The 286,268-nt window shown below is 44.9% G+C and overlaps 2 protein-coding genes, 5 long non-coding RNA genes and 1 pseudogene across 13 annotated transcripts; 6 read left to right on the top strand and 2 right to left on the bottom strand.

Annotated features, from left to right (window-relative positions):
- The first annotated feature begins 34,568 nt into the window (after positions 1 to 34,568).
- LOC147571715 (transport and Golgi organization protein 1 homolog) lies at positions 34,569 to 51,251 on the top strand. Of its 4 annotated transcripts, XM_086696125.1 has the most exons (17): positions 34,569 to 34,781; positions 38,397 to 38,418; positions 39,363 to 39,451; positions 39,706 to 39,768; positions 40,507 to 40,573; positions 40,738 to 40,876; positions 42,631 to 42,732; positions 43,419 to 43,479; positions 43,586 to 43,621; positions 43,704 to 43,771; positions 43,896 to 43,990; positions 44,997 to 45,073; positions 46,525 to 46,666; positions 47,759 to 47,835; positions 49,373 to 49,505; positions 50,482 to 50,584; positions 51,079 to 51,251. In XM_086696125.1, exons 1-17 carry the CDS (start codon positions 34,584 to 34,586, stop codon positions 51,086 to 51,088), a joined length of 1,482 nt encoding a protein of 493 aa, XP_086552251.1. In that variant the 5' UTR covers positions 34,569 to 34,583; the 3' UTR covers positions 51,089 to 51,251. The 4 variants fall into 4 exon arrangements, with proteins under 4 accessions (XP_086552251.1, XP_086552250.1, XP_086552253.1 ...); XM_086696124.1 differs by lacking the exon at positions 51,079 to 51,251 and having other exon boundaries at positions 50,482 to 50,723; XM_086696127.1 differs by lacking the exon at positions 51,079 to 51,251 and having other exon boundaries at positions 50,408 to 50,723.
- Positions 51,252 to 53,060: 1,809 nt separating this feature from the next.
- LOC147571712 (protein shisa-9 pseudogene) lies at positions 53,061 to 104,287 on the bottom strand (annotated as a pseudogene).
- Positions 64,584 to 66,526, top strand: LOC147571714 (uncharacterized). The gene is made up of 3 exons (XR_015247125.1): positions 64,584 to 65,576; positions 66,256 to 66,316; positions 66,423 to 66,526. It is a non-coding gene; the product is annotated as an uncharacterized LOC147571714 (long non-coding RNA).
- LOC147571713 (uncharacterized) lies at positions 66,688 to 69,410 on the top strand. Of its 3 annotated transcripts, none has more exons than XR_015247120.1 (5): positions 66,688 to 67,365; positions 67,475 to 67,646; positions 67,847 to 68,008; positions 68,245 to 68,327; positions 69,246 to 69,410. It is a non-coding gene; the product is annotated as an uncharacterized LOC147571713 (long non-coding RNA). The 3 variants fall into 3 exon arrangements; XR_015247119.1 differs by having other exon boundaries at positions 66,689 to 67,365; positions 67,503 to 67,646; XR_015247121.1 differs by having other exon boundaries at positions 66,689 to 67,411; positions 67,503 to 67,646.
- A 37,816-nt stretch (positions 104,288 to 142,103) lies between the features above and the next one.
- LOC147571710 (uncharacterized) lies at positions 142,104 to 249,377 on the top strand. The gene is made up of 7 exons (XM_086696123.1): positions 142,104 to 142,145; positions 145,947 to 146,177; positions 159,028 to 159,204; positions 159,336 to 159,789; positions 187,284 to 187,359; positions 188,606 to 188,720; positions 248,719 to 249,377. The coding sequence occupies exons 1-7, from the start codon at positions 142,104 to 142,106 to the stop codon at positions 248,920 to 248,922; spliced, it is 1,299 nt and encodes a 432-aa protein (XP_086552249.1). The 3' UTR covers positions 248,923 to 249,377.
- On the bottom strand, positions 189,126 to 201,466 carry LOC147571711 (uncharacterized). The gene is made up of 2 exons (XR_015247126.1): positions 201,238 to 201,466; positions 189,126 to 189,516 (listed from the first exon to the last, which is right to left on the bottom strand). It is a non-coding gene; the product is annotated as an uncharacterized LOC147571711 (long non-coding RNA).
- A 183-nt stretch (positions 249,378 to 249,560) lies between the features above and the next one.
- LOC147571708 (uncharacterized) lies at positions 249,561 to 258,064 on the top strand. 2 transcript variants are annotated; one of them, XR_015247123.1, is made up of 3 exons: positions 249,561 to 250,228; positions 250,732 to 250,863; positions 257,354 to 258,064. It is a non-coding gene; the product is annotated as an uncharacterized LOC147571708 (long non-coding RNA). The 2 variants fall into 2 exon arrangements; XR_015247122.1 differs by lacking the exon at positions 249,561 to 250,228 and adding an exon at positions 250,404 to 250,570.
- LOC147571709 (uncharacterized) lies at positions 251,892 to 257,332 on the top strand. The gene is made up of 2 exons (XR_015247124.1): positions 251,892 to 253,324; positions 256,985 to 257,332. It is a non-coding gene; the product is annotated as an uncharacterized LOC147571709 (long non-coding RNA).
- Positions 258,065 to 286,268: the final 28,204 nt, after the last annotated feature.

Below are 286,268 nucleotides of genomic sequence, written 5' to 3'. Positions count from 1 at the left end.
CCCACTTTCCAGAAATAAATTTCTATTATTTCTGCATCAAGATAATTAATTTTTTCCCTACACATTCTTGACCTATGTCTGGTCCTGACCAAAAATGACCTAATTCCTGGATGACAAGACAACGTGATGGGACTGAAACCCATGCGCCAATGGAAATGGATCCCAAGCAGATCCAGACATCAATGTTATTAATGCTGATACCTTCCCTCTTCCACCCCAAATACATGACACAATGTGTGACAAGCACTTAGGACAGAAAGGAAAATGCGGGTGACAGAAAGCAAGGTAAGAAGGACAGGCACAATTCTGAATGCATTTGGCAAAAATACTCTGGACCCAGTTCCAAAAGAAATTTAATTATCTCTACTGACTGCCACATTCATTCATACAACAGTACTTGTGATAGTTCTCACATGAACACTTTACTCTTCTATAGCCACTCTTCTTCCTTCACAGAATTCTTCAAGGATGCCTGCTTTGTCCTTCAGCTGTTTGACTTTTCCTTCTTTGGTTGCTTTCACAGACCTCAATGCATTACACTTGTCTTCCAGGGCCTTTTTATTTTCTGTACAAACATGGATTTGCTTTCTAAGTGTGCACATGACCTGAGACTTGTTTTTGGTGAGATAGGAAAAGGGCAAGAACCGTGAAGGCAGGAAGGCACTCTTTCCCTTTCCAATGCAAAGTCATTGTCACCAATATGGGGATTTCTCCGCAACAGACAGCATACTTTCCAGTTGACAGTTATTGGACCTCAAGACTCTCAACTCTACATGCTCGAATTCACCATTTTCATCTTGCATTTTTAAGTAAGACAGATAAGAGAAAAACACTTTCCATAAGTAATGATTGCACAAAAATTTGAGTGCACCTAACACAACAGGATTGTGCATTGCAATAAACAAAGACCTTGAGGCATAAATATAACTAGGAGAAGATAAAGATGGTGGGAAATAGTTCACGTCAGATAGCTTATAAATTGTTTTCTTGTTGGAATATATATATTTATGTACATATGTATGTGTGTGTGTGTGTGCACACACACACACACTTTTTCCCCATTCATGTTGAAAATTCACTGTTCAGCATTACGAAATGAAGAGACTATGACGCACCTGAGTGGTTCAGTCAGTTGAGTGTCAGACTCTTGATTTCAGGTCAGGTCATGACTCCAGGATCATGGGATCTAGCCCTGTGTTCGGCTCCACGATGAGTGTGCATCCTGCTTAAGATCCTCTCTCTTTCCCTCTGCCTCTCTCTCCCACTTGCATGCCCTCTCTCAGTAAAATAATAATAATAATAATAATAATAATAATAATAAATAATTTAAAAATTTTTTTAAAAAAAAGGAAGGGACTATACACTTCAGCTGTTGCCCTTTATCTCTCAACTATCTTTGAGAATTTTCTATATATCTTAGAGGGCAGAGCTGAATGATGTGATAATTAGTTGTGAACATAAAAGATAAGTTCTAGTCCTTGAAATGGCAAAAGTCATCATGGTGGTCATAGTGAAATTCCAGGTCCCTGCACAGGAGGTTGGACTCCCAGAGGCCCGCTCTCTACTGTGGTAAATGGCAAGCTAATCGCTGTGCTCACCTCACCCAATGAAAAAACTCTCCAAAGCCAAATTACAGTAAAACTCAGCAGCCAAGTCTTAGCACTTCCTGATTCTTCACATTCCTCTCTCTCTCTGAGATAGCAAGGTAGCATGTACACTTTGAAGGGTATTCTTTAAATTTTCATTAAAGTGCTCAACTTTTTTGATGTTCTCCTTTAACAAACCCTGTTGAATGAGTAATAATAATTCATTATTTTACTTGTGTTTTTAGAATGCAATCTAGGCAAAGAAGGGATTCTTACCTTCCATTTAAGAGCTTCATCAGAGAGAAACTTCCGTTCTCTCTTAGTTTCCTGAAGATGTTTCTTTAAATCATTGTTTTACAAAACATGGAAAAGGAATCAGAATTCAAAAAAAAAAAAAAAAACATAATGCTAGATAAACCTGTTTACTAATGTGTGACTCCTTTCACAAATAGAGAGGTAGCTCTTTACATTTGTGAAGCTTGTCTTCAATTGGGACTGTTTATAGAACACATGAAATAGGTCAGTAGGATGCTCTACCAGAGTGGAAGTAACCAAAATGAAATCACACAAAATATTTGAAAGGGCAATGCTACCTTCTATTCCCAAGTGGATATATCTTCAGCAAGTTCTTTGTTTTCTTTCTTAAAATTATTGATCTTCGTGGTTGTTTGCTGTAAACTAACTAAAAGGAGATAAAAACAATTTCTGAGGTTGTTACCAAACCAGTTATATCGAATAATCCCAGCGTTTTAGCCGCACAGACACATAACCTGACAGGTGGGTGTAACTAACAGTTTAGCTTTCCCGTGTGTCTGAAGAAATCAAGTTTCAGCAGCATTTTAAAGCGAAGAAAGCCTATTTCAATGAGATTCCTATTTAAAATATTGTCCAAAATGGAGAAATGCAATAAAATATCTTCTGCTAATTTCTCTCTTATCTGGAAGCACCCTTCTTGGAAAATTCAGTCCCTTTAAATAGTCACCACCAGAGATGAAACAGAAAAATCAAATCCTATCAACTTACATTTCTCTCCTCCAAGTATTAAGGTACACAGAGAGGTCCCAGCAAATAAAGGAACAAACAAAAACAAAAAAAACCTCATTTAGTCTGGATTTGAGCCACTCACACCCCCAGGTGCTATTTGGAATTCCACGCAAAGAAAGCTCAAACTGCTGCTGACTGACTACTCAAAGGTCTTGGATGACTTCCTCCTGCTCACAGATTGCCTTTCATGAACCCTAGGCCAGGAGCCCTGGAGGACAAGGTCTTTGGAATCAAACATACGGGTACCATCTCAGCTTTACACTTAGTGGCTGAAGGATCTGGATTAATGGCAATTCCAAGAAGACAAACTTTTTTCATCCCGACGTGCGAGTATTACCCTCCAACCTTAAAGGAATATTATTCAACACACAGGAAGCACCCAATTACAGGTGGATAGCACACGTAAGCTCTAGAACAGACTCCTCTAACAGGGATTAATTCTCTTATCTGACCACAGAGTGCAAACTTCTATTGGCCGGCCCACTGTGAGAGCTCTCATGCCCTGAGATCACTCTTCTCCCCACCACCACCACTGCATTCAAAGGGATGAACACCAGCCTTTGAGGGCTCCTTACGTGTCGGGCAGCCACCCTGGCTCTCAACAGACAGCACCACAGCATCACCACAGTCTATGGAGCCCATGCAGAGTACATTTCCCCCATTTGTGTCACATTCACTTCTCATTCTTCCCTGGCATGGACGGCTCCTTGCACCTCAGACTCAAAACCTTGGTTTAAACCTCTCTTGTGACACACACCCTGCCTGGCAATATCTGTCTTCTTCTCTAAGCTTAGGCTTCTTGATAGATTCAAAAAGGGTTTTCTTATCTTCACATTTCAGCAAGAGCCGGGTCATGGCAAAGTGCTCACTCCACACCTCAGGCTCATATCATCACGTGTTTCCTAACCATTTCTAGGTAAAATTACACTCATTTCATTCCCTCTACTTTGGTGATGTGTTCCTCCTCGTGATCTCTTATCTTAAGGGATGGCAACTCCCCTCCACATTGTCACTTAGGCCCCAAACAGGGAAGAGAAAGATTTTCAAGAGTTAACATGCCAATTAGACATCAGAAATCACCATATGTATCCCTAGTTGAATGAAAATGCACATCAAGGGGTGCCTGGGTGGCTCAGTTGGTTGAGTGTCCAGCTCTGGGTCAGGCCATGATCCCATGTTTTGTGGGTTCTGCCCTCACATCGGGCTCTGTGGTAACAGCTGGGAGCCTGGAGCCCACCTTGGAGTCTGTGTCTCCTTCTTTCTGTCCCTCCCCCACTCGCACTTTGTCTCTCTTCCTCAAAAAGAAACAAACATGAGAAAAACCCACATCAAACACCAGTACTGAGAAAATATTACAAAGAAAACTAAAGCTTGAATTCTTACCTTGATATTCTCGAGGTTCTAAGAGAGGAAGAAACAAAATTAAGTTTGCTGTCAAAACATATTGTTAGTAAAAAACCCAGTGTTCATGATACATACTAAAATAATACTCCAATGAAATCACAATAATCATTTAATTTTGCCTAATGAATTCACAGGATTAAAAAATAGGAAAAAATTAGAATTTCCTATTTAAGTCATGATACTTCACAAACATTTCCGTTAAAACGCACAATGTATATAGCTTATTTTTTTTTTAATTTTTTTTCAACGTTTATTTATTTTTGGGACAGAGAGAGACAGAGCATGAACGGGTGAGGGGCAGAGAGAGAGGGAGACACAGAATCGGAAACAGGCTCCAGGCTCTGAGCCATCAGCCCAGAGCCTGACGCGGGGCTCGAACTCACGGACCGCGAGATCGTGACCTGGCTGAAGTCGGACGCTTAACCGACTGCGCCACCCAGGCGCCCCTATATAGCTTATTTTTGACCCCCAAATCGATTTACATTTTCCTAAATGAACATTGAACCTATGCAATTTTGAAAATTGATAATGCAGACATTTTTTAAAAATGCACTAAATCGTCATTTCCCTGACTTTTTCTTTTTAAACCCAGGTTCCACACTGAAGTTTAAAACTGGGATTATTTTTAAATCCTGAAATAAAGAAAAAAGGAAGGAGGAAGGAAGGAAGGAAGGAAGGTAGGAAGGTAGGCAGGCAAATTCTAATATTTTTCAAGTAGTTAACATAAATTAAGTATTTATAAACCAGGTTAAAATAGAAAACTCAATAATATTAAACATAAGAAGTCAATGACTTCTGTTGTACATTCGTAAAGTATCTAAAGAAACTCCTTTGGAATATCTCCAAAAATATGCCCAAAATTTATGCAAGAATGGGAGAAAGTAACAATAAAAAATGTACTAGAGATACAACTGATAATGTTATATGGATAGGTGTTTACAGATAGGGACTTAGAGGAGTAGTGACTATTATAAACTTGGGATTGTTATTCCCCCCAAAATATACTTCTAGTTCACTTTCTAAAAACATTGAGGTTTTCTTTCAATGTTTACTTTGATTCTGAATCACAGCTCGAAGTGTCAGATTTCTGAAGTAAATAAAGATTTGCCTAATCAGGTGATCTTCTCTATGCTGATGACATCTAGGAGATTTTAAGTTCCTTGAATACACAGCTCCAAGTAGCCAATGAAAGGAATTCACATTCCTATTTCACAGTATTGCACCTAAATCAATCAATAAGAACTATGAAAATTATTTCTAAAAGAATGCTAAAGTCCTGGATATGGCCCCCAAAAGAACACATATCATTTTACAAAAACTAGACTAACCAGCACTGTAGGAGCAAATACACCCACAATGCAATTCACACGAATTCACATACGAAGCTTTAATTTTGTGCGAATGAACCACTCTAGAAAGTAGCCTCCAAAATGTGTAACATTTGTTTCTTCAGCTCTCAGAAGTGAGGTCACTAAAATGCGTGCTGGTGGGAAATGTACATGTCTTTGAGTGGCCACTGTCTGAAAGAGAGCAGGGGCTGTCAGCACAATGATCATGGGTTATCGAAGACACAAAAGACAAGCCATACTGGCATGAATGTAAACATCCTCCCTCGTGGGTATTCTTGAAACATCTGGCAACTGTCTGGCTGCTGATATTCATAGTTGACTTTTTTTTTTTTTTGAAATTATTGTCAAGTTACCGAACATAGAGTGTATATAGCGTGCTCTTTGTTTTGGGGGCAGATTCCGTGATTCATCGTTTACATACAACACCCAGTGCTCATCCCAACAAGTGCCCTCCTCGATGCCCATCACTCATTTCCCCCCACCCCCGCATCAACCCTCAGTTCTCTGCATTCAAGAGTCTCTTATACTTTGCCTTCCCTTCTATTCAAAACTACATTTTCCCCTTCCCTCCCCCCATGGTCCTCCATTAAGTTTCTCAAGTTCCACATATGAGTGAAAATGTACGATATCTTTTTCTGACTGACTTATTTCACTTGACATAATACACTCCAGTTCCACCCACATTGTTACAAATGGCAGGATTTTATTCTTTGTCAATGCCAACTAGTATTCCATTGTATATATATACCACATCTTCTTTATTCATCAGTTGATGGACATTTAGGCTCTTTCCATAATTTGTTGAAATTATTATTGAAAGTGCTGCTATACATGTGCCCCTATGAATCAGCACAGGGAGGAGAGCATTTTAAGAGAAATAGTTCATTAGCTTCTCTCCTGGGAGCCCTGGGACAACACCCAGATGGTTGACGGCCCCAGGTGTTCTGGGCAGGGAGGGCCTAGCAGGTGGCCAGGGTCACCCCAGTTATAAGTGGAGCAGAGAGCAGGGAAAGATGCAGCAGTGAAAGTTGGGGGCCTTGAAAAGGTGAGATGATTCATGGAGGCGAGGTAGTGTCCCCAAAGCCAGTGTCAGCTTCCCATCTGGGGAGCCCTTTGTGGCTCCTAGGGGCAGGACCAGGAGCCAAGAGTTTGAGATCCAGCTGTGCTGCTTATCAGCTGTGTGACCTAGACTGGTTTGCTTCAGTAAAATGGTGTCCTTCCATGTACATGCCTGTGTCCATAACTGTGGTGAGGACGAGAGAAAGCCATGTACTGAGCACCTGTGCACATTAACCTCACCATCTACGGGGATGCAGGATCATCAAGCCCAATGGTCAAGAATGAATTCTTGTTACGTTTTATGGTGCGAAGAGGTGTTTTCATTTCAGCATGGGGACAGGACCGGTTGGAAGGAAGAGCTGCACTGGGAAAGTGAGGAGCAATTAACTGTATACTTTTAAGTTTGGGGGTGGAGAGGCTAGAGGTAACCTATCTCTAAAGGGATTTGTGCATGTTAAAGAAGACTCATGGGATCCTGGAGGTCTGGCTGTTGTGAAGACAGGGTTGCTTTCAGTCTCTAGCCAATCATCAATATTTAGTGCCATTAGTGCCTTGAGCAGGGTCTCACTCTGCATGTCTCAGAGATTTTTCAGTGTGCTGCAGATTGTGAGAGAATTTAATCTTGACTATGATTCTCTTGCCTTTGTGCTCCTCCTCATTTCCCCCATGAATAATTTTTTAAGTTTCTTTACTTTGAGAGAAATATAGAGTGAGCAGGGGAGGGGCAGAGAGGGAGGGAGAGAGAGAATCCCAAGCAGCATCCACTCTCATATTGCTGAGCCCGATGTGGGGTTGAACTCACAAGCCATGAGATCATGACCTCAGCTGAACTCAAGTGTCAGAGTCTTAACTGACTGAGAGACCCAGGCACCTCGCCCCCCGCCACCCCCTGAACAATTCTGAACCTTAAATCTTTAAGGTTGTTGAAGGCAGGGGGAAGGCCTCATCTTCTGTAACTTCTTCTTGCCGAATAGAGATGTAGAGATGTCCCTACGTCATGGGTCAACATTGATTAGTCAGGAATGTATAGGGGAATTAGGAAAAGTGGAGGCAGCTGAGTCCAATGTGGATCCCAAAGAAGTATGTGTGTGGTGGTAAGGACCATTTGTCAACCTGAAGTTATTGTAGTGATGGAGTCTTGGCACCAAGCAGAGAAACTTTGGAAAAGGCAACGTATGAGTATTAATATGGCTATAAGAATGAGAAGTCCAACAAAGAGACCCTTTATAGTTGACCCCAGTCGTCCTGAGAAGCAGGGCTTAACCAGTCTTTTAAAGAGAGGGAAGTATTTTTGCATAGCCTTAATTTGAGTACACATGTCAGTTGGTAACCCTGCCATAATTCTGGAGTAATATTTCTGGATAACCTGGAGTGCATACATAGCACTCTGCTTTCATGAAGCATAGGTGCCTCCTTGGGCTGCAGTTAAGATACCAAGGGCCATTCTGTTTTGGAGGGCCACTTTTTAAACTGAGCTGCGTCTGTTTAAAGATGAATAGTTTATGCTTGGCTAAAGCCTCTATTTGTAATTTTATATCAATAGAGGTGGCCCCTGGGGCATATATGGCTAAGGGATCAAACCATCAAGAAGCCCTCTTTGTTTGATGTCTAACTTCAACAATATCCTAATTATGAGGAATCATGGGCAAGTGGGAGAAAACTTGTCCGAGCCAGGCCAGAAGCCAAGCCAAATACTTGCCATCACACATGCCTGCAATACCTGTAGGTGTGGGTGAATTCCTCTTCTCAAGGTCCCCCAAATATCCTGAGGTCCCTGTACCTCCTGGGAAGTGATATTCCTGACTCTCCTGGTAAGGCTGCTGGGAAACCTGTAAGCAAGGTATCAGGCCAACAGTTCCAAAGGGCTTTCCTGGCTTCCTTTTCATTTCTTTAAATGTGTGTTTATTTTGGAGAGAGAAAGAGAGAGGGGGATGAGTGGGGGAGGGTCAGAGAGAGGGTGACAAAGGATCTTAGCAGGCTTTGTGCTATCAGTGCAGAGTCTGATACGGGGCTCGAACTCACGAACTATGAGGTCACGACCTGAGCTGAAGTCAGACGCTTAACTGACTGTGCCATCCAGGCGTCCCCTGGCTTTATGTTTCATAAAGGCAACCTCAGTTCCTTAAAGCTGTATGGTCATATCTGAGTCTATGTATGTCCCTCTGAAATATGACATTCCAGTCAAAGCTTTGGTAAAATAACCAATACTTTCAATAGTGTCCTGTTACAAGGAGAACAGATTCTTAGTGAACTTAGGAAAACAACTGTAATTACCTTGTAAGAAAGAACTTTTGAATTTCAGAAGGTTGAGGTAGAGAGGAAAGTTAGATGCATCATTGTTCACAAATGAATGTTTTACCATGTTTCTGTAAGTCATAGAGACTCCTGTTAAGAGAGTTTCCTTAATCTGGCAGAGCAAACATCAGAGAACAAGTAACATTTCCAACAAGAGTCACGAAAATTATAATCATTTTCTTCAGTTCATTTAGTTCCATGTTACTAATTCTTGCTCAGTTTGAATGTAGCTTTCGTTAGTTCTGGAAATTCTTACCCATTGCAGCTTTATGATTTTTTTAAGTTTACTTATTTGTTTGAGAGAGACAGAGGCAGCATGAGAGGGGAAGGGAGAGGGAGAAGGAGAATCCCAAGCAGGCTCCACACTGTCAGTGTAGAGCCCGACAAGGGGCTCAGTCTCATAAACCATGAGATGGTGACCTGAGCCAAAATCAAGAGTCTGATGCTTAACTGACTGAGTCACTCAGGTACCCCAGTTTTATGATTTTAAAGCTATCAAAAACCTGCATTTGTTTAAAAAGAAGTCCTTTGCATGAATTTGCTTGAAGATGAAACACATTTTGCAAATGACAAAAGACCATAATACAGCTGACAAGAAAATTCAGTTATTTCTGTGACATAGAACACTTCGATAATCAGAATATCAAGGGATATTAAAACTTCAGGAATTTCATATCTATATCTGTCTCTATCTATCTTTGTCCTTATATGAACCGTTATAGCATTGGCCCAAGCAATACAAGCTTAAGTTTATCGTTATTTGTTTGTGCATTCCAAGTATCTTAACATACCAAATAAACAAGCCTACTTGGTCAAAAAAGACTTCATTTACTATTTAAATCTTGGGAAAGTTTTAATGTACATGCCTAAATAGGATTATGGATCATTATAAAACTTAAAACTTATTTATTTAACCAAGGTGACAAGAGATTCCAAAGGCCAATAGATAGGGTACTATACTTGTTAGTAAAACTTAGCTCCTTTAACATTGTGAAGTTTTAACTTTCTTAACAAACCAAAGACCTGCTGAAGGCAAAACAGGGAACCTTTGGTTTTCTGGGCAAGCAAAACAAAAGAGAAAACAAGATTTATGTTTTCTTACCAAGTGCAAACTAACAATCCAAGAAAACGTCTTTTTTTAGCAGAGAGAAAGAAGAATTGTAATCTTCTAACAGTGTACCTCTAGAATCCATTCATTTTGGGGTGCCTGCGGAGCGCAGTTGCTTGAGCATCCCACTCTTGATTTTGGCTCAGGTCATGGGATCAAACCCCGAGTCAGGCTATGCGCTAAGCGTGGAGCCTGCTTGAGATTCTCTCTCTCTGCCCCTCCCCCATGTGTGCACATACTGTCTCTCTCAAATATGAAATAAAGAAAGTCCATTCATTTCAATGTTAGTCTGTGCTGATGACATAAAATTATTGTTCAAAGACTACCCTTCACAAACTTTCTACAACTTTCTTTCGCACTCAGATTTAGTCCCAAGCCATTTCTTTCCAAACAACCAATCTCATTTTAGGAGAAAATTACTTTCTTTTACCTCAACAAAAACGTATTCCCATTCATCACATCTTCCTTACACATCTCTTCGTTTTTTTACATGCAGAGTTACTTTCCTTATTTCCATCAGTCTTATTTACATTTAGCAGAAGAATTTTCACTCTTAGAAACCTTAGTCTCCAGTGAAAACTAAGTAGTAACCACTTGTGAACTCTTATACCAGAATTCTTCTAGATCTAAAATTCATAAAACTACATTTTATAATTAAAAAACATGTTTTTCCGTGGTACAATCTTTTAATAAAGCACAAATCATTTGGGTCCAACAGACCCATTATATCTTCAGCTTCAATGTAATAAGAAGCCAAAAGTACAAATCTACATTCAGTAATCAATGCTACAGCACTCAGTCCTATTTGGAAAAGGCCTAGATGGCCAATGGATTCAGTTCTCTTTATCATTTAACCAAAACTTTCAAGTTAAAGACTTTGAAAGCTATCTTAACCATTATCCAAGAAAACTTTGAGACAGACAAAATTCAGAATCATTTTAAGTCCTCTTTTTGCTAACAAATTGCCACAGAAATAACACAAGCTTATTTGACTTTCTGCACACCTTGGTAGAATAAAAGTTCTATATTTGATGCTGACAACTCCAAAGACACGTCCATTTTCATTAAGCCAACAAATGTCGTTTAAATAGCATGTATATTTCACCCCGGGACACTAAAATGTCAATCAGTTTGTTCCCCATTGTCAATTTTTACCTGGGGCTGTGGCTGGAACTCTGAAGTGGGAGGGGTTAAGTCCAAGAGGGTACTCTTTGCTCCTTGACAGCAAGGGTAGGAGAAGGCGTCAGAGGTACTGAGGATGTATAGGAGTCTTTAGGGGTCTATGCGGGTACCACCGCACCCCAGGTGGTACAGAAACAGGTGGAAGGGTCCTGGGGAGGCTCACCTGTCTCCCTCACTTGACCTGGCCCCATGCAACACCCCCACGCTAAGTGTACCCTGTCCCTACTCTGTGCTCCTGTCCCCATGGCCACACTACCCTGGCCACTCCCTGGAATCCAGGCCTGGACACAGCTTTCCATAAGCCACTGACACGGGGTGCCCAGCACCGGGTTGGAACCAGGAAAACACCCCCTTCCATGAAAACTTAGATGGGATAGGTCATGCCAGGGTCTGTGTATTCTGTCTGCCTGTGCTGGCCTCCAATGGAGTGCCAGAGTTATGTGGAGTGTGCGTGTGTGTGAGTGTGTGTGTCTAAATTTACGTTATGCACCTGTTCGTGGGAATTCTGTTTCTGTGAGTCTATTGACTGTGGACATGAGTTTCTTGTTATTTGGTTGTTTTCATGTTTGTCACTTGGGTTTATTTGTATGTATGTGTATCTGTGTCTGTCTCTGAATGAGTATATATCCTCTGTGCAGACCTCTGTGTCTGTGACTGTATCATCTTTATCTTCCAGGGACACGGGTCCCTGTGGTGGGAGTGTCTGTGTGTATCTGTGTTTCATGTCTGTGCGTGTATTGGTTGTGCATGTGATTCTGAGGCCCCTTTGGGTGTTCTTGATCATACCTGTGTGTGTGTGTTTTCTGTGTGTGTGTGTGTGTTTAGCGTGTGCAGAGTTTGCTTTATGGGGCTGTTACACGTGGCCCTGCGTGTGTGTGTCTGTGTGGGTGAGTGTGCTCCCCTCAGGGTGTCACTGACTATGTCTGCAGCGTGGGTCTGTGTGTGAGTCTGTCCATGAGTCCCATACCCGAGTACCCAGATGAGGCTGCGGGTGATTCCATGCCCGTGTGTCTCTGTGCTTATGGTGTCTGTTTCTTTCTGTGAGTGTGTATGTCTGTACCCCTAGGAATGAGCGGCTGCAGAGGAGACCCTTCAAGGATGAGTCCTGGGGTGGGTGAGCAGGAGACAATCTGGGCTGCCCTCAACCTGAGGCTCAGCTCCCTCTGTCCATTTTTCTCCTGTCCTCCAGTGTCCCCGCCTTGTGTTGCCACCTCAGTCCCCAAGGATGGATGGAGTGAAAGGTCAACTCACAGGACCACAGGCCAGTGGCTGGGAGGGCTCCAGGTGGAAGGAGGGCTTATTTAGTATGGGGAGGGCTCCTAGACCCTGGTGAGGATAAGGGCTTCCTGGGCCCTGGAAGAGGTGAGTGAGCGGGGGGCCCCTAGGGAGGCCCGGGGAAACAGAGCTCCTGGGCCCCATGGAAGGAATGCAGGATTGGGCACCCCAGGAAAGAGCTGGAGGAGTCCTACAGGACTCGTGAGTCCCCAAAGGGCAGATCCCTCACTCACCTGTGCTGGTGCAGGCTGGGGCCGGGAAGCAGCAGCAGCAGCATCCAGAGGCAGCAGGGGCAGTAGATCCCTGGGATGGTGGATGGAGCAGTGAGCCATGGTCTTGCAAGCAAGGGGAATCACCACGCTGGGCTGCCCTCGGCCCTTGCCCCCTGCCCCAGCCACCTCACTGTCTCTTGCCCCGGCATCACCCTCCAGCAGGGCATGGGCAAGCCAGGCAGGGATGGGCACCTGGGGCCACAGGAGTGTCTCCCATGACCTCTGTGTCCTAGCTGTTGAATGGGCATAAGGAGTCACCCAGGGCCCCTGGAACAAGGAGGGAGAATCCAGCCCTGGAATCTTCTCTGATGGGACTTGGGGAGAATTATGGAGGGAGAGCATTTAGGGCCAGTTCATTGTCAGGATAAAAGCACAACACGAGGTCACCTTGGAGGCCGAGGTCAGTGTTTTCTTACGCAGGCCACATTCGGAGCACTCACCCAGGGATTTGGAGGAAGGAGAATAACTGATATTAATGTAAAAGAACAGAAATGCTGGACCGTGGGCACTCCTGATGCTCTTACAAAACAATGCCCATCCCTCCGTCCTCATCCTCTCCATAGTGGGGAAACTGAGGCAGTCAGGGATTTGGTCAAGATCACAGAGTGGTTTCTGGGTGTTTTGCTGATTACATGTGACCAAACTCCTTTTTCCAAAGTTCACTTCTTTAATCTTGCCAGTGATGTTTTTGGGCAACTCTGGGACAAATTTCACCTGGTTGAGGATGAAGCAAACCCATCCCGAATGAGTCCTGTTGTCATTTCCTACCAATGACCCGTGCGTCGCCTTTGTCCCTGCCCAGTCCCCCAGACAGGTTGGTACCATGTGGTGGCCTCACTAGGCTCCACAAAGGATGTCACATTGTCCCGTGACCCGGTAAGCTGGATGCAGCCCTGTGACGTGCTCTGACCAGTGAAACGTGAGTGGGAGCGAAGAGTGCCACCTTGAACACAACAGTTGGGAACAGCTGTGTCTGGCCACCTCTCTGTCCATCTCTTATGGCACCTGGTAGTTACCTATGGTGGGTGCTCTTTTATCCTGGTCCCAGGAGGACCATGGTGGACATGTGGCTTGAGCAAGGAAAAGATTTCCGTTATTACAAGCCATTAAGACTTCGGGGCCATTTGTTATGCACAATAGCATCTAGCCCATCCTAACTGGGATGCATCCTCCGTTCTCCTCTCTATGAGGCAGGCAGCACAGCCTAACATTGGAAGCATGATGTCTGTTGTCAGATACATGTGAATTTGAGTTCCAGCTCCATCCTTTTATTAACCCCTACCGCAGGCAATTACTTGGAGTCTGGGAGCCTCCTTTTCTGCTCCGTAAGATGGATGGTTACATGATCTGAGGTTTGAAGGGGATTAAATGAAATAATAAAACATGTAAATCTTTGAGTCCAGGGCCTGGCCCGCACAGTGAATGCTCAGATCTTCTTTATCCATTCATCAGTTGGTGGATATTTGGGATCTTTTCATACTTTGCCTATTGTTGGTAATACTGCTATGAACATTGAGGTGCTGGTGACCCTTTGAATCAGCAGTCCTGTAGCCTTTGGATAAATACCTAGTAGTACAATTGCTGTGTCGTACGGTGGTTCTGTTTTTAATTTTTTTTTTTTTTAGGATCCTTCATACTTTTTTCCAGAGTGGGTGCACCAGTTTGCATTTCCACCAGCAGTGCAAAAGGGTTCCTTTTCTATGCATGCTCACCAACATCATTTGTTGCCTGAGTTGTTAATTTTAGCCATTCTGACAGGTGTGAGGTGGTATCTCCTTGTGGTTTGGATTTGTATTTGTCTGATGATGAGTAATGTTGAGCATCTTTTCTTCTTTCTGTTAGCCATCTGGATATCTTCTTTACAAAAGCGTCTATTCCTGTCTTTTGCCCATTTTTTCATTGCATTATTTGTTTGTTAGGTGTTGCACTTTATAAGTTTTTTATAGGTGTTGGATACTCACCTTTTTATCTGATATGTCTTTTGTAAGTATCTTTTACCATTCTGTCAGTTGCCTTTTAGTTTTGCTGATTGTTTGTTTCCCTCGCCGTTCAAAAGTGTTTACCTTGATGATGTCCCAATAGTTCGTTTTTGCTTTTGTTTCCCTTGCCTCCAGAGACGTGTTGAGTAAGAAGTTGCTGCGGCCAAGATCAAAGAGGGTTTTGCCTGCTTTCCCCTTGAGGATTTTGATGGCTTCCTGTCTTACATTAGGTCTTTCATGCATTTTGAGTTGATTTTTGTGTATGGTGTAAGAAAGTGGTGCAGGTTCATTCTTCTGCATGTCACTGTCCAGTTTTCCCAGCACCACTTGCTGAAGAGACTGTCTTCATTCCATTGGATATTCTTTCCTGCTTTGTCAAAGATTAGTTGGCCATACGTCTGTGGGTCCCTTTCTGAGTTCTCTAATCTGTTCCATTCTCTATTCTGTTCTTGGGCCAGTACCATAGTGTCTTGATGATTACAGCTTTGTAATGCAGCTAGAAATCCAGAATTGTGATGCCTCTAGCTTTGGTTTTCTTTTTCAAGATTTCTTTGGCTATTTAGAGTCTTTTCTGGTTCCATACAAATTTTATGATTGTTTGTTCTAGCTCTGTGAAGAATGCTGGTGTTACTTTGATAAGGATTGCACTGAACGTGTAGATTGCTTTGAGTATTATTGACATTTTAACAACTGTTAAATTGTTCTTCCACTCCATGGGATGGTTTTCCATTTTCTTGTGTCTTTTCAGTTTCTTTCCTAAGTTTTCTGTAGTTTTCAGTGTATCCATTTTTCACCCCTTTGGTTAGGTTTATCCCTAGGTATTTTATCTTTTTTGGTGCAAATTTAAGTGGGATCAATTCCTTGATTTCGCTTTCTGCTGCTTCATTGTTGGTGTATAGCGATGCAACTGATTTCTGTACGTTGATTTTATATCCTTCAACCTTGCTGACTTCATGTATAAGTTCTAACAGTTTTTTGATGGGGTCTTTTGGGTTTTCCACATAGATTACCATGGTGTCTACAAAGAGTGAAATTTTGACTTTCTCCTTGCCGATTTGGATGTCTTTAATTTTTTTTCGTTGCCTGACTGCTGAGGCTAGGAATTCCAACCCTCTGTAATAACAGTGATGAGAATGGACATCCTTGTGGAGTTCATGACTTTAGGGGAGAAAGCTCTCATTTTTTCCCCATTGAAGATGATATTAGCAGTGTGACCTTTATGATCTTGAGGTATGATCCTTCTATCCCTGCTTTCTTGAAAGTTTTTATTTAAAAAGGGTGCCATATTTTGTCACATGCTTTCAGGAACCTCTATTGAGAGGACCATGTGGTTCTTATCCTTTCTTTTATTAATGTCAGATATCACATTGATTAATTTGTGGATATTGAACCAGTCTTGCATCCCAGGATCAATCCCACTTGATTGTGGGGAATAATTATTTTAATGTGTTTTTGGATCTGGTTGGCTAGTATCTTGTTGAGAACTGTTGCAACCATGTTCATCAGGGAAACTGATTTGTAGTTCTCCTTTTAAGTGGGGTCTTTGTCCCGTTTTGGAATCAAGGTAATGCTGGCCTTGTAGAATTCGTTTGAAAGTTTTCCTTCCATTTCTATTTTTTGGAACACCTTCAAAGGAATAGGCGGTAACTCTTCTTTAAATGTTGGGTAGAATTCCTCTGGAAAGCCATCTGGCCCTGGACTCTTTGTTGGGAGATTTTTGATTACAGATTCAATTTCTTTCCTGGTGATGGGTCTGTTCAGGTTTTCTCTTTCTTCCTGTTTCAGTTTTGGTAGTTTATATGTTTCTAGGTATTTTTCATTTCTTGCAGATTGCCCAGTCTGTTGGCATATAATTGCTCATAGTATTCTCCTCTTATTGTTTGTATTTATGTGGTGTTTGTTGTGATATCTCCTCTTTCATTCATGATTTTATTTATTTGGGTCCTTTCCTTTTTCCTTTTGATCAGTCTGGCTAGGGGTGTATCTATTTTGTTAATTCTTTCAAAGGACCCTCTTCTGGATTAGTTGATCGGTTCTACTTCTTTTTTTAAAATCAATATCATTGACTTCTGCCCTAATATTATTATTTCCCTTCTTCAGCTGGTTTTGGGCTTTATTTGCTCTTCTTTCTCCAGCTCCTTTAGGTGTAAGGTTACATTGTGTATTTCAGACCGTTCTTCCTTCTTTAAGAAGGCCTGGATTGCTACATACTTGCTCTTATGACTGCCTTTCTTGCATTCCAGAGGTTTGAGGCTGTCATGTTTTCATTTTTATTGGCTTCCATGTACTTTTATATTTCCTCTTTATTTTCTTGATTAACCCGTTCATTCTATAGTAGGATGTTCTTTTTTATTTTTTAATTTTTTTTTTCAACGTTTATTTATTTTTGGGACAGAGAGAGACAGAGCATGAACGGGGGAGGGGCAGAGAGAGAGGGAGACACAGAATCGGAAACAGGCTCCAGGCTCTGAGCCATCAGCCCAGAGCCTGACGCGGGGCTCGAACTCACGGACCGCCAGATCGTGACCTGGCTGAAGTCGGGCGCTTAACCGACTGCACCACCCAGGCGCCCCATATAGTAGGATGTTCTTTAATCTCCAGGTATCCATGGTCTTTCCAAATTTTTTCGTGTGGTTTCACAGATTTCTTGTTCAGTCCCCTGCAAGTGTTTTCACTTTCTCTCTCTTTCTCTCCAGCTACGTTCAGGGGAGTGCTTTTCTTGCACCATCCCCGTGGGCTGCACTCTCCCCCTTTCCTTTTCTCTGTCCTCTCTCTCCACAAAGAGCTCCCCGCCTCCCCGGCTTTTCTCTCCAGCAGTTCACTTATCCACACCACATACCTGCCATGTTCTGTGGCTCAAGTGATGCAGATTATTGTCTTAATGTTCAAATCTCTTTGCTAGCTGTTCAGAATGATTTGGTGCTGATCTAACTGCATTTCCAGGATGAGACAAGCTCAGGGTCTCCATCTAGAGACCACATTTATAGCGATCAAACTCAATTTTTGGCTTACCTGAGGGTGGATGTGGCATCATCCCATTGTTCTAATAAGTATTTCTCCCACTTGCTGGTGAGCATGAGTGTTCCTTGTCTTTAATATGCTTCCTGATCCTTCATATTTTTATCAGCTATTTATTGGTTGTCTCCCAGAAGGAATACTTAGGTATGAATCAGGAGATGTGACCTTCCACTCAGACTGAGAAGTAACAAGACAGTTCATAAATCTTGTGTAAGGGAGTACTCTGGATGCAGGATTAGAAATTGCTGTCCAGCTTCCCTGCCTCTCCTTTTACACCACCCAAGTTACATTAACACGTCTCACACATCATCTCATCTTCCAAAATAGACATTTTCTTTATTTCAGCATCTTGTTTTTAGTGCCCATTCAGTGAATCAACTCCTTGAAATTTAACCACCCGTCATAGCTCTTATCTGATACCAAGAGATTGGTCTTCAAGGGGCATAGTTGCACCAAACAAGGTCCACAAGTGGGACCATAGCCTCATTGACTACCATGCACTGGGACTTAGATGTGTATGATTGATAGAAAATGTCCTTGACAGTCAGCTGAAGGGTTCCAGGCATAAAGGTGATTCCTGAAAATGGCAAACGAGAAGTCTTCAATCATATCTTTAAAGTAAATACCATTACCTTAACCATCCTGGCAGGCACATGAGATCTCTTTCAGTACTAGCCTTCTAGGCTATCACCTCTCCGTTAGGCCAGCAACCAAATAGCAGCTTTGGTAGAAATCGACTCTGAGCCCTCTGAGCATTGTTGCCATTACCTTTTCCTCTCAAGCGGTCAATAATTTACATGGGTAGGTGTCAGATTAATTCCTATTTGAAAGACAGCCTGATTTTGAAACTGTGTGATGCAAGGGGGTTGTGGAAACTTCCTCTATGTTGGTGCCTCTAGTGTGAAAATAGCCACTGCTGTGGATTGCTGGATTTGCACTGGACACAAACATTCCTTCCTCTTTTCTTCTGGCTGTTCGATAGTGTTTCTTCCATCCATTTATCACATATTTGGGGACTATTATGTGACTGACACATGCAGGGTACATCTGTCTGCCGCAGGCTGCTCTATGATTATGTCAAGCAGAGGCTTCCCTTGGTTTCACAAGCTTGGAGAATTAGAATATTTCTGGGAACAACTGATGATGACAATGTCTGTCTTGTACTAAAGCTTACATACCCTATTACAGGCCTCTTGGTTTTGGAAAAGCATCTGGTGTATCAGTGTGGGCCTTGGCCACACCTCCCACCTTTGTCTTTTGTGTCTCAGATGGAAATATCTTAAGGACAATAAAAAGAGTCCCTGTTCAAAACTGATGGTTGCCAGAGCACAAGAAACAACGAGTGTTGGCAAGGGTGCAGAGAAAAAAGAACCCTCTTGCACTGTTGGTGGAAATGCAAACTGCTGCAGCCATTCTTGAAAACAGTATGGAGAGTCCTCAAATAGTTAAACCAGGAGCACCTGGGTGGCTCATTCAGTTAAGCATTCAACTCTTGATTTCAGCTAAGGTCTTTATCTCATGGTTCATGAGATTGAGCCCTGCCTCAGGTTCCACACTGACAGCATTGACCCTGCTTGGGATTCTCTCTCTCGCCCCTCTCTCTCTGCCCCTGCCCCCAATCACATACACACACTCATTCTCAAATGAACATTCTTAAAAAGTTAACAATAGAACTGCCCTACAATTCAGCAATTGCAGTACTAGGTATTCACCCAAAGAATACAAAAATACCAATTCAAAAGGATACATGCACCCCGATGTTTATAGCAGCATTGCCTCAACAGCCAAAGTATGGGTGGAGCCCAAATGTCCATTGAACAATGAATGGATAATGAAGAATTGGTGTATATGTATATAATGGAATATTACTCAGACTACAGAAAAAATGACATCTTGCCATTTGCAAAGACATGGATGGAAGTAGTTTATGAACTAGTTCATAAGTGAAATAAGTAAAATAAGTCAGTCAGAGAAAGACAAACATATGATTTCACTCACGTGTGGAATATAAGAAATAAAACAGATGAACGTAGGGGAAGGGAAGGAAAAATAAGATAAAAACAGCGAGGGAGGCAAAGCCTGAGAGACTTCTAACTATAGAGAACAAACTGAGTATTGGTGGATGGGAAGTGGTTGGGGGGATGGGCTAAATGGCTGATGGGCATTAAGGAGCCCACTTGTGATGACCGCTGGGTGTTATGTGTAAGTGATGAATCACTAAATTCTACTCCTGCAACCAGTACTACACTACATGTTTACTAAGTTGGATTTAAATAAAATCTTGGAAGGAGAGGTGCCTGGGTGGCTCAATCGGTTGAGCGTCCGACTTTGGCTCAGGTCACAAACTCGCAGTCTGTGAGTTCGAGCCCCGCATCAGGCTCTGTGTTGACAGCTGGGAGCCTGGAGCCTGCTTGGGATTCTGTGTCTCCTTCTCTCTCTGCCGCTCCCCTGCTCATGCGCTCTCTCTCTCTCTCTCTCTCTCTCTCTCTCTCTCTCAAAGATAAATAAACATTAAACGAATTTTAAATAAAATCCTGGAAGGAAAAAAATCAACGTTGGCAAAGATGTAGAGAAATCAGAACTTTCAAACACTGCTTGTGGAAGTGTGAAATGGTACAGCTACTCTGGAAAACAGTTTGGCAATTTCTTAATAAGTTAAAAATGGAGTTGCCATATGGCACAGCAATTTCATTCCAAGGTATAAACCCAAGAGAATTGAAGACATATATTCCCACAAAAACTTCTACATAAATGTTCATAGGAGCACTATTCACAATTCCTGAAATGTGGAAACAACCCAGTTGTTCATCAACTGGTGACCAGATACATCAAAGGTGGTAAAACCGTACAAGGGGATATTGTCTAGTCATCAAAAGCCATGCAGTACTGTCACATGTGTAGATGAACTTCAAGAACATTGTGCTAAGTGAAAGAAGCAAAAGTCCATGTCTTGTATAATTCCATTTATATGAAACCTCCAGAACAGGCAGAACCAAGAGACATAAGTAGATTAGTGGTCGCCAGGGAATTGGCGAGGGAGGAATTGAGATATGGGCTTTCTTCTCAGAATGATAATAATATTTTAGACTTAGTGGTAATAGTTGTGCAACATCAGGACTATAATAAAAGCCACTGGACTGTCCATTTTCAAATGGTCAGAATGACGGCTTTTAAGTGTTGTCAATTTCACCTTTTTTTTTTTTTACATTTTTTCATTTTTTAGTATGTTTTAAATGTGAAATTTATTGTCAAATTGGTTTCCATACAACACCCAGTGCTCATCCCAACAGGTGCCCTCCTCAATGCCCACCACCCTCTTTCCCCTCCCTCCCACCCCCCATTGACCCTCAGTGTTTTCTCAGTTTTTAAGAGTCTCTTATTGTTTGGCTCCCTCCTTCTCTAACATTTTTTTAAAAAAATAAAAAATTGAAAGCTTCAAAAAATAAAAATAAAAATAACCAAAAAGGAGCATTTCAAACATAAAGAACAAGAAATCATGTCCCTGGTTTCCATAAGATTAAAGTCATACAGCCTTGCAGATACTAAAACATGAGATAAAGTCTGTAACTTTCTGGAATGTCATTGGCCATGATGATTTATGATGCTTTGTGTGAAAAAAACATATGTAATCCTGCACTGACTATTCCTTCCTCAGAGAAGTCTCTTCTTTGTGAAGATTTTGTATCCTTGGTGGCTATCTTAACTTAGGCTTAAATGAAAGTCTTCTCCCTTCTGTCTAAAATTAAAACAAACAAACAAACAAACAACTTTTATTCACTTTGAATCAACATAGTTGTTTTGCAGTGTTGTTCAACTCTCCTATTTCCTGGTTGATCTTTTGTGTAGTTGTTCTATCCATGATTAACAGTGGGATGTTGAAATCTCATTCTGGGAAGTACACTTCTGAATAAAAAAGGGAAGTTTAGAGTAATGACGCTGCTTTCCTTGGTGACCCTTTCCCAAAATATCGTCCTAAACTTTTTTTTTTTTTTTAATTTTTTCAACGTTTATTTATTTTTGGGACAGAGAGAGACAGAGCATGAACGGGGGAGGGGCAGAGAGAGAGGGAGACACAGAATCGGAAGCAGGCTCCAGGCTCGAGCCATCAGCCCAGAGCCCGAAGCGGGGCTCGAACTCACGGACCGCGAGATCGTGACCTGGCTGAAGTCGGACGCTTAACCGACTGCGCCACCCAGGCGCCCCCGTCCTAAACTATTTTTAAGCAGAAGCAATACAATGAAAACAAAGGTATAGTCCCCCAGAGTGGCTTCTTTGCAGTGGGAATATGCATGTTGTGCTACCTCCTTGCAGCATCCTTTCCTGATTTTCTAGCTGAAGGGAGTTTCTTTTCCTTCTGAACTCCTTGTCAATTTACCGAGGACCTTCGTGCTTGCATTAAATTGCTCCTTCATCGATCTCATCTCCCCTAGGAGTGTTTCAGCCCCTCTGAGGGTAGAACTTTGTCTCATTCATCCTTAGCTCCAGCTTCTTGCTCAGCGATTTTCATTCCATGGACTTTTGATAACATTTCAGAATACACGTTCAGAAGAAACGTATCATTGCTATTTGCCCACAGAGTGGTTTTAAACATGTATTATTTCACATGTGGTTTAGAGTATGGACTGTGGAGCTGGGGTCAAGATGGCAGCATGGGAGGATTGTGAACTCACCTCCTCCCATGAACACAAGAATTCAACAGCTGCTTATGGAACAATTCCCTCTGAAAAGGATCTGAAAGATAGCTTAACAGTGTCTGTACAATAACGGATAAAAGGATAAAATATATGGAAACAGGAGAGGCAGAGACAGAGTCTCACAAGCAACCCCACTCCAGGTGTGGTGACCCACAGTCAGGAGGATCTCATAATACAGAAGTTGTCCCAGAGGACTGAGGGGTTTGTGAGCTACCTCAGGCACCCCAACTCTTGGGAACTACATGGCAAAGATGAGCCTCCAAGCATAGGGCCTTCAAAAAATAGGACTTACTTCCTGAAGTACTCAAGGGCTTCTGTTGAGCCGTGGTGTGGCTCACTCCTGTCTTGTCTTCTTTGTGCCTCCCACACCTGGCATTCTCAAGGATACCTGCTCTTTGAATGCTCTTCAGGATTTTTTGTTTTTTAACTACAAGCCTATTATTAGGCAAAAGCAATAGGCTGAGCCATGTGTGGGAACTTATAATGGCAAACACTTCATGGGAAATCTCCAGGGAACATGTGCTTTGAGTTTCCTAGGAACCTCCTAATTCCAAAAAATATTTATATTTTGGAGCCTCTCAGAGGCTAAGATTTCCTTGAGGTGATAAATGGCCTACAAGGTAGTTAAGCACTCTCTATGGATAATTTGTGTTTCATTTTCACAATAACACACAAGTCTGACTCTATTACTGTGCCCATTTCACACATAAGGAAACTGAGGCTCAGAGAGGGATGATATTACAAAAGTGGCAGTTCGTGGAACTGAGATGAAACCTTAGGCCTGTTTATAGACCCCCACACAATGGGAAGAATTCAGGCATCAGATGGACATCCTTTTACCACCTCTCCATTCTGTGAATGACTGAGACTGGAATCCCATAGGAGCCTCTGTCCCAGGGGCCCCTCTCCCATGTCTTACCCAATCGCACCCAGGCCAGGCAGCTCCAGTAGGTTTCTGGTGCTGGGCGCAGGAATATCTTCAGTTGGTCCCCATGGCTGAGGGCCCATGTGTCAGAGAGGATGCTAGCCACTTTCTGGGAGAGCTTAATCATTCTTCCAGAGCTCCCTTTGTCTTCTTCTCCTTTGGGGTCATTGATTATCTCATCTAATCTCTGCAACAATGCTAAGAAACAGGTACCATTGACATCTCCATTTGACTGATGACAAAACTAAGGTTTTAGCTAAGCAGTTTCCTCAAGGACATTTGGTTTTAGTGACAAGGCCAGGATTTAAACACAAACCTGTTTGGCTGCCAAGCCTGTGTTTTTAGTCACTTGCTAGAACACCTCTCCTGTGAATTTGTACTTTCTAGGGCCAGGCATGGATGGGGTTTGAATCTCATGATCTTTGGTTATGAAACAGACACCTTACCAGGGGGTCTTTGCCAACATTTCAAAGTTGAAAAACTTTTTTGGTTTTACCTTTTCAAGTTGGGACCTTTGGTTTAGCACATCCTTTATCAAATTAAAGTGTGGAGAATTGTTTTGCCTTGGGTCTTGGAGTCAGAAAATTTGAAGGTCCAAGTAGCAGTTTTTCTCCTTGGTCCTCATCAGGCACACCAGGTCACAGAGAAGATTTGAAACCGGCTCCACATTTGTCTCGGGGAACCACCTAGGCAAGTTGCAGAAAAGGCAGTGTGTCGGTACGTGTCTCAGAGAGATCATCTTTGAGGTCATAGTGCTGCGAACGAATCCATAAGGTCAACAATTTCTTTATGAATACAAACAAGAGTCAGACTGCTGGAGAGAAAGAAATGGAACACAAATATCTACCAACTTCAACAACAGACTCTATTAAGGGACTTGGGATATTGGGAGGATGGGGGAGCTGTTGTCCCTGTCTCCTCTGAGAAGTGCTTACCGTTTGCAATTTCAATGCCAGCTCTGGGGCAGGAGGAACTTTCCCAGACTTGGAACAAACCAAGTACTGGATCACTTTCATTGGCTCCTAGGCCTAAAAGACAATCTCCTTTGCCTGTGGAAGGTGGGGCTTGGGGGCGGTGAGGCAAAATGAAACAATGAATATATCTTGACTTTTAATAGTATGTCAAGAGAAATAGGCCACAGACTATAGTGCCAGGTGTGGTAGACTTTAAGATAACAGACACAGAAGTCGAGTAAGATTTTATCACAAAGTCTTGCCCTGATGAAAGAGATTGCTCATCAGTCACAAGAGCCCTGAGCCCTCAACACTGAACCCACAAAAATGTCAGGGTTTCTTTTAAAAACTGTCACATTGAAAGTCCTCTAGATATTGTCCCATAAGACTGTCTCATAACAAAGTTTGTAGCATTTAGATCTGGAGAGGAGACCTTGTGATACTCAGCAGAAGAGGGAAAGGTAGACCTTAGAATCTCGAGTTAGCAAAATCTAAGAAGGTTATTTAAAAGGAGGTATTGATAATATACATTTCAAAGCAGTCCCAGTATTTCACAAAATATCGAACGTGTATGCTTTGTTGGAATTTTAACTTCATTTTTCTAACTGTGTGATGTGTAAATTTATCTGTTTCAGGTGGCTGGCGCTCTTCTTCCCAATTCCCATCCACGTTTGCAAACATAGAAAAGAGTAAACAATGACTGCTTTGGGTTATTGATAGATTTATTCAAGTTCTAGAAACTCGGGATTAGTGATTTTCATTTGATGATACTGGCATATCATCAATGTACTCAACATTAGAACAAAAATACTTGTAACAAATCATGAGAGTTCAAATGCTGTTATTAGCTTCCTACTGTCTACAATACGAACAAATTCTTTCGAGCAATGTCTGGTTAGATACAGGTTCGGTTGCTTCAACAAACACACCCAGTAACTTATTCCTTCCTTCCTGAATAGTCTGGGCATATGCAGTCCATAGCTGGCTTAGCAGCTCCACCCTCTCAGGGACTCAGGTTCCTTCTGTGAAGGTGCTCCACCACCTCTAGGGTAGAACTGAGAGGACTCAGCATCATGTCCACATCCAGGAAGTGGGAAGTGAACGTGGGAAAGGGGAGGACATGCCTCTAGCTTCAGAGAATAACCAGAAAGTTTTCCATATCACTTCTGCTCACATTTAATTGGTCTGAACTTAGTCGCCTGGCTGTACGTAGCTTCGTGAGAGGCTGGGAAATGTGGTCTTTCCTTTTGAGTGGTTATGTGTTCGGCCAGAAATAGGGCATTCCATTTCTATGAGAGAACTGAGGGCATGACTATTGAGTGACCACTAACAGTTTCTGTCAGGGTCCACCCCTTTGATTAAACAACTGTCCGCAAATACACACAGAGCATCATCCCCACGCATAGAACATTGTCATATTCAAGAAATATAACCTCCAGGTCTCATAGAATGACTACATCTGGGTCAAAATTTAGTATCTCTTGTTACTCCCTGGTTCTCTCCATTCAGTAGGGATAGAATTCCTCTCTGACAAACTATAAACTAAAGCATGAGTTATGTCTAGTCTCCAAACCAACCAATATCTATCCCTGGAGTAGGATATTGCTATAAAAACTCCAATACTGGAAAGAGAAGAGTGAATAATGAGGTAACATAGGTCCCTAGCAATGATCCAACTCCCCTGGGCATGAATTATGACAGAACCCTGTCCTGGCGCTCTTTGGGGCCTCAGTTCATTCAGTAGGTCCTGATTCTGCTGTCTGGGAAGCATTCCTTCCTCTGCTGTCATCTTTAGCTTTTGTCTTTCCCTCTGGAACATTCTTTCATGTTCATCATCCTCTGTGGACAAATCTGAGGTGGATGTTTGGAAGAATATACCCTTCTTGAGGACAGGATGGCTTTTGCAGCCCACTTCCTGCTGCGCAGAAAGGGGATCATAAGGATTGTATTAGAGGTCAAACTAGTCTATGCCTTATTGACAATGGCGTTACAAGAAAGGATATGCTCTCTCCTCCCCATTTTCCTAGGCTATGGTTTCTTTTGCAAGAAAATTCCCTCAAACATTTAGGCTTCTGGTCTACTTTTATGTCTGTCAAATTCCATATGTAAATAATCCTACTGAAATATTTTGTTCAGGCATAGTTTTGGGGCCTGAAAATTCTGGTCTTCTGTGTAGCTTGTTCTGGGCTTTACCAAGTCTCCCTACTAAATCAATGAGAGCTATTTTGCACTTAGCCAGTTTACCTTGAGTCAGCCATATTGGGGAGGTGACTGAGAAAGGCTTGGGTGTCCTGTCCTGCTTAGGCTACCTATTGAAAGCCACGTGTAATTCCTTCAGTTTGGGCTGCAGAAGTTTTTGCCTCTCTCAGGCTTTGGCGGCACTAGTCACTCTCGTTGCCGCCAAATTGGATTGTCATCTACAGGCAGAAAGAGCTTCCTTAGAAGAGCTGTATACCCCTGAATCAGTGCTGGCAGACTGGCCGACCCTAGCCTGAGGTCTGTTTGTGGCAGGTTCCTGGTGAAAGTGGCAAAATGCATCCCACAGACACCACATTCCAAATATTACGATTAATTTCTTCTTGAGTTTCAGGTTCTGATGGCATGTGATCCGCCACGAGAATGATCATAGACAACAGCTTAGTGTTTTGTCACAACATAAAAACTGTCACCAGACTTGCCACCAGACTGTAATACCTGTGCCTTCCCACCTACTGCCTGCCCACCAAACCTATGCCACTTATGTTGGGTTCTACACTAGCAGCCACTCCCTTCTCGTATCAAATTCTGTAATAGTTTGGATATAGAGCGGGTTGCTCTAACAGGGGCTATAAATAACCGTGGCTTCAACAAAATATGTATTTCTCTTTCATGTAACAGTCTAGGTATATGTTCAAACCCACAATGGTTACCCTATAGTGTCAGATACCCAGGATTCTGTATGCTTGCTCTGTGGTTCCTTACTGACAAGGTCAAAGATGACTCAGCACAGCAGATCTGCTTGCAGCCAGCAGGCAAGGAAAATGGGGAGGGGAGAGCGTATCCTTTCTTTTAACGCCATTGCCCATAGCACACCTCACTTCCATTTGCATTCTGTTGACCATAACTTAACACTTCCTGGTAATGTAAAGGCCCAGTCTACAAAGCCATGTACCCAACCAAATATCAGGAATTCTCTCAATATGAGAGAAGGTGGGAATGGATGTTAGGTGGCAACAAGCAGTACTGTTGCCAAGTCAATAATCCTGACTCCACTCTTCACTTCCCAGCCTCTCCTCAACATATGGTCATCTGGGTTCTGGCCTTCACCTCCCAGTTGTGTCATTCCCACCAAGGTCATCCTGTCGTAGCTCAATGCAAGTTGTCTCTTGCCCTTCTCGATCCCACTGTAGCAACTGACCCATCAGACCTCTCCCTCTCTCCCAACCCCAATAGCTAATCATCAAGACCTCTCACGTGTATGTCTTGAAACAATTGCCTCATCGTCCCACTACTTCCAGTCTTGCGCAACTAACATAGGCCAGGCCACCATCATCTCATGCGCAGCCTTAAAATTGGCCTGTTTACTTTTCCTGCCACCCACTTCCATTTCACGTCAACCCATTCTCCATCTCCAATCAGAGTGATCTTTTAACAATGAAAGCTCAGCAATCAGTCAGTGAATGATTGAAATTCTTCAATGGCTTCTCAGTACTTTCCGGAAAAAGCACAAAGTTCTTTACTGGTTTGCAAGGTCCTGCAGAAGCAGGCTTTGGTTACTTCTCCAGCTTCATCTCTTAAAAGAAGCCTGTATTCTCTCCTCACCTTTTTGCTCCAGGTATACTGAAGTACCACGTATGTATCTATTTCCCAGGTCCTCTTGTATCTCTGGTGGCTGTTACTATGTTTCAGGCATTATCCAAAGTCATTTTCACACATTGGAATTTTGTTCATTTATCTCTTTATTTTGGTCTTTATTTACTTACTTATTTATTGTTTTTGATGAATAAAAATTTTATGTATTTGAGACTTACAATGTGATACGTTGATATATGCATACACTGACAAGTGATAACCACAATGAAACTAGTTAACATATCCATCACCACCCATAGCTACTTTGTTTTTGTGGTGTGGTTAGAATGCTTGAGATCTGCTCTCTTCGTCAATTTCAAGTATACGATATGGTATTGTTAACTGTAGTCACCGTACTGTACGTTAGGTCGCTAGAACTTGTGCATCTTACAATGGAAAGTTTGTACGTTTTGATCAGTATCTCCCCCTTTTGCCCATCCTCCAGCCTCTGGTAACTACCCTTCAACTCTCTGTCTCTACAAGTTCAACTTTTCTTTAGACGAAGAGTTCACATGTGCATGAGATTATACAATATCTGTCTGTTTGCGTCTGACTAATTTCACTTAGAATCATGTCCTCTGGGTTCACCCACGTTGTCAGAAATGGTAGAACTTTCTTCCTTTCTTCTGGCCAGATACTATTCCACTGAATGCACAGGCCATTTTTCTTTCTTTTGATGGGCACTTCAAGTTGTTTCCATATCTTGGCTACTGAATAATATTGCAATGAACATGGGAGTACAGATGTCTCATTGAGATAGTGATCTACACCAGAAGTGGGATTGCTGGATCATATGGTATTTCTATTTTAACTTTTTGAGAACCCCCAAACTGTTTTCCACAATGGCTGTACCAATTTACATTCCTGGAAATAGTGCTTAAGGGTTCACCCTTCCTCCACATCCTTGCCCACAGTTGTTATCTTTTGACTTTTGGAGAATAGCCATCCTAACAAACAGGTGTGAGGTAATAGCTCATTGTGGTTTGGGTTTGCATTTGCCTGACAATTAGCGATGTTGAGCATCTTTTCTCATACCGGTTAGCCTTCTGTATGTCTTCTTTGGAAAAAGTCTATTTGGGTCCTTGCCCACTTTTTCACCCTGTTATATGGTTTCTTTGCTGTTGACTTTGGGAAAATTGTAAGAGGAAACTTTATTTAAAGTGGAAGTGTTGAATTACTCTATTGTATACCTGAAACGAATGCAACACTGTATGCTAATGAACTGGAAAGAAAATAAAACCTTAAAGAAAATGGAGTCAGGGGGCCAGAAGGGGGAAGCTCACAGGCTCTACCACGTGTCATTTCCTGCAGACCCACTGGAAGGAGACATATCTTGTAAGCTGACACTACTTCAGCTACTGCTATACTACCTCAGCAAGAGGAAGAAAGGTCTTTCTTCTTCCCTCATGATGGCCCAGCTGATGACGGTCACAACTTAAGCAATGAAAAGCCACCATACTTGGAACTCCCAGTGTACTCCAATGGACTTTCACTAGATCATAGCCTCCCAATTTCTTCCTTTCCTCTACAAAAGTGTTCCTCTCCTTTGTTCTCCAGACTTGCTATAGCTTCCTTCTCCCAAGGGGCAGTTCTCTGCTATTCCTAAATAAGCCATTTTCTTTTCCTGGTAACATAACTGGTAGTTTTATTTTTAAGGTTAACTATTCATGTGAACTCCTTATTTGTTTTGTATATTAACTCTTTCTTGGAGATGGTCTGCAAATGTATTCTCCGATTCTGTAGGTTGCTTTTCCATTTTGTTGATGGTTTTCCTTCCCTTTCCTTCCCTGTGCTTTTTAGTTTGATGTGGGCCCAATTTTAATTATAATTAATTATAATTATATATATATATTTATATTTATATAAATATATATAATATATAAAAAATAAATATATTTTTATATTTATATATATTTATATAAATATATAATATATATATATTTATTTATATAAATATATAATATATATATTTATTTATATTTTTTGTGCATTATGTGCATTATATTTTGTGCATTTTGTGTATGATTTTGTGCATTATAAAATATAAACATATATTTATATATATAAATAAAAATATATATTTTATATATATATTTATTTATATATATTTTAATAATAATAATATTAATATGTATATATTATTATATATATTTATATTTATATAATATATATTATATATTTTATTATATTATATATTATTATATATAATATATATTATTATATTATATTTATATTATACATTATATAATTATATATATATATATACACATGTATATATACATTACATATATTTATATTTACATATTATTATATATAATATATTTATATATATATAAAATATATATTTATTTATAGAGATAAATAAAAAATATATATAATTAAAAAAATATATAAAATATATAAAATAAAATACATAAAATATAAATATATAAAATATATATATATTATAAATATATAAAAAATATATATAATTATATAATTATATATATATAAAATATATATAAATATATATATTAGATATATATAAATAAAAAATATATATATATATATTATATAATTATAATTAAAAATAAAAATTTATTTTTCCTTTACTGCGTATGCTTTGGTGCCAATCCCAAAATCTCATTGCCTAGAGCATAGTGAAAGAGCTTTCCTCTTTGATTTTTCCTAGAAGTATGATGGTTTTCAGGTGTTACATTTAAGTCTTTAAGCCATTTTAAGTAGATTTTTGTGTATCATGTAAGGGAAGGGTTCACTTTCATTCTTTTGCATGTAGATATACAGTTTTCCCAACAGAATCTAATGAAGAGATAGATTGTCTCATATTCACCCATTGCTGGGGGTCGCCTTTGGGGAGTCCCCTTTGATTTCTTTTTTTCAACGTTTATTTTATTTTTGGGACAGAGAGAGACAGAGCATGAACGGGGGAGGGGCAGAGAGAGAGGGAGACACAGAATCGGAAACAGGCTCCAGGCTCCGAGCCATCAGCCCAGAGCCTGACGCGGGGCTCGAACTCACGGACCGCGAGATCGTGACCTGGCTGAAGTCGGACGCTTAACCGACTGCGCCACCCAGGCGCCCCTGGGGAGTCCCCTTTGTGGCAGCTCATTTCTGAGGTTCACAGACACCCATACTCACTAAGAAATAAACAGACACCACAAGCACAGGATCACACCCAGCCTCACCTGGGAACACAGGTATGGGGCTTATGGACAGATTCACACACAGACCCACACTGCAGACACGGCCAGTGACACCCCCAGGAGAACACACACACCCACACCCACACCCACACCCACACACACACACACACACACAGACACCACACACGGTAAGACCCAAGGGGCAGCAAATTCACACACATAACTAATATATACACGTACAAAACCCAGACATACATAGACACTCCCATAGGGACACACATGCCCCCAGATATGTACATAATGGAAGGGGCTTTTGAAAAGCCATGGTCATGCGGGGTGTCCTTTGTGAGCTATCAGGGTCGAAGGCAGCTGATTGGTGGAGAGAGAGCATAAACCGTCTGAATTGCTATGGCAATGCTCAAACAGGTGAAGACTTGGATGAAGAGAGATCTTCGTCTGCTCCACCTGCTACTGACAGTCTACTTAACTGGCTACTTGTGGCCTACTCATCTAGTGATTTACTGACCTGCTGAGCTACTAACTTCTCTGAACCCTCCTCCCTCCCTTCTTGTACTTGATCTGATCCGAGTACTCTCCCTGACCCCCTTCTTCTCCTGCCACACCCCCCTCCCCAATCCCATCCCCATTTAAACCCCACCCCCCCACCTCACCCCCTTTCCCACCCCGTCCCTTCCCCTCCCACCCCCACCACCTCCTCACCCCCATCTGCACCTCCTCTCTGGTGCCCAGGCGCCCCCTGAAAGGACCAGAATATGACGGTTCGGAAGCTATTTTTCTGGATGCTCTTACTCGGGTATCCCGGTTACCCCAACACAAATGTGAGTACACATCCGACATCAGTGACTTCTTCCTTTTGTATTTATTGATCTTTTTCAGACTGTGGTTAAAAAAACAGCTTTTTCATGGAGTCCTTGATGAGAACTCAGTTCTTTTGGAAAACCCATTAAGTCAGGGCAAGGTTTCTCCACCAGCATGTAGGGGTTCTGGCCACACCTGTCCACATGAAGTTGTGGATCCTGTCTGGGCCACTTGCTCCAAAAAGAGTAGTGTTGACAGGATGGAAACCTGAGCTTCATAATGTCCAGAAAGAAGGACATGGGAAGATACTAAAAGCCACTGAGATCTTTGTCTTAAATAAGGGGCTCGTATGATGTTTGAGTTATACTTCCTTAAAATCATTTTAAAAAATGTCAGAAACTCTACTGAATAAGAGCCATTTAATAGTATTAATAGTATTTTATACTATTAGATGGCTCCTGGAAGGCCTGTCAAGATTCTTCTTCAAGCTTTGTAAGTTTAGAGTCCCTCTTATACGTAGTTAGTTTTCCTATCAGCACGTTGTTCACATTTGTGAAGTTTGGTAGCCCTGGGAACCGTGGTGTCCGAAGTGTTGGTGTTGGAAAGTGAAATGTCGTTGGTGCTCTGTGCTTCCTGGTTTGTTCGCTTTGGGGAACTTGTGCATCAGCCCTCTCCCTCTGGTCTTAGAGGCTGCCCCCAAGGACTCTGTGTCCAACCAGGTAGCTGACAAGCTCAGCGTACATGAAGTGGCCTCAGCCTGCTTGGACATTTATAATAAGAAAGTCACTAGGAGTGATGTGATCAGGAAGTGAATGCATTCTTGTCCTTTCTTTAGCCAACTATGTGCAGAGTGTTGATTTACCCAAAGCAAAAAGGGTCTTGAATGTCCTTAGGATTGTCCAACTATAAAGAAATCCCTGGTTGCCAGTGTGAATGTTTCATTCTATCATTAAAAAGCAAAACCTGTACTCCCAAGAGCCTGAGACAGAGACACAGGGGACACCCATAGAGAAAAGTAGATTTCTTGATATTGGCATGCACCAGATTCTTAGAGAGGGATCTGCAAGGTCCCAAGTCAGGAACAACCTAAATTGAGGCAGAATCCTCTCACATGAATACCTCCAGGCACAACAGAATCTATTCTGTCTCTTTTGAGTCTACGAAGGAGGAAATTTCTTGGTTCTGTTTATTGCAATTTCCCCCTTCTACCTAGGCTGCATCTCATCGATCAGTTCAGCTCTCTCTCCCTCCCTCATTTCTGAATTCTTGCACAAACTAACTTGTCTTGCATTTCCTACCTCCACCTGGTCATGACCATTGTCTGTGGGAACCAAGTGTTACTGGCTCCCTTGGATCGAATCTAGTTAACGGTAACTAATCAAATCAGCATACAGATAGCTGGCAGAGGTATCAAGAGTGCCCAGGACTTAGGATGTTTACCATTCATGTCAAGATGGCCTCTGTCTTTTGATCCCCATGATCACTGTGCTGACGGCCCCTGGTCTCTTGCAGACACTGGCCACTCAAAGACAGTGTACATTTCCCACCGGGACGCGATTTAGTGACCTCAGTTCTGAGAGCTGAAGATACAAATGGTACACCTTTTGGAGGCTACTTTCTAGAGAGGTTTATTGGCACAAAATTAAAGTTTGGTATGTGAGTTAGTATGAATTGCATTGTGAGTGTATTTTCTCCTAAAGGACTGGTAAGTCTAGTTTTAGTAAAATGATATGTGTTCTGTTGTTTTGGTGACCATACACAGGACTTTTGTGTTATTTAGAAAGTAATTTCCATAGTTGTTATTGATTGGTTTAGGTGCAACACTATGAAATGGGAACTTGAATTTATTGTATTGGCTATTTGGAGATGTGTGTTCAAGTAACTTAAAACCTCATAGATTTCATCAAAATAGACAAGATCACCTGATTATGCAAATCTTTATTTAATTCAGAAGTCTGACAATTTGGGCTGTGATTCAGATTCAAAGTAAACCTTGAACGTAAAACCTTATGGGGAGCCTGGGTGGTTCAGTCAGTTAAGCATCTGACTCTTGATTTTGGCTCAGGTTTGTGAGTTTGAGCCCAGCATCAGGCTGTGTGCTAACAGCGTGGAGCCTGCTTTGGATTCTCTGTCTCCCTCTCTCTCGTTCCTCCCCCGCTGTCTCTACTTTCAAAAATAAATCAACATTAGAAAAAAGAAAACCTCAGTGTTTTTAGAAACTAAACAATAATGTAGAATTTATTTTTGCTGGAATAATCCCATATTATTATAAGAGCAGCTGCACATCTCTCAGTTATATGCATATCTGTAAACATCTGTCTCTATAACAGCCTCATTTGAATCTCTAGTACATTTTTATTGTTACTTTCCCCCCTCCTTCCGTAAATTTTGGTGTATGTTTGGAAATGTTCCAAGGGATTTTATCTAGGTACTTCGTGAATATGTACAACAGAAGTCATTTACTTCTGTCTACTAAAAGGGTAAGGAACAATGAAGCCATCACCACAGTAAGATCGTAAACACAATCATCACTCCTACAGGTTTGCCCCAGCTCCTTTGTAAGCCTTCTGTCCTCCCTCTCCTTCAGGAGGAGGCCTTTGAGAGGTGTGCTTATAACCTCCTGGAGGCTGGTTGAAGGTTTATAAAAATGATTCTTGGTGACAGATATTATAAATGTCTTTGCTATTCCTCATTATCTCAAATATTATTTCAGCCTGTCCATATTTTGGCTGACCATTTCCCTCTTGGCTCTCGTGTCTTCGGAACTCTGCGGAAGCTTGCCGTTATTACTGCCACCGTTGCAATTTGTGCATGTCTTATTTACCTCTGGAGAGTTGTCCTTGCTGTGAGTATACTCAAATACCTTACAGATAGGCTTTTAAGCATAAGTAAGCAGAAGTTTTTTGGTAAGCACAAATTTTTTACTAGACCATTTGTATGCACTCAGTACTTCAAATTTCCCTTTAAGCACGGCATTCATTGCATCCCACAAATTGTAGTAATTCCAACATTCATTATCATTTAGATGGACATATTTTTAAAATTCTGTGAAATGTCTCTTTGACCCTCTTCTTTTAGAATTTCTCTAGTCTATCTCTATTCTCTATCTTCTATGAGAATATCTCTCATATATTTTGTAGTTTTTCCGTTGTCTTTCTATTATTGATGTCTAGCTTACATATGTGTTCTGAGAACGTATTTTCTATGATTTTGTTGACTTCAAGTTAAGGTGTATTTTATGACCCTGAATATGGTCTGTGTCAGTGAATGTTCTATATGAGCTTGAGAAGAATGTGTATTTTTCTATTGTAGAAAGTGTTCTACAGATGGTCATGGATCTAGGTGATTGGTGATGCAGTTCAGTCCAACTGTGTTCTTATATTTGAATATCTTTATGCTCAATCTGTCAATGACTGATAGAGGGTGTTGAAATCTTGCAGCTGTAATAATGTATATGTCTACTTCTCCTATCAGTTGTATCAGTTTTTGCCTCATGTATTTTGGCACTCTGTTGTTAATGCATGTACATTAAGGATTATGTTTTCTTGGAGAATTCAGCCTTTATTATTGACCTCAGTATCTCCAATAATTTCCCTTACTTTGTACATGTTTTGAAGGACAATTTAATTGTTCACAGAATTCTAGGTGGATGGGTTCTTTTCTTTTAACAGTATAAACATTTCAGTCTTCTTGATTGCATGGTTTCTGAATTCTGAGTATTTTTTGTCCTGGTTCCTCTTGGGTAAGGTGTTATTTCTTCCATCTCCCTGCAACTCCAGCCCCCAACACTACCCCTTAGCTTCTTCCAAAATTCTTTGTTTTCAATTTTCTCTTGATTGAATAGTATATGTCTAGGGATAGTCTTGTGTTTCTTGTGTTTTTTGTTTTGTTTTGTTTTGTTTTTGGTTTGGTTTGGTTTTTTTGGAGGGGGGTATTTATCCTGCTTGAAATTCTTTGAGTTTCCTGAATCTGTGGTTTATGACTATCATTAATTTTGGAAAATTCTCAGTCATTTGCACTTCAAACGTATAAGTAGGTATTCCCATTTTGTGTATGTTACACCTTTTGTCATTGTCACACTGGTCTTGGATTTTCTGTGTTGTATTTTTAATTTCTTTGTGTGCGTTTCTGTTTTGGGTGTTTCTACTTGACATTTCCTTCTGCTTGTTGAGTCTTTCCTCAGGTGTGTTGTGTGTGTTAATAAATCCAACAAAGGCATTCCTTATTTCTGTTATGATGTTTTGGATTTCTAGAAGTCCTTTTGGATCCTAGAGTTATCGTTTCTGTGCTCACATTCACCACCTCTTCTTGCATACTGACTACTTCTTCCATTAGAGTCATTATCCTATTAATCAGAGCGGTTTTACATTCCCAGCCTGATTATCCCACCATCTCTGCCATAGGAAGTGTGATTCTAATGCTTGCATTCTGTGTTCAAAAGATGTGGTTTTTCCTTTCAGGGTACCTTGTTAAGTTTTTGGGGAAGCTTGGGGTCACGTCCGTGTTTAAAAAAACTGAGGTGAAGGCTTTTAGTGTCAAGTTTTGTCTTTCCCTAGGTTTTAGGCTGAGTTTACTCCCCTATGAGACAGGAAGGAGGAAGAGCACTGTAGTTGAGTATTTCCCTTCATCTGTATTGCTTGTCTTCAGAAAAACCCCATTAGGCTTTGGAGAAATAGTTTCTCTGGAGGGCAGGCCTTCTAAGCAAGAACAGAAGAGCATGAGTTTATTTATAAGTGGCTGTGTTTCCTCTTTTCCTGCCAATTTAGAAATCTTTCCCTTCAAAAAGAAAATATGCATATTAAGTACTTGGAAGGCCATCTCTCTTTCCATTTCCCCTGCTTAGGAAAGGAAACATGTGACATTAAAGGACTATCCATGGTTTCCTGTTTGCCCTCCGTAGATACACTTTCCTATAACAACATTTTTATGACTCACTTTTTGATACCATGATGATATTCCAATATCCTGGCAAGATGTTGGGGCTCGCTTCAGCATCACATCATCATTCAAAACTTTCAAATAGGGATATACGTCCTACCGATCAAGAAAATGTGTCTTTACCTTTTGTTAAAGTAGAGTCTTGCCTAGAATTTATTGAGCTATAATTCATCAGGGGATGACTTGGGTCTGGGTGTTACTGGGCCACCCAGACCAGGTTCTCCAGTCTCAGTGTCTTAGTAATGAACACTGATCGAAAGGGAAACAAAGCAGGTGGCGTTTATTAGAGATAGGTTGTATACAGCGGAGCCACCGAGAAAGAGGAATATCGCTCCCCAAAAGGGTAGTGTGCCAGGCTTATAAAGGCACTTTTCCAAAGGGTGAGGGGCTGGGAGTGGGGAAGCATCCTTCAGTCCCACAGTCATTATCTTATGGTTGTTACTTTTCAGTGGACACAAGACAATCACAGGATGTCTTTTTCCATGGTTGACGTGCTTTTAGTGCTCCTAGAAAATAGAAATCCTAGTGCAGTCAGGCTTTAAATGGCTATTTATACTTTTGCCCAGACAACCATTACTCCCTAATACCTGTTCTCTCTTTGGTTCACTTTCCCAGAAGTCTCCAGTATGGAAACTGTTAACCCTTGCCTTAGACCAGTGCCTTTACAGGAATTCAGTTCCTCTTGCTTTTCTTAGACCTTCTCAACGGGAGCCCTTTTTGCTTTGTTTTTGAAATGTTAGCCATCCTTTCTTTTGGTGCCTGTGCTTTTGCCCTAGCCATGTTCCACTCTCTTTCTCATCTGATGATGTGTTTTTGGAAGACCCTCTGTTTTTAGTGATCTAGGAAAATCATAGCACCTGACATGTTGTAATTGTTTATTGATTCGGAAAGCAGCCAACCCTGTGTAACATTTCAGAAAGCTTTCTAGAGAATGAAAGAAGCGTGTCTTCATACAAAGGTTTTCCTTTTCTTTCCTTGCCGCTTCCTTCCTCCTTCCCATCCCTTCCCTTTCCTTCTCACCCCCCTACCGTCCCCCTCCATCTCTCTCTCTCTCTCTCTGTCTCTTTCTTCCTCTCTCCCTTTCTCTCTGTCTCTCTCTTTCTTTTTTTCTTTTTTTGGCATTTCAAATGATCCTGGGTTCTGGACTTCAGTGTGGATGTTGGGTTTGACTACAAGAGAAAAAAAATCAGACAAATATTTTATTTACGTATTTGTAAAACTGTCCGCATTATGCACTGACAGAATTGAATATTTTGATATTTATTTAATATAATGTAAATCTATCTTTTGGTCAAAATAAGCTCTGAATCGTTATGCTTTTATCAGAAATGGTTTATAAAGAATCATGAACTAAATATGAAATTCTACTTTTTTATTATATTAACGTTATGAATTCATTATGCTGAACAAAATGATCATTGTGATTTCATTGGATGACCTTTCAGTATTTTATCAGGAAGAATAAGTTTTTACTATTACTATGTTTTGACCTCAAACTTAATTTTGTTTCTTCCTCTCTCAGACAGAGCCTCCAGTATATCCAGGTAAGATTTTAGGTTTGAGTAGTCTTTGTAATGTTTTTTCATTACTCGTGTTTGGTGTGGGTTTTCATTTTTTAACTAAGGATAAATATGGTGACTTCTGATGTCTACTTGATTTGTTAACTCTTGAAAATCTTTCTCTTTCCTGTTAGAGGCTAAGTGACAATGTGGAGGGATTGGCCTCTCTTAAGACAAGAGACCAGGGGAGGAAAACACCACAGGAGGAAGGAGAACAGAATGAGTGTAATTTTGCCTAGAAATGATTAGGACAGAAGTGATGATATGAGCCTGAGGTGTGGAGTGAGTACTTTGCCATGACCTGGCTTTTGGTGAGATGTGAAGATGAGAAAACCCTCTTTGAGTCTGTCAAGAAGCCTAAGCTTAGAGAAGAAGCCAGGTATTGCCAGGCAGGGTGTGTGTCACAGGAGAGGGTTAAACCAAGGTTTTGAGTCTGAGGTGGAGGGAGCCACTCATGCCAGGGGAAAAGTGAACTTGATGCAAATGGGGGGCAATCTATTCTGCACGGACCCCATGGACTGTGTTGATTCTGTGGTGCTGTCTGTTGAGAGGCAAGGTGGCTACCTGACACTTAACAAGCCCTCAAAGACTGGTTGGTGTTCATCAGTGTAAATGCAGCGGTGGTGGTGATGAGAAGGGTGACCTCAGGGCAGGAGAGCTCTCACATTGGGCCAATGTGAGAGGAGTTTGCACTTTGTGTCTGTTAGAGGAGTCGGTGTTCTAGAGCTTACACGTATAGGAATGTCAGTGAAATGAGGTTTCTTGGGTTTAAAATGCTGCTGAAACTTGCTTTCTTCAGGCACAATGAGAAAGCTAAAAAGTTAGTTACACCCATGTGTCAGATCATGTGTCTGTGCTGCTAATACAGTGGGATTATTCGATGTCACTGGTTTGGTAACAACCTTAAAAACTGTTTTATCCCCTTTTAGTTAATTTACAGCAAAAAACTGCAAAGATCAACACGTTGGAGAAAGAAAACACAGAGCTGGCTGAAGCAATATCCACGTGGGAACAGAAGGTAGCATTGCCCTTTCAAATATTTCTTGTGACTTCATTTTGATTAGTTTTACCTCTTGTAGTTCATCCTACTGACCTATTTCATGTGTTCTATGAATACTTCCAATTCAAGACACGCTTCACAAATGTAATAAAAAACTACCTTTTTATTTGTGAAAGGAGTCACACATCAGACATAGGCTTATCTACCACGATGCTATTTTTGAATTCTGATTCCTTTTTCATATGTTTTGTATATACATCAATGAATTAAAGATACATCTTCAAGAAGCTAAGAGAGAAAGTAACATTCACTCTGCTGAAGCTCTGAAGTTGAAAGTAAGAATCCTTTCTTTGCCTGGATTGCGTTCTAAAAACACAAGTAAAATTAAGGAATTGTTATGACTCATTCAACATGTTCTGTTGAAGGAGAACATCAGAAAAGTTGAGCACTTCAATAAAATTTTAAATGACACCCTTCAAAGTGCACATGTTACCTTGCAATCAGAAAGAGAGAGAGAGAGGAATGTTAAGAATCAGGAAGTGCTAAGAGTTGGCTGCTTTTACTGTCATTTGACTTTGGAGGCTTTTTGTTCATTGGGTGAGGTGAGCATAGCATATTTGCTTGCTGTTTACCATAGTAGAGAGTGGGCCTCTGGGAGACAAACCTCCATCTGCACAGCTGCCATGTCACTAGGACCACGATGAGGAGTTTGCTATTTCAAGGACTAGGAAGTATCTTTTATTTTCACAACTAGGTCATTACCACATCATTCAGACCTGCCCTCCAAGATATGGAGAAAATCCCCCAAGATAGTTGAGAGATGAAGGGCAATAGCAAATTGTATACTGCCTTCTTCTCTTAATGCTCAACAATGTTCAGTGTGCATAGAGGAATATTCTCCTAAGAAAGCCATTTGTGAGCCCTTTGACTGGAACTATTTTCCATGTTCTTTGCCTTCTCATTGTTGTATTTATGCCCCAGGATCTTTCTTTGTAGCCATGCTGAGTCCTTTGCACTCACATTGTTGTGCGATCCTTATTTCTTGAATGTATTTTCTCATATCTGTCCTAAAGTCAGAAGATGCAAACGGTCAGTTGGAGGAACTGAGAGCCTGGAGGTCCAATAAACGTGCACTGGAAGGTATGTTGTCTGTTGGGGAGAAATCCCCATATGGTGGCAATGACTTTGCATTGGGAAGGGAAAGAATGCCTTCTTGCCTTCACACTAGTTGCCCTTTTCCTGTCACCCCAAAACCAAGTCTCAGGTCATATGCACATGCACAAAATAACCATTTTTTTTTACAGCAAGGATAAAAGCCATGGAAGACCTTCGTAATGCTGTGAGTTCTATTAAAGCAATCAGGGAAGAAACAGCCAAAAGGCTGAAGGAGAGCAGAGACGTCCTTGATAAATCCTATGAAAAAAGAAAAATGGCTACAGCAAAGTAAGACGTTCATGTGATAATGGTCCTGAGTACTGTTGTATGAATGAATGTGGTGGCCGCTATAGATAAATATATTTCTTCTAGAATTGGATCCAGAGTATTTTTGCCAAATGCATTCAGGAGAATTGTGCCTGCCCTTCCTACCTTGCTTCCTATAACCTGCATTTTCCTTTCTGTCCTTAGTGCTTGTCACACATTCTTGTGTCATGTACTTGGGGTAGAAGAGGGAAGATCCTGGCATTAAGCACACTGATAACAGGCTCCCCTCTGGATCCATTTACATTGGCCTATAGGTTTCAATCCCATCCCATTGTCTTATCAGCCAGAACTAGGTGATCTTTGTTCAGCACCGGACTTGGGTCAAAAATATTTAGGGAAAACATTGACTTACCTTGCTGCAGAAACCATGGGAGTTTCTTTCTAGACTGTGGGTTGGGATGGCATCAGTACTGCATCTCTTCATCCAGTCTGCAAGTGAGACTCGTATGAAGTGTGTCTTCATGGGTTCATTAGAAATTTGGTGCACCAGGTGCATGTTTCTTCTTTGGTCCAGTATTTCCTTTTGTTCTCAGGAGGAGGGCCTTTAGAGCCCCTCATTCACATTGAAAAGGAAATGCTTCCTTGTCTTCCCTGGAGGCTCAGCTTCTGTTAGTCCTTTCCACACCCGGGGTGGAGCCTGCTCTGTCTCACTGGCATGTTGTTTTTGTTAATTTGTAAGCTCTTTGTGGGAGCAGGTAGAGCACCCTGACCACCTTTCTATCTTCGCCCCCTTACAACAGAGCCTCTACATTACAGCCACCCCAGAAAACATTTGCTGAAGGACTACCTGAGAGGCCAGAAGGAAATGCATGTACCTTTCTCTGTCTAGTGCTTTTGTGTCCACTACTAACAGTCTTTCAGTTTTGCATGTGATTCTTGAGTACATCCGGTGCCAAGTTGAAACCCTTTAAAGCAACACCATGGACAAAATAGTCTGAGGGCAACACAGCAAACCAGCCTTTCTAAGCATTTCCCTTTGCTGCCTTCACTGTCAATGAACTGAGTCTTGTTAAAGTAGACTGACTCCATGAAGGTGATAGTTTTCCATCTGAAATCTGTTTCCTGAAGATAACAGCCTGACTGTGGGACAGTTCACACCATGTTATATTTCAGCATATATTGCCACTCTAAGATTGGCCTTTCCCTCCACCAGGATCTTTGAAAGAGTGGGCAGGGGTTGCACTCCTGAACCTTAGTGGTGTATGGGAGTGATTTGCAATGCTGGTGAAGCCATATCCTGGAAGGCTGTCTTTCATACTCAGTGTCTGTGTCAGGGTACAACTTCTGGACTGAGATTCAGTGCACTGCCCCATGGAGGTGTAAGGCAATGATGATCCCCTGCCTCATCCTAATGGGTACAGTTGGTCAGGCACAGGTTTTCACACTGACCTGAAATAGGCCTTCTCCATCACAAACAAAAGACCAACTCTGGGAAGGCACAAGGTGCAATGTTATTTGATGACTTGACGATGAAGGAGTAGAAGCAGAGGACTAGAAAGGCGGCTCTGATTGTAGGCGACTTGGCAGCAGACGGAGGTTGAATTTTCTTTAACATTAAATGGGGTCTTCATTTCTCTGACTGTGTTGTCAGTCTGTGCATCGTTGGGGGAGGGGATAGGGATATTTGAGTCTAGGCTTTAAGAGAGCTGAGAAGGAAAAAGGCAGAATTTCTGGACCTTGGCTACTGGACTATGTATATATCTTTCCCATCTTAGGAATCTGGATATGACAAACTGTGAACTAGTGGCAATGAAGAATCAGATGGCAACTGCAGAGGAAAATCTGAAAATAGCTACAAGGGACATACACAAGTGCAAGTGAGTTCAGATACTAATTAGCAGCGGCTCATGAAACCCCTGTTTGTTTCTTAGTTCTAACCTTTGTACAATGGGTAGACTCCATGAATATAGTAATACAAACACAAATTCAGAGGACATATCCGTAGAGAATTAACAGATAGGAAAAGATAAGTATTAGAAAGAACAAAACAAGTAAGCTACTAAACATTTCTGGGTCTCCGGCATTGACCTGCCCATGTAGAAACTTCATCCATGCCAACGTTCCTGAGGGGTGGTGTCAGTTGTCATAATCTATAGGAAAGCAGTGTGCCATAGGATGAAATCATATCCATCAACAAGGTAGTACCATCTGATGGTCCTGGCCTTTGCAACCCTAGGAAACCTGGTGAGTACACAAGTGAAAGCAGAATAGAACTTTATGTTGGCTTTATGATGAAAGTCACTTGTCACATGATGAATTAGGGCAAGATTGCAAATGGAAAAGAATTCTATGACCTCTGAACCCTACGGGCATGGAATAATGAGTAAGGAGAGGATGGAACAATAGCTTTGGTTCTGTACATTTAGAATTGTGTGAAAAGTGTTTCATGTGAAAGGATAAATTGTATTGGGGGAAGATATGAGGATGACGGGAACATGAGCAGATTATTTATAATCCTACCTACTATTAGGCCTTATTTGACGAAAACAATTCTATCTCACAGACAGCAAATTGAACAAACACGAGAACAGCTGCAGAAGGCAGAACGCACCTTCACACACCAGGTAACGTGAGTTCTGCCTGACATAGTGAACCCTTAGTACCTCATGTGGTTGAGTGTAGTGGCCCTTGGAATTCCTAAACACGGACTTTTTATTGTTGATTTTTCAGGTCGCAGTTTATAAGCGTAATGCTCGGGACAACTGGGTAAGTGTTTTCTTTTTTCCTCCTCTCTCTCTTTCGTTCCCAGTCTGGCACGACTGAAGGTGGATATGTTTTTCTCCCCTAGATCAAGACTCGGATCTCGGAGAGGAAAATGGCGGAGCAGAGCCGAGAGGTCGCCCGCTTGAAACACAGGTGTGGGAGCGTGACATGAGTTTTTATGGGTGTTTTGAGGGATGACAGCGGTGCTGTTTAGTGTCTAGTCAGAGGACGTGGCGTTGCAACGCTGATAGAAGTCCATTCTTTTTCTGTATCCAAGACTGGATGTGATGGAAGGAAAGAGGCTGCTTGACGGATACAGGAGGCGGAGACCAATGCCTGGAAGTCCAGAGATGCAGAACCCTGCGAGGAGAGGTAAAAGGCATGTGGTGATGTGCAGCAGCCTAATTTCTGCGGCAAAGCCTTTTCCTGTGGGTGATCATCGTGTGTCCTGGACAGAAGAGCAAACACTAAGGACAGCAGGTGGTCTGAAGGGGTGACAGAAGGGTGTTCTCCTCTGGTACTACAGGCAGTGAGGTACTTGTCTCTGTGACTGGTGGAGCTCATGCCCCTCCTCTGACTGTGACCCTCCCACCTCCTCTAGCATCCCCCTCTCTGAAGAGCTTGGAAAGGATGACAGGACAGGGGCCTCATCCTTCTTCCCACCCGGACTCAATGTGAAGACTTTAGTTTATTTGAGGAGAAGGTCATTTATTGACTATTTTTAATGTTCCTTTCTTTTTATTGTTGTGAACTGTAGACCTACATTCCTGAATCCAAGCTCCAAATAGCTTCGTCCTCTGATGTTATCAGTGCAACTCTGCGGCTTCACTGCTAAACACCCATAGTTTTCCTTTACTCATTAATATAATACCAGTCAAGTTCAGTTCCATTCAGAAATAGTTACATAATACCGGCTCCCATGTGGAAGGCAGCTTATAGATAAGCTGAAAGACTGAACAATTTGCCTGGAGTCAGAAGAAACACACCCATGCTCTTCTGTGGAGGGTTTTTTGATGTTATCCACCAACTGACGCTCTCATTTTAATTTTTATCTGAAATGAGATGCTGAGTTTACCCCTCATGTGTATTGAGAAATGGCTGTTTTGGTGACGATTTCCTGATTTCTCTTTGAGCTGCCCTGTTGAAAGTTATTTGACTAATTATGAAGAACATGAGCCAGGACCCTATGGTTTCTTCATTAAGATATGATGGGATGGATCTCCCCCTCATCACTGGGGTCAACTGAGGCTTGTGGGTTACTCTCTGCCTCTCCTCCTGGTCCTGAGTGTGGGCAAGAGTTTAACACGTCACAAAATGTGGTCTTTGTGTGAATTCTTCACAGTCTACTAAAATCAGAGTAAACCTCTATCCATTTCAGAGCCTTTAGCCGAAGCTGATGTCACTCCCATGAGTCACAACTACAAGCAGTCTACCAACAATGCCGAGACGGACAAGGTAAATGCTGGGGCCATTTTCAGTTGTAAGTCTGTCAGGAAACCCTCATTTGCGGAACAGCATGCTCTGCGGCCTTATCCCTGTTTTCTGTGTTGTGTGATATGTCTGCCTGTTTATATTCTCCAAATGCACAGCCTTAACCCAAGAGTCTACAGGCTGCTTTCTTTTCAGCCTGTCATCTTTTTTCTGGTCAGTTTAGTAGCCAAAGGAACTTAGAAGTTGACCACCTTATGGCTTTTCCCTTGTGTTCAAAATAACAACAACAGGAAGATACACTGCACTCTATACCAAAGTCTCTAAGCTTGTTGACTCCTAACACACTACCTCTCTGTGGGATCAGTGTTGTTGTTATTTTCCTCTTTCTGGTCACACTATTCATGTGTGAAGACTGTCTGTTCATTGTAAACATGAAAAGACTTCCCTCCATCTTTATATTGTGTGCCTTGTACAATTTATGATGGTTTTAGACAAAGTCATTGTCATAACTCACCACCTTCACGTCTTCATGGGTAAATGAACTGTTTGGAATCCTTTCAAGCAGTATCTTAGGTAAAAGTATTCTGAACACAAGGTCCTTCAGTTTTATTCATATGAGCAGGTTCTCTTGTGTCTCCAGTCAGTGTTAGAGCTGATACCATCGCTCATGACCCATCCCTGGAAATGTATACCAAAGTCAAAACACATTTGCATTAATTCTGTTTCATGAATGTCTGCCTCTTTTTTCCCATAGGATGTATTACTCTGTGTCTTGTAGTGTACACAAAATCAGAATTCCTTATGAATTCAGGTGAACACTTGGGGGCCTAGTACTCATTGATGTGTAATATGTTCCTCACAGCAAACATTTCCTCAGGTCCCCTACAAGACTCCAGGCATCCCCAACTCCCGAGTGGTTTCTTGGCCTTTGACAGCACTTGCAGAAAGTAGGAAGACCTCTTTCTCAGCGAGGGAAGCAGAGGGGGCCAAGTGTGGGGCCGGCAGGCAGAACTTGTCCCCAAGAGTAGCTGTGATTTCATGTGCAGAGAATGAACTGTGTATTTGCAGTCCATTTTTCTGTGTTCGGAATAAGCCAAAAACAGAGCTTTTGCCGTCACTGTAGTGGAGGGATGCAAAGTGATCCTGGACATGGATGTCCGCCTGTCTGGAATATGCTGCTTCATTAGTTTGGAATTACTTATTTAATCCTGTAAGATGGGATCATTTTGTTCTAAATTCTCAGACCTGGGCAGGGACATGTGGTGACAGTAGTTTAACCGCATGCGTTTAGTTGCCTAAGCTGTAGGTGGTACCCAGTGGCAGGGACAGAGTTTTCAGGTACTGATTCTACTCTCTTGGATCCTGGTGGCAGAGAAGGGGGCAGGTGCTGACCCGTACTTCTATGGGTTTCATCTGCTTTGCGGATTGGTTCTCTTGTGTGGCATCTGCACATAGCTGTCACTTCTGTTCTGCAGGGCAGTGTGGATCCGTGGCGACCTCCTCCATCAACTGGAAGATTCTGCCCACCCTACTATAGAGGCCTCCCTTTGATCTGGGCACATCCACCTCCTGTACCAGGTTCGGGACCATCCCGAACCCCTCCACCTGCACCACTTGGTAAGATGATCTGGGCAGTATGAGTTGGCTTGCTAAGAACCTTCATCTAATTTTTGTTGTTGTTGAGACTTTTTTAAAGAAATTTGTTAATGTTTATTTATTTTTGAGACAGAGACAGAGCATGAATGGGGGAGGGTCAGAGAGAGGGAGACACAGAATCTGAAGCAGGTTCCAGGCTCTGAGCTGTCAACACAGAGCCCGACGTGGGGCTGGAACTCACGCACTGTGAGATCATGACCTGAACCGGAGTCGGATGTTTAACCGACTGAGCCACCCAGGCGCCCCGTTGTTGAGTCTTGTACAAGGTGCAGAGGTGGTACCACAGACCATTGAAACGCAAGGAAAATACCTGCCATCATCACCACATTCCTTGAGTTTCTCATGATTGACTTATCATCCTTGGGTCATTTCCCCCACTTTGTGTTGGTACAGGTGTCTCTTGTGGAGATGGAATGGGGCTGTATGCAGAAAAGCAGGCATAGCGCTTCAGCAGATGTGTGCCATACACAGTCCATGTGCTGGGCGGTGGGAGGCATGAGGTGCAGCCTAACGTATATCCATCCAGTTGTGCCCCCACTCATCCACAGTTGTTTGAGGAGTTCTGAAAACACCTGAACCAGGGCTTTTATGGGGCTTCATCAGAGTTTAAAGAATGGCTCTCCCTTTACCTTGGGATCACCTGAAGCATGTAGGATACCCTGTGCATGTGATTTGGGATCGAACTGAGCCAAAGAGTTTAAGTTGCTTGAGGAATGAGGAGAGTGGTTTTTGTTTTTTGGGGTTTTTTTTGTTTTTGTGTTTTTGTTTTGTTTTAATTTTTTCTTAACGTTTATTTATTTTTGAGACAGAGAGAGACAGAGCATGAACGGGGGAGGAGCAGAGAGAGAGGGAGACACAGAATCGGAAGCAGGCTCCAGGCTCTGGGCCATCAGCCCAGAGCCTGACACGGGGTTCAAACTCACGGACTGTGAGATCGTGACCTGAGCTGAAGTCGGACACTCAACCGACTGAGCCACCAAGGCGCCCCATGTTTTGTTTTTTTTAATCTCTGCACAATCTACTCAAATCAGAATAAACCTCCATCCCTTCTAGGGCCTTTTGCGGATCCACATGTTGCTCCTGTGAGTAACAACAACACTGACTCTACCAAAAGGACCACGAAGGACAAGGTAAATGCTGTGGACATTTTCAGTTGTAACTCTTTGGCAAAACCCTCCTTTTTCTGTTCAGCGCTCTCTCCTGGCTTTGTGTCTGTTTTGTGTGTTGTATGATATGTCTGCTTGTTCTCATTTTCCAAATGCACAGCCTTAACCCAAGTGTCTATGGGGTTCTCTCCTTTCTGCCTGTCAACTCCTTGTGGAAGGTTTAGAACCAATCGTGCCTAGGGCTGAGCACCCAAGGGCTTTTCTTGTATATACCTGGAAATAACCCAGGGAGGGAGAGACCACACTCCACCTGGAAGTCTTTTGGCATGACTTATTTTTTCTGGACCTCCTCAGTGTGGAATCATTGCTCTTGCTGTTTCTTCCTGTTCAGTTTCTTTCTAGGGGATTAATGTGTTCAGAAAATCGGCAGTTATCCTTATGTTTTGAAAATGCAAACTGCCTTCACTCCAACTTATATTTTTGTATGTGTCATTTAGAGTGGTCTTAGACAAAGTATATGTAATACCCATCAACATTCAGCCTTTTTTTTTTTTTTTTTTTTGTAACCGTGCTGTCTGGAATCCCTTCAGGTGTGCCCTGGGTATACATATTCTGAACTACGAGAGGTGACATATTTGTCCTAGAAAACACGCATTGCTACATGCGTGGTGAAGAGAGACAATCCGTAATTACCTGCATTGTAATTCTCCACTGTGTCCTTTGTGTTCACATGAGCACGTTCTCTTGTGTCCTGTGTCACTGTTACAGGTGAAACATGGAGATGTACAGCAGAAACGAAAGTGTATTTGTGTTAATTCTGTTATTTAGAATTTCAGCTCATCTTTTAGAGAACAAAAGTACCCTGCGAGTTGTACTGTATTTAACTGAGAAGTACCGCTGAATGAAAATAAATTAGCTAAGCCTACCTAACATGTATAGGTAACATGTTTCTCTAAGAACATGCTTTTCGAGGTTCTCTGCATGACCTCAGGATCCCCATCCCCGAACATGTCTCTGTGCCCATGGATAGCACTTGCAGAGAGGAGAAGACCTCATTGTCGGGAGAGAAGCAGATCGGGCACAGGCGGGGGCTTAGAGGCAGAGCTTTGAGCCACGAGGGCTATGATTCCATGTGTGGAGCCTGGGATTGTCATTCCTTCTCAATCTGTAGTTCTTCACATACAAATAAGCAGCCTCTGTGGTGGAGGCGGAGGCGGGGTGGAAGGCGATTCTGGACTTAAATGCCTTCCTATCAGGAATATGCTATTTTATTAATTTGGTACTCCTTCCATAAATCCTCTCGGACACGAGCTTGCTGTTCTACATTTGCACACATGTGGGAACACTGGTTTGTCCCCATAGCGTCCGTTCCCCACCCCCAAAGCTATAAGTGGAACCCAAAGTATGGGTAGAGATTTTGGCGCTGATGCTGCCCTCTTGGAACCTGGTGGTGGGGAAGCTGGCAGGAGATGAGCACTGCTTCTTTGGGTTGTTGCCACTTTTTGCTGGTGTTGGTGCTTTGCTCTGTCCTACGAACATAGCTTTCTTTTCTGTTCTGCAGGCCATTATGAATGCAAGAGGGCCTGGTCCTTCCCCAGGATCGCCTTGCAGGCTGTCCCCCACGGACCACCCTTCACCACCAGTCACGGGCCATGGGCCACCTCCTCCACCAGCTCCTCCACGTACTAAATTTGGTAAGATGACCTGAACTGGATGAGTGACCGATAAAGCGTATTCGTCTTCTTGGTGAAAGACTTGGTGGGAATGATGTAGGGATGCTTGTGAGGGCTTGGCAATTCAACTGCAAACCTGCCTGGGGACAGTGTCACATATCTCAAGTTTCTCAGGACATAGTGTACAATGGGCTGTGTCATTTCCCTGTAATGAGGTCAGCTGTAGGTTTCTCTTGTCTACAAGAAAGAGGAGTTTTACACAAAGGCAGATGTATCAGGAGTACTGGTGCCTGTCTGAAAGACACAATGCTTTGAGCTCCGTGAAGGATGAGATGCACCCCTAAGTGTAGGTGCCTCAGGTGTCCCGTCTGAAAGGGGGCACATGCATTATATGACACAGACCTTGTGGTCACCAGAGTGGAAATACCAGTGAAGGATCCAGTGCGAAACTGGGGGAAACTTGAATCACGCAGGAATAGAAGGGAAGTTGAGCACGGTAAGCAGAGTTTGAGGAGGTGCAGAGGGGAGGGCGTTGGGGTCAGTAGGATGGACTTGGAGGCCATTTCTGGCAGGGCCCACACACTGGGAAGGGAGCATGAGGACAGTGTGAAGTCTGCAAAGGACTGCTGCACGGGTTCAACCACAATGTAGAATGCAGTCATCATCTCTGAAATGTCAACGTCACCACAGTGCACCTAGTTCATAATCTAAATAAATTTTGTTGTTTCCCTTGGTTTTCTGAAGGGTCTGGACGTGTATGAAGAATGTTCTGGGAGACTTGGGAAGTTAAACTTAGTCTTAGGAAACGCTTGTCTGCCTAAGTTAGTGTGTCTCAGTGAGACTAAATGTGAAGGCAGGTTGTAGATCAGCTGTGCCGCTTCCTTGGCCTTCAGCCTGAGTCAGACTCTTGGTGGGGAACTCAGGGGTGAGGAGGAGCCGCCCCTGCTGAACTCTGGTCACCACACCCCTGCGTCTGCTGTCACCACCCTGCCTGCAGGTTTGCGTCTCCGAAAGTTCCCTCGCAATCTCCTGAGGTTTTGCCTGTGTTCCTGCTGTGTCAGCTCTAACACCAGCTCTCGGCGGTCATCTCAGAGCCTCAGGTTTGTAATCTGAGAAACAGGGACAATGTTGGTTTCTGAGGTCAGTACGATGAAGAGGTGAGAAGCACTTAAGGAATTTGTAAAATGTATGGGAGGAGTGGACACTCACCCTTCTCAGGGTGGAAATGAATGTATCTCCACACAGAAGGTCCTCAATAGATGTTCATTCAATTTCATGAAACTAAGAGTGTAATGCCCGAGGCTGAGAGGTTGGCAATCCGTGTTTCAAAAAATATGGCAAAGACCCCTGTGTTTTTTCTTTTAAAATTCAGGTCCTACTTTATGAAAAAGAAAAAGATAACTGTGATAGTGTGTACATTCAGGGATCTATATCTAAGATTTGAAGACAGTCCTAATCCCTTAGAGGTAGACACACAGATGCAGTCACACAATTAAGTGTTCATCCAAGGCCACAGATATATTGTTGAACACAAAATACATAGAGGAGAACACAAGATCCCATTGCAATAACCCAAAATCTCTTTGCCTTACAGGAGAATGTGAAATTTGAAGAGGACCCTGAACTGTGACCACTGGCTGTGGTGATGTGATATATTTAGAAAAGTTGTCTGATATGCGTATTTGACTGAATTCTTTCCCTGACCATTCCTGTCCCCTCTATTTTGTTTTTCCTCGTTTCCCCTAATAAACCCATCACAGTTCTGTATCTCTGTCATTATCTGCTTCCAGGAGGACCTACGGTCATTCTGTGTTGATGTACACAGTGTGACCCCTGTATACACGGTCACGAACAGGTAGAATCTACAGTAATACGGGGCAGAAGATAAGTGACTGTTTGAATTGTATTGACTGCACATGTCTCGCTGGTTCCTTCTGGGGTGGTGGCCACAAGCTTCCTCCAGATCTGGTGACAGTTGTGGTCACTCGTCAATAGATCCTCGCAAGCACGTGGCACTTCCTACTCACCGTGGTGTGTGGTGATCAGCAGGGCAGCTATCAGCCCCCAGGACATGGCTGATTCGTGATTGCAAGACATGGATGAGGGGTCAGCAGTGTCTTGGGTAGAACAGTGCGGACACCCTGCATTAATCCACATGATGTGGATTTTCCCACGTACCAGCTACGTCATTGGTGCTACCTGGTAGCACCAATCCAGGTGGGAGCTGTTGTGGGTGTGAGTCTTATAATGGCCCATATTCCTCTCAGTGTTTTCTGTTTTTATCTTTTATTTTGATGCAATGTTTATTTTTGAGTGAGAGAGAGACAGAGCACAATTGAGAGAGGGGCAGAGAGAGAGGGAGACACAGAATCCAAAGCAGGCTCCAGGCTCTGAGCTGTCAGCACAGAGCCCGACGTGGGGCTCAAACTCACAAATCCTGAGATCATGACCTGAGCCAAAGTTGGACACTTGAGTGATTGAGCCACCAAGTCGCCCCACCCCCCACCGTTTCCTTTTTGAGGGCCGGGCAGGGCAGATGTCAATGACATGATACCCATTCCTTCCGCACCACCAAGGAGGAGTTGGGTGTAAGCATCTGACTCTTTCCGGGTCCTCAAAGCCCATGCATTCTGCCCCAGAGCGCCTGACTCCTGCTGGGCCCGCCTTCCTCCCAGGTTATGGAGGCAACCAGGCTTCCATCCACGTTGGGGTCATGGCTGGGCCACCAAGGGCTCAAAATCTGGCTGTCCACATGCTTCCCTGCGGTGGCTGGGAACAGCCATGCTCCAGTAAAGGTCAGCATGAGCAGCTTCTCTAAACAGGATTCTCATCCACTGTGATCAGGGCCTGAGCTAAAACATGACAGGGGAGAGGGGGACACAGGGGATGTGGTGCCATTTCCTGGACAGGGCTGCGCAGAGCAGAAGGCCAAGGCCTGTTAATCTCTGGATTCTGGATGGTAGGTGAGCAGTTTAAAACACCACAGCCTTCTCTTACATCAAAAGAGAAACCTATATCTTCACCCAGCCTTCCTCTGATATGAAGAGATGGCAATTAGGATTTGAAGCCACAATTATCTACCTATGAGTCTGATGGAAATGATTTCATCCATCTTCGTCCATAAAGCACTTTTCATTGAAATTACCCATATAGAGGCAGGAAATTTATACCAGATGTGTAGCTCCCTCTAGATGCACATTCTGACCTTGTCCCATTTGTGTCCTCAAAGACATTATTGACAACTTGAAAAATAAGCTCTCAACATCAAGATGGTGACAATAGAGAATGTGGTATAAATGGAATTTCACATGTTCTCAATTAGAAATAATTTTTAATGGTGAAGGAGAAATTAAAAATATTGTCATTTTTAATTGAAATATAGGAGACTCCCCATGTTGTATTAGTTTCAGGCATATATCATGGTGATTCCGTGTGTATACATTACGCTCTCCAGGTACCTATACAAGGGTAGCTATATTGGGAAAGCATGCAACGCTTTCTTACAGGATTGACGCTATTTTATGGGCTGTACCCTGGATCCCAATGAGTTATTCATTCCATAGCTGGAAGCCTGTATCTCTTTCTCAGAGGTGTCAACTTTTTTATTTAACCCAAGTATTATGGTGCTAAACACCATAACCTGTAGGTCAGCAGGTGTCAATTTGCAGTCTGTATTTCTGCGAATGCTGCTTAAAGCATTACACATGATATCACTACGTCAATAAATTCGGTTTCATTCTTCACTCAGTAAAAAGGAGAAGGAAAAGGTTTCTTTGTGTCCCAAGCAAGCCCTTCGCTAAGACCCTTCTGGATCAGGAGAACAGGCTTCACTGGACCAGCTGCACTCTCAGTACTTCTAGCTGTGAGCAGCCATGGCCTTGAGCATTGCAGGAATTCCCACGGCGGCCGGCAGAGGGCGCGCACGCACCACGCCCAGGGAGGGGCCGGGCCTCTGCGTGGGCAGTGCTGGCCTGAGAAGGCGCCCACTAGGCTTTTCTGATCCAGGGCGCCTCCGGGCTGGGAAGGCTTCCTTGCTTCTGAGGACCCAGTGCCTCTGAGTGTGGGCAAAGAGCCAGAGCTGCGTTTCCAGCAGGTTCCGCCCCCGGGCCTGGGGAAGACCCTGGAGGCTTCGCAGCCCCTTGGCGTCTCCTAGGTGGTGGGGCTGAGTCCCGAGGCGGGGGAGGCAGGGCCTGGGCGGCCTCCCCGGAAGCGCGGGTGGTCGGTTGGCGGCACAGTCCCTCGCTTTTTCTGGGCTGTTCGTGGTTTGTTCCTCATTTCCCCTGCCGGTATTTCCCTGGAGGATCCGTGGATTCATGGGGTCCCGTGACGCCACGTCAGAGAGGCTGGGGTTGGTTTGTTCCAGGTCAGGCTTGTTTTGGGGCAGAAATCCTGACACAAATTCGGAGGAACAGGAGCCGCATTCAGTTGGGAAGTGAAGACGCCAAATGTTGACTCTCAGGACCTTCTAGAAGAAGGAGCTGGGACCCACTCTCCGAGTCCTGCTGGAACCAGAGCCAGAGGTGAAAACACAATGTGACCTCCACATCGCACACGCTTTTATGAACTTTCAGTGGGGATTTTTTCCCAACAATGTTGTAGTCGTTGGAAATAACTGGAAACCTGACAGGTATGTTGTGTCGGGAACCGCCCGTTTCTTGAATGTTCAATATTATTCCTGCAACAGAATTTGTTACAGTTATCCTCTCTTGTCTTCATTGGAAGGAATCTCATCAATAATATCTTAAAAATATCCTCGTTACCTTATCCCCTTTTCAGTTGAGATTTGGCATGTTTTCTGATTTCTCATGAACTCGTGAACATCTGAAATACTTTTAAATTGATTGCAGGTTTTACTAAAAGCAGATTCACGGCGTCCCTCCCAGACTGCTCATGGTCAAAGAACATACCAAGGCCACTTCTCAGTATGGGTAAGACTGTACCAAACAAACATCCTGAATCAATTTTAGAAGAAAAAGCCTGATGGTATTTTTTCTTTATGAAAATTGATGCTTAGATACCCTGTTCGATACATTTCCACTGTTTTTTTTTTCCTTTCTTTCTCATTTTCTCAGTCTGAGATTCACAGACCTGCCTGAGTTTTACATTCACCACACATACTTTCAAGGCTCCTTTCTCTCCCTGTAAGAAAGAAGACAGATCTTCTGATGCGCAGGCAAGTTGCTGTAACTTCAAGAATTGTGGTGTACGTGTCTGTTAACTCCCCCCCCAGTTGAAAATATCACCCCACCTTGAGTACTGCCATAAAAAACGTAATCTGTGTTCACCAGTATGATTTCATTTCGTTTTAGTGGATTTCTTCATTTGATATTGTGTGTATATGCATACATTAGATGTTTTAGTCCTGAGAAAATCCCACATGTAGTTGAAAGAAAAATGTATATCCTATATGGAAAATTAGGAGATTGCACATTAAATTCATAAATGTAGAATTTTTTAATGTTTTTATTTATTTATTTTATTATTTTTTAAATATGCAATTCATTGTCAAATTGGTTTCCAACAACACCTAGTGCTCATCCCAACAGGTGCCCCCCTCGATACCCATCACCCACCCTCCCCTTGCTCCAGCCTCCATCAACCCTCAGTTTGTTCTCAGTTTTTAAGAGTCTCTTATGCTTTGGCTCCCTCCCTCTATAACCTCTTTTTTTTTTTCCTTTTCCTCCCCCATGGGTTTCTGTTAAGTTTCTCAGGATCCATATAAGAGTGAAAACATATGATATCTGTCTTTCGCTGTATGCATTATTTCACTTAGCATAGCACTCTCCAGTTCCATCCATGTTGCTACAAAAGGCCATATTTCATTCTTTCTCATTGCCATGTAGTATTCCATTGTGTATATAAACCACAATTTCTTTATCCATTCATCAGTTGATGGACATTTAGGCTCTTTCCATAATTTGGCTCTTGTTGAAAGTGCTGCTATAAACATTGGGGTACAAGTGCCACTAGGCATCAGCACTCCTGTATCTCTTGGGTAAATTTCTAGCAGTGCTATTGCTGGGTCATAGGGTAGGTCTATTTTTAATTTTTTGAGGAACCTCCACACTGTTTTCCAGAGTGGCTGCACCAGTTTGCATTCCCACCAACAGTACAAGAGTGTTCCTGTTTCTCCACATCCTCGCCAGCATCTATAATCTCCTGATTTGTTCATTTTGGCCACTCTGACTGGCATGAGGTGATATCTGAGTGTGGTTTTGATTTGTATTTCCTTGATGAGGAGCGACGTTGAGCATCTTCTCATGTGCCTGTGGGCCATCTGGATGTCTTCTTTAGAAGTGTCTATTCATGTTTCCTGCCCGTTTCTTCACTGGATTATTTGTTTTTTGGGTGTGGAGCTTGGTGAGCTCTTTATAGATTTTGGATACTAGCCCTTTGTCCAATATGTCATTTGCAAATATCTTTTCCCATTCCGTTGGTTGCCTTTTAGTTTTGTTGGTTGTTTCCTTTGCAGTGCAGAAGCTTTTGATCTTGATGAGGTCCCAATAGTACATTTTTGCTTTTAATTCCCTTGCCTTTGGGCATGTGTCCAGTAAGAAATTGCTACGACTGAGGTCAGAGAGGTCTTTTCCTGCTTTCTCCTCTAGGGTTTGGATGGTTTCCTGTCTCACATTCAGGTCCTTCATCCATTTTGAGTTTATTTTTGTGAATGGTGTGAGAAAGTGGTCTAGTTTCAATCTTCTGCATGTTGCTGTCCAGTTCTCCCAGCACCATTTGTTAAAGAGACTGTCTTTTTTCCACTGGATATTCCTTCCTGCTTTGTCAAAGATTAGTTGTCCATCCGTTTGTGGGTCTACTTCTGGGGTTTCTATTGTATTCCATTGGTCTATGTGTCTGTTTTTGTGCCAATACCATGCTGTCTTGATGATTACAGCTTTGTAGTAGAGGCTAAAGTCTGGGATTGTGATGCCTCCTGCTTTGGTCTTCTGCTTCAAAATTACTTTGGCTATTCGGGGCCTTTTGTGGTTCCATATGAATTTTAGGATTGCTTGTTCTAACTTCGACAAGAATGCTGGTGCAATTTTGATTGGGATTGCATTGAATGTGTAGATAGCTTTGGGTAGTATTGACATTTTAACAATATTTATTCTTCCAACCCATGAGCACTGAATGTTTTCCCATTGCTTTATATCTTCAATTTCCTTCATAAGCTTTCTATAGTTTTCAGCATACAGATCTTGTACATCTTCGGTTAGATTTATTCCTAGGTATTTTATGCTTCTTGGTGCAATTGTGAATGGGATCAGTTTCTTTGTCTTTCTGTTGCTTCATTATTCGTGTATAAGAATGCAACTGATTTCTGTACATTGATTTTGTATCCTGCAACCTTGCTGAATTCATGTATCAGTTCTAGCAGACTTTTGGTGGAGTCTATCGGATTTTCCATGTATAGTATCATGTCATCTGCAACAAGTGAAAGCTTGACTTCATCTTTGCCAATCTTGATGCTTTGATTTCCTTTTGTTGTCTGATTGCTGATGCCAGCACTTCCAACACTATGTTAAACAATAGCGGTGAGAGTGGACATCCCTGTCGTGTTCCTGATCTCAAGGGGAAAGCTCTCAGTTTTTCCCCATTGAGGATGCTATTAGGTGTGGGCTTTTCATAAATGGCTTTTATGATGTTTAAGTATGTTCCTTCTATCCCGACTTGCTCGAGGGTTTTTATTAAGAAAGGATGCTGAATTTTGTCAAATGCTTTTTCTGCATCGATTGACAGGATCATATGGTTCTTATCTTTTCTTTTATTAATGTGACGTATCACATTGATTGATTTGTGAATGTTGAACCAGCCCTGCATCCCAGGAATGAATCCCACTTGATCATCGTGAATAATTCTTTTTATATGCTGTTGAATTCGATTTGCTAGTATCTTATTGAGAATTTTTGTGTCCATATTCATCAGGGATGTTGGCCTGTAGTTCTCTTTTTTTACTTGGTCTCTGTCTGGTTTAGGAATCAAAGCAATACTGGCTTCATAGAATTAGCCTGGAAGTTTTCCTTCCCTTTTCTATTTTTTGGAATAGCTTGAGAAGGATAGGTATTATCTCTGCTTTAAATGTCTGGTAGAATTCCCCTGGGAAGCCATCTGGTCCTGGACTCTTATTTGTTGGGAGATTTTTGATAACTGATTCAGTTTCTTCGCTGGTATGGGTCTGTTCAAGCTTTCTGTTTCCTCCTGTTTGAGTTTTGGAAGTGTGTGGGTGTTTAGGAATTTGTCCATTTCTTCCAGGTTGCCCAGCTTGTTGGCATATAATTTTTCATAGTATTCCCTGATAATTGCTTGTATTTCTGAGGGATTGGTTGTAACAATTCTACTTTCATTCATGATTTCATCTATTTAGGTCATCTCCCTTTTCTTGTTGAGAAGCCTGGCTAGAGGTTTATCAATTTTTGTTCATTTTTTCAAAAAAACAACTCTTGGTTTCATTGATCTGCTCTACAGTTGTTTTAGATTCTATATTGTTTATTTCTGGTCTGATCTTTATTATTTCTCTTCTGCTGCTGGGTTTGGGGTGTCTTTGCTGCTCTGCTTCTATTTCCTTTAGGTGTGCTGTTAGATTTTGTATTTGGGATTTTTCTTGTTTCTTGAGATAGGCCTGGATTGCAATGTATTTTCCTCTCAGGACTGCCTTCGCTGCATCTCAAATCACTTTAAAATCTTAGAGGTTCAACTGTCTGCTTACATTCACCATCTCTTTTTGCATGTTGTCCACTTTTTTCATTATCTGCATTATCACAGGAATGGAAGTGGTTTTAAGTTCCCAGGATGATAATTCCTACATCTCTGCCATAGGAAGTGTAATTCTAATGCTTGCTATTTGTGTTCAAACTGTGTGGTTTTTACTTTACTATGCCTTGTAAGTTGTGTTGAAAGACAAATGTTATGTGCTGGTAAAGGAACTGAGGTAAATAGGACATGAGTGTGAGGTTTTTATATTTATCTGGCTAGGGGTTAGTCTGAATTTACTCCCAGGTGAGACAGGAAGGTGAGAGCCCTGGAGTTGAGTATTTTCCCTCACCTGTATTGTTTACTCTTTGGGAAATCCCCAGTTAGGCTCTTCGTTCCTCTTGAGGGCAGATCTTTTCTGGAAGAACAGAATACTTTGGAATTTATTTCTAAATGCGTATTTGCCCCTCTCCCTGCCACTGGAGAAAACTTGCCTTCACACAGAAACACAAATATTAAGTATTTGGTGTGTTCATATTCCTTTTCACTTCCCCGCCTGTGGGGCTGGGTGACAAGGGACAGGGAAGCTCAGAGGTTCCTAAGTGGCTTTTTGATAGCATGATGATATTCTAATATCCTGGCAAGAGTTTAGGGCTGGCCTCAGCCTCTCATCATCCTTTAAAACTTTAGAATGGGGAAATATGTTAATGGTGTCAAAACCGGGTCATGCCTAGATTTGATTGAGCTAGAATTTATCAGGAGAACTGAGGTCTGCAGAGCTCTTTTTGCTCTTTTTTTAAACATCAACTGTTATTTCTGTTGTTGCTTGTGCTTTAGCTCTAGCCGTGTTTTATTCTTTTTCTCATTTGGTGGCTTTTATTTTGTTTGTAGCAGTCTGGAAAAAATCATGGCACCTGATGTGCCATAACTCTGTATGAATTCAGCAGACAGCCAACTCCATGTAGTATTTCAGAAGAGCTTTCTAGAGAATAAAAGAGGCATATCATAGCTCAAAGATTTTGCCCGCCCTTCCTCTGTCCCTCCCTCCCTCCCTTCCTTCCTGTTTCTTTATTTCAGGAATTCAAAATAATCCTAGTTCTAAACTTCAGTGTGGATACTGGATTTAAAAAAAATAAGTGAGGGAAATGACAATTTAAAGCATTTTTTAAATGTATTATCAATGTTCAAAATTGAATAGGCTGAATGTTCATTTAATATAAACAAATTTTCTGTTAAAAAAAACTATTTACGTTGTGCTCTTTAACAGAAATTGTGAAGTAACATGACTTAAATAGAAATTCTATTTTTTCTTATCTTTTGATCCTGTGAATTAATTACGCAAAATAAAATTACTGTAATTTCACTGGATTACTATTTTGCTATTTATCGGGAACTATAGGTTTTTACTAATAATATGTTTTGACACCAAATTTAATTTTGTTTTTTCCCCTCTTAGATAGAGCCTTGAGAATATCACGGTAAGAATTTAAGCTTTAGTTTTCTTTGCAATATTTTCTCAGTACTGGTGTTTGATGTGGGTTGTGGTTTTTTTTTAATGTTTGAGTGAGAGAGAAAGAGTGCAAGTGGGGGAGGGACAGAGAGGGAGAGACACACACAGAGTCCAAAGTGGGTGCCAGGTCTTACCTGTCACCACAGAGCCCCATGGGAGGGTAGAACCCATGAACAGTGAGATCATGCATGACCTGAGCCAAAGTCAGACACTCAACCAACTGAGCCACCTAGGCGCCCCTTGATGTGCGTTTTGATTCACCTAAGGATAAATATGGGGACTTCTGATGTCTAATTGACTTTTTAACTCTTGAAATTCATCTTTCTCTTCCCTGTTTGGAGCCTAAGTGACAATGTGGAGGGAGTTGCCATCTCTTAAGACATCAGGAGGAGGAACACATCACCAGAGTAGAGGGAATGAAATTAGTGTAATTTTACATAGAAATGATTAGGAAACAAGTGATGATATGAACCTGAGGTTTGGAGTGAGTACTTTGCCATGACCTGGCTCTTCGTGAAATGTGAAGATGAGAAAACTCTCTATCTACAAGCCTATCAAGAAGCCTGAGCTTAGAGACAAAGCCAGATATTGCCAGGCAGGGTGTGTGTCACAAGAGAGGTTTAAACCATGGTTCTGAGTCTGAGGTGGAGGAAGCCGTTCATGCCAGGGGAGAATGAGTGGAGATGAGATTTTTGCAAATGGGGGTAATGTATTCTGCACAGGCTCCATAGACTGTGGTGATCCTGTGGCACTGTCTGTTGAGAGCCAGGGTGGCTGCCTGACACTTAACGAGCCCTCAAAGGCTGGTTGTTCATCCCTTTGAATGCAGTGGCGGTGGTGGGGAGAAGAGTGATCTCAGGGCATGAGAGCTCTCACAGTGGGCCAACAAAAGAGAAGTTTGCACTTTCTGGTCAGATGACAGAATCAGTCCCTGTTGGAGGAGTCTGTTCTAGAGCTTACATGTGTTACCTGTAATTGGGTGCTTCATGTGTGTTGAATAATATTCCTTTAAGGCTGGAGGGTAACATTCTCATGTTGGGATGAAAAAAGTTTGTCTTCTAGGAATTGCCATTAATCCAGATCCTCCAGCCACTAAGTGTAAAGCTGAGATGGTACCCGTATGTCTGATTCCAAAGACCTTGTCCTCCAGGGCCCCTGCCCTAGGGTTCATGAAAGGCAATCTGTGAGCAGCAGGAAGTCATCCAAGGCCTTTGAGTAGTCAGTCAGCCAGCAGCAGTTTGAACTTTCCTTGTGTGGAATTCCAAATAGCACCTGGGAGTGTGAGTGGCTCAAATCGAGACTAAATGATGGTTTTGTTTGTTCCATTATTTGCAGGGACCTATTTATGTACCTTAATAATTGGAGGAGAGAAATGTAAGTTGATAGGATTTGATTTTTGTTTCATCTCTGGTGGTGACATAAGTATTTGAAGTGATTGGATTTTCTAAGAAGGGTGCTTCCAGATGGGAGAGAAATGAGAAGATATTTTATTGTGTTTCTCCATTTTGGACAATATTTTAAATAGGAATCTCATTGAAATAAGGTTTTCTTAGGTTTAACATGCTGCTAAAACTTGATTTCTTCAGGCACAACGGGAAACCTAAAATGTTAGTTACACCCACCTGTCAGATCATGTGTGCTGCTAATACACTGGGATTATTTGATGTCACTGGTTTGGTAACAGCCTTAGAACATGTTTTGTCTCCTTTTAGTTAGTTTACAGTGAATAATTGAGAAGATCACTACTTTTAAGAAAGAAAACAAAGAACATCATTGCTGAAAAAACACCCATTTGGGAACAGAAGGTAGCATTGCCCTTTCAAATATTTTTTTGTGACTTCATTTTGGTTACTGCCACTCTGGTAGAGCATCCTACTGACCTATTTCATGTGTTCTATAAACAATACCAATTCAACACAAGCTTCACAAATGTAAAGAGCTACCTCTTTATTTGTGAAAGGAGTCACACATTAGAAGATAGGTTTATCTAGCACTATGCTTTTTTTTTTTTTTTTTTATTAATTCTGATTCCTTTTTCGTGTTTTATACAACAGTGAGTTAAGGAAATGTCTTCAGGAAACTATGAGAGAAAGTAAGTTTCTCTCTGATGAAGCTCTTAAACTGAAGGTAAGAATCCCTTCTTTGCCTGGATTGCATTCTAAAAACACAAATAAAAGGAATGAATTATTATTACTCATTCAACATGTTTTGTTGAAGGAGAACATCAAAATAATGGAGCACTTTAAATAAATTAAAAAAATAGTGTTTATTAATTTTTTGAGAGACAGGGAGAGACAGAGCACAAGCAGGAGCAGGGGAGGAGTAGAGAGAGAGGGAGACACAGAATCCAAAACAGGCTCCAGGCTCTGAACTGTCAGCACAGAGTCTGACACAGGGCTCAAACTCACAAACCACGAGATGACGACCTGAGCTGAAGTGGGATGCTTAACTGACTGAGCCGCCCAGGCACCCACTTCAATGAAATTTTAAATGACACCCTTCAAAGTGCACTTGTTGCCTTGCAAACTCAGAGAGAGAGGAATGTGAAGAATCAGGAAGTGATAAGAGTTGGCTGCTGAGTTTTACTGTAATTTGGCTTTGGAGGCTTTTATTCATTGGGTGAAGTGAGCACAGCACATTTGCTTGCCATTTACCACAGTAGAGAGTGGGCCTCTGGGAGCCAAATCTCCTTCTGAACAATGAGCTAGAATTTCACTAGGACCACCAAGATGAGTTTTGCTATTTCAAGGACTAGGAGTTATCTTTTATTTTCACAATTAGGTAATTTATCACATCATTCAACTCTGCCCTCCAAGATATGTAGAAAATTCCCAAATATAGTTGAGAGACAAAGGGTGATAGCCACAGTGTATAATCCTTTCCTTTAAAAAAAATATTTTTAAATTATTCTTTATGAATTTTTTGTTTAAATTTTAGTGAGAGAGGGCATGCGAGAGGGGCAGTGGGAAAGAGAGAGAATCTTAAGCAGGATCCACGCTCAGTGTGGAGCCCAACACAGGTCTGGATCGCACGATCCTAGAATCATGACCTGACCCCAAATCAAGAGTCTGATGCTCAACTGAGCGAGCCACCCAGGTGCTCCATAGTCTCTTTCTCTCTTAATGCTGAACAGTGAATTTTCAACGTGAATGGGGAAGAAGTGTGTGTTTGTGTGTGTGTATGCACACACACACGTACAGATGTATATAAATATATATATATATTCCAACAAGAAAACCATTTATAAGCTATCTGACATGAACTATTTCCCACCATCTTTATCTTCTCCTAGTTACATTTATGCCTCAAGGTCTTTGTTTATTGCAATGCACAACCCTGTTGTGTTAGGTGCACTCAAATTTTTGTGCAATCATTACTTATGGAAAGTGTTTTTCTCTTATCTGTCTTACTTAAAAACGCAAGATGAAAATGGTGCATTCGAGCATGTAGAGTTGAGAGTCTTGAGGTCCAATAACTGTCAACTGGAAAGTATGCTGTCTGTTGCGGAGAAATCCCCATATTGGTGACAATGACTTTGCATTGGAAAGGGAAAGAGTGCCTTCCTGCCTTCACGGTTCTTGCCCTTTTCCTATCTCACCCAAAACAAGTCTCAGGTCATGTGCACACTTAGAAAGCAAATCCATGTTTGTACAGAAAATGAAAAGGCCCTGGAAGACAAGTGTAATGCATTGAGGTCTGTGAAAGCAACCAAAGAAGCAAAAGTCAAACAGCTGAAGGACAAAGCAGGCATCCTTGAAGAATTCTATGAAGAAAGAAAAGTGGCTATAGAAGACTAAAATGTTCATGTGAGAACTATCACAAGTACTGTTGTATGAATGAATGTGACGGCCAGTAGAGATAATTAAAATTCTTTGCGAATTTTTTGCCAAATGCACTCAGAATTGTGCCTGTCCTTCTTACCTTGCTTTCTGTCACCCGCATTTTCCTTTCTGTCCTAAGTGCTTGTCACACATTGTGTCATGTATTTGGGGTGGAAGAGGGAAGGTATCAGCATTAATAACATTGATGTCTGGATCTGCTTGGGATCCATTTCCATTGGCGCATGGGTTTCAGTCCCATCACGTTGTCTTGTCATCCAGGAATTAGGTCATTTTTGTTCAGGACCCCACATGGGTCAAGAATGTGTAGGGAAAAAATCAATGATCTTGCTGCAGAAACCACAGAAATTTATTTCTGGAAAGTGGGTAGGGGCGCCAGTAGTACTGGATCCCTGCATCAGTTCTGCTAGTGAGATTGTTCACAGCAGGCCAATGCCTAAGGAAGCTGAGTTATTTCCTGTCCCCTGATTTTTGAAGTGTAACTCCTCTGAGTCTTGACCAAAGCCCGCAGCTTCACTAGGGCTCATCTTTGCTGGCTGCCTCTGAACGAAACACGTTTCCTTCTAAGTCTGTGCCCATAAAGTTGTTCACCTATTTTGCAGTTCAGCTGTCTGTCCCCAAGTTCATTCATGAGTCCTGGGGAGATTGGTTCCCACTGCCAGGCTGGCTTTGTCCTGGGCTCCCTTCTTCTCCATCTTGGTCACATGTGTCTTCATGGGGTCATTAGAAATTTGGTGCATTCGCTCACATGTTTCCTCCTTTGTACAGTATTTCCTTTTGTTCTCACGAGGAGATCAGGGCCTTTAGAGTCCCTCATTCACATTGAAAAGGAAATACTTCCTTCTCTTCCCTGGAGACTCAGCTTCTGTTAGTCCTTCCCACACCTGGGGTGCAGCCTGCTCTGTCTCACTGGCATCTTGTTTTTATCATTTCTAAGCTCTTTTGGGAAGCACGTACAGCACCCTGGCCACCTTTCTATTTTCAATCCCTTACAACAGAACCACTACATTCCAGCCACTCCAGAAAGTATTTGTTGAAGGACTGCCTGAGATGCCAGAAGGAAATGCATGTGCCTTTCTCTGTCTAGAGGTTTGGTGTCAGTTTCTAGGAGTCTTTCAATTTTGCATGTGACTCTTGAATACGTCCAGTACCAAGTTGAAACCCTTTAAAGCAACACCATGAACAAAATAGTCTGAGGGCAACACAGCAAACCAGCCTTTCTAAGCATTTCCCTTTGCTGCCTTCACTGTCAATGAACTGAGTCTTGTTCAAGTACATTGGCTCCATGAAGTTGATAGTTTTCCATCTGAAATCTGTTTCCTGGAGATAAACCCAGACTGTGTGACAGTTCATATCAGGTTCTACCTCAGGTGATGTTGCTGCTCTAAGAGTGGCCTTTTCCTCCACCAGGATATGTGAAGGTGGACGCAGGGGTTGTACTCCTGGCTCTAGCGATGTCTGGGAGGGAGCTGCAATGCTGGGGAAGCCATATCCTGGAAGGTCGTGTTTCAGGGTGATTGTCTTTGTCAGGGTACAACTTCTGGATTGAGAATCAGGGCTCCCCACGGAGGGGTGAGACTAGTGATGATCCCTTGCTTCATCCTAATGGGTATGGGTGGTCAGACACGGCTTTTGACACTGAACTGAAATGAGCCTTCACCATCTCAAACCAAAGTCCAGCTCTGGGAAGGCACAAAGTGCAATGTTATTTGATGACTTTATGATGAAGGAGAGGAAACAGGTCTGAGAGCAGAGACATGGCAGCAGACAGAGGTTGAATTTTCTTTAACTTAAATGGGGTGTTCAGTTCATTTCTCTGTGTTGTCAGTCTGTGCATTTACGGGAGAGGTGGGGGAAAGGTATTTGTATCTAGGCCTTCAAGAGTGCTGGGAGGTAAAAGGCAGAATTTGTGGACCTTGGCTCCTGGACCGTGTATATGTCTTTCCCATCTTAGGAAGCTGAAAATGACACAGTGTGAACTGGCGGCAAAGAAGAATCAGCTGGCAGCTGCAGGGGAAATGTGAAAATAGCTATGAAAGAAATAAACAAGTACAAGTGAGTTCAGCTACTAATTACCAACAGCTCATGAAACCTCTCTTCATTTCTTTTGTTTTTAATCTTATTACAAGGTTAAAAGTCTATGTTTAGACTCAACATAGTAATATAAACAAAAGTTCAGAGGACATATGCATAGAGTATTAACAGATAAAAAAGGTAAGATTTAGAAAGAACAAAACAATTAACTTCATCAACATTTCCAGATTTCAAGCAATGGCCAGACTGTGTGGAAACTTCATCCATGCCAACGTTCCTGGGGGGTGGTGTCAAGTATCATAATCTGTAGGAAAGCAGTGTGTCTTAGAATGAATCATACCATCAACATGGTAGTGCCATTTCATGGCCCTGGTCTTTGCAACCCTAGGAAACATGGTGAAGATCTAAGTGAAAGGACGAAAGAGCTTTATGATGAAAGACACTTGTCACATGATGAATTAGGGCACAATTGAAAGTGGGAAGGAATTATGTGAACTCTGAACCCTACGGTCATGGAATGAGTCAGGAAAGGATGGAACAATAGTTTTGATCCTATTGTACATTTATAATCATGTGAAAAGTGTTTCATGTGTAAAACTGTATTAGGGGACACTTAGGAGGAGGATGAGAACATGGGCAGATTATTGAAAATCATACCCAATATTGGGCCTTATCTGACAAAAGGAACTATAACTCACAGGCAACAAAATGGACAAAGACAAGAGCAGCTGCAGCAGGCAGAACTCACCTTCAGACACCAGGTAACGTGAGTTCTACCTGACATATGGAACCCTTAGTACCTCATGTGGGTGAATGTAGTGGCCCTTGGAATTCCTAAATATGAACTTTTCATTGTTGCTTTTTCAGATCGCAGATCATGAGAAGAATGCTCAGGACAACTGGGTAAGTGTTTCCTTTTTTCCTCCTCTCCCTCTTTGGTGCACAGTGTGGCACGACTGAAGGTGGATGTGTTTTTCTCCCCCAGATCAAGCCTCAGTCCTTATCATCACTCATCACCTTCCCGTCTTTGTTGGTAAATGAGTTGTCTGGAATCCTTCCAGCTATACCTTAGGTAAAAATAACCTGAACATTGTGTCCTTCGATTGTGTTCATATGAGCAGTTTCTGGTTGTGTCCCTAGTCACTGTTAGAGCTGATACAGTCTCATGACACATCCCAGGAGTTTTATACCAAAACACTTGCATTAAAGCTGTTATGTGAATTTTTACCTTTTTTGTTTCTGTAGGACTTAATTACTCTGTGTCCTGCAGTATGCTTCAAGTCAGAATTCCCTATGAATTAAGATGAACACATCTGAGCTTTGGAGACATTCACCACAAGTCACTTGTTCCTCACAGAAGACTTCCTCCAGGCATCCTCCACTCCCCAGAGGTCTCAGAGGCCTTTGACAACACTTCAAGAGGGAAGACTCCTTTCTCAGGGAGAGGAGCAGAGGAGGCAAAGTGAGGGTCCGGCTGCAGAACTTTTCCCCAGGAGTGGCTGTGATTCCACGAGCAGAATAAGAGCCATTTATTTGCACTCAATTTGTTGTGTTCCTAATATACCAAAAACAGAGCATCAGGAGTCACTGCAGAGGAGGGATGCAGGGTGAACTGGGACATAGATGCCTGCCTGTCTGGAGAATGCTGCTTCATCACTATGTAATTACTCCTGTTAACCCTCTAGGACAGGACCCTTGCCATTTTACTTCCGCAGACATGGGCAGTGATGTGTGGTGACAGCAGTTCCTCCTCTTGCATCTACCACCCCAAGCTGTAGGTGGTATCCAGTGGCAGGGACAGAGTTTTCAGGTACTGATGCTACTCTCTTGGATCCTGGTGGCAGAGAAGGTGACAGGTGCTGACACGTTCTTCTCTGAGTTACAGCTGCTTTTGGTATTGGTACTCTTGTCTGGCATAGGCACGTAGCTGTCACTTCTGTTCTGCAGGACAGTGTGGATCCATGGGTACCTCCTCCGTTAACTGGACGATTCTGCATGCCCTACCCTAGAGGCGCCCCACCCCCATGGACCATTAGGCACATCCACCTCCTGAACCTTGGCGGCCCTGAACCCCTCCACCTGCAACACTTGGTAAGATGATCTGAGCACTAGAAGTTGACTTGTAAAACACACCCATCTTATTTTTGTTGCTGTTAGCTCTTTGGCCAAGGTGCAGAGGCTGTACCACAGACCATTGTGATGCAAGGGGAATGTGTCTGCTGCCATTACCACATTCCTCAAGTTTCTCATGATCTCATCTTTGTCATTCCCCCCACCATGTGTTGGTACAGGTGTCTCTCGTGGAGAAGGATTGGGGCTGTATGCAGAAAAGCAGGCATAGCGCTTCAGCAGACATGCCCTGTACACATGCCATGTGCTGGGCCCTGTGAGGCATGAGGCACAGCCTAACGTGTGTCCATCTAGTTGCACCCCCAGCCATCCCTCGTTGTTCGGTGAGTGATGAACACATCTGAATCGGGGCTTTTAGGCGTCTTCATCAAGTTATAAGGGATGGTTCTTCAAGTTCTTCTTGGGGATCACCTGAGGCAGGTGGGATACCCTCTGCACGTGATTTGGGATCTGACTGGGGCAAAGAGTTTAAGTTGTCGGAAGAATGAGGGGAGGGTTTTTTTTGTTTTTGATCTCCAAACAGTCGACTCAAATCAGAATAAACCTCCATCCCTTCTAGGGCTTTTTGCAGATCCAGAAGCAGGCGACACTCCCAAGAGTGACATGAACCCTGGCTCTGCCAAAACTGCCAAGAAGCACAAGGTAAATGCTGTGGCCATTTTCAGTTCTGAGTCCTTACGGACAGCCACATCTTTCTGTACAACACACTCTCCTGCCATTGTCTCTGGTTTGTGTGTCATGTGGTATGTCTGCTCTTTTGTTTTTCTTTCCAAATGCAAAACCTTTACCCCGAGGCTACGGGCTTCCCCGTTTTACACAGGCATGTCTTTGTGGTAACTTTATAAGCTAAGCGTGCTTACGGGTGAGGACCTTTTCCAGTGTGTTCCTGGAATACATCAAGGAGGATGACACCACACTCCACTTGGAAGTCTCCTACCTTGCCTCATTCTTTCTGGACCTCCTCAATGCGGAATCATCTCCTCAGACTTCTCTCACAATATCCTGAGGCTTTGCCTGTGTTCCTGCTGGCTCAGCCCTAATACCAGTTCTCAGTGGGACCTACACAGAGCCTCAGCTGTGGTATCGGTGAAAACAGGGGTAATATTTGTTTCCAAGAACATTATAAAAAGAAGACATTAAATACGTAAAGCCTCTGCAAAATCTCTGGGAAGTGTCCACTCACCCTTCTCACAGTTTCAATTAAGATATCTCCACACAATGATCATCAAAAAAAGATGGTCAGGGGAGTTCGTTAAACTAAGACTGTTAACACCTCAGCCCAGGGATTGGGAATCGCTGTTTTAAACAATAAGACAAGGTCCCTCATTTTTCTATTAAAATTCGGGCCCTACCAGACAAAGAAAGAAAAGATCATTATGAGAATGTGCACATTCACAGATCTAGATCTGAAGACAATCATTTTCCATTACGTATAGACTCACAGATGCAGCCACACACTAAAGTGTTCATCTGAGGCCACAGACAAACTACAGAAGACAGAATGCATGTAGGAAAACATAAGATAAGACGGAAATAACACTAAATCTCTTTGCCTTATAGGACAACTATTTTGAAATTTCAAGAGGACTGTGCACGGTGACAGACGACAGTGATTATGTATCTATTTTAAGAAGGTGTCAGATCTGCCTGAATGCTTTCCCTGCCCATCCTGTCCCCTCCACTTTGTCCTTCCTACTGTCCCCTAATACACCTTTCACCATTCTGTGTCAGCGTCTGCTTCTAGGACCATCCACTCTCAGTCCCCATTGAGTGCACACAGTGGGGTTCCTGTACACACAGGGAACAAGCTGGCAGAAATGGCGGCGACAGAGGATAGTAGCAACATCACCCTTTGTGCAAGAGAGCCTGAGGGAGTTTTCCAGGGTGGTGGGAACTTCCTGTGTCTAGATTTATAGGGTGTTTATGTTCATTTATTTTAGAAATATTCACTGACTCCCTGGTGCCTCGGAGTCAGATAGACAGGTATCTGCCCCTAGGAAATGGCGGAGTTCTAATGATGGGGAAGGATGAGGGACCAGCAGTGACTATGGGAGAGGACTGAGGAGACCAACATGAAGTCAGACCCTCGCCCGGGATGCCAGTTCTCCCCAGACAGCACCATGTGTAGGAGGGCTCTGAGGAGCAGAGATTTCTTGATCAGACCCGTGAACTACATAATCCCCCTGCAGTTTCCTCACTGAGGGATGGCCAGAGCAGAAGCCAGCAGCTGGAGGACGCCCTGATCAGGGCTGGATTGGAGCAGTGGACCTGGGGGATTGAGTCAGAGAAAGGGACGGGCAGAAGGTAGCGACAGGGAGTTTGAGAGACAAAGGGAAGAGAAGAGAAGGGACCTTTCTCTGCTGACTTCACCTACATTTCTGTGTGAACAAAAGGAGATTCTTGCCTCAAGGGTAGGGAAGAAGGCTGGCAAAAAGACAGAGTGACATTCTCAGCTCAAGTGCCCAGGATATCAGCCTTGCTCGTGAGTACCTACCACGGGAAGCCCGTGCTTTCTGTCATAATTGGAACGGCAGCTCATACCATTTAGTGAAAATCAATCCAATTATGAATCCCTCAACATTAAAGTACTGCAACAAAATTAAGTGAACAGACTGAAAGATACAACACAGGATAAAGTCCAAAGGTAGATCGACTGCAGTACTTACGGGAATCCAGTCCATCAGAAAAGGAGGTACCCCAGTGCAGGCATTCAGACACCTGGGCAATATCTGCAAATGTTAAAAAAAAATGTAGTCCTTACTTCGAAAACAACATTGGCCTTAGACACAAAGGGATCATGACTTAAGGTTTAGAGAGAAACCATATGACTTCATGGTGCTGTACCCATGAGATCAAGTCGCATCAAATTATACCCTTTAACTTGAGGCTATTTGTTATATGTAGAGTTTCAAAACATAAAATGCTAGGAGAAAATGTGGGAAAGTTCCTTTCTAATCCTGAAGTGCATGGGTGATAGGAGTCTGTCTGACCATGTCTCAAAAATCCAAAAGATGAAGGCATTTAAAAAAAATTAGTAATAGCAGAGTAGGAGGACCCTGAACTCACCCTGTCCCATGTTTTCAACTACATAACATCCACATCCAAGTCCATAAACCACAGAGGAATCCAGAGAGTGGCAGAACAAACTCCACCACTAAATAGAAGCTGTATCTGAAAGGTTAGGAAGGTCAGAAAGGTGGAGGGTGGCTGCCTGCAGAGAGGGCAGAGAAAGTGAGCCCTCACACCAGGGAGCTCACACAAACAAGACTAATCCCCAAAACAGTTGGCTTTAAAACCCAGAGGGGCTGAATTCCCTTGAGTTTGGATCCTGGAGCTTTGGAGGTCAGCTGACCCAGCACTGGGTGATCCAAGAGGATGAGTGCGAGCCAGGTCCCTGCCTGTGTAGAGAGGCAATGTAAACATGGCATTGTACACAATGCCAAGGCAACAGGAGACAGATCTGCTCATGCTGACTTCTGAGTGGTTGGGGGACTTTTCCAATAATGAGGGAGTTCACAGTCACCATTTTTCTCCCCCCCTCCCCCCAGATTAAGCACAGAGGCACCTACCAGGGAGTGGACCTGCAAGGACACTCGCTACCTAACGTGCTAGCTGTGTGCCAGTCCCAAGCATTCTCTGGGGGGGCTCACCCACTCCAAGCCTGCTGGCCTTGGCAAACTTTGTGCAAACCGCATGGGCACCCTGTGTGGCCAGCTGCAGGCAAAGCTGCCATTGCACACTGTGCACATCTGCACTGCACCCAGCTATGCACCCCTGGCTACCCTCATAGGTCTCACCCAGCCACATGTCTCCAGCCACTGATGCACAGCCTTGAGCCCCTGATTGCCCTGATGCATAGCCCCCAGCCACCAAAGGACAGCTACATATTTGTCAACAGAATCTTGGCAAGCCAGAGGGAAGTGACATGACATATTCAAAGTGCTGAATGGAAAAATCAGCAGCCAAGAATACACTATCCTGAAAGGCTATCATTCAGAACAGAAGGAGACATGGAATCTCCCCAACAAAAACTAAAAGAGTTTGTACCACTAAATCAGTCCAGCAAGAAATACTAAGAGGGACTCTGAGTGGAACAGAGAGACCAAAAGTGACAAAAGGGAGGTAGAAAACACAAATCCAGTGAAAACGAATATTTCTGTAAAAAATCAGTCGAGGAACTCACAAAAATGGATATAAAATATAATAACGTACCAAAACACAGTAGGGAGGAGAAAATAATGGGTTCAAAGGTAAATGACCATCAACTGAATACAAACGGCTAAAAGCAAAGAAATTATGTAAAAACTTAATGGTCACCATATATCAAAAACCACCCATAAATATTCAGAGAATAAGTAGAAAGAAAATATATCACTAAAGTAAATCAGGAAAACAAGAAAGGATCGAGAAAATCATGAAAAACCACAACAAAACAGGTAATAAAATGGCAATACATACATACAAATCAATAATTACTTTGAATGTAAATGGAATGAATGCTCCAATAAAAAGACATAGGGTGTAAAAATGGATGAAAAAACAAAACAGATTTATATGCTGTCTACAAGTGACCCATTTTAGACCTCAAGACACCTACAGAATGAAAACGAGAGGATGTCGAGAAACATCATGCAAATGAATGTCAAAAGAAAGCTGGGGTAGCAATGCTTGTATCAGAGGGAAAAAAACAGAATGGACTCAAATAAAATGACAAATGAGAGAGGAGAAATCATAACCAACACCTCAGAAATACAAACAACCATAAGATAATATTATGAAAACTTGTCAGTCAAAACTTTGGACAATTTACAAGAAATAGATAAATTCCTAGAAACATAGAAGTTACATAAACTGAAACAGAAATAGAAAACATGAACAGAACAACAGCCAGCAAGCAAATTGAGTCAGAAATCAAAAAACTCTCAACAATCAAAAGTCTAGGACCAGATGACTTCACAGGTGAACTCTACCAAACAGTTAAAACAGGGTTAAGACCTCATCTTCTTAAGCTAGTCCAAAATATAAAAAATGATGGAAAACTTCCAAATTCATTCTATGAGGCCAGCATTACCCTGATACCAAAACCAGAACAAGAGCCCACTAAAAAAGAGAACTCCACACCAATATCCTTGATGAGCATGGATGCAAAAATTCTGAATCAAATACTACCAACCAAATTCAAAAATACCTTAAGAAAATAATTCACCACAATTAAGTGGATTTGTTCCCAAGCTGCAAGGTGGTTCCATGTTCACAAATCAATCACTGTGATGCATTACATAACTGGGAGAAAGGATAAGAACCATATGATCGGGGCTCCTGGGTGGCTCATTCCTTGAAGCATCCGACATTGGCTCAAGTCATGACCATATGGTTTATGATTCAAGCCCTGTGTTGGGCTCTCTGCTGAAAGCTCAGAGCCTGGAGCCTGATTCAAATTCTGTGTTTGCCTCTCTCTCTGCCCCTACCCCACTCACATTCTGTCTCTTTCAAAAATGAATAAACATTTCAAAAAAACCCCCACACATACGGTCATATCAATACATGGAGAAAAAAGCATTTGACAAAGTACAACATCCATTCATGATTATAACCCCCTCAAGTAGGTTTACAGGGAACATACCTCAATGTAATAAAAGTTATCTGTGAAACCCCCGCCGTTAACATCATCCTTAGTGGGGAAAATCTGAGAGCTTCTCCTCTAAGGTCAGGAAGAAGACAAAGATGTTTACTCTCACCACTTTTCATAAATGTAGTACTGGAACTCCAAGCCACAGCAATCACACAAAACAAAACAAAACAAAACAAAACAAAACAAATCCAAATCTGGAAGAAGTGAAACTTTCACACTTTGCAGATTACATGACACTATGTATAGAAAACCCTAAAGAGTCCACCGAATAACTGCCAGAACTGATCACTGAATTCAGCAATGTCAGAGGATACAAAATCATTGTACAGAAACCTGTTGCATTTCTAGACAACAATCATGAAGCAGTAGAAAGAGAAATTAAGAAAACAGTCCCATTTACAGTGCACACCAAATAATAAGACGTCTATGAATAAATCTAACCAAAGTGGTGAGTGACCTATACTCTGAAAACTATAAAACAGTGATGAAGGAAATTCAAGATGACACAAAGAAATGGAAGGACATTCCATGCTCATGGATTGGAAGTACAAATATTGTGAAAATGTCTATACTTCCCAAAGCAATTGACACAATTAATGCAATCTCCATCAAAATACCAACAGCATTTTTCATAGAACTCGAACAGTCCTAAAATGTGTATGGAACTACAAAAGACCCCAATCTTCAGAGTAAACATCCTTTAGGTGAAGTGATAATTAAGGATGGCATGATGCCTCTGGATCTTCTGCTCCAAAACACGTTAACTCTGGCCTAAGCGTATGAACAAACGTTAGACGTATCCCACCCAGGGATCATTCTACAAAATACATTCTACAGACGTACCCTCAAAACTTTGCAGATTATGAAAAATATGGAAAATCTAAAAATCGTCACGACCAGGTGGAGCCTAAGGAGACAGGATGACTGAATGTAATGTGCCAGCTGGGATGAATCTGGAACAGAAGAGGTTAAAACCGAAGAAATCTGAGTAAACATATAAATTTTAGTTAATACTACCATATCTCTTCGGGATATTGATTGTGATAATGTACCAACTCACAGGCCATCAAGAGTCAGAAAACAGTCTGATGTATGTGGAGACTCAGTACTATCTTCCCAATTTTTTTGGTAACTAGAAAACCATCATAAATGAAAAGATTATTAGTAATCATGGTTTTATTTTTTCAACACATAATATTATAAAACTGGTTCTAGTATAAGTTACTAGTGATTGACATTTACCTATTCTTGTTGTTCTTACTATTGTTTAATTTAAATAATAGCATTCATGTTACAGAAAACCGAATGCACAATGATGTACAATCCATAGAAACATCTACTTTACATATTTTAAGATAACATATATATATACACCACTGTATCATGTGGTATGTATATTAAGTGTTTTTCTGATCTTGAATGATCATGTCATTGAGTGGCTTTCCATAAAGGTGGTTATCCTAGATAATAAATGATACTCAGATTTTACAGGATGTACTTCACATCATGCTCGAACATTTTCAAAAAAAAAAAAGTGTACAAACGGCCAGATGAATCATTGTGACTGGCTCACTTATTCTAAAGAATCCTTGCTTTAACATTTTCATGCATATTTTTAGCAAGAATACAACAGAATCAAATATTTCCAAATCAGAGATATTCAAAGACTGGAAGAAAGATAGGGAGTTCAAGGGGTTTCAGAAGGAAAAGATGTGACTATGAAGTGGCAGTCACAGGCAAGCAACTTTCTCTGGGCCACTTTGACAGGTTTGCATGAGGATATGTGACTTGCCAAGGGATAAGACCCAGAAGTACAAGAGGGAAAGACAACACTTTAGGAAGAGGTGACTTGGAAAGGGTGCTTCTGTGCCTACGTGGTGGCTCAGCAACCTGGCTGGGGGTCCCTGGGTCAAAGATTTCAAAAGTCCAGCAGTAACTTAGACTCACAAAGATCTTAGTAACGTATCAAAGTAACTTAGACCCACAAAGATCTTAGAGCCACAGAGTTGATCTTCATCTATGATTAGGAGATGGTCATAGTTTCCCAGGATATGAAAATCGGGCTGGCAGTAGGTGGCTAAATATTATTTAGGGCTATATTTCTAATAAAAAATGAATGTGTAAAAATTTGGGTTTGGAACGTTAAGAAAAATCATAGGCCCCACATCACCAAACCTAGTTTCATCCCTGCAGGAATGTAACCTTTAACCAGTCAACATAATTGCCTAGTCAGTGCTAGAAATTTTACTGATAGACCACTGCCATCACCCTCAGGGAGACAATCTTGCCTAAATAAGGTATTCCATGCCACTAATTTTTTAATTTTTAATTTAAGTTTATTTATTTTGAGAGAAACAGAGAGCACATGCAAGGGAGGGACAGGGAGAGAGGGAGAGAGAGAATCCCATGACAACGAGTTTATGATCTGAGCCACTATCAAGAGTCAGACACTTAACCAAGCTATCCAAGCACCCCAAGAATATGGGCTTTCAAAGGTTAGCAGTCTTGGCTGGGACACATCCCTAAGGGCACTGGCCTACTCCTGGAGAGAAGGCAGCAAACTACTTGCAGGCATATGGCATGGAAACAGTTTATCTGTACAATGCCTGGTGCACACAGTGGGCAGATTATATACTCATCTTGCGGAGCATCCCTGAGAGGCAGTGGTCAGAAGAGGGGACAAAGGATCTGGGACAGAGGAGCTGGGTGACGCCATTTCCCTCCTCTGCTCCCCAGCATAAACACAGAGCCACCTGCTGGAAACAAGGCAATTCCCACACTGACTGCCTAACCTGCTTAGATCAAAGACCACACCCTGTGCTCTGGCAAGACTGGCCTTCCAGGTCAAGCTTGCCTCCATCCCAATGGAGCTGGCCCCTTCCCCAGAAGACCAGCAGAAGCCCCTGACCACAGCACCTCTCTTGACCAGACAGTTGTGCAGGGCTTCACTTCTAGTGGCAGTCGTTCCAAGTCTCATTTAACAAGCAGATCAGAACAGACCTAGATAAAACTCCCCACGTTCCGGCCAAGGACCATACATTGCCCATACGACTGGCCTGAAGGATAGTGCAGCCAGAACACAAAACAGTGCACGCAACACACACCACAGACACTCCCTGATGTGCCCGGCCCTGGACACTAGATGACATCCTCTTCATAAAGCCATTTATCTCACAGGCAGGTAACCTAAGGAGCTTTTGGAACACAGAGAAGGCAAATACTCAGCCAAAATGCCAAGACAAGAGGAATGCATCCCAAATGAAGGAACAAGATAAGGTTATGGCCAGAAAATGGAAGGAACACTTCCAAACTCATTCTATGAGGCCGGCATGGCCTTGACTCCAAACTGCACAAAGACCCCACTAAAAAGGAAAACTACAGACCAATTTCCCTGATGAACCTGGATGCAAACATTCTCAACAAAAATTAGCACACTGGATCCAACAACACAGAAAAAGAATTCATCCCCACAATGAGGTGGGATTTATTCCTGGGATGCACAACTGATTCAATGTCTGCTAATCAACTGATGGGATACATCACATTGATAAAAGAAAGGATAAGGACCACATGATCCTCTCAACAGGTGCAGAAAAAGCATTTGACCAAATACAGAATCCTCTCTTGATGGGAAAAGAAAACCCTCATGAAAGGAGGGATAGAAGGATCGTGCCTCAACAGCATAAAGTCCAGATACGAAAGTCCCACAGCCAATATCATCTTCAATGGGGAAAAGCTGAGAGCTTTACCCCTAATGTTAGGAACACGACAGGGATGTGCACTCTGGCCACTGTTATTCAACATACTGTTGGAAGTCCTAGCCTCAGCAATCAGACAACAAAAAGAATACAAGGTGTCCAAATTGGCAAGGAGGGGTCAAACTTTCCCTCCTCGCAGACGTGATACTCTCCGTGGAAAATCCACAAGACTCCACCAAGAAACTTCTAGGACTCATACAGGAATTCAGGAAAGCCTCCGTATATAAAATCAATATGCGGAATTTGATTGCATTTCTATATGCCAATAATGAAGCAACAGAAAGAGAAATCAAGGAATTGATCTCATTTACAATTGCACTGAAAACCATAAAATACCTAGGGATCAACCTAACCAAAGAGGTAAAAGACCAGTACACTCAAAAGAATAGAGGGGTGCCTGGGTGGCTCAGTCGGTTAAGCACCGACGTCACCTCAGGTCATTATTCCCCAGTTTGTGGGTTCAAGCCCCACATTGGGTTCTGTGCGAACAGCTTGGAGCCTGGAGCCTGTTTCAGATTCTGTGTCTCCCTCTTCTCTCTACCCCTCCCCTGCTCATGCGCTCTCTCTCTCTCTCTCTCTCTTGCTCTCTCTCTCAAAAATAAACATTAACAAAATTAAAAGAAAAAACAACAGAACATCTATGAAAGAAATTGAAGACAGAAAAAGAAAATGGAAAAAAATGGAAAAACATTCCATGCTCATGGATTGGAAGAACAAATACTGATAAAATGTCAATACTACCCAAAGCTATCGACACATTCAATGCAATCCCAATCAAAATTGCACCAGCATTCTTCTCGAAGCTAGAACAAGCAATCCTAAAATTTGTATGGAACCACAAAAGACCCTGAATAGCCAAAGTAATCTTGAAGAAGAAGACCAAAGTGGGAGCCATCACAATTCTGGACTTTATCGTGTATTACAATTCTGTAATCATCAAGACAGTATGGTACGGGCACAAAAACAGACACAGAGATCAATGGAACAGAATAGGGAACCCAGAAGTGGACCCTCAAACATATGGCCGACTCATCTGTGAGAAAGCAGGGAAGAATATCCAATGGACAAAAAGAGTCTCTTCAGCAAATGGTACTGGCAAAACTGGAGAGTGAGAAGAATGAACCTGGACCATGTTCTGAAACCATACACACACAACCTCAAAATGGATGAAAGATCTAAATGTAAGACAGGAAACCATCCAAATCCTAGACGAGAAAACAGGCAACCTACCTCTTTGATCCTGGCCACAGCAACTTCTTGCTTGTCATGTCCCCAAAAGCAAGGGAAACAAAAACAAAAATGAACTATTGGGACCTCAAGATAAAAAGCTTCTGCACAGCAGAGGACACAATCAGCAAAACTAAAAGGCAGCTGAATGGAATGGGAGGAGATATTTGCAAGTGACATATCACATAAAGGGTTAATAGCCAAAATCTATAAAGAATTATCAAACTCAACACCCAAAAACCAAAGAAGCCAAGAGGCACTTTAACAAAGAAGACATCCAGATTGGTCACACATGAAAAGTTGCTCAACCTCAGTCGTCATCACGGAAATACAAATCAAAACCACAAGGAGATATCCCCTCGGACCTATCAGAATGGCTGAAATTAACACCTCAGGCAACGACACGTGCTGGCAAGGATGCAGAGAAAGGGAACCCTTTTGCAACGCTGGTGGGAATGCAAACTGGTGTAGCCACTCTGGACAATAGTATGGAGATTTATCACAAAAACTAAAAACAGAACTCCACAATGACCCAGCAATTGCACTACTAGGTATTTATCCAAGGGATACACAAACGCTGACTCAAAGTGGCACATGCACTCCAATGTTTACAGAAGCATTACCAAAAAAAGCTAAATTATGCAAAGAGCCCAAATGACCACTGACTGATGAATGGATGAGGAAGATGTGGTATACTGATACAATGGAATATTACTCGGCGATCAAAAAGAATGAAATCTTGCTATTCGCAACAACATGGATGGAACCGAACTCTATTATGCTAAGCAAAATATGTCAGAGAAAGACACACATCATATGATATCTCTCGTCTGTGGAATTTAAGAAATAAAACTGATAAACATAGTGAGAGGAAAGCAGAAATAAGACACACAGACGGAATCAAACGATAAGAGACTCTTAAATATAGAGAACGAATGCAGGGTTCCTGGAGGGCTAGTGAATAGGGGAATGGGCTAAATGGGTGATGGGCATGAAGGGGGGCACTTGGGATGAGGACTGGGTATTTTTTGTACTTGATGGATCACTAAATTCTACTCCTGAAACTGGATTCCACTAGAAGATAACTAACTTGGGCTTAAATTTAAAAATAAATAAATAAATATTAAAAATAAATACATAAATGTAATACCAGTCAAAAGAAAAGAATATTTAAATCAGACTCTTTGAGTGGAAATGAAAGACCAAAAGTCATACAGACAACAAAGGATCAGAGAAAACATCAAGGAACAATGGCAAAACAACTAATAAAATGGCACTAAATATATATCTATCAATAATTACCCTGAATGTAAATGGACTAAATGCTCCAATCAAAAGACATTGGGTAGGGTGTCAGAATAGACAAGAGAAAAAAAAGCAAGCAAGCAAGCAAGCAAACAAACAAACACACAACAAGACCTATCTAGATGCTGCCTACAAAGCCTTATTTGGACCTACACTCATCTGCAGACTTAAAGGGAGGGAATGAAGAAATATTTCTCATGCCAACGACGTCAAAAGAAAGCCAGTAGCAATACTTCTATCAGGCAAAATAAACTCTAAAACCAAGACTGCATTTTTGTACCCTTTGGATAAATACCTAATAGTGAAATTGCATGCACCCAATATTTATACCAGCATTATCAACAATAGCCAAACTATGGAGAAAGCCCAAATGTCCATCAACCGATGAAGGTATAAAGGAGGTGTGGGGTAGGTGTGTGTGTGTATATATATGTATACACATACATACATATATATGTATATACATACGTATATGTAATGCATACATACATAAAATGGGATATTACTCAGCCATCAAAAAGAATGAAATGTTGCCAATTGCAATGATGTGAATAGAGCCAGAATGTATTGTGCTAAGTGAAATACGTCAAACAGAGAAAGACAAATATATGATTTCACTCATGTGGAATTTAAGAAACAAAACAGATGAAAACATGGGAAGGGGCAGTAAAAGAGAAGAGTGGTAACAAGCCATATGAGTCTCTTAATGATAGAGCAAAAACTGAGGGTTGATGGAGGAAGATGGGTGAGGGATGGGTATGAAGGAGGGCACTTGTTGTGATGAGCACTGGGCATTGTATGTAACTGATGAATCACTAAATTCTACTCCCGAAACCAATCACGCACTGTACGTCAACTAAAGCTTAAATTAAAAAAAATAAAGCTGTAACAAGAGATGAAGACGGACACAATCTCATAATAAAGGGGAAACCAAACAAGAAGATCCAACGATTGTAAATTTTTATGCACCCAACATATAATCACTGAATATACAAAACAATTAACAACAAATGTAAAGAAACTCATTTATAATAATGCAAGGAGAGTAGAGGACTTTAACATATCACTCACATCAACAGACAGAAAATCAACAAGGAAACAATGGCTTTGAATGATACACTGGACCAGATGGGTTTAACAGATATATTCAGAACACTCCATACTAAAATGGCAGAATACACATTCTTTTCAAGTGCACATGGGACATTCTCCAGAATCGATCACATTCTAGGTCACAAATCAGGCCTCAACAGATACCCAGACAGAGATTAGACCAAGCATCTTTTCTGACCACAAAGCTAGGAAACTTGAAGTCATCCAGAAAGAAAGACAGAAAGAAAGGAAGGAAGGAAGGAAGGAAGGAAGGAAGGAAGGAAGGAAGGAAGGAAGGAAAGAAGGAAGGAAGGAAGAAAGAAAGAAAGAATAAAGGCCACAAATAAAGGGTGGCTAAACAACATGCTACTAAACGAATGGGTCACCCAGGAAATCAATGAGAAAATACACTGAAACAAATGAAAATGAAAATGAAGATGCACTGGTAAAAAACCTTTGGAATGAGGCAAAAAAGCAGCCTAAGATGGAAGTATATATAGCAATACAAGCCTACCTGACAGAGCAAGAAAAATCTCAAACAATCGAAACTTAACAACCAAAGGAATGAGAAAAAGGACAATGCAAGCCTAAAGACAGCAGAAAGAAGGAAATAATAAACATTAAGGCAGAAATAAGTGATAATAGAAACCAGAAAAACACTAGACCAAATCAGTGAAACCAGGGGCTGGTTCTTTAAAAACAGTAATCACCTTGAAAACCTCCTAGGCAAACTTTTCACAAAGAAGAGAGAAAGGACTCAAATAAAATCACAAATAAGAGAGGAGAAATAACAGTCCACAACACAGAAATACAGTTAGAAGATAATATTAGGGAAAACGATAGGCAACAAATTGGACACTCTGAGAAATATGGATAAATTCCTCGAAACACATAAACTACCAAAACTGAAACAGGAAGATATATAAAATGTGAAACCAGAAAGAAACTGAATCAGTAATTAAAAAAAAAATATCTCGGGGCGCCTGGGTGGCGCAGTCGGTTAAGCGTCCGACTTCAGCCAGGTCACGATCTCGCGGTCCGTGAGTTCGAGCCCCGCGTCGGGCTCTGGGCTGATGGCTCAGAGCCTGGAGCCTGTTTCTGATTCTGTGTCTCCCTCTCTCTCTGCCCCTCCCCCGTTCATGCTCTGTCTCTCTCTGTCCCAAAAATAAATAAAGGTTGAAAAAAAAAATTTTTTTTTAAAAATAAAAAATAAAAAAAAATATCTCCCCCAACACAAGAAGAGTTCAGGGCCAGCCGGCTTCACTGATGAATTCTACCAAACATTTAAAGAAGAGGTGGTATCTATTCTTCTCGAATTATTACAAACAATAAAAAAGAAGGAAAACTTACCAATTCATGTCATCAGGCCATCATTACCCTGATACCAAAACCAGATAAAGACTCTCCTAAAGCAGAGAACTGCAGGGGACCCTGGGTGACTCCGTCGGTTGACTGTCCAACTCTTAACTTCGGATTAGGTCATTATCTTGCAGTTCCTGGGTTCGTGTCCCGCATTGGACCCTGTGCTGACAGTGTGGAGCATGCTCAGGATTCTCTTTCCCATCCCTCTGCCCTCCCTCACCTATATGTACTCTAAGTAAATGAATAAACATTTAAAAATATATTTAGACTTTTTTTTAAATAAAACTGCAGACCAATAGCCTGATGAATATGTATGCAGAAATTCTCATGAAAATGCATTCAAACTAAACTCAGCAATACATTAATAGAATCATTGACCATAATCAACTGGGATAGACTCCTGGGCTGCAAGGGTGGTTCCACATTCACAGATCAACATGATGCACCACAGTAATAGAAGAAAGGAGAAGAACAATATGATGCTTTCCACAGATGCGGGAAAAACATTTGACAAAATGTCACATCCATTCATGATAAAAACCCTCAGCAACATAGATTGAGACTCAACCTACCTGCACATACTAAAGGCCATCTGTGAAAAACCCACAGCTAATCTCATCCTCAATGGGGAAAAACTGAAAGCTTTTCCTCGAAGGTCAGGAACAACGCAGGGATGACCCCTCACACCACTGCTACTCCACATAGTATTGGAAATCCTAGACACAGCAATCAGGCAACAAAAAGAAATAAGAGGCACCAAATCGGCAAGAAAGAAGTGGAACGCTCGCTATTTGTAACTGACATGATGCTCTCTATAAAAAACATGAAAGACCCCCATAAAAATTGCTAGAAGTGATACATGAGTTTCACAAGTCACAATATACAGAAACCAATGTACAGAAATCTATTGCGTTTCTATAGATGAATCACGGATTAACAGAAAGAGAAAGTAAGGAATCAATCCCATTGACAGGTGCACCAAGTACCACAACATACCAGGAATAAACCCAACCAAAGAGGTGAAAGGCCTATACTCTAAAAGCTATGAAACACTGATGAAAGAAATGGAAGAGGACACAAAGAAATGAGAATACATTTCATGTTCATGGATGAGAAGAACAAATATTGTTAAAATGTCTACACTCCTCAAAACAATCTACACATGTAATGCAATCCCCATCACCCTAACAAAACATTTGTCACAGAACTAGAACAAGTAATCCCCAAATTTGTATGGAACGACAAAAGACCCCAGACAGCCAAATAAAACTTGAACAAGAAAAGCAAAGCTGGAGACCTCACAATTCCAGACTTTAGGTTATATTACAAAGCTGTAGTGAGCAGAACAGTATGGCACTGGCAAAAAAAAAAAAAAAAAAAAAAAAAAAGAAAGAAAGAAAGAAAGAAAGAAAGAAAGAAAAAGAAAAACACACAGACACATAAATCAATAGAATGGAAACCCAGAGATGAACTCACATCTATATGGTCAACTAATCCTCAACAAAGCAGGAAAGAATATCCAATAGAAAAAAAAGATAGTCTTGAGGCACATGAGTGGCTCAGTCACGGAAGCGTCTAATTTTGGATTCAGCTCAGGTCATGATCTCAGCATTCATCAGTTTGAAATCCGTGTCAGGCTCTGCACTGACAGTGTAGAGCCTGTGTGGGATTCTTTCTGTCCATTTCTCTCTGCCCCTCTTCTGCATGCTCTCTCTCTCTCTCTCTCAAAAATAAATAAATACACTTAAAAAAAAAACCGTCTCCTCAACATATGGTTTTGGAAAAACTAGACTGCAACTTGCAACACAAAACAAAACAACAACAGACCACTTTCTTAGAACATACACAAAAATAAATCCAACATGGATAAAGACCTACGTGTGAAACCCGAAACCATAAAAATCCCAGAGGATAACACAGGCAGTATCTTCTTTGACAATGGCTGTACACACACCTTTGTTGATATATCTCCTGAGGTAAGGGAAACACAAGCAAAAAGAATGGGACTTCATAAAAATTAAAAGCTTCTGTCACCAAGGAAATAATCAACAAAACTAAAACACAACCTACAGCATGATCATAATTGCAAATGACATCTGATAAAGGGCTTGTGTCCAAAATATATAATTATACACACCCAAAGAATGAGAATTCCAATTAAAAATGGGCAGAGGACACAAATAGATATTTACCCAAAGAAGACATACAGATAGCTAAGAGACACATGAAAAGATGCTCAACAATACTGATCTTCCGGGAAATACAGTTCAAAAGTACAACGAAATAACTCATCACATCTGTCAGAATGACTAAAATCAATGAATGACGAAACCACATGTGTTGCCAAGGATGTGGGGAAAGAGGAAACCTCTTGCACCGTTGGTAGGAATGCAAACTGGTGCAGCCACTCTGGAAAACATCATGGAGAGTCCTCAAAAAATTCAAAATAGAACTACCTTACAATCCAACAATTTCATTACGAGGTATTTACATAGAGAATACAAAAATAATCCTTCAAAGGGATACATGCACCCTGATGTTGACAGCAGCGTTTTCTACAACAGCCAAATTATGGAAACTGCCCAAGTTTCCATCAACTGATGAATAAATTGAGATGTAGTATATGGAATGAAACATTATTTCGCCCGAAAAACATGAAATCTTTTCATTTGCCACGAGGTGGATGAATCGAGAGAATGTTATGCTGGGTGAAATAAGCCTGTCAGAGAAAGACAAATACCAGGTGATTTCACTAACGCCTGGAAATGAAAGAAAACAAAGGGGGCGGGAGGGGGAGGAGACAGAGACAAACAGACTCTTAACTAGAAAACAAACTTAGGGGTTCCACAGTGGGGTGGGGGATGGGTGAAACAGGTGATGGGGATTGAGACATGCACCTGGGATGAGCACCCAGTGAAAGTGGAAGTGTTGCTCTATATTTATACCTGAAACTAATATTACACTCTACTTTACCACCTGGAATTTAAACTAAAATATAACATAAGGTTAATGGCACCTACCTACCAGGTTTTCTGTAGTTTTCAATCACTTCACTAGGTTGGAAAAATAACCGTGAAAATTTATAAAAGCATGTAAGATGTGGGGGACAGTTTGTGCCCTTACCTCGGTCTTTGGTTCCAGCAGGACTCGGAAAGTGGGTCCCAGCTCATTCTTCTAGACGGTCCTGAGACGAATATTTCATGTATTCACATCCTAACTGAAAGCAGCTCCCGGTCTTCTGAATTTCTGTCAGGATTTCTCCCTGGAAACCAGCCTGAATCTGGAGCAAACCATCCACGGCATCCATGATGTGATGTCGTGAGACCCCTCGATCCACGGGTCCTTTAATAAAATACGTCTTGTTCAAATACTGTCCGGGAAAGTGAGGAATGAAACACGGGAACAGCCCACAAAATGCAAGGGCCTGTGCTGCTGACCGACTGGCCAGTGCCCAGGGAAGCCACCCAGGGCCCTCTCCTCCACACTCAGTGCAACAAGGCAGCTTCTCTCTGGCGACTCAGGAGACACCAAGTTGCTGCAAGGCTCCCAAGGTCTCCCCTGGGGAGGGCGGCAGAACCTGCTGGAAACGCAGCTCTGGTCTCTGTCCTCAGGCAAGGGCAGAGGCCCTGAGTGCTCTGGGAGCGACAGAAGCCCTTCCTGCTCTGAGGTGCCCTGGGTCAGAAAAGCCGATGGGGCGCCCTCTGCCGGCAATCACCGTGCATAGAGAGGAGCCCTCCCCCAGGGTTTGTGGTGCTCGCACGCCCTCTGCTGGCCACCATGGGAATTCCCTCAATGTTGAATGCCATGGCCCTCAGCTGAGGGACTGAAGGTGTTCTGGGCAAGTAAGCCTGTTTTCCACATTGGGAGGGGTCTTAGTGACAGGGCCTGGGACACTAAGAAATCTTTTCCTTCCCCTTTCTTGTGAGTGAAGAATGAAACCACATTTATTTATGTAATGACATCATTTGTAACGCTTGCACCAAGGGTCACAGAAAAACAGCCCACCTATTTACACATGCTGAACAAGAGGTAATGGTGTTTACCACCAAAATACTTAGGTTAGATAAAGAATTGACACGTTTGAGAGAGAGATACCAGCTTCCAGCTCTGGAATGAATAAGTCCTAGGGCTACAAGGTACAGCCAATGGAATAGAGTCAATCTTGTAATAATAATGTTGCATGCTTTCACATGATAGCCACACTTGTGGTTAAGTACAACATAATTTATAGACATATGGAATGACTACACTTTATGCCTAAAACTAATACAACAAATGTGTGAACAATATTTCAATAAATAATCGACATCCTTTACACTATTTTTAATTTCTCTTTCTTTGCCATTAAAAAAATCATTCCTGGGGTGCCTGGGTGGCTTAGTCAGTTAAGCGTCCGACCTCGACTCCGATCATGATCTTACAGTCCATGAGTTTGACCCCACCTTAGACTCTGCACTGACAGCTCAGAACCTGGAGTCTGCCTCAGATTCGGTGTCTCCCTCTCTCTACCCCCTCCCCAGCTCCCGCTCTCTGAAAAAAAGAAAAAATAAACATTAAAATTTTTTTTTTTAAATCATGCCTAATTTAGACTCTGTGATATTCCATTTATCCCACATTCTCTAACATCACCATCTGGATGTTGAGAGCTTCTCTGAAAAGTCACTAATAATATCTTTGATGGACACTTGTGACAAGGTCGCATGCAACTAACAGGGAGCTACACATCTGTTACGACTTTACTATAAGCACCTTGGCTAATATTTTCAAATTATGAAAATGAGCTGTGTCCCAGCTCATTCTTTTAGAAGGTCCTGAGAGTCAACATTTGGCGTCTTCACTTCCCAACTGAATGCGGCTCCTGTTCCTCTGAATTTGTGTCAGGATTTCTCCCCCGAAACAAGCCTGACCTGGAACAAACCAAGCCCAGCCTCTCTGACGTGGCCTCACGGGACCCCATGAATCCACGGATCCTCCAGGGAAATACCGGCAGGGGAAATGAGGAACAAACCACGGAACAGCCCAGAAAAAGCGAGGGGCTGTGCCGCCAACCGACCACCCGCGCTTCCGGGGAAGCCGCCCAGGCCCTGCCTCCCCCGCCTCGGGACTCAACCCCACCACCTAGGAGACGCCAAGGGGCTGCGAAGCCTCCACGATCTCCCCCAGGCCCGGGGGCGGAACCTGCTGGAAACGCAGCTCTGGCTCTTTGCCCACACTCAGAGGCACTGGGTCCTCAGAAGCAAGGAAGCCTTCCCAGCCCGGAGGCGCCCTGGATCAGAAAAGCCTAGTGGGCGCCTTCTCAGGCCAGCACTGCCCACGCAGAGGCCCGGCCTCTCCCTGGGCGTGGTACGTGCGCGCCCTCTGCCGGCCGCCGTGGGAATTCCTGCAATGCTCAAGGCCATGGCTGCTCAGCTGGAAGTACTGAGAGTGCAGCTGGTCCAGTGAAGCCTGTTCTCCTGATCCAGAAGGGTCTTAGCGAAGGGCTTGCTTGGGACACAAAGAAACCTTTTCCTTCTCCTTTTTACTGAGTGAAGAATGAAACCGAATTTATTGACGTAGTGATATCATGTGTAATGCTTTAAGCAGCATTCGCAGAAATACAGACTGCAAATTGACACCTGCTGACCTACAGGTTATGGTGTTTAGCACCATAATACTTGGGTTAAATAAAAAAGTTGACAGCTCTGAGAAAGAGATACAGGCTTCCAGCTATGGAATGAATAAGTCATTGGGATATAAGGCACAGCCCATAGAATACAGTCAATCCTGTAAGAAAGTGTTGCATGCTTTGGAGAGCATAATGTATACACACGCAGTCACTAGGATATATTCCTGAAACTAATACAACATAATGCGTCTATTATATTCAATTCAAAATGAGAATATTTTTAATTTCTCCTTCACCATTAAAAATCATTTCTAATTGAGAACATGTGAAATTCCATTTATACCACATTCTCTAATGTCACCATCTTGGTGTTGAGAGCTTATTTTTCAAGTTGTCAATAATGTCTGTGAGGACACAAATGTGACAAGGTCAGAATGCACATCTAGAGGGAGCTACACATCTGTTATAAATTTCCTGCCTGTATATGGGTAATATTTTCAATGAAAAGTGCCTTAAGGATGTAGATGGATGAAATAATTTCCCTAAAACTCATAGGTAGACAATTGAGCCTTCGAATAATAATTGCCATGTCTTCACAATCAGAGGAAGGCTGGGTGAAGACATAGGTTTCTTCTTTCATGTAAGAGAAGGCTGTGGCATTTTAAACTCCTCACTTAAAATCCAGAATCCAGAGATCGGCAGTAGATGTAAGAATAGCAATGCACCATCATGTTGCACATAACTAGTTCCAGAAGGAGAATACAGACCTTATTCTAAAATACTTTTGGTTGAGTGCAATAACCCATCATTGCAAGTTCCAGGCTGCCGGCTCTGGGGGCAGCACAATGCCTGACTCCTGGTTTTGGAACATAAGGAAGGTCATGCTTAAGCAGGGGGAATGGAGCAGGGCCTGGGGGAGGGCGGGGAGACAGATCATAGTTTCCTCCCCATGGGGCACACTCTGCTCACCTGCTGATGAGCTGCACACTCTGCCTCAAGCCATCTCTCTCCATGACCGATCCTGAGACTGGGTCCCAACATGCCGGGCAAAATGAGGGGGGACCCATCTTCCCAGCGGCAATGGCCTCTACAGAGCTTGCCGCAGTGAGGTCGGAGCCTTGTACTCATGGAACTGTCATGCCCAGGTTTCCTACCCTTTCTGCCCCCAACACTTCTTAGTGTTCACAGAGCCCCCGCCTGCATGGGCCCATCAACCTCTCCACACACCGTGACCAGCTCCATCCTCTCCTCCTTGCCTCCTCTTTGTCTCCACTTCTCTCTATTCCTGTCTCCCTCTGTTTCTTCGTCTCACTCTCTCAGACATGCCCAATTCTCCCATCGCGGACTCAGTGCCTCTCTCCTTGCCTGTCTCTTTCTCTGCCTCTCCACAGGCCCTCAGCTTTCTGCTCTGTGCAGCCCTGTCCAGGAAGCAGGGCACCACGTGTCCTGTGTCCCCCTCTCTCCTGTCATGTTTTAGCGCAGGCCCTGATTGAAGTGGATGAGAATCCTGTTTACAGAAGCTGCTCATGCTGACCTTTACTGCAGCATTGCTGTTCCAAGCCACTCCTGGGAAGCGTGTGGACAGCCAGGCCTTGACCCCTTGGTGGCCCAGCCATGACCCCAATGTTGCTGGAGGGCTGGTTGCCTCCGCAACCTGGGAGGAAGAAGGGCCCTGCAGGCGTCAGGGGCTCTGTGGCAGAATGCATGGGCTTTGAGGACCCGGAAAGAGCCAGATGCTTACAACCAAATCCTCCTTGGAGGTTAGGGAGGAACAGTATCATGTCACTGACCTCTGTCCTACCCATGTGTCACTAAGGAAACAGTGGGAGGAGGGGCACCCAGGTGGCTCAGTCGGTTAAGCGTCTGACTTCGGCTCAGGTCACGATCTCATGGGTTGTGAGTTTGAGCCTCTCATTCGGGTCTGCGCTGACAGATCAGAGCCTGGAGCCTGCTTTGGATTCTGCGTCTCCCTCTCTGTCTCCCCCTCCCTCACTTGTGCTCTGTCTCAATACACTGGGAGGAATATGGGACCTCAGAAGACTCACTCCAAAACTACCACCGTTAGTCTTCCTCAGTGCCCACCTGGATTGGTGCTGTGAGATAGCGAGTAGGTGGGAAAAGTCCACAACGTGTGGATTAATGCAGGGTTTCCTCGCTGTTCTACCAGAGACACTGCTGAACCCTCATCCATGTCTTGCAATCAGGAATCAGCCACTTCCTGGGGACTGACAGCTGCCCTGCTGATCACCGCACACCATGGTGATTAGCAGGTGCCGTGTGCTTGCGAGTAAACTGATATTACACTGTATGTTAATTACAGTTGAATTTTAAAAAAAAGTCCATATAGGGCAAAGAAGACATTTCTACAGAAATTTTAACGTATTTTGATCTAAATGATAATGAAAATTGAATATATTAGAGGGATATCTGTAATACTGAGTGCATATAAAAGGTCCAGTGACTTTAAAATTTTCTGCTGACTCATGATTACAAGTCTATCTTATAAGTATACTTCAGTATACTCACAACAAAAACAGTTCTCCAGGGGTAAATTAGACAAGCACAAGTTCCCATAGAGGCAGTAATAATGTTTCCAAAGAATTTCAAACACATCAGAGCCAGGAGGGAAATGGTCAGGCAAAATATGGACAGGCTGAAATAATATCAGAGATGATGGGGAATCTTAAAGATGTTTACAATCTATCTGTCGCAAAGAATCATCTTTATAAACCCTTTACCAGCCTCCAGGAGGTTATAAGCACACCTCACAAATGTCTCCTCACACAGGATCAAGAGGACAGATGGCTTACAAGAGAGCAGGAACAAACTTGTGGGGGTGATGACTGCGTTTGCTATCTTGTGGTCATGGTTTCATTGCTGCTTACATATGTCAAATATCAATGAACTGTATTCTTTATAAAGGTGTTGTTACCCTATACAAATTACACGACCCTGAAGCTGTAGGAAAGATGTAAACGGCAACACTGAGAAATTTCATTTTGCTGACCAACATACTACAACTGTGTTTTAATAGTAAGAATTTCTAAGCCAATGTAAAATAGAAAAATTAAGAAAATGCAAATTTATAGTAGGTACGAAGTCAATGACTTCTGGTGTACATTCACGAAGTACCTGGATAAAATCCTTTGGAATATCTCCAAACTGTGCCCCAAATTCTTGGAAGAACAGAAGGAAATAAAAACACAAAATGTACTAGAGATACAAATGAGATTGTTCTAGAGAAAGATGTGGACAGATATGGATATATCTGAGAGAGACGGGCAACTGCTATTATAATAATATGGGATTATTTTTCCAAGAAAATAAATTACACATTATGGTTCACTTTTTGATGTTTTCTTTCAATGTTCACTTTGATTCTGAATCACAGCTCAAAATGTCAGATTTCTGAGGTACATAAAGATTTGCATAATCAGGTGATCATGTATATTTTGATAATATCTGTGGGATTTTAAGTTACCTGAACACGCATCTTCAAATACCCCAATGAAAGGAATTCATGTTTCTCTTTCATGGTATTGTGCCAAAATCAATCAATAGCAACTCTGAAAATGGATCTCTCAAATAATACAAAATTCCTGGGTATGGTCAACCAAAACAATAGTACGCATCTCATGCTACAAAAACTGGACTTAGAAGCATTTTAGGAGCAAAACACTCGCAATGCAATTCATACTAATTCACATACCAAGCTTAATTGTGTGCAAAGAAACCTGTCTAGAAAGTAGCCTCTGAAATCTATAACATTTTCATCTTCAGCTCTCAGAGATGAGATCACAAAAATGTGTAATGGTGGGAAATACACACTCACCGTCTTTGACTAGCCACTGTCTGAAAGAAAGCAGTAGCTGTCAGCACAATGGTTGGTCATGGGGCTCAAATGCACCAAAGACAGAGGCCATCTTGTCACGAAGGTAAAACATCTTCGGCTGTGTGGTGCCTCTGGCAGCTGTCTGGCAGCTGATATCGGTAGGTGACGCTGAACTAGATTAGATCCAATGAGGCCAGGAACACTAGGTTCTCACGGTCAACGGCCACGAGTAGGTGGAGGTGGGCAATGCAAGACAAGTTAGTTGATGGAAGAATTCAGAGATGAGGTAGGGAGAGAGCTGAACCAATCTGTGAGAGGCAGCCTAGGTACAGGGGGAAATTTCTCATCAAGACGATCAAGAATTTTCCTCCTTCATAGTCTCAAAAGAAACAGAATCGATTCTATTTAGATGGGAGGCATTCGTGTGGAATGATTCTGCCTCAGTGCAAGGGTTATTCCTGACTACTGGGACTTTCCAGACCCCGCTCTAAGGATCTGGTACATGCCAATCTAAAGAAATCTACTTATCTCTATGGTGTTCTCTGTCTGTCCGTCTGTCTGCCTGCCTCTCTCACTCTCCTAGGGGTACAAGTTTTGCTTTTCAATGATAGAGTGAAATAGTCACACTGGGAACCAGGTGTTTCATTATATTTGGACAATCCTAAGGACATTCAGAACCCTCCTTGCTTTGAGTAAATCAACACTCTGCGCATACTTAGCTAAAATAAGGACAACAATTCATTCACTTCCGGATCGTGTCGCCCCTCGTGATTTTCCTATCATAAATGTCCAAGCGAGATGCAGCCACTTAGTTCCTGTTGGGCTTATGAGGCTCCCGTCAACACAGTTGGACACAGAGTCCCGGGGGACAGCCTCCAAGACCCGAGGCAAAGGGCTGACTCAGAAGTTGCTAGAAGTCAACAAACCAGGAAGCACAGAGCCCAAAGACATTTCACTTTTTAACACTCTGTACCAACACCAATGCTCCAGTTACCTCTGTTCCCAGGGCTACCAAACTTCACAAATATGAACAATGTGCTGATAGGAAAACGAACTACATATAAGACGGACCCTAAGCTTACAAAGCTTGAAGCAGGATCTTAACAGGGCTTCCAGGAGCCGGTCTAATATCCATAGTTCCTATTAAATAAGAGTTCTTGACATTTTTAAAAACAACTTTAATGAAATAATTCACACATCATAGAAACACCTATTTAAGTCAATCAGCTCAATAGCTTTTAGTATCTTCACAAATCCTTCCTTCTTGACACTATAAACCTACTATGATCAGGTTTACATCCTGTCACCACTGCTCTTTTTGGACCAAGCAGCACAGACAGGACCCAGAACTTGATGCGGACAGCTGTGGCCACAACCACTTCAGCCTGGTGGAGAAACCTGCCCTGTGGTCCTCAGTCTTCAGGAAGAAATGAAGTTCTTCTGAAGTTCCCATCAGAAGCCCCATAGAGAAGCTGTTGTTTAACCACAGTGTGAACGAACCAAACAGGAAGGAAGAATCCACCGATGTCCCATGTTTACTCACATTTGTGTTTGGGTAACCAGGACACCCAAGCACAAGGAGCCAGAAAAACAGCCTCTGCATCTTCCTGTCCTGGTCCTTTAAGGGGACTCTAGGGTTCCAGGCGGGAGGTGGAGACGGAGGATGGGGTGTAGGTGTGCAAGGGAGGAGTGGGGAGGGATGGGAAAGGGGGGAGGGGTGGTAATTGGGGATGGGAGAGGAGTATAAAAAGGGGGTGGGTTAGGGAAGGGGTGTGTCAGGAGAAGAAGGGGCTCAGGGACAGGACCAGGATCAGATCAAGTACAAGAGGGGTGGGGGGAGGGTTCAGACAGGTTAGTAGGTCAGCAGGTCAGTAAATCACTAGATAAGCAGGACATAAACAGCAGGTTAAGTGGACTCTCAGGAGCAGGTGGAGCAGAGGAAGATCCTTCTTCTTCCAAGCCCTCACCTGTCTAGGTGTTGCCTTAGCAACCCAGAGCCTTGATACTCTCTCTCGACCAATCAGCTGCCCTCACCCCTGGTAGAGCAATACGGACACCCCTTGTGACCTCATTTTTAAAAAGCCACTTCCCGCCTGGTGCACCACCACGTGCCATCCCAACGACAGGTCCTCTCTGGAAAGGTGGCCGACCTTCCGGTTTCTGGGCCCTCCCAACCCAGCTCTCTGTCACTTCTGAGTGCTCTCTCCTTCCTTTCTGAACTCCCATCTGCCATGGGCAATAGCTGAACAGAGAAAGCAAAGGAGGACACAGCTGCAAGAACAATCAAATGCACACGCAGACAGGAAGGTTTAACCCTCTCTCAGTCAAAACAGATAGAACATCCATAAGGTAGACATCTTGATAGCAAACCATCTGAATCCCACAGCTAGATCCATGTATGTGTCCACATGGACATAACACTGTAGAGGACACATTCACTTCAGGCACAGAGGATACGGTTACAAACATTCACCCTATTTATTACGGCCATAAGGGAAATTTCAGAGGAATGAAATGATTTCAGAGGAAGGAAATCACACAAAGCATGTTTCGGTGATAGAATGTGCTAGAAATCACTAATAAAGAGGAAACTAGAAATTCCCGTATGTTTAAAAATTGAGAAGTTCCTCTAGAAGTAGAATATGAGTCAAGAAATCCCAAAGCAAAAGAGCTATATTTGAACTGAATGATAGGACCAAATAAAATTGTAATCCAGAATGTCTCCTGGCCTAGAATATCCTGGAATGTTGGTGTGAGAAGACTGTCTGGTCCCCAAATCATCTCTAATTGACCTGGACATTTTAACACCACAAACAGTGGTACATCTGTCACTTATCTGTGTGACCCTCCTACCTATTGGCATGGGCTGTACATTATGAACCTTACGGGGGATGCGGGGGGGGGGGGGGCGGGGGGTTGGATCCAGCTGACTCACAAGGGATCTCCTGCAATCTCCAGGAATGAGAGCATTTTAAGAGATATAGTTCGTCAGCTTCTCTCCTGGGGGACCCGGGACAACACCCAGATTGTTGGCAACACCAGGTGTGCTGGCCGGGGAAGGCCAAGCAGGTGGGCAGGGGCCAGGGACCCAGGTGACTATGCAAACCTACTGTAATCATCTCTCCCGGGCTCTGTCCTGAGCTGAGCTTCCTAAATAGTTTCTCTGCATGATTGACTCAATGATTCCCCAACTGAAAATCATTGCTCTAAATCCCCTCACTTTTATTTTTACATAAATTTATTGTAACAGGAACCACTCTGGCACTGCTAAAATAGCAAAGCAAGGGCTCCAGCCTAAATATAAAGAAACCATACAAAACAACCAAAACCAAAACAAAACAGGAATGAAAAACCAAGAGCGTTACATTCCCTTTAGATCCTGCTGCCTGCCTCAAGAGCCCCAGGGTTGGGCTGTCCTGGTTATACAAGGAGAGGCCAGCAACAGAGGGGGTGGAGTCTGACTGGCCCAAAAGTGAATGGGAGAGAGGCCCTGACAATAAGGGGGCCTAGGGAATTTCAAGAAGGGTGGCCAGGGTCACCCTGATTATAACTGGAGCAGGGACCGGGGAAAGAAGAGGCAGTGGACAGAGTCTGGGGGGCCTTGAACAAGTGAGATCATTCATGGAGGTGAGGAAGTGTCCCCAAAGCCAATGTCAGCCTCCCATCTGGGGAGCCCTTCGTGGCCCCTGGGGGCAGGGCCAGGAACCTAGAGTTTGAGATCCAGTGTGCCGCTTACCAGCTATGTGACCCTGGACTGGTTTCCTTCAGTAAAATGGGAGTGTCCATGCCTGTGTCCAGAACTGTGCTGAGGACAAGAGGAAGCCACGTGCTGAGCACTAGTGGATATCAGCGCCATCACCTCCCTGGGGCATGTGTCTTCCCAGTCTGGTGCCTTAAAAGTTGCACAGCTGTTAAAGGCAACAAAGGTGAAAACCACAGTTCCCTCCAATTTCAGACCTGTGCCAAGCCTTTGCCTTTGCGGACATCACCTCTCGGGACCCAGTAGCAGTACCATCTGTAATCCCTTGCACAGATGAGGAATCAGGCTCAGAGCCCTCAAGGGGAAGGCTGGACCCAGGCTGAGAAAAGGCTCCCTGCTGACTTGGGTCTGGGAGGGGATGTTGGGAGAGTGGGAAGCTGGGGCGTGGAGACTCCAGAGAGAGCAGGGGCCACAAAGATTCTTGGCCCCATAGCCCAGCTTTGTCCAGGTCAGCCTGTACAGAAGCTGAGGCCAAACCAGAGGGCAAGGTCACAGCCCGGCTCCTGCACCTCAGGCTGCCGGTCATTCATCTCTGTGGTCACGATAATGCTGTCATATACTAGTCCTGATGATGCCATTAGTGCTATTATTGTGGTGGGAGAAGGCACAGCCCACTTTGACACACCCCAAGGATCCTGGAGAGACTCGCCTGTCTCCCTCACTTGACCTGGCCCCATGCAACACCCCCAATCTAAGTGTACCCTGTCTCTACCCTGTGTCCCTGTGCCTGTGGCCACCCTACCCTGGCCACTCTCTGGAATCCAGGCCTGGGCACAACCCTCAGTAAGGCACTGACATGGGGCACATGCCCAGCACAGGGTTGGAACCAGGAAAACGCCCCCCTCCATGACAACTTAGATGGGACAGGTCATACCAGGGTCTGTGCACCCCTTCTTCTTGTAGTGGCCTCCATTACAGTGCCAGAGCTGTCCTGGAGTGTGTGTGTGTGTGTGTGTGTGTAATCTGCAACATGCACCTGTGAGTCGGAGTTCTGTGTCTGTGGGTATACTGACTGTGGACATAAATTTCCTGTTATTTGGTTGTTTTCATGTTTTCTGATGAGGTTTTGGGGTGACAGTGGGTTCATGGGGAAAGAATTCTTGAAGTCATCTTTGGTGCAAAAAAGGTGATTTCATTAAAGCATGGGGACAGGACCAGTGGCCCTGGCTGAAGAGCGGCCCAGGCACCATGAGGAGAGACTAGTTCTATACTATGGAGCTGGGAAGAGGTCAAGTCCAGGGGAAGCTTCCAATGAGACTTTCATACGCTAAAGAAGATTCCCAAGAAAAAAAAAGAAAAAAAAAAAAAAATACTCCCAGGATACTGGCTGCCTAGCTATTGTCAAACTAGGGTTGTTTGCCCTCTAGCAAAGCATTAGCAGTAAGACAGAGGGAGAGATGTTTCACTCTGCTGGCCTCAAGCCAATGGGCTGCAGGTTATAAGGAAATTTAGTTCTACCTGCCATTTCTTTCTGCCTTAGTTTCCTACATCACTATGGAGGGATGATGCTGGGGCTCTAGGAAACCAAGTCCAGAGGTTTCTGGAGATTACGATGGCCTTTTTCTCATGATTTACTAAGATATTTGTAAATAGATGGAGACAAGCCCTGCAGGACTATGATCTCTAGCAGTTAACCACTTGGGATTTTTTTTTCCTTTTGCTTTGTTCTTGGGCAGCCAGGAGTGCCCAAGGGCTATTACACATATCCCACCTGGGGGTGGGGGCTGGGGTTTGAGGCCTGGCAGCTTGCTTTATGCTCCCTCATCATTTTCCTCTTGTGTTTATCTGTATGCATGTGTATCTGTATCTGTGTCTCTGAATGAGCATATATCTGCTGTGCAAATCTCTGTGTCTGTGACTGTATTACCCGTATCTCTCGGGTACATGTGTCCCTGTGGGAGTATCTGTGCGTATCTGTGTTTCATGTCTGTGAGTGTATTGGCTGTATGTGTGAATTTGCTGACACTTTGGGTGTTTCTGACCACAACTGTGTATGTGTGTTTTCTGTGTGCCCAGTGTGTGTAGGGTTTGCTTCATGGGAGTGTTGCACAGGTCCCTGAGGATTATTCTACCCGTTTTATGGAGCTAAAAAACTGTTCAAGGTCACCCGGCGCATCACTGCAGGAACTGAGGCACAAACCTGAGTGTCTCTGAAATCAGAGTTCAGCCTCCTTCTTCACTCTGTGCTGTAAGCAGAGTCTGAAACTCAAGGAGGCTGCAGGAAAGGGAATGTTTGAGGTAAAGAAAGCCCCTCCAAACCTGATTTGCCTTTTTCACTTCTAACTAGGTTCTTCATCATGAGTTTCAGGGGGTCCCTGGACCCCTCGGGAGTTGAGTGGAAATTTTGTTTGTGCATTTTTCTTGAGCAAGAAGCCATAGCTTTCACCACTTTCTCTAAGGCGTCCCCCCCAGAATTCCATGTTATTCAGGCTGTCAAGAGGTTCACAAAGTAGGTTATCAGGACAGCTACCATGAACTTGGTCAGCGCTACTCTCTGCAAATCCCCTGGGCTTCCCCGGAGTGCTGAAATTCCTGAAAACCCAGCCCAAAAGCCAAGGATGCTTTTCCCCAAGGCAGCCCTTCCCAGGACATGCAACTGAGATGAGAGTTCTTAAGAGGCCTCCTCCATATCCGGGAAAATCAGTCATCAAAGAAGAGTCCACTCACTCTACGCACCACATAACAGGATTCGGCATAAGGACAGGAAATCTGAGAACTCCTGTGTATGGTCTTTAGTCGTTAAAGTGAGGAATCGACGCAATATGTGTATGGATGCTGGCACCCTCACTTGACATGCCCACGTCAGACAGTGAGAATCGGGAAGCTCAGACCAAGAACGGTGACTGGCACCGGCACCATCATTGGGGTATGCTGCCCATATTACAGCTATGTGCCCCCCGAGAGGAGATACGCAGACACATTATCTAGGGATAGCGAGGCTAACCATCACTGAGCAGGCACATGGCTTAAACCACCCCTCCCCACCCCATAACACAACCGCAGGCTGAAGAAAACACTGAGAGAGGAAGCACAAGAAAACAATTGCGTCGACTCTCCCCTTCTCTTCAACAGCTAGCTTGTCACAAGGTTACAAACAATGATGTTCTATTCAGATCAAAGCAAAGTCAGCCAAGAATAATCAAAAGTCTCCTGTAAAATATTCAAAATATGGACTGTTTATTAATGGTAAGTTTCTTCCTCAACACGAATCATGCTTTGATGGTAGCTAATGATTGCATGACGTCATTGCCCTTACAAATTTTAAAATAATATTTACTGCACCTTCAGCTCAGTTTAAAATTTGTATTTATGTATGCTTTATAATGTACCTAATAACTGTTCACTGGTACACGCACATACTTACTAGTACAACAAATGTGTACGGATTAGGGTACATACGAAAAAACATCTGAAAATACGTGTCCATAAAGCTTCATAAATAAGACCATGGAAATCACCAACTATGTGCTGTAAACCAAAAAATTCCCAAGGATTTGCCATCTCTTTGGGGCACATAGTTTGCGTGCTTCTCAAATGATGTGCATTCATGCTACCTAGGCGCCTTGATAAAATGCAGATTCTATTTCAGTAAGTCTGAGGCGGGGCATAAGATTCTTCCGCTCAAGCTCCCAGGTCATGAAAATGAGGCTGCTCCACAGGACACACTCTGAGTAGTAAGTTCCTAAAATAACTATAATGCTAACTATTAAGTGCCCACTTGACTGGGCCACAGGGTGCCCAAATATTTGGTCAAAGGTCATTCTGGATGCGTCTGAGAATGGGTGTTTGGATGAGATGAACACTGACATTCAACAGACTGAGTAGATGGCCTTCCATCACTCGGGTGGGCCTCGTCTAATCAGTTGAAGGCACGCACAGACCAAAAGGCCCATGCTTTTGGGGCCGACCAGCACTAAGGGAACTGGGTGGGGGTGGAGACGGAGGAGAACCTGAGAGCTTCCTAAAGAGGGAAGTCACCCCGGGGAGGCAACCAACAGCTTCCTTGGGAAAATGCACGTCTGGTGTTGTCGGTTCTACCAATTTCTCAAGAGAAGTCAGAAATTGGGATTTCTATGTGAAATCTCCTTGGTTCTAAGTTGGGTTTCAAACACAATACATGACAGACACTGAAGAAATTTTACAGCCCAGAGGCAGTAAGCCTTGACTGGATCCGAGTTTGGAAGCCCAAGCTCCAGAGGACATTTCTGGCTTGACCAGGAGAATGTTACCGTGATTGGCTATTTGATGGTATTAGAGTTTCTGTCCTTCTTCTTGAGTGCGATCCTGGCATTGTGTTGTGTGGGAGAATGTCCTTGTTCTCAGGCGATCCACGCTGAAGTATTTAGGGAGAAAGGGAGAGGGCAAATGAAAATACAGAGTGGGTGCTAAAGCAGATATGACAAGATACTCATAATTGCGTGGCCTAGATTAGTAACTCTCAACTGGGGGTGATTCTACCCCCAGATGACATGTGGCTATGACTGAGGACATTTTTTTTTAACTCACAGCTGGGTTGTAAGGGGGGTGCTACTGGCACCTAGTGGGGGGAGTCGAAGCAGGCTGCCAGACACCCTACGATGCACAGAACAGCCCCCCACAACCGAGAATGGGCCGGCCCCAATGGCAGTCGTACCGGGAGTGAAAAACCCTAAAGACATTTTTATCCTTCTTTCAAGTTTTGTCTTTTGTATGTGTAAAATGTTTCACAGTAAAGAGAGAGAGAGAGAAACTTAAAAATAAGAATACATAAATAGTGGTGCCTGGGTGGCTCAGTTGGTTGGGCCTCTGACTTCAGCCTAGGTCATGATCTCTCCGTTCCCGGGTTCGAGCCCTGTGTTGGGCTCCGTGCTGACAGCTCAGAGCTTGGAGCCTGTTTCAGATTCTGTGTGTGTGTCTCTCTCTCTCTCTCTCTCTCTCTGCCCCTGCCCTGCTCATGCTCTGTCTCTCTCTCTCTCTCTCAAAAAGAAATACACATTAAAAAATTTTTTTGAGAAAGAATACATAAATAGCAATACCTTGCAGACCAAACAAAACATGTCTGCATGGTTGGGTAACCACAGCCGGCCACTGTTTGCAGTCACTTGTTCCGATACATATGACAGGATGTAACGCTACTGTGGCTGGTGAATGAGGGTCTCTGAAGTTCTTCCTATATCTTGGGCAAGACCCCCGCAGCTCCTGGAATTAGAGACTTTCTCCTGTTTTCAGGTCCCAGTCGGCCCAGAAGGGAGCAGCCGACATGCCCAGGATTCTGGGTCTGAAAACCAACATCACGGAGGTCTCTTCTAGGATGCCTCAAGTGCACAGGTCACGAGGAGCAGTTCGTGATGTGGGGCTGCTTTCCGATGAAATGAGAATGAACCCTTCATCTCAGTGACCCGCACTGCCAGCCCAAGACAAAATAAATTAAGAGGCTGTGGCTGAGATGGTAATTTCACCCGGAAGCTCTCAGGTAGCTGGGTGTATGCCACCCGGGTACCCCCTGACCTGTGGCTGGGACTTGAAATGGTTAATTGCATACACAGGGCACCATGCATGGTTAATTGCATACACAGGGCACCATGCATTTCGACGGTCCTGGGGGCAGCCCCCAGCACCACAAATACACAAAGCAGAAATATGTGCAGAAAACACACAAACAAATGCAAATAAGAGAGTGGCATTGGATTTAATGCATCCATCTCCAAGAGTGTAAAATAGTCCCAAACTCAAGAACAGTCTTCCTTAACATGTAGGCCACTTTTGAGGAGCCATTCAGGGAGGCTGCCACATGCGGATTTCTGGGGCTCATCCCAGACCTTTGCTGACCCGGAATCTTTCCCTTTCTGGACAGAACACAAGAATATGCATTCTAGGAAGCTGCCCACCCCCACCCAATGCTCACTCAAACTGAAAACACACTTGAAATGAGGGGGCTGGGGACTGCAGTTTTATAACTAACTGGGTGACCTTGGAGAAGCCACCCAACCTGAGCCATGATTTTGTCATCTATAAGTGGGAACTAATAGCACCTGTCTCCTAAGGTGGTCATGCACACTAAAGGAGTGTTTACACACACATGCACTCAAGTACACACACACACACACACACACACACACACACACACACACACACCCCTCTAGTGCAGTGCCTGGCAAATGTTCTTTCCTTTTCGGTAATAGTAACTGGCCACACACTGGAAAGCCTAGAGAGCTTTACAGAAGTACACAGACTCAGCAACCCTAGAGATTGTGATCTAAATTGCCTAGGGTGGGCCCCTAGCAAGAGGGTTGTTTTGTTTTGTTTTGTTAAAGCACTCCAGGTGGTCCTAAACAGCAGCTGGGGTTGTAAACCACACCTGGGAAACTGCCAATAAAAATCAACCATCCTTTCTCTTCAAGAGAATGTACTTCCATGGCATTCTGGAATTTCCAAACTGTGTACCCGGAGAGACTTGTGTCCAGGCTCTTTCAGAGGTGTGCATGCCCCGATATTCAACACCCAACCAGCGCTCTGGTGGTCCCTGAAGAAGTGGCTGCAACCAACTAAGCCGGGGGGATTCTTTCTCCAGACAGAGCTGCAAGGTGGCAAGACAGGAATAAGATTCCCTCCTGAGCCCTGAGGTCTGCGGTGGAGCTCTGTCTCAACAGGAATACCCAGATCACACAGAGCCTGAAGATCACACATCGCCTTCCCCATCTGCAGGCCAAAGGGAGCCGCCCACCCTTAGCTCAGCTCCCACCTTCCCACCTCCCCTTGTCCTGCCTTTCCTACCCTCCTTCACCCCCCACCCAAACACCCAGGAGGGCTCCTGGAAGCGCTGGTTTGCAAGGGAAAGGCTCAGTGGATACTTCAGCAGAGGAATTAATAGGAATCTGCCAGGCAGCCTACCTATCCCTGGGGGACTCTCTCCCTACCAAGGCGACACCCATCGTCCTGCCTCCATATTCTTCCTTCGCCTTAACACAGACCCCAGGAACCTACAGGGACTGGCAGGGACTGTGGGGAAGTGAAACTCCTGCCTGTGGGGCTGGCGACAGGGCATCTTGGAGGTGCAGGAGGTGGGCGGGGCCAGCGCCTTACTCTCTCACTTGGTCAGAGTTTCCTGAATCCTCTCCAAGCTAACTTTTGTGCTTCAAGACCCCAACATCCACCCACACCTCCCTGCTGACCCAAACCAAGAGGAATTTCCTCACCTCTTGCCCCAAATCCCTACCCTCTGGGGGGAAAAAATCATCGGATACTTTGCGTATAAACAGAAAATAATTACTAGTGAGGTGGTCATGTTCCTTCCCCTATTTTGGGTGGGTCGCTTTGTTCAGGTTTTTAGGGCAGGCGCACCGAGTTCCTGCATCCACACGAGCACACATGGGCCCCACCAGAGGTGTGGGGAGGGTGTGTGTCTGTGTTTAGGGGGCGGGGGGGGACACGTGGCGACCCAGCTGCCCACACTCGGCAAGATCCAGCTAGCTAGGGCCCAGCCATCCAGCTGTTCCAAGACCGCCAGTCGCTCTCCAACCCCGCCCGCCCAGACCTCCTGCCAACCCTGGCCTGCATCGCGTCTGGGGGCCGCTTCCCGGTGGCTGCCCTCTCTGCCTCCAAAGTTACTGGGTTGTGCGAATCAATTTAGGCACTTTTTAAAAGGCAAAAAGAAAATCGCTCCATTAATCCCCAAATGCCTTCTCCCATCTGCTGCAACTCGCCATCACTAGGACTTGCATAATGAAAGTTGACGGAAAGTTGAGGAATCAGTGGGGCAGGAGGGAGGCTCCCGCCCTTGGAGTCCTCGCCAACCCCTGCAAGGGGCGCAGCTCGGGGCGGAGGCCCTGGCCCCCAGCAGGGAGAAATGGCGACAGCGGAAAGCGGGCAGGGGTCCTGGTGGCTGGGAGGCAACCAAGGTCCCAATTTCAGGAACCTAACAGCTCAGGGAGAGAGAGAAGAGGCCGCTCCAGGCAAGGCTTTTGTTCTCGCCCTCCCCTCTCTCTCTCCACCTCCCTCGCTTCTTTTTCGCGACCCTTACGAGTTGCAGGCGGCACACACTGCTTCCCTCCCTCACACGTGCCGCCCTTCCTTTTCGGGCCGCCTGCCCTGTTTACCTAGAAGCTGGCATCTGGAATCCGAGAGGTAGACCCTTCGCCAAAACCCAAGACTCCGGGGCCCTGAGCTCCCGGCCTGTGTGTGTCTCAGATCCGCTTGAATCCTAGGTGGGAAAGGGCAGCGAGACGGTGAGGGGTGGTGCACAGACCACCCCCTACATACACACACGCGCTCAAGTCCACACCTGTGCGGAGCCCAGCGCCCCTTCTCCGCGCCTGGAGCCGAAATTGGCTGCCCAGGCGATCTCCGCCAGCGGACATGGGGGTTGGGGGGGGGGGGGGGAGCGCCATTGCCCAAGGAAAGGTGGAGAGGGAAGAGGAGGGAGAGCGGCGCCTGGAGGGGAGGCGACGGAGTTGGGTGGAGGGGAGGCAGCCTACCTGGACTTGGCTTCCTTTGCCGCCGGTGCGCTTTCTCCAGCCCCAGCTTGGTGAGGATGCCTACAAGCGTGACGGCCAGCACCCCGCACATGATGTAAAGGATCCGGTTGGTCTTGTCCTTCGTGGGGGTGGTGCAGGGGGCCGTCCTTGCGCCCGGGGGGCTTGCGGGTGTTGAGCCACAGCGGAATGTCCGAGTTGGTGCAGGTGCTCTGGTTCAGTCGCCGCTTCTTAAAATGTGCAGCAGAACCGCAAGTCACAAGTCCCTCAGCAGAAGATGAAGTCGCCCGAGGAACAATTGAATGGCTGGTCCCACTGGTCCCTGATACCGAAGTAGCCGCGGCAGAAGTTCGGCGTGGGCGCTCGGGTAGGGGACGCGTCCCAGACCCCCGCGCCCTCGCTGGCCTCTTCCGAGGCGGCCCCCAGAGCGGCTGCACGCCCCCCTCCCCGCGCCAGCACTACCACGGAGCCCAGCTGAACCAGCTGCCCGTGCCCCGCTCGCTCCTGCGCCCAGCACACGCGGGCGCACAGCTCGGTGTGGAAGCTGCTGAGGAGCAGCCGGAGGACGCTACGAATCATGTCTCCCAGCCTGGGCTCCGCCGGCCGCCTGCCTCTCCAGGCGCGGCGGAAGCTGCCGAGGCTGTTGCCGGGGGCTGCGAGCCGTCTCCAGCCGCACAGGCAGGGAGAGGCGCGGAGCTCTCGCTGGTGGGCGGCCCCGGCGCTGGGCTCAGCCCGCGTTCGCCTCCCGGGCGCCGCGCGCAGCGCGCCTAAGGGGAGGGGCCAGGCGGGGAGGAGCGCGCCTGGCCGGGCTGGGGGAGGACGAGTGGGGGCAAGCGCTGGGTGCACGTCCGGCCCCCTACAGGGAGAGGCGGAGGCCGGAGAGCAGCGGAGAGTGTGCCTCGCCTAGGCCGGCGGCTCCGGACTAGCCGCCCTGCGCCCGCTCTCAGGATCCCTCTCAGCTCTCCAGCTTGCTAAGTCCCCAGGAGAGGGCCAAGCAACGCTTTTGGTATGAAGAGAGGCCAGGAGGAATGGCGGAGGGGGGAGGGGGGAACGAGGGGTGGAAAGGTCGCGAGCTCCCGAGAGGCGGGGGCGGGGAAGAGGTGAGTCGGCAGGGCTGGCGGGAGCGAGTTGAGGGGCGGGGGTGCAGAGCTGAGCTAGGCTAGCGGGCGGGGAGAGGGGAGCGTCGGCAGCCTCTGGGGCTGAAGGCACCGCTCGGGTTTTCCAGCAGGTGGAGGATGGCTGCGGGACCTCTCCCGCCCTCTCTGGGAGGGAGGCGCGGCTCAGACCTGTTCCGGGCGAAGAGGCGGCTCAGCCCCTGGCTTTTTCAGGCGTGAGTGCGCAGGAGCTGCGGTTCGAATCTGCCCTCCAGGGAAGGGGGGATTCACAGGGGCTAGGTAGGGACAGACTAAGTGGCTTCCACTCCAAGGCAAACTGAGACACAGTCTGATCAGGATCGCCCCTCCATGGTGCCCGGGCCGTCTCGCCCTTCCCTTCCCCGACTGAGCCCTCTAGCCAGGCGCGCGTCCGGGGTGGTTCTACTCCCTGGGACTTGCCTAGGACCAAGACTGAGCTGGGAAGGCGCGGTGGCAAGCCACTGGCCCCAGGGTAAGGACCCCCGGGAGAGGGCCGTGGGAGGAACTGAAGTCAAAGAAGCCCAGGGGGTAGGAAGAGGCAGCAGACCAGGCCCAGGCAGGGGCACATCCCAAGTTCCTGAAGGTCTTTCCTTGGGACTCTCCCAGGCCCCAGGACCTGCCACTTGTGTCCTTCTAAGACCTCGCGGGGGCCTTCCCTGCGTTCTACAGGAGGGCACTCCGCACGCCCAGATCCAGTGCAGCGCAAGGCCTGGACACCTAGCCTCAGCCACCCTCCCGCATCTGGAGCTCGCGCGTGGGTCTCTGGAGTCGGCTGGCCCCTTGCTCACGGAGCCCCCCAGACATCCTCACCGGATGTGGTGCAGTCCGGCCTTGCTTCCTGGGCTTCCAGCCTCTGGTCCTTGCCCTTCAGCATTTCCAAATCTGCCCTCTCCACTCAGGTGATTCCAGCTGGAATCAGTTGGCCCTCTCTCATTTATCCCACTTCTTTCCTCTGCTTGAGTTTGACTCCAATAGCCCCCAAAACAGGATTTGCACCAAAGCTGCTACACTGAATTTAGATCTCCACATGCCCCTGTGTTGTTTTTTGTTTTTTGTTTTTTTTCATTGCATTAACTAAGTATACACCTTGCAGTCACCTGGGCGGTTTGCAGGGAAATGATGTCTCCTCCACCCTCCCCTCCACTGGGCTTCAGTCAGGGGCTTCTCCGGGCATTTTCAAAGCACCCAAAAGTTGGGCCACCAATAAAATGGCATAGTGGGTTCTCTTTAACCGAAAAAGCATGGTGGGGAGGTGGTTACTGAACTCCTTTGCAAGTTTTCTCAAAATGACAGGGAGTTTGGCTCACTGTGCCTTCTCTTGGAAGAATGTCACCTCCTGTCTTCTGAAAGACTAGCATAGAATGACCCTGTTCCAGCAAAAAATGAACCAAGCCGACACTGACCCAGCATATCCAGGAGTATGCCAGCCCTCTGAGACTCACTGAATCGCGGGCTGTATTATGTCCCAAACCCACCTGGACAAGGTGTGAGATTGTTTAGTCTAAATGCATCAGAGCCATCGGAACGAGGTTCCCAAAAGATGGCAGTGTGGCATGTGGGTCGACCCACACCCACCACCACTGTGTGAGCCTCTACAAACACAAGCATTGGGGTGTGAGAACTAATGACGGCTGACATCTGATGCCTACAATATACCCACTAAGCTTGTCTTTTCTAAAGTCATCTCTTCACAGATGCTCAAAGCATATGTAGCATCTCGCAGACAATCTGGGAATAGTTGCTAAACCACTGGAGTGACTGATCTCCTGTAACTCTATCTCTAGGTGATACTACGAGGCCCACACAACAGAGGGAGGGACTGAGGCCCAAAGCGATGAAACCAGATGCCCACAGTACCGCAGCAAGGGATGCTACACGGTTGGCTTTTGACCCAAGAAATGTGAGTCCAGGGTCTGTGTTGTAACCGCTGCAGATAGTGCCTGCCTAAAATAGGCCTCCAGACTCCCTGTCCATCTGACATTACATTATGTATTTGGTTTTTGCCTATCTCCGCACATTGAACGGTAAACTCCAGGGCAGAAAGGGGCCTTCACTCCTGCAGCATCTCCCAGCACCTACAGCAGCAAGAAGCATGAGAAACACCCAAAAACTATTTACAGGCTGTTTTGAAGAACTTACTAAACTCTTATGCAAGACCTTTGGTGTGAAACGAAGGGAGGAAAGAAATGCATACAACAGGGACAAACAATGGAGTTTCTGCTGTCAGGACCACACAGAGGGATCGGGATATTTCTAGGCACTAAATCAGAATTGGAAAGGACCCTTCCAGCAGGCCTGCCTAGGTCCAAGAGGCTGAGGCTCAGAGAGGTTAAGGTCTTTGTCCCAAGGTTACATGGTCAGCAAGTGGGAAAGCCAGGGCTGGGTGCAGAATGCCAGACTCCTAACCTCTGCTTTCCTGCCTGCCCACCCCCACTGCACCCCACCGAGCAGCTGGCACCTCCCAGCAAGCATCAGGGCTGGGAGCCTAGGACAAGGGCCTGGTAGGAGGATAGGTCACAGACACCTTCCCGCCAGAGTTGGGGTTGTTCAGACACATTTAAATTCGATTTTAAACAAGAGAGACAGAACAAAACAAACAAACAGAAAAAAACACCTTCGTGAAAAGAGACAAAAATCTAGACAGAAAAGTCCATTTTAGAATCTGTGTCCGATCTCTGTAAACTATTGCCTGTCACCAGAATATTTGAGTCCAGTCCTCAGGGGAGATTCACTCTGGCTGCTATTCCAGGCTTTACTTAACAGAGACTGCCCCCTGATTGTCACAAGGAGAGTGCAGGGGGCCTGCTTGGGAAAGAAGCCAACCTGATAGAAGGACCCTTTGTGGCTTATTTGCCAGATCCCAAACTTTAAACCTGCTATCCCTGTGAACGTCAACCAAACCCAATTCCCTTGCTGTTCCCGCCTGGAACATTGCCCACACCCGTTTCCCAAGCCTTTGAAAAATATGTACAAGAAGGGGGAGAATCAGGTTCATTTTCCTCTCTAAAGGAAGAGAGCCACTTTCCTCTGGGTATGTCAACTCAGTAAATAGAGTCACTGCCTCCTAATAGAAGTGTGATTATTGACAACATGTCCCCATTTAGAACATGTGGTTGAGAAAGCATTTCCGTAAGGGTTCCCGGTGGGGAGGGGTGCGGTGTGTGTGTGTGTGTGTGTGTGTGTGTGTGTGTGTGTGTGTGTGTGAAGGGATGGTGGTGGTTATTCACTTCCTAATTGAGACACCTGTCAAGTTCATAGAAGATGAAAAATCATCATCAAAGACCACCCCCACCACTACCCAAATGAATTCCTGCAAATGTGCTGAAATTAACATGCAGCTCTTCAGGAAAGTGCTTTCTATGAAATAGATGATGACATTATTATTTACAACACAGGCACTTTTAGTATCTAAGGAAGAATCTCGTTGGCTCTAGGCTTCATTATGTTAGTCTGCAGCACAATTTGCCAGGAACCTGCAACCATACTCCCCAGGTATTAAGGGGAAGGAGCGATGTTACAAAGGAGGTTTACTCACCAGGACTCGGAGCCCACGTCAGTCTATATGCAACTCCACAAAGTAGACTCTCTGTGTCGTGGTCCTCACCGGAAAACATTGATTCTTAATAGTCCTCATCGGGTGACTGTTAGGGTTTCAAAAAGGTTTCTTAGCAACTGTTAGCCTTGCGAAAAAAGAAAAGAGATGGCACACAAGCTGTTGGTTGGAAACCTTAAGAGCTGCCTGGGGGCTGCGGGAGATCAAAACTGGACTCCCAAATGCAGAGGGCAAGGAGAGACCAAAGGAGGAGGCAGACGTCTCCAGATGGGTGCATGGTGGGGGTGATAAGCAAGGGAACTTACAAGGCCTGCCCTGGGCCCTGCAAGGCAAGTGGATCTCTCCACCTGCCTGCCAGAATCTTACAAGTTTATATTACACACAACCCGCAATAGGGGTCAGTAGTATATCGTCCAGATGGTCTCAGCAGCACTTTGCTCTCTCAGGGCTGCATCCTTGAAGCAGACTCCTCGTGCCAGAACAGTGTTTGGAATATACATTGCAAGGACAGGGGAGGGGGTGATGAGCCTCCGATTGCCCACTGCCAGCCCAGGGGTCAACTGAAGGTCATGTCCCCTGGATGACTTTCTCCAACAGAAGCCAAAATGTGGCCAGCACCTTGCCGTGCTGGGGCAACACGCTGGTTTGATACATTTTATTCTCTTGTTCTGAAAAGAGAAAGGAAACTACAAGACAAGTGAAGTGGGTCTCAATTTTGGCTCCCCCAGACTACAAGTAGTAGGTGAGGTGATTTTTGGTGGTACCCAAACATGTTTTGTAAATAATTTTATATTTATGTTAATATGTGTCAGAAAAAATTAATGACACATCAAACACTTGGCTTCAGGAGAAAAACACTTAAGGTGCACATCAATTTAAAGTCCATTTAAGAAGAAGAATAAATACATTATAGTATTTATTAATAAAGTAAAAATGCAGAAAATAAGATGAAGTGTCTTGTGTTAGGAAACGTGGGTTTTGGTATGAGGACAGGGTTTCTCAGTTTCAATGGTATCGACATTTTTTTTTTTTTTTAATGTTTATGTATTTATTTTTGAGTGTGAGACAGAGTGTGAGCAGAGCAGGGACAGAGAGAGAGAGAGAGAGAGGAAGACACGGAATCTGAAGCAGACTCCAGCCTCTGAGCTGTCAGCCCTGACCCAGATGAGTGGCTCAAACTCGCGGACCGTGAGAACATGACCTGAGCCAAAGTCAGTAGCTTAACTGGCTGAGCCACCCAGGTGCCCCAATGCTATTGACATTTTGGAGTGGATCATCATTCTGTGATGGGGGGAGCTGATGTGGGGGGCTGTCCTGTGCATCGTAGAAGGTTCAGCGGCATCTCTGGACTCTACCCACTAGATGCCAGTAGCACCTCCCAGTTGCCACAACCAAACACAGGTGATGAGCAGACATTGCAAACAATTGAGAACCGCCCCATGTTTAAATCCTAGTTCTTTCTGTATGAGGTTTATGACCTCAAATGAGTCGCTTAACCTCTCTAAGCCTCAGTTTCCCCACCTATAAGATGTGGATATGAATGGGTCTTTCCCGAGACACCTGGGTGACTCTTTCGGTTAAGCCTCTCTGACTCTTGATTTTAGCTCAGATCATGATCTCATGGTTGGTGAGTTCAAGCCCCATGTTGGGCTCCACGCTGACACCAAGGAGCCTGCTTGGAATTCATTCTCTCCCTCTGCCCCTCCCCCATGCGTTGCTTGCTCTCTCTGTCTCTCTCAATAAATAAATAGATGAATAAATAAATAAATGAATAAATAAATAAATAAATAAATAAATAAATAAATACTTTAAAAAAAGAATGGTGCTTTCCCCAGGAATCTTACAAACACTCCATATCTTGCATAGAGTGCTTAGCACAGTGAAATGGAACTTTGGCAGTGCTTAGTAAACAGTCATTCTTACGACAGGAAACCTGAAGGAGCCTAGCAGGTGGCAGGCACTGGGCTGAGTCCTGGGGAGACAGAAGGCTGAGACAACATCCTTGCTCTCCAGGATCTCAGATCTCCAGGACAAGATAGAATATAGAGGCAGGGCAAGCTTCCTGGGCATGCAGTCTGGACAGCCTTACAGCAACCCATGTTCAGGAGGGTCCCGTGCTTCGCCTGCTGCTCTGCCATTGTCGTGAAACTCTTAAATGATTTCTGAACACGGGGCCTCACCAATTCTGCAGCCAGTCCTCTATGTAGGAGATGCAACTCTGGCAAAATGAGAGGTCAAGCATTTGGGAACTTACAGGGCGATGTTTCACCCCGCCTACACAGGCAAAGGCGTCTCTTAAAGTGTTGACATCCAATCAGTCCTAGCTTACATGTATGTAAGCATTCTCAGCAATGTAGCAAGAAGAAGTATTTTTTAAGTAGGCTTTAGGCCTAGTGTGGAGTCCAATGCTGGTCTTGAACTCACAACCCTGAGATCAAGACCTGAGCTGAGATCAAGTTTAACCAACGGAGCCACCCAGGCACCCCACAGCAGGAAGAATTTTGGTAGATTCTCTTTAAAAATAGTTCTCGTGGTGCCTGGGTGATTCAGTCGGTTAAGTATCCAACTCCTGATCTCGGCTCAGGGTATGATCTCATAATTCCTGAGATCAAGGCCCACGTGGGGCTCTGAGCTGACAGTGTGGAGCCTGCTTGGGATTCTCTCTTTCCCTATCTTTCTGACCCCCCACCAAAATAAATAAATAAACTAAACAAAAATCCCAGGTAGTTGTCAAATGTCAGTCCCAAGAACAATACTGAAGTTTTCCATAGTTAAGTTTCCACTGGTCCATAGAAAGTTGAGAAAAATTATGGTTGATGAAATAGATATTCTATAAGCAACTCTTTTAAAGGTTGTATACTCTATTTGTGTAACAATCACACAAACTATGTTAGTCGTGTGTGTGTGTGTGTGTGTGTGTGTGTGTGTGTGTGTGTGTGTGTAAATATTTCTTACCAGGGTAAAATGGTAAACTTATCATGCCTAATTTTTGGTCATTTTACTATAGACGAATCCCAGAGTCTGGGATGACTAATGTAAGAACCTCACAGTAGGGTTTGTTCACAAGAAAAGTGGTAGTTTGAGGCAATTCTCTGAATAATTTAAGTCCCTCCAACTGTGCTGTGAAACCAAAATAGGTTTTAGGGTCATGCATTTTCCAGCTAGCTACATTGGCTAAAATGATGAGGTATATCCCCAGGAATTAGGTACAGCTGGATGCAAAGTACACAACTCCCCGGACCCACGTCTCTCTGCTCCAACAAATGCCTATAAATACAGATTGTATCAGAGAGTTTTTTCCATGTAACAAATCATCCCAACATTTAGTGGCTTAAAATAATAACTGCTTATTTAACTAACAGTTCCATAGATTGGCAACTTAGGTTGGCCTCAACTGGATGGTTCCTCTGGTCTTGGTTGGACTCACTCATGCATTTGCTGCTAAACTGCCAGGTCACCAGGGTGCTGGTTGGTCTGGGACAGCCTTCTCTGTCCCATGAGATTTCTCATAAGCCATTAGGCTAGCCAAGGCTTTTTCACATGACGCCTGGGCAGGGTTCCTAGTCACTAAAATAAAGCACATGAGACTTATTGAGACCCAGGGTCAGCACAGGCACGTCATCACTGTGCCACATTCTGTTGGCACAAAACAAGATACAAAGGCAGTTTATATTCAAGGAGAATATGGAAGAGTGGCAAGGTTGCATTGCAAAGGGACATGCGTGTGGTGCCTGGGTGGCTCAGTCAGTTAAGCATCCGACTTTTGATGTCAGCTTGGGGTCTGATCTCACAGTTTGTGAGTTCGAGCCCTGTGTCAGGCTCTGTGCTGACAGCGGGGAGCCTGCTTGGGATTCTGTCTCTCCCTCTCTCTGTTTGTTGACCACTTGCTCTCTCGCTTTCTCTCTCTCTCTGAAAATAAACAAGAAAAAGAGGAAGGAAGGAAGGAAGGAAGGAAGGAAGGAAGGAAGGAAGGAAGGAAGGAAGGAAGGAAGGAAGGAAAAGGGACATGCATGCAGAATGTGTGAATCACTGTAGCTATTTTTTTTTTTTTTTTGTATGTGTATCGACCGTCTTAGTCCATTTAGGCTGCTGTAATAATATGTGATATACTGGGTGGTTTGTAAATAGTAGAAATCTATTTCTCACAATTCTGGAAGCTGGCAAGATCAAGACACAAGCATGGACACATTCTGGTGACAGCCTCTTCCTGGTTCATAGCTGGCACCTTTTCACTGTGTCCTCACATGGCGGAAGGGGTGATGGAGCTCTGTGGGGGCTCTTTTATAAGAAGGGTGATTCCATTCATGATGACACCGCCCAAATGACCTAGCCATCTCCCACAGGTCCTTCCTTCTAATATCATCACATTGGTCTTTAGGATTTCCTGATGGGAATTTTTAGAGAACACAAACGTTTATTTGAAAAGATTTTTTAAAATATTTTTCTTTATTTTTGAGACAGAGAGAGACAGAGCACGAGCAGAGGAGGGGCAGAGAGAGAGGGAGACACAGAATCCGAAGCAGGCTCCAGGCTCTGAGCTGTGAGCACAGAGCCCGACGCAGGGCTTGAACTCACAGACTTGCTTGAACTCACAGACCGTGAGATCATGACCTGAGCTGAAGTCCGAGGCTTAACCGACTGAGCCACCCAGGCACCCCTGAGAGGACACAAACATTTAGAGGATAGCTTCAACCTACCCAACAGTTCAAATGGCATTACTACCAACCACGGTAGAATGAAAATCCCCCTATCACCAAGACTGCCTCACCGACAGTATTCCAGGACAAACTTATACACACGTTTGTACTGTCTGCAAAGAAGCAACAGTCACATAAAGTTATACAAGTTGTACTTTCACCTCCATAATCAGAACCACCCCTGTACATTGGAAAGTTTGGTACCCAAACAGCCAGCCATGTGTCCAAACCAGTACACCGGGAGGTCCTTGGTGCCTCCCTTTGTTTCAACTTCCGTATCCTGTCAGTCACCAAGTTCTGTCAAGTCTCCCTCCTGAACACACATCAGCTCCTTCCTTGCTGTCATCCCCGTTCCTCCTGTTTCACTTCAGCCCTCATCATCTCTCATGGTGACGATGACACTTCTCCCTAATTTTGCCTACCCCTCCCCCCATGTCCTCATCCTGAATCCAGTTGTCTTTCATTCACTTAACAAGCCTTTATTGAATGCTCACATGGTGCCAAGCACTCTGCTGGTGGTGGCAGATACAACAGGAAATAAGAGAGCCCCTAGTTTGGTAAAGGCAAGAAGCAAAAAAGACTTAATTTATTCGTCAGGGCAGGTCATGTGCTGTACTGCATAACCACAAAATCTCAGTGGCTTAACCCAGTAAATGGTGATTTAGGAATTCAGGTCTCTCCCATCATGTAGTTCCACCATCACAAAATCCTTTACTTTGAGCCATGTGGGAGCCATGCAGAGGCCATATGGAGCCATAGAGGAAAGAGCAGAAGGATGGAGTGAGGTAGTTTATGGCCATACCTGGGAAGTGGCATACATCATTCCCACCATATTCCATTGGCTGAACTCGGTCACATGGTCCCAACTTAAGCACAAAGGACTCTGGGAAATGTAGTGTTCCTACATGCTCAGAGTACGAAAGAGAGCTGGTGAGTGTATAACCAGTCCTTTCCTCCATGGATGATTGTCATGCATGTAACTGGGAAGTATGGCATCCTAAGGGAACCAGGGGCGGGTCTAATGTATTTACGACATCCTTGGATTCAGGAAGGCAGGGTGGTGGGCTAAATAATGGCCCCCAAAGATATCCAAGTCCTAATCCCTGGAACCTCAAACCTAGTACCTGGCAGAAAGGACTTTGTACATGTGATTAAGTTAAGGATCTTGAGACAGAGAAATTGCTCTGGATTATCCAAGGGGGCCCTATCTGTAATCATGAGTGTTCTTCTAACAGGTAGATGGAGGGAGATTTGACCAGGGAAGAGAAAAGGGAGATGGGATGACAGAAGCAGAGATTGGAGTGATGTGCTCTGAAGGTGGAGGAAGGGTCCACAAGCCCCACAAGCTAAAAAGCTGGGAAAGGCAAGGAAGAGAATTATCTCTTGGAACCGCCAGAAGGAATCAGCCTGCCGACACCTTGATTTTAGGCTGTTAAGGCTCAATTTGAACCTCTGGCCTCTGCAAGTATAAGAGAATAAAGTTTTCTTGCTTTAAAATACTGAATTAGTGATTTGTGACAACAAGAGGAAACTAATACAAGCAGTTATGCCTACACTAAGTTCCAGATAAGGATCACGCGTTAGTGAGCTAGGCAAAAAGACTGGAAGACAGGGCCAAAAGTGGAAGTTAAGGCTGAAGGGTAGCAAGGTCCAGATCCAACAGGATTTGCGAGGGAGGAGAGGGAGGGGAGGAGGGCAGTGAATTTAAGCGCGAGAGCACCAGAAAGCCATTGAAGCAGGAGTGACCTGACCAAGATCTGCATTTTTGCACGATAACCCCACCTGCTCTGTGGAGAGCACATCAGGGGAACCAGTGCTGGTGGCAGAAGACAGTCATTTATTTGCTTTATCCCAGGAGAAAAGTAGAGAGACAATATTCCAGGGTCCTGGCAATATGTAGTGGAATCAACGGGACTTGGTGATGGCCCGCCTCTGATAAGAGACATCCACTCCATCAGCAACATCAGCTGCACCAACTCTGATGGTCGATGGTACCTGCAGAGGACATAACCTGCTTAGCCACCTATCCGGAATTGAGACAAACTAGAGAAGTCTAAAGGAACAGGCAAGGTGCCTGTGAAGACCAGGTGCTATCCATTGGATGCCTTCTTCCAAATCCTGTATTGCCAACACCATCATGTCCTTTGTAATTTGAGTAAAATAGTTAGAGCACCATCCCCATATACAGGGAAACCCAGCATTAACCTTCATCACCACCCACGCCACGATCAAGGCATTTCTATTTCTCCAGATCACTTCTGACTCTGATTTCCTGTTGCTGCTTGTACAGCTACCCAAACGATGGGTGAGCTGAGGCTGAAATCCAACCTACACTGTCCTGGCCGAAGCATGTACTCTTGGTGTATACAGAAACTGATTTGATGCTTGGCATGGCCAGAACTTGGAGCTTTTGAGGAGAAAAGACTGGAAATAAAGGTCAAGTAGGGGGTCAGCTTAAAGTGTACCAATGCCTTGCTAAGGGGCTCGAGACTGCTTCTTATAATGATGGTACCTTGTCCAACAATGTAAAACAAAGACAGACACAACCATTCATATTTGCATCTTATGCAGATCATGTTGCCAGCAAATCTGGTCCTCATCACCCTTCTGGGACCAAGAAAAAGCCAACCAGTCTGAGCTGAGACTGTCTATACCGAGTCCTGTTGGGAATCCCATTGGCCTCCATGCACAGACAGGATTAAACAGTGCTAGGAAAAGAAAGGGAAAATGGATCTGACTCAAGAGAGAAGCAGAAACAAACAAAAAGAAACTTAACTACCTGGTTGATGGCTTTCTGGATCCTGAGATTTGGGGGTTCTGTGTGCTACTCCTGGATCTTCCAATAAAGTCCTCCTAACTTCCTCCCGTTTTTGCCCAAATTAACGCAAGTTGATTCCTCTTATAAGTCTGACCTGGATATTGTGTGTCCACTTTCTGTCTTCAGGCCTTCGTCCCATCACCACCAAATGTGACATTTTGTGTCTCTCCTTCCTGATGCCATGAGTTGGCCAGATGGAGAGGAGGAGGAGAGGTCAGGGGAAGGCAGGGGCGGGGAGAAGAGAGAAAGGTGTCATTGCATACATACTCAAAGCTATAGAAAAGTGTTCATTATGGCATTGTCTGTAATAGCAAAGGACTGAAAACCACCTCCATCGGTGAGAGAACTGATAGTCTCCCAGAGAGATCTCTCCATCGGTGAGGTACTGGCTAAATAACTCACAGTACTTCCATACTGGAATACCATACAGCAGTTGAAAAGAATGAGCAGTGAAAAAAAGTTCTAGGGGTGCCTAGGTGGCTCAGTCAGTTGAGCATCTGACTCTTGATATCAGCTCATGTTGCAATCTTGCCATTCGGGGATCGAGACCTGTGTGGGGGCTGAGCTGACAGCTCACAGACTGCTTGGGATTCTCTTTCCCTCTCTCTCTGCCCTCCCCCCACCTCTCTCTCAAAATAAATCAATAAAATAAACTAGAGAACTCAGTTTAGGCATTCCTGTCTTACTTACATATTTAGTAAATAAATATGTTTATATTCTAAACATGGTATAAATTATAATAAATCATTATTCATATTATTACACATCTAAATGTATTTTATAAAAATATATAATAAATATGCTGTCCTTTATTTATTAAAATATGTAAATATATAAGTATATTTATTATATGAATGTATTTATATCAATAACACAAATATTAAACGTAGAAGTAAATTTATATTGATCATATACATAATATACACATATTATATATAATACATACAGTGTGTATATATATATCAAATGAACTTCAAGGAAGATACAATTGTTTTTAAAAAGCAAGGCAGAGGGGCGCCTGGGTGGCGCAGTCGGTTAAGCGTCCGACTTCAGCCAGGTCATGATCTCGTGGTCCGTGAGTTCGAGCCCCGCGTCAGGCTCTGGGCTGATGGCTCAGAGTCTGGAGCCTGTTTCCGATTCTGTGTCTCTCTCTTTCTGCCCCTCCCCCGTTCATGCTCTGTCTCTCTCTGTCCCAAAAATAAAAATAAACGTTGGAAAAAAAAAAAAAAAAGCAAGGCAGAGAAAGAAGCACACTTTTAAATTTTTTAATGTTTATTTAGTTTTGAGACAGAGAATGAGTGGGAGAGGGACAGAGAGAGGGAGACACAGAATCTGAAGCAGGCTCCCATGGAAGGAAGGAAGGATTGGACACCCTGGGAAAGAGTTGGAGGAGTTCTGCAGGCCTCGTGAGTCCCCAAAGGGCAGATCCCTCACTCACCTGTGCTGGTGCAGGCTGGGGCCGGGAAGCAGCAGCAGCAGCATCCAGAGGCAGCAGGGGCAGCAGATCCCTGGGATGGTGGATGGAGCAGTGAGCCATGGTCTTGCAAGCAAGGGGAATCACCACGCTGGGCTGCCCTCGGCCCTTGCCCCCTGCCCCAGCCACCTCACTGTCTCTTGCCCCGGCATCACCCTCCAGCAGGGCATGGGCAAGCCAGGCAGGGATGGGCACCTGGGGCCACAGGAGTGTCCCCCATGACCTCTGTGTCCTAGTTATTGAACGGGCATAAGGAGTCACCCAGGGCCCTTGGAACCAGGAGGGAGAATCTAGCCCTGGAATCTTTTCTGATGGGGCTTGGGAAGAATTCTGGAGGGACGGCATTTAGTGCCAGTTCATTCACAGGATAAAAGCACAACACAAGGTCACCATGGCTGCTGATGCCAGTGTTTTCTTACTCAGGCCCCATTTCAGCCCTTACCCAGGGATTTGGAGGACTTAGATACACAAGAACTTAAAATACAAGACTCTCAATAAATTTGGTATAAAAGGAATTTACTTCAACATAATTAAGGCCATATATGGCAAGCCCGCAGCAAATATCACATTCAGTAGTCAAAGCTGAAAGCTTTTGCTGTAAGATCCAGAGCAAGACAAGGGTGACAAGGGTGTCCACTCTCTCCACTTCTATTCAACGTAGTCTTGGAAGTCCTACCACACCAGTCAGGCAAGAAACAGAAATAAAAAGCTTCCAAATCAGGAAGGAAGATGTAAAATCACCCATTTGCAAATAACATGATCTTAGTATATAGAGAAAACCCAAAGCCTCCACCAAAAAAGAAAGAAAGAAAGAAACAAACAAACATAGCACATGCCGTTACTACATTTGCCAAGTCACTGTATTTTAAGGGCAAATCCTGGCAATAGCCAATCCATCCATTCCAAGGCTCCACAGTAACCGTACTTAATCTGCTGTATGTACTGCACAGTCAGTTGCTAGGGCTTATACCCAGGGTAGGGAGGGATCAGCCTCGTGATTGTCAGGGGTGTGTCCGTGTCTTATGGCCTTGAAGGAGAGGGAGACCAGCAGCTTTAGGAACTTCACCTGATTGTGCATGCCATACGTGTAGGCAGGGGGAAGCAGCACTGTCAGGCATGAGGAGATAGACTGGGGCAGAATATGCCATACTAGGACCCCCATGTCCTTCCCTCTTTCGATGGGGTGTGCTCCATTCCAGGTATAGTGCATTTCCATAGGTCTGACTTTCAGCAGAACAACAGGATCCCAGTAGAGATCGAGTAGATCCCTCTCCCCCAGGGGTACAAAGTAACTCACTTATCCTAGGGGGCATCCCATGGCAAATTCCAGTAGACAACACCTTTTGGTGTTCTCAGCAGCATAGCATAGGAATCCACAGTGAGAGTTGGGGCCATAGCGGTCTCCCTAGACTTCTATACCTTTATAGCGTTGGGTGCCTTAGCAGGGGTCCCCAGTCTGACATATGGGGCATATGTTTGATCATTCAAATGCATTAAAGCCTGTGACAGCACATTAATACACCGGGACAAGGTCGTTTTCCCTGTTAATAATTTAATCTGCTGCTTTAACATTCCATTTCTCCTTTCTACCAACCAGTGCTTTCTGAGCCAGGACATGGAAAACAGGGAGGATCACCTCAGGCTCTTGCAGGTGAGCCAGATGTCCTGATGCCATATCCTGATACCAAGGGCTTAGTTATGATCATCTGCCCTTTGGCTTCCCAGTGTCTAAATTCGAGGCTAATCTCTTTAGAACAGCCCACCTGTCAGTGCAAAGGATTGATGGCTAGAACTCATGAGTGATCACCAGTGAAACCCCTCTGAGTTCAGCCCAGTGGCTGCTTAGCTTGTTCCTGTTTCCATCCAGATGGTGTCAGCATTGGGTTGAATAGCACCTTGAGTTGCTCTGCGTGGGTTTCTCCAACTAGACCTGTCTGTATATTAGGCATCAGAGGGAATTTCCCCCATTTCCTCTAGAGGCCACAGAGGCCACAACACGAAGAAGAGTGGGGGCATTTGAAGGATCTACATATTCTATAGGACCCAGTAGCACCCACATTTCTGGAGACAGTGGGCTGTACACGGAAAATTATAAAACTTTGATGAAAATTAAAACAGAAACAAATGAAAAGATATCCTATGTTTATGGATCAGAAGAATTAATATCATTGAAATGTCCATATTACCTAAAGTCATCTGTAGGTCCATGCAATCTCTACCAAGATTCCAATGGCATTTTCACAGAAGTAGAAAAAAAAAAAAACCCTAAAATTTGTATGGAACCACAAAAGATTCCAAATAGCCAAAGCAATCTGAGGAAGTATATAAAGCTAGAGGCATCATATTTCCGGATTGAAATTGTATTGCAAAGTTGCAGCAATCAAAATATTATGGTACTGGCATAAAAAAAAAAAAGACACCTAGGCCAAGAGAATAAAGAGCCCAAAAATAAACCCATGCATATGTGGTCAATTAATTTATAACATAGAAGGCAAGACTATACAATGGGTAAAGGACAGTCTCTTCCATAAATGGTGCTGGAAAAACTGGGTAGCTGCATGCAGAAGAATGAAATTAAACTCTTATTTTATACTAGTCACAAAAATTAACTCAACATACTTAAATGTACACAAAACTGTAAAACTCCAAGAAGAGAACGAACAGGAAAATCCCCTAAATATTGGTCTTGACAACAGTTTTTGGATGTGACACCAAAAGCACAAGCAATAAAAAATAAATAAACAAGTGGAACTACATGAAACTCAGAAGCATCTCACAGCAAGGGAAATCATTAACAAAATCAAATGTGAACCTACAGAACGAGAGAAAATATTTGCAAATCATATATCCCATAAGGGGTCAATATCCAAAATATTTAAAGAACTCATATCACTCAATAGCAGAACCCACAAATAATCCAATTTAAAAATGGGCAAAGAACTTAAATAGACATTTTCCCAAAGATTTTCCCAAAGATTTTCCCAAAGACACACAATGGCGTACAGATACATGAAGGGGCTCCACGTCACTAACATCAGGAAAGTGCAAATCAAAATCATAATGAGATATTGTCTCACACCTGTTAGGATTCTTATCATAAAAAAGACAAGAGATAACAAGTGTTGGTGAGAATGTACAGAAAAGGGAACCTTTGTGCACTGCTGGTAAGAATATAAATTAGTATGCCCACGATGGCAAACAGTATGGAGGATCCTCCAAATATTGAAAATAGAACTACGAGGGCACTTGGCTGACTCAGTCGGTGGAGCATCCAACTCTTCATCTCAGGGTCATGAGTTTGAGTTCCACGCTAGGTGTAGAGATGGCATAAACTAACTAACTAACTAACTAACTAACTAACTAACTAACTAACTAAGTAACTAACTAATTTAAAGAAAATAGAACTACCATATGATCCAGGAAACCCACTCTGGATGTACAACGAAATCTGTTTATTCTCTTGGGAAACAAAGCCACTACCGCCAAGGGATATCCGCCCCTACATGTTCATTGCAGCCATATTCAAAATAGCCAAGACATGGAAACAACCAAAGTATCCACTGACAGATGAATGGATAAAGAAGATGTGTGTGTGTGTGTGTGTGTGTGTGATTTATATACATACATATGATATGTCATATGATATCATATGATATATATGATATCATAGTATCATATGATAGTATTTCAATATATATATGACATATCATATGGATATATGTCATATGAATGATCATATACATATTGAAATATTATCAGCCATAACAAAAGAAATCCTTCCATATGTGGCAACATGGATGGAACTTGAGAGCATTATGCTACATGAAATAAGTCAGAGAAAGACAAATCTTGTATAATACCACTTACTTATGAATCTAAAAATGTCAAATTCACTCATAGAAACCAAGAGCAAATTGGTGATTGCCAAGGGCTAGGGATGGAAAGATGGTGGTCAAAGTGCACAAACCTTCAAGTAGAAGATGAGGAAGTTCTGGGGATTGTGCAACATGGTGACAATGGTTAACAATACGAGAATTGCTACAAGAGTATTTTTACCATCCCTCATCCCACATACACAAGCAGGTAACAATGTGAGGTCTTGATTGTGTTGATCAAACTTACTATGGTAATTATTTCACAATATATATGTGTACCAAATCATCACATTGTACAACTTGAACTCACATAATGTTATTTGTCAATTATATCTCAATAAAGCAAGATAAAAAAAAATCAGGTCAAGCATTTCCTTCCTTTAGAGCCTTTCTGGGACCCTTTTCTGATCCTGTGAGAGTTGACTCAGTTCTTCTGTTCCAACCATACTATGAAATAGGTTCTAATAATAACACTAATCAGATTTTATTACATTTATTTACCTATATGCCTATCACCCACTAAGATTATAAGCTCTGTGAGGACAGGGACTATTTTATTCATCTTGACACCTTTTGTGACTAAAATACAGCTTGACGTAATTAGATTATAAATGGGAAATGAATAAATAAACTCTGCTTCTCCAATAAAAATTCAAACTGGAAAAAAATTGATGTGGGAAATTTGGCTCAAACTTCTCCAGCATGCTTTAAAAATTCTATTTGAGGAGCGCCTGGGTGGCTCAGTCGCCTGGGTGCCTAACCAAGTCGGTTAGGCATCCGACTTGGGCTTGGGTCATGATCTCGCAGTTCGTGGACCAAACCCTGCGTAGGGCTCTGTACTGACAGCTCGGAGCCTGGAGTCTGCTTAAGATTCTGTGTCTCCCTCTCTCTCTCTGCCCCTCCCCTGCTTATGCTCTGTCTCTCAAAAATAAATAAACATTAAAAAAATTAAAAATTCTATTTGAGCTGACAACAAGGTATAACTTCTTTAAGTTATCCTGACGTCACTATGCCTACATACGTAATACCCTTAAAGTCTGAGGCATTGAACACAATAAAAAAAAAAAAAAATCTGTTTATTCTCTTGGGAAAAATAAGTCTTTACACAAATGACTGATGTTTTACATGGGAATTACTCCTCACTTGTCAGGAATTTTCTATTTGGTAGAGTGCTTGTTAAAAACTCAGATTCCTAAAGCCCATGCCAAACCAGCCCTATTGGATCTGAGTTTCTGAGCAGGTACAACGTTTGCAAGGTTCCCATATGTTTCCTGATGTTTGACCATGGCTTCTCTACCCCTGGCTTATTGTCACAGTCCCAGATTCTACTCCTGGGGGCTGGGGTTATTTTCCCTTCTTTCCTGACAGTTCTTAAACCTGGAGATTTTCTTCCCTGATGCAAAACTAAGAGCCCAAATATACATGACTTTCTAACCCAAAATCTTATTATTGCAAAGCACATTTTTGCTTTGAAAGTTACTTCAACGTGAGAGATAACCCAAACATTCACTGGTTTATCTGATTAAGACTCTAAGCCCTTCTGATTACATCACACCTGTCCTCTTCCCTTTGCACTAGCAGCATTCAATTTGCTTCAGGGCACAGGGCTTTGGGCTTGAATCTGTTCAAACGTAACAACAGAACTGCAGAAAATATACATATATGTCATTATGCGGTCATCAGTATCAGTAAGTGAATCAATATAAGATTTTGTGGTAGGAACTTATATGCAGGTACCTATTGGACATATGTGGTAGAATTTTTCTGATCGATCAAAGCAATACTATCGTGATATTTTCAGTAAACTGATAACAATGAAGAGGTTAATTAACAATTAGTGATCCTCAGAGATGCCAGTTTACCAAGATATTATTCTATTCTCTTAGCAATGGAGCTATAAAGCCTTCCAAATCCAACAGTAGGTTATGTTACAATTTCACTGTTGTTCTCATGGAGCTTTTCCAACAATCTATGAGGTTTTCTGAAGGTGTTAGAATTACATCCATTTGAACACCAGAAAGTATATGGGTTTCTGTTTATATCTATCATGAGACAAATGTTCAAATCATAGCTTTTTCTGAGATTAGTGACACAAATGCAAAATAATCCATACCCAATGGAGCCTAAGAGAGAGAAGTCCTTACATTCTTTTCTTATCAGAGAAGTAGGCTTTGCTTTGAGGGGGGCTGGGTGTTTTTATCAGCCTTTTCACTAATTTTACTAGGAAACAAATGCATAGTTTACTTCCACATATCAATTCACAAAGCTGTAGAACAAAAGAGCCACAAGGGACTTAAGAAGTCAACCTCCTTGTTCAAGGTCAGTGGCAAAAATGGGACTATGACCAGATCTGCTTTTTCTACTGTTCCATAAGTTCAGTTCAGTTGTTTTCACATATGTATATTAGATACCAACTTTGTATAAAGGAAACATCTTCTGAAGCATAATGTTTGCAAAGAACAATTGCGCCAAAATATCTGCCATAAATCCCTCCTTCGATATGACACCGTCTCTCGATACAGTTTTTGTTAAAACAAAATGTATACCCTGTAGCAATAACATAATCTGAAAAGAGAAATTCTTTGTCCACTCATGACTCATTCATTAGCCCAGTCAATTATCAAGGATATAGTAAGAGTCTTACCATGTCAGGCACAACTAAGTTTAAGGGTAAGTAGATCCATAGAGATGGTTCTTACCCTTGAGGAATTTATTGGCTAGTGGGGAGACACAGAGATATCAACTAATGACTAACAGCATTATGATCAAGGCAAGGAAATGTTGAAACAGCCGTTTGACTTTTAGCCCGAAGGAAGTCAATTAGATAATATTTGTGAGGGATTTGGAAGTACACCTGGTCATCTTTCTTTAAGGTTTGAGTGTAATTAATGGGATGCTACCTCTGCTATGCTTGGAGTTACCAACCATCAGGTACTGTAACAGAACATTCACTCATTCGGAATCTCCCAAATTCTCTTCTCTTTCATACATCAAAACAGAAGTGGGTTTCGGTTTTTCCCTAACCCAGTTTGCTAAGTGGACATTTAAAACCTGGCATCGGCAGGCTGTGTTGGAAGCATGGTAGTGGGGGTTCAGAAGTTCTCTCAAGGAGTAAGGCAGCATCTATTCACAGCCATAAAGATTCTGAGGATGGAAGAACACACTCCCCAGCATTATGCTCAGAGAAGGGGCCAGGACTCTGAGGATCGATGCTCTGTCATTCCCTCACCTATGCATAGTCCTAAGGCATAAGGCAGCCCCAGAGTGGTGAGGTCAAATCAGGTGATTACAGAGTGCCTGTCACCTCAAGGGTTAGTCATTATGGAGTTCAGGCTGTGAGAGGAAACTTTTTTAGGACTCATGGCAAGAACTGAACAGAAGACTGTAGGGTGCTGTGCTCCTGCAGAGGAGACTTTGCCCAAAGGCCCTATGAGGATGGCTATAGGGTTCAGTTGCGATGATGTCTTGCCCTAATGGGCCCAATTTTCAAGGCTTCCCTGAGTCAGGTTTTCAGTTCACCTGCCCAGTTGCTTACAGGAGAGCTAGCTGGCTGGGTTAGGACTAGTTCCAGGGTTTGCCACATCACAGTAACAGAGCACTCTCTTTGCTTCTTGCTACAATTCAGAACAATTTCTGATCCATGTCTCACCATGACAATAAGAGTTGTCACCTTCTCCCACACCGTAATGTACCAGAAATGAAATCATAACTCAACCTTTCTTCCTGCAATATCCACAGTCTCCTTTATGCAAATTTATCCAATCCTTTCTGAGAACACTCAGATGCCATCACTAAGAGGAACTGGCTGGCTTCCAGAAGTCAAATGAAAGTCTCTATTCACCTTCTCTGCAGACCTCCTAAACACAACTTCTATCTGTAAGCAGCATAACACAGTGGTTGAAAGCACAGCCTTTAGAGCCACATTCCTTGAGGTTAAAATATCCTGGCTCCCCCACGTACTACCTGTGTAAATTTAAATGTCCTGTGTCAACTCATCTGTAAAATAGATGTTACAATAGCTCCTACTTCATGGGGTTGTTATGGTGCCTATAAAATAGATAAAGCATTTAGATCAGAGTAAGTATAGTATAATATAACAGCTTATGATTATTATTCTTATTTTAGTAACAGCGACTAGAAGCTGTTTTCATAAGGGAGGAAAATCTCTCTGACAGGGTGCTGTATTACAAAAAGATTAAAAATTGCAAAACAAGCAACATTCAGGCCATTCCGGAGAAAAGAGTTCATATAAAGATACGAAGGTATTCAATCTTTGAACATGAGATCATGACCTGAGCTGAAGTCAGACGCCTAAAGGACTGAGCCACCCAGACACCCTGGATTTATATTTACTATGGGAAGAGGACTATGGAATGAGAAGGTTGTAAGAGGATCACGATTTTGGTTTTGAATATAATGTGTCAGAGACGTTTGTTAGACATACAAGCAAGGGCATCAAGTGGAGAAATAGGAGATGGGAGTCCAGGGGGAGGTCTGGGCTGGTGATTTAAATTTGAGGATCATCAGGGGAAAAGGTATTTAGGAGAGTGATAACAGCGAAAAGAAGAGATGTAAGGATGGAGACGTGGAGCCTCCAATATTTAGGGTTTGGGGACACAACAGGAACCAGCAAAGAAAACACTGGGAAGAAGAGACTTGACCGGTGTGGCATATTGCAAGCCAAGTGGTGAAGTTGTACCAAGGAGAGTGTTTTAGTCAGTTCTGATTAATATAATAGAATATCACACATGGGTGGCTTATACACAATACAAATGTATTTCTCAAAGTTCTGGAGTCTAGAAGTCCAAGATCAAGGAGCATCATGGTCAGGTTCTGGTGACAGCTCTCTTCTGGGGTGCAGGTTTCTTTTTGTATTCTCATGTGGCAGAAGCAGAGAAAGGAGGCAGGCTCGCTCATGACCCATTACAAGGGCACTAATCCCGTCCCTAAGGACATCATCCTCATGACTGCATCTAAAACTACTTCCCGAACGTCCCACCTCCTAACATCATCATACAGGGGAGTAGAGTTTTAACATATATTTAGGGTAGGACATAAACATTCAGTCCCTAACAGTGAACATCTGCATGGATCTAAATATTATTGATAGGTCAGGTAAGATGAAGACTAAGAATAAAGAAAGAAGTCTAGTATTGCCCAAGGGACTTAGCAATATGGAGGTCTTCGGTGACCTTGAAAAAACAATCTTCTAGAGGTCATGGATGAGAGAAACTGGAAAAAATGCAGGTATCTCCGGTTTTGGCAGAAATGGGGAACAGAAACATAAAATGGTATCTATCAATGACCAATGGGATCAGGAGAGGAATATTTTTCTTAGGGGAAAAGCAATAACATGCTTATATGCTTTGGGGGATGATGCACTCAAGAGTGGGAAATTGACATGCCAAGGAGGTGAGAGTTGCCAACATTCTAAGTAAGGGGGAAGGAATTGAATGTAGTGAATCTAATGGGATCTAATGTAAGGCTGGAGGGGCTGTCCTTGGGCAGGAGCATGAACAATTCCTCTCTAGGAGCAGCAAGATATATCTCATAACTAATTCTGCTTTTTCAGTGGAATAGAGAACAAAGGAATCAGCTGAGATGAATGATCAAGACTGATGTATTAGAGGGGCGCCTGGGTGGCTCAGTCTGTTAACCATCCAACTTCAGCTCGGGTCATGATCTCACAGTCCATGGGTCTGAGTCCTGTGTTGGGCTCTGTGCTGACAGCTCAGAGCCTGGAGCCTGCTTCAAATTCAGTGTCTTGCTCTCTCTCTGCCCCCTCTCCTGCTTTCTCTATCTCTCTCTGTCTCTCTCTCTCTGTCTCTGTCTCTCTCTCTCTCAAAAATAATGAATAAACACTAAAAATTTTTTTAAACAAGACTGATGTGTTAGAGATTGGAGGAGTGAAGAAAAGCTATGGAACAGTCATGTAGGTGAGTGGACCAGAGAAACGCAGTTGGATGGCAGAGTGGCACCAACACCTGTTTAATATTAGCACTTAGGAATTTCAATGAGACCAAGCAGCTGGAAAAGGTGGAGATGGAAGAGGTGAGAGTGAAGAGTTGGAGGGTTTGGTAAACAGTATAAAAACCAGATTAAGGACTTTACACTCCAACCTACAAGATAAAAGGAAGCTAATCTTGCTTGTCAGGCAGGGCAATGGCATAATTTAATGGGGCGTGCCAGAGAGAATATTCTGGTCAACAAAAACATAATGGGCTAAATGTTTTTAGTGGAGATATGGGCTTTGTGGTATCTAAAACTCCTTCTTATAACCAATATGTGTGTGTATGTGTGCATATATACAAATATATATATACATATATATACATACATACCGTTTGCTCTAGAAAACTAACCTAGTAGGCGATGTTCCAAGATGGCTGAACAGCATGGAAGTTTTTTGTGTGTGTCTCGAATCCATGAAATACAGCCAGATCAACACGAAACCATCCTGTATACCTAGAAACCTTATTTGAGGATTAACACAACGATCTGCACAACCTGAACCACAGAACTCAGCAGGTACACAGCGCAGAGAGGTGAACGGGGAAGAGAGAAGCTGCAAAGGGCTGGGAGCCATTTTTGCTTGCAGAGAGGATGGAGATGGGGGGGAGGGAATATGGGAAAAGCAGCCCTCTCAAAAGCAGCCGGAGCAAAAGTGGAAAAGTGGACACAGTCGCAGGGGGAAAGGAGAAAGGAGAGGTTTAAATTCCATTAAGACTCTATAAACAGGGGAGTGCAGAGTCTGAAACTCCACAGCTCAATACCTGGAGGTGCTCTGGTGGGAAGGGTGAATCACTCTGGGGTCCCGGAGGTCCTCGGGCCGCCCAGGGAGGAGCGGTTCCACTGCTGGAAGGAAATTTGGTAGAGGCTGGATGGCCGCCTGGTCCCAGCAGACCCCAGTGAACAACCACAGTCACTGGTGCTGGAACAGGGTCGTTGAGGGTGAAGTCTGATGCCAGATGTGGGTTGTGATTTTCCATAATCCCCAAAATGCTGCTCCTACAGAATTGTGTGACGTTTTTCTGTGGCACCCAGCTGCAGTCTCTGGGCATCAGCAGCAGCATGGTCCTGGGTGTGGCTGGCACCCGGCCATCGCTTAGTGAGACCCTCCCCCAGAGGATCTGAGCAGGTCAAAGCCACAGTCCCTCAGAATTGAGAGGTCGGGAAACAAACACAGCCACATCTGAGGTAAAACTCAAGAGGGAGGTGGCGCCTGGCAACTTGACCACCTGGTCATGGACTGTGGTAACGTGGGGAATGGACAGAAACCAGAGACAAAAGATCGGTGTGTGATTGCTGGTCGGGGAGAGCACAGAGGTCCAATACTAGAGACTGCATAGCTGGGTGATGCCATTTTCACCATTCCCGTGCCTGTGCATACACACCTACAAGCGCCACAACATTCAACCCCAGTAAGCTAAGCAGTGCCATCTAGTGGAGAACAGAGCCGTTACACTAAGCCCTGCCCGACTGGACCAAACTCACTCTTCAGGAACACCACAAATCTCTCTGCCTGCTTAGTTTGTGGACTACAAAGTGCTTCATAGTTTGACTTCTAGGGGAAAGCGACGTAATTTCAATCGTATTTCAGTTTGTTCGCGGGTCCATCTATGCAGTTTTCTTTTTTTATTTCTTTTTGTTTCTTGAATAAAGAAAGAGAAAATTTTATTTCTATTGCCAATTTTTATTAAAGATATTTTTCTTTATTTTTTTGCCGTATTTTGTACTTTTTTGGTAATTTTTTCAAATTCTATTTTACTTCCGTCATTTCATTTTATTCTATTTCATTGTATTCATTTTCTCAAATTTCCAAACGTTTTCCTTTTTTCCCTGCTTTTTATCTGATCAAGCTCCTTTCAATAGCCAGACCAAAACACACCAGGATCTGGCATCATTTATCTGATATGTGTGTTGTTTTCCTTTTTTTGGTTTTAGTTTTTTTACCTTAGTAATTCCTTTTCTTCCTTAAAATTGATGAAACAGGAATTCACCTCAAAAGAAACAGCAGGAACAAATGACAGTCAGGGACATAATCAACACAGATACAAGCAAGATGTCTGAACCAGAGTTCAGAATCACGATAATAAGAATACTAGCTGGGGTTGAAAATAGGTTAGAATCCTTGTCTGCGGAGATAAAAGAAGTCAAAGCTAGTCAGGATGAAATAAAAAATGCTATAACTGAGCTGCAATCTTAAATGGATGCCACGGAGGCAAGGATGGATAAGGCAGAGCAGGAAATCAGCGATAGAGAGGACAAACTTATGGAGAATACTGAAGCAGAAAAAAGAGGGAGATTAAGGCAAAAGAGCACAATTTAAGAATTAGAGAAATCAGTGACTCATTAAAAGGAACAACATCAGAATCATGGTGGTCCCAGGAGATGAAGAGAGAGAAAAGAGGTAGAAGGGTTCTGTGAGCAAATCATAGCAGATAACTAACCTGGGGAAAGACACAGACATCAAAATCCAGGAAGCACAGAGGACTCCCATGAGATTCAACAGAAACTGACCATCAACAAGGCATATCATAGTCAAATTCAGAAAATACTCAGGCAAGACAAGAATCATGAAAGCAGCAAGGGAAACAAAGTCCTTAATCTACAAGGGAAGGCAGAACAGGTTTGCAGCAGACCTATCCACAGAAATTTGGCAGGCCAGAAAGGAGTGGCAAGATACATTCGATGTGCTGAATCAGAAAAGTATGTAGCCAAGAATTCCTTATCCAGCACGGCTGTCATTCAAAATAGAAGGAGAGGTTAAAAGTTTCCCAAACAAAACTTAAAGGAGTTCGTGACACTAAACGAGCCCTCAAGAAATTTTCATGAGGACTCTCTGAGGGGAGAAAAGACAAATAAAAGAAAAAAGAAAAAAGACCAAAAGCAACAAAGTTGGAAAGCACCAGAAAACACCACCAGAAAGTCCAACTCTACAAGAAACATAATGGCAATAAACTCATATCTTTCAGCACTCACTCTAAACATCAATGGACTAAATGCTCCAATCAAAAGACGTAGGGTAATTGAATGGAAAAGAAAACAAGATCCATCTATATGCTGATTACAAGAGACCCACATTAGACCTAAAGACAAACCTTTCAGATTGAAAGTAAGGGGATGGAGAATCATCTAACATGCTAATGGTCACCAAAAGAAAGCTGGAGTAGCCATACTCATATCAGAAAATCTAGACTTTAAAATAAAGACTGTAACAAAAGATTAATAAAGGCATTATATCATAATGAAGGGGGTCTATCCACCAAGAAGGCTGAACAATTGTAAACTTCTATGCTCCAAATGTGAGAGCACCCAAATATATAAATCACTTAATCACAAATATACAGAAACTCATTGATAACAATATCATAATAGTAGGAGATTTCAACAGATTACTTATAGCAATGGAAATATCATTGAAACAGAAAATCAACAAGGAAACAATGGCTTTGAATGACACACTGGACCCGAGGGACTCAACAGATATATTCAGAACATTTCTTCCTAAAGCAGCAGAATATACTTTCTTCTCAAGTGTACATGGAATGTTTTGCAGAATAGATCACACACTGGGACACAAATCATCCCTCAACAAGTATAAAAAGATCGAGTTTATACCATGCATGTTTTCAGACCATAACGCTATGAAACTCAAAATCAAGCACAACAAAAAAATTGGAAAGATAACAAGTACTCGGAGACTAAAGAACCTCCTACTAAAGAATGAATTGGCTAATCAAGAAGTTAAAGAGGAAATGAAAAAGTACATGGAAGCCAATGAAAATGATAACACCACAGCCAAAACCTCTGCAAAGCAGCAAAAGTAGTCATAGGAGAAAACATATATAGCGATGCAGGTCTTCCTAAAGAAGGAAAAAGGTCTCAGATACACAACCTAACCTTACAGCTTAAAGAGCTGGAAAAAGAACAGCAAAGAAAACCCCAAACCAGCAGAAGACAAGAAATGATAAAGATTAGAGCAAAAATCAATGCTATTGAATCCAAACACACACACACACACACACACACACACACACACACACACACACACACTAAACACAAAAAAAGAGTAGATCAATGAAACCAGAAGCAATTCTTTGAAATAATTAACAAAATTGATAAACCACTAGCCAGTTGGATCAAAAAGAAAAAGGAAAGGACCCAAGTAAATAAAATCAAGAATGAAAGACCAACCAACACAGCAAAAATAAAACAATAATAAGAGAATATTATGAGCAATTATACACCTATAAAATAGGCAATCTGGACGAAATGGACAAATGCCTAGAAATTTATAAACTACCAAGACTGACACAGGAAGAAATAGAAAATTTGAACAGACCCATAACCAGTCACAAAATCAATTTAGTAATAAAAAATCTCCCAAAAACCAAGAGCCCAGGGCCAAATGGCTTCCCAGGGGGAATTCTACCAAACATTTAAGGAAGACTTAACACCTATTCTCTTGAAGGTCTCCCAAAATATAGAAATGGAAGGAAAACTTCCAAACTCTTTCTATGAGGCCAGCATTACCTTGATTCCATAACCAAACAGAGACCCCACTAAAGAGGAGAAGTATAGACCAATTTCCCTGATGAACATGGACACAAAAATCTTCCACAAGATATTAGCCAACCACATCCAACAATACATTGAAAAACCTATTCACCACGACCAAATGGGATTTATACCTGGGATGCAGGGCTGGTTCAATATCCACAAAACAATGGTCTGATGTGATTCATCACATCAATAAAAGAAAGGAAAAGAACTACACGTTCCTCTCAATAGATGCAGAAAAAGCATTTGACAAATACAGCATCCTTTCTTGATAAAAACCCTCAAGAAAGTAGGGATAGGAGGATCATACCTCGAGATCATAAAAGCTATATATGAAAGCCCCAACGCTAATATCATCCTCAATGGGGAAAAACTGACAGATTTCCCCCTAAGGTCAGGAACAAGACAGGGATGTCCACTCTCGCCATTGTTATTCAACATAGTATTGGAAGTCTTAGCCTTAGCAATCAGACAACACAAAGAAATAAAAGGCATCCAAATTGGCCAGGAGGAGGTCAAACTTTCATTCTTCACAGATGGCATGAAACCCTATATGGAAAACCCAAAAGATTGCACTAAAAAACTGCTAGAACTGATCCATGAATTCAGCAAAGTGGCAGGATATAAAATCAGTGCACAGAAATCAGTTGCATTCCTACACACCAACAATGAAGCAACAAAAAGAGGAATCACAGAATTGATCCCACTTACCATAAAACCATAACCATAAACCCCCAAAACCATAAAATACCTGGGAATAAATCTAACCAGAGGTGAAAAATCTATGCACTGAAAACTATGGAAAGCTTATGAAAGAAATTGAAGATGACACCCACAAAAAAGAAAAATATTCCATGCTCCTGGAGAGGAAGAACAAATATTGTTAAAATGTCAATAGTACCCAAAGCAGTCTATATATTCAATGCAATACCTATCAAAATAACACCAGCATTCTTCACAGAGCTGGAACAAGCAATCCTACAATGTTTATGGAACCAAAAAGACCCCGAATAGCCAAAGTAATCTTGAAAAAGAAAACTAAAGCAGGAGGCATCACAATCCCAGACTTCAAGCTGTATTACAAAGCTGTAATCATCAAGACAGTAAGGTACTGGCACAAGAACAGACACTCAGGTCAATGGAACAGAATAGACAACCCAAAAATGGACCCACAAAGTATGGCCAACTAACCATTGACAAAGCAGGAAAGAATATCCAATGGAATAAAGACAGTCTCCTCAGCAAGTGGTGCTGGGAAAACTGGACAGCGACATGCACAAGAATGAGCCCGGACCACTTGCTCACACCATACACAAAAAGACACTCAAAATGGATGAAAGATCTAAATGTAAGATAGGAAGCCATCAAAATCCTCAAGGAGAAAGCAGGCAAAAACCTCTTTGACGTTGGCCTCAGCAACCGCTTACTCAACACGTCTCCGGAGGCAAGGGAAACAAAAGCAAAAATGAACTCCTGGGACCTCATCAAAATAAAAAGCTTCTGCACAGCGAAGGAAACAATCAGCAAAACTAAAAGGCAACCGATGGAATGGGAGAAGATATTTGCAAACGACATATTAGATAAAGGATTACTATCCAAAATCTACAAAGAACTTCTCAAACTCAACACCCAAAAAACAAATAATCCAGTGAAGAAATGGGCAAAGACCTGAATAGACACTTCTCTAGGAAAGACATCCAGATGGCCAACCGACACATGAAAAAATGCTCAACATCACTCATCATCAGGGAAATACAAATTAAAACCACAATGAGATACCCCTTACACCTGTCAGAATGGCTAACATTAACAACTCAGGCAACAACAGATGTTGGCGACAGTGTGGAGAAAGAGGAACTCTTTTGCACTGCTGGTGGGAATGCAAACTGGTGCAGTCACTCTGGAAAATAGTATGGAGGTTCCTCAAAAAATTAAAAAGAGAACTACCCTACAACCCAGAAAGTGCAGTACTAGGTATTTATCCAAGGGATACAGGTATGCTGTTTCGAAGGGGCACGTGCACCCCAATGTTTATAGCAGCACTATCAACAATAACTAAAGTATGGAAAAAGCCCAAATGTCCATCGATGGAAGAATGGATAAAGAAGATATGGTATGTGTGTATATGTATGTATGTATGTGTTTATGTATGCATACACACACACACACACACACACACACACACACACACAGAGTGGAGTATTACTCAGCAATCAAAAAGAATGAAATCATGCCATTTGCAACTATGTGGATGGAACTAGAAGGTATTATGCTAAGGGAAATTAGTCAGAGAAAGACAAATATCATAGGACTTCACTCATATGAGGACTTTAAGATACAAAACAGATGAACATAAGGGAAGGGAAGCAAAAATAATAAAAAACAGGGAGGGGGACAAAAACATAAGAAACTCTTAAATGTGGAAAACAGAGGGTTACTGGAGGGACTGTGGGAGGGATGGTGTGCTAAATGGGTAAGGGGCATTAGGAAATCTACTCCTGAAGAAATCATTGTTGCACATTATGCTAACTAACTTGGATGTAAATTTAAAAAAAAATTAAGTAAAAATTAAAAAAAAACTAACCAAGTAAATAAAAGATTTCCCAACAGAACATTGTTGAAAACTCCCAGTCATGAGTTCCCACTAAGCTTTGTAACTAAGTGGCTTTCTTAATTTCCCTAGTGTCTCATAAATACGGACCAGGTGCTCTGACACAAATATGCTCTTGCCCTGCTTCAAGGTTAGCAGAAAGAAAATATCCTCCTATGACTTAGCTTGTTAAAAGGAGAGAAAAGAGGAAAGAAAAGTCATTTGAGATAAACCAACTATTTTGCATGATGGAAAATCTGCATGATTACTTTGGGCATAATGTATTGCATTTGTTTCTGGCTGACTTTGCCTAAATTAGTGAAGCTTTTTAAATGACCAAATTTTGAACATTTCACACATGCACACACACACACACACACAGCATGAAACAAAAGTGAATAGAATATAACATAAATGCAGTAAGGACATAAAAGATTAGTTTTCCTGTAAAACGTAAAATAACTGCTTTGAGAACAGTTTTCCATTTGATAACTTCACAAGCAAATTTATGTTGACTTCTAATTTATTAACCATTTTTAGAAATACTATTTTCAATGGTAACTCTAAATGCAAGTGTGATTATGGTTCAGAAAGAGGGAAACATCGTTTCTCTTTAAATTAGTCATGCCGAAAACTGAAAGGATATCAATTTTGCAAAAGACAGTTCCAACAGACAACATTGTTGATATCTGAACCATCATTTCAGTGAAAGTACAGCCAGTGAGGCTGTATCCTTGACTCAAAATCACATACCATTTGCGGAGGGAACCCCAGAAACTCTCCTCCAACATGATGATTGTCATCCAGGAGCTGTAATTTTTTTTTTTTTTTTTTACTGATGAAATGGAATGTTCAAACTATCTTTATCATGACTCCAGGATCTGGCTTTTTAAGTCCAACTCAGTTCTAAAATGGCCTTAATTCATTTGCCTCGGGTTACTTATCTTAATCCTGAATACCCAAATAAAAGAGACTTCAAATTAATTCTTTGATCACTGAAGAAAATAGGTCTACAACAATGATATATACCAAATCTTACTAGCTAAGATAGTATGCCTATCTCTTCCAAGTTACTGCAAGACTGATGCTTTCATTCAGCTTAATGGTCAACCTGATACATGATAGGTTCCTAGGGAAACCACAGTAATTTATGCTTGGGGATTCAGGCTATTTCTTTGTTTTAATCAGTGGTCATGATAAGTATGTTACTGTCTACAGGTTTATTCTAGACCTATTTTCTATGTTTTAGTTTATATTTGAGAGACAGAGAGAGACAGAGACAGAGACAGAGCATGAGCAGGGCAGGGGCAGAGAAAGGGAGGCACAGAATCTGAAGCAGGCTCCAGGCTCCAGGCTCCCAGCTGTCAGCACAGGGCCTGACATGGGGCTCGAAGTCATGAGCAGTGAAATCATGATCTGAGCCTAAGTCAGATGCTTAACAAGCTGAGCCACCCAGATGCCCCTAGACCTATTTTAAATTCGCAAAGTAATATCAGACTCCAAAAGTATTGATTACTATCTAAGCCTTTAGCTCATTCACAAAGTGCATTTACTTTGAACAACACTTATTTCAATACGATGCTCTAGTTTTCTATTTTTAGGAGCTACACAGACATAGAAGCAGAGAACCAAGAGCTTCCTCATACACGACTTAAGAACCATCTCTACACCCCTGATGCCAATTGAAAACAACCATCACATGGCCACTTGACCAACATCCATAAGCTCAGAGCAATGGTTTGGAAATGCCAAATAAAACCGGAGCTCAACAGGTGGAAGGCGTCACACCATGACCTATAGTATTTCCATCTACATGTCCAAATGACAACTATTATCAGCTGCTTTCCTGTCAATTTAATGATTGCGCAACTCACATGAATGCAGGTACAACATACTGTTTAAAGCAAAGCTCACCCTAAAATATAAAATCGATGGTGAAAAATCCTAAGTTCTATTTTAAACCATCAGCTGCACCCAAAGAGAGAACGATACTCTCCTAACTATAAATAACTTTCAAAGTCTCTGATGGTTTTTTACCAATACAGCTCAGGCATGTTATCAAGAACACATGGTAAACTCTTATAACAAAGGCAATGACCTTTTACTCTATATTTTAGGATAAAATAACAGCTCTTGCCTTGACATTATGAATTCATTGTATAATTCTAACCTCTTACAAAGGAAACAAACTCTCTTAGTATTCTTAGTGGCTAAATTTTGCCAAGGGAAGAATACATTTAGATAATCATTAAAGGTAAGAGAAATTGCAGCAGTAGAAAACAAAAAAAAGGGGTACTTAATCCCATTTCTTGAAATGTGACACCAGCTTTACAGGTACCATTGCTTATAATATATGAGGCTGAAGTATGGCTTTTCCCCATTCATCTTGGGGACAGTGTGGTAGATGAAAGAAAGTGGGCTTTGGAGCCCATGAGAATGAAATTATCAAAACGACAGGACTTACTAGTACTGTGGTCTCAGAAACATGACCTACTCTCTTTTGAGCCTCAGACTGTAGATTTTCGAAATGAGAGTAATCACACTTACCTCACCTAGAGGTTATGATGTGCACGCTAAGGATGTAATTCCAGTGCCAGCCAGAAACTTGGAGTATAGAGGTAGAGGGTAGATGCAAGCCTATACAAGTAAATAAAAAGAGTTACAACTTGGACTAAGGGCAAACTGGGATTAGCACTGGGTGAGCAAATAATGGGGACAAGGGCATACAGAAAAAAAAACTCATGTGAGTAGTGACTAGGTATACAGACAGAAACCTGTTATGGAATGGATTTGCCCCCCAAATCCATACGTTGAAGTCCTAACTACCCATGGGACTGTACTTGGCTACCAGATCTTGAAAGGTAAAGTGAAGGTTGAATGAGCTCATTTGGGGGGAGGGACCCTAATCTGATAACTGGTGTCCTATAAGAAGAGAGTGGGCACCTACACACACAGAAGGAAGGCCACGTGAAGACAGTGGGAAGGAGGTTGTCCACCAGTCACGGAGAGAGGAGACCTGCCCTGCCCACACCTTGATCTAAAGTGTGAGAAAATAAATAAATCAACTTCTGTTGCTTAAGCCACCCAGTCTGTGGTACTTTGAGATGGCAGGCCCAGCAAACTAATAGAAAATCCCAACACTTACTCAGTGAATGGTGTTTGAGCCTTTGTAGGAGTTAGGCACTGTTCTAGGGCCCTAAGGAAACAGCCCTAAACAAAGCTGGTTTGGTCTTCCGATCCCATGGAGCCGACATTCTGGCAGGGACTGCAGCAGGCGACAGCCAGCAAGCAAGTAAGAAAAACAGATGATGCCAAGGGCCGGAAAGAAAAAGAATGCAGGGAAGGTGGATCGGGTGTTCGGGTCGGAGAAGGAGCAGTTTTCCGTTTTGGATAGAGAGCCAGCAGAGACCCCACTGAGCAGGTGACGTCAGAGCAAAGATATGACAGAAATAAGGGAGTAGGTCATGTGGGCATGTGGGAGAACATTCCGGACAGAGAGAGGCAAAGCAAGCGCAAAGACCTGAAGCAGGAGTGTGTGTGTGTGCCCTCCATGCTCAGGGAGCAGGGAGGGGGCCAGTGTGGCCGCAGCCCAGTAAACAAGGGGAGGGGAAGAGGAGATGCCTACAGGGAGGTAGCAGAGGCTGGGGAGGGTAGCACCTGTGTGGTGCGCAATTGGAGTCAGGCGTCTGGAGACATGAAGAGCTGGGGGCAGAGCATAAAGACTCGAAGGCCCCGGCTGCTGGTAGATAGAAGCCTGAGGCTGGCTGAGATCACCCCAGAGGAAGGACGGGCAGAAAGCGGATGGGAGGGGGGAAGAAGATGAGGACAGACCAACACAGACACTGGTGAGCAGCGGCCCGGGCGGTGGGAGGGGGGAGGAAGGAAGTTTTAAAGAAAGGGAGCAATTCTGTGTGTCTGTAAATGGTGCCACGGAGCCCGCGAACTGGAGGTTGAGACTTCAGCGTGAGCCTCAGCGACGTGTCGATCATTCATGAGAGGAAAACTAGGGACAAGTGGGAGAGGAAGCCCTCTCAGACTCAACTGATGGACGGAAGGTCTGCAGGCGCCGACACGTGCAATGCTAGGATGCAGGAAGGCAAGACAGGTGGTGGTGGATGGGAAGTGATTGCTCCCCGTGCACCGGGAGAAACAGCCGCAGGTGCACAGGATGGCCTGGTCCCGAAGAGACCCCCCCCGCCCCCCCGCCCGGTATGCAGGGGAGAGTGAAGCGGTGCAGGAGCCGCGTTAGCGAGATGGCTTCCTCCCTTAGGAACACGGCCCAACTGTGGCAACGGGGCGCCAGCCAGAGCCGTGGGGACAGATGTAGCCAAGGTGGGCGGCTGGGAGGTTTGCTGGGAATGTGTGTGATTGGGAAACACGGTGAAGAGGCCCTACGTTCCCTCTGCCTGTAGAACGGGACCACGGCCGGGATTTCCAAAGTGACATGCGTGACAAACAGAGCATCGAGCCCCCCACAGGGACCCCCGTGTTGTCCTCTTACAGCAGACATTGCCACTTCTTTCCTGCCCCCGTCACCTCCGTGATGGCTGGCAATCCCTCATCTGCTCTCCATTTCCAGGAAATCGTCACCTCGAGAATATTATGCAAGTGGAATCGAAAAGCACGTGACCTTTTCAGGATTCACTTTTTCCCCTCTGGGCATAATTCTCCGTGGATTCGGTTCTGCTGCAGTGTCTATCAGCAGTGCATGCCCTGGCACTGCTCACCGGTGAGCACCCCACCACACGGGGCTAGCATGGTTTGGCTGTCTCCTTGTGGAAGGACACGTTGCACTAGGCTGGACAATGGCCCTCAAAGAAATCAAGTCCTAATACCTGGAATCTAACTCCCATCGATGGGCTCTAGTTAAGGATCTTGAGTCCTGGGTTATCTGAGCCCTAGATGGAATCACTAGCATCCTTAGGCAAAGGGAGACTTGACAAAAGAGGAGGCACTGTGTCCATGGAGACAGACTGGGGTGACGTGGACACAAGCCAAGGGAGGTTGGTGGCCACCAGGAGCTACCAGAGGGAAGGGATACACTGTCCCCTGGAGTCCTGGGGTCTCCAAAGGGACTACAGCACTGGGGACACTTTAGTCTCAGTGAAGCGAATTTTGTGTTCCTGGCCTCCTCCAAAACTGTGAGAGAACACGATTTTGTTCTCATAAGCCACCAAGTTTGTGGTAAAAGAGCAGGTGTGCACACAACAGGTCCCCATTCCCATCTCCCTCGGACTTTGGAGTCTTCCTTCCCTGAGAAAGACAGGGAAGTTCTGGCATTTCAACCTAGTTGACTGCAGGCAGCCATTGTGTCATTATTATGACATTCCCAATTCTCAAGGCCACACATTAAATTGCATTTCCTGTGGGAGGAACCGTGTATCCATGTCTGGCCTATCGTACGTCACCCTCTTTGGTTTAATACTCTTTGGATCCACTCCCATATTCATTCCCCAGTCTCCTACCAGTGCGAAGTGGTAATACCCTGCCACTCCCCTGCATGGGCACCTGATCCTGCGTGGACTTGGCATCCCGTTGTTTTCCAGGAAGTAAACACGGATGGTAGACGTGGAGCCTGAACATCACTGCTCTCTGTCACGACAGTATTGTCCTAGGTGAAGCCATTGAAACCTTTTCTCTAGGGGTCCTGGGGGTGGGGTAAGACTTTTTCCCTTGGACGGCGGGGGGGGGGGGGTGGGGGGTGGGGAGCTGCTTCTCTTGGCAACAAAACACAAGATATTACCCTCATGAGGCCATACGTTTTCTGATATTTCGCCCTTGCTTTCAACCTCTCCTATTTCCTGCGTATACCCAGACACCCAAAACTGACCCCGGACAGTCTCTGTAACTGTTCCCCATGGCCACAGTGAGGACTCCACGTGCGATCCTCCAGCATGCTGTCCTCCATCCCTCCTCACCACCAGTAGTGGTAATGTGAACAAAAGTGAGATCACCTCTTGCCGCCAATGACCAGTATCCACTTCTGCCAACAAGGAAGCTACTTGTATGTCCACCAGGGAGAAGAGCAGTCCAGTCCCAGAGTCCCAGTTCCAGGCTGTTTCCTGCAGCCACTCGCGGTACAAATGACCACTTGTGCAGGACTGCCACAGGAGACGCACACCCAAAAGCAGTGAGTGAAGAGCGCTGCAAGGGGAAGGGAACCTCCACGAGAAGGTGGAGAGGGCAAAGCGGCCGTGCTTAGCAAAGTCATGATGTTTCCACTAAGAAGAAAGTAGCGGAAAAGTGGTTCCTGATCCTGTAAGATTTATCTGGAGATGAGGGTCATGTGGAGAGATGTGACACAGAGGAACACAACTACAGAAGCGCCCTGTTATCCATGGGGATATGTCTGGAGACCCGAGGGGGATCCCTGAAACCACAGACAGTACAAATACTATAGTGGCCATGAAGGAGTGCAGGCGGCTCACCCCTACATGGCCCATGAAGGGTTGCTGTTGGCACACCCCTACATAGCCCGTGAAGGGGGACAGGCAGCTCACCCCTACATAGTCCACGAAGGGAAGCAGGCGGCTCACCCCTATATGGCCCATAAAGGGGCGCAGGCAGCCGGCCCCTGCATGGCCCATGAAGGGGCACACGCGTGATGCCCCTACATGGCTGAAGAAAGGGCACACGCGTGACATATCTATATGGCCGATGAAGGGGCACAGAAGGGGTGCAAGCGTGACACCCCTGCATCGCCGATTAGGTGTCTCGAGGCTGTCCTAGAAGGGTGAAAAATATGATTGGTGTACTTTAGGCGGCTGTTAGGGATGCGGCGATGAGCATTCCTAGTAGGGCTCAGGCATTGGTATATGATCTTAAGATCTGAATACCAAAAATAGACAACCAACTCCTACGTTATGACCAGGTGAATTTCACAATAGAAGCAATAATGCTGGTATGTGCAACAAGAAATATTTGTCCTTGCATAAGCTTCTATCAGAGCAGATGACTACAGATACTTAACAATAAGATAAAAAATAACCTGTTAAGTCACTATCAAACCAATTGTTGACCCAACACAGATAGGCAATCAAGGAAAGATGAAAAGAAGTAAAAGGAACTCAGCGAACACAAACCCCACCTGTTTACCAATAAAATCGCCTCTAGCACTTCTAGAATTAGAGGCCCTGCCTGCCCAGGGACATTCGTGAAACGGCCATGGTATCCTGATCGTGCAAAGGTAGCATAATCACTTGTTCCCTAAATAGTGACTCATATGCACATATGCATATTATGTCAAGCTATATTTTAGTCACAAAAGGTGTCAAGATGAATAAAATAGTCCCTGTCCTCAAAGAGCTTATAATCTGTTAGTGGGTGACAGGTGTATAGGTAAATAAATGTAATAAAATGTGGTTAGTGTTATTACTGAACCTATTCCATAGTATGGTTGGAACAGAACAACTGAGTCAACTCTCACGGGATCAGAAAAGGGTCCCAGAAAGGAAGGAGACGCTTGACCTGATTTCTTTTCTTGCTTTATTGAGATATAATTGACAAATAACATTATGTGAGTTCAAGTTGTACAATGTGATGATTTGGTACACATATATATTGTGAAATAATTACCATAGTAAGTTTGATCAACACAATCAAGACCTCACATTGTTACCTGCTTGTGTATGTGGGATGAGGGGTGGTAAAAATACTCTTGTAGCAATTCTCGTATTGTTAACCATTGTCACCATGTTGCACAATCCCCAGAACTTCCTCATCTTCTACTTGAAGGTTTGTGCACTTTGACCACCATCTTTCCATCCCTAGCCCTTGGCAATCACCAATTTGCTCTTGGTTTCTATGAGTGAATTTGACATTTTTAGATTCATAAGTAAGTGGTATTATACAAGATTTGTCTTTCTCTGACTTATTTCACGTAGCATAATGCTCTCAAGTTCCATCCATGTTGCCACATATGGAAGGATTTCTTTTGTTTGGCTGATAATATTTGAATATGTATATGATCATTCATATGACATATATCCATATGATATGTCATATATATATTGAAATACTATCATATGATACTATGATATCATATATATCATATGATATCATATGACATATCATATGTATGTATATAAATCACACACACACACACACACACACACACACACACACACACACACACATCTTCTTTATCCATTCATCTGTCAGTGGATACTTTGGTTGTTTCCATGTCTTGGCTATTTTGAATATGGCTGCAATGAACATGTAGGGGCGGATATCCCTTGGCGGTAGTGGCTTTGTTTCCCAAGAGAATAAACAGATTTCGTTGTACATCCAGAGTGGGTTTCCTGGATCATATGGTAGTTCTATTTTCTTTAAGTTAGTTAGTTAGTTAGTTAGTTAGTTAGTTAGTTAGTTAGTTAGTTAGTTAGTTTATGCCATCTCTACACCCAGCGTGGAACTCAAACTCATGACCCTGAGATGAAGAGTTGGATGCTCCACCGACTGAGTCAGCCAAGTGCCCTCGTAGTTCTATTTTCAATATTTGGAGGATCCTCCATACTGTTTGCCATCGTGGGCATACTATGTTATATTCTTACCAGCAGTGCACAAAGGTTCCCTTTTCTGTACATTCTCACCAACACTTGTTATCTCTTGTCTTTTTTATGATAAGAATCCTAACAGGTGTGAGACAATATCTCATTATGATTTTGATTTGCACTTTCCTGATGTTAGTGACGTGGAGCCCCTTCATGTATCTGTACGCCATTGTGTGTCTTTGGGAAAATCTTTGGGAAAATCTTTGGGAAAATGTCTATTTAAGTTCTTTGCCCATTTTTAAATTGGATTATTTGTGGGTTCTGCTATTGAGTGATATGAGTTCTTTAAATATTTTGGATATTGACCCCTTATGGGATATATGATTTGCAAATATTTTCTCTCGTTCTGTAGGTTCACATTTGATTTTGTTAATGATTTCCCTTGCTGTGAGATGCTTCTGAGTTTCATGTAGTTCCACTTGTTTATTTATTTTTTATTGCTTGTGCTTTTGGTGTCACATCCAAAAACTGTTGTCAAGACCAATATTTAGGGGATTTTCCTGTTCGTTCTCTTCTTGGAGTTTTACAGTTTTGTGTACATTTAAGTATGTTGAGTTAATTTTTGTGACTAGTATAAAATAAGAGTTTAATTTCATTCTTCTGCATGTAGCTACCCAGTTTTTCCAGCACCATTTATGGAAGAGACTGTCCTTTACCCATTGTATAGTCTTGCCTTCTATGTTATAAATTAATTGACCACATATGCATGGGTTTATTTTTGGGCTCTTTATTCTCTTGGCCTATGTGTCTTTTTTTTTTTTTTTATGCCAGTACCATAATATTTTGATTGCTGCAACTTTGCAATACAATTTCAATCCGGAAATATGATGCCTCTAGCTTTATATACTTCCTCAGATTGCTTTGGCTATTTGGAATCTTTTGTGGTTCCATAGAAATTTTAGGGTTTTTTTTTTTTCTACTTCTGTGAAAATGCCATTGGAATCTTGGTAGAGATTGCATGGACCTACAGATGACTTTAGGTAATATGGACATTTCAATGATATTAATTCTTCTGATCCATAAACATAGGATATCTTTTCATTTGTTTCTGTTTTAATTTTCATCAAAGTTTTATAATTTTCCGTGTACAGCCCACTGTCTCCAGAAATGTGGGTGCTACTGGGTCCTATAGAATATGTAGATCCTTCAAATGCCCCCACTCTTCTTCGTGTTGTGGCCTCTGTGGCCTCTAGAGGAAATGGGGGAAATTCCCTCTGATGCCTAATATACAGACAGGTCTAGTTGGAGAAACCCACGCAGAGCAACTCAAGGTGCTATTCAACCCAATGCTGACACCATCTGGATGGAAACAGGAACAAGCTAAGCAGCCACTGGGCTGAACTCAGAGGGGTTTCACTGGTGATCACTCATGAGTTCTAGCCATCAATCCTTTGCACTGACAGGTGGGCTGTTCTAAAGAGATTAGCCTCGAATTTAGACACTGGGAAGCCAAAGGGCAGATGATCATAACTAAGCCCTTGGTATCAGGATATGGCATCAGGACATCTGGCTCACCTGCAAGAGCCTGAGGTGATCCTCCCTGTTTTCCATGTCCTGGCTCAGAAAGCACTGGTTGGTAGAAAGGAAAAATGGAATGTTAAAGCAGCAGATTAAATTATTAACAGGGAAAACGACCTTGTCCCGGTGTACTAATGTGCTGTCACAGGCTTTAATGCATTTGAATGATCAAACATATGCCCCATATGTCAGACTGGGGACCCCTGCTAAGGCACCCAACACTATAAAGGTATAGAAGTCTAGGGAGACCGCTATGGCCCCAACTCTCACTGTGGATTCCTATGCTATGCTGCTGAGAACACCAAAAGGTGTTGTCTACTGGAATTTGCCATGGGATGCCCCCTAGGATAAGTGAGTTACTTTGTACCCCTGGGGGAGAGGGATCTACTCGATCTCTACTGGGATCCTGTTGTTCTGCTGAAAGTCAGACCTATGGAAATGCACTATACCTGGAATGGAGCACACCCCATCGAAAGAGGGAAGGACATGGGGGTCCTAGTATGGCATATTCTGCCCCAGTCTATCTCCTCATGCCTGACAGTGCTGCTTCCCCCTGCCTACACGTATGGCATGCACAATCAGGTGAAGTTCCTAAAGCTGCTGGTCTCCCTCTCCTTCAAGGCCATAAGACACGGACACACCCCTGACAATCAGGAGGCTGATCCCTCCCTACCCTGGGTATAAGCCCTAGCAACTGACTATGCAGTACATACAGCAGATTAAGTACGGTTACTGTGGAGCCTTGGAACGGATGGATTGGCTATTGCCAGGATTTGCCCTTAAAATACAGTGACTTGGCAAATGTAGTAACGGCATGTGCTATGTTTGTTTGTTTGCTTGTTTGTTTGTTTGTTTCTTTCTTTTTTGGTGGAGGCTTTGGGTTTTCTCTATATACTAAGATCATGTTATTTGCAAATGGGTGATTTTACATCTTCCTTCCTGATTTGGAAGCTTTTTATTTCTGTTTCTTGCCTGACTGGTGTGGTAGGACTTCCAAGACTACGTTGAATAGAAGTGGAGAGAGTGGACACCCTTGTCACCCTTGTCTTGCTCTGGATCTTACAGCAGAAGCTTTCAGCTTTGACTACTGAATGTGATATTTGCTGCGGGCTTGCCATATATGGCCTTAATTATGTTGAAGTAAATTCCTTTTATACCAAATTTATTGAGAGTCTTGTATTTTCAGTTCTTGTGTATCTAAGTCCTCCAAATCCCTGGGTAAGGGCTGAAATGGGGCCTGAGTAAGAAAACACTGGCATCAGCAGCCATGGTGACCTTGTGTTGTGCTTTTATCCTGTGAATGAACTGGCACTAAATGCCGTCCCTCCAGAATTCTTCCCAAGCCCCATCAGAAAAGATTCCAGGGCTAGATTCTCCCTCCTGGTTCCAAGGGCCCTGGGTGACTCCTTATGCCCGTTCAATAACTAGGACACAGAGGTCATGGGGGACACTCCTGTGGCCCCAGGTGCCCATCCCTGCCTGGCTTGCCCATGCCCTGCTGGAGGGTGATGCCGGGGCAAGAGACAGTGAGGTGGCTGGGGCAGGGGGCAAGGGCCGAGGGCAGCCCAGCGTGGTGATTCCCCTTGCTTGCAAGACCATGGCTCACTGCTCCATCCACCATCCCAGGGATCTGCTGCCCCTGCTGCCTCTGGATGCTGCTGCTGCTGCTTCCCGGCCCCAGCCTGCACCAGCACAGGTGAGTGAGGGATCTGCCCTTTGGGGACTCACGAGGCCTGCAGAACTCCTCCAACTCTTTCCCGGGGTGTCCAATCCTTCCTTCCTTCCATGGGAGCCTGCTTCAGATTCTGTGTCTCCCTCTCTCTGTCCCTCCCCCACTCATTCTCTGTCTCAAAACTAAATAAACATTAAAAAATTTAAAAGTAAGTGTGCTTCTTTCTCTGCCTTGCTTTTTTTTTTTTTTTCCAACGTTTATTTTTATTTTTGGGACAGAGAGAGACAGAGCATGAACGGGGGAGGGGCAGAAAGAGAGAGACACAGAATCGGAAACAGGCTCCAGGCTCTGAGCCATCAGCCCAGAGCCTGACGCGGGGCTCGAACTCACGGACCACGAGATCATGACCTGGCTGAAGTCGGACGCTTAACCGACTGCGCCACCCAGGCGCCCCTCTGCCTTGCTTTTTAAAAACAATTGTATCTTCCTTGAAGTTCATTTGATATATATATACACACTGTATGTATTATATATAATATGTGTATATTATGTATATGATCAATATAAATTTACTTCTACGTTTAATATTTGTGTTATTGATATAAATACATTCATATAATAAATATACTTATATATTTACATATTTTAATAAATAAAGGACAGCATATTTATTATATATTTTTATAAAATACATTTAGATGTGTAATAATATGAATAATGATTTATTATAATTTATACCATGTTTAGAATATAAACATATTTATTTACTAAATATGTAAGTAAGACAGGAATGCCTAAACTGAGTTCTCTAGTTTATTTTATTGATTTATTTTGAGAGAGAGGTGGGGGGAGGGCAGAGAGAGAGGGAAAGAGAATCCCAAGCAGTCTGTGAGCTGTCAGCTCAGCCCCTACACAGGTCTCGATCCCCGAATGGCAAGATTACAACATGAGCTGATATCAAGAGTCAGATGCTCAACTGACTGAGCCACCTAGGCACCCCTAGAACTTTTTTTCACTGCTCATTCTTTTCAACTGCTGTATGGTATTCCAGTATGGAAGTACTGTGAGTTATTTAGCCAGTACCTCACCGATGGAGAGATCTCTCTGGGAGACTATCAGTTCTCTCACCGATGGAGGTGGTTTTCAGTCCTTTGCTATTACAGACAATGCCATAATGAACACTTTTCTATAGCTTTGAGTATGTATGCAATGACACCTTTCTCTCTTCTCCCCGCCCCTGCCTTCCCCTGACCTCTCCTCCTCCTCTCCATCTGGCCAACTCATGGCATCAGGAAGGAGAGACACAAAATGTCACATTTGGTGGTGATGGGACGAAGGCCTGAAGACAGAAAGTGGACACACAATATCCAGGTCAGAATTATAAGAGGAATCAACTTGCGTTAATTTGGGCAAAAACGGGAGGAAGTTAGGAGGACTTTATTGGAAGATCCAGGAGTAGCACACAGAACCCCCAAATCTCAGGATCCAGAAAGCCATCAACCAGGTAGTTAAGTTTCTTTTTGTTTGTTTCTGCTTCTCTCTTGAGTCAGATCCATTTTCCCTTTCTTTTCCTAGCACTGTTTAATCCTGTCTGTGCATGGAGGCCAATGGGATTCCCAACAGGACTCGGTATAGACAGTCTCAGCTCAGACTGGTTGGCTTTTTCTTGGTCCCAGAAGGGTGATGAGGACCAGATTTGCTGGCAACATGATCTGCATAAGATGCAAATATGAATGGTTGTGTCTGTCTTTGTTTTACATTGTTGGACAAGGTACCATCATTATAAGAAGCAGTCTCGAGCCCCTTAGCAAGGCATTGGTACACTTTAAGCTGACCCCCTACTTGACCTTTATTTCCAGTCTTTTCTCCTCAAAAGCTCCAAGTTCTGGCCATGCCAAGCATCAAATCAGTTTCTGTATACACCAAGAGTACATGCTTCGGCCAGGACAGTGTAGGTTGGATTTCAGCCTCAGCTCACCCATCGTTTGGGTAGCTGTACAAGCAGCAACAGGAAATCAGAGTCAGAAGTGATCTGGAGAAATAGAAATGCCTTGATCGTGGCGTGGGTGGTGATGAAGGTTAATGCTGGGTTTCCCTGTATATGGGGATGGTGCTCTAACTATTTTACTCAAATTACAAAGGACATGATGGTGTTGGCAATACAGGATTTGGAAGAAGGCATCCAATGGATAGCACCTGGTCTTCACAGGCACCTTGCCTGTTCCTTTAGACTTCTCACACAATAGATATTCTCACAATTCCGGATAGGTGGCTAAGCAGGTTATGTCCTCTGCAGGTACCATCGACCATCAGAGTTGGTGCAGCTGATGTTGCTGATGGAGTGGATGTCTCTTATCAGAGGCGGGCCATCACCAAGTCCCGTTGATTCCACTACATATTGCCAGGACCCTGGAATATTGTCTTTCTCCTTTTCTCCTGGGATAAAGCAAATAAATGACTGTCTTCTGCCACCAGCACTGGTTCCCCTGATGTGCTCTCCACAGAGCAGGTGGGGTTATCGTGCTTTTTAAAAATGCAGATCTTGGTCAGGTCACTCCTGCTCCAATGGCTTTCTGGTGCTCTCGCGCTTAAATTCACTGCCCTCCTCCCCTCCCTCTCCTCCCTCGCAAATCCTGTTGGATCTGGACCTTGCTACCCTTCAGCCTTAACTTCCACTTTTGGCCCTGTCTTCCAGTCTTTTTGCCTAGCTCACTAACGCGTGATCCTTATCTGGAACTTAGTGTAGGCATAACTGCTTGTATTAGTTTCCCCTTGTTGTCACAAATCACTAATTCAGTATTTTAAAGCAAGAAAACTTTATTCTCTTATACTTGCAGAGGCCAGAGGTTCAAATTGAGCCTTAACAGCCTAAAATCAAGGTGTCGGCAGGCTGATTCCTTCTGGCGGTTCCAAGAGATAATTCTCTTCCTTGCCTTTCCCAGCTTTTTAGCTTGTGGGGCTTGTGGACCCTTCCTCCACCTTCAGAGCACATCACTCCAATCTCTGCTTCTGTCATCCCATCTCCCTTTTCTCTTCCCTGGTCAAATCTCCCTCCATCTACCTGTTAGAAGAACACTCATGATTACAGATAGGGCCCCCTTGGATAATCCAGAGCAATTTCTCTGTCTCAAGATCCTTAACTTAATCACATGTACAAAGTCCTTTCTGCCAGGTACTAGGTTTGAGGTTCCAGGGATTAGGACTTGGATATCTTTGGGGGCCATTATTTAGCCCACCACCCTGCCTTCCTGAATCCAAGGATGTAGTAAATACATTAGACCCGCCCCTGGTTCCCTTAGGATGCCATACTTCCCAGTTACATGCATGACAATCATCCATGGAGGAAAGGACTGGTTATACACTCACCAGCTCTCTTTCCTACTCTGAGCATGTAGGAACACTACATTTCCCAGAGTCCTTTGTGCTTAAGTTGGGACCATGTGACCGAGTTCAGCCAATGGAATATGGTGGGAATGATGTATGCCACTTCCCAGGTATGGCCATAAACTACCTCACTCCATCCTTCTGCTCTTTCCTCTATGGCTCCATATGGCCTCTGCATGGCTCCCACATGGCTCAAAGTAAAGGATTTTGTGATGGTGGAACTACATGATGGGAGAGACCTGAATTCCTAAATCACCATTTACTGGGTTAAGCCACTGAGATTTTGTGGTTATGCAGTACAGCACATGACCTGCCCTGACGAATAAATTAAGTCTTTTTTGCTTCTTGCCTTTACCAAACTAGGGGCTCTCTTATTTCCTGTTGTATCTGCCACCACCAGCAGAGTGCTTGGCACCATGTGAGCATTCAATAAAGGCTTGTTAAGTGAATGAAAGACAACTGGATTCAGGATGAGGACATGGGGGGAGGGGTAGGCAAAATTAGGGAGAAGTGTCATCGTCACCATGAGAGATGATGAGGGCTGAAGTGAAACAGGAGGAACGGGGATGACAGCAAGGAAGGAGCTGATGTGTGTTCAGGAGGGAGACTTGACAGAACTTGGTGACTGACAGGATACGGAAGTTGAAACAAAGGGAGGCACCAAGGACCTCCCGGTGTACTGGTTTGGACACATGGCTGGCTGTTTGGGTACCAAACTTTCCAATGTACAGGGGTTGTTCTGATTATGGAGGTGAAAGTACAACTTGTATAACTTTATGTGACTGTTGCTTCTTTGCAGACAGTACAAACGTGTGTATAAGTTTGTCCTGGAATACTGTCGGTGAGGCAGTCTTGGTGATAGGGGGATTTTCATTCTACCGTGGTTGGTAGTAATGCCATTTGAACTGTTTGGTAGGTTGAAGCTATCCTCTAAATGTTTGTGTCCTCTCAGGGGTGCCTGGGTGGCTCAGTCGGTTAAGCCTCGGACTTCAGCTCAGGTCATGATCTCACGGTCTGTGAGTTCAAGCAAGTCTGTGAGTTCAAGCCCTGCGTCGGGCTCTGTGCTCACAGCTCAGAGCCTGGAGCCTGCTTCGGATTCTGTGTCTCCCTCTCTCTCTGCCCCTCCTCTGCTCATGCTCTGTCTCTCTCTGTCTCAAAAATAAAGAAAAATATTTTAAAAAATCTTTTTAAATAAACGTTTGTGTTCTCTAAAAATTCCCATCAGGAAATCCTAAAGACCAATGTGATGATATTAGAAGGAAGGACCTGTGGGAGATGGCTAGGTCATTTGGGCGGTGTCATCATGAATGGAATCACCCTTCTTATAAAAGAGCCCCCACAGAGCTCCATCACCCCTTCCGCCATGTGAGGACACAGTGAAAAGGTGCCAGCTATGAACCAGGAAGAGGCTGTCACCAGAATGTGTCCATGCTTGTGTCTTGATCTTGCCAGCTTCCAGAATTGTGAGAAATAGATTTCTACTATTTACAAACCACCCAGTATATCACATATTATTACAGCAGCCTAAATGGACTGAGACGGTCGATACACATACAAAAAAAAAAAAAAAAATAGCTACAGTGATTCACACATTCTGCATGCATGTCCCTTTTCCTTCCTTCCTTCCTTCCTTCCTTCCTTCCTTCCTTCCTTCCTTCCTTCCTTCCTTTCTTTTTTTCTTGTTTATTTTCAGAGAGAGAGAGAAAGCGAGAGAGCAAGTGGTCAACAAACAGAGAGAGGGAGAGACAGAATCCCAAGCAGGCTCCCCGCTGTCAGCACAGAGCCTGACACAGGGCTCGAACTCACAAACTGTGAGATCATACCCCAAGCTGACATCAAAAGTCGGATGCTTAACTGACTGAGCCACCCAGGCACCACACGCATGTCCCTTTGCAATGCAACCTTGCCGCTCTTCCATATTCTCCTTGAATATAAACTGCCTTTGTATCTTGTTTTGTGCCAACAGAATGTGGCACAGTGATGATGTGCCTGTGCTGACCCTGGGTCTCAATACGTCTCATGTGCTTTATTTTAGTGACTAGGAACCCTGCCCAGGCGTCATGTGAAAAAGCCTTGGCTAGCCTAATGGCTTATGAGAAATCTCATGGGACAGAGAAGGCTGTCCCAGACCAACCAGCACCCTGGTGACCTGGCAGTTTAGCAGCAAATGCATGAGTGAGTCCAACCAAGACCAGAGGAACCATCCAGTTGAGGCCAACCTAAGTTGCCAATCTACGGAACTGTTAGTTAAATAAGCAGTTATTATTTTAAGCCACTAAATGTTGGGATGATTTGTTACATGGAAAAAACTCTCTGATACAATCTGTATTTATAGGCATTTGTTGGAGCAGAGAGACGTGGGTCCGGGGAGTTGTGTACTTTGCATCCAGCTGTACCTAATTCCTGGGGATATACCTCATCATTTTAGCCAATGTAGCTAGCTGGAAAATGCATGACCCTAAAACCTATTTTGGTTTCACAGCACAGTTGGAGGGACTTAAATTATTCAGAGAATTGCCTCAAACTACCACTTTTCTTGTGAACAAACCCTACTGTGAGGTTCTTACATTAGTCATCCCAGACTCTGGGATTCGTCTATAGTAAAATGACCAAAAATTAGGCATGATAAGTTTACCATTTTACCCCGGTAAGAAATATTTACACACACACACACACACGACTAACATAGTTTGTGTGATTGTTACACAAATAGAGTATACAACCTTTAAAAGAGCTGCTTATAGAATATCTATTTCATCAACCATAATTTTTCTCAACTTTCTATGGACCAGTGGAAACTTAACTATGGAAAACTTCAGTATTGTTCTTGGGACTGACATTTGACAACTACCTGGGATTTTTGTTTAGTTTATTTATTTATTTTGGTGGGGGGTCAGAAAGATAGGGAAAGAGAGAATCCCAAGCAGGCTCCACACTGTCAGCTCAGAGCCCCACGTGGGCCTTGATCTCAGGAATTATGAGATCATACCCTGAGCCGAGATCAGGAGTTGGATACTTAACCGACTGAATCACCCAGGCACCACGAGAACTATTTTTAAAGAGAATCTACCAAAATTCTTCCTGCTGTGGGGTGCCTGGGTGGCTCCGTTGGTTAAACTTGATCTCAGCTCAGGTCTTGATCTCAGGGTTGTGAGTTCAAGACCAGCATTGGACTCCACACTAGGCATAAAGCCTACTTAAAAAATACTTCTTCTTGCTACATTGCTGAGAATGCTTACATACATGTAAGCTAGGACTGATTGGATGTCAACACTTTAAGAGACACCTTTGCCTGTGTAGGCGGAGTGAAACATCGCCCTGTAAGTTCCCAAATGCTTGACCTCTCATTTTGCCAGAGTTGCATCCCCTACATAGAGGACTGGCTGCAGAATTGGTGAGGCCCCGTGTTCAGAAATCATTTAAGAGTTTCACGACAATGGCAGAGCAGCAGGCGAAGCACGGGACCCTCCTGAACATGGGTTGCTGTAAGGCTGTCCAGACTGCATGCCCAGGAAGCTTGCCCTGCCTCTATATTCTATCTTGTCCTGGAGATCTGAGATCCTGGAGAGCAAGGATGTTGTCTCAGCCTTCTGTCTCCCCAGGACTCAGCTCAGTGCCTGCCACCTGCTAGGCTCCTTCAGGTTTCCTGTCGTAAGAATGACTGTTTACTAAGCACTGCCAAAGTTCCATTTCACTGTGCTAAGCACTCTATGCAAGATATGGAGTGTTTGTAAGATTCCTGGGGAAAGCACCATTCTTTTTTTAAAGTATGTATGTATGTATGTATGTATGTATGTATGTATTTATTTATTTATTTATTTATTTATTTATTTATTTATTGAGAGAGACAGAGAGAGCAAGCAACGCATGGGGGAGGGGCAGAGGGAGAGAATGAATTCCAAGCAGGCTCCTTGGTGTCAGCGTGGAGCCCAACATGGGGCTTGAACTCACCAACCATGAGATCATGATCTGAGCTAAAATCAAGAGTCAGAGAGGCTTAACCGAAAGAGTCACCCAGGTGTCCTGGGAAAGACCCATTCATATCCACATCTTATAGGTGGGGAAACTGAGGCTTAGAGAGGTTAAGCGACTCATTTGAGGTCATAAACCTCATACAGAAAGAACTAGGATTTAAACATGGGGCGGTTCTCAATTGTTTGCAATGTCTGCTCATCACCTGTGTTTGGTTGTGGCAACTGGGAGGTGCTACTGGCATCTAGTGGGTAGAGTCCAGAGATGCCGCTGAACCTTCTACGATGCACAGGACAGCCCCCCACATCAGCTCCCCCCATCACAGAATGATCCACTCCAAAACGTCAATAGCATTGGGGCACCTGGGTGGCTCAGCCAGTTAAGCTACTGACTTTGGCTCAGGTCATGTTCTCACGGTCCGCGAGTTTGAGCCACTCATCTGGGTCAGGGCTGACAGCTCAGAGGCTGGAGTCTGCTTCAGATTCCGTGTCTTCCTCTCTCTCTCTCTCTCTCTCTCTGTCCCTGCTCTGCTCACACTCTGTCTCGCACTCAAAAATAAATACATAAATATTAAAAAAAAATAAAATGTCGATAGCATTGAAACTGAGAAACCCTGTCCTCATACCAAAACCCACGTTTCCTAAACACAAGACACTTCATCTTATTTTCTGCATTTTTACTTTATTAATAAATACTATAATGTATTTATTCTTCTTCTTAAATGGACTTTAAATTGATGTGCACCTTAAATGTTTTTCTCCTGAAGCCAAGTATTTGATGTGTCATTAATTTTTTCTGACACATATTAACATAAATATAAAATTATTTACAAAACATGTTTGGGTACCACCAAAAATCACCTCACCTACTACTTGTAGTCTGGGGGAGCCAAAATTGAGACCCACTTCACTTGTCTTGTAGTTTCCTTTCTCTTTTCAGAACAAGAGAATAAAATGTATCAAACCAGCGTGTTGCCCCAGCACGGCAAGGTGCTGGCCACATTTTGGCTTCTGTTGGAGAAAGTCATCCAGGGGACATGACCTTCAGTTGACCCCTGGGCTGGCAGTGGGCAATCGGAGGCTCATCACCCCCTCCCCTGTCCTTGCAATGTATATTCCAAACACTGTTCTGGCACGAGGAGTCTGCTTCAAGGATGCAGCCCTGAGAGAGCAAAGTGCTGCTGAGACCATCTGGACGATATACTACTGACCCCTATTGCGGGTTGTGTGTAATATAAACTTGTAAGATTCTGGCAGGCAGGTGGAGAGATCCACTTGCCTTGCAGGGCCCAGGGCAGGCCTTGTAAGTTCCCTTGCTTATCACCCCCACCATGCACCCATCTGGAGACGTCTGCCTCCTCCTTTGGTCTCTCCTTGCCCTCTGCATTTGGGAGTCCAGTTTTGATCTCCCCCAGCCCCCAGGCAGCTCTTAAGGTTTCCAACCAACAGCTTGTGTGCCATCTCTTTTCTTTTTTCGCAAGGCTAACAGTTGCTAAGAAACCTTTTTGAAACCCTAACAGTCACCCGATGAGGACTATTAAGAATCAATGCCTTCCGGTGAGGACCACGACACAGAGAGTCTAATTTGTGGAGTTGCATATAGACTGACGTGGGCTCCGAGTCCTGGTGAGTAAACCTCCTTTGTAACATCGCTCCTTCCCCTTAATACCTGGGGAGTATGGTTGCAGGTTCCTGGCAAATTGTGCTGCAGACTAACATAATGAAGCCTAGAGCCAACGAGATTCTTCCTTAGATACTAAAAGTGCCTGTGTTGTAAATAATAATGTCATCATCTATTTCATACAAAGCACTTTCCTGAAGAGCTGCATGTTAATTTCAGCACATTTGCAGGAATTCATTTGGGTAGTGGTGGGGGTGGTCTTTGATGATGATTTTTCATCTTCTATGAACTTGACAGGTGTCTCAATTAGGAAGTGAATAACCACCACCATCCCTTCACACACACACACACAGACACACACACACCGCACCCCTCCCCACCGGGAACCCTTACGGAAATGCTTTCTCAACCACATGTTCTAAATGGGGACATGTTGTCAATAATCACACTTCTATTAGGAGGCAGTGACTCTATTTACTGAGTTGACATACCCAGAGGAAAGTGGCTTTCTTCCTTTAGAGAGGAAAATGAACCTGATTCTCCCCCTTCTTGTACATATTTTTCAAAGGCTTGGGAAACGGGTGTGGGCAATGTTCCAGGCGGGAACAGCAAGGGAATTGGGTTTGGTTGACGTTCACAGGGATAGCAGGTTTAAAGTTTGGGATCTGGCAAATAAGCTACAAAGGGTCCTTCTATCAGGTTGGCTTCTTTCCCAAGCAGGCTCCCTGCACTCTCCTTGTGACAATCAGGGGGCAGTCTCTGTTAAGTAAAGCCTGGAATAGCAGCCAGAGTGAATCTCCCCTGAGGACTGGACTCAAATATTCTGGTGACAGGCAATATTTTACAGAGATCGGAGACAGATTCTAAAATGGACTTTTCTGTCTAGAGTTTGTCTCTTTTCACGAAGGTGTTTTTTTCTGTTTGTTTGTTTTGTTCTGTCTCTCTTGTTTAAAATCGAATTTAAATGTGTCTGAACAACCCCAACTCTGGCGGGAAGGTGTCTGTGACCTATCCTCCTACCAGGCCCTTGTCCTAGGCTCCCAGCCCTGATGCTTGCTGGGAGGTGCCAGCTGCTCGGTGGGGTGCAGTGGGGGTGGGCAGGCAGGAAAGCAGAGGTTAGGAGTCTGGCATTCTGCACCCAGCCCTGGCTTTCCCACTTGCTGACCATGTAACCTTGGGACAAAGACCTTAACCTCTCTGAGCCTCAGCCTCTTGGACCTAGGCAGGCCTGCTGGAAGGGTCCTTTCCAATTCTGATTTAGTGCCTAGAAATATCCCGATCCCTCTGTGTGGTCCTGACAGCAGAAACTCCATTGTTTGTCCCTGTTGTATGCATTTCTTTCCTCCCTTCGTTTCACACCAAAGGTCTTGCATAAGAGTTTAGTAAGTTCTTCAAAACAGCCTGTAAATAGTTTTTGGGTGTTTCTCATGCTTCTTGCTGCTGTAGGTGCTGGGAGATGCTGCAGGAGTGAAGGCCCCTTTCTGCCCTGGAGTTTACCGTTCAATGTGCGGAGATAGGCAAAAACCAAATACATAATGTAATGTCAGATGGACAGGGAGTCTGGAGGCCTATTTTAGGCAGGCACTATCTGCAGCGGTTACAACACAGACCCTGGACTCACATTTCTTGGGTCAAAAGCCAACCGTGTAGCATCCCTTGCTGCGGTACTGTGGGCATCTGGTTTCATCGCTTTGGGCCTCAGTCCCTCCCTCTGTTGTGTGGGCCTCGTAGTATCACCTAGAGATAGAGTTACAGGAGATCAGTCACTCCAGTGGTTTAGCAACTATTCCCAGATTGTCTGCGAGATGCTACATATGCTTTGAGCATCTGTGAAGAGATGACTTTAGAAAAGACAAGCTTAGTGGGTATATTGTAGGCATCAGATGTCAGCCGTCATTAGTTCTCACACCCCAATGCTTGTGTTTGTAGAGGCTCACACAGTGGTGGTGGGTGTGGGTCGACCCACATGCCACACTGCCATCTTTTGGGAACCTCGTTCCGATGGCTCTGATGCATTTAGACTAAACAATCTCACACCTTGTCCAGGTGGGTTTGGGACATCATACAGCCCGGGATTCAGTGAGTCTCCAAGGGCTGGCATACTCCTGGATATGCCGGGTCAGTGTCGGCCTGGTTCATTTTTTGCTGGAACAGGGTCATTCTGTGCTAGTCTTTCAGAAGACAGGAGGTGACATTCTTCCAAGAGAAGGCACAGTCAGCCAAACTCCCTGTCATTTTGAGAAAACTTGCAAAGGAGTTCAGTAACCACCTCCCCACCATGCTTTTTCGGTTAAAGAGAACCCACTATGTCATTTTATTGGTGGCCCAACTTTTGGGTGCTTTGAAAATGCCCGGAGAAGCCCCTGACTGAAGCCCAGTGGAGGGGAGGGTGGTGGAGACAACATTTCCCTGCCAACCCTCCAGGTGACTGCAAGGTGTATACTTAGTTAATGCAATGAAAAAAAAACAAAACAACAACAAACACACACAGGGGCGTGTGGAGATCTAAATTCAGTGTAGCAGCTTTGGTGCAAATCCTGTTTTGGGGGCTATTGGAGTCAAACTCAAGCAGAGGAAAGAAGTGGGATAAATGAGAGAGGGCCAACTGATTCCAGCTGGAATCACCTGAGTGGAGAGGGCAGATTTGGAAATGCTGAAGGGCAAGGACCAGAGGCTGGAAGCCCAGGAAGCAAGGCCGGACTGCACCACAACCGGTGAGATGTCTGGGGGGCTCCGTGAGCAAGGGGCCAGCCGACTCCAGAGACACACGCGCGAGCTCCAGATGCGGGAGGGTGGCTGAGGCTAGGTGTCCAGGCCTTGCGCTGCACTGGATCTGGGCGTGCGGTGTGCCCTCCTGTAGAACGCAGGGAAGGCCCCCGCGAGGTCTTAGAAGGACGCAAGTGGCAGGTCCTGGGGCCTGGGAGAGTCCCAAGGAAAGACCTTCAGGAACTTGGGATGTGCCCCTGCCTGGGCCTGGTCTGCTGCCTCTTCCTACCCCCTGGGCTTCTTTGACTTCAGTTCCTCCCAGGGCCCTCTCCCGGGGGTCCTTACCCTGGGGCCAGTGGCTTGCCACCGCGCCTTCCCAGCTCAGTCTTGGTCCTAGGCAAGTCCCAGGGAGTAGAACCACCCCGGACGCGCGCCTGGCTAGAGGGCTCAGTCGGGGAAGGGAAGGGCGAGACGGCCCGGGCACCATGGAGGGGCGATCCTGATCAGACTGTGTCTCAGTTTGCCTTGGAGTGGAAGCCACTTAGTCTGTCCCTACCTAGCCCCTGTGAATCCCCCCTTCCCTGGAGGGCAGATTCGAACCGCAGCTCCTGCGCACTCACGCCTGAAAAAGCCAGGGGCTGAGCCGCCTCTTCGCCCGGAACAGGTCTGAGCCGCGCCTCCCTCCCAGAGAGGGCGCGAGAGGTCCCGCAGCCATCCTCCACCTGCTGGAAACCCGAGCGGTGCCTTCAGCCCCAGAGGCTGTCGACGCTCCCGCCTCCCCGCCCGCTAGCCTAGCTCAGCTCTGCACCCCCGCCCCTCAACTCGCTCCCGCCAGCCCTGCCGACTCACCTCTTCCCCGCCCCCGCCTCTCGGGAGCTCGCGACCTTTCCACCCCTCGTTTCCCCCTCCCCCCTCCGCCTTTCCTCCTGCCCTCTCTTCATACCAAAAGCGTTGCTTGGCTCTCTCCTGGGGACTTAGCAAGCTGGAGAGCTGAGAGGGATCCTGAGAGCGGGCGCAGGGCGGCTAGTCCGGAGCCGCCGGCCTAGTCGAGGCACGGACCGACCCACTCTCCGCTGCTCTCCGGCCTCCGCCTCTCCCTGTAGGGGGCCGGAAGTGCACCCAGCGCTTGCCCCCACTCGTCCTCCCCCAGCCCGGCCAGGCGCGCTCCTCCCCGCCTGGCCCCTCCCCTTAGGCGCGCTGCGCGCGGCGCCGGGGAGGCGAACGCGGGCTGAGCCCAGCGCCGGGCCGCCCACCAGCGAGAGCCCCGCGCCTCTCCCTGCCTGTGCGGCTGGAGGCGGCTCGCAGCCCCCGGCAACAGCCTCGGCAGCTTCCGCCGCGCCTGGAGAGGCAGGCGGCCGGCCGAGCCCAGGCTGGGAGACATGATTCGTAGCGTCCTCCGGCTGCTCCTCGGCAGCTTCCTCACCGAGCTGTGCGCCCGCGTGTGCCCGGCGCAGGAGCGAGCGGGGCACGGGCAGCTGGCTCAGGTGGGCTGCGAGGTAGTGCTGGCGCGGGGAGGGGGGCGTGCAGCCGCTCTGGGGGCCGCCTCGGAAGAGGCCAGCGAGGGCGCGGGGGTCTGGGACGCGTCCCCTACCCGAGCGCCCACGCCGAACTTCTGCCGCGGCTACTTCGGTATCAGGGACCAGTGGGACCAGCCATTCAATTGTTCCTCGGGCGACTTCATCTTCTGCTGAGGGACTTGTGACTTGCGGTTTTGCTGCACATTTTAAGAAGCGGCGACTGAACCAGAGCACCTGCACCAACTCGGACATTCCGCTGTGGCTCAACACCCGCAAGCCCCCCGGGCGCAAGGACGGCCCCCTGCACCACCCCCACGAAGGACAAGACCAACCGGATCCTTTACATCATGTGCGGGGTGCTGGCCGTCACGCTTGTAGGCATCTTCACCAAGCTGGGGCTGGAGAAAGCGCACGGAGGCAAAGGAAGCCAAGTCCAGGTAGGCTGCCTCCCCTCCACCCAACTCCGTCGCCTCCCCTCCAGGCGCCGCTCTCCCTCCTCTTCCCTCTCCACCTTTCCTTGGGCAATGGCGCTCCCCCCACCCCTCCAGCCCCCATCTCCGCTGGCGGAGATCGCCTGAGCAGCCAATTTCGGCTCCAGGCGCGGAGAAGGGCGCTAGGCTCCGCACAGGTGTGGACTTGAGCGCGTGTGTGTATGTAGGGGGTGGTCTCTGCACCACCCCTCACCGTCTCGCTGCCCTTTCCCACCTAGGATTCAAGCGGATCTGAGACACACACAGGCCGGGAGCTCAGGGCCCCGGAGTCTTGGGTTTTGGCGAAGGGTCTACCTCTCGGATTCCAGATGCCAGCTTCTAGGTAAACAGGGCAGGCGGCCCGAAAAGGAAGGGCGGCACGTGTGAGGGAGGGTAGCAGTGTGTGCAGCCTGCAACTCGTAAAGGTCGCGAAAAAGAAGCGAGGGAGGTGGAGAGAGAGAGGGGAGGGCGAGAACAAAAGCCTTGCCTGGAGCGGCCTCTTCTCTCTCTCCCTGAGCTGTTAGGTTCCTGAAATTGGGACCTTGGTTGCCTTCCAGCCACCAGGACCCCTGCCCGCTTTCCGCTGTCGCCATTTCTCCCTGCTGGGGGCCAGGGCCTCCGCCCCGAGCTGCGCCCCTTGCAGGGGTTGGCGAGGACTCCAAGGGCGGGAGCCACCCTCCTACCCCACTGATTCCTCAACTTTCCGTCAACTTTCATTATGCAAGTCCTAGTGATGGCGAGTTGCAGCAGATGGGAGAAGGCATTTGGGGATTAATGGAGCGATTTTCTTTTTGCCTTTTAAAAAGTGTCTAAATTGATTCGCACAACCCAGTAACTTTGGAGGCAGAGAGGGCAGCCACCGGGAAGCGGCCCCCAGACGCGATGCAGGCCAGGGTTGGCAGGAGGTCTGGGCGGGCTGGGTTGGAGAGAGACTGGCGGTCTTGGAACAGCTGGATGGCTGGGCCCTAGCTAGCTGGATCTTGCCCAGTGTGGGCAATGGGGTTGCCATGTGTCCCCCCACACCCCCACACCCCTACACACAGACACACACCCTCCCCACACCTCCGGCGGGGGCCCATGTGTGCTCGTGTGGATGCAGGAGCTCGGTGCGTCTGTCTAAAAAATGTGAACAAAGAGACCCACCCAACATACGCGAAGGAATATGATCACCTCACTAGTAATTATTTTCTATTTATACGCAAAGTATCCGATGATTTTTTCCCCCCCAGAGGGTAGGGATTTGGGGCAAGAGGTGAGGAAATTCCTCTTGGTTTGGGTCAGCAGGGAGGTGTGGGTGGATGTTGGGGTCTTGAAGCACAAAAGTTAGCTTGGAGAGGATTCAGGAAACTCTGACCAAGTGAGAGAGTAACGCGCTGGCCCCGCCCACCTCCTGCACCTCCAAGATGCCCTGTCGCCAGCCCCACAGGCAGGAGTTTCACTTCCCCACAGTCCCTGCCAGTCCCTGTAGGTTCCTGGGGTCTGTGTTAAGGCGAAGGAAGAATATGGAGGCAGGACGATGGGTGTCGCCTTGGTAGGGAGAGAGTCCCCCAGGGATAGGTAGGCTGCCTTGCCGTTTCGTATTAATTCCTCTGCTGAAGTATCCACTGAGCCTTTCCCTTGCAAACCAGCGCTTCCAGGAGCCCTCCTGGGTGTTTGGGTGGGGGGTGAAGGAGGGTAGGAAAGGCAGGAGAAGGGGAGGTGGGAAGGTGGGAGCTGAGCTAAGGGTGGGCGGCTCCCTTTGGCCTGCAGATGGGGAAGGCGATGTGTGATCTTCAGGCTCTGCGTGATCTGGGTATTCCTGTTGAGACAGAGCTCCACCGCAGACCTGAGGGCTCAGGAGGGAATCTTATTCCTGTCTTGCCACCTTGCAGCTCTGTCTGGAGAAAGAATCCCCCCCAGCTTAGTTGGTTGCAGCCACTTCTTCAGGGACCACCAAAGCCCTGGTAGGGTGTTGAATATCGGGGCATGCACACCTCTGAAAGAGCCTGGACACAAGTCTCTCCGGGTACACAGTTTGGAAATTCCAGAATGCCATGGAAGTACATTCTCTTGAAGAGAAAGGATGGTTGATTTTTATTGGCAGTTTCCCAGGTGTAGTTTTCAACCCCAGCTGCTGTTTAGGACCACCTGGAGTGCTTTAAAAAACAAAACAAGGGGCGCCTGGGTGGCGCAGTCGGTTAAGCGTCCGACTTCAGCCAGGTCACGATCTCGCGGTCTGTGAGTTCGAGCCCCGCGTCGGGCTCTGGGCTGATGGCTCAGAGCCTGGAGCCTGTTTCCGATTCTGTGTCTCCCTCTCTCTCTGCCCCTCCCCCGTTCATGCTCTGTCTCTCTCTGTCCCAAAAATAAATAAACGTTGAAAAAAAAAAAAAAATAAAAAAAAAAAATAAATAAAAATAAAAAAAAATAAAAATAAAAAAAACAAAACAAAACAACCCTTTTGCTAGGGGCCGGCCCTAGGCAATTTAGATCACAATCTCTAGGGTTGCTGAGTCTTTGTACTTCTGTAAAGCTCTCTAGGCTTTCCAGTGTGTGGCCAGTTACTATTACTGAAAAGGAAAGAACATTTGCCAGGCACTGCACTAGAGGGGTGTGTGTGTGTGTGTGTACTTGAGTGCATGTGTGTGTAAACACTCCTTTAGTGTGCATGACCACCTTAGGAGACAGGTGCTATTAGTTCCCACTTATAGATGACAAAATCATGGCTCAGGTTGGGTGGCTTCTCCAAGGTCACCCAGTTAGTTATAAAACTGCAGTCCCCAGCCCCCTGATTTCAAGTGTGTTTTCAGTTTGAGTGAATATTGGGTGGGGGTGGGCAGCTTCCTAGAATGCATATTCTTGTGTTCTGTCCAGAAAGGGAAAGATTCCGGGTCAGCAAAGGTCTGGGATGAGCCCCAGAAATCCGCATGTGGCAGCCTCCCTGAATGGCTCCTCAAAAGTGGCCTTCATGTTTAAGGAAGAGTGTTCTTGAGTTTGGGACTATTTTACAGTCTTGGAATTGGATGCATTAATCCAATGCCACTCTCTTATTTGCATTTGGTTGTGTGTTTTCTGCACATATTTCTGCTTTGTGTATTTGTGTATTTGTGGTGCTGGGGGCTGCCCCCAAGACAGTTGAAATGCATGGTGCCCTGTGTATGCAATTAACCATTTCAAGTCCCAGCCACAGGTCAGGGGTACCCGGGTGGCATACACCCAGCTACCTGAGAGCTTCCGGGTGAAATTACCATCTCGGCCACAGCCTCTTAATTTATTTTGTCTTGGGCTGGCTGTGCGGGTCACTGAAATGAAGGGTTCATTCTCATTTCATCGGAAAGCAGCCCCACGTCACCAACTGCTCCTCGTGACCCGTGCAATTGTGGTATCCCAGAAGAGGCCTTCGTGATGTCAGTTTTCAGACCCAGAATCACGGGCTTGTCGGCTGCTCCTTTTTGGGCTGACTGGGACTTGAAAACGGGAAAGTTGCTAATTCCAGGACCTGTGGAATCCATGGGCATGCGGGGGTCTTGCCCATGATACAGGAAGATATTCAGAGACCCCCATCCATCAGCCACAGCAGCCTTATATTCTGCCACCATGTATCGGAACAAGTGACTGCAAACAGTGGCTGGCTGTGGTTACCCAGGGTAACCAGCTGTGGTTACTGGTTTGGTCTGCAAGGTATTGCTATATATGTATTTTCTTTTAATGTATGTTTATTTTTGAGAGAGAGAGAGAGAGACAGAGCATGAGCAGGGGAGGGGCAGAGGGAGAGACAGAGGGAGACACAGAATCTGAAACAGGCTCCAGGCTCTGAGCTGGCAGCACGGAGCCCAACACAGGGCTCGAACCCGGGAACGGAGAGATCATGACCTAGGCTGAAGTCAGAGGCCCAACCAACTGAGCCACCCAGGCACCACTATTTATGTATTCTTATTTTTAAGTTTCTCTCTCTCTCTCTCTTTTTTTACTGTGAAACATTTTACACATACAAAAGACAAAACTTGAAAGAAGGATAAAAATGTCTTTAGGGTTTTTCACTCCCGGTACGACTGCCATTGGGGCCGGCCCATTCTCGGTTGTGGGGGGCTGTTCTGTGCATCGTAGGGTGTCTGGCAGCCTGCTTCGACTCCCCCCACTAGGTGCCAGTAGCACCCCCCTTACAACCCAGCTGTGAGTTAAAAAAAAATGTCCTCAGTCATAGCCACATGTCATCTGGGGGTAGAATCACCCCCAGTTGAGAGTTACTAATCTAGGCCACGCAATTATGAGTATCTTGTCATATCTGCTTTAGCACCCACTCTGTATTTTCATTTGCCCTCTCCCTTTCTCCCTAAATACTTCAGCGTGGATCGCCTGAGAACAAGGACATTCTCCCACACAACACAATGCCAGGATCGCACTCAAGAAGAAGGACAGAAACTCTAATACCATCAAATAGCCAATCACGGTAACATTCTCCTGGTCAAGCCAGAAATGTCCTCTGGAGCTTGGGCTTCCAAACTCGGATCCAGTCAAGGCTTACTGCCTCTGGGCTGTAAAATTTCTTCAGTGTCTGTCATGTATTGTGTTTGAAACCCAACTTAGAACCAAGGAGATTTCACATAGAAATCCCAATTTCTGACTTCTCTTGAGAAATTGGTAGAACTGACAACACCCGACATGCATTTTCCCAGGGAAGCTGTTGGTTGCCTCCCGGGGGTGACTTCCCTCTTTAGGAAGCTCTCAGGTTCTCCTCCGTCTCCACCCCCACCCAGTTCCCTTGGTGCTGGTCCCTGCAGTGCCTGGAGACGCAGTCAGGCCGACCTCAAGTCAGATGGCCGGAGATTCCATCCAGCCTGGCCACTTAAGAGTTGTGTGGCCTTGGGAAAGTGACTTCACCTCTCTGAGTTTTAGGTTCTTGTCTGTAAATTGCGACCATGGTGATCCCTATGTCGTAGGCTTGTGTGAGGGTTTCACTGAGACTGGGCTTGGGAGGCCCTTAGCACAGGACCTCTTTATGGTCACTGCTCAGCAACTTTTACCCCTTTGCCATCACCCTTATTATTGGCATTTTCTACCCCTGACCTGCCAAAGGGGTAAATGTTGTAGTCTGAAACTCGGTACCTAGCTCTGGCTCTGTTATATGTTTTTAGCTGTGTGACATTGGTCAAGGCTCCTAAGTCCTTCAAGGTTAAGCAGCGGAGGGTGACAGGTTCAGAATAGGAGAGAAGACCCAGGTATGGCCACATTGAATGCCTTGCAAAGTGTTGGCCTGGGTGATATTAAAGAACCCTTGTCCAGCCTGCTATTTTGCTGTGAGCTTGGGTATAAATTCTCCTTTAATTTCAGGTCCTGCCCCACTGAGGCAGGCCTTAGGACATTGTGCCTTTGAAGAGGCACAGATTGCTTTCCGTGAGGATGAACAAGGCCCTGGGGAGTGGAGGAGTCAGGCTTCCAACCCGGACAGTCTGAGGCCAGAGCACAGGTCCTTGACCACTAGGCTGCATGGCCTTTGAGCGGACACGTGCAGGACTTACATGCTTTCAGATCACAAAGAAGTGCTTACGGTTCTGCAAATGGCAACACATGCAGGGAGGCCGGTTCAAGGAGCCGCTGGAAGATCAAGACCAGGAGTGTTTCCTGCATCTGCCCCTGGCAGGGCCAGTGCCCTTTGAGGAGGCATTGATGAGAAATGACCTTGGGGGCAGGAATGCCTGTATGAAGCTCCATACACTTGAGGCCAGGAGGGAACACATGCCATTGTTTTGCCCACCTTCAAACGGAATCAGAAATCCAAGTGGCACATTACACAGCACAGTGTCCCGGGTGCTTTTCAAACATGCTTCAGACGAGCTGGAGTCCCTTCTATTTATTTTTTTTATTTTTATTTTTTGGGAGTCTCTTTTAAAGAAGTGGCCTCAGATGATAAATGTCTTCCCTTCTTTGGCCTCTTCTCTCTTCTTCCTGCTTCCCCTTTATCCCGCATGTCTGTGGTTACCTTCTGGCTTTCACCAGCTCCCCAGCTTGGAGAAACCCTTGCAGGCACATCTCGTTGCCCATGGAGTAGTCTCTCTATGTCTTTCTTCATGGCAGGTTACTTCTCTTTGGGCAATGGAGTCCTTGCATTTTAGCAGTCACCTTCAGTGGGGCATACGTTACACGATAAAAGGCACACATTTTAAGTTTAAGTGTGGTTTGAGGAGCTTTGCCTGTACCTGTGTAACCACCGCTCCAGAAAGTTACCTCCTTCCCACAACCCGTGCGTTCTTGAAAGACTAAAAGATGCTTCTGATACAAGAGGAAATGCTCTGGAATCCTAGTCAAGTGTTTAAATGTCAGAACACAGTTTAGACCTCGGGACTCCTGGAAGCTTTGAAGCAAGATGAGGAGGTTCTGAGCTCTGTTTGGGAATGTTGGGGTCTTTTATTTGCTCACTGTAATTGGAAAGTGATGGAACGCCGTATTCTCTTTTTGTTCCTCAACTATGCCAAGCTCATTGCTACCTTGGAGCTGTTGTATTGGCTTGGCTCGAATTCTCTTCCATCAGACCTCACATGCTGGCTTCCTCGCCATTGAGGTCTCCGCTCCAGTGTCGCCTTCTCTGAGAAGCCATCCCTGAAGACGCAGGCTCAGTTACCGCAGCCTCCCCCCCACCCCCACCCACTCCAGCCCATCGCTTGGTGTTACTTGCTTCATTTCACATTACAGCCTAAAATTAACTTATTAATTTCCTGGTTTGCTACTTGATTATGTGTCTCTTTACATTACTGTCCACAGTGCCTAGAGCAGCATCTGGCACAGAGGAATTCTGGTTTCTGACATCCCAGTTTACAAAAGAAAGTATCTCTTTTATTCACTCTTTATTCATTCATTCATTCATTCACCCATTCACATATTCATTTAATAGGTATTTATTGAGCACCTATGGCATACCTAGCACTGTTTTGAGAGCTATAATAGTGACAGTACAGACACAATCCCTGCACTCAAAGAACTAACACTCAAATGGCTCGAGACAAGTAACACACAAGTAAAGCTTGAAAGAAATTGACACTAAATGGAACCTTATGAAATTGTTAATATTCAATCATCTTTGACGGTTAAAATGGCAATGTTTCAACCTGATTGTTCTGAACTGGGACAAGTGATATCAAGGAAAAGTATAGTTTCTTTAGTGAGGTACCTGTATTAGGGTTCCCCAGAGAAACAGGACCTATAGGAGATATCAATATCTATATGTATATCTACCTATATCTAGATATATACATATACATATAGAGAGAGAGATAGAGATACATTATGTGCACTTGCCATTAGGAAATCTGAAATCAGCAGAACTGACACCCCAGTTTGAAGGCTGTCAGGCAGGAAAATTCCCTTTTACTCAAGAGAGGGTCAGCCTTTTGGTCTGTACATGCCTTCAACTGATTAGACAAGGCCCACCCGAATGATGGAGCACAATGTACTCAGTCTCTTGACTGTCAATGGTCATCTTATGCAAACGCACATTCTCAGATGCATCCAGAATGACCTTTGACCAAATATTTGGGCACCCTGTGGCCCAGTCAAGTGGACACTTAAAAGTTACCATCATAGTTCTTTTAGGAACTTACTACTCAGAGTGTGTCCTGTGGAGCAGCCTCATTTTCATGACCTGGGAGCTTGAGCAGAAGAATCTCATGCCCTGCCACAGACTTAGTGAAATAGAATCTGCATTTTATCAAGGCCCCTAGGTAGCATGAATGCACATTGTTTGAGAAGCACCCAAACTATGTGCCCCAAATAGATGGCAAATCCTTGGGAATTTGGTTTATAGCGCATAGTTGGTGATTTCCACTGTCTTATTTATGAAGCTTTTTGGATACATGTTTTAACATGTTTTTTAGTATGTACCCTAATCCATACACATTTGTTGTACTAATAAGTATGTGCGTATACCGGTGAACAGTTATTAGGTACATTATAAGGCATACATCAAAACGAATTTTAAGCTGAGCTGAAGGTGCAGTAAGTATTATTTTAAAATTTGTTGGTAAGCACGGTGATGTCACACGATCATTAGCTAACATCAAAGCATGATGTATGTTGAGGATGAAACTTACCATTAATAAACAGTCCATATTTTGAATATTTTTCATGAGAGTTTTGATTATTCTTGGCTGACTTTGCTTTGATCTTGATAGAACATCATTGTTTGTAACCTTGTGACAAGCTAGCTGTTGAAGAGAAGGGGAGAGTCGACGCAATTGTTTTCTTGTGCTTCCTCTCTCAGTGTTTTCTTCAGCCTGCGGTTTTGTTATGGGGTGGGGAGGGGTGGTTTAAGCCATGTGCCTGCTTATTGATGGTTAGCCTCCCTAACCCTAGATAATGTATCTGCATATTTCCTTTAGGGGGGCACATAGCTGTGATATGGGCAACGTACCCCAGTGAGCTCACACATGGCTCTGATAAGGAAGGCATTTCTTGTTGGATGAACCCCAGGGGCAGGGGGTTCTTCTGCCCACTGTGGTTACATGGCACCCACCTGTCAGGGTCTGAGGCAGAGACTAGAGCATGGACTTGGAGGTCCCGTAGATTTGGGTCCAAACTCATGGGCTCTGCCTCGTACCAATGGTGTGACCTTGGGCAAAGTACATATCCTCTCCCTCCTTCCACAGAAAGTGGTGGTGTTACTATCTCATTCCTTGGATTGCCATGTACAGTAAATGAAATACCGCTTGTAAAACCACTGGCACAGTTCCAAGGGCAGCAGCAACAACAAACAAAATACACACACCTTGTCTCCCCTAGTGTCGTGTTGTGATACTCTGCTACAAACCTGCCTTTGTCCGTGGAACTCTAGTGAGGCACATGGTCAGACTAGGCTTCATCAAAGCGTTACTGCTCCAAGACAAGTTTAGGGGCGCGGTGGCTTTTCTTCTTTTTCTTTGTAAGGACAGAGACTCTGTGTCCCAATCTGTGACTTGGGTTGGAGCCATTTGAGATCCTCACTGCAGTGACAGCCTGCTGGTAATGTGAGATCCTAACAGCTTGTGTTAATCCTGGAGACAGGAGGTGAGGACAAGGGAGGCTCTTGAGTGTGGCCCCCCCTAACGTCTCCATGCACCTCGCTGCCATCTTTCTTGGGGCTGAAGGACAGGAGATTCTAACTCTTCTGAGCTTCCCTTCTCTTTAGGGGAGCTGGTACAAGTAAGCTGATTTCCAAGCAGGAAAGGGCAAAACAGGCTGAGAACTGTTAGGGGCTACAGTGTTCTAGAACCACCTCTAGGAATGTTCACCAGGGGAGAGAACCTTCAGAAGTGTGCAGAGTTGGAGCACATTGCCTTTCTCTTGATCCCACAAAATCAAGCTGACCAACCCTGTAAGGAGGGGGAGTCCCTTAGCATCCACAAGAGTCTTGGTAACAGCTTTGCAAATCCCGTGATTATATTTGCTGAAGGGTGTCCATCAAAGAGGGCGTCCTCTCTGTATCTGAGCATTTCCTTCTACAAAGTCCATTCTATTTTGAGAAGCCAGTGCTAGGAAAAAGCTTGGCGTCTCCTAAGGAGCTTGAATGATCTCATGGCAAACCTACAGAGAATGATGTAACTGGTCACCCTAACCTTTGGTGACCAACAAACACAACCAAATTCAAACCTGCTTTGATCCTTATCTCCTGCTCTCTGGTTTCCATTTTGCCCGCATCTTGCTATATGCCTGGACTGTGTCAGGATCTTTTACGTTCCAGTGAAAGAAATCTTTTTTTTTCAATATATGAAGTTTATTGTCAAATTGGTTTCCATACAACACCCAGTGCTCATCCCAAAAGCTGCCCTCCTCAATACCCATCACCCACCCTCCCCTCCCTCTCACCCCCCATCAACCCTCAGTTTGTTCTCAGTTTTTAAGAGTCTCTTATGCTTTGGCTCTCTTCCACTCTAACCTCTTTTTTTTTTTCCTTCCCCTCCCCCATGGGTTTCTGTTAAGTTTCTCAGGATCCACATAAGAGTGAAACCATATGGTATCTGTCTTTCTCTGTATGGCTTATTTCACTTAGCATCACACTCTCCAGTTCCATCCATGTTGCTACAAAGGGCCATATTTCATTCTTTCTCATGGCCACGTAGTAGTCCATTGTGTATGTAAACCACAATTTCTTTATCCATTCTTCAGTTGATGGACATTTAGGCTCTTTCCATAATTTGGCTATTGTTGGGAGTGCTGCTATAAACATTGGGGTACAAGTGCCCCTATGCATCAGCACTCCTGTATCCCTTGGGTAAATTCCTAGCAGTGCTATTGCTGGGTCATAGGGTAGGTCTGTTTTTAATTTTCTGAGGAACCTCCACACTGTTTTCCAGAGTGGCTGCACCAATTTGCATTCCCACCAACATTGCAAAAGGCTTCCCGTTTCTCCACATCCTCTCCAGCATCTATAGTCTCCTGATTTGTTCATTTTGGCCACTCTGACTGGCATGAGGTGATATCTGAGTGTGGTTTTGATTTGTATTTCCCTGATGAGGAGCGACGTTGAGCATCTTTTCCTGTGCCTGTTGGCCATCCGGATGTCTTCTTTAGAGAAGTGTCAATTCATGTTTCCTGCCCATTTCTTCACTGGATTATTTGTTTTTCGGGTGTGGAGTTTGGTGAGCTCTTTATAGATTTTGGATACTAGCCCTTTGTCCGATATGTCATTTGCAGATATCTTTTCCCATTCCGTTGGTTGCCTTTTAGTTTTGTTGGTTGTTTCCTTTGCTGTGCAGAAGCTTTTTATCTTCATGAGGTCCCAGTAGTTCATTTTTGCTTTTAATTCCCTTGCCTTTGGGGATGTGTCAAGTAAGAAATTGCTACGGCTGAGGTCAGAGAGGTCTTTTCCTGCTTTCTCCTCTAGGGTTTGGATGGTTTCCTGTCTCACATTCAGGTCCTTTATCCATTTTGAGTTTATTTTTGTGAATGGTGTGAGAAAGTGGTCTAGTTTCAATCTTCTGCATGTTGCTGTCCAGTTCTCCCAGCACCATTTGTTAAAGAGACTGTCTTTTTTCCATTGGATATTCTTTCCTGCTTCATCAAAGATTAGTTGGCCATCCGTTTGTGGGTCTAGTTCTGGGGTTTCTGTTCTATTCCATTGGTCTATGTGTCTGTTTTTGTGCCAATACCATGCTGTCTTGATGATTACAGCTTTGTAGTAGAGGCTAAAGTCTGGGATTGTGATGCCTCCTGCTTTGGTCGTCTTCTTCAAAATTACTTTGGCTATTCGGGGCCTTTTGTGGTTCCATATGAATTTCAGGATTGCTTGTTCTAGTTTCGAGAAGAATGCTGGTGCAATTTTGATTGGGATTGCAATGAATGTGTAGATAGCTTTGGGCAAAGAGAGAGATTCAGTGGACCACGTCACTGACCTTCAGACATCGCTGGGTCTCAACAGGTATTCTCAGAGCCCCTTTTCTCCATCTCTAGATTTTGTGTGCTTCCTTCATCTTAATTTAAAAACAAACTTTTTTAAATGTTTATTTATTGTGTGTGTGTGTGTGTGTGTGTGTGTGTGTGTGACAGAGAGAGAGAGAGAGAGAGAGAGAAAGAGAGAGAGAGAGAGAGAGAGAGAGAGAGAGCGCATGAGCAGGGGAAGGGCAGAGAGAGAGAGGGAGATACAGAATCGGAAGCAGGCTCCAGGCTCCCAACTGCCAGCCCAGAGCCGCATACAGGCCTTGAACCTGAGAACTGCGAGATCATGACCTGAGTCCGAGTCAAATGCTTAACCCACAGAGCCACGCAGGAGCCCTCTCATCCTAATTTTAAGATAGGCTTTTTGCCTGGGCTGGCAGCCCTAATGCAGCATGTCCTTAACTTGTAGACCCCAGAGAGTGGGACAGCTGTAGTTCTCCACAAGGTTGGAAGAAACCTTAGAGAGGTCTGTGATTGGTCTCGGATAGCATGCCGGTCCCTGCACCAATCACGTTGGCCAGGCCGAGTGGTGCTCTGACAGATCACTCTGGGATCACATATTCACTGCCGGCCGTGGGAAGAGTCAAGTACATCCAAATCTCACAGACAGTACAGGACCCCCTTCCAGCAGGTGTGTTTGTGTACATGGTGTATTTGAGGGGGAGTTCTTCAAAAGACAAGTTTGTAAACAGACAACAACCATAATGAAAAACCCTCCACGCCCCTGATTCTAATCTGTATTGTTCCTGGTTTGGGTGTATGATTGTTTCTATCTACTTGGCTGCCTCAAACCCTTCGTGAGATGCGGTGGAATAAGTAAATGATAAGATGTGTAACATGACTGAAAAGACACATCAGCGCATCTCTCCTTACAAAAGGAGGGTGGGGTCGGCAGAGAGAGCCGTCGGCCAACCTAGTACCAAACTGAGCTGTGGAATGAGCTGCCAGTGGAAAGCTTATCTAGGACCTCCTTCAGACTTCCATTCCGTGATGCGTGTGCTTGTTTAAACAATGACCCCACCTCCATTCGTGGATGTTGAAGAGGGACTCATGATAAAGCAAATACCATTTCCCAGATTGAGAACCAAAGCGGACAAGGAAGACACCAGCCCAGGTTTCACATCTCAGAATTCTCGGTTTGGTTTTTGCCATTCTCTCTTCTTCCTCTTTTACAGGGTCTCTCAGCCTTGACTTTTTTTTTTTTTAATGTTTGTTTATTTTTGAGAGTCAGAGGGGGTAGGGAGGGGCAGAGAGAGAGAGAGAGAGACGAGACAGAGGATCCAAAGCAGTCTCTAAGCTGTCAGCCGAGAGCCTGATGCAGGGCTCGGACTCACGAAGCATCAGATCATGACCTGAGGCGAAGTCGGATGCTCAACTCACTGAGCCACCCAGGGGCCCTGACCCTTTGGACATCTTAAGCCAGATAATTCTTTGTTGTGGGAGCTGCCCTGTACATTGTACAGGGTTTAGCAACATCCTTAACCTCTATCCACTAGATGCCAGTTACACACCCACTCCCCAATTATGACAACTAAAAATGTCTCCAGAAATTGTCAGATGTCCGTGGGGGTCAGGGTTGGGCGGGGGGCAAAGCCATCCTGATTGAACCCAATACTCCATTAGAATGTGGCTTCTGAGAGAAGGGAACATATGTGACTTGGCCACTGTTGAATGCCTCTACCTAGCACATTGTCTGGAACTTAGTAAGTGCTCCATGAATATATATTTTTTTCCCAGTAAATCTTTGTTGACTGAATGAACTGGCCCACTTTGAATTCGTGTCTAGGTGCTCTTGGCCTCCAAGCAGCCACATTTCTTCGTGTTAAGGGAACCAAAATCAGCAATTTGTGTAAAGTCTTACCTTGTTTCAGGTGTATGACAAACAATAAACGTTAGCTCCTGGCATTACCGTGATTATGACCATCTCCTTCCTGGAGTGGTGCTTAGCCCCAAGCCATGTGGTTATTTTGCGCTGAAAATCATCACTGTTTCTTGAACCACAGGTAGGGACTCAGTTGAACTACTGGAGAATGGGAGAGCAGCAGACATCAAGGGGGTGTCTGAAGGACTTTTGGGGGAGTTCTCTGTGAAATGACATCGCCATGGGCTTTTCTTAGAGCCGGAGGTCTTTTACTAGAGAGCAAGTGCGGAACTTAAACGGTTTCTTATTTTGGAAGAGCATTGTACTCTCTGAGCCTGGTGTTTGGAAGTTGTAGGACCTTTTTCAGTGTCAACATGCCTGGGGAGCCGCCCTGGCCTGACGTCCCCAGAAGCTGACTCTGAGACAAGGATTTGAGGGCAAGTCATGTTTTTAGGAGGGGATCCCAGAAAACAGTTAAGTGTTTCAAGGTAACAAGGTAGGGAAGCCAATGTGTCAGGCCACTTACCACCGGGGTGACTGGAGCTGGGGTCCTGCTGGGGACTCGGAGAGCAGGACGTGCCTTCAGAGTCATTGCATCTGAGAGGCAGGGAAGGTGGGGAGTTGAGCCATCACGTTCTAGTTCAGCACTGGTCAAGGGCTGCTTCCAGAGGCACTGATGCTCTGGCACTTCTGGGTTGCCTTGCGTGGGAACCAAGCATGTTCTCCAAACAGGGCGAAAGTTACCAGGCAGAAGGTCGCAGGTGTTTGCAGCTGGTGGCACTGGCTGGAGGGGTGGGTGCTGACAGGTTGCTGGCAAGGCACTGGCAATATCTGCTGTGGGACATTGGGTGGACAGGGGTGATGGTGCTAAAATCCTACAGCATATAAAGGAGACCCTCACAAGGAAGCATCATCTCACCCTGAATAGACATCCCTCTGGGAAACATGATTAATGAAAATGGGTATTTCCTTTCTCCTCTGGATTCCGGCAAGAAAGAACCATTTCTGTTGTTTCCTTTTATAAAAACAGTAACTGTTATTTTTTTCCTGGTTATTAATGGCATAGTTGCTCCGTGTAGAAAATGCAGAGTACAAGAAGAAAGTCCCTGAAACACATACAACTTACTGCATCTCCTTTTTATTCCCTTTATAGGCAGTAGAAGTCATGGCTAGAAAAAAACGGAGTTGAAAGGCAGTCTTGGGTTCAAACCAAAGTCCAAAACTTACTAGCTGTGTGGCCTCGAACAAGCTAGTTAATGTCTCTAAGCCTTTGTTTCCCCAACTGAAAAATGGGGATAATGATATAGGGTTGTTTTGAGAATTAAACGAGATAGTTTAGAGAGTATTTGGTTTATAAGTAAGCACTCATCAAATAGGGTATCTCCTTTTAGAAATGAGAATAATATCAGCTCGTCTTTATGAATTAAAATTCTTCATATTCTCTTTCCGTGTTTTGTGTTTTGTTTTGTTTAGAATTATTTCATTAGTCTGTTCTTAAGACTTAAAACTTTTCACAAAGTTTTTTAATTTTAAGTTATTTAAATTTAATATTTAAATAATATTTAAATTTAAATATTTAAATTTAATATTTAAAATTAGGTGTTTTAATTTTAAGTTATTAAAATTAAGTTAATTTTAATTTTTAAGTTATTTTATTTATTTATTTTTAAAGTTTTTATTTTATTTTGATTTTATTTTTTATTTTTTAAAATTTACATCCAAATTAGTTAGCAAATAGTGAAACAATGATTTCACAAAGTTTTTTAATTTTATTTAAATTTAATATTTAAATAATATTTAAATTTAAATATTTAAATTTAATATTTAAAATTAGGTATTTTAATTTTAAGTTATTAAAATTAAGTTAATTTTAATTTTTAAGTTATTTTATTTATTTATTTTTAAAGTTTTTATTTTATTTTGATTTTATTTTTTATTTTTTAAAATTTACATCCAAATTAGTTAGCAAATAGTGAAACAATGATTTCACAAAGTTTTTTAATTTTATTTAAATTTAATATTTAAATAATATTTAAATTTAATATTTAAAATTAAGTATTTTAATTTTAAGTTATTAAAATTAAGTTAATTTTAATTTTTAAGTTATTTTATTTATTTATTTTTAAAGTTTTTATTTTATTTTGATTTTATTTTTTATTTTTTAAAATTTACATCCAAATTAGTTAGCATATAGTGAAACAATGATTTCAGGAGTAGATTCCTTAATGCCCCTTACCCATTTAGCCCATCCCCCCTCCCACAACCCCTCCAGGAACCCTCAGTTTGTTCTCCATATTTATGAGTCTCTTCTCCCCTCCCTGTTTTTATAGTATTTTTGTTTCCCTTCCCTTATGTTCATCTGTTTTGTCTCTTTAAGCCCTCATATGAGTGAAATCATATGATTTTTGTCTTTCTCTAATTTCACTTAGCATAATACCCTCCAGTTCCATCCACATAGTTGCAAATGGCAAGATTTCATTCTTTTTGATTGCCGGGTAATACTCCATTGTATATATATACACCACATCTTCTTTATCCGTTCATCCGTCGATGGACATTTGGGCTCTTTCCATACTTTGGCTATTGTGGAAGTGCTGCTATAAACATGGGGGTGCATGTGTCCCTTCGAAACAGCACACCTGTATCCCTTATCTAAATGCCTAGTAGTGCAATTGCTGGGTCGTAAGGTAGTTCTATTTTTAGTTTTTTGAGGAACCTCCATACTGTTTTCCAGAGTGGCTGCACCAGCTTGCATTCCCACCAATGATGCCAAAGAGATCCTCTTTCTCCGCATCCTCACCAACATCTGTTGTTGCCTGGGTTGCTAATGTTAGCCATTCTGACAGGTATAAGGTGGTATCTCATTGTGGTTTTGATTTGTATTTCCCTGATGATGAGTGATGTTGAGCATTTTTTCATGTGTCGGTTGGCCATATGGATTTCTTTAGAGAAGTGTCTATTCATGTCTTGTGTCCATTTCTTCACTGGATTATTGGTTTTGGGGTGTTGAGTTTAATAAGTTCTTTATAGATTTTGGATACTACCCCTTTATCTGATATTTCATCTGCAAAGATCTTCTCACATTCTGTCGGTTGCCTTTTAGTTTTGCTGATTGTTTCCTTCGCTGTGCAGAAGCTTTTTATTTTGATGAGGTCCCGTAGTTCATTTTTGCTTTTGTTTCCCTTGCCTCCGGAGATGTGTTGAATAAGAAGTTGCTGTGGACAAGATCAAAGAGGTTTTTGCCTGCTTTCTCCTTGAGGATTTTGATGGCTTCCTGTCTTACATTGAGGTCTTTCATCCACTTTGAGTTTATTTTTGTGTATGGTGTAAGAAAGTGGTCCAGGTTCATTCTTCTGCATGTCGCTGTCCAGTTTTCCCAGCACCACTTGCTGAAGAGACTGTCTTTATTCCACAGGATATTCTTTCCTGCTTTGTCAAAGGTTAGTTACCCATACTTTGTAGGTCCATTTCTGGGTTGTCTGTTCTTGTGCCAGTACCTTACTGTCTTGATGATTACAGCTTTGTAGTATAGCTTGAAGTCTGGGATTGTGATGCCTCCAGCTTTGGTTTTGTTTTTCAAGATCGCTTTGGGGATTTGGGGTCTTTTCTGGTTCCATACACATTGTAGGATTCTTTGTTCTAGCTCTGTGAAGAATGCTGGTGTTACTTTGATAAGGATTGCATTGAATATGTAAATTGCTTTGGGTAGTATCAACATTTTAACAACATTTGTTCTTCCTCTCCAGGAGCATGGAATCTTTTTCCATTTTTTTTGGTGTCTTCTTCAATTTCTTTCATAAGATTTCTATAGTTTTCAGTGTATAGATTTTTCACCTCTTTGGTTAGATTTATTCCTAGGTATTTTATGGGTTTTTTTGCAACTGTAAATGGGATCAATTCCTTGATTTCTCTTTCTTTCACTTTATTGTTGGTGTATAGGAATGCAACCAATTTTTGTGCATTGATTTTATATACTGCAACTTTGCTGAATTCATGAATCAATTTTAGCAGTTTTTTGGTGAAATATTTTGGGTTTTCCATATAGAGTATCATGTCATCTGTGAAGAATGAAAGTTTGACCTCCTCCTGGCCAATTTGGATGCCTTTTATTTCTTTGTGTTGTCTGATTGCAGAGGCTAACACTTCCAATACTACGTTGAATAACAGTGGCAAGAGTGGACATCCCTTTCTTGTTCCTGACCTTAGGGGGAAAGCTGTCAGTTTTTCCCCATTGAGGATGATATTAGTGTTGGGTCATTCATATGTAGCTTTTATGATCTCGAGGTATGCTCCTTCTATCCCTGCTTTCTTGAAGGTTTTTATCAAGAAAGGATGCTGTGTTTTGTCAAATGCTTTCTCTGCATCTATTGAGAGGATCATATGGTTCTCGTCCTTTCTTTTATTGATGTGATGAATCACAACGATTGTTTTGCAGATATTGAACCAGTCCTGCCTCCCAGGTATAAATCCCACTTGGTCGTGGTGAATAATTTTTTCAATGTATTGTTGGATCCAGTTGGCTAATATCTTGTTGAGGATTTTTGCATCCATGTTCATCAAGGAAATTGGTCTATAGTTCTCCTTTTCAGTGGGGTCTCTGTCTGGTTTTGGAATCAAGGTAATGCTGGCTTCATAGAAAGAGTTTGGAAGTTTTCCTTCCATTTCTATTTTTTGGAACACCTCCAAGAGAATAGGTGTTAACTCTTCCTTAAATGTTTGGTAGAATTCCCCTGGAAAGCCATTTGGCCCTGGACTCTTGTTTTTGGGGAGATTTTTGATTACTAATTCGATTTCCTTACTGGTTATGGGTTGGTTCAAATTTTCTATTTCTTCCTGTTTCAGTTTTGGTAGTGTATTTGTTTCTAGGAATTTGTCCATTTCTTCCAGATTGCCCATTTTATTGGCATATAATTGCTCATAATATTCTCCTAATTATTGTTTTTATTTCTGTTGTGTTGGTTGTGATCTCTCCTCTTTCATTCTTGATTTTACTTATTTGGGTCCTTTCCTTTTTCTTCTTGATCAAACTGGCTAGTGGTTTATCAATTTTGCTAATTCTTTCAAAGAACCGGCTTCTGGTTTCATTGATCTGTTGTACTGTTTTTTTGGTTTCGATAGCATTAATTTCTGCTGTAATCTTTATTATTTCCTGTCTTTTGCTTGTTGTGGGTTTTATTTGCTGTTCTTTTTCCAGCTCCTTAAGGCCTAAGGTTAGGTTGTGTATCTGAGATCTTTCTTCCTTCTTTAGGAAGGCCTGGATTGCTATATACTTTCCTCTTATGGCCATCTTTGCTGCGTCCCAGAGATTTGGGGTTATGGTGCTATCATTTTCATTGACTTCCATATACTTTTTAATTTCCTCCTTAAGTGCTTCATTAGCCCATTCATTCTTTAGTAGGATGTTCTTCAGTCTCCAAGTATTTGTTACCTTTCCAAATTTTTTTGTGTGGTTGATTTCGAGTTTCATAGCATTGTGGTCTGAAAATATGCACACTATGATCTCGATCTTTTTCTACTTACTTAGGGCTGATTCGTGTCCCAGTATATGATCTATTCTGGAGAATGTTCCATGTGCACTGGAAAAGAATGTATATTCTGCTGCTTTAGGATGAAATGTTCTGAATCTATCTGTTAAGTCCATCTGGTCCAGTGTGTCATTCAAAGCCATTGTTTCCTTGTTGATTTTTTGATTGGATGATCTGTCCCTTGCTGTGAGTGGGGTATTGAAGTCTCCTACTATTATGGTATTACTATCGATCAGTTTCTTTATGTTTGTGATTAATTGATTTATATATTTGGGTGCTGCCACATTTGGTGCATAAATGTTTACAATTGTTAGGTCTTCTTGGTGGATAGACCCCTTGATTATGATATAATGCCCTTCTGCATCTCTTGACACAATCTTTATTTAAAAAAAAATTTTTTTTTAACGTTTATTTATTTTTGAGATAGAGAGAGACAGAGCATGAACGGGGGAGGGTCAGAGAGAGGGAGACACAGAATCCGAAACAGGCTCCAGGCTCTGAGCTGTCAGCACAGAGCCCGACACGGGGCTCGAACTCACAGACCGTGAGATCATGACCTGAGCTGAAGTCAGACGCTCAACCGACTGAGCCACCCAGGCGCCCCACAATCTTTATTTTAAAGTCTACGTAGCCTGGTATAAGTATGGCTACTCCAGCTTTCTTTTGTTGACCATTAGCATGATAGATGGTTCTCCATCCCCTTATTTTCAATCTGAAGGTATCTTTAGGTCTAAAGTGGCTCTCTTGTAAACAGCATATAGATGGATCTTGTTTTCTTATCCATTCTGTTACCTTATGTCTTTTGATTGGAGCATTGAGTCCATTGATGTTTAGAGTGAGTACTGAAAGATATGAATTTATTGCCATTATGATGCTTGTAGAGTTGGAGTTTCTGGTGGTGTTCTTTGGTCCTTTCTGATCTTTGTTGCTTTTGGTACTTATTTGTTTTTATATATATTTTTTCATCTTTTCTACCCTCAGAGAGTCCCCCTTAAAATTTCTTGCAGGGCTGGTTTAGTGGTCACAAATTCCTTTAATACTTGTTTGTCTGGGAAACTTTTCATCTCTCCTTCTATTTTGAATGACAGCCTTGCTGGATAAAGAATTTGTGATGGCATATTTTTCTGATTCAGCACACTGAATATATCCTGCCACTCCTTTCTGGCCTGCCAAGTTCTGTGGATAGGTCTGCCGCAAACCTGATCTGTCTTCCCTTGTATGTTAGGAACTTTTTTTCCCTTGCTGCTTTCATGATTCTCTCCTTGCCTGAGTATTTTGTGCATTTGACTATGATATGCCTAGTTGATGGTCGGTTTTTGTTGAATCTAATGCGGGTCCTCTGTGCTTCCTGGATTTTGGTGTCCATGTCTTTCCCCAGGTAAGAAAGTTTTCTGCATGATGTGCTCAATAACCCTTCTACCCCTATTTCTCTCTCTTCCTCTTCTGGGACCCCTATGATTCTCATGTCGTTCCTTTTTAATGAGTCACTGATTTCTCTGATTCTTAAATCGTGCTCTTTTGCATTAATCTCCCTCTTTTTTTCTGCTTCATTATTCTCTAAGTTTGTCCTCTATATCGCTGATTCTCTGTTCTGACTCATCCGTCCTTGCCACCGTGGCATCCATCCGTGATTGCAGCTCAGTTAAAGCATTTTTAATTTCATTCTGGCTATTTTTTACTTCTTTTATCTCTGCAGAAAGGGATTCTAATCTATTTGCGAGTCCAGCTAGTATTCTTATTATCATGATTGTAAATTCTGTTTCAGACATCTTGCTTGTATCTGTGTTGGTTAAATCCCTGGCTGTTGTTTCTTTGTGCTCTTTCTTTTGGGGTGAATGCCTTCATTCTGCCATTTTGAAGGCAGAAAAGGAATTAATGAGGTAGAAAAATTGAAATTAAAAACATTAAAATTAAAAAAATATTAAACTTAAAAATTAAAGACACACACACACAAATCGAATAGATGATGTTAGATCATAGGTGTGTTTTGGTCTGGGTGTTGAAAGTGGTTTGACAGATTAGAGAAAAAAAAGGGGGAGAAAAAAAAGGAAATCATTTGAGAATTTGAAAAAATGAATACACTGAAGTAGACTAAAATGATATGATGGGGTTAAAATAGAATTTGAAAAAATATACACAAAAGTAAAGAATATAGTAGAAAAAAATTAAAAAAATATTTTTAATAAAAATTAAAAATAAATATGAATTTCTTATTTTCCTGTATTCAAGAAAAAAGAAAAGAAATGAAAAAGAGAAAAAAGATTTAAAAAAATAAAAACAAGAAATCGTTAAAAATTTGAAAAAGTGTATACACTGTAGGAGACTAAAATAAAATGATGGCAGTAAAATGGAATTTGAAAAAATTTACATAAAAGCAAAAAATATAGTAACAAAATTAAGGAAAAAGTATTTTTTAATAGAAATTGAAAGTAGAAATGAAGTTTTTCTATTTCTACATTCAAGAATAAGAAAAGAAACGAAAAGCAGGCAAGGGAACAGCATGTACAAAGTCCTAAAGCAGGGGGAGGACAGAGTGGCCCAGGCTCTGAAATGACGGCAGCCACGTGACCCGGGGCTGGTGTCCCTTCACATCACTGGTTCTCAAACCCTCATTAGTAAAAGGGCAGAATCAGACTAGTTCGTGTCTGGGTCCCTTCCAAGAAAGGGGGTCAGTTTAAACATTAAGCGGGCTCATATGAGCTGTCATATCGTTACCTTATCCTCTGGGTGTCTGGGAGTCCCCTTGGTCACCAGCTGCTGGATTGGAACCCCAGAAGGGCAGCTCTGTACTGATTCTAGAGGCACAGCCAAGTTCACCCCTGAGCCCGGCCCAGGATTAGTTCTGTTGCTGCGCTTCATCCAGTCTGCTGAGGGTCTCGTTGTGGGTATGACCTACACGATTACATGATGGATTTTGCAAAATCCTGTTAGGATTATTTCCCATCCTTGCTCAGAGCCAGATGTTTGACCGAAAGGTAGAGAGGGCTGAAAGGAAAATCTCTGAAACAGGCCTCTGAAAGCAGCACAGGCTTGCAGGCTAGATCAGCCTGCTCTCCCAATGTCCTCGGCTGCTTGGTACCTTCCAGGCATACAGTAGGCCTTAACTGTGGAGTGGATGGTGTTAGACACCATTTCCTTAGAGGCTTCGTTCTACACATACTTCTCTTTAAGAGGTCATAATGAAACTCAATGTAGGATTAATATTTTGCTTTTTATCCACCCAATATTAATTCGTAAGTTTGTCTTCACACTGCTGAGAAACTCTTAAATGTCATTTAAGATGTTCAAGATCCCACTGGGTCATGTGTGGAACTGCTGAGTCACTATATTGTATGCCTGAAACTAATGAAACACTATGTTAACTGTACTGGAATTAAAATTAAAAACTTAAAAAAAAAAATGTTCAAGATCTGAAACGTTAAGACGTTCAAGTCTAAACTACCGAAGAGTTGAGGTCAGCTCCAGCGTCAGCTCGGTGTGGATGAACACGTCCCCTGTCGCCCACAGCCCGTGAGGAAGGGGTGGGTGTTTTCTCTCACGTTCCTCTCAGATGTGTGGCAAAGACTCTCAGGTTAATGTGGGGAGAGGCGCCAGGCACCTGCCAAGGCCCCGAGAAAGCCTGCCGTCCACGGGCACATCGTGCTGGGGTGTCCGAGGACCGGGAGATGGCGGTCAGAACGGAGAGTCCCTGAGTCTCCGCCATCCCGTGCCCCACACTTCCTCATGGGGTCTGCCCTGTCTCCGCTCTCCTTGGACCGTTTTTGCTCTCTCATGCCCTCTCCCCTTTTGGCCCCAGCCACGCGGCCTTCTTACCAGCCGGTGCTTTTCGCTGGGCCTCCGCTGAAACCCCTGAGAGGGGCCAGCTGGTGGGCCCGGCATCTCCTTTCCCTCAGGTGACCATCTGTGGTCCCAGCAGCCAGCGGGTGGGGTTGGGTACTTCGCTGTTGTCCCCTGAACACGGTGCACACGGGGGCTTGCAGAGAGCAGAGGGGCCTGACGCCCATCTGGGACCACGTGGCTTCCAGCTGGTGACCCAGCACCCCACTCACCTTGTCGCCCTCCCCACCAGGCGGGCCTTTCTGCTGGGCTGTCAGGTGCCCGATCTGGGCATGCTGTCTTGTTTACAGCAGCCCCTTCCCCTCTGGGCTGGGGGCTGGGGGCTGGCTGCTCCTGGGGCACTGCCGTGTGCTGTCCTCCGTGCTGGGGTGGGGTTTTGCAAAACCCACCGCTCCTTCTCCCTCTGTGGGTTTCAGTGTGTCCAGGGAATGCAGCCTCTGGCCGGCCTCTGGCATCCTCGTGGAAAGGCCTCTCCACTGGCAGCTTTCCCCCTGTCCCACCTCTGCCTGTCCACTTTCCAGACCTGGAGGCTTCATCTTGTCACTATCGGGGGACCCCGAGCTCCAGCTTATCTCCATTATCCTCATCAGACATGCATGTGTGAACTGTCTGCCAACTTTTTAGTTTACTGTGGTGACCAAGCTGCCAGGAGTCCCGGGAGCCTGTGACAGCCTCAGGGGCAGATGCGCCCTGGGTAGAAGTTGCATAGGAAGACAGATTATGCTCGGGCTGCAGAAGATCTGAGAGTCAGAATCGGGCAGAGTTGATCTGCTGCCCGATTGGAAGGCCAGGTGGCATCGAGTCCCTCTTGGCCTGACCCCCGTTTCCCTGGGAGGTGTGTGGGCCCGTGGTGCCGGGACTCACCTGTCAGGGAGGCCTTTCCCTGGCCTGCTCTGAGTGCATGCTGTCAGCATTTCTGCCCCAGACTCTTTTGCTTCTGCTCACTTCTGACTGTTCTCCCTTCCGATTGCCACCCTTCTACTTGAGCAAGGTTAACATGCTCTCATTCTGGCTGGGGAGCCATTTTGTGTCTTTAATGACAGCTTTGGACGCAGATGGTTCTACCCTTGGGAGACCTTTCCATCATCTTTGAAAGTGTTGGTGTTTATAGTGTCACTGCCTTTGGGGGCATTCAGAGGAAGACGGAGGGAGGCACGTGGAGGAGGAGGAGGAGTGTTTTTGGTGGCTAAATCTGGAGAGGGAGAAGGTGGCAGAGAAGGGGACTCTGGACAGAGAAGTATTGTCCTTCTGATTCTTGGACGAGGGGACTCTGTGGCTTAGGAGGCTGTGCTTTGGAGCTGGGGTTAGAGGCTCAGAGAAGGAAGACAGCAGCCAGGTCACATGGGACCAGGATGTGGGATTAGATGCAGTCATTGCTCTGAGCGTGTCTCTTACCTGCAACACAGTAAAGCACATTTACCATTTCTTTGAAGCTGCAAGGGAGAAGTCCCAGAGTCCTTTCAACTGAGAATACTAAACAGAGGTGAACGAAACACCCATTTCTACCCATTGCACACGTGAAAATGTTACTGCTGCTTTCATTGAGGGTCCTGGGGTTAGTGTTGGGTCTTAGCAACTTCAGAGTCAGTTTCTTCCTTCTTTCCTTCCTTCCTTCCTTCCTTCCTTCCTTCCTTCCTTCCTTCCTTCCTTCCTTCCTAAGTTTATTTGTTTATGGGGGGGGGGGCCACACAGGTGGGGGAGAGGCAGAGAGAGAGAGAATCCCAAGCAGGCTCTGTATTGTCAGTGCAGAGCCCGACGTGGGGCTTGAACTCATGAACTGTGAGATCATGATCTGAACCGAAATCAAGAGTCAGACGCTTAACTGACTGAGCCACCCAGGCGCGCCTCCCACCCCCCCACCCCCACCCCAGCCCCCTTGCCCAGGGTCTGTTTCTGAGGGCTTGTTTTTTCATTTGAAACCTTGGGTCCTCAAACCTTCATTTACCCGGTTCTTCAACTTCTTGTCCTGCATTGGGTCTTGGGGGTTGCTTGTTGAGGTCGAGGCTCTGTTCTAGCGCCGCTTTGATCTGAGATGGTTGATCTGGGAAATTGGCTTCCAGAGGGTAGTGTTAGTGTTGGGAATGTCAGGACTCTGTGGTGCCCCCGGACCTGCACTGTGTGTGGTCCCCACACCACTCGTGAGGGTCGTGTGCCACTCAGGGGTCATGATTTTCTTTATGCAACAGTGGGTGTCCCGCTCTATACCAGCACTGTGCTGGGCTCTGGGGGGATCCAGAGGTGAGCCCTCCCCACCCCCAGAATTTTGCATGCAAGGAGGGGACAAGGGACATCAACAGCTCTCCCTGCTTCTTTCCGGGCCCCACCCTGGCATTCTTCTTATAACAACTGGAGTGATGTCTTAGAATATAAATCAGATTGCATCATTCCCCTGCTCCAAACCCTTCTAGTGCACTGAGGATAAAATCAAGAACCCTCACTGTGGCCACCGAGGCCCCAGCTTGCCCCACAGCCTGATCCCCTCCTGATGCCCCAGCCACACCAGCCAGCTTCTCCTTCCTTGAACTGAGCCCACAGCCATCTCTCTCCTCCCACCTCCTGCAGCCTGTGTGCATCCTTCAGGTGGCAGCCCAAGTGTCACGTACAGAGGGCTCTTCCACCCCCTCCCCAGGCAAGCTGGGCCTCCTGTTCACACTGCCATAAACCTCGTGTGTCCCCATGCCCTGATCTCAGCTTGGAACTATGTATTTGTGGAATTACATGGCGATCCCCATCCCCCTGCTAGTCTTTGAGGTCCTTGAGGGCCGGGCCGTGTCTGCCCTGGTTCCAGTGTGACACTGACCCTGACCAGAGCCAGGCCCACAGTATGGACTCAGGAAGCCTGTGCTGAGTGAGTGAGCAGTGGGTGGACCAAGTATGTGGGGGTGGGGCATGCCAACGGGAGTGGACACCTGGCAGTTGGAAAAATGATATCCAGGTGGGGACAGGACATAGACAGAGGAATAGGGCAGGGAGTTCAAGGATGCATAGAGAGAGAGGCATGTAGCCCACATCAGCTGTGTGAGAGATCACAAAGGGGGAAAGGGCTTAGCTCTGGCTCTGGACAGAGTGAGGTTCAGACACTCACACATCAGCTTGTGATCTTGGATAGGTCATTGAACACTTCCAGGGCCATCTCCTTATCTGTAAAATTAAGATAATAGTAGCGTGCGCCTCCAAGGGCACCTTGAGGGCGAGTGAGGCAGCCTGAGTGGCTGTGCTCATGCTCCTGTGCTGTGGTGGGAAATCGCTGGGCTGAGTAGGCATGGTGTCTGGAATGCTGGAGGGTGATGTGGGCCTTTACTCCGGCCATGGATTTCCGCTGTGTATGTTGGAGTCCCCATTTTTGGTTCGGGGGTGGGGGGGAATCTGATAGCTTTGAGTGGGTTGGACTAGCAGGGGTGAGGCAGAACCGTGGGGGCTCCTGCAGGAGACCCCTGGAAGGTATTGAGCCTCAGCACCAGGATGGCAGTGGAGAGGACTGTGGACAAGGAGTGGGTGATAATGAGGTGGAACTGGCAGGTCTGGGGCTCCCCAAGCTCCATGATGGAGGGAGGAGGGTGCCTCACTCTAAGGGGAGATGGCCCAGTGGAGAGGGTGACACAAGGGAGCAGTTTTGACATCACAATCAGTTGGTAGGCCCTGCAGGGTGGCCCGGTAGAGCTTTCAGGCAGGCAGCTAGCACCGTGGGACAAGGGTTCTGGATTGAGGTCTCAGCCAGAGCTGCATGCTTGGGACTTGTCCTCTTTACACAGCTGGGGGCTGGGGTCAAAACCCTGTTGGATTTGGATTTGCCAAGGGGGACGGAGGCCTCTGAGCTGCGGTCCAGAGGCACTGTCACAAAGGAAGCAGAAAAGATGAAGGTGGGGGGTGGGGGATGATGATGGCTGTGGCGATGGTGGTGGGAACCTGTGGTAGGCAGGCTGGGCTGTGGGGTGACATTTCCCCTTCAAACTTCTTTTAAGAAGCAGGAGCGAGTGGAATAGCTTGATGGGGATGGCAGGGTAGAAGAAAAGGTGACAAAACGTTTTCTCATTAGGATTACCCACATGCAACCCCTGTAAGAACTGGGGAAATCTCCAGCAGGATGAAACTCTGGCCAAAATAGGAGGAAAGACAGGGAGGTGGCTGTGTAGCTTAGAGCAACGAGATGTGCTCCCTTCCGCCTCTGCCCCATCCCCACATCCATGCCTGGTTCTACCGTAGGTGTCGACAAACCAGAAATTTCTCCACTGAGCAAGTGTCAACCACGGTTGACTCCGACCTTAATGTCACCATCCAGCCCAAGGGGCCCTGGATTTGCACTTTTTTTCTGAAAAGAGACTTGAACAGCAGCAAATACATTTATGAAAGTCTTTAGTGCCTCTGGAGATTATTTGTGGCCTCGCTTGTTCTGAATGCCTTTCCCCCACACCACTCTGTGTAGGGAGGTGGCTTTTTAGAAGGCAGCAGGGCCTGGATTTTGATGCAGACACTGTCAGTGATGGGACTGTGCTGCCCCTTTGTGTCTGTCGTAAGCCACTACAGTGAGAGCAGTTTTGTCTAACAGAAAGCTGATTATTATTGCCTGATCCTGAGGCTGGCTCTGAATATGGACTTCACGCATAATTCCAGACGGCTCAAGGTCAAAAAGGTTAAGTGGGAGGTTGGGGCCTCGTATCAGTGACTGGTGCCAAATCTGAGATGCTGGCCAAAAGAACGAAAGAAGTAGCAGGTTAAAATCCGGCGTGCAGGCCAGGAAACCTTTGTAAGTCGACTGATGTAGAGAGGAGCCAGTGTCCGCAACGTGTCCTTGCCGCATGGAGAAAATGAAATGAAAACAGACTGCTGACTTCCTTTCTGCCACTGCTCTCTGTGCACAGAGGACCCCCTCGGAAGCCTGGAGAACAGGACAGGACTGGAGGACCACGTTCTCCTGGAGCCTGGGCTCGGGTACAGGTCAGTATTCAGAAACCAAATTGCCTTTGGGATTGAGTTGTCCTGTTCGCGGCTGTGCCTTTTATTCTTTTTTGAAGGTAGGAGTGCACCTCCCAGGATTCAAGGTCAAGGCCTTATTTCACATTAATATTCAGGTTTAGAATGGGAAGTTGCCAAGGGCGTCAGAGTGTGAGGAACAGTGTTTTACCAAACTTCATTTGTGTACCTCCTTGACTTTTTATGATTTAGGGGCCATACCTGGGTACCTCTTCTAACATCATTTACTGGATTTTAACATTTGGTCACAATATTATGCAAGTTTAATATTACGTAATACTTGAGCCACTTAGCTCTCACGTGTTTGAGAAGTGCTTCAACCAGAATAGAGTAGTAAGCACCGTGTCAGTTTTCTGATGTTCAAATAAAAGTATCTCAAAGGGAAACGGAGTTGCTCAAAGTCATTGGATGTTTGGTAGCAGAACTCAGATGGACACTAAAGTCTCCCTAATGCCACCACGATCCTTGTGGTTCTTAGAGTTGTTTCTTTTTCTCTCTTCACGGTTTTAATTTAGTGCAAACTTGAGAGAGTAGGGGTAGATCACATCTGCATTTTCAACCTCAGCCCCAGGGTGGGAGTCACTGATCACCTCAAACCATGCTTGGTTTTACTGTCTCTCCCTAAGTCAACGGAGCTCTGCTCTGTGACAGTGACACCACCTGTCGGTTCCTGTACAGTTAGTACATTGTCAGGATGGGTGTCACCAGGTCCATATAGGGTGCAGAGTCCTTTTTGCTGTTTATTAAAAAAAAAATTAATGTTTTATTTGTTTTTGAGAGAAAGAAAGAGACACAGCATGAGTATGGGAGGGCAGAGAGAGAGAGCGGGGGACACAGAATCCGAAGCAGGCTCCAGGCTCCGAGCTATCAGCACAGAGCCCAACACGGGTCTTGAACCCACAAACTATGAGATCATGACCTGAACTGAAGTTGGACATATAACCGACTGAGCCACCCAGGCGCCCTTGCTGTTTGTTTTAGAAGAATACTGACTATTGATTTTGGGAACACAAATCAGCGTCAGCGAGTAAGCAGATTTGCAAATAGGGAGTCCGCGAATGAAGAGGGCTGACTGCGGTTTTGAAGGGCTGCCTCCTGTGCCTTCTGGTGGTTGCTCCTGAAAACACTGAGTACCTGCTAGTTCTTGGAAGGGTGAGGTTGTATATTTTGAGTGGCCGAGTGTAACTTCCTTCTGTTTGCTTTTTCCCAGTGTGGAAGCTGGTCCTCCTGGCCAGGGAGACCTCCTGAGCAGCATGCTACCTTCCTCCTCGGTGCCAGAGTTGATGACAATTAGTAAGTTGCTGAGTCTCCTCCGCCAATGCCGGGTGACTCTCGGACCTGCACATCAGTGGGGTACTGTTGTGCTTGCTCCTGTGTGAGTGTGGACTTTGTGAGATGTGGGGTGAAGTCAGGTGTGTGTGTCCGTGGTCTGAATGTGCTGTGCAGTTCTTAGCTTCCTGAGCTGTGGTTAATGATGTGATGTTTGGGCGTGTGCTCACTCTAAAGGACACGCTTCAGAGCTGGAGCGGCACTGAGTTTTGAGGGGTTTGGGGATTTGCCCCCCGTACGATTGTCAACCACAGAGGAACTGTGCTAATTGGGTAGCTCTGGAGGAGTCCTATTTGTAAATAGGAAAGAGCATGTCTGTTAAGTATGAAGGTTGTTAAAGATCAGGTTCAAACAGTTTCGAACCTTAGCCCTGGGAAGAAAGTATTAGAGATACAACAAGATTAGGTTTGTGTGGCTTTATACAGTAAAGAGTAAGCCAACCGTAGCTTAAGGAGGTAGAAATTCATCTGTCTTTCCAGAAGTAGGCAGGCTGGGGCTGGTATGTGGCTCCCTGTTCGTCAGAGACCGGAACTCCCTCCATCTTGTCTCATAGTCCAAAATGGCTATTTTATCTCCAGCCATCCCAGTCTCATCCCAGGTAGCAGAAAAGAAGAGGGAGCAAAGGAGAGAATTCCTCCATTTCCATAGGTAGGATTCAACTTTTTCCTCTAGCCACTGACTGAAATTTACATTTCCTTCCATTATGAAAGTACCAGCAAACCATAGAAACCGTAGTCATGTTAGCAGAATGGGTGACTTTATCGCCGATAGAAGTCATAGGCCCTGTGAGAGCTGCAACATGAAAAAAAAAAAAATCTCAGAATATTGTTTCTGCTGGAAAATAGGGTGGTTTTTTTTAATGTGATGATAAAGAATTCTATGTATTTATTATATCACTTTTATTTTTTACATTTTGATAATGCTATTTCAGTATAATCTGTTCCTTTGAAGTCTTGTGTGTTTTATTTTATGTATTTTAAAATCTTTTTCTGAGAAGAGGTCCATGGGCTTCACCAGACTGCAGAACGGGTCCATGGTACCAAAAAGGTGATGCCCGCTCCCAGCTGTAAGGACCCTTCCTAGAAGTGCACACGGTGTCCCATTGGCATGGCCAACATCAGTCCCATGGCCTCCTCTGCTGCTATGGAGACAGTGCTCCCCACCCCTCCCATTAGGGTTTTCATTGCTTAGGGCGGCGATGCCCACCCTCCTGCCCCCATTAGGGTTTTCATTGCTAAGGAAGGAAGAGCGGGGTCTGGGAGACATCCAGCACTGCCAAGTCAGAGATGAAGAAGGAAATGAGCAGACTCTCTAAGGTTGGTTGGTGGGAATGACCAGTCTCACTCTGTTCAGTGAAAATGTGCAGTTCATTATGGCACTTCTCAGGCTTGAGTTCAGCTGGGCGGATAGTTATAGATCTATACATGTGGGGCACATGGGCTGGGAGAATAGTAAAGTCTCTGGCTTTCAAATTTCAGTTCTTTATTTACCACTATACTAGTATTTACCCTGTAATTTTTTTTTAATTGGGTGCACTTAGGAAAAGATGAGTGCCTTTATTTAAAAAGGGAAATTTCTGGGGCGCCTGGGTGGCTCAGTCAGTTAAGTGTCTGACTTCGGCTCAGGTCATGATCTCTCAGTTCTTGCAGGTTTGAGCCCCTCATCAGGCTCTGTGCTGACAGCTCAGAGCCTGGAGCCTGCTTCGGAGTCTGTGTCTCCCTCTCTCTCTGCCCCTCCCCCACTTGTGCTCTGTCTCTCTCTCTCTCTCAAAAATAAATAAATGTAAAAATTAAAAAAATACCAATAATAATACCATATAATAACCATGATTATAGTAAATGGAGAGTCACTATTCGTTGACTTAAATAGCAATTAACTGAAAATAAAGACAGCAGAAAGGAACCAATGTTAAGTTGGCCTGCATGTCATTGCCTGTCCCAGCTTCTGTCTGAGACCCCCTCCCGTTGTTAAAAAGAGAGGTGAGTGAGTGAGCAGCAGAAGGAGAGTGTTGGGAATATCCTAGTGCTAAACTCAGATCTTTTTCCTGGAAGTAACCAGAAGGATTGAGAAGGGAGAGAAGGCGCCTTCTCAGAGTCCCCGTGACCTCATGCCTTGTCTTTCTGCATCTGCAGTGCTCTCTGTTTGTGTGGCTCACACCTCATGTAGAGCGACGAGACTTCACTCTGGCCCTGAGGCGTGTCCATTCCAAAGAGTGTACGTTTGCTTTGCAAAGAACAGCGACCTCGAGATCGCGGACACAAATACCGGGCTTCATAGGCCTCTTGCTGTGGGCGCTTTATTGGGGTGCAGGCATCTCCATGCACCCCAGCAGCTATTCAGCACTGTGCTTCCAAGGGGGTTTCCTGTTTCCCGGGATGAAGTCCCTCCATCACCGCTGACCCCAGGCTGCGTTGCCGGCTGGCCCGTGGGTCTCCCTCAGCCACTTCCTCAGTGCTAGAGGAAGTAGGTGGCCCTGCGTGTGCACTGGCACTAAGGTTGTCCATATGAACACACTGGAGTTGCACCGATGGCTGAGGTTTAGGCTGTTTTCCTTGTTTTTACTCATACAGTTTTCCAGAAATGTAAATCTAGTTTAGTATTTGGGATCTTTGGCAAGTAGGGACTTACCTAGAGTTTATAACTCGAATCTTGGAGGAGATATGTCACCACACCCGCATCTGGACCCTTGGTACTTTGTAGGGGGTGAACGTGTGCTTCCTGGGGTAGGGGGTGGGGGCTCTGTTTGCTGAGGTGGCGTCAAATTTCAATGAGCCTTCTGGATGCAGCACTGGGTTGCCTGTGTGTGTTCCAGATGAGAGATCAGGATTCTTGGAAATATTGGATAGAAGGTGGATTTGCCTTATGTCCCCCTCATCCTGCCTCTGGCATCGTGTCATCATAGAAAAATGAGAAGCGCGAGCCTGTCCAGGTGTCCAGGGTGTCAGCTAGGTGCCAGCCGGGGTGGTCCTAACAAAGCACCACAGGCTGGGCGGCCTGAAAACAAACTTCTCTCTTGCAGTTCAAGAGGATGGGAGTCCAGGTGACTGTGATGGCTCCTGGCGAGCCACTGTCCTTGCCTTGCAGATAGCCTTTTCCATCTGTCTATGCATCCCTGGTGTCTCTTCCTCTGCTGATATGGACGCCAGTCCTGCTGAATTAGCGCCCACCCTTAGGACCCCATTTAACCTTAATTACCTCCTTAAAGGCCCTACGTCCAAATATAGTCCCATTGAAAGTTAGGACTTCACATATGAATTCTGGCTGGGGGCGGCGGGGGTCGGGGGGGAACACCTGCAGTCCTGGGGAGTCCCAAGAATGGTGTTCCAGGAGCTGTCCATCTCCAGATCAAAGATTGCATCCCAGCATGTGAAGCACACATGACTCCACTCAGGGGAGATGCCTGACCCCCGAAAACCCTGAAGAGCCTGGCCGAGGGGCCCCAGCTCCGCTCTGTGAAGCAGGGAGCGTTTTCCTCACATCCTGCCAAGTGGCTTCCCCGCTTCTTTTCCTGGTCGGTATAGGCGGCTGTCTGGACACGGTGATGGAACTGGAGTACTTAATCCTCGGTCAGGCCCCCTGCCAAGCAGCCTTCCCCTCTTGGATGCCTCTGAAATGGCAGAGGGTTTTGTCCTGGGCTTTTTGGCTTTTTGGCTTGTTGCTATTAAGTGCCCAAGAGAGGATGCTGTGTCCAGGCCCACGTTACTGCCCTTTCTGCAGGCCCTTTGGCACTTAAGAGCACACATGGGCTTCTTAGGAGGAATTAATAAGTTAGCAAAGTAGTAAACGCAGTCCGGAGTGCACCAAAACACAGGCAGTTCTGTCTAGGCGTTTCCATTTCTGCAGCTACATTTGTGTTTGTTTGGGTTTGGGGCGCGCAGGGCTGCACAGGGTGGGAACCGCTGCCTGCCTGTTGCTTTGGTGGGCGACGTGCTGTCCTCGCCAGGAGGGCACACTCTGAAACCAGGCTGCCCGGTTCCCCAGGCTCTCCTGGGTGGTCTCGAACCTCTTGGGGTCTGTCATCCAAACCCAGGGATGCCACGAACACCCATCATTTGCTAAGAGTATCTGGGTCAGAGCTGACAGTCGGTAAATAGCAGCTGTTATCACTGAGCCTATTTGTGTTCTGTTTTCGTAACATTATTCCCTGGGCCTTTTCCCCCTCTTCATCTCCCTGATTATCCTGCTGAATGGCTGTAATATTCTGGTTTACTGGATTGTTTGGGTGGGAGGAGTGCACCAGCCAGGTATTTTTGTTTGTTGTTTCTGCACTGAGGTTCTTCACACATTAAAAAAAAAAAATTTAATGTTTATTTTATTTTTGAGAGAGATACAGAGTGCTAGCAGGGGAGGGTCGGAGAGAGAGGGAGACACAGGATCTCAAGCAGGCTCCAGATTCCAAGCTGTCAGCACACAGCCCGACGTGGGGCTCAAACCCACGAACCGTGAGATCATGACCTGAGCCGAAGTCGGATGCCTAGGCCACTGAGCCACCTAGGCGCCCTGAGTTTCTTCACTCGTTGTTAGGAAAGGATGAGAAGTACCAGGCTTATAGTAAATGATTTTTTTCTGCTTACGTGTTCCTTTGTGGTACGTTTCTTTGTGGGATGTGTCATGAGTGGGCCACAGGTGAGTCCCCTACTTATGGGCTTGTTACCAGTAGTCATTTTGTGTCCTCAGTTACCACATTGCCAGTAGGTGACAGCTGGTGACAGCCGCCGGTTGCTTGACGCTTCACTGACCGTACTTGGGAATAGTTTAATGCATCTGCTACTTTAAGAGCTGGAAAAATGGGACTTTGAGGTTGGGTGGCTGTGCATTCCTCGGAGGGGCAGCCCCTCTCCATGCTTTTGTATGACATTTGTAACCCCCCACCTCACTTTTTGTTTCTTTCCTTTGTTTTGGGGTCTCTGGTCCTCCCACTGGCTGTTCTGCCTGATTCGGAGAAGGATTGGGGAGGGGGCACAGAGCACTGTTTGCTGTTCATGGCGCTGGCCGTGTGGCTCAGGGAGGAGGCCAAAGAACACGCTGACAGCCCCCACCTCCCCGTGCTAACCTTGGCTTGTAAGTCAGTGAGCAAGGAGCCAAAAGCCTGCCCCGAGGAATTGCCAGCCAGAGGGAAGATGGACAGTGGCGACATTAACAGACACATGAACTTGGCTTGCAAATCTCCAAGTGCTGGAAAGGGGCCTGTTTTAGGGTGTGTTATTAAGAGAAATTGGTCTCAGGTGACGGCAGAGCTGAGGCCTTCAGGGTGAGGGGACTGTGGAGCTTTGCTGGCCGGCGGTGATGCCGAAAGTTTGGCTGGGCAGCGGGGAGAGGGGAGGCCTGAGCCAAAGATGCTGGAGACAGCCCTCAGTTTGATTTTATCTCAAGAGCGGTGGGAAGCCGGTACAGGGTCTTAAGCAGAGTGATGTGACTGTTCCTGCTTGCTCTTGCCAACGGCAGGTTGGAAAGCTTGTCTGCTACCTAAGGCATCCTCAGTAGTACGCCCTCCAGTCCTCCCTATAAGTCCCTGATGGCCCTTTCTTGCTTGGTGGTTCATGAAGGGCCTCCCCTGTGCCTCGCAGGGTGGGGACTCCTGAGGTGACGTCCGTGTCCCCACTCTTTCAAGCTGCCAGAAATCCACAGTTGGTGCCCTGAGTGCTGCGCACTGACACCCATAACACAGTGGTGTGCTAAGTGCTGCCAGAGCGCTGGGGGGGGGGGGGGTGCGACCCAGAACCACCATCCTGGGGTCTGGCCCCCGCTCCAGTGCTTCCTTGGCCAGGCTTCCCTTTCTCTTTCTTTTTTTCTCCCCCCAGACTCCCTGGGGCCCACTTTCTCACGTGTAAAATGAAGACACTTAAACTGGCTTCTTAGAGCCATTCTGAGGGTTAAATGCACTGTCATAGGATGGCAGGAAACCCGAGTGCTGAACCAGGCATCATATGGGATGGGCAGCCCGTCGAATGCTTGTGAGCCTCCACATGTGGTGAGTGTTGCCGTTCTGGGTTCCCGAGTCTGGTCATCACCTGGCAGGGCTTGGGGACCGGGTCAAGACGGAGGACGGTGAGAGAATCACCATGAGTGTCCAGCATCATCTCATGATGTTGGGGAGGCATCGCTGGAGGGATGTCAGTTCTTTCTGGAATTATTTCTGGAGACCCTCTGTGGGGGTCAGTTGGGAGCCCATTCATTAGCCCCAACGGTTCAAGCTCTGAACCCTAGTTAGAGCCCAAACCTCTAGAGTTGTGAGCCTGGTCCCTGCCAGTTCCCTCCTAGTTCTTTCCAGGTGACCTCAGCCACTCTGGCTTCAGATAGCAGATCCATCCCTGAGTTCAGACTGGTCTCTGGGGCAACTTCCTTTGAGGAGTGCCTGGGAGAGGTTCATAGTATGCTGTCTCCTCCCTTGTTTTGCCTCCTGTGACCCAGACTCTATTTACATTATTGCCTAATTGTCACAGCATCCCTGCAGGCGGGCCTCTTGGCCTCTGTTGGTAGTTGAAGCAATAGGCCGAGAGATGCCGCTGGAGGCCTGAGTGCCAGGATGTGGTGGGGCCGGGATTTCCTCTCTCCCTCCTTGCTGCTCCTGGAATCCCACGGCTTCTGGAATGCTCTGCCCTCAGAGGAAAGCATCTGGTCTGCTGAGATGTTCCCCCTCAAAGAGGCTTCCCTCCCCGACCACTGGTCTGGAAGAGCTTTTCCCGCACCACCCGTGCTGTTCTTTCAGTCCGCTGATTCCAGGTTTTCGAAACCTTCCCGATCTGAAACCTGAATATACTGTTCATTGGCTTTGCATGTCTCCATGGGGATGTGAGCTCCTTGAAGGCAGACGCTTTGCCTGCTCACTCACGGCCCGCATCCCAGTGCCTAAAATCCTGCCTGGCTGGGCGTTGTGGCTCAGGAGACCTTAGTGGAGTGGATGAAGGAATGGACTGGTGTTTATTTGAGTTCTAACAAGCCTGAAAACTTTCGAAAGAGTTCTGCAGGAATGACCAGAAAGCCAGTCCCCCTGTCACTCCTGCATCTCTAGCTTGGTCTTGCAGCATGAGCCCAGGACTGTGAGCTAGTTACACACGGGGGCGAGTGATACCCCCTGCCCCCATCAGGGAGGAGACAGCTGGTGGTATAGAGGGAGCACTACCTTGAGAATCAGGAAACCTTGGTTCTGATACTGACTCTGATAGTAGTGGGTCCCTTGATCTCTCTGTGCCTCAGTTTGCCCAGCTTTGACATGGAGGAGACTGCACTCCAAGATTCCTTGTCCTTCTCACCATCTTATTCTGGGAAGGGAGTCATGATCCTGTGTTCTTCTTTGCAGCCACGAAAGCCAAGTTGTGGCAGTCTGGATGTTTCTAGTATCTTGTCTGGTTGGGCTTGTTGCTCTGCGGTCAAAGGTAGGCCTCGTCATTCTCCCCGTGCCGACTGTCTCCTTTGCAAATGTGCTGACCACCGAGCTGACTTTGCATGACCTTTGGCTAGGTACGCTAGCAAGCACAAACACAGTGACCTTGATATTTGGCCCGTAGCTTTTTCTACTCTAGGCCAGGTATTGGCCAATGTAGGAGGCATGGCCATTTGGAAAGAGGCAGGGTGATATTTGCGTGAGTGCCCGGATGCCTGTGGACTGCTTTGAGAAGACGCTGTCTTACAGAGTTGGTAGAAGGTGAATTAACCTTTGTGAGAGGCAAATGTCACCTTTAGGTTTTAATTCTGAGTGACCAGCAGCCCCTTTTACGTGGTCACTACCAAGTTTCTATCACCAGTGCTGCTGGAAGCTTAGACATATAAATCCGTTCTGTACTTTATGCATCCTTTATTTTTATAGTGTTCCGGTGTGGGTGGTTGCAGATGAATTGAGTTGAGAAGGCAGCCTTTTGGGGTGGAAAGAACACTGGGGCCAAGCTGACCACAGTGCTGCTGTTGAAGAGCTGTGTGACCTTGGGCAAATGCTTTACCTTTTCTGAACTAGTTTCCCAATGCCCCAAAAGAAGTGAAATACCACCTGCTTACAGGATTCTGAATAAGCTGTATGAAACGTGTAGCATGGAGTCTGGAGTATATTATGTCTGATGTTTCACCGGAAGCCTGTGGATAGTTTCACAGACTGCAGAAGCCCTTGCCACTGTGTGCAAAATTGTATTTGTGGGTTTGTGCTCCTAAGTGGATTCTTCCTGGGGAGAATTCTTTTGCTTTCGTTATTCTCCTTCAAAGAGCTCCGGACCTTGGAAGAAAGTAAGAAACATGTAGGTGCTCAGTGTGTGGTAATTGCACATGGTATCCACAGCAGCCCTAGTGGGTGTGGTGGTGTTACCCTTGCTGTCGTAATTCTGCTCTGATGTTACAACGGGGTAGGCTGGCTGTGTTCTTACCCACATCCCTGCACGGAGTAGCAGTGGGAGCTTGGGCAAGTTGTCTAGCCTGTCTATGCCTTAGTATTCTCATCTGTAAACTGGGGCTATTAGAAGTACTTGTCGAATAGGGTTGTGAGGATTACTGAATACATACATGAAAAATACTGAAGATACTTTATGTGAATTATACCTTGGTAGGAAAAATTGGGAAAAACATATTTGGAAGAGTGCCTGTTATATTAAGTGTTCAATAACTGGTAGCTCTGTTATTAACATCCTACAAGGGTACATTCCTGGCTAATCATCCTGAAGGTAGGATCTGGGCCTTCTTGTTGAGCTGCAAACGGAGAGGCCTGATTTCCTGTTTTACTGGTTTTTACTCCTGAATCTTCCTTCCTAGTTAAGAGGAGATTAACATATGTGCCCTGAGAGGCTGGGGGCCCTGAGAAAGGAAGTGATTGTCAGGACGGTGGTTCTCAAGTGGGGGTACTTTCGTCCCCAGAGGACATTGGGCAATATCTGGAAACATTTTGGGGCATCACACTGGGGTGGGGATGCTATTGGCATCGAGTGCATAGAGGTCAGGATGCTGCTAGGTTCCTCCTGTGCACAGGATGGCCCCACAGCAGAGAGTGGTCCAGCCCGGGACAGCAGCAGTCTGGAGGGCCTGAAACCCCAAGGCAGGAAAGGGAGGCAGTGGGGCCGTTTTCCAGGATCCGGGTTTTGTTGTAGACCTTTTTCTTTTTTAACCACTTGCCTCCTGCATGGCCCAGGGAATGAAACTTAGGAGAAAGATAGATTCCAAATGAACCCAAATGAAATGATGGTTCCCAGAAAGCGTTTGTTCTTGGGCGTGACCTTGGGAGCCATTGAGTTCCATCATCGCAATGAAGGTGATTTAGGGAGGGCTGTAGATGCATAAGAATAAACACGTGTGGAATGTGCTGGAATAGATAGCTGGATCTGATAGCTGTGGAGACATATACATTCAGAACGTGGTGCTCCCTAACTTACTGAAAATTCCTTCAGTTGGCACTTCTTGGTATTCATGTCCTCCGTACATTCCTTCACTTCGCCTGTAAAAATGAGTTTCTACTCCTGAATTATTTCTTTGAATATACGATTATTTGGGAGCTGGAAGTTGAAAGAAAGTGGCTCAGCCTTGATTCCCGCCGATTGCAGGAAGAGCAGCCCTGTGGCCACCAGGGGGCACTCTGGCCCTTTCTCTGCCTTGCTCGGCAAAGCTTCCCTTCTGCAGCTGTGGGTTGTTGCTGTTTCAATTTTGGATGCCGGGCGCTTGTGCCCCTTTTGTAACTGTGAGGTGGGGGTGGTGATGGCGGTGGGAGCAGTGGTCTTTTCTAGTGGAAAAACATCAGGCATGTGCAGAACGTTGCGTTTGCCGTTAACTAACGTGACTATGGTTATATGTTGCACAGTGGCTTTCTGAGGAGGTGTAGGTGTCTGGTCCTGTTTTGAAAAGGAATTAATACAGCTAATTAGAAAATAGTTCTCCTTTGGCATTGCTTTCCACGAGGTATAATTAATTTTCCGTGGAGCGTTACTCGGCATTGAAATGCTAACTGTTGCCTTCTTTTTCCTTTTTTGGGAGGGTGGGGACTGATAGGTTGTAGAGAAAGGTAAGCCCAGATAATCCACTCCATTGTTTCCTTTTGATGTCCCCTCACTTTTGATAGTGAGCCAAGGGCAGAGGACGAGAAACGCATCCTTGGTAGTCAGTAGGCCTTGTTGAGCTGGTCCTTTTCTGCCCCAGCTATTACTGGCCCGGGTTCTCAGTGCTAGTGAGGAGGTCTGGCTTGTCACCTGGCAACACAATTCCAAACATTCTGCAGCTCCAAGAGTGCTGTAGTAATGATTCAGAGGCGGTGGCAAGGCCTGACAAGCTGATTGCTTGGCTGAGCCTTTGATGATTCGGTTTCAGGCAGGGAGGGCGGGCCCACCGGCCATTGGGCTGGTTGCACTCTGAGCCCCTTGCCCCCTCCCTTAAGCACAAGGAGTGAATCTGGTTGGTACGGCCCACACAAGTTGGGGGAGTTTCTTGAAAGAGGAAACTTCCCACTGAATGTTACCTACTAGACCTTCAGTCATTGTCTTGGTACTTAGAATGTTCCAGATGGAATTTAGACATGCTCCACTTCTTTATTGATGTGTATATGTACTGAGCATCTCTCACATGCTGGGCACTGCTGTAGGTGCTGGGGAGCAAAGGTGAAGGAGGTTCAGCTCTGCCACTCAGAAGCTCTGTGCCTCAGTTTCCCCATCATTAAAATGCAGCATCCTCTGTCTGTCATGGTGAGGACTAAATAAATTAATCTAAAGCGCTTATGCCAGTGTGCTCAGCATCTGTGAGTTCTTGTTACATGGACCCTGCCCACAAGAAGTTGAGAATTTCTTGGAAGAAGCCATGGTGAGAAACCCCAGAAATAAATGAAGAAGGGTTGCATGGGGCAAGGAAGGCAATGGGGTCATGTGGGGTGATGGATTCTTTGTTGCCTGTGGGCACCAAGTGACCGGCACAGTGACCTTCCCTCACCCCCACCTCGAATGGGCGCCCCCTCCCCCCACTGGAGGGGGAAATCCTAATCAGAGTCTCAGGTCAAATAGTCTAGATCCCTTCCTCACCTAGACACGGAGAGGCCTCCGGCCTCATGTGGGGGGCTGCCTGGAACTGACCTGCATGACTGTTTCCCTGCTGCTGCCTCAGGATGGGGGCTGCTGTCCAGGCGGACAGGAGGGAAGGGCTCAGGGGTGGGTGCAGGGGGTTGAGGGCACTCCAGGGGGAGGGCAGCCGTGTGCAAAGTCTCCTGAGTTGTCCACCGAGCACCCCCCCCCCCCCCCCCCCCCGGGTCTGGAGGGCTCTTCCTGCTGTCCTCCTGCCATGTGCACTCACCCTTCAAAGCACTCCCATAAGGGCGGGGCCACTGTTACCACATTTTACAGAGAGGGGCAGTGACTTGGCTGTAGCTGGCCTGTCCCCCGGGGCATTTCCAGGAGTCTCTCTTTCAGGGTGACCTCTTGCTTTAGGCTGGGGTCACTTCCCCGTGAAGCTCTTCCTTGACCCTCGTAACCGCGGCTGCCGTGAACTACCACCACCTCCCCAGGTCTCAGTAGCATGTCTGTGCTCGTGGTTCTTTTGAGCCAAACGTGATTTACCCCCTTTTGGGATTTCATCCTGCTAGTCTCAGATCCGTTGTGTTCCTGCCAGCTCCCTTAGCAACGCACACTCCTAATTTGCTCACGGGTGGGGGTTCATCGGCCCCTCAGCCGGGAATAAGTTTTGGTCAGGAGCTCTCCAGTCGGCTCCGGGTGGGGCCTGGCAGCAGCTTATGTAATGTAACTGTTTGTTGCAATGCAGAGCTGACCCAAAGCAGGCTTCCTGCTCAGCAGGCTTCCTGCTCAGGGGATAAGGCACTGGTCATACTTATTCCAAAGGTCAGCTCTGCTGGAAATGTGCCACCAGAAGAGCCGGGGGCAGCTCAGTGTGTGGTCGCATCCCAGGGGCAGTTACCAGGTTTGACTTAGGAGTGGAGGTGGGCTGCTGGGCCGGGCATCCCATGGAAGTGGTGAGTCCCCAGAGCAGTGAGGCTGGAGAACGCCCCAGGCTGCACCTGGGGACTGCTGTCCTACAAAGGGGCGGGTGGCACCCCCCCCACCCCCCCCACCCCCCCCCCCCCGGCTGTGAGAGGGCCTGATCGGTAATGGCCGGGATGCCGGGGTTCTGGCACAGTTATTCCTTTTCCTCCACCTCTTCCCCCCTCCTCTGAGGGATCTTAAATATTAACTTTAAAGACAACTATTTTTTAAGTTTTATTTATTTGTTTTGAGAGGGGGGGAGAGAGAGAGAGAGCAAGAGAGCGAACATGTGCAAGCAGGGGAGGGGCAGAGAGAGAGGGGGAGAGAGAATTCCAAGCAGGCTTTACATGGTCAGGGTGGAGCCCAATATGGGGCTTGAACCCAGGAACCCCGAGATCGTGACTTGAGCCAAAATCAAGAGTCAGCCGCTTAGCCCCATGAGCCACCCGGGTGCCCCAAAGACAACTATTGTGATTTGTATGTGAATACATTTGCATGGAAGAAATTCCAAATGTACTAACGGGACACAGTAAAGGGTTTGCCTTCCCCCTCGTCCCAGCCTCCCCGCCCCCCATGCCAAGAATCTAACCTTTGTGGCATTCAGCATCTGGAAGAGCACAGCTGCTGGACTGGACAGACAGGGCTGGCACTAGCCTTTGACCCTCGCCCTCTGTCAGGGCGTCAGGTTGTTCTGAGCAGCACCAAGCTGCCTCAGGCATCCGCTCCCCATTAGCTTCCCGGTGCTCACGAGACTTTCCCTGCTGGTCCTTCTGCTGGGAGCACTCCCCACCGCTTCTGCCTCTGCCTCCTACCTTGTGGCCTGAAGAGCGCTTGTTCATTTTGAAGACTCAGGTTAGGTGTCACCTCTTCTAGACACAGAGACATACATCACAGTGGTAGCCTTGTTATCAGTAAAGCTGCCTGGGAAAGAGCTGTAAGCTGGGAGCACGCAGACTTGCAAAAATGTCAACCCTGTGTTCACTAGTCAGGTGGAGACCCCGCTGGGGTCGGTCCTGAGTGTCCCCCACGGGTGGGTGAGCAGCCACTGTGTGGTAGGGTCCCTCCCTAGGGAAAGAAAACAAAAAAGAAAAAAACCTCAAGGCAACCTGGTGATCCACGTATGTGACAACATCCCTCATGACCTTGTAACGTGAGACTACTTAATCAGACTGCATGTTTGTGTGTTAACCTATACGGGAGACAAAGTAGTAAAAACCATATCAAAAGCTATGCCACGTGGCATTCGGGGCTCAGTTCTTTGGGTGCGAACCCAAGTGAGCGGTGCCAGCAGGAATAAAGTTGCTTCCTGGAAAGAAAAGCCTCGGGGTCACGACTCTTAGCGAGAATCCTGCCAAGATTCATTCAGAATACCCTTCTGATGAGCCATTTTTTTTTTAATATTTATTCATTTTTGAGAGACAGAGCATGGGCAGAGGGGTAGAGAGAGGAGACACAGAATCCGAAGCAGGCTCCAGGTTCTGAGCTGTCAGCACAGAGCCTGACATGGGGCTCGAACTCCCAAACTGTGAGATCATGACCTGAGCCGAAGTCGGACGCTTTACTGACTGAGCCACCCAGGTGCCTCTGATGAGGGGACTTTTGCATAGAGGCCTGTTACAGTGAGGAAGGGAGCTATGAGTATATCGGAGGAAGATTGTTCCTAGCCGAGGGATAGCCAGTGCAAAGGCCCTGGGGTGAGAGGGTGCCGAGTGGGGTGTAGGAAGAAGGAGCCAGGGGCAGTGGGAGAGGAGAGCTGAGAGGGTGGGCATGCCTTGAGCTGTCTGTATGGGATGGGAAACCAATGGGGACTCTGGAGCAGGGGAGAGACGCAGACCTATGTTTAGGAAGACCACTCTGGTCACCCATGGGGAGTTGACAATGGGTGGACTGGGGGTGCAAAGGAGAGCAGCTGGTAGAGATGAGGGTCAGGGTTGAGGCAGCAGAGCCAGCTACTGGAGGTGGCTCTCGGGCTCTCTGCTTTAGAGGATGATTTTGGGGGCACCTGGGTGGCTCAGTCAGTTAAGGGTCCAACTCCTGCTCAGGTCATGATCTCACAGCTGGTGAGTTCAAGCCTGTGTCAGGCTCTGTGCTGACAGCTCGGAGTCTGGAGCCTGCTTCAGATTCCGTGTCTCCCTCTCCCTCTGCCCTTCCCCCACTCACGCTCTGTCCCTCTGTGTCTCTCAAAAATAAATGTTGGGGAAAAAAAAAAAAGAGGATGCCCCGTGGGCTCTTTTGAAATTCGGATGATCAGTGCCATTTCTGCCCTAGGTTGAAAGCCTGGGCCAGCCCCAGCCCACCTCTGCACCGGTGTGGTCTTGTCCCTTCCAGAGCTGAGAGTGTGCCTCTTAATCTTTGAGCTGTTCCTTCTGCAGCTCAGTCCTCTTCTTTGACGCCATTTCTTGAACCAGCACTTTTTAGAAAAGATCAATTAGCTTCCTGCTGGAAAGAGCAGGCATTGTGTTTCCTGATCTGAGCTCCCTACTGGGCTGAAGGAAGCAGCCAATTCTGTTCTTTTTTTCTCAAGGCTACTACTATTGTTGTTGTTGTTGTTGTTTTGCCTCATTCAAACCCAGTTGCCCTGAGATAGCTTTTTTTTTTTTAAGTTTATTTTGAGAGAGAGTGTGGGCATGAAAGTGGGGGAGGGGCAGAGAGAAAGGGAGAATCCCAAGCAGGCTTCATGGCACCAGCTCAGAGGCTGACATGGGGCCTGAACTCACAAACCAGTGAGATCATGCCCTGAGCCAAAATGAGGAGTCAGATGCTTAACCACAGAGCCACCAAGGTACCTTGTTCCCCACCACCCCGCCGAGATAGCTTTCTGCCTCAAGTTGCCTTCCTGAGCCTTCATTTTCCCTTCAGTTGCCTTCCATCTTCCAACAACTGCCATTTATCGACCCCCCTAATTAATTTTAATCATTTTATATTGGCAACCTTAGTCACAGCTGCCCTTGATAATAATGAAAAAGGAAAGTGTCTTGTGAACGTGTCTTTGTTTGCATTTATCATCCCTCCATGGCGTTCTTGTAAGTTGTTTATTTGTTTATCCCTAGAGGCCTGTGTGATTAGGGCTCGTCTGAAATTCATTGATAAAAAGATGAAGTATACTTGAAAAAAAACAATAACCTCTACTCACTTCAGTTTGCTGGAATTGGAAACCTACGCCTAAGGCTTTCTCAGTTACAACACAGCAAAAAAATCAGAATTGGTTTCCTCGAACTGAGACCATGACTTGGTCTCAGGCCATCTGACGGTTATGTGCCTTGTTGGAAAAATCAAGGTACGGTTCGATGCTTGTGGGCACTTGGATGCCAGAAGAATCTCTCCAAGGGAAACCAGATGCAGACATTCCCCCTTGCTAGAGTTCTCTGGGGCCAGTTCTTTCTAAAAAGTTCTTGCCACCTATGTTTACCTGGTGGTGTGGCTTCATCCACGATTGCTCCAGGGTTAGCTTTGGGTTGAGGCCATCATGTGGTGAGCTATAATCGAAGTGTTCTTTATAGCACACGAATTAGTTGAGGCACTGATCCCGCCAGTACTGGAAATCTGCATTTTTTGTGCCCGTCTTTGTTAAAATTAGTTGCTGACCCTTGTCTTTATTGCTGTGTATTGTATTCAGAGAATTCTCTGCCTTCCACAGATAGGCCCAAAAGACAAAGCATGCTGAGGGAAAGGAACTGGAAAGAGATCTGGCTTCTGTTGCACCTGGATGTCTGCCAGGAATGTCTGTGTGGTCCTACCCCGCACATGGGAGGAGTTGGCTCTGAACTCAGGCTCACTTGCATCTGATCAATGCTTCTTTTTGCCAGTTCCCTGGCTTATCGCTGCAGGAGGGCGGTTGAGGTTTGCTTTGGGAGTTTCTAGGAAGTCAGCCTCGCTCCCCAGAGTGTTGAGACAACACAATGGGCAGGTGTTCACAGGTAAGGCCACAGCTAACTCACATACAAAGCCGGACTGCTGTAAGAATTTGATTTCAAAAGAGCATTTTGGGGGAAAAAATCCACCCATATCTTTAATGCAATTCGAACCTTTAGTCTATATTAGAATTTTTTCTTTTCTGAGTAGGACCCATAACTTAGAGCAGATTTATTTTTCTGCAGGTAATATGTGAGCCATGGAAAACTCAAACTGGTGCCAAGGGCTATCTGTCTGGGGATTCCTGTCCTTCTCCCCTCTCCTCCCACAAGCCCTCAGATTCACCAGTCTGGTCCTGTGACACAGAGGAGTCACAGTCCCTGACTGAAGTGGAGAGAGCACTCTGGACAGGAGAGTTTTGTAGAGTTCTCTTTTCTGTGGCTATGAAGTTCAGGTGATTGAGCTGAGAAGTTGGGGTCAAGGGACACCCACCATATTTAATAGAGAGCTCCAGTGGGCGTGCCACCTGGTCTCGCGTAGGAGGAGACACAGAGTGATTGCTTTCCGGAGGCGGCCCTCCACCATCCATCTTCACTAAAATGGCTCCTCTAGAAAGACTGGCACCTTGTGAGTGATGAGTAATTGTTGGTCGCATGAGCACAGCGGAATCAAGACCATCAGCAGGTGTCGATGTGCTGACTGCTCACTGTGTGCCAGGCCTCTGCTTGGCCTTGACCATCACCCTCGCGCATCCTCACCCTGACTCCGAAGGAATGTGTTCTTTCGTCTATTTTACCAGTGAACAGTCCGCGGCCTGGAGCGATGAAAGAGCTTGTTCGCGGTGATAGCGTTTGGTACTGAGAACCTATGGAAACTTCTGCCATGGGCATTTTTTTAAGGCCAAGAATTGATTGACAGCCCTGGGATGAGGTGTAGAACTGTGTTAGAAATTGCTAGAAAAAGACAGGAAAAAGGGAAATGTTGGGGTGCACCATAGAGATTGTCCTACTGATATGTCAATTGCTATTTGATTCCCCAAAGAGGATAATCACAACATTCTAGCCGAGGTGGTAGGTGGGCTTGGCATCGGGAGGCCAGGATCCTCTTGGACCATCCGTAGGATGCGAGAAGCCCTCTTGGTGGCAGGAAGACTTGACTTTTCCTAACCTTGCCTAACACTCTTTGAGGAGCACTGATGGAAACGAGGAAGGGGTCCGGGTGAGGCTCGGGGAGAATGCCACCTGGCTCTTGGGGCTGGGATGCCAGTGCTGATGCCCTCTTCGAGGGACATGCCATGACAAGCCACAGGGAGACTTGGTTAGTGGCTTCCATAAGAAGAGAGGACTGGGCTGGACCTGACCCCGTGGCCGGAGCTGCCCACTGGTTGCCTCACAGGCCCTGGCGTCTAGAGCCCACGCTCTGCTGTCAGGATGTCCCGTCAGCCTCCTCTCTAAGATCTGTGGCTCAAGCCCCTTAATGACAGGCTGGCGGCCTAGGAAGCAGACGATTAATACGAGGTGGTGTTTTCTCTAGGGGCCCAGGGACTCCTAGAAAGACCACTGCACACTCATCCTCTTTATGAGATGGTGCCTTCTCTGGCAGATGGGCACCTCTGCCCCTCCTGCCCTAGCTCACTGCCCCCTCAGAACCCTGCAGTGGTGTTTTCCTGCACTTGGGGCAACATCCAAATTCTGCCATGCTCTATATACAACCCTGACTTTTCTCTCCTATGCTCTGCCTGTCACTCTTGGCCACACTGACCTTCAGGCAGCTCCTCCACGCGCAGAGTTCATTCTTGCCTAGGGGCCTTGAATCGGGCCCTTCCTTCTGCCTGGATGCCCCTCCTCCTTCCACCCAGCTATCACCTTTCAGTTTATCACCTTGTTTCTCTCAGGCTCGCCTGCCTGCTCCCTCACAGAATTCTCTCCTTGATTTTTCCCTTCCCAGCCTCTCTGTTTGTGGTGATTTTCTTCTGTGCCTGAGTAGTGTCTGTCTCCCGCAGGTCTGAGGCTCCAAAAGCCTGCCCCCACCCCGCCCTCCCACCCCCCCCCCCCCCCGCTGGTGCCACGGGTGGCACATAGCAGGGGCTTGGGAATGACTGGTGAGTGAATAAATCAATGGTCCCAGGATGGGCTGGTGGTGGACCAGGCGGGTGGTGTCTTGGGTTGCCCAGGGCGGACAGCAGTGAGAGTTTGGAGCTGCCTGGCCCTCAAGGAGCTGCCATTTTTGGAGCAGGTGGTTATGAGCTTCTCCTTGGAGGAGGGGCAGGGCCAGGGGGTGGAGGCCACCATACCCTTTGGGAGGCTGTGAACACAGTGGCTGCTTCTGCCCGGCTCCCTTCCCCTCCGTGGTTTTAGGAACCATTGGCCAGCGCTTGGGAGAAGCCTGGATTTGGGCTCAGGGTGCGGCTCAGTTCTGTGTAGTGCTCACCCTGCGACCTTGGGCCGGCCCCAGGGTCCAGGTGGGTGCGTAAGGGCCGCCTCCCCCGCCCCAGGGTGCGGCACAGCTGGGGTCAGTGGGCGGGCTGCCTCGTGCCCTTGTGCCTGTGGGCTGTTCACAGCACCTGGTCCCTTCCTTGCATGTTCTTAAGCCGGGAGGACCCCGGGCTTCTGGCTTACAGTGCGGGTGCTCTGTCGGCTTCTCTGGTGCGTGTCCCCCCACTCCTATGTGGGGTGGCTTGGTGACTCCTGCAGGACACTCCCGGCTGGAGTCCCCGTGAGTGATCAGTGGGGCTCAGCATTTGTAACTCTCACACAGAGAACGCCCAAACCACGGGTTCCCACAGAGGGGGTCAGTCCGACCCCGGAGGAAATAGGTAAGGGCGGTGGTGTTCCTCACGCTGTCTCCTTGCTGGCCTCTGCACCATCTGAGAGTAGGGTGGCCTTCTTTCAGGTGTTGGAAGCGGGGATTTAGCATGAATGAAGGCAGAGCGTTCTCTGGGGCTGCTTTTTGTCTTGGGTACGTGATCCCCTATTGAGCCTGGGGGGCTGTTTCTGCCAGGATGGGGTTCTCTGCCTGTTGATGCAGTGCTTTCCCCTTTCTCGTCTCTACTCCCGGGAAAGGGAGCCAAGAGATTTGGCCGCACCAAGGGGAGGTGCTGGTCTCTTCTTGCTTCCTTTGAGGGATTTGATGGGATGCTGAATCGCCCCAACAGGGCGGGGGTTGGGGGCAATGGGTGGAGGCAGGAGTAGGAGGTGGGAAGGTAATGGCCTTCTAGCTCCTGCCACCTGGTGTTTTCCAGTAATCTCCTTTGTTCCCCATAACTGCCGCAGGAGGGGGAATGTTGTTCTTGCTACCTTACCGATGAGGAAATGGGTCCAACGAGGTTAAATCACTTGCCCAAGGTAGAACAGCTGGTAACTGACCTAAGCTCCTCGGACCATGGAGCAGAAGTGTTTGTTTTTGGCTGTGTTGCGCTGCCTCCCGGGGAAATCGGTAACTACTGAGAACCTACTGTGTGTGTAAGAGATGGTCACATTCTATCAATGATTTCCTCTCCCTTAGTCCCCAAGGTCAGCCTGCGGTAGCCCAAGTGGTGCAGTCCCCGTTGGCAACTGGAAGGCTCCGAGAGAACAATTAACTCGGTTCTGAGCTGGATTTGGTCTCAGGGTGGGGCTGATCCCAGAGACGGCTTCAGAGGCTAAGAGGGCCTGTGTCCTTGCTGAGTTCCAGGTGGGCCTGCTGGGGGTGCTGGGAAGTCAGGGAGGGGTGCTGTCAGCTGCAGGCACTTGAGAGCCCCCTTCATGGTGGTGTAAGTAAGCTTATTTTCTTCCTGTACCAGGTGGTCGGGAGGTGAGTGGTTGATGGCATCGTTCAGCCTCTCAGGGCTACTCAGGGCTCACGTTTCTTCTGCCCCATCTTCTTTATTTTTGATTTAAAACATGTTTATTTTTGAGAGAGGGAGCGTGAATGGGAGTGAGCCTGAGTGGGGAAGGGGCAGAGAGAGGGAGACAGAGGCTCCCAAGCAGGCTGCTCACTGACGGCACAGAGTCCGATGTGGGGCTTGAATTCACGAACCATGAGATGATCATGACCTGAGCCGAAGTCGGATGCTTAACTGACTGAGCCACTCAGGTTCCCTTCTTCATTATTTTTATTGAAGTGTAATTAACAGTGCAATATTAGTTTCAGGTATATACTATCCAACAACTCCATTTCTCAGTGCTCATTAAGATAATCGTACTCTTACTCCCCTTTATCTGTTTACCCACTTAACCTTTGGCAACCACCAGCTCTTTGTATTTGAGAGTCTGTTTCTGTCTCTTTGTCTTTTATTTCTTAAGTTCCACGTGCAAATTGGTGCAGCCACTGTGGAGAACCACATGGGGGATCCTCTAAAAATGAAAAATAGAAATACCGTGTGCTCTGGTAATTCCACTCCTGGGTGTTTACCTAGGGAAGATAAAAACACTCACCGGAAAAGATCTTTGCACCCGCCCCCGAATGTTGATTTCAGTGTTTCTTAAAACAGCCAAGCTACAGAAGTTGCCCCAAACTTCTTAAGTTGTTACTTTTTATCCTCCTGTTCATTGCCTCCTGTTTGCAAGCTGGCTGCTGCTGTGGAGACTACCAGACCCCTTTTCAAGCCGGAAGCCAGGGAGAAAGCGTAGCCCCTGCTGTTTCTTCCTGGGAAAATAAAAGCCCTCACACCAGTCCCTCTAGTAGACGTCCTTTTATAACTTGGTGACCAGAACTGAGCCACATGGTCCCCTCCAGATACACGGAAAACTGTCAGGCACTGTGCTAGACTGGACATTCAGAGAGGATAGGCTTCTCTCTGCTCCTACAGATCTCCCCCTCAAGCAGGGGAGGTTGTTAAAGTTGAGGTCCTCCAGCTGCCCCAATGTGGAGAATTGGCTTCATCTTGTCGAGTCCAGAAGGCTTCCTCCGGGACGGGGTGTATAAGCCAAGTTTTAAAGGTGAGATAGAAGTGAAAGGCATTCAATTCAAGTCACTATTTTCAGCGTCCAGTTGCTTTCTTCCTCCAATCTGGCTGGTTCTGCCCATCCTACTCTGAGCTCTGGAGTCTCCATTCCCTGTCCCGGGGGCAGCTTGACCTGTAACTCCCATCTCTTTCCTGTGTTCTGCCTGATGTTCGAGCCGAGCCCTTCAGCCGAGTCATTGGTGCACTGAGAGAGCAGCTGCCTGGCACGCAGCCACGGAAAACCCTGCAACTCAGGGACACTGTGGTGCACTAGGTGTCAGGAGTGTCCAAAGATTGCCACTGTTTGTTGGCCTCTTGTGTTCTGAATGTCTCTTGTCCCTCTGCCTTTTGGGGCCTTCCTCGCCTTAACTGTAAGGCTTGGGAGCGTTATTCTGCTTCCCTTCCCCGCTGTCCGTGACTGAGGAGGCAGCTTGTGGGGTGACACTTAGCCAGACGTTAGCATCCCATCTTTATTTATATATTTCTTTTTTAAATTTTTTTTTCACATTTATTTATTTTTGAGACCGAGAGAGACAGAGCATGAATGGGGGAGGGTCAGAGAAAGGGAGACACAGAATCTGGAACAGGCTCCAGGCTCTGAGCTGTCAGCACAGAGCCCGACGCGGGGCTTGAACTCACTGACCGTGAGATCCTGACCTGAGCCGAAGTCGGCCGCTTAACCAACTGAGCCACCCAGGCACCCCAGCACCCCATCTTTAATCCACAGAGTGCCTCCTGTCCTCTCTCCTGTCAGATCACCTCTAACTTTGGAGGTGGATTGTAGCTGCCATCATGCCCACTTCAGAGTCGGGAAACTGAGACTCCAGATAGGTGACACGCCCGTGGTGGCACAGGAAATCTGTAGTAGAGCCGGGACCAGAGCTGGGCCCATCCTGGCGACATGGAGTTCGCAGGTTGGGTAGCAGATCTCGAAGTGTCCAAACACAGAGCAGGACGGCAGAGGGCTGCAGACTCAGTCTGGTGTGACGTTGGCCTGTGTCCTCTCAGGAGTTGTGTGCTTCTAATTAATTGCAGATTATGTGTGTGGATCTGTCCGAGAATTGGCCATGCACAGCCTGAGGGCGGAAGGAAGCTGTGCGGCTGCTGTCTTAATTATTTATGGGTATTTCACATGCAGTTGTTCTTCCCTGCCATCAGTTAACCGCACCACTGCGCTGAGTGTGAGGCCAGTTGCAGCCGATGTTGGTGTTGGAGCCCTTGGGGCGGTGGCTGACTGGGCACTCCGACAGGTCCAGGTCCTGTTTACGCTGCTCACATTTCATGGTCCCGCTGAATGCAGCCGGTGGGTAGGAGCAGCTGACGGGGCTGCGGGTGGTCTGTGTTTGCCTGCAGGAGGCTGAAACTTGGCCAGGCCCCTCTGCTGTTCCCGAAGAGCCCCAGCATTGCAGAGCTAGGAGGGGTTCTAGAAGACCAGTGTGTCTAACCAACTCACTTTCAGATGGGATGTCTCAGACCCCAAGGGACTGTGAAATGCCTAAAGCACCTTGCTGTTTAGCTACAGAGCCAGCCAAGGGCCCGGAATCGGTATTTGTTACTTGTCCTGCTGACAGCCTTTAATGGTCCCATGTGTCTCCCAGCTCACTGGACCCTTTGGCTCCAGTGCCTACTCCTTGGAGGTTCCAAGGAGCAGCTTGTGGGGCAGGACCTGTTTGTTTGCAGGGGATGAGAACCTGCTTCAGTCAAGTAAGGGAATGTTCTTCTCCTGCCTCCTGCAGCATAGCAACCCTGGGATCAGATGGTCTGGGGTCTCGCTGATGAGGGCTCGGTGAGTAGAGGAGTAATGAGGAGGAGCTGGGGAAGGCGTGTCGTGACCTCTGGCCCAGGACTCTGCCTAGACCCCGCTGAGGCTTTGTCGTCCGTGAAAATCAGGAATGTTGACCTTTTTTGGAGTGTATGTGTGGGGGGATGTAAAATACAGCCAGTATGGAGCCCTGGCCTCTTTGTGAGATCCCACCATGGGGTTGTGGGGTCGGGAAGATGTTAGGTATCGCATGGTAGTTGTGGCTGTGTCTCGTTGTCAAGTGGCCTGGGTTCAGATCTCTGCCTGTTTCCTTATTGATGAAGTGGGTTTGCTTCTAGAACGTGCTTCATAAGGCTGTTTGGAGGGCTTAACGAGACCATTTTTGCTGCGTTTGATCAAATGTCTGGTGTGAGGGGGCATGTATCCCTGGAAGGGCTCTTGAACTTTGTGTTTTTTTCCACCTGTAAAATGGGGGATGACCCCATCAGCCCCATGAAACCAGGAACTCCTTGGTTCCTTTGATACAGCAGAGCCCTGACCTTTGCTCCATGGTCAGCAGTAGAGACAAAATTGTCACGTGCAGGAGAAGGGCTAGACCCTGGGGCCCTGGCCCATCTCTTTAGGTGTTTCCCTTCTGACTTGCTGGCCAGTCACACTGAAACCCCAAGCTGCCTCTAGGGGCGCTGTGTCCCCTTTAAGTTGTAGCCCTGCCAGGGACTGCCTGCTCTCCATGAACACCTGAGAGTGGGCTGGAGTGGTTAATAGGGCTTGTCTGAGTGTTGGGGTACATGTGCCCTTCACCTTTCCCTGAAGGGGAATCCTTCAGGACAAAGGACCGAGCCCTCCCCATCTGCCTGTGCCACCTGGTGATTGGGAACACAGGCTCTCGGCCTTGCCGGCTTCTCCAGTTTCCTAGCTGTGTGACCCTGAGCAGGTTCTTTAACCTCTCTGAGCCTTTGTTGGCTGATCTGAAAAATAGGAACAGTGGCAGCTTATAGTTCTGTGGGTTGTCGGGGGGCTCGATTGAAGTAACGTCTGCAAAGTTCTCTGGACAGTGGCTGGCCCCCACTGGGAGCTTTTGAATGATGGCACGTGCCATTGCTGGTCTGCTCAGTCCTCTGCCACTTGAGGTCTCCTGTCCACAGACTGCATGTTGAGATCGGCTGAGCTTTACATGGACACTAACGCTCAGGTTGCACTTCTGGAGATTCTGGCTTAGGTGCTCTGTGATGTAGTCTGAGCATGGGTGGTGGGGTGTGTCTGCACGTTTTTTTTTTAATACTTTTTTTTAAAGTTTATTTTTGAGAGAGCGAGAGATAGCATGAACAGGGGAGGGGCAGAGAGAGAGAGAGAGAGAGAGAGGGAGACGACCAAGGCAGGCACCGCACTGCCAGCCCAGAGCCTGATGTGGGGCTCAAACTGACGAAACTGAGATCATGACCTGAGCTGAACCCAAGGGTCAGACGCTTAACTGACGGAGCCACCCAGGTGCCCCATGTTTTTAATAGCTTCCTAGGTGGTTCCAACATGCAGCACAGCCAGGCTGGAGAGTCATTACCCTCCTAACATCTGCTGTCCCCTGCTCTTTCCCAGGGTGGCGCTGACACCACCTTCCCTCGGCACGTGGGTGCTCCCTCACCCTGCTTAGGCCTTGCCGTGTCCAGGCCCTGGAGAGTAAGATCTGGGGAGGGAGGCTTTGCTTTTCCCAGGGGTCGAAGCCAGGGAAGCCACCTCTGTCAGCAGAGACTTGATTCTCTGTCCACACCCATGATTGAGCACCGGGGCACAATTCTTGCACCTGTAGAAAAACTGCGCCAGACAGAATGGGGTGGGGGTGTCCTTTTGTCTTTGTACGTGAACGTTGTGGGTGCTGACCAGATCTGGGTCAGTCCCAAGAGACTGTTTTCCAGGGAGGGTCTCCTTCGGATTTCTACATGTTTGTGACATTGTGGGAGCAGAGAATTCTGGCAGTGGTGTCTCTGGAGTGGCGGGGAGGGCGCGGTGCTGACAGTGTTGTGTTCCTTACGGTGGGAATCCTCTCCTGTGGTGGAGATCGTGTTCTCCACGACTGCAGAGGAAGACAGGGGTTTGTCCGTTTACCCAGGGCTCAGAGACCCGCGTGGCTTCAGGGGTCAGGCCAGTAAAACCTCAGGCTGGGGTGGGGCCCAGGGGGAAAGGACATGCTTTAAGATGTGTTTTTGCCGGGCCTCCCGCACAGCCCAGTGCAGGTGGGTAATCAGGTGGAATCCCACTGTCACAGCAGTAGGATGAAGTTAGTGGTGCCAGGTGAGTACCTCTGTGGAATGTCCCATCTCCTTCTGGACACTTGCTGATCCAGCTGTCAAGCACCGAAGAGCAGATAGGCCTTGCTTTCCATAGCTTCACGTTTCTGTGACACCATCCAATTAACACCTGTATTCTACTTGTCACTTTAAAACCAGACACTTGTACTGGTTTCTACTTGGTGTTTCTCACCGGGCCCTTTCTTTATAAAACACTTCAGCCCCTAGCACCGAAGGGGAAGAGCCCAAGCTCCAGGTAGGATGGTGAAGTAAACGGCGTGACTCTCCCTGCGGTAATCCCTTGAGGTGAGCAGCTGCCTTCTCCCCCTTCCGTCTCCACTGCCTGTCTTCGTCTCCAGAATCCATTTTTGAACTGGGTCTGTAGTGGTTTCTTGTTGGAAAACTAGTCGGCAGTGAAGGATGAGGAAAATAAGGACGGTAAGAATTGACCAGGCTGGGTGGTGAGGGCCCAGGTATCTTCCACATGCATCTGAGCTCTTCTGTGAGGTGTGGCGGTTCTAAACAACTCCTGCCTTGCTGTGGAAGCCGGTTTGGCAGTTCTTAAAGTGCAGTAGAATTCCCCTGTGACCCCACAATTCCACTCCTAGGTGTCTACCCCAAAGAGTTGAAAGTAGAGAATCAAGTTCATGTATGCAAATGTTCCTGTAGCTCTATGGACGATCCCCCAAAGGTAGAAACAACCCACTCGTCCATCGAAAGGTGAATGGGCAAACCGCATGTGGTTTATCCCTACAGTGCACTGGTGTGCAGCCGTACAAAGGAAGGGGTCCTGGACACCAGGATGAGCCTCGGAAACCTCCCAGGTGGCACAAACCGGTCTCAGAAGGTTATGTGGTGTAGGCTTACACTTGTGGACTGACTAGGAGAGGAACTTCCGTAGGGCCAGAAGGGAGATGGGTGGTTGCTGGGTGGGGGGACTTAGGGGAGAAAGTGGACATTGAGAATTTGGGTCCAGAACACTGCAATAAAACAAATGCCAGCACCAGGTGGCTCAAAGGAATCTTTTGGTTTCCTAGTGGGTATGAAAAGTTATCACTAGACTGGAGTCTGTCATGCGCAAGAGCATTTCATTGAAAAAATATGCACATACTGTATATGTGCACATACTGTAATTAAATAAAAAAAATGCACATACTGTAATTAAGCACTGATGGTTTTTAACATTTTTAATATATTCATTTTACTTTTGAAAGAGAGAGACAGAGCACGAGCAGGGAAGGGGCAGAGAGAGGGGGAGACACAGAATCTGAGGCAGGCTCCAGGCTCCAAGCTGTCAGCACAGAGCCCGACAAGGGGCTTGAACCCATGAACCACGAGACCATGACTTAAGCCAAAGTCAGATGCTTAACCAACTGAGCCCCCCGGGTGCCCCTGCCTTACAGAGTTCTTAAACTGTCATGTGCAGAGGGCAGCTCCTGGGGAACTTGGTAGATATGCCGCTTCTCAGGAGAGACGAGGGCTCCTTTCTTCAGGAGCTGTTGCCCTGGATCTAGGATGGTCCCCACATTTGCTCGTCTAGATACGTGACTCTAATGCACTTAGTGTGTCGACTGCAACCCACTGCTTCTTGAGAAGTCCGTACTCTGTTCAGAACTTTGACTTGATGCAGTAAGAAAATTAAACCTAGGAAAAAAGAAGCCCTGTGCTGGGCTTGTGTCCGATTCAAGAACCTCAACGCTGTAAAATACATTTTGGAGTGTGGGCACTTTTGGATTTCTTCTCCGGCAAATGGGTACACGGAACCCTTGACGTACAGCATAGTTTCTTTGCAGCAGCTGAAGTTCCCTGTCCTAAGACAGAGGCTGAGAGTTCTGAGCCAAAGCAGACAGAGTATGTGCCTCCAGGATGCCAAGACAGCCCTGAAATGGATTAGAGCTGAGACCGTGTAGCATATTTTGTACACCGTGTAGTAGCAATTGTTCCTGTTGTTATTACCGGGAGTGTAGTTCAAGACCATCTGCTTTGTCTGTGGGTCCTCTGTCAGCAGAAGGTTTTTATGAAAGCCTTGGGTATCGGCCTGCCCTGATCTAGGCTCTGTTGCTTATTCAAGCACCGTAGTTTACACTTTTCCCTCAGAAATGCTAGTGAGCACCTGCTCTGTGCCGGGCACTGTGAAGCAGCCCCATTAAAAGCGGCTCTTTTGGGGGTACGTGGGTGGCTCAGTCGGTTAAGCGTCCCGACTTCCGCTCAGGTCATGATCTCATAGTTCATGAGTTCAGGCTCACTGCTGTCAGCCCAGAGCCCGCTTGGGATCCTCTGTCCCTCTCTCTCTCTGCCCCTCCCCTGCCCATCCTGTCTTTCTGTCTCTCAAACTAATAAACTTAAAAACAGAAAGTTGCTCTTTCAAAGAGCTTTTACCTGATTTTCACGTGATACCCTCTATTAGTCCAGCAAAGTGGACTCACTGTTCAACCCCAGCTAGTTGCTGACTCACGCTGAACTACTGAGTGTGTGCCCTTGTCAGGCTGTGGTAGTTTGGGGTTTCTTAACCAGTGTTGGATGACATGTGGTGCGTGGTGAGCTGGGGCAGGGGCAGGGACGGGTAAGAGAGGGAGAAAGTCCGTTCTGATCTACGATTGCCTTGGCTTCTGGTGTTACAGGGCTGGAGCTACAGATGTGTACCAGCTTCCCAGATTTGAGGTGGGAATTCAGAATGCAATATAGCCTTTTTAGTTTGAGGATATCAAGGGTTTTTTTAAATCTTTTGGCAACAACTTATTTATGAAAGCGTGAGTACTCATCAGTTGGGAAAAGAGTAAAAAACTGTTTTAAGCCCTAAATGCCTTCAAGGCTGAATAGATGGCTAAGGACTGTGTTGAGATCCCCACCTTCATTATTGGGGAAATGCCTCTCGGAGTAAGAAAAAAAAAGGGACCTTCAGAATGGATTGTTGACACCCTTTAATTTTCTGGATCTTGGATTTCAGATTCTGACTTTCTTCCTTTTTTTTAATTTATTTTTATTTTTTTTTCCCAACGTTTTTTATTTTTTTTGGGACAGAGAGAGACAGAGCATGAACGGGGGAGGGGCAGAGAGAGAGGGAGACACAGAATCGGAAACAGGCTCCAGGCTCTGAGCCATCAGCCCAGAGCCCCACGCGGGGCTCGAACTCACGGACCGTGAGATCGTGACCTCAGCTGAAGTCGGACGCTCAACCGACTGCGCCACCCAGGCGCCCACTTCCTTTTTTTTTTTTTTTTAAAGAATGGTATAATTCCTCCAAGAAAACTATGGTTTAATCAGCAAAATCGGGAGTAGGATTTTGGTGGCCTCATGAAATAACTGAAGGAAGGTTTTTGTTTTGTTTTTTGTTTTTTGTTTTTTCCTAATGTGGTCCAGAAGTGAGGTTGGGTTATTCTCCCCGCCAAGTGCCAGTTTTCCTTGGTGAGGTCCTATTTCCCGACAGCTTACGCCTGCCCCTGAGTTTTTGGATCTCTGTCCTCCCAGGGTGTGTGGTCTGCTCTCCCTCCAGCCCTAGAGCTGTGGTATAAGGGCTTCCATGTCTACAGAGAACCGGCTGGACAGTGAAGCTCACAGCGTGACTCTTCGAGGGTGTGAGAGCAGTTCTGTTAAGGAGTCGAGGCAAAGACTCTCTTCTCCAGCGCAGGGCACTTACACTTACAGAGGGAGGGTGAGCAGGAGATCGCTCTCTGGACACGTGTTTTCCTCTCAGGCTTCGCTGAATGTTGAAGCAAAGTATGACAAGTCGGTCTCTTGCCTGGAGGGGGCTGAGGAGCAGGTGATCCCACTCATATACCTGATAGGTTGTGTCAGCAAGACTGGCTCATTCTCTCAAGAGTGGACTCACATTAGCCAGACATGCAGAGACTGATGTACAATCAGAAGACCAGATTACCCATCAGCGGTGAGAAACCAGAAGGCCCAGATCTGATGCTCAGGCACATCATGCCTGTGGCCTTAACAACTTGGGGAGCTGGAGTCTGCCCTGATGGTGGCCTGTTGAGTCAGAGAAGGGGGGCTGGTTGGGTGCTTCAGCTCTCGAGTGGCTTAATGTGTCCCAGACCTGGTGAGGGAAAGGTCTCGACCCGGGCAGGCCTTTACTTGGAGACACACTGTCACCTTCTGGCCTTTATGTGGTCCTGTATCTTCTTTTCAGCTTGTGGCTTAACAGGGTTCTGTGCTAATTGTATCAGGTGGTTGTTGATGGTGAGAGAGAAAGAGAACGTGAGCTTCTGAGATAATTACTTTGTCCTTGCCTCCTAACCAGTAGCCAGCAGATGACTTTGTTTCAGCTTAGTTAATAGTTAATGATAGGGGCGCCTGGGTGGCTCAGTCGGTGAAGCATCCGACTTCGGCTCAGGTCACGATCTCACAGTCCGTGAGTTCGAGCCCCGCGTCGGGCTCTGGGCTGATGGCTCAGAGCCTGGAGCCTGCTTCCGATTCTGTGTCTCCTTCTCTCTCTGCCCCTCCTCCATTCATGCTCTGTCTCTCTCTGTCTCAAAAATAAATAAAAACGTTAAAAAAAAAATTAAAAAAAATAGTTAATGATAGCTCTTTTCCATGTCCTTCCAGTTCCCTGTAAGACATAGACACAGGACTCTCCAGGAAACTACAGCTTAACCTGCAGCCATAGTCACCCTCCCTAAGACGCTGCCCCCCACGTGTAGACCCAGAGACTCCCCTTGTGAGGGGTTGTCAGATCTGCAGAATTCCTTCTCTCCCAGTGGGGGCTGGGAGGGAAGAGAGTCCATGAGGGGAGGTAGTGGTCTCTTCAAATGAACTCCATCCGATCGAGAATCTCCCCAACTAGCTACGAGGTGGGGGATGAGGCTGAGAGGATTTCGCTGGTGGAAGTCTCCGCGGGGAAACACAGGCCCTGAATGGAGTCCATCTGTGAAGAGCTGTGAGGGCCACAGCCAGGGAGAGGCCTCTGGAGGGAGATGTTGGCAGGGTTAGGTCGGGAGCATGGCGTAGTGAGAGGGCTTCTCCTCTGTTGCATCGGCTATCCGGAGAAAGAAGGAAGGCTTGTTCTGTCATGGGCTGGTGTCTTTGTCCAAGGTGCCACTTGATCCTGCCCATGACCTGTGAGGGAGACGGTCATGGCCACAGCCTTGGGGGGACCTGGCTTTCTACCTGATCATCTCAAGATGGATGTGGGTGGATGCATGACTTCTGTGTAAGAACGCTGAGGACTCCCCTGTACGACTGACTTAGGGGCCATCTGACCTTTTTGTGACTCTGTATCATCTTCTGTAAAAGGGGAATTGCAGTAGTAACTTCCTCACAGTGTTTGGGGGAAAGAGGACGTGGATTAGTACGAAGCACTTAGAATCAATCCTGTCTGACTTGTAACCATTCAGTACATGTCAGTAATTGATGTTATTGTCGCTCCCTGTACATCTCACAGCCCTATAGGGACAGCTTTGTATGGTCCTAAAGTTAGGATTAAAACAGTTTGTACTACATAAGCCATTGTGAGGATTATACATTAAATGAGGTAGTTGAGATAACTTGCTTGTATCACAGTCTGGGATCTAGAATATACTGCGGTGGGCAGAATGATGGTCCCCCAGGGACATCCATGTCCTGACCCCCAGAACCTGTGAATATGCTACCTGCTCTGGCAAAAGAGACGTTTCAGCTGTGGGTAAGTGAAAGATTTTGATGATGGGAGATTATCGTGGTTATCCAGATGGCTCCAGTGTAGTCAAAGGGTCCTCACAAAAGGAAGGAGGAGGGTCCGAGAGGTAGAAGATGTGACAACAGAAGCCGCAGAGGTCAGAGCGATGCGGGCCCCCAGCTAAGGAGTGTGGGTGTCCTCTAGAAACTGGGAAAGACTGGGGAATGGGCTCTGCCCTAGAGCCTCCAGGGGGAGCATGGCCCTGCGGATGGGCTGACTGTAGCCTGTAAGACCTTCGAGACTTCAGACCTCCTGAGCCGTGAGGTAATAAATTTGTGTTGTTCTAAGCGACCGAGTTTGTGGTTGTTACAGCAGCCATAGGAAATGAACACAGCTAGTGAGCTGAGCTGAGCTGAGGTACTGACTTGACCGTGGATGGGCCCCGGGACCATCGTCATCACTGTCTTAATGGAGTCTGAGCTGGGGCGCTGATGCTTTGAGGGGCTGGGTTTTATTGTCAGAGGTCCCCCAGTGGATGAAATGGGACCTCAGAGGAGAGCTGTGGCCTTTGGTGGGCAGCACACATGGGACAGGAAAGCCCACTGCCTCTGGCCCAGGCCTGTGCATGGTGTGCGTGTCTGGACCCGGGCACACCCTCGCCCCACCCTGGGGTCTCCGGTGCCAACCCCTGTGTTCCTGTCACCGCCTGCCCTGGACACTGGAGGCGAGGCCCCCCCCCGTGTGGTTGGGGTCTCGCTGTCTAGTGAACCCTTGGGGTTACTCTTCGGGTGTGGTCAGTGGTTGTGTGTGCAGTTGATGAGGCTGCTTTCTCAGTGTCCCATGGGATTTCTTACGGAGTCTTTGCTGCTCAGCAGAACCTTGCTTGGTATTGACCTTCTCTCGGGCTCCCCTGAGGAGCATTTACCTGTGAATCAGAGCTGGCTCTCTGGGCTAAGGAGGAGCAATGATCCTGCTGGGGCACCCTTCTTTCCTGTTCGGGCTTAGGAGGCTCAGGCCACCGTAGTTCTCTTCTCTCCGTGTGAGGCCGTCACATACAGGGAAGAGCTGAGTTCCTTTGAGCGTGCGTATCCAGCCATGCTTGACACGACCGTGCAGCCCTGAGCTCCCACCCTCCTTCCCCTCTTTGCTTTCAATCTTGAGTTGGGTCCCCGTAGCTCATATGCTTGTGCAACTGATTAGCTCTTTACTGGATCCAGAGTCCATCCTGTCCTTGTGAAGGGCTCTTATTTCTCGGAGTCTGTTTTTCCAAATACACATGCCTGTGGTGTGTTGGGGGCTCTTGCTCCTGCCCTTCCCCTCATCGGGTCCCCTCTGCTGTCCTCCTCTGCCTTGGCCACCGTCGTCTTACCCTATAGTGATGGATTTAAGGCTGCACACTCTCGTCGGTGGCTCCATGTAATTAATGTGTCATGGGCTCGGGAACAGAGGGCTCTCTTGCTACTGGCCATCAGAGTAATCAGCGGCAAGGCAGGAGGTACAGTGGGAGGAACCTGACAGATGAGGGAGGCTTGGGAGCAGTTTAAAAAATTTCAGAAACAGAAGAAGGGGAAAAAAAGGAAGTCCTCAGCCTCTCTGATGGGTTGCATGTCTGCCTGTGTATAGCCTGCTCACTGATGCCCCATTGAACATGGTGTGTGCTTCATGCTCTCAGGGGCCTCCGTTTCCCTGGCCTCCCAGCACAATTGATGCCCCGTTTCTATGGAGATGGATGGCCATGGGCGGGGTATTCCTAGAGCCTGCCTGTGCCGCTGGGCATGGGGGGCTTAACTTTGTATCCTGTAGTGTAAACCATGGCAGGCGTGGGCCGTTTCCACTTGGGCGGCCTCGCATCCTGCCCCCGATGTGCACAGAGGCAAAGATGTCTTGATCTGCGTTGGGCTGCTCTGGTCACTCCTGACTCTGCTCATGTTTGTGTGCAGTGGGACAAACGTGGAACCTCGTGGAAACACTCACCCGATCCCATCTCTCTGCTCTTTAAAACCCACTCCAGGGGCGCCTGGGTGGCTCAGTCGGTTGAGCGTCTGACTTCAGCTCAGGTCACGATCTCGCGGTCTGTGAGTTCGAGCCCCGCGTCAGGCTCTGGGCTGATGGCTCAGAGCCTGGAGCCTGCTTCCAATTCTGTGTCTCCCTCTCTCTCTGCCCCTCCCCCGTTCGTGCTCTGTCTCTCTCTGTGTCTCAAAATAAATAAATGTTAAAAAAAAATTAAAAAAAAAAAAAAAAAGAAAGAACCCACTCCAGACCTTTTGATGCTGGCCTCTAGTGCTGGCTGTGGCTGGGTCGTTCCAGTGTTCCAACCCCACCTCTTCCTGGCCTGCCCTAGCCCCCCACCACACTGTCCCCCAGCCACCCTGGCCATCAGGCTCTTCCTCAGCTGCACCAGGCTGGTTCCTACCTCAGTGCCTTGGTGGTTGTTCCTTTGCTGGAATGCTCTTTACCCGTGTCTACACAGCTGACTCCACCCTGTCAAGCAGGGCTCTGCTCAGGGGTCGCCTCCTCTGACCGCCCTGTCTCGTATTGTGTCTTCCCCCTTAGTTTTTATCATGTTACTTCATTGCAGAGTGTATCAGGACCTTGGAGTATCTTGAGTTCACCCTCTCCTGTGCTTGCTGTCTGTGCCCCACTGTGCATTCCACAAGAACAGGGACCTTGTCTGTTCTCTCCTGCCCTGTGTTCAAAGTGCCTTGAGCAATACTTGACTCAGGTGCATGCTCCACGAATGTTCACATCAATGAGTGGAAATTTCAGGGGGGCTGTTGTAGGACCTGGCCTCGTGGCAGGTCAGGTGACAGAAGACCCATGGCTGCTCTGGAGAGCGCAGCCGTGGTCGAGGTGATGGGTAATTGCCACGTCACCGATGTGCTGGACCCCACCTAACCACGTCTGATACTCGCGCCTCCAATCAGATTCTTACCACATCTAGTTTGGTTTTCATGAGCACAGTTAGCACACAATTTCAACTCTCCTCTGGTGTCATCCTTCAGAGCTCTTAACTCCAAGAGTCCTACAATCCAATCTTCTCTGGCCTAAAAAAACGTCTAGAAGTGCCTGTCTTTAGGGATGTCTTGATCCAGGGGTACAAATAACAGGACCCCCCCCCCCCCGCCATCCCCCATTTCTCAGGTCTGGTTTAACCCCACTTTTCTCCCCGTACTGGTACATGTTTGACCTTCAGGCTTCTGAGGGAGAAATCATCCCATTGCAGGTGCTTGCTGACATTTCCGGTGCTGATGCTCCCCCTCCCCCCCCTCCCCCACCACCTTCGTGGCTGAGTCTAGGCTGTCAGCACCGTGTCACTGAGTGCTGTTGAGGGAAGACTGCACAGCCTGGGCTCCTGTGAGCCGCTGGGCCCAGCCCCCACGCCCCAGTGGGTGCTGGCCTGTTCTCGGCAGGCCTTCTCACGCCGGCAAGAGGCTGCCGGCAGCTCTAGGTTTCATCTGGTCGGCAAACCAGCAGAAGAGAGCACTTCTCTTCCCCACCAGTTTCCATACGAACTACCCTGCCATCTTCCACGTGGAGCAGAGCCGAGTGGTGGTTTTCAGTCTTGGCTCCACACCGAATCACCTGGGGATTAAAACTTCCCATCCTTGCCCACCCGGAACCACTGCGTTGGTGGATTATCATGTGCAAACCAATGAAGTTCACGGTCAGCCAGTATGCTACAAATGTGACAGCAGTCTGGCTCTTGACCAGCAGCAGTCGTTTCAGATCAATGAAAGCTGTGACTTTCATCTCCGATCCAGGTGTGGCCTCAGAACTTGTCTCCAAATAGGTTCCACCAATTACGAAGAGGGTGGGTGGTTAGGGGAGGTGGGTGTGCAAGGGAAGGTGTTCACCACTGCTGACTTAACAGGGTACTTGTACTGTGCCCCCCCCCTGCCCTGCCCCAGATCCACAGTGGGTGTCAAGCACCTCTTCCTGGTTTCTCTAATCTTTCCCTTTCTCCGGGAGCATGGCCCTTCTCCTCTTTGCCCAGCATCCTCCCCCTCTGGGTGCCGCTCATGAAGCTTCAGTGTAGTCTGGCCTTGTGCCCCTGTCCTGATGGCTTTCGGATCCCTCCTCTTTGCTCATCCAGTTTCCTCTTCTGGAAGTGCCATTTCCCTTCTCCCTGGTCAGCCAGATGTTGCATTTATTTTAAGAGCCAGCTCTTCTCCTGTCCCTGTAAAGAAATCTAATCACACTGATCTCCCAGTTTCCTAATCTATTGCACTGACAAGCAGTAACCGAGCTCTGGCATTTGATTGCCCACTCTCATGAGTTTGTAGTCCTGTCCCGGTTATGTAGTGTGTCTGACCGCACAGAGGATCGTGACTTTAGTTTGTGTGTTGACCAAGGGCACAATAGGTATTTGATAAAACTTGTTGCCACACTCCATCCAAATACTCGTAGTGATTTTGGAGTAGTAGGCAAGTTGGCATAGAGGGGAGCAGTGTTACCTGAGAGAAGTTTGGGGAAGCAATGTTGCTTAATAAAAGGAAGAGAATAATTGTTCCCCCTTCTTCTAGGAGTGACCCACACCGCTCTGCCCACAGCCCATGGGTGGGGTCTAGGCCTGGGGTTCCACCTAGATGCAGAGATGTCTGGGGAGTGTCCTGTCTGGCTGGGTGGCTGAATCCCAGCAGGAGTTGAGTACAAGGGAGGACGAACAGACGTTCATGCCAGTCATACTGGGCACTCGCTTGGATGCATGCGGCATCTGTCTCCGAAGCTAGTTGGGTGGCTCCTAAGAAAGGGACCTCATACCCAATATGCTCATTTGGGGACTTGTGCCCTGAGAGTCTTGGAAGGAGTGGTTGGTAACTTGTAAGGGTCTGCAGTAGAAAGAATGTCCGGGAATGTGGCAAAGCTATGTGTGTGAGGATAACTGATTACCTTGCCCGTCATGAATTGGGATGAAGAGGTCATGTACCTACCCTTCGTTGAATGATGTTTCTGGTGTCCGCTACAAATCTTGGCTTATTGATGGGAAGACAGGATACCCTGTGATTCACTCAACAGGTGGACATGTGCCAGGCACAGTTCTGGGAGTACTTCAGTGAATGACAGGTACAAGCTCTCCACCTGAGCTGACTGCCTAGTGGGGGACATGGACAGTGAAAAGGTAGACAGATAATTACAAATGCATGCTATGATACCGCTCAGCCTTTTCTGATCAGGCCTTGGAATCACCTAGAAAAATAGTTGGTTGATAGTGAAAAGCTTCCATTCAGTGAGTATCTGTAAGGTGCTGGACCTGTGCTAGGTTCTTCACCCTGTAGCATCTCTGTTGGCACCCCACTTTACAGATGTGAGGAAATCGAGGCTCTGAGAGACGGGTGTGCTCAAGGCCCCTGTACTAGGAGTCTCCAGAGAAACAGCTACATATATACACACACACATTTAAGCACACATGTATGCATACATACATACACACATGTATACACATTTACTTATTTACATACATACATACACACACAAACATAGGTCTATCGAGCTGTTGAAATTAACCTTTACAGTCCTCTGCCCAGAGGCCAAGCCAGGGTTCTTAGCTAGGTTTAGGCTGAGTGCATGCATTTCCTGCTTCTCCAGATATGTTCTGCTAGCCAGAGAATAGTGTCCTAGGTGGTAAAATCTGTTGCATCACCCTGGGTCTTAGAAGTTGTGTGTAGCCACTGACCAGGAGCTGCCTGCCTGTGGGGCAGCCTGGGGTGGAGTACCCCGGCTGGGTAGCATCTACCCTACCCCTTAACTTTATCCTAAAAAAGATCCATTCCCTTCCCCTCTTCTCCCCCAGATGACCGAAATCTAATTGTGTGCTGCCACATAGGGCTCCGGGTCAGAGCATGAGTGCCTCGGGACTGGCCACCAGACTTGGGGAGAAACCACTTCTCAGTAGCGGTGGAGACGAGGCATGCTATTGGCATTGTTTTCTTCCTCAATGAAGGCTCGTCCTTCCATAGTAAAAGGAGAGGAGGTGCGTGCAGAGGCCACAGTAGAACATGGAGGCAAAGGCAGGCTTGGGTTTTCCAGCCAGTGGGGTCTGGGATGAATCTCCACACTCTCCTTGACTAGTTCCAAATTCTTGAAAGAAGTTTTTAACTCAGAGCTTTCAGTGTGTTCATTTTGGGGGCAGAGATGATAATGGAGTGTTGACTTGTACAACTATTTGAAGTCTCAAATGGATGATGTATGGAAAGTACCAGACAATTGTTGATGTTATTTTGGATTGGAGATGGGTTTTGAAGGGCATCTAGTATGTGGAAGGTCAAGGCACATTAGCAGAACACCTGTACATTAATTTCTGAAAGTGGGTGAATAATTGTGGTGAAAATGGTAAAGTAAATCTCGTTGAAAGCTTTACAGTCCTGGTAAGTCATTTGTGTGACTAACTAGTTTACTGACCTTCAAATAAATATCTGTACCAGTAGCTCAGTACCTGACCCCTTAGGCAGTGATCAGTACTGGAAGCACCTGGAGAACCGTTTATGGGACAGTGGCCCAAACTCTGATTTTTTTTTTTTAAGTTAGAATTTACTGGAAAAGTCTGGGGAATAAGGTATCCAATACCCAGTGTACTCACCACCCAGATTTAATGCACAGTTTTCCGTATTTATTTCTGATCAATAAAAAAAATTAAGTTTCAAATGCCATTTAGGACATCCTTACTGATTACATCCATATGTTCCCAGATGAACACTGTGGCCCAGCTTGGATGACATGCCTCCTTTAAGGTAATCTTCTGGATTTCAGAGGAGGGTTAGGACTCTGATGGGCCACACCAGGCTCCTCACATGCCCACTCCTAGGGGTGGGGAGAGGTGAGGTGGGAGCAGCTCTACACAGCACAGTCGATTGAGAATGGGATGGGGGCAACCCTCTGAAATGAGGAGGGAGACCGATGAAGAGATCATGTTGGGTTGCAGAAGCGCAGGTGGCCATGCAGCTGGGGTGATGTGGGAAATGTAACCTCTCCAGAATTTTTATTCAGCAGAGGTTTGGTGGTTTTGTGGGGTAGGGGTTTGGAGGCATTGTCTTGGCACTGCGTCTGCATAAAATGCGCTCTGTTATGTTGAATTTGTATGTTCATTTGGGTTAGTGGGTCAAGTAGTGAGGTTTGGCTGCATTAAAAAAAACAAACCAAAAAAACCCAAACAGTGACTTCTACAAGATTTTTCCCTTACCTATCACAAGTCTGGAAATACATAGTCTTCTCTGGGGCTAGTGTGATGGTTTTATGATCATCAGGAACTCAGGCTGCTTTTTCTTTTTGCTCTACAATCTTCAGTACATGGCTTTTTATCGTCTTGATTGCCTTATGGTACCTAGATGGCGGCTGATGTTTGAGCCATTACACCTGTATGTTAGGCAGCTGGAAGTGGGAAGTGGCGAGGGGCTGAGCGTGCATTTCATAGCTGAATTCTATAAGGATTTAAAACCTGAGGGGTAATCTGTAAGAAGCTTTTCAGGATACCACCCCCTCCCCCACGACTTCTGCTTCTAGCTCTTCGGCTCCCCTAATTGCAAGGAAAGCTGGGAAATGTGATTGCGTCATTGGCACATGAAGGAGGGATAATGGATATTGGGTAGATAGCCAGCTGTCCTGGCCCCAGGAGGCTGATGGAAGCTATGTGGGAGGGGTGGGGGTGGTGCTGCCAAAGCTCCTCCCCGCCTTCCCTGTTCCCACCACCCCCAACCATCCCTTAGTGCTGTCAGCATGGAGAAAAACTTCATCAAAGGCACAGGGGTCATCATTGCAAGAGGATCTGGTCCCTGGGTCTAGAAGTGCCCATGTCTCTCTGGGGACTCCCATAAAGGATAACCTTTTATTTGCTCACCCTGATTTTATCCCCTGTAGGATGCTTTCCCCTGCTAAATCATTGAAAGAGAAATTGCTTGGAAATACCAAGTATCGATTTGTGATTTCTGTTCATTTCTTCTTTATTGTTCGGCGAGAAAGGAAGTCCCAGAAATGGAACAGGAGCCCTCGGACAGCTTCAGCTCCCTCCTGGAGGTGGGCCAAAGCCAGATGTACATTGATCATTGCGCTGTTACTTTCTAGGGCCGCCTTGGCCTTGGATTGTTGTGCAGTTTGTCAGTCAACGTCTTGTTTGGTGTCCGGCTTCTCTCCTTCCAGGAAGCTGACAGGTGGCTTGTTTTGTTCAATGCCACTCTAGTTCTGAAACTAGTAGTATTGCTGCCTATTTTGTACTTAAAATTTTTTATTCCTTCCTTTCTTGAGTGATGTATTCACTAAGCATTTATACCAGGATGCAGGCTCCTTGTGAGGAACATTGACTTGGTTTTGACACTGTTGTGCAGACACCTTCCAAAAACAGATGCCTGACCCCAGATGTCCCCCTGGTAGGTGACAAAGAGCTTTTTGATGAATGAGTGAAAGAATGAATGTGTTGAGCACCGTATGATAATAGCTCACGTGGATTAAGCTTCATATGCCAGGCCCTGCTCTGCTTGATAGGCACCCTTCTTGTGGGGTGAGTACTGTCATCGTCCCCGTTGTATGGGTGAGGGGCCTGAAACTTAAGAGGTCAGAGCGTAGAGAGGGGCCGAACTGGGTTACAGCCCCTGCCATCCCCCGCGTAAGGATTCGATTGTTTTTACTGTCATCAGCGCGGTCAAGTGCTTTGCCCAAGGTGCACAGTGGGTGAATGGTGTCCTGACACAGAAGGGAATGGCAGTGTGTGCCCCTCTGCAGCCCATAGGCTGGGGTGACTGGGTGGGTACACTGGGTGGGCTGTAGGAGAGGGAGCACCCAGATGTCTCCCAGGCAGCCAAGCCAGTGGGCAGAACAGGGCAGGTTGTGGACATTGAGCCATGCTATGTGCTTTCTAGGTGCACTTGACCACAGGAACCAGGAGGCATTCTAGGTATGTGCTGTACCTGAAACTTGCCACCTTGCCAGTCTCCCCACTGCCCTTTTCATTTCTGTCGGACTCCTCTTCTTACTGTTCATGGGACCCAATCCCTCCAAAAACGCACCCTCCTTCCCACAGGTGGAGCCAGTTACACCCAGCTCAGCTCTACCTTTAATTGCTTGTGCCTTTGTTTGCACCTGGTTTGTCTCATTATAATGCCATTAGCATAGTGCAGGGGTCCGGCTGCTGGGCAGCCAGGAATTGTGCCCGCACGTTTTGAAGCCTTGCTTCTATGCTCTTGGCTTCTTCCCGATGAGTAAAATGAAGGATTTGGAATAGACAGGAAGCAAACGTATACCCAGGGGCCAAAAGCATCTGCTGAACTCGTAGCTTGCTTAAAAATACTTTTCCAGCAACTTTATTGTTGAACACCAATTTGTGTTTTCTTGTTAAAAAAGAAGCCATATTCACTGTAGAGAATATAAGATGATACAGGTAAGTAGAAAGGGAAAAACTAAAAGTCACTTACCAACCCTCAGGTGTTGTTAACAATCTGGAACCTACCTTTCCAGGTAGGTATATTGCTTTGCCATGTGACCGCTCCTTGGGGTAAACACCCCCACCTGGAGAGAGCTTTGTGATCTCTGACCACCCCTCCCTTTGACACATGGACTTTATGGGCCAAGAGAAAAGTGGATGGCATGGACAAAACCCACAGTAAATAATTTAACAGTAAAGTCAGGCAGTGGTTCAACCTGACTGTAAATTATATCAAGTGTCAGCAACTAGTCACATGTGTTCCGAGTGACAGGAAGTGGGGTTCGATGGGATGCAAGCTGGCTGCTGCTTGCTGTCTTGCCTCTTTTCTCACCTCTTTTCCAAAGTAGAGTGGAACATTGTTCACGGAGGCAGCCTTTACCAGAAAGTGTTAGAACATGAACGTGAGACCATGGGTTTGGCCGCAAAAGTCCCAGGTCTGCCCTTTGCCAGAAATGTAACCTTAGGCAGGTTACCTGGCCTTTGGTTTTCTGTGTATGTCATTTTGGGTAGTTTCTCTTCCTTAGTCTTCCAGTTCATGAACGTTTTCTTCTGCAGTTTGCCCATGACATGTTCATGTGGCCTCCCCTAGCTGCAGTGGATGCTGGGAAATTGTCTTTGTCTTCCATCCAGATGGTCAGGTGCTCAGCAAGAAATTTTTCTTGGTACAGAAGAAAGAATGGCTAGGGGACACAAGCCCTTTCCGCCACACATCTGAATTAGCAGCTACTTGGCTTTTACCCGAGGAAGCTGGTGGTGTTGGCTTGGCTAGCAGGGACAGGAATGGGGTCTGTTTCAGTGGAGAAATGGGGAAAAGTAAAATGTGAAAGATGATTTCTGCTTCCCACTTTTGAAGCTCTCCCCATTTGTGTGAAACAGGAGAAACAGGACTCCTCCTTCTCTTTGTGTTTAAGCAGTAAGGTAGCCATTTTCTTTGTGTCCCGTGCTTATTTCTCCTGTGAATCAAGGGTGCCCTTGTAGCACGCAGGATTGGATTTACCGTGGACGTTTGTCCTCTTGATCAGCTATTGGTCAATACCATGAGAATTGGAATTAGAATTGAGGCCCAGGTGCAAACCCTGACTTATGGCTCACCTGGTGTCATTTTGGGATGGCATAACTGAGCCACTCCATCTGTAAGTACCTACCTGGTAAGATTCATTCGTTCATTCATTCATTCATTCATTTGAAAGAAAATGCTGGAGGGGGAGAGTGAGATTCCCAAGCAGGCCACGAACTTAATGTGGGATTTGATTCCATGACCCTGGGATCATGACCTGAGCTGAAATCAAGAGTTGGAGGCTCAACTGACTGAGTCACCCAGGTGCCCCTGAGCTTAAGTTTTAAACTACTCTTTCTGTATCATTTGGTCTCCCATGTGGAGAGGAGAATAAAATTAATCTTGGTTTCCCATGACTTTCTATTACTCTTTTCATCTGTTTTGGCAACTTGTAGCCAGAGAGTTCTTTGTATGACACTTAGCCTCCAATTAAATATGAATCATAGGAGGTCTTTTCTGTCCCTTCTATTATTTGCAATAATAAAACATGGTTAAATGTACTAGAGAATTGATTTTAGTGAAATCAGTCACTAGATTTTTTTTAAGTTGATTTCTTTTGAGAGAGAGAGAGAGAGAGCGTGAACAGGGGATGGGCAGAGAGAGAGGGAGAGAAAGAATCTCAAGCATGCTCCCTGCTGTCAGTGCAGAGCCTAACGTGGGGTTCGATCTCATGAACTGTGAGATCATGACCTGAGCTGAAATCAAGAGTCAGATGCTAACTGAGCCACCCATGCCCTTCTCATACCTTGTTTTTTAATAGTTGAGTATTTTATTGGAATTTTAAAGTTGAGTTATATATACTTTTTGTAACAAATGCAACAATACAGAGATGTACGAACAAGTTACTCTGACCCAGTGCTACCTATTTCAGACAACCAGAATTAATTGACATATGTAAACTTAAACAGATCTTGACAAACACATATACCCATTCGGTTTCTTTTTATTCTCCCCAAGAATGGAATTACCATTGAGTCTCTATCCAAGGTTGCCAAACTGTGGTCCATAGGCATGTCATCTGTTTGTGTAAATAAAGTGTTAGTGCAACACAGCCACACCAATTTTTTACATATTGTCTCTGCTTTCTCGATATAATGGAATGTTGACTAGTGCAAAGAACATGTTGCCTGAAGAACTGAAAATATGTACTATCTGGCCCTTTAAAAAAAAAAAAGTTTGTAGACCCTTGATCTACTTGGCGTTTCTCAGGTAATGGTATATCACTTAAGTCATGAATCTTTGTCCAGATCAATAGGTAAAGATCTAAATAAGTCTTTTTTTTTTTTTTAAGCTTATTTATTTTCAGAGAGAGAGAGAGAGAGAGAGAGGCAGAGACAGCATCTGAAACAGGCTCTGTGCTGTCAGTGCAGACCTCGACACAGGGCTCAAACCCATGAACCATAAGATCGTGACCTGAGCCGAGATCAAGAGTTGGACGCTTAACCAACTGAGCCACCCAGGCGCCCCTAAATCAGTCATCTTAATATCTTTTGATACTAATATCAATGATATGATATATCAATGATATAATGATATAATTTTAAAGCTCAGTTTCCTATAGAAGGCATTTAGGTTGTTTCCAGGCTTTTGCCAGTAAAAACGGTGTTGAAATAACCCCACATACGTGTGTCCTTCTCTACAGGGGGCTTCATTTTGATGGGAATGATGTACAGAAGCATAGTCGCTTGGTGTAAGCATGAGTTCTATGCCCATCAGTTGCTTTTCATTTAAAACCCAACAGCATTTTGGGATGAGCACTGGGTGTTGTATGGAAACCAATTTGACAATAAATTTCATATATAAATAAAAAAAATAAAAATAAAAAATAAAACCCAACAGCAAACCTGGTTTTCAGTCCTTTTTGACTATGGCTCACAGTAAGAAGGATGCTTTTAAGTGCACATGTTCATGTATTAAGAAATTGAGACACTGCCTTCCTAGAACATTACTTATTTAACCTTACTGTGTGCAAAACATTCTTATGTTTTATATTCTCCATCATAACAGACACTTGTGACTCACTGAATTCCTTTCACCACCCCACTAAAAGGGATGCAATCTGTAGTTTGAAAACCTCATTTTATAGAAGGGGGTAATATTCCAGAATCTAGTAATCTAGTTAATGCATTCAGTATCTTCTCTGTTGGTTAAGGCCTTTCCTCCCTCCTTCCCTTATCTAAGGTATAAACATTATTTCTCTTAGTGAAAACTCAGATTTTAGTACATGATGTCTTCATAGTTTCAAGGTGGGAACAGACCAGTTTCTTCTGGAAATGTCACTTGTTGTTTGGTCTTTTCACACTTCCCCGAGGAGAGTAGATGTGGGGCTTTGCTGCCATGTATTGTGGGCACCTGTGAGCCAAGCCATCTTACAGGTGATTGTCTTTTTCTGGGGTCTAGCCCTCTCCCTCATACATAGATCCTGACGACCCTCTGACCCCAGCATGCATACATAATAGATCACCACCCGCTGCCCCAGTCTCAACTCCCATGGTGACCCCTGATTAACAGTCTGAGTTTTGGCCTCCACCAGCCATGAGAGCCGTGGTTCTGCTCTTGCCTTCAGGTCTTTTGAGGCCACCAGCCCTATTTCAGCAATAGAAAATTTCCCCCCTCTGGCAAACAACAGCAACCAGCTGAAGCCCACAAGAAAGTGTATTATCCCTTGGAAGTAGGCCTTTGGTTGCAGGTGTGGCTGAATCCAGGTATGCATAACAGTTTACCAGGAACACGTATCTCTCTGCCCCTTGGTTCTGCCTCCAGGATAGGTTTGTTTCATTGTCAGATTCTCTTTCCTGGAGGGAAGGAGAGGTAAGAGAACTAGGCAGGGGTCAGAGCAAGTAGCACCCCATATGACTTGCCAGCGGTGTGCATTTTATCCTCTGACTCAGGGCACCTGGTGAAAAATTAAAAGCAGGAAGTGACATGGGGTGCCTGGGTGGCTCAGTCGGTTGAGTGTCCAACTTCAGCTCAGGTCATAATCTCGGGGTCCGTGAGTTCAAGCCCCGCGTCGGGCTCTGTGCTGACAGCTCAGAGCCTGGAGCCTGCTTCAGATTCTGTGTCTCCCTCTTTTTCTCTCCTCCCCCGCTCATGCTCTCTTCTCAAAAATAAATAAACATTAAAAAAAAAAAACCAGGAATTGTTTTGACATGAGCCAATTGGTATGTTTCTTCCCCTCAGGCAAAGATCTGCCCCATGTGTTGTGTTGTTTCTGTGCAGGACAGAAATGATTCTGCCTTTAGAGGGCCGGTTACTTTTAGACACTGAAAATATTTTTCTCCCCCCTCCCGTTTTTTTCTTTCTTTCTTTCTTTCTTTCTTTCTTTCTTTCTTTCTTTTCTTTCTTTTCTTTCTTTCTCTTTCTTTCTCTTTCTTTCTCTTTCTTTCTCTTTCTTTCTCTTTCTTTCTCTTTCTTTTCTTTCTTTTCTTTCTTTTCTTTCTTTTCTTTCTTTTCTTTCTTTTCTTTCTTTTCTTTCTTTTCTTTCTTTTCTTTCTTTTCTTTCTTTTCTTTCTTTTCTTTCTTTTCTTTCTTTTCTTTCTTTTCTTTCTTTTCTTTCTTTTCTTTCTTTTCTTTCTTTCTTTTCTTTCTTTTCTTTCTTTCTCTTTCTTTTTTTTTTGGAATTTCATACATTGTTTGAATTTAACAATTCATATTATGAATTCATGAAAATGATCTTTTCAGCTTCTTATAATAGCAGAAATTATCCTTCATTAGATACTGACAGGTCCTGTGATGTGTGTAATTATAAAAAAATATTCCTAGGCTAGCATGTTCTGCAGTGTTAATATTATGCAAATGAGCAGGGGATAAGGATAGAAGCTGAGTAGGATGGTTAGATTTTATGGGAGCAGGGAGGGTGGCAGCTTTGCAGATTTTCTGAAAATGAATAAATATTTGCTGTACACATTAAGTACATTTTTATTAGTCTACCTCAGTGCTTACCCTTTCCTCATCAGCAAGGGAGCGAATTAATTTTAGCACCCCGAATTGTTTGTAACTCTTGCCCGTATATGGAATATGCATCGCATGAAGGAGAATTGTTTTTCCCTTTCTCCTTCCTTTGCTCAGCCTTTTCTGCAAGGCACGCTGTAGTAATCTGCCTGTTCTGAGGTAAGGCAAGCTTGTTGCAGAGACAGCTGAGTGGGGAGGGGAGAGATGAAGGGTGGGGGCGCTGAGTCTTCATCTCGGCACCCAGGATGGTCCTCTGGCTGAGCCTGAGAAATGAGGACCTCCTCTCATTCAGATCCTGAGGATGGCCAAGTGGGATGGTCATGGCTTTTCTAGAGAGTGTATTTATGATCTTGTTTTATAGTGGCTGAGGCACAGAAGCCATCAGTGGCAGACCCTGGGAATTCTTTCTCTGCCTTATGCTGGCACCTCCTCCCTTCTGCCTTTCCTTCCCTCCCTCCTGTTTCTGCACCACCTGGGGGGGCGGCCTGCACAACTGACTCCTCAATGCCTCAGACACCATCAGTTCCCCCTCCCCCCCCAGATGTCCAAGAGCAAAGACCACCGGTGTCCATTTCCCCACCAACATTCCAGGTAAAAATTAACCCTGGGGAACAAATTGTCTTACATGGATTCAAGTAAAACCTAATCAGTGTTTAAGCTAATTTATGTTTGTTGGTTTGAGATAGACCATGTTTATCAACATTAAAAAAAATAATTCTACCTACATTTACTGAAGGTCAAATCAGCTCATGTTATCTCTGTTCCAGTTTGTTAACAAAAGGATGGCTTAAAGTGACGGTTAATTTTGTCTCTCTCAATGTTTTCATGGGTAATTGTTAAGATAGCTTTCAAAGTCTTTGGTACCTAAACCATTAAAGTTTTGCTTGCATGATAAACTGAGGTTGAATTCACTGGATATCTAACTAGATAAGAGGCTAAAGCACTAATTACTAAACGTAGGTTTGTGCTTCTGACTTGTTACAGGAAAAATAACTAAGGATATTTGGAACTGTTGAAAAATATGCTTTGTTTTCTGGTGTAACCTAGAGTTCATAATTGGTTACTGCTTAGTTTTCACTGGAGACTAAGGTTTCTAAGAGTTAAAATTCTGCTACATGTAGTTAAAACTGATAAAAATAAGAAAGGCAACTGTATATGTAAAAAAGAAGATAAAAACGAAAGATATAAGATAGGAAAATACATTTTTGTTGAAGGTAAAAGAAAGTAATTTTGTCCTAAATGAGACAGGTTATTTGGAGAAAAATGGCTTGGGACAAAATCTAACTGCAAAGAAGATTTGTAGAAGATTTGTGAAGGAAAATCTTTAAAAAAGAAATTTTATGTGTGGTCAGGATGGACTAAAGTGAAAATAGATGGATTTTAAAAGTACACAGGGTTAAGATTAAAATTCCTCCTCCTTTGATCCAAAGGCAGGCGAATAGACCTCAACTTTGGCTCTTTAACTCCCTCCCTCAACAGCCAATGATCAATATGGAACTTACTGTTAGACCAAAATAAAATTAATGCATCCTATGACAACCAAGGAAATTTTGCTTGGTCGCAGACCATACCCCCAAGGTCCTACAGGCAGGAAATGGAGGCATTTAAAAAACAAAAAACAAAGAAACAAACAAAAAAACTTTACAAGGTTTAAGACAGTCAAAAGGGGATCTAGGTAAACTTTCTGATCCAATAAGTGTATAAAGGCTTCTCAGAATATTACATACGTTTTTGAGTTGACCTGGAAAAATATAATGCTTTTGTTAAATCAGACTCTTAATGAGACAGTTGTTTTTTTTTGGGGGGGGGGGGAATAAAGGAAATCTAAGATTTAGCCCTTGAATTATGCTAAACTAGCCACTATTTTACAAACACAAAATGGGAGCCCAATGACCTTCCTGGAGAGGTTGAGGGAGGCTCTCATTAAATATATGGCTATCCCCCTTGACACCCCTTAGGGTGAAATGATTTTTAAGGACAAATTTGTCAGTCATTCAGCCCTAGATATTCAGAGAAAAGACAAAAATTGGCTGTTGGCCTTGAAGGGACCCTGGAGGAGGTCTTACAAGCTGCCAATTGGGTATATTACAAACAAAACAGAAAAGGAAGCTTAAAAAAAAAATCTGAGGCCTTAGTTGTAGCCTTATGTGCTATGTCAGACCGGACTTCTCAAGGTCCTGGTTCCAAGTGCCATTGATGTGGCCATTCAGAGCACTAAAATGAGAACATCCTCAGAGGGGACAACCAAAATAAAAACGCCATAAGCCATGCCCCTTGTATGGAAACAGCCACTGAAGATTTGACCTCTATCTCTTTGGATCTCTGTGAGGGCTCAGGTAACCACCGTCCCTAGAAGGGACTAACTGGCGCCTGGGGCTCTTCACGGTGGCTCCCCTAAACCAACGGTCTATCAGAAAGCCAGAACCTCAGGAACTCTGAATATAGAAGGAAAACTGGTTGATTTCCTTCTTAACACTAGAGCTACCTTTTCTGTCCTCCCTTCTGCTCCAGGCCAACTATCAAAACACAGCATGATGATTACAGGCATCTTTGAAAAACTTCGAACTAAAGTTTTCTCTTAGCCGCTGGGATGTGTATGGGGAAACCTAATTTTTTTCTCATTCTTTGCTGATAATGCCAGAGAGCCTTAACTAGCCTTGTAGGAAAGGGACATTATAACTAAATCAAAGACTATGGTGCTACTAACTCCAGGACAGATAAAGTTATGTGAGTTTTTGAAAACTACTAGATACTGTAGGCTGTAGATGCCAGAGTTCAGGAGAATAGTTTGCTGCTATATCAATTATTAAAGGAGACTCAACTTCTAGACACTGTCTCAAGCCGCTGGAATGGTTACAAACAGAGCAGGGCAATTACTATTCCCAAGCTCACACAGCTAAAAGATTATTAAAACATACCATCAGGCCTTTCGTTTAGGGAGGGACAAAACTTAATCACATGGCCCAAAGGATATTTATTAGAAAAAATTCTGCAAGTAGTTTCAGTCTGTAAAGTATGTCTTAAAAGCAATCCTTTCAGGGCACCTGGGTGGCTCAGTCGGTTAAGTGGCCGACTTCGGCTCAGGTCATGATCTCACGGTCTGTGAGTTCGAGCCCCGCGTCGGGCTCTGTGCTGACAGCTCAGAGCCTGGAGCCTGTTTCAGATTCTGTGTCTCCCTCTCTCGGACCCTCCCCTGTTCATGCTCTGTCTCTCCCTGTCTCAAAAATAAATAAATTAAAAAAACGTTAAAAAAAAAAAAAAAAAAGCAATCCTTTCAACCACAAACTTGCTGTCCCAGACAATCAAGGAACTGGAGACTATCCAGGAAAGACCAACAATTTAGGTCTCACTCAGATGACAAGGTCAAAAAAAAAAAAATTCCAACATCTGTTTGTATGGGTTAATACTTTTACTAATTGGGTAAAGGCCTTCACCTACAAGATAGAAAAGGCACAAAAAGTAATAAAAATGCTGCTTTATAAAATAATACCCAGGTTTGGCTTAACTAAAAATTTATAAATTAATAATGGTAAATGGCTGCCTTGACTCTTTCTCTAGTAGAACTCCGGGCTCTTAAAGAAGTTTTACACATCAAAATAAAACAGACTGTCTGCGTGTACTCAGGAAAACTCTAAATAAACCTCACAAGCATTAGATGCTTTAAAAAAGATATTTTTCAGTTAGGGCCAAACTCTTGAAAATAGAGCCACCATTGATTGCTTCTCCTGCTTCTCCATCATCTGGGTTATGAGAGATTCCCCGACATACGTTGGTTACAAAATCAAGGTCTCTCCTAGATTATTTGACAGGTTTAGAAACTGTAGACATTATCTTAAGTTGCCATGTTGTTGTACTGGAGAAACGAATAAAATACTGTGCCAGAGACGGCCAAGAGGACTAAAACAAGCTCTGGTCTCTAGCTTAGAGACTCCTCTTCCAGGTTCTCCCCCCCACCTCATTGTAGGAAACCCTACTGGAGGGCCAGCATCCATCACCAGCTCACGATTTATCCAGTTCTGACAGTGTGTCAGTCACACATTGGGTCTTTGTGTTCATTTTCACTTAATTTTGGGAAGAAGCCTGTGAATTAAGGGGGGGGGGGTGTCACCCTCTTTTATAAATATGGCAGCAGAGGTACAGAAGGGTTTAGGCCCCACCTGCTACCTCGTTATGGCGCACCACTGTGGTGGGCCTCCAGCCTAGCGGTCATCTTCAGCTCCATGTCCCTTGCTTCCTCATTCTATGTGGCCTTTGTTCCTGCTGTTTCCTCTGCCTGGAACAATACTCTGTGCTCAGGCAACAAACTGTCAATATCAACTCCTTGCTTCCTCAGGACCTTGCTGATGCTCCTAACAAAGTCAGATTTTCCCTGTAGAGTATGACGCTTACATGCATCTCTCCCTTAATGGAATTTTATGTGGATCTGTCACGGATTGGTATGTGTCTTCTCTGCTCCAGGAGAGCAAATTCTATGTCTCCTGCTCCCTTGGAGCCCAGTGATTCATGCAGTAGGTGCTGAGTTCATGTGGGTTGGCTCATTGAGTGAATAATTGGATGAATGAATGATAGTCCCACGTAGAAAGTAGTGGAGTCCAGACTTTGCCTGACACCTTTGCCATGCAAGCCCACCTTCTCTCCACTATGCCATGTCTTTGTCTCCCGTCTGAATGCCCGTCAGGGCAATGACATCCATTCACACAAAGGTATCTCTGACTATCAGGGGATCCTTTCCTGGGGGCAGGTTGTGCTGGACACAGGGAGGAGAGAGAAAAGCGGTCATTTAAGGGCCTGAAGACTGTGGGAAGAGCTGGCCATTTGGGCAGCGGTCCCCAGGGCACACCTGACCTTGTCATTGCCTCAGGCCTGCTCTGCTTATCTCCCCAGAGTCAGGCAGCTGGAGCAAAATGAAGGAGGAAGTCTGAAGCTCATCTTCAGTTCTGGAACCTTCTTTTCCTCTGTGAGAGGCATCTATTGTGGGGAAGCTCAGGCTCTCCTGAGTTCATATCCACTTGGCCTGGCTCTCTCCTGACCTTAGGTTAGACTTACTCCTACACCACCATAGCCTCAAGGGCAGGAACTGGTTTTGCTGTATTTGGAAGCCCCAGTTTTTACTTCTATCAAGTGGGGAGTAACTTGGCTCCCCTGGGCAGCCCAGTGAGAGGTTGCCAGTAAAATCGCTCGGTGGTGGGCACGTGGCTGGGGCCTGACCCATTTTCATGTCCGAATCCCCTAGCATGGGGTGCATGTAGTAGGTGCTTGCTGAGTGTTTGCTGAGCGAGAAGTTCGTTTGCATGGAGCTCAGGAGGAGTGTGTGGCCCGGATCTTTGTTTTCAAAAACAGGAGCAGGGACAGAGTTTGCTACCTTTTTGTGATGTTACAGACTTTGAAGCCAAGTGGCTTATTTTAAGAATGAGTTTGGGATTAGGGGTTAAAGCTTTTTAGTTTTCTTTTTTTGAATGTAAGCATTTTCAGGACTATATTCATGATTCTTCCCCCCCCCCCCCCCACCTCTGGTATAAGATGTGAATGAATGCCAGAGTTTTTTCTTTTCCTTTTTTCTTCTCTTCTCTTTTTTTTCTTTTTCCACTTTTATTGGGATTTGATTACAGTCCTGAGAATTCTCTGGGAGAACAGCTTCTGCTTTCAATAATAAACGGAGACAGGGAAATAGTGCACTGTCAGATTGTGAGGCGTGGGGGTCCGTTAGAGTCACTGGCGGGAAGAGCCGAGGGTTCACCTCCTCCTCACCTGCGGGTTTCTTCCCCCCGGGGGAGTAGACTTGGTCTCACTTGGTCCCTTGGTCAGACTTGGTCACTGAAGTTGGATTCCTCTTTTCTTTCTTCTGCCCCCGCGGCGGTTCTCTGTTTCTCTACCCCGAGCACCCTTTAATCAGATCCACTCCCCTGAGGCAGCAGAGATGGTCCAGTGTGGTGTGACTGGAGGCTGCGTTCACATCCTCTCTCCGCGACAGCAGCCCTGTGTAATGTACGTCTTAGGTCCAGAGGTCAGCCGAGCGGACCGAGGTTCAGAGAGCTCTCATGACCCAGCCTGAGGCACGTGGCTTCAAGGTAGCGTCCGATGCACATCCAGGCCTTTCTCCTTATTTAAGACCGTGCCTCTTCCTCTTTCATTTTTGCTTTTTCTTTTCAAGCAAAATTGAGTGTCTGATGTGCTCTAGGCACAGCACACTGGGTGGTTTTAAAGATTCAAATTCCTTTGTGGTTCCCACTCCCTACCTGCAAGATGAATCTGTCCCTTTCTTGTCTCCATCTCATTCTGGATATCAAAGCGGGGTTTTTTGGGTTTTGTTTTTTGTGTTTTGCTTTTTGCAGCATACTAATCACTTCATCTTAATCTCAGAAAGGGCTCTTTGGGAAACTTGGAATGTAGGTAGAGAAGGCAGTTTCCCAGAAGCAGAACACTTATTCAGGGGGTGTGCAAAGCTGGTGCCTTTAGAAGAGGGGAGTGCAGTGTTGGAAGTATCTCAGAAAATGTTAGATCAGAGAGTGTTCGGCGGGCTTCCCTGCTGTAGCTTTTCCCACAACGGTGCCTCCTAGCTCTCCAAAGGGAGTAGATCTAGCATGTGTTACATGCATTGTTTCCCAAGATCATTTCCCCAAGGAGCATCTTTTCTGAACTTTCTTTAAATGTTTGTTTATTTTTGAGAGAGAGGGGAGGAGCAGGCGAGACAGAGAATTCAAAGCAGGCTCCAGGCCCGGAGCTGTCAGCACAGAGCCCGACGCGGGGCTCAAACTCATGAGATGTGAGATCATGACCTGAGACGACATCAGGCGCTTAACCGACTGAGCCACCCAGGCATCCGGAGGAGCGTCTTTTCTAACATGTTTTTGGAAGAAGGCATTTGGGAACGTTAGGGCCCAGTTACACACCATTTTCATTACCCGTGCACTAGCTGGCGAAGGGATCAGGGAAGCCTGGTTCGTCTCATGGGCCTGTCTGGACGTGCAGTCTGCAGGGGCTGGAGGGGAGGAGGCGATGCTGTGTAGCTGTGGGGTGCGGCGAGCCTCTCCACGGCCCGCCAGCCTTTCAGTCCTGGCTCTGACTGGCTTTCCACTCACCCCAGCTGGCCGGGGTCTTGGGGTGAGCAGCGCTGTACCCCGGCACTTGGGGCCTCTTGCACAGGCAGTCTCAAGGAGCTGGCGGTTCTCATTCTTTCTCAGATTACCTTCTCTCTCATGTTCTGTCTGGCTGATTGTTATTTCTCTGTTTCTTCTTCCGCCCCATTGCACTTCTCTCTCTCTGTTCTGTGTCTTCCTTTCTTCCTGCCTCTCTTTCTCTCTGCTCCTTTCTTTCTCCCTCTGCCTGTCTTTATCTCTGACTCTCTCTGACAACCCCACTCTCTCCCTGCCACTTCCTGTGTGGGCCTTGGTCTCTGTCTGCCTGTCTGTCTCTTGCTCATGCCTGAACCCTTCTCTGCAGCCAGCTCACTCTGTCTCTCCCCTCCCCACTCCTTCCCATTTTCTCTACCTCAGTGAGCGTTCACATTGCCGGGTGACACGAAAATGCCCACTGTGCATTGCAGCTTCCTTGACAAACTGACATCCTTTCCATTTCTTCCTTGTTGTCCGACTTGTGTGTTTTGCACATGGCCCCTGTGCAGTGGTGTACCTTGGGACCAAGTTCCCCAAAAGCCTTTGCAGACTCTCCCCTCCTGCCTGCTCCAACATTGTTCCCCTCTCTTGTGCTGAACTTCATTTCCCATGCAGACCGGTAGCTTCCCTGAGACGGGTCTTTGTTCATCGCCCTCTCCGTGGGATGGCACATGGAGTCACTCCCAGAACATAGGATGTATAAATCTGACTGCATACCTGTAGTATCTGTGGTGACACTCTGTTGACCACCATACTTGGTTAAACATTAAGGTACCTTCCTGGATCCTGCTGGATAACACTCTTGCTGTTGATCCTTGCTCTAAGCTGCTTGGCGTTTCCACAGGACACCCTCCCTCTAGTGTGGAAATGACTGAGCCTGGTGGGAGAGAAAGACAAGTAATTTAAAATTCAAGGTTGGGATCGGTGCGGGGGGAAAAAACTCATCCCGAGTTTTTTAATATGGCTCACTTGGAAATGAAATGCTTCCTGGCACTTGGTTGGTATCATTAAAACTTTCAGAGGGATTGATTTCATTTGTGGGCTGATACTATTTAAGTACAGAAGCTTAATAAGAAATCTATTTTTGGGGCACCTGGGTGGCTCAGTTGGTAAACCATCCGACTTTGGCTCAGGTCATGATCCCACAGCTTGTGAGTTTGAGCCCCACGTCGGGCTCTGTGCTGAAAGCTCGGAGCCTGGAGCCTGCTTCTGATTCTGTGTCCCTCTCTCACTCTGCCCCTCCCCCACTTGTGCTCTAAGAATAAATGAAACATTAAAAAAATTTTTTTAAATAAATATATTTTTCAGCTGGGTGGCACTTGCAGAATATCTAATGATCAGGTACCAAATTGTCTGCTGCCCCACAGTTATTTTTCAAAGTGCCATTTAAGAGACGCTGCTAAAACTATGTTGCACATAAAGGCTTAGCTTAGAAATGTTAGTTTTTGACCCAAAATCCTCCAGAAAGGTTCCGGCAGAACCCACTTTAGACCTCTCTGTGTTCCAGAATAAAAACCCGTCTTTCAGCCCAACATCTTTTTCTGTCCATGGGCAAATACCCCGAGTGATCACAGGCTCCTTGCCATCCAAGCAAAGAGTTGTTCAAATCTCCAGTCTCTTCCCACATGTGCCTGGGTTAAACTCTTGCCCCTGGTTTATGCCTGGCTTGTTCACCATCATGGGTAGTTGGGTTCCATGGGAGAGCCCGAGGCACTACAGTTTGGGGTTCAGGTGGGCAGTGCCTGGCTACCCAGGGTTTATGGGTGTGGAACTTTGAAAATACATTTTCTTGAAGATCAGGGTTTTGTGTCTGTTAGCAAATGCAGCATCTGCAAGCTTTGCCCCAAAGCGGGTCTCCTTTGGATGCAACCAGGAAACACTGGCAAGGTACAGAAGGGTCCAGATTTAGAAACCTCGTGCTCCATAATGATTTCAGCTGTGAATTGAGAGAGGCATTTGCTGCCCTGGCTTAGGCTATGTGTTGGTCACTCATGTTATTTGTGGCTGTCTTACATAGAGCATGGGCCCACTGCAGGGATGTGGCAGACATGGGAGATACAGGCTCTGCCTTTGAGGACGTCAGTCTTTTCTGTGACTTGCATGTTTCTGGTTAGACAGCGTTGTGACTTGGCTTGGAAACAGAGGTCTACACGGACAGAGGTCTAAATCTGGCACCTTTCCTGCCACGGATGCCGAAGAAACAGAAGCCATGATTACAAGGCGGCTTTTGGCCCCCCACGTTACCTATTCTCCCTTCCCCAGCACAGCTTTGCCAGTGGCTCATTCGAATTTGCGGCCCGCAGCCCCACCCGCAGAATCGGCAGTCAAGATGTGCCTTTGCTCACAGGCACGATGCCCCCATTTTATTTACTACCAAGTCCTTCCTGAAATAAGCCTATTCTTCCTTGTTTGTTTCCATCTGACCCGGAAGTTCCCACTGGGATGAAGCAGAGTCCCGCCCTCAAGACACACACGCGTGATTGGCACCAGCAAGGCCCACTCTTACTTAGCTAATGAGGTAGCTGTGACCTCACTCTGCCTTCTGCACAAGCTGCTCCCAGACTCCACTCCTGCCTCCCACAAAAAGACCCTGTGTTGCTTGGCTCCCCACCATTGTGTATTTTATTGGCATGTAAATTTCTCAGTAGGATGTCTTAGCATGGAAAAGGAGTGCCCTTGATTGGCCACCCAGTGGGACTCCCCTGTGGGTTTGTCTGGGCAAGTACCTCTGTCCCACATGGCTGGAATGAAGCACTGTCCTTGGCTCATTTTTGTAGCCCTCCCCATCCTGTTCTAGTCTGTCCCCACCATGCCTTAGAAATGTTTTTGACCAAGACATTAAACCCTAATGTAATTTATTTCATTTCTTCTAAATTAACACCATATTTTTGAGGATACATAAACACATGATTTTACTTGTACAAAACCTCTAACTGGATATATTAATGTATTTATTCCTTAATTTAATAAACTTTTCTATGTGATAAGAGTTCCCTTCCCTACCAATTGCATGTGACATTCTCCATTTTTATTTTTTAGGTTCCTTCCTAATTTTTATAATCTTTTTTTTTTTTTTAATAAAGGCCCGTTGGTACTTCCTCTTCGCCTGGCCTGTCATAAATTCAGGGCTGCTGTGTTGGGCAGGGAACAGTCTGAACTGAGTGGCATCTGGGCACCAAAACGATCTTCCAGTTTCCTGTGAAAGCTTTCCCCATATTCTTGAAGTAGATTTATGTAATCTCTCAGTAAAAACAAATGCTGTTTTTGCTCTGTACTTCTTACAAGTTGAGTCTCTGGCTAGTTGAGGCTTGGTTTGTGGGATCCTGAGTAGATTATGCCTCGGTATGTTGCTGTCCATCTTTGAGGAGATTATGTGATTGGATTGGAACAGATGCTTCTTGGTAAAGGAATCCCTGATGAATTTGCAAAAAGCCAAGCCATTGGCTCCCTTGATCTGTTCTTTTGGAAATGACCTCTTCTTGATGTACAGGCGCCATCTTGGAATTGCCTATGGGGTTCTTGAGTGTCCCCCCCCCTTGCTTGTGGGGACTGCAGAGATGCTACGTGTATTTTTGAGGAGAATGATTTTATTGACCGGGATTCAAGTGGTTTTCTCCCAGATACTCAAGGGGCTGGTCTACACCAAAATGGGGGGTTGTGGTTTGAGTGGTGTTTCCAGTGGGGCATTTGCAATATGACTGAACCAACGTTTCTGATAAAGTTGGAAAAACCTCAGGTCCCCTTAGGTTTTTATTTCTTTGCTGGGAACGTGGCTTTCTGCTTGCTGTCCTGGAGTCTCCCTGCCTGTGGCAGTATGCGGGTGTGTACACCTCAAATGGGAATCACCTCCCTCCTGTTACCGGAAGGTCCACGGCCATCTGTTGCTCCCAACACCTTGATACGGTGCTGATATCTTTTTAGCTTTGTTGTAAAAAGAATCTGGCAGCTGCTGAAGCAGCACCTGACTCTCATCTTGTCCTTCACCTCTTACTATTGGCCCTTGGGTCACAGAGCTCTGCCCCTTCCATTTGCTCTTCATTCTGTGTGCAGGGCCTTGCTTCTCTGCCTTCTGAATTTCGGAAGACCTACTGACGTTTTTTTTCTACGTTACATAAACAAGAGTATGTTTTTGAAAGAAATTAAGTAATACATATATATATTGGATAGAATACAAAATACAAGTGTCCCTCTCCCAGAGATCTTTCCTGTGAAGAGATTTGGTATCTATCCTTCCAGATACACGTACGCATTTACACAAAGACACATGTATGCACCTATACTTGACTACTTTTAACAGCTGATTGGAACTGGCTTTCTCCACTCATGAGCATGAGTTGGCATCTCTTTCCTTCCCTGTCTTCCAAATCTTTTCAGTCCTTCAGAGACCAACTCGTTCTCAAGCCCTTTTTGGCCTGTAGGTACTGAGTGGTTTGTGTTTTTAACTTTCTCTGAATTCTTGTAGTCCTTTTTTCTCCCCTGGGCCACCCCTTTTGTCTAGTTTTCTTACGCCCTCCTTTGTTCATTGGTTTGTTCTGTTGACCCACACCCAGTTCAGTTCTTCTGCCGCTGGACAGAGGTTAGTTGTACAGTGGAGGGAACCCAGAGATATGTTCACATGTAATTGTAGTAGAGTATGGTTGTGTGTGACAGTTGGTTGGCTCTTGAGACATGATTGTTGAATGAATGAATACACGAGAAAGAGTTCTGTAGAAGTAGGTGTAATGGTGGCACAGGGGTGGGTCAGTTAACTGAGACTGACTGGGAAGGCTTCAAAGAGGACATGTTTGTCTTGGGTTTTGAAGGATGAGTAGAAATTGGTCAGGAGGATGGGCCTGTTAGAAGGAACAGTGGTGTAAGTCAACACAGTTTGTTTATATTATCCGCTGCTTTGGAGGGAGTATCTTTGTGCTTCTGCATCAGATAATGAAGTCCTTAAAAATGGGAGAGGCATTTATGCTCTTACCTATAGCCGCAGATTACATTTATTGAGCACTTACTATATACCAAATTCTTTACCAAGTATTTTATGTGCAGCAGCAAGCCCGTGGAGGAAGTGCTCTCCTGTCCATTTTAGGGATGAGAAAATGAAGGCACACGTAAAATAGATACTGTCCCCAGGTCCTTGTGATGAGTAAGGGATTGAGCTGGTAAGTATCCCCTTTTTTCAGTCTTCATGTGCTCATCTTTAAACAGGACTGTTGGGGGGCAAGGGAGTGCCTGGGTGGCTCAGTTGGTTAAGCGTCCAACTTCGGCTCAGGTTGTGATCTCACAGTTTGTGGGTTTGAGCCCCGCGTCGGGCTCTGTGCTGACAGCTCCAAGCCTGGAGCCTATTTCAGATTCTGTGTCGCCCTCTCTCTCTGTCCCTCCCCCACTCATGCTCTGTCTCTCTCTCTCTCAAAATAAATAAACTAAAAAACCAAAACTTAAACATGTCTGGGGGTGCCTACCAGAGAGAGTTGTATGAGGTTTGAGTTAAATGAGATAATGCTTCTAAATCATGCACAGCAAGGGGTCAGATACCACCTACTCATAATCCTGAATAAAATACCACCCCCGTGCTTTATGTTCCTACATAGCACTTACCCCTCCTTGGTGTAGAGTTGTTTATTTGCCATCTCCCCCTTCATCATGTTATACTTGACTGTGTCCCTAGTGCCAGGTAGAGACTTTTAACTATTTGCTGAATGAATGAATACTAGTTTCTGCTCGTCACTGTAGCATCTGAAGTACGGATGCCCAGAAAATACTCGGTGAATCTGATTGAAGGTAAACATTTTATGCCAGTTCTATACGCCAGCAAGGGACCATGGATTTATGTGTCCAGATGATCAACATTGCTGTTTTATTTGTTTGTTTGTTTGTGGTCATGTGTGAGGAGCTATCCTATGTCTCCCGCCCCTGATTTTCCTGATGTCTCGATTTAAACGGTTTCCAGTTTGAATATGCAATTATGCATCAGTCACAGCGATAACTTGTGCTTTCCCTGGTGGCTTGTCAGAACAAGTTAGAGCTTAACTGGAGAAACAACTCTTGGGAGAGCAAGGGCTGTCTGGAGAAGACGTGTCCCCTCTGCCCCCGGCCCGCATCTGGAACATCGCTTCTCCACCCAGATGCCGGCCCCAGTCTTGCCCCTCCCCCAGATTCAGTGTGGATGGTGCCTTGTTAGTGCCCTCTGTGAGTCAGTGGCTGACCGGGGCACCGGTGATGCAGAGAACAGGTCCCAGACTGTCCCCTGGACCCTCAGTCTGCATTGTGGAGGAGAGCCCCACGTGAGCTGAGCTCTGCCCCTAGCCTGGGGTGTGTCTATTGCTCCGCATCTTGGTGTTCTGAGAGGACACACCAGGGAGGAATGCCTTGTCCTCAGATCCGCACTCCCCAAGGTGCGAGGCATGTGGTCCTGCTGTTAGGTGGGATCATTTCAGGTGGCTCACTAGCCCAGTGTTAACCAACATGGGCCCTGCAGGGGAAGGGAGTGGTTTTCTTTGCAGGGGGCTTTCAGCAGTGCTGGCGTCTTAATCGCTTCTGTGACTCCCTGACACAGTGAACGAGGGCCTCAGGGTCAGGGTGCTGGCCGGCCATGACGTCTGGAAGTCTAGATGCTGCGGCGCAACCCCAGGTCATCTGGCCGTGTGTCTCTGGAGCACGGCCAGGACATCCCTTGTTGACTCGGGTGATCCTAAGGCAGATAGGGTTCAGAACCACTGACACTTCAAATTTCAGAAAGTTGCGGGCGTCTGGGTGGCTCAGTCAGTTAAGCGGCCGACTTCGGCTCAGGTCATGATCTCACGGTCTATGAGTTCGAGCCCCGCGTCAGTCTCTGTGCTGACAGCTCAGAGCCTGGAGCCATTTTCAGATTCTGTGTCTCCCTCTCTCGGACCCTCCCCCGTTCATGCTCTGTCTCTCTCTGTCTCAAAAATAATAAACGTTAAAAAAAAAAATAAAAAAAACAAACTTCAGAAAGTTGCATTCATTAGCTTTGGCTCTCTCTCTATAGCAAGTAACATTGGTCTGCTCTTTGCTAGAGTGATTCCATTTTTCAGTAGACTTTGTAAGAAAAAGGTAGGCAGGACTCTGCTTCTTGTGGCCTGCAAGACCCAGAGCCTTAATACCTCTTGGGCTATGGGCTGGAGACTGCCCTCCTTTCTCCCTACCCAGGTACATTGTGGCCATTTGCCTCATCGAAGTGAGCAAGCCAAGAACGTATAAGATGCTAGCAAGACGGAGGTGAGCTGTAACCAAACCTCCAAAGTGGCACCCTATCACTTCTGCCCTCCCTCTTCGTTAGAAGCCAGTCACCGGGGCCCCCATACTCAGGGAAAGGGGACCACACGGGGCAGGAAGGTTACGAGATGGGAGCCACCAGGATGCATCTGGGGAGGCTGCTTTGCACAGGAAGCTTGCTGAACACACCTGCTCCTTAATGTCCCCATCACCTTCAGGGGCGCCCCTGGGGGAGAGTTCTGGCAGGTCCCGAAGCCAGGAGATGGGCTGCTTCGAAGCCATCACAGGTGTATTTTGTGGGCAAAGAGGATTTTGGAACTGGTTTTACTTCACTCTTTGGTCAAGAGGCATCTGGGCCAAAATGACTGCTTCTCTTTAGTTGATTGTGTAGATATAAGTGATTATGTAGAAATGGACAACGTAGAGCTCCCATGGCAGGACTTTGTGCGCAGAGCCTCCCCACTCCAGTCCAGAAGTGCTGTTTCTGTCTTTATCTCATCCCTACCCCTTTCTTGCTTTATTTTTTTTTATTTTTTTTTAACGTTTGTTTATTTTTGAGACAGAGAGAGACAGAACATGAATGGGGGGAGGGTCAGAGAGAGAGGGAGACACAGAATCGGAAGCAGACTCCAGGCTCCGAGCTGTCAGCACAGAGCCCGACGCGGGGCTCGAACTCGTGAACCACACGATCATGACCTGAGCTGAAGTCGGACACTTAACCGACTGAGCCACCCAGGCGCCCCTTGCTTGCTTTATTCTACCCCACCGCAGATACTCTCGCGTGCCTGAAACTTCACGTGTCTTGGGGTTTGGAGAACGTGGTATCTGGAGTTGTGTTCTGTTCAGGGTGGTCTGTGGATTTTTGAAGCACAGAGGTGACCACAGCACCTCCATCCAGGTGCCTGGGGATTCCAACCAGGAACAAGCAGGCAAGGCTGGCATTGAAAGCCCCCAGCTGGCTGGCATGCAGCAGAATCACAACTCACAGCCTGAGGAACAGTGGCCACAGCTTCCTGTGTTCCGCAAGCCTCTCTGCCTCAGTAACAGCATGGTTTTGGACAAGGCGTGTTACCTCTTTGAGCCCCACTTTTCCCATCTATAAAATGGGGTGTAGGGCTTTAGTCAGAGGAGGCTGGGTTATTTTGTAGTACCAAACAGCTCCAAAAAGTCAGTACAGAAAACACACAGGTTTCCGTCTCAGTCACATTCCCCATCCTCACTGTTGGCTGGGCTTCTACATCATCAGCGTCTTCACACCCAGACCCAGACCACAGAGAGGAAAGAGCCTGGCCAAGCACTCACACTGTCTCAAAGCTTACACCCAGCTAGGGCACACATCACTTCTCTCTTCACTGGCAAAGCACGTCCTACTGAAGCATCTCAGTGCAAGTGGGAGGGGAAGTACAGCCTTGCCAGCATCTGGAAAGAGCGTCGTGGGTAGCCTTGGTGACTTTCACAGGGGGCACTTCTCAGAGTGGTGGTGAGGATTCCAGCAGAGGACCTGTGCAGAGCTGTAGAGCCTGACATTTAGTTACCACTGGTGAGCAGTGATGCTGTGGTCATGGCTGTGGTAATGACGCTGAGCAGACAGGTCAAGCTTATCTAGGGGCCCCCGGTTTGATAATCCTTTGTCTTTGTGATCTTTTCCTCCAGTGCCTGTGTCATGAGGTTCTCGGGTTCCTGAGTTCCGAGTACTGTGCTTTGAACTGGGGAGCAGAGGTAAGACTGACCTGGTCTGTATCTTCAGATCGCTCATAGTCTCTCCTTGGCAGCAGGAAATGGAGGGATTTCCTTTGGGTTTTCATTGTCAGGGTTTGACCTTCGTAGAGAACTGTATAGAGTAAGACAAATGCTGGAGCTGGGAGGGGCCATTGTTTCTGTACTGGTTAGGATGCTTTCAGGGACAGAAGCACAGAACTGAAGCCAAAGCAGGTTCAGCAAAGCAAGGAATTTGTTTTGCTGGATAACTGAAAAGTTTAGCACTCGGTGAGCAGTGGCGCCAGACTGCTCCCCCACTCCAGTCCTCATCAAGAGGAAAAATACAACTCTCTGTCCAACAGACAGTTGGGCTGTCCCCCAAATTCCCAACATTCTCTCCAATCAAACCAACTTAGTCATGGGCCAGTTTTGAACCACTCCCAAGGACCATATGGACAGGATGTGCTGTTTGACCTAAGGGATTTAGTGCCTATCCTGGGGTCAAGGCATAGGGTTTTTTCCACATAGATCTCTTATCAGGTGATTCCCCTTGCCCCTCCCTTTCCTTGGGGGAAAAACAAGCTCAGAGAAGCTTAGTGACTTGCCTGCTGCTACTCAGCACGTGAGAAACAGAGCAGGAGCCGGCTGTGGGTCTGGGACTGTGCACTCCTGCTGCTTTGCCTTGGTTCCAGAAACATCTTCTCAAAAAGGTGCCCATTTCAAAGGGTTGGAGAAACCTCCCACGCTGGGAGACGTGAATATACAAGGGATGTTAAATGACACCGTGCTTCGCGTCTTTAATTAGCTAAACTTCATTATTTATTGCTTATTGGTAACAGATTGAAAATCAGGCAGATTTCTCCCTGGCAGGACTGTGTGTCTTAGGTCTGATCTCTCTGGGTGACAGTTTGGGGCTCTAACTGAAGGTTTCGGTGATTGGCTTCCTGTCATCAGTGCCAGTGAGTGGGCGCTGCCCGGTGGTGATGAGACCACTGTCCAGCTGGTTGTGGGAGGCACTGATTTGGGAGAAGTGGAGCAGTTAACCTTCATGGGTGAGTATTTCCAGAAGGTGCTGTTTTGGCGTTATTGCCCGTCTCCAGTGTTGAGCATCACAGTGCAAGTTGTCTAAGAGGCACATTTTGCAATGTGCCATTTTAGTGTTTGAGGACAGAGAGCTCAGCTCCAAGAAGTCTTGTTTTATTTCTTCTCTCAGTGCCATAATCTTGGAGTCCTGCAGACTGGATCTCCTAAGGCTAATCACCTGCATGAACTGCTCTGTGGAATTTATTTGCCCTCCCACCCATCTGGCCTTTCCAAGAGCTGATAGCACCGTGGGACAGGTCAGGTGAGTGAACTTAGGAAACGATTTGCCCCCTATAGTCACCATGTTCCTCAGGGAAGAACACGTCTTCCAGCGGGCCCCTACCCCCAGTCTTTGGAAATGACCATCCCTACCCGTAAGTGATGCCGTGACCCTTCTTTACTCGTTCATTGAGATACTTGCCAAGTGCCTCCTGTGTGTCAGGCACTGGGATATGACACACCAGTATGGAATTTCTTTCACTTAGTGTATGGTAAGCCCAGTGGGGAAGTAGTAGCTGCCTGCTTTACCGCTGGGAAGGGCAGGGCTGGGGCCACTGGGGGCTTTGGGCATGCTCTTTGGAGACCATGTCCTATCCTCGTGTGGGTTCTGGGCCCTGTGCTTCCTGCTTCCTCTCCCAAGAACGCTGCACCCTAAGCAAGTCGGGTCACCTCTCAGAGTCCACATCCCCATCTGTGCATAAAATGATGCCTAACAGGGCCTGGCATGGAACAAGAGGGGAGTAAGTGTAACAAATGATCGCAGGTCTGGTGGTTTTACAACAGCACAGTACAAATTTATTGTCTCACAGCCATGGAGGCCAGAAGCCTGAAATCAAGTGTGGGCAGCACCAGGGTCTGGCTCCATTTAGAGGCTCCAGGGGAGGATCCTTCCTTGAGGTCTCTGGTGGCTGCCAGCCACCCAGCTGGCTGTCCCGTCCATGACCCCCTCTCCTCCTGCCCTGTGCCCTTCGACCCACAGCCGCCAGAGGGCTGTCCAGTCGAGCAGCTGTGGTGAGGACACTAAGGTTGGGGTTCCTGGTAAAACGCCACTCAGGAGGAGGGGGTCTGCCTTAAAACAAATGGAAGCCTTTAAACTACAAGGAACAGAAAATCCACTGGTATGTTTGTAGCCTGGGATAAATCATTCTCAAAAGTGTGGCAAATGCAGATGCCAGCTCAGCGTAAATAAGGAAAGAGATGAAGGATGAGAAAGAAAATAAAAGGCCTTTATTCCAGAAGAGAGGACAGGGCAAAGAAGAGGGAGCAGCCAAGTTTCTGTTCTGACAGAGAGCGACTGAGTTCAGTCCTCGTGTCTCTGGCACCTTGGGGAAAGTGGGCCATGCCAATTCTCTCTGCTCCTCGTGACGGGGCTGACAGGCTCAAGAAAATGCAGGGGCCTGGGAGAAAGCCGACAGTTTGCTGTCATGTCCCGACCTCCGTAGTGGGGCTGGCACCCTCTATTTGGAGTGGCTGGTGAGCGGGCCCCGAGGTGCCCTGGAGAGACAAGGAGATGAGGTGCGTTCTACAAAGTGGAAAATGGGTTCTGATCAAACGTGAGCCCGTGGGAAAGACTGTGAAGTTCTGAGCAACCTGCATCTGCCTTCCTGTTGGTGTCCTAGTGTGGGGAGGTGGGAGGGCGGCATGGGACAGGAGGTTGAGGGGTGGCACTTACTGAGTGCTTACTACTAAGGCAGAGTGGGTACCGCGCTGGGCGGCTTGCAGACATGACGAGGTGGTGAGTGCTGGTTCCATTTTGCAGACCAGGAAACCAAGGCACAGGGATTCTTAGGAAGTGGCGAGACCCAGGTCTGCCTAACCTTAAGACGTCAGATGTCGTGTCTTTCCTCAAGGACCTCCGCAGCCAAAACTAATCAGTACAGAGCTTCCAGAGAAGCAGACCCCTCTGCCCCTGCCCCAGGTGCCTGAAGTGGCGTCCAGGGTACGGCTTTCTTATTTGTAAGCAGAAATGAAACCCCTGGGAGGAGACATTCCAGAGCCATTTCACTTTTACTTGAACATGAGCAGTGCCTGCTCATGTGCAGATGCGATCACTGCGCTTGTGACAGTAAAAATACCAACCGTGTCATTAGCGGCAACCCTCCTGGGCATGCCCACGCTCTAATGACTTGAGCGTCTTCCCTGCTCTTTACAAGAAGCCGCCTTTCTGAGGCGCTCAGTCTTACGGCTTCTTTCCTTCAGAGATGAGCCTGGATTCTTGTTTGGGACCCACATTGCTTGGTGCAGAAGCAGCAGCAAAGAACGAGGCCTGGGATTCAGCCAAACCTGGCTTTGAATTCTTGCTGTATCCGTGAGCACAACACTCAGCCTCTCGAGCCTCTGGCAGGACGGGGGACACCTCCTACTGAGAGCCTGCTCTGGGCATTTTGTGGATAAAAGCCAACAAGTGACTGCATCTTTAAATGCCATTTATCGTCATCAGTCCTTTCCAGAATGACCTGGGGCCTCCTTTCCTTCACTGGCCTCCAAAAGTCATTTCACTGGGCTGTGGAAATCAAACAGTGGTTCCTCCCCACCAAGAAGAGTTGAATGTTGCCCTGAAATTACCAATAATTTTTCTCCGGCTGTCCGTCATTGAGCGGAGCAGGAGTTGGCCAAGTTTCTCTGTCAACGCCCAGATAGTATGGGTTTTAGGAAGGTGGTCCACACTGTTTCTGTCACCATTACTCGACTTTGTGGATGTCATGTGAAGGCCGCCGTAGATGGTAAGTGTTGTACAAGCATCCCTGTGTCCAGAGAGAATTTATTTACCAAAGCAGGCTGGGATTGGCGCACGGGCCATGGTCTGCAGATTCCTGCTCTGTCGAATGGGGAGGTTCTGGGTCTCAGGCTGGAATTGGCAGCATGAATGCTCCACGGTCTCTGCCCTGGAGGGTCGCCCCAGTGACATACCTACACAGTCAGGGGGCGGGGAAGCGGTGGGGGAGTGGGGAGTGTGCTGTTTGCAAGGAGACAGCTTCCGAGGTGATAGGCGTGGCAGGAACCTTCTGTTGTCCCTGTAGTCTGATGTCTCCAGCAGGTTCACCCAGATGTACCCTCATCCGCTGCTGGGTGATACGGAACTGCTCAGATCTGTCGCTCTCACAGCCACAATACCTGTTACTGCTCTTGAGTGCTGCTTAGTGGTCCCAGCTGGGCTCCAAGTGACCCTTGCAGTTGTGTCTGCATCTACATGTACTTGGGGAAGTCCTGCATGCGCTCTCCACTTACAATTCTAGCAAGGGCAGATTTGGGTGCTCGTGTTTGCACAAACCTTACGCTTTTCTTTGGCATCTCCTGGTTGCTCTGTGTCTCATATTCTCTGGCCACTCAGCGGGAGATAAGGGTGAAATGAAAATGAATGAATGAATGAATGAATGAGGTGGTTTGTTAGTGGTTTCTTTTATTTTTAAATTTTTTTAAAATTTACATCCAAATTAGCATCTAGTGCAACAATGATTTCAGAAGTAGATTCCTTAGTGCCCCTTATCCATTTAGCCCACTGCCCCTCCCAGAACCCTGTTTGTTCTCCATATTTATGAGTCTCTTCTGTTTTGTCCCCCTCCCTGTTTTTATTTTTGTTTCCCTTCCCTTATGTTCATCTGTTTTGTCTCTTTAAGTCCTCATATGAGTGAAATCATATGATTTTTGTCTTTCTCTAATTTCACTTAGCATAATACCCTCCAGTTCCATCCACATAGTTGCAAGTGGGAAGATTTCATTCTTTTTGATTGCTGAGTAATACTCCATTGTATATATATATACTACATCTTCTTTATCCATTCATGGTTCGGTGGACATTTGGGCTCTTTCCATACTTTGGCTATTGTTGATAGTGCTGCTGTAAACATGGGGGTGCATGCGTCCCTTCGAAACAGCACACCTGTATCCCTGGATAAATGGCTAGTAGTGCAATAGCTGGGTCGTAGGGTAGTTCTATTTTTAGTTTTTTGAGGAACCTCCATACTGTTTTCCAGAGTGGCTGCACCAGTTTGCATTCCCATTGTGTGTATATTATCTGATTTTGACTATGATATGCCTTGGTGGTGGTCATTTTCTGTTGAATCTAATGGGAGTTCTCTGTGCTTCCTGGATTTTGAGGTCTGTGTCATTCTCCAGATTTTGAAAGTTTTCCACTACAATTTATTCACATAAACCTTCTGCCCCTTTTTCTCTCTTTTCAACTTCTGGGATTCCTATTTTTCAGATATTATTCCTTTTTTTTTTTTTTTTTTTTTTTTGTAAGTCACTGAGTTCTCTACTTGTATTATGGTCTTTTGCCTGTTTCCCTCCTTTTCTCTGCTTCATTATTCTCCACAATTTTATGGTCTGTTTTGCTGATTCACTGCTCTTTGTCCATCCATGCCATTGTGGCATCCATTCGATATTGCATGTCAGTTTTAGCATTTTTAATTTCATCCTAACTAGATTTTATTTCTTCTCTCTCTCCAGAAATGGATTTTATGCTTTTTCCACCCCCACTAGTACTCCTATTATTGTGGTTCTAAATTCTAGTTCAGACATCTTGCTTACAGCTGTGTTGATTAAGCCCCTATCATTTCTTCCTGCTCTTTCTTTTGGGATGAATCCCTCATCTTGTTATTTTGGAGGAAGAAAAAAAATTGGTCAAATAAAAAAAATTCAAATAAAGGAAGCTAAATTCTAGGTGTGTTTTGGTTGCCTTGTGAAAGAAGCTTGTTATGTGGGGAATAAGCTTAGAAATTTGTTAGCAAAGGGATGACTTGAAATAATGGTTAATTTCGTGTGTCTCAAAGTGTTCATGAGTAATTGTAAAGATAGCTATGAAGAGCTTTGGTAACCTAAAACTTTGAAGTTTTGCTAAGTTAAATGATAAACTGGGTTGAATTCATTGGTATCTAAGTATTTTCCAAACGAGACAAAATACTAAAGCAATGATTACTGAACATTACTGAACATTTTGTGCTTTCAGCTTCTTTTTGCACAGAACCTGAGGATACTTGGGTTTGTTGGTCAATGTGCTGTGTGCTTAATTGAAAGACTGTACTATGGAAGAACCTCTGTTTTAAAATTTCAGATCTAGAAAAATTCTGATGTAACAGTTCACAATTGGTCACTACTTAGTTTTCACTGGAGACTAAGGTTTCTAAGAGGTACAATTCTTCTGCTAAATGTAATTAAGATTGATGGAAATAAGGAAAGCAACTCTGAATTAAAAAAAAAAAAAACATTGTAAAAGGTTCATGAAGGAAAATCTTTGGAAAGGAATTTTATGTGCTGTTGGGACAAGGTTGAAATAAATGGATTTTAAAAAGTACACTGGTATAAGATTGCAATTCTGCTTTTCTCTCTGTTAAAAAAGACAAAGGTTTCTTGGATTGTTGGTTGCTCTTGATGAAAAAAAAATGTAAACAAGGTTGTTTTTTTCTTCTCTTTTGTCTCCCTAGAAAACCAAAGTTTCTATGTTTTGCCTTTATCGTGTCTTTGGTTACTTAAAAAAGGTTAAAACTTCTCAATATTAAAGGAGCTACGTTTTACTCACAGCTATATAACCCTACATATTTGCCTTTAAAATCTTCATGGCACCTTGGTTAAATAAATAATTAAGTTTCAAGTTTCATAATGACCAATAATCCTATTTAGACATGTACTTTAAAACTTTCTGAGGGTTGGGGCACCTGGGTGGCTCATTTGGTTAAGCGTCTGCCTTCAGCTCAGGTCATGATCTCACAGTTTGTTAGTTCGAGCCCTGTATCGGGCTCTGGCTGACAGCTCAGAGCCTGGAGCCTGCTTTGGATTCTCGGTTTCCTTCTCTCTCTGGCCCTCCCCCACTTGTGCTCTCTTTCTCTCAAAATAAATAAATGTAAAACTTTCTGAGGGTTTTAACAAACTTCCTCAAGATGTGAATTGTAAATGAAGTCTTTTTGACTAATTAGACTTTTTGGTTGGTATGTTAAATTACTTGGAAAGAACTCTCAAATAATGATACACCTTAGGTTGTATTGCTTGGGTCAATGCTGTAACTGTTCAAATATATATGTGAAATTCCTGCAGTTTTAATATGCTTTGATAATAAGGTTATGACTTGATATTCTGATTATTGAAGTGTTCTGTGTTACAGAAATAACTGAATTTTCTTGTCAAGTGCATTACAGTCTTTTGTCACTTGCACAATGAGTTTCATCTTCAAGGAGGTTCATAAAAAGAACTTTAAAAAAAAAACAAATACAGCTTTTAGATATCTTTAAAATCATAAAAGTGAAATTGGCAACAATTTCTAGAACTAAAAAGCTGCATTCAAACTGAACAAAAGATTACTAACATGACACTAAGTGAACTGAAAAAAATTGTAATTTTTATGACTTTTGTTTGGAACATTACTGGTTCTCTAATGTTTGCTCTTCCAGATTAGGAAGAGCTCAGGCTCACACAACAGGAAAAGAAGGTCTTGACCTTACAAAGACTTGACCTTGCATGTGGATACTAATCGACTACTCCAGCCAGAGGGACGACACTCTTTCCTCACTACCGCCATCTCTGCAACAGCTCAGACAATGAGAAGCCACCACATTTCAAACCACCATTTTACACCAATGGACTTTTAATCGGACTTTCCTACTTACCCTTTTTCTCCTTAAAAAAAGCATCCCCCCCGACTTTGTTTCCTGTCCTTGCTTATGGTTTTGCCACGGCTTGTATGTCCCAGATTACAATTTTTCATTCCTGAATAAAACCATCTTCTTCTGGTAAAATAACTGGCAGTTTCTATTTTTAAGGTTAACAATTCTTGGTGATCAGAAGTGGGCTCCAGAGAAGACCCCAACTGCTCCAGAGCTGGCTAGCAAACAGGTGCAGTACCCATGGACATTTCTGAGCTGCTTTCATGCCTACCCTGGGGCTTTAAGGACAAGTTTTCTCCTGGTTTTCAAGCTCCACACCTCATGTCTCAGTTCTCCAAGATTTATTTGAGATCTATTTACGATGTTTTTTTTTTTTTTTCTTTAATCATCTCAGAGGGTACTCATTTGGCCTTAAGTCTAAAGGAACTGTGCTAGCTTTTGGTCTAGTTCCTGTTTTGAATGAGACTGCTCCTAATGGAACTGGACTAGCCCTCACTCTGAGTCCTTTTCAAAATCAGACCTTTCCAGTTGGAACTGTGCCAGTAGGAATTGTGAAGGCCTTTGTTCCTATTTCCCTTTGCAACTGGACTGTTCCCATTGGAACTCTGCCTGTTGGAACTGTGTTAGCTTTCAGTCTATGATCTTTTTGGGGCTCAACTGTTCTCTCTGGAACTGTGCTGGCCTTTGGTCTGATTCCTTCTGGAAACAGGCTGTCCCTGAAAACCTTCTAAGAAATGGGATCCCAGACATCAAAATGCTTTGAGGGCATCCTGCCTACTGGGACTCTGGATGGTTTTATGTTTAAAGACTATGGTCCCTCTCTGTATGCACATTTATAAATAAATAGACTGACTTAACCAGAAATAATTTAGAACTTCAAAGGCCATGATGGGGAACTTTCAGTCATTTCAAACTTAATTTTCTCAAAGCTAAACTGGACAACCAGGGTTCTAAAATTGACAAAACTGAATGAGATGCTTATTTCAGTAGGTATTTTGAAGCTTCCAAATGCTATCAAGAATCAAAAATTACATCTCTCCTTGGGGTGCCTGGATGACTCAGTCGGTTGAGCGTCCGACTTTGGCTCAGGTCATGATCTCACGGTTTGCGAGTCTGACCCCGAGTTGGGCTCTGTGCTGACAGCTCACAGCCTGGAGCCTGCTTCGGATTCTGTGTCTCCCTCTCTCTCTGTTCCTCCCCTGCTCATACTCTGTCTCTCTCTCTCAAATATAAATCAAGATTAAAAAAAATTTTTTTTTCAATTGTATCTCTCCAAATACAATCTTAATGATGCAAGCATAGATTAAAAAGACAAAAAGGGGCTTCTGAGTTCTCTTCTTCCCTTCCCCCACCTTCTCTGTCTACAGAGAGGAGGCAATCACCTTGTGCTCAGGCCACACCTCAGGCCCTGCCTCTGGTGCCCATCTTCCTCTGACATAGTGTGTAAGGCCATGACTCAGGCCTCCCATTTTTCTTAAGGCTCCTTTCCTGTTGTTTTGTTTTGTTTTGATCTCAGTTGTAATGTCCCCAATTGGCAGCTCATACCACCTCCTCCAGGGTCCCTTCCAGGCCAATAGCCAATTTTTGCATCTTCCTCTGAATATCTGGGGGCAAATGAGTGACACATTTGTCATTTAAAATCATCTCAGCCTCAGGGGTGTCAGGGGAGATAGCCATATATTTAATGAGAGCCTCCCTAAACCTCTTAGGAAGGCCATCGGGCTCCCATTTTGTGTTTGTAAAATAGTGGCTAATTTAACATAATTTAAGGGCTTAACCTGAGACCTCCTTAATGTCTCTAAAGCACAAGCTTGGAAGTGGTGGCAATACCATTTCTTCATGGGATGGTCATAGTCTCAATTAGGATCTTGGGATGTAATTACCTGGACCCCAGTAGGAAACCAAAAGTTCCCTATAGGGCCTCCAATCCCATGATAATTAGCGAGTTGTCTTTATCTTTTTCTTTCAGAATTTATGGATCAAAATCATCCCAACTTTTCAGAATGCATCCCACAGGAGTATTGGCCTTGGTTGGAGAATTGCCCATCTATAGGAAAAGGAGGAAGAGGCATCCCTTATGTTAATTGTCCCATAGCTGGCCAGGAGAAGCTTCATGTCCTGATCCTGATAGTTGGACAGGAGAAGAAGCCTCATCTCCTGGCCCTGCATTTTGCCTGGCTACTCCACTGGCAGCCAAAAGCTTTGTCAGTGTCGTGAGGTGCTGGGAGCAGTCACTCTTGTCCAAGTTGACCCTACCTCCAAGAACTGACCTTGTCTTCCCTGATTTCTCCTATCGCTCTGTTTTCTGCCTGCAGGACTTTGGGGGTATCGACTACGACCAAGCAAGACTTCCCTGGTTTAGAAGGATGCACTAATTTTATTTTGGCCCAAGAATAATCATCTTTACAAATATATTTTAAAAGGCTTGTGAAAACCATTTTTTGTAAGGATAAAATTGGCTGCCCAGAGGGCAGAGGGCCAAAGGAGAGGTCTATTTCCTTGCCTTTTTCAGCAGTGCCCACAGAAATGTGTTCTAGCCATGTAGAGTATCTAGGCTGTTACAAATTGGAGGACACTGGGCTAAGTGTAGCAAAATGGCTCCTATGTATTCTAGTAAAAGCCCTTTATATATTATAGTGATCTATCCCTTAAATGACACAGGCATCCATTCCTGTTCGAAACAGAAACAACCCAAATATGGAGCATTTGGAGTCTGGCAGCGAGGACATTGTCACCATCTCCCCAGCCTTTGGATCAAAGGAGGGCAAATTTCAAGGCTTGAGTAAAACAAATCCAAAGGGCATGCTGTCCTGCTTTTTTGGTTAAAATCACATTCTCCCCCATCTTTTTGGGCAGACAGAAGTGGGGGGAAAACCTTTGTTTACCTTTTTTTTTTTTAGTCAAAAGCATACTGACAAGCCAAGAAACCTTTGCTTTTTTTTTTTTTTTTTTGTTTAAATATATTTATTTTTCTCTTTATTATTTGTTTAAGCTTTGTTTCCACAACTTAAATTTTCTTATTTCAAGATTAATACAGCTCATTTTAACTCACATGAAAATGTCTAACATTGATATTATGAACAAAAACACTTCATGAATTTCTTTGCCTTCTATGTATAGACCATGTAAGCTGCAAGATTTGGGGTCGTGAACTAAAACAACCTGTTGGGATTCAAGTTAGGGCACACGGCTCTGGTGAAGGGGACACTCTCCTCTTTTCTTCTATCTGGGACAGCCACGAGTTAGCTGTGCCTGGTGGTGCCAGGCAGAGTGTGCAGTGTTGCCAGTCTTCCTGAAATAAAAAGAAAGTAGGATCTATATATTCTTAGCTGGAAACCTATCAGCTAAAAAAGAGTTTGGTTCTGCAAAAGACCTTGTTAAGAGGATAGAAAGACAAGCCATAGAATGGGAGAAAACATTTGCAAACCACATATATGACAAAAGACTAGTATCTAGAGAATATAATAAACCCTAGACACTCAATAGGACAAACAAGTCCAGATAAGAAGAGGGCAACATACATGAAGAAACATTTTACTCAGAAGATATACAGACAGCAAATGAACACATGAAAAGATGTTCAACATAATTAGCCATTAAGGAAATGCAAATCAATACCATAATGAGATATCACTGCTCACCTATCAGAATAGCTAAAATCATAATTTAAAAAATAGTGATAACACCAAGTGCTGGTGAGGATGCTGAGAAACATGTGCTGTTGGTGGAAATGTAAAATGGTATAGCCCCTCTGGAGATTGGTTTGGCAGTTTCTTAAGAAAATAAATATGCAATTATCATATGACCCAGCAATCACACTCCTGGACAGTTGTCTGAAAGAAACAAAACCCCACACTCCTGCAAAAATCTGTGCACAAGTATTCAAAACGGTTTTATTCATAATTGCCAAGACCTGGAAACAAACTCAGTACCTTTCAATGAGTCAGTGCTTAAACAAACTTGGTACATCCTTGCCATGGAGCACCACACAGCACAAACTATCGATATACAGAAAATCTTGGATGGATCGCAAAGGAACTGTGCTGAGTGAAATCTTCATATGAAACTGGCTATCTCATCACCTTATAAAAAAGCCCTTTAGAAAACAAGCCCTATGTAAGCACACAGAGATCCTAAGACCCTGATCTAGAAGTTACATATAATATGTGTGCATAAAACAGAAAATAATATTATTATAAGGAATATTTAGAAACCACCTGATAGCTCTTGGAATTGAAATGTTTAAAAAATGAAAAACAACAGAAACAATGGTATCAGTGCTGTGCTAGAACCAGCTGTAACAGCTCATGAGAGCCACTCTGTAAATCTTCATGGAATTTTGTGAGCTGCAGTTAAATATTGAATTATAAACTTATAGTTAAATAAATTATATTTAGAAAGATAAAAGACATTTGAAACACATATCATCCTAATTATTTTATTACATTTCACTCTTATCTGTGCTCTTGATGTTATTTTTATCAGTTGTATTAGTATATAGGAAATGCTCCTAATGAATTATAACACATCTCTTTCCACATACCCATTCATGATCTCAGGTTGGTGGCTTGAAATTGGCTGTAGTGGAAATATTTATATCATAGAAATTGGCAAGCCATATAAATCATGACATGATTTATTACCTTGTAGAATGTCTAGATTTTTAAAAAGATAGATAAAATGTTAAGAATGTACATTACATTCAAAATTTGTCATGTTTTTACATTATGAATAACATGAAAACTTGTGAAACAATTTTTCTAGTATTTGAAAAAAAATTACCCATTTCAACCAAGAAGTTCCTCATGTCATTGATGAATGAGTGAAGCTCCCAACATCTATCTTTACTGTTTCACTTTTGTTTTACTTATTAAAGTAAATGAGTACATCAAACAACATTCCTATCAGAACAATGATTTATATATTGCAACCATAGATTTGATACAAATATAAGCTGCAAAAACCAACTGAAGCATTCTGTGAGAACCTATTGCTATTTGAAATTCAAAAATTAAGATATTTTATATTTCATTATTTGTAAGTTAAATATTACACATCGTTTAAATCCGTAAAAGTTACATCAAACATGCATGCATATCTACATGCATACATTCTGTCACAGAGCTGGTTGTCAAATATTTACCAGCATGACCCTATTTTTTTTTTTATTGTGTTGTTTAATTTTTTAATGTTTATTTATATTTGAGAGAGAGAGAGAGAGAGAGACAGTGTGTGAGTGGGGAAGGTGCAGGGAGAGACGGAGACAGAATCGGAAGCAGGCTCCAGGCTCGAAGCTGTCAGCACAGAGCCTGAAGCCGGGCTCGAACCCATGAGCCGTGAGATCATGACCCGAGCCGAAGCCAGACGCTCAACAGACTGAGCCACTCAGGTGCCCCCAGCATGACCCTATTTGTAATGAAAAGATTTCTAAAAAATTTTACAAAACAGAGTATGGGGAAGTTGGAGGAAATAGAGATGAAAATGTATGAAACATAAGAAACAAAGCTCAGTCTTGGAGATCTAATATCTAATCATAGGATTTATATAGGAAAAGAGAAAGGCAGAGGGGATGGATCATTAAAAAATAACAGAAGACGATTTCTCACAATTGAATGGACCCACATAGATACCCAATAAAATGAATTTTAAAAGATACACAGCAAAGTGTATCACCAAGAGATGTCAGAACACCAGGATAAAGAGGAGTTCCTGAGAGCTTCTGTAGAGAGGACAGAATAACTAAAAGATCATGATATGAAGGAACAAAAATCAAAATCATATTAACTTAAGAGAAATGTGGGAAATGAGAATTAAAAATACTTTAAAATTTTGAGGGAATTTAGAATTGTACACTAGCTAAATTATCCATAGAATATAAAGGAATGTAAAGGTATAGACACAGGCATTTCAAAACTTCCTCTTATGTACCCTTTTTCCAGAAGTTCCTGGAGATGTGCTCCATGAAAACAAGGCATGACTGATGCATAGGAGGATAATACATGCAGGAAACAGTGGATCCAACAGAAAGATGGCAAAAGAATTTTCTTGAACAATGGAAACATTAAACCCCCAAAGTCATCTGTGAGACAGACCTCTAGGGCCACTGATATTGTTTGGGGCAGGAGGGTTGATAAGTTCATGACTGATGCTACCAGAAGACAGACAACTAGTCACATTTGTGCTTTTGACAATTTTGAGAAAATTTTTATGACTGTTGAAAGTTGGGAGTAAACCCACCTGGAACACTTAGACAGCTAAGTGAAAATGAACTAAACTTTTATGAACACAACAGAAATACAAAGGGATACAAAAAGGGAAGGCAATCAAAATTCACACTGTGTGGCTAAGGTTCAAACTACAATTTGTAGTAATAATCATGCTGTACCCAGAGCATGATCCATTAAATGCAGATCCTGTCTGCATTTAAGAGTATAACATACAGGGCCACCTGGGCGACTCAGTCGGTTAAGCTCAGTCGGTTAAGCTTGATTTCTGCTCAGGTCATGATCTCATGAATTGTGAGATGGAGTCCCGCATGGGGCTCTGCACTTACAGTGTACTGCAAAGCCTGCTTGGGATTCTCTCTCTGCCTCTCCCCCACACTCTCCCTCCATCTCTTTCTCTCTCTCTCAAAATAAATAAATAAATAAATGAACAAACAAAATTTTTTTTTTTTTAAAAGAAGCTACATGAAACCATCAAATTGCCTTTCTCCTATGTACAAAAAAGAAAAAAATAACGAAAACCAAAACACTTGTCATTTTGTTCCGGTTTGTTAGGTTCCCGTTCAAATGTAAATTCCTGAAAGAGTTTGTGAAGCATACGGCCTATAAATATGGTTCTAAAAGGAAATCTCTCTTGTTTTTAAAATCAGAGCAAGGACTCCTTGGTGTATCTCTTACGTATTGGTACACGGGAACTTATTTGTTTCTGAATTATCTAATAAAAAAACATTTTTCCAATCAGAATTAGTCCTATTCATAATTAGTTGAGCTGCCTTGGTGCTCATTTCATTATAGGTTTTGAATACTAATGATGTTGCCCTTGAAAAAAATTAATCTCTTCCCGTTCATGTTTAAATCGTTCACTTTTGTTAAAAGCAGCTATCCATCTTCAGTGGCCTTTTCTGGAGACTTTCATTATCTTACATTAACAAGTTTTTCCTTTCCTTCAAATCTTAGAACCTTTTTTTATTTCTTCCCAATGCCTTTTTCCTCTTGACTTATTTTTATCCAGTCTTATTCTTTGCGATTACTTAATTGGAGACCTTAAATGGCAAGTCTCTTCTCCAAAACCTTTACTTCCTTTTTTCATACATTAACATGGAGACACCATTGAAAAGAATGAAAATTATTTAGAACACATATGTGTTTGGGATAATGGTAATACTCAAATTTAGAACCCATCTAGGACTGGAAGAGAGTTTTTAATTCTCCATACTAAAAAGAAAGCCCCAGATAGTGGGTTTGGAACAAACGTCTTCTCAGCAAACATGGAGCTGATTGATTACCAAGAATCTGACTGCTAAGAGTTATATAGTTTCTGTAAAGCCCAGTCATTTGCAGGAAAACGTCCTGGTGTATCAATCAGTCTTAGCCAGAAACAGATGGTACATCCAAGGTTTGAAGAGAAGTTCTGTTTTTAAAGGTGTTGTGTACAAAAGCTGTGGGCTTGGTGTGAGGAAACCACGAAGGGTATTGCAATGCCATTGTGTCGGGAACAGCTGTTTAAAATAAACACACTTCAGCCTCAAGGGAAGAAGTAGGGAGGAGATATATAGTGAAGGCTGTTTAGACCTTTCAACCAGGAAGAAGCAAACCGAAGCAACCCTGAAGGATACCTTTAATTTCACTTTCTTCCTTTCTCTGATCTCCTGTTTGGTGCTTCCCATTGCGCAGGCATGAACTTAAGTCAGAGGACCAAAGAGAGTTATAGGTAGTGCACGTAGCCTCTAGGAGTGCAGGGTAGAGTGGACTGTACCTCTACAGGGCATGGAAGGAACCCCACACACCTGACTCAATCATTATTACTCTGTTGTACTCCGTTCTCTTTTGTTAGGAGTCATGTTAAACAGGTTATTACACTTTAATAACAGCCTTATCATTCATTAAATATTCCTTAAGAAATAGTTTCAGTGAGGGGCGCCTGCATGGCTCAATTAGTGAAGCGTTGGCCTCTTGGTTTCCACTCAGTTCATGATCTTGTGGCTCATGAGTTTGAGACCTGTGTCTCTGTGCTCTGTGTTGACAGTGCGGAGCCTGCCTGGGATTCTCTCTCTCTCTCTCTCTCTCTGCCCCTCCCCATCACTCTTTCTCTTTCTCTCTCTCTCTCTCAAAATAAGTAAAGTTAAAAAAAAAAAGAAAATAGTTCAGTGAAATTAATAAACTAAACATGAAAAGTATAAAAACCAAATACCTTTCTGCCAATCACAAAAGCACATTTAAATATCTAAGGTTTTTTTTTTTTTTTTTTTTTTTTTAATGGATAGAAATCAGGGAGAAAGCAAATGAGAAAAAACAGAGGTGGGATTCAGTTATATGTTGCTCAAAATTTCAATAATAGAATTAGTAGGTCCAATTACATAGCAGTGATAACTCAGCATTTAAAATTCATACCTTATGTAGTACACAGCTTGTCCTAGAACTTTTATGAAAGTGTATTGCGTATTTGGTTATGAAAAAAGTCAATACGTGATAAAAAGCAGAAATCACACAAGATATTTTCTAAAATGTAATATAACTTTAACCTTGAAGTTAATAAAATATTCCTTTGGAAAAAATTTAAAACAGTAATAATAAATAACTGATGGAATGAAATCAAAACTATAATTATATTTCTTAGAAAATAATCATGTCTTCAAACGAAGACTTCTTTCTTTGCTAATTAGCAAGAATGTATTAAAGTGAAAGATTGTATGTTGCACTCAAGAGATTAAAATGAGAACAATAAAACGAACCCGAACTATAGGGGAAAAGGTAATAATTAAATCTAAAGTAGAAAATAATGAATTTGAAACAGTTTGTATTTTCTTTTTGTCTCACCTAATTCTTTGCTTCTTTGTCTCTACTTCCTTACTTTCTTTCAAATTGATTATTTTGTGATTTATTAACCTTTGCTTTTTTAACAGATACTAGGGCAGAATTTTAATCTTATACCAGTGTACTTTTAAAATCCATTTATTTTAACCTTAGTCCATCCTGAGCACATATAAAATTTATTTCCAAAGATTTCCCTTCACAAACCTTCTACAACTTTCCTTTCCTTTCAGATTGTGACCTAAGCCCCTTTTCTCCAAACAACCAGTCTCATTTGGGACAAAATTACCTTCTTTTACCTTCAACAAAAATGTATTCCCCTTCCTTACATATATCCTACTTTTCTACATAGTAACTTTCTTATCAGTCTTAATTACATTAAGCAGAATTTTTTTTTCAACGTTTTTGTTTATTTTTGGGACAGAGAGAGACAGAGCATGAACGGGGAGGGGCAGAGAGAGAGGGAGACACAGAATCGGAAACAGGCTCCAGGCTCCGAGCCATCAGCCCAGAGCCCGACGCGGGGCTCAAACTCACAGACCGCGAGATCGTGACCTGGCTGAAGTCGGACGCTTAACCGACTGCGCCACCCAGGCGCCCCACATTAAGCAGAATTTTAACTCTTAAGAAACCTTAGTCTCCAATGAAAACTAAGTAGTAACCAATTGTGAACTGTTACAGAATTCGGCAGATGGCAAAATTATCAATTAAGCAAAAGCATGTTTTCCAAAAGACCCAAATATCCTTTGTTTCTGTGCAATAAGAAGTAAAAAGCACAAACCTATGTTTAGCAGTCAATGCTTTAGCACTTTATCTCGTTTGGAAAAGACCTAGATGTCCAATGAATTCAATTTCAATTTATCATGCTAGCAAAACTTCTAAGTTTCAGGTTGCCAAAGACTTTGAAAGCTATCTTAACAATTACCCACGAAAACTTTAAGAATTAACCATCATTTTAAGTCACCCTTTTGCGAACAAATTGCAACAGAGATAACATAAGCTAATTTGACCTTCAGTAAACCTAGATAGAATAAAAAGTTTTCTATTTAATGCTGACTCTATTTGTAATTAAACCAACAAACTTGAATTCATTTAAATACCAAAGTTTCTCTTGCATCCGCTTAAAAGACAATCAGTTTGTTCCCTATTGTCAGTTTTTACCTGGCACACTGGTGGGGAGATCTGAAGTGGTGGCCCAAGGGAATGCTCTTCGCTCCCTGACATCAGCGGGTGGGAGGAGAAACCAATGATGCCTGAGGCACTGAGGATGGTATAGCAGCCAGTTATGCAGGCCTCACCCAAGGTGGTGCAGAAACAGGAGAAGGGGGAGAAGAAGGCAGAAGAGGCAAGATTCTGCCCAAAAGCCTAAGGCAGATAAAAGCCCAGAGAGCAGACAGAGAGGTCTCCTGGTCCTAAAGTCTGTCAACGTGAACAGATGAGCAGACGCCAGGTTTTTCCACCAAGTGGAATTAGGCAGTACGTGTTGGGCTAGAGAAGACAGAGAACTTTCCCCAATTAAAAGGAGTTTCAGCAGTGGCTTGGGAATATTCTTTAAAGTCTCCATTCTGAGGTAGACTAACTAGAGATAGTTGGCTCTAATCACCATAGTCAATGACCCAGGAAGTGAATGAGGAAGAAGCCCCCACATACAGTTAGAGGAACTAGGGATGTGCTCAGGATGGACTAAGAATGTATTAGGAAAAACAGAGAGTGTTAGAGTCCCATTTGTTAGGGATGGCCTGTCTTTTTTCTTTCCTCAGCACCCTGGGTTAGGTTTTGGAACACTTCTATATATTGATCAGGGTTGTCTGCAACTTTGCTTAGGTTCTTTTTATTTGCTTCGAATCTTGCAAGGAAAATGGAACTTGCATGAGACCAAATTCACCATGAAGCATTTTAGTCCATAGATAGATTGAATGTGCCTTCCTTTCAAGGGGAAGATTTTTCATCTCTGACAATCCTGGATAAGGAGGGCATGAGTGTCTAACAGGTAGCTTTTCCTGAGAAGAGCCCTCAGAGGACAAGTCTGCAAGAACTTGCTTTTCTCAGCCCCTTTAAAGGCCAGAAGGTTGGCACCTAACTTACAAGTCTTATATCAGGAAATTCTGACCATTCACCCTCTCTTTTACAATATAGATCTAACACGGCAGCCCCAAACCTCTGGGATGCAGCAAAGGCAGTCATAAGAGGGAAGTATATAGCAAGCCAGGCCTTCCTAAAGAAGGAAGAAAGGTCTCAAATACACAACCTAACCTTACACCTTAAAGAGCTGGAGAAAGAACAGAAAATAAAGCCCAAAACAGGCAGCAGAAAGGAAAAAATAAAGATTTGAGCAGAAACCAATGATACCAAAGTCAAGAAAACAGTAGGACAGATCAATGAAACCAGGAGCTTGTTCCTTGAAAGAAGTAACAAAATTGCTAAACCCCTAGCCAGATTGATCACAATGAAAAAGGAAAGGACCCAAATAAATAAAATTAAGAATTAAAGAGGAGAGATCACAACCAACACTGCAGAAATAAAAAACAATCTTAAGAGAATATTATGAGCAATTATATTCCGTTTAATTGAGAAATGTGGGAGAAATGGATAAATTCCTAGAAACATATAAGCTACCAAAAGTGGAACAGGAAGAAATAGAAACTTTGAACCCATCACCAGTAAAGAAAGTGGATTATTAATCAAAAATCTCCCAAAAAACAAGAGTCCAGGGCCGGATGGCTTTCCAGTGGACCTCAACCAAATATTTAAAGAAGAGTTAACATCTATTCATGTGAAGCTTTCCCAAAAAATAGAAATGGAAGGCAAGCTACCAAACTCATTCCACGAGGCCAGCATTACCTTGATTCCAAAACCAGACAAAGACCCCACTTAAAAGGAGGACTACAGACCAATTTTCCTGATGAAAATGGATGCAAAACTTCTCAACGAGATACTAGCCAAGCAGATCCAACAATACATTAAAAGAATTATTCACCACGATCAAGTGGGATTTATACCTGGAACACAGGGCTGGTTCAATATCTGCAAATCAATCTATGCAATACATCACATTAATCAAGAGTAAGAACCACATAATCCTCTCAATAGATGCAGAGAATGCATCTGACAAAATACATCATCCTCTCTTGATAAGATCCCTCAAGAAAGGAGGAATAGAAGATTCATACCTCAAGATCATAAAAGCTAGATACAAAAGACCCACTTCTAATATCATCCTCAATGGGGAAAAATTGAGACTTTTCCTCTTAAGGTCAGGAACATGACAAGGATGTCCATGCTTACCATTGTTATTCAGCATAGTGTTGGAAGTCCTAGCCTCAGCAATCACACAAGACAAGGAAATAAAAGGCATCCAAATCGGCAAGGAGGAAGTCAAAATTTCAGTCTTTGCAGTCGATATGATACTGAATGTGGAAAATCCAAAAGATTCCACAAAAAAAAAAAAAAAAAAAAAAAAAAACCTGCTAGAACTGATCCATGAATTCAGCAAAGTCGCAGGATATAAAATCAATGTACAGAAATCGGTTGGATTTTTATACACCAATAATGAAGCAGCAGAAAATCAAGGAATCAACTCCATTTACAATTGCACCAAAACCCATAAAATATCTAGGGATAAACCTAACCGAAGGGGTAAAAATTCGATACAGTGAAAACTATAGAAAGCTTATGAAAGAAATTGGAGAAGACACCAAAAGATGGAAAAATATTCCAAGCTCATGGACCGGAAGAACAAATATTGTTAAGGTGTTAGTACTACCCAAAGAAATCTACGTACTCAGTGTAATCCCTATCAAAATAACTCCAGCATTCTTCACAGAGCTACAACAAAAAAACTCTAAAATTTGTATGGAACCAGAAAAGACCCCATAGCCAAAGCAATCCTGAAAAAGAAAACCAAGAGTGGAGGTACCACAAGTCCGCACTTCAAGATGTATCACAAAGCTGTAATCATCAAGACAGTATGATACTGGCGCAAAAGCAGACACATACATCAACTGAACAGAATAGAGAACCCAGAAATGGACCCACAAACGTATGGCCAACTAATCTTTGGCAAAGCAGGAAAGAATATCCAATGAAAAAAAGACAGTCTCTTCAGCAAATGGTGTTGGGAAAACTAGACAGCGACATGCAAATATGAAAGTGGACCACTTTCTTACACCATACACAAAAGCAAACTCAGAATGGATGAAAGACCTAAACGCAACGCGGGAAGCCATCAAAATCCTAGAGGAGAAAGCAGGCAAAAACCTCTTTGGTCTCGGCCACAGCAACTTCTAACTTGACGTCTCTGGAGGCAAGGAAAGTAAAAGCAAAAATGAACTACTGGGACTTCAACAAGATAAAAAGCTTAACTGACTGAGCCACCCAGATGCCCCTCCACTGAGCAATTTTAATGGCTTTTCTTTAACCAGAAGATGGAAACAAAGTTCAGTCTTATACCAAAAAAAAGCCTCATGAATCTGTTCATGATTATTACTTTTTACTCCAAATTGTCTTTAATGAAAACTCTGCTCCTCCTTTAGATCTATGTTTATTAATGTGCTAGTCTGGGATCTTTCCCTTTTAGTTAAAAGAACCAAGAATGGAATGGGAAACTATGCCCACTCCAGGTTTAATTAACCTGGAAAACCACTTTGCTCAGACCCTAGATGAGTCATCTAGTGGAAAGACTGTTAAATTTTCAATTCTCAACTCCAGCAAATAAAGCACCCCCCCCCCCAAAAAAAAACTAGAAGCCTAGTTCCTGCTGTGACTGAAAGAACTAGGACATTGGAAAAAAAGATGGTTATAAGTTTAAGAGCTTCAAGGCCCTCCAGCCCTCTTGCCAACCTTTTCAATGTCCTCCCAGTTCCCAATGATGGGATTCCAAGGAACAATGGAGCCCTTCCCAACCCTGACTCTTAATCTCTTTGGAGAAACTACTCTCCAGATTGGGAATGAATATATCTCTGTCTTTACTGAAGCTGGAACTAACCCCAGTGCTATAAAGCAGCCCTAGCCTTGGAGTACAAAAACAGTTCATTTGGGGGGGATGTATTAGATCTCAACAGGTTCCTATCTCTGAACCTAGTCCCTTTGAGAGATATACATCCTATTCTCCTTAGTTCTTCGACCCCTATTCATTAACTGGACTGAGATTTCTTAGAAAAATACCATGCTGGAATTTCTCTTGTACAAAAGGGAAAAATAATTCTAGAATTTGACAACAGTAACCAAAATAGCAAAAAGGGGAAACAAATGATCCTTTGGCACCTTTTCTGTGCCGTGTCTATGCTGGCACTATAGCTGAGTCTGGCGGTACTGATCATTTATTCCTACTGGATCAGCTACCATCCTCTTTATGGGAAAAACCTTTAACTGATCTTGGCAGAATCCACAGTGTACCTCCCGTCAAGATTCAAATCGATCCTGCAAAACTTCTCCCTAGAATTAATCAAAATCCTATAAATTAAGAAGGCCTTCAAGGCATCAACACCCTAATAGAATGTTACAAGGCTCGTGGCCTCATTACCCCCTGCAGTAGTCCATGTAACACCTCTATTACACCTGTGAGAAAACCCAACTGCTGAGGATCGTACTTTGTCCAAGACCTCCGAGAAATAAATAGCACTGTTATCCCTCGATATACCCTTCTTCCCAAACCTCACACTCTACCAACATCCACTCCCACTGAAAGCAAAGTTTTCACTGTCCTTGACCTATGTGCTGTAGTTTTTAGCATTCCAGTTGATATGGACAGCCAGTATGTTTTTGCCTTCACTTGCAGGGAATGACAATACATCTGGACTGTAACCTCCCTCGGTTTCACAGAGTGCTTCGTGTTTCCCACACACCTGAAAGGCTGATTTGGATGATGGAAAGTGTTCTGTAGGCTCTACTTTGTTACAGTGTGTCTATGCTTTGCTTCTCTGTTCCCCTCCTCATGCCTCTTCACACGAAGACGGCATCCATCTGTGAAAACTTTTGGCTTTAAAAGGCCTATGAAGACTCCAAAGAAAAACTGCAGTTTGCTCAAACTCAGGTTAGGCATTTAGCTCACCTATTGTCAGAACAAGGCCAATATCTAGATCCAGGCAGACTCAAAGCATCCTCAATCTCCCACAACCTAAAATTACAAGGCTTTTACGAGGCTTTCTTGGACTGGCTGTCTACTGTCAAAACTGGATTCGAATCTTCTCTCTTGAGGCTCAGCTTCTATATGCTCTACTAAAAAAAAATGAGAATCCTAACCCTACTATTGAGAAAGAGTAGGGGGATGACACAGCCTCGGAAACTTTATACCTTTAATTTATGTTATATTGGCCATTATGTATACAAGAGAGCCTGGTCCTTATGATCACCTTGCATGTCCTACCCCTGGACTGTCCTTCATCATCAGTCATGGGCTATGAGCCACCCCCCACCCTCCACCGACTCCATTTGGTAAGATGACCTGAACTGGATGAGGGACTTGTAAAGAATATTCATCTTCTTCGTGAAAGACTTGGTGGGAATGATGTAGGGATGCTTGTGAGGGCTTGGCAATTCAACTGCAAACCTGCCTGAGGACAGTGTCACATATCTCAAGTTTCTCAGGACATAATGTGCAATGGGCTGTGTCATTTCCCTGTAATGAGGTCAGCTGTAGGTTTCTCTTGTCAAAAAGAAAGAGGATTTTTACACAAAGGCAGACGTATTGGGAGCACTGGTGCCTATCTTACAGACACAATGTTTTGAGCTCTGTGAAGGATGAGATGCACCCCTAAGTGTAGGTGCCTCAGATGTCCCGTCTGAAAGGGTCACATGCATTATATGACACAGACCTTGTGGTCACCATAGTGGAAGTACCAGTGAAGGATCCAGTGCAAAAATGGGGGAAACTTGAATCACGCAGGAATAGAAGGGAAGTTGAGCACAGTAAGCAGAGTTTGAGGAGGTGCAGAGGGGAGGGTGCTGGGATCAGTGAGATGCAGTTGGAGGCCATTCCTGCCCACAGCCTGAGCAGGGAGCATGAGATCCACACGGAGCTGCTACGTGGGATCACTCTCAGTGCACAATGCAGTGTTTATCTCCAAAACGTCAGTGCTGCCAAAGGGCACCTAGGCAATCATCTAAATGGATTGTTTTCTCCCTGGGCTTTCTAAAGGTTCTGGATATTTGTGGGAAAAATGCCCGGCAGATATGGGAAGTTTAATTTGGTCTTACGGAAATGCTTGTCTAAGTTCATATGCCTCAGTGAAACTCAAAGTGAAGAAAGGACCTAGGTCAGTTGAGTGCCTGAACTGGCTTTCAGCCGGAGTCAGACTCCAGTGGGTCAACCTACAATTCAGGGTTGGCCAAGATGCCACCCCTGCTGGACCCCTGTCATCACCCTGACTACAGCTTTCCATCTCCTCAGACTTCTCTCACAATATCCCAAGGTTTTTCCTGCGTTCCTGCTGTCTCAGCCCTAATACCAGTTCTCAGTGGGACCTACACAGAGCCTCAGCTTTGTTTTCTGTGAAACAGGGGTAATATTTGTTTCTAAGGACATTATGAATAGAAGACATTGAATACAGAATGCATCTGCAAAATGTCTGGGAAGTGCCCACTCACCCTTCTCACAGTTTCAATTAAGATATCGCCACACAATGATCATCAAAAAAAGACAGTCACGGAAGTTCATTAAACTAAGACTGTTAACACCTCAGCCCAGGGATTGGGAATCACTGTTTTAAACAATAAGACAAAGACAGGCTTTTTCTATTAAAACTCAGGACCTACCAGACAAAGAAAGAAAAGATAATTACGAGAATGTGTATATTCATAGATCTACATCTGAGGTGTGAAGACAGTCATATTCCATTACGTATAGACTCACAGATGCAGCCACACACTAATGTGTTCATCTGAGGTCACAGATAAACTACAGAAGACAGAACGCATGTAGGAAAACATAAAACCCTAGGGAAATAACCCCAAGTCTCGTAAATCTCACGGCCTTATATGACAACTATTTTGAAATTTGAAGAGGACTGTGTGAGGTGACAGACTATGGTGATTATATATTTTAAAAAGGTGTGAGATCTGCTTGAATGCTTTCCCTGCCGACCCTGCGCCCTCTACCTTGTCCTACTTAGTATCTCCTAATACACCTTTCACCGTTCTCTGTTTCAGTGTCTGCTTCTAGCAGGACTTACTCTCACTCCCCATCGAGTACACACAGTGCGGTTCCTACACACACAGATAACAAACTAGCAGAAATTGCAGTGACAGAGGATAGTAACAAGCTCACCTTTTGTGCAGGGGAGCCTGAGAGAGTTTTCTGGGGTGGTGGTAACTTCCTGTATCTAGACTTATGGGGTGCTTGTGCTCATGTATTTTAGAAATATTCACTGACTCCCTGGTCAGATAGACAAGTATCTGTCCCTAGCATATGGCTGATTTCTAATGGTAAGGTATGGTAGGGTAAGGATGAGGGACGAGCAGTGACTGTGGGAGAGGAGTGAGGAGGCCACACATGGAGTCAGACCCTCGCCCAGGGTGCCAGGTCTCCACAGACAGCAACCTTGTGTAGGAGGACTCTGAGGAGCACAGATTTCTTGATCAGTCCTGTGAACTCCATAATCCTCCTCCAGATTTCTCACTGAGGGATGGACAGGGCCGAGGCCAGCAGCTGGAGGACGCCCTGATCATGGCTGGAGTGAAGCAGTGGACCTGGGGGATTTGGTCAGAGAAAGGGACAGGCAGAAGGTAGGGACAGGGAGTTTGAGAGACAAAGGGAAGAGAAGGGAATATTTTCTACTGACTTCACCCACATTTCTGTGTGAACAAAAGGAGATTCTTGTCTCCAAGGGTAGGGAAGAGGGCTGGCAAAAAGATAGAGTGACATTCTCAGTTCAAGTGTCCAGGGTATCTGCCTTGCTCTTGAATACCTAACACAGGAAGCCCATGCTTTCTGTCATAAGTGGAACTGCAGCTCATACCATTTGGTGAAAACTGAAGCAATTATGAAGCCCTCATCATTAAAGCACTGCAACAAGATTATGTGAACATACAGAGAGATACAATAGAAGACAAAGTCCAAAGGTCGACAGACTGCAATACTTATGGGAATATAGACTATCGGAAAAGAAGGTACCCCAAGGTAGACATTCAGACACCTGGGCAATATCTGAAAAGGTAAAAAAAAAAAAAAAAAAATTAGTCCTTCAAAAGCAACATTAGCGTTAGACACAAAGAGATCGTGATGTAAGGTTTAGGGAGAAACCATATGATTTCATGTTGCTGTACCCATGAGATCAAGTCTCATCAAATTATACCCTTTAACTTGAGGCTATTCGTTATATGTAACTTATACCTCATTAAAGAGAGTTTCAAAACATAAAATACTAGGAGAAAATGTGGGCAAGTTCCTTTCTAATCCTGAAGTGCATGGGTGATAGGAGTCTGTCCGCCCATGTCTTAAAAATCCAAAATAATAAGACATTTAAAAAATTAATAACTGCAGAGGAAGAGGACCCTGAGTTCACCCTGTCCCATGTTTTCAACTACATAACATCCACGTCCAAGTCCATAAACCACACAGCGATCCAAAGAGTGGCAGAACAAACTCTACACCTAAATAGAAAGAAGCTGCATCTGAAAGGTTAGGAAGGTCAGAAAGGTGGAGGGCGGCTGCCTGCAGGGAGGGCAGAGAAAGTGAGCCCTCACACCAGGGAGCTCACACAGGGAAGACTAATCCTCCTAACATTTGGCTTTAAAACCCAGAGGGGCTGAATTCCCTTGAGTTTGGATCCTGGAGCTTTGGAGGTCAGCTGACCCAGCACTGGGTGATCCAGGAGGGTGAGTGATAGCCAGGTCCCTGCCTGTGTGGAGAAGAGGCAATGTAAACGTGGCAGTTTATGCAATGCGGAGGCAACAGGAGACAGAACTGTTCGTGCTGATTTCTGAGTGCGTTGGGGGACTTCAACAATGAGGGAGGTCACACGCATCATTTTTATCCTGCACCCCCGCAAAACAAGCACAGAGGCACCTACCATGGGGTGAGGCTGCACAGACACTTGCTGCCTAACCCATTAGCAGTGGGCCAGTCCCAAGGGTTCACTGGGGGACTCACCCACACCAAGCCTGCTGGTCTCAGTGCTGGTCTCAGAGCAAACTTTGTTAAAACCACACAGGCACCCCGTGTGGCCAGCTGCATGCACAGCTGCCAAAGCATGCTGTGCACATCTGCACTGCACCCAGGTGTGCACCCCCCACCACCCTCATCTGTTTCACCTAGCCACATGCCCCCAGCCACTGATGCACTCCGTGCAGAGCCTCAAGCCCCTGGCTGCCCTGGTCCATGGCCCCCAGCCACCAAAGGACATCAGGAAACCTGGCATAGGACTAGTAGCCCTGTGCAATTTTGCTAACACTCCTGCCCTGCTCCCAAGTCACCCAGCGGGCATATCACCCCACAGCTGGCCTGCCTGGGTCCCACTAATACCACTGAGAGCAAGCACAGCCCACAACAGGCACACAATCAGTGCAGGCACCTACAATGAAAGGAAAAGTAACCCAGACACTACAGCAGGGAGTGAGTGATATCCCTAAGATATTCTCCTGAAGGTCCAGGTCCTGTAAATAGAGACGTGCACTGCTGAGGATTCCAGGACCTTTCATAAATTCATTAGTTTCAAGAGCATAAGGCACAGCTGACTTTCTTAACACAGAGAAACAGAGCCAGAGAGACAGACAAAATAGGGACAAAGAGCTGTTTATCCACAATGAAAGACCTAGTCAAAGCCACAGCCAGAGATCTAAGCCAAAGTGATAGAAGTAACATACCTGATACAGAATTTAAAGCAATGATCACAAGGATACTCACTGGAGTTGCAAAATGAGTAGAAGAGTGAGACCCCTGACATTCAGATAAGGAATAACACAGTAGACAGTGAGGATACAATATATGAGAAACATGCTCGCTGGAAGGAACAGAGGGACGGAAGAAGCAGAGGAACAAACTAGTGACCTCGAAGACTGAGTAATGGAAATTAATCACACTGAACCAAACAGAGAGAACAGAATTCTGCAACATGAGATGAGACTAAGGGAACTCAGTGATTACAGAAAACATAATAATATTAATATTATAGGAGTCCCAGAAGAAAGAGAAAAGGGGGCAGAAAATTAATTGGAGGAATTAATAGCTGAAAACTTCCCTAACTGGGGAAGGGAAACAAACATCCAGATCCAAGAGACTAGAGAACTCCCATTAAAATCAACAAAAGCAGTCCAACACCCAGACATATAGTAAGCAAACTTGCAAATTACAGTGATAATAAAGAAAAACTCTTAAAACCATCAAGACAAAAGAAGTCCTTACAAGACCCATAAGGCTAGCAACAGATTTCTGAACAGAAACCTGGCAAGCCAGAAGGGAGTGACAGGACATATTCAAAGTGCTGATTGGAAAAATCAGCAGCCAAGAATACTCTATCCAGCAAGGCTATCATTCAGAATGGAAGGAGACACAGTTTCCCAAACAAAAACTAAAGGAGTTTGTACCACTATACCAGTCCTTCAAGAAATATTAAGAGGGACTCTGAGTGCAAAGGAGAGACCAAAAGTGACAGTATAGAGGTACAAGACACAAATCACGTAAAAAATGAATATTTCTGTAAAAAGTCAGTTAAGGAACTCAGAAAAAATGGATTTGAAATATAGTAACATTTACCAAAAACCTAGGGAAGAGAAAAAAATGGGTCCAAAGGTAAACCATCAACTTAATACAATCTGTTAAATGCAGAAGAGGTTACATAAAAACCTAACAGTAACCATATATCAAGAAACAGTCGTAAATATGCAAAGAATAGAGAGAAAGAAATGAAAATGTATCAAAGAAAATCAGCAAAACATGAAAGAAAGACAAGAAAGGATCAGAGAAACTCATGAGAAACCACAACAAAACAGGTCACAAAATGGCAATCCATATATACATATCAATCATTACTTTGAAGGTAAATGGAATGAATGCTCCAATCTAGAGATGTACGGTGTAAGAATGGATGAAAAAACAAAACAGGTTTATATGCCTACCAGTGACCCATTTTACACCTCAAGAATGATAGTGAGAAGATAGAGAAACAGCACATAAATGAATGTCAAAAGAAAGCTGAAGTAGCAATACTTGCATCAGAAAAAATACACTCAAAACAAAGTACATAATAAGAGACAGAGGAGGACACTATATAAGAGTAAAGGGTACAATCCAAAAAGAAGATATAACAACTGTAAATATATCCCACAATTAATTGGGATTTGTTCCCAAGCTGCAAGGGTGGTTCAATATTCGCAAATCAATCAATGTGATACAAGATCTCAACAGGAGAAAGGATAAGAACCATATGATTGGGGCACCTGGGTGGCTCAGTCATTTAACAGTCCGACACCAGCCTCAGGTCTGGACCTCATGATTCGTGAGTTCAAGCCACGAGTTGGACTCTGCGCTGAAAGCTCAGATCCAAGAGCCTGCTTCAAATTCTGTGTCTCCCTCTCTCTGCCCCTCCCCTGCTCACACTCTCTCCAAATTAATAAATGTTAAAGAAAAGAACCATACGGCCATTTCAATCCATGCAGAAGAAAGCATTTGACAAAGTACAACATCCATTCATGATTATAACCCCCTCAAGTAGGTTTACAGGGAACATACATTGATGTGATTAAGGTTATCCATGAAAACCCAGTAGCTAACATCATCCTTAATGGGGAAAATCTGAGAGCTTTTCCTCTAAGGTCAGGAACAAGACAAGGATGTTTATTCCCACCACTTTTAATAAACAGAATACTGGAAGTCCAAGCAACAGCAACCAGACAAAAAAACCAGAATAAAACCAAACCAAATAAAATAAAATTAAAATTAAATAAAATCCAAATCTTGAAGAAGTAAAACTTTCACACTTTGTAGATTACATGACACTATATATAGAAACCCTAAAAAGTCCACCCAATAACTGCTAGAACTGATAAATGAATTCAGCAATGTCACAGGAGACAAAATCATTGTAAAGAAATCTGTTGCATTTCTGGAACATAATGAAACAGTAGGAAGAGAAATTAAGAAAACAGTCCCATTTACAGTTGCACACCAAATAAGATATCTATGAATAAATCTAACCAAAGTGGTGAGCAACCTATACTCTGAAAACTATAAAACACTGATGGAAGAAATTCAAGATGACACAAAGAAATGGAAGGGTCCAATGGACCCATTCCATGCTCATGGGTCAAAAATACAAATATTGTGAAAATGTCTATACTTTCCAAAGCAATTGACACAATTAATGCAATCTCCATCAAAACACCAACAGCATTTTTCTCCGAACCACAACAGTCCTAAAATTTGTATGGAACCACAAAAGACCCCAAACTTCGGAGTAAACATTCTTTATGTGAAGTGATAATTATGGATGGTATTATGCCTCTGGATCTTCTGCTCCAAAACACGTTAACTCTGGCCTAAGCATCTGAACAAACGTTAGACATATCCCAACCAAGGATCATTCTACAAAATACATTCTACAAAAGTACCCTCAAAACTTTGCAGATTATGAAAAATATGGAAAACCTAAAAATTGCCATGGCCAAGTGGAGCCAAAGGAGACAGGATGACAAAATGTAATGTACCAGCTGGGATGAGTCTGGAACAGACGAGGTTAAAACCGAAGAAATCTGAGTAAAAATGTAAGCTTTAGTTAATAATACCATATCTCTTTGGGATATTGATTGTGATAATGTACCAACTCATATGACATCAATAGAAAACAGTCTGAAGTATGTGGACACTCAGTACTATCTTCCTAATTTTTTTGGTAATTAGAAACCCATTATGAATGAAAAGATTATTAGTAATCATGGTTTTATTTTTTCAACACATAATATTATACAACTAGTTCTAGTATTAGTTACTAGTGATTGATTGACATTTACCTATTCTTATTGTTCTTACTATGTTTAATTTAAATAATAGCATTCATGTTACAGAAAACTGAATGCACAATGATACACAATTCATAGAAACATCTCCTTTACCTATTTTAAGAACATATATATATGTGTGTGTATATATGTGTGTGTGTGTGTGTGTGTGTGTGTATGTGTATATATATATATATATATATATATATATATACACATACATACACACACCACTGTATTATGTGGTATGTAAATTAACTGTTTTTCTTATCTTGAATGAGCATGTCATTGAATGGCTTTCCATAAAGGTGGTTATCCTAGATAATGAATGATACTCAGATTTTACAGGATGTACTTCACATCATGCATGAACATTTTCAAAAAAAAAAAAGTAAAAATGGCCAGATGATTCATTGTGACTGGCTCACTTATTCTAAAGAATCCTTGTTTTAATATTTTCATGCATATTTTTAGCAGGAATAAAACAATCAAATATTTCCAAATCAAAGAGATATTCAAAGACTGGAAGAACGATAGTGAGTTCAAGGGGTTTCAGAAGGAAAAGATGTGACCATGACGTGGCAGTCACAGGCAGGCAGCTTTCTCTGAGCCACTTAAACAGGTTTGCATGAGTAGATGTCCATCACAGCATGTGACTTGCCAAAGGGGAAGACCCAGAAGTACAGGAGGGAAAGACAACGCTTTAGGAAGAGGTGACTTGGAAAGGGTGCTTCTGTGCCTAAGTGATGGCTCAGCAGCCTGGCTGGGCGTCCCTGGGTCAAAGATTTCAACAGGCCAGCAGTAACGTAGACTCACAAAGTTCTTAGTAACTTAGATCAAAGTAACTTAGACCCACAATGATCTTAGAGTCACAGAGTTGATCTTCATCTATGATTAGGAGATGGTCATAGTTCCACAGGATATGAAATTGGGCCAGCAGTAGATGGCTAAAATATTATTTAAGAGCATATTTTTAATAAAAAATGGATGTGTAAAAATTTGGGTTCGGAATGTTAAAAAAAATCACAGGCCCATCATGGAGTTACTTACATTAAGGCCCCATGTCACCAAACCTAGTTTCATTCCTGCAGGAATGTAACCTTTAACCAGTCAACAAAGAATTTCCTAGTCAGTGCTGGAAATTTAACTGATAGATCCCTGCCATTCCCCTCAGGGAGGCCATCTTGCCTAAATAAGGTATTCTGTGCCACAATTTTTTTTTCAGTTTATTTATTCTGAGAGAGACAGAAAGAGCGCACATGCAAGGGAAGGGCAGGGAGAGAGGGAGAAAGAGAATCCCACGACCACGAGGTCATGAACTGAGCCAGGATCAAGAGTCAGACACTTCACCAAGCCATCCAGGCACCCCAAGAATGTGAAGTTTCAAAGGTTAGCAGGCTTGGCTGGGACACAGCTCTGGGGGCACTGGCTTACTCCTGGAGAGAAGGCAGCAAACTACTTGCAGGCATATGGCATGGAAACAGTGGTCTGTACAACGCCTGGCACACACAGTGGGGAGATTATACACTCATCTTGGAGAGCATCCCTGTGAGGCAGTGTTCACAAAGAGGGGACAAAGGAACTGGGACAGAGGAGCTGGGTGACACCATTTCCCTCCTCTGCCCCGCAGCATAAACACAGAGCCACCTGCTGGAAACAAGGCAATTCCCACACTGACTGCCTAACCTGCTTAGATCAAAGACCACACCCTGTGCTCTGGCAAGACTGGCCTTCCAGGTCAAGCTTGCCTCCATCCCAATGGAGCTGGCCCCTTCCCCAGAAGACCAGCAGAAGCCCCTGACCACAGCACCTCTCTTGACCAGACAGTTGTGCAGGGCTTCAGTTCTAGTGGCAGTCGTTCCAAGTCTCATTTAACAAGCAGATCAGAGCAGACCTAGATAAAACTCACCACATTCCGGCCAAGGACCATACATTGCCCATACGACTGGCCTGAAGGATAGTGCAGCCAGAACACAAAACAGTGCATGCAACACACACCACAGACACTCCCTGATGTGCCCTGGACACTAGATGACATAATAAAGGCCACAAATAAGGGGTGGTTAAACAACATGCTACTAAACGAATGGGCCAACCAGGAAATCAATGAGAAAATACACTGAAACAAATGAAAATGAAAATGAAGATGCACTGGTAAAAACCTTCGGAATGAGGCAAAAGCAGTCTAAGATGGAAGTATATATAGCAATACAAGCCTACCTTACAGAGCAAGAAAAATCTCAAACAATCGAAACATACAACCAAAGGAATGAGAAAAAGAACAATGCAAGCTTAAAGACGGCAGAAAGAAGGAAATAATAAAGATTAAGGCAGACATAAGTGATAATAGAAACTAGAAAAACACTAGACCAAATCAGTGAAACCAGGGGCTGGTTCTTTAAAAACAGTAATCACCTTGAAAACCTCCTAGGCAGACTTTTCACAAAGAAGAGAGAAAGGACTCAAGTAAATAAAATCACAAATAAGACAGGAGAAATAACAGTCCACAACACAGAAATACAGTTAGAAGATAATATTAGGGAAAACGATAGGCAACAAATTGGACACTGAGAAACATGGATAAATTCCTCGAAACACATAAACTACCAAAACTGAAACAGGAAGATACATAAAATCTGAAACCAGAAAGAAACTGAATCAGTAATAAAAAAATATCTCCCCCAACACAAGAAGAGTTCAGGGCCAGCCGGCTTCACTGATGAATTCTACCAAACATTTAAAGGAGAGGTGATATCTATTCTTCTCGAATTCTTACAAAAAATAAAAAAGAAGGAAAACTTACCAATTCATGTCATCAGGCCATCATTACCCTGACACCAAAACCAGATAAAGACTCCCCTAAAGCAGAAAACTGCAGGGGACCCTGGGTGACGTGGTTGGTTGACTGTCCAACTCTTAACTTCAGATTAGGTCATTATCTTGCAGTTCCTGGGTTCGAGTCCCACATTGGACCCTGTGCTGACAGTGTGGAGCATGCTCAGGATTCTCTCTCTCTCCCACCCCTCTGCCCTCCCTCACCTTTATATACTCTAAGTAAATGAATAAACATTTAAAAATGTATTTAAAATTTTTTAAAATAAAACTGCAGACCAATAGCCTGATGAGTATGTATGCAGAAATTCTCATGAAAATACATTCAAACTAAACTCAGCAATACATTAATAGAATCATTGACCATAATCGACTGGGATAGACTCCTGGGCTGCAAGGGTGGTTCCACATTCACAGATCAATCAACATGATGCACCACAGTAATAGAAGAAAGGAGAAGAACAATATGATGCTTTCCACAGATGCGGGAAAAACATTTGACAAAATGTCACATCCATTCATGATAAAAACCCTCAGCAAAATACATTGAGACTCAACCTACCTGCACATACTAAAGGCCATCTGTGAAAAACCCACAGCTAATCTCATCCTCAATGGGGAAAAACTGAAAGCTTTTCCTCGAAGGTCAGGAACAACACAGGGATGACCCCTCACACCACTGCTACTCCACATAGTATTGGAAATCCTAGACACAGCAATCAGGCAACAAAAAGAAATAAGAGGCACCAAATCGGCAAGGAAGAAGTGGAACGCTCGCTATTTGTAACTGACATGATGCTCTCTATAAAAAACATGAAAGACCCCCATAAAAATTGCTAGAAGTGATACATGAGTTTCACAAGTCACAATATACAGAAATCAATGTACAGAAATCTATTGCGTTTCTATAGATGAATCACGGATTAACAGAAAGAGAAAGTAAGGAATCAATCCCATTGACAGGTGCACCAAGTACCACAACATACCAGGAATAAACCCAACCAAAGAGGTGAAAGACCTATACTGTAAAGGCTATGAAACACTGATGAAAGAAATGGAAGAGGACACAAAGAAATGAGAATACATTTCATGTTCATGGATGAGAAGAACAAATACTGTCAAAATGTCTACACTCCTCAAAACAATCTACACATGTAATGCAATCCCTATCACCCTAACAAAACATTTGTCACAGAACTAGAACAAGTAATCCCCAAATTTGTATGGAACGACAAAAGACCCCAGACAGCCAAAACAAACTTGAAGAAGAAAAGCAAAGCTGGAGACCTCACAATTCCAGACTTGAGGTTATATTACAAACCTGTAGTGATGAGAACACTGTACTGGCAAAAAAAAAAAAAAAAAAAAAAAAAAAAAAAAGATGGAAGGAAGGAAGGAAGGAAGGAAGGAAGGAAGGAAGGAAGGAAGAAAAAGAAAAACACACAGACACATAAATCAATACAATGGAAACCCAGAGATGAACTCACATCTATATGGTCAATTAATCCTCAACAAAGCAGGAAAGAATATCCAATGAAAAAAAGAGAGTCTTGGGGCACAGGGGTGGCTCAGTCACAGAAGCATCTAATTGTGGATTCAGCTCAGGTCATGATCTCAGCGTTTATCAGTTTGAAACCCGTGTCAGGCTCTGCACTGACAGTGTAGACATTCTCTCTACAGCGTGGGGTTCTCTCTCTCCATTTCTCTCTGCCCCTCTTCTGCATGCTCTCTGTCTCTCTCTCAAAAATAAATAATTTAAAAAAACTCTCAACATATGTTTTTAGAAAAACTAGACAGCAACTTGCAAAACAAAATAAAACAGCAACAGACCACTTTCTTACATCATACACAAAAATAAATCCAACAGGGATAAAGACCTATGTGTGAAACCCGAAACCATAAAAATCCCAGAGGATAACACAGGCAGTATCTTCTTTGACAATGGCTGTACACACGTCTTTGTTGATATATCTCCTGAGGTAAGGGAACCACAAGCAAAAAGAATGGGACTTCATAAAAATAAAAAGCTTCTGTCACCAAGGAAATAATCAACAAAACTAAAACACAACCTACAGCATGATCATATTTGCTAACGACATCTGATGAAGGGTTAGTGTCCAAAATATATAAAGTTATACACACCCAAAAAGTGAGAAATCCAACTGAAAATGGGCAGAGGACACGAATAGGTATTTTCCCAAAGAAGACATACAGATAGCTAAGAGACACATGAAAAGATGCTCAACAATACTGATATTCAGGGAAATACAATTCAAAAGTACAATGAGATAACTCATCACATCTGTCAGAATGACTAAAATCAATGAATGACGAAACCACACGTGTTGCCAAGGATGTGGGGAAAGAGGAAACCTCTTGCACTGTTGGTAGGAATGCAAACTGGTGCAGCCACTCTGGAAAACATCATGGAGATTCCTCAAAAAATTGAAAACAGAACTACCTTACAATCCAGCAATTTCACTATGTGATATTTACACAGAGAATACAAAAATAATACTTCAAAGGGACACAGCAGCATTTGCTACAACAGCCAAATTACGGAAACTGCCCAAGTTTCCATCAACTGACAAATAAATTGAGATGTAGTATATGGAATGGAATATTATTTAGCTGTAAAACATGAAATCTTGTCATTTGCCATGAGGTGGATGGAGCGAGAGAATGTTATGCTGGGTGAAATAAGCCTGTCAGACAAAGACAAATACCATAGGATTTCACTAACACATGGAAATGAAACAAAACAAAGGGGACGGGGGTTGGGGGGATTGGGGGAAGGAGACTGTGACAAACAGACTCTTAACTAGGCAACAAACCGAGGGTTTCCACAGTGGGATGGCGAAGGGGGGGGAATGGATGAAACAGGTGATGCGGATTAAGACGTGCACCTGGGATGAGCACCCAGTGAAAGTGGAAGTGTTGCTCTATATTTACACCTGAAACTAATATTACACTCTACTTTACCACCTGGAATTTAAACTAAACTATAACATAAGGTTAATGACACCTACCTACCAGATTTTCTGTAGTTTTCAATCATTTCACTAGGTTGAAAAATAACCATGAAAATCTGTAAAAGCATGTAAGATGTGGGGGACAGTTTGTGCCCTTACCTCGGTCTTTGGTTCCAGCAGGACTCGGAAAGTGGGTCCCAGCTCATTCTTCTAGAAGGTCCTGAGACGAATATTTCATGTATTCACATCCTAACTGAAAGCAGCTCCCGGTCTTCTGAATTTCTGTCAGGATTTCTCCCTGGA

The sequence above is a fragment of the Puma concolor genome, unplaced genomic scaffold (genome assembly GCF_028749965.1).
Source record: "Puma concolor isolate L17-30 unplaced genomic scaffold, mPumCon1.1.hap2 unalloc_scaffold_11, whole genome shotgun sequence".
Taxonomy (NCBI): domain Eukaryota; kingdom Metazoa; phylum Chordata; class Mammalia; order Carnivora; family Felidae; genus Puma; species Puma concolor.
The sequence above is the reverse complement of the archived record's forward strand: the minus strand, read 5'-3'. Positions and strand labels throughout refer to the sequence as shown.

What these genes read in the sequence shown, in the direction of transcription:
- LOC147571715 (XM_086696124.1), top strand. Translation starts at nt 34,584, where the DNA reads ATGATTCTTGGTGACAGATATTATAAATGTCTTTGCTATTCCTCATTA. An exon ending in AACGCACCTTCACACACCAG is followed by an intron (nt 43,480 to 43,585) that starts GTAACGTGAGTT and finishes TTGATTTTTCAG; the next exon opens with GTCGCAGTTTATAAGCGTAA. An exon ending in TCCTCCACGTACTAAATTTG is followed by an intron (nt 49,506 to 50,481) that starts GTAAGATGACCT and finishes CCCTGCCTGCAG; the next exon opens with GTTTGCGTCTCCGAAAGTTC.
- LOC147571710 (XM_086696123.1), top strand. Translation starts at nt 142,104, where the DNA reads ATGTTGCACAATCCCCAGAACTTCCTCATCTTCTACTTGAAG. An exon ending in CCCAGCCTGCACCAGCACAG is followed by an intron (nt 146,178 to 159,027) that starts GTGAGTGAGGGA and finishes CCCTCCCCTTAG; the next exon opens with GCGCGCTGCGCGCGGCGCCG. An exon ending in GCAAAGGAAGCCAAGTCCAG is followed by an intron (nt 159,790 to 187,283) that starts GTAGGCTGCCTC and finishes CTCTGTGCACAG; the next exon opens with AGGACCCCCTCGGAAGCCTG.